The sequence below is a fragment of the Ursus americanus genome, chromosome 1 (assembly GCF_024610735.1).
Source record: "Ursus americanus isolate L20-20 chromosome 1, mUrsAme1.1.p, whole genome shotgun sequence".
Classification (NCBI taxonomy): Eukaryota; Metazoa; Chordata; class Mammalia; order Carnivora; family Ursidae; genus Ursus; species Ursus americanus.
This window is the reverse complement of record NC_142127.1, coordinates 98,908,462-99,113,735: the sequence shown is the minus strand read 5'-3', so window position 1 is coordinate 99,113,735 and position 205,274 is coordinate 98,908,462. Positions and strand designations below refer to the sequence as shown.

The window sequence follows — 205,274 nt, the reverse complement described above, 5'->3', positions numbered from 1 at the left end:
GCATTTTCTATGTAACTGCAATTACACATCTTTACACGTTTAAGCAATGATCCACTTGTATTTCCCTTGCTCTGCACGGCCTGCTCATGGTCTTTGCCTATTTACCTATTGGGTTGTTCATGTTTCATGATTTATAAGAACGTTGCATATTGAGGAAAATAGCCCTTTTTATGTCCTCAGTTTCAAAAACATCTCGCCCAGTTTGCCCCTCTTGTAAATCTTGTGACTTCATGGTGTTTGGCTGTACATCAATTCGGTTTCCACAGTCAAGTCGTAACTGGTGGGTATCATGCCTAGGTTTTCCCTCCTCTAAGGTTCTTTCAAATCATTTAAGTACTTTTATGGCTTCATTTCATACTGAAAAAACTTTCATCTATCCAGAATTAATATCGTGACAGGGAAGTAGGATCCAGGTTAATTTTTGTCAAAATGACTAGCCAGCTGTTCCGCTAAAAGGAACCTATACGTACCCCATTAAATTTCCTTATATTTAACACAATTTCCAGGCCCTCCATTGTCCTATCGACCTCCTTTGCTACATGTAACTCCTTAATTATGGTAGTTTATGATGCTTAAAACCTGGAGACTGTTCTTTCCCCTTCTGAGGATTTACCAGACCATTCCCCACATTGACTTTCCCAGAAGAACTGTGTCAAGTCAAACAATAAATCCTATCGGCGTTTTGTGATTGCATTGCATGTAGACTGACGTCTGGGCAAGACTGCCTTTGAGAACAAGGTGTGTCTGCACTAACCTGAGTCATTTATGTCCCTCACAGGATTAGTGAGCCAGACCAGCCGCAAGGGCGTAGGCACCCACACTCGCCCCAGGTCCTGCCTCCGGGGTCCAGCTGGCCAAGGCTCTGGGCTGGCTCTCCCACTGCCTCCTTCCCTGCAGAATGCGACCCTGTGACTCATGCCAACCTCAGCTCAGATCCACTGGGATGGTTACTAATTGCCTCGAAACTGTGCAGAACACTACATCGTCCTTGTACTTAAGGACAAGCAATAATGATGTCATCTTCCGTGCGGAACTAAACGGGATGGTTTATGGGCACTTGAAAGCAGCATGACCTTGGGCAAGTTACTTCCGGTCTCCAAGCCCCTTCCTCCTCCTTCCTGTAATATGTGAATTCGCCTGGCTCAGCGACGTGTGAGGACTGAGGGGACACGGCCCCACCTCTGCCCCCCACCCCGTCCACCCCTCCCCGCTGCTCCCAAGTCCAAGACAGAAGTCAAAGATTTTTATTCTACAGACACTTCTGAAAAGGGATCTAGTTGAGAAAATATACAAAGCATTTAAGAGTTTCATCTAAGTCTGACCGGAGGCGTCGGAACCTCCTCTTCAAGGCTCAGGGCTGAGGACGGTTAGCATATTGAATGATCAGTAAAAACATGCAAAAGTGAGAAGGAAAAGGGAAAAAAGGCTGCGTTCCCCCAAAGCCGAGGGGGACGGAATTTCAGAACGAGGAGGCGGCAGGGTGTACAAGTACCAGGTGGCTCTCCCTTTCCCCCACATTATCTTCTAAAACAGCTCCAAGCTTGGAGAAAGCAACGAGCCCACCCCCTCGGCTCTGCTCAGCGCTCAGCCCCGCAGGGCTGCCCGCCGACAGGGTGGGAGCGGCCCCCCTCTGTTCCATGCCTGTGGCCATGGCCGCAGGACCCCATGCTTGTGCTCCTGGGGGGCCAGGGGGATCCTGGCTCCTCCCTTCTTTGGTTCCACTCAGAGAACGATTGTGCTTGACAGACTTGTCCTCACCCCTCATTGCAGGCTCCCACTGGTGGGCTGAAGGCACTGACAGGAGTCCTGGGGGGAGCCCCTAGGACTCCACCTTCCCTTGTGCTCTGGGTGGGCCCATCCCTGGGCACACTCCCCCATCCTTAGCCCAGATCTGGGAATCTGGACACAGGACTGTCCAAGGAACAAGCCTTTTGGGACTTTCCCAACTGTGCAGACATTTCTGAACCCCATACCACATCCTTCCTGTCCCCTCGCCCAGGACCCCCCTGAGCCCAGCCCCTCCGCCCAGCCCTTCCCCTGGGCTGCCAGTGCAGCTGTGGGCTGGCCCAGGCGGACCTGACTGCAGGACGGTGGTCACGGAAACCACCCCGGGGCGCCCTCCTGTCCCCCAGACCCGGGAGCTCAGAAGAGGTGGGGCCTCGAGAGGTCACGGCTCTGGTACGGGGAGGCGGGCAGGGCTGGAAAGGAACCAGGAGACACGTCACATCTATGGAAAGGTGTCCAAAGTACAAGCTAAGCGAGGGCAGGGAAGAGGGCCAGAGTGGCCGGAAGAGAAACAAGGAAGAGGGCAGGGGTGGGGCCTGGAGGGGGAGGCCGTCACACCACCCCACAGATGAGGGTCTCCACCACGAAGGTGTTCTCGAAGTGGCGGATGGCGTTGCAGTTCTTGGCCCCTCGCTTGTTGATCCCTGGGAGGGAAGAGAGAATCTCAGTGAGGACTGTGTCCTGGCCGGTGCTGGCTGGGCCACAGAGGCTACCAGCCTTGGAACCTGAGCGGGACCTCAGGACCCTGAGGGTGGGGGCAGGGGGGTGGCTCAGGAGTTGACACCCAGACTCACCCAGAGGCAGTGCACTGACGGGGTGAGAGAGCTCAAGAGCTGGAGCCAGACTGCCCGGCTCTGCCACCTTCCCCGCTGTGTGACCTTGGGGGCGTTACTTAACCTCTCTGTCCCTCCGTTTCCTCATCTTTCAAGGGGCAGCAAGAACAACGATGAGGATGACGACAACTTACACACTCTTAGAAGGACGTAAAGAGCGTGAACCAGAGCCTGGCCCGTGGGAAGTGCTTCGTTACCATGAGCTGCTATTACTGCTACGATCTGAGCTCCCTGACGGCTGGTCTCCAGCTCCCAGGCCAGGCAGGGCTGGACGATGGCCGGGACCTAGAGCTCAGGGCAGGGGCCCAGACGGGTGGAGCCGGCCACTCACGCCTCCGGGTGGCCCGGCGCCGCAGCCGGTAGGTGTCCTTCCCACTGCACAGGTGGTAGATGAAGGAGCCCAGGGCCTCCTTGTCGCTGACGTGCTCCGTCACCACCATCTCCTCCTGGATGATGTACGTCTGCGGGAGGTAGGTCCCTCTCTGCGAAGGCAGCAGCCGCAGCGCCGGGTCAGCACGCAGGGCTCTCCCGCCTCACGCTCCCCTGCCCGCCCCACGTTCCCCTCGCCCCCGTGCTGCTCACTCGCGGTCCCCGCCCGCCCGCCTCCCCCATCCACGGCCTCCATGGCTCGTCCTCTGAATGCTCCCAAGCAGTTTCTGGTTGCGCCCCAATGCTGCATGTGGGGGAGTCTGGTCTCCCGCCCAAGGGGGAGTGCTGCTCGGGGGGGGGGGTTCCCTGCACTGCCACGTGGGGCACCGCCTAGGGGGCTGAGGAAGCTGGTCCCGGGACTCTTCGTAAGAGAGGGAGCCAAAGCACAATAGGGAGAAGAAAAGGGGGCCATTGACCTGGATGTGGGAGAAGGAAGATGGAGGACGGAGGACCAACCTGGGGTGCTGGGCCCAGCTGACAGCAACACCCCCAACGCAGGAACCTCCCTTGCCCCAGGCCTGGCACCCACGGGGGGGGGGGGGGGCGGGGCGGCAAGATGCCGTGAGGGGTGCTGCTCACCTTCACATTCATGAGGAGCTCCCAGAAGTTTCGGGGGGGCAGCACGATGGTGGTGTTGAGCTCGATAACATAGCACTTGTCCAGGGAGATGTCATGGTAGGCGGTGAGCCCCTGAGCGGGAGGAGGGGCCGTGTCAGGCTCTGCAGGCCAGGAGGCCTCCAGCCAGCAGAGGCACCAGCCCTGCCATGCCAGTGTGATCCCCCCAATTCCTGCTCCTCGCCTCGCCCGTGTTTGTGGAAGCTTCCACTCGCTACATGAAAAACACCAAGCGTCCAGCGCCTCAGCTGTTATGAGGGTTCTTCTGCTGCGGTCACAGAGCTGGGGTTTGGGGAAGACAGTAACGTTCCAAGTGTGCATTTTATCACCCTTGCGAGGTCCTGTCATCCCTGCAGACAGCCTGGACCCTTGGCAGGAGATGCTCCAGCCCTGGCTCCCTGCGGGCTGTGGTGACAAGAACGTCCAGGATACAGAGCGAAGGGATCGCACTGGAGAATCCGTAGGAAGCTCTGGGAAGTGAGCACGGGGGACAGACAGCTGGGGAGCCTGCATTTCACCGGCCGCAAAACTGTCGCTGGCAGCGGAAGTGCAAGGGGTGGGCGTGTTTGAAGGGTTAAGCGGCTGCCTTCCACTCAGGTCATGATCCTGGGGTCTTGGGATCGAGCCCTGTGGGCTCCCTGCTCAGCAGGGAATCTGCTTCCCCCTCTCCCACTGCCTCCCCCCACCCCTGCTTGTGCTCTCTCTCAAATAAATCAATAAAATCTTAGGGGGAAGAAAAAGAAGTGCAAACGATGGTTACCACTGGGGAGGGGGCACAGGCTGGGGGGAGGGGCACAAGGGAACCTTCTGGGGCGCCCGCAAAATTCCAAATCTTGATCTGGATGGCACTGCGTGTAGCCTCTGGGATAATCCACTAAGCTGTGCACTCCATGCCCTTGACGTTGGGCGTGCCACACCTCCAGAAAACGTCAACACAAGATACCCAGTGAACAGGAACACTGGCCTTGCCCATGGTGGCCAGCGTCTGCCGTGGGCAGGTGGCCGAGGGGAAGATCCATCATGGCTAGCTTGCGTTCAGTGAGAAGCACTGCCTCCGTAACGAAAGCAGTGTCCTTAAAATCCCGAGCAACTAAGCCACCGTCTCCTGCCCATACTTGCCGTTACACGGTACATACTCAAAGGAGGGACTAGGGCCACTGGCCTTCTCCTTTCGCTCCTGCTCTCCTTTCACATGACCCCTGATGGAAGGGGGGCTCTGGGTCCTCAGGACACCCTTCCACCACTCCTGCCCCAGCCCCGGCCGGCCTCACCCGCTGGAAGTCATGAATGATGTCTGCGGGGTCACCGCCGCCAAACTGGGGCACTGGCACGTTGATGCGCTCGTAGTTCTCTTCGAGGTAGATCTTCACGTCCTCCTCCAGCTCCATCCGTGTCCGGACCTGGGAGGACAGGGAGTCCTCGTAGAGAACCCCGCAGTGGAAGAAATTGTCTCGGGCCAGCTGAGCAAGGGGGGAGGAGAGACAGAGAGATTGGTCACACAGTGCCCTTAGTGCAGACACCCTGCCTACCCCGCCAACCTCACCGTGCCAGGACCCCAGGGCCTCAGCAAGTGGGAAGGGTGGGCCAATGAGTCCCATTTCACAGATGAAGAAACTGAGAAACATGGGGAGTCAGGGAGAGGGCGGGTGAGCCGGCTCTGCTGCGTCCTTGGTGGACAACCTCCTTGGCTCTCAGGGGCAAACACAGGAGCCCCGGATTGAACAGGATGGGACCTGTGGGGTACCCGGGAGGCAGGAGAGTCTTTGAGAGGTAGCCAGCTCCGTGTCCAACCTCATACAAGTCCCACCACCTTCCCAGGACCTTGTGCCCATTGAGCAATCCTGACAAACCCTGGGCCCCTATGTGAACAGCCAGTCGAATCGCCCCCTTATCCAGGGTGGGGGAGGCAGTGTGACATGACTGAAGCCAAGTAGCTGAGCCCATGGACCAGTGTGCCCACCTGTCCCTCTCCAGGGGCCTCCCCAGATCTGTGGGCAGACTACTGGCCTGCCATCGGGAGAATGGCCCTTCCTCTGTTTTCGTGTCAGCTCTCCCAGGGGGCTGAATCATCACACGAATCACGCTGTCCAGGGCACAGACTCGGAGGCTGCTCTGACATGTCCCCATTCCCCAGCAAGCAGTGGGGTGAGGAGCCCCAGGAGAGCACAAGTTGGGGCTGGGAACAGAGGGAACACGGACCTAGAGCAGGAGGGTCCTCGGGTCCTCAGGAAGGGCCTGCGGGGGGGGGGGGGAGGAGCGAGAACCGAGAACATATGGGGAGCTGGTCGTGGAGGGGGAAGATGGGGAGGAGCTGGGGGGGCATGCCAAACAAAAGGGAAGTCGGCAGGTGCGTGGGAGCTGAGGTTTCCAGGGGAAAGTCACATGGAATACAAAACCTCTTCAGTAATTTCCATCATGGAAAAAACAAAGTAACAAAGTTAAAAACCATTGCTTGAGGGTGGGGAGAGGTCACATGGGTCGTAAATGACTGGCAATTCCCAGCCTCTGTGTCTGGGGCTGAAATTCCCGGTGTTGTACTTAGGGTTATTCTTTTGAGCTCTAATTGAACCACCTTGGTGGCACCGGCTCCATCCCCAGGTCTGGACTGATCACAAGGTCACGGTGACCCTGACCGGTTCTCCCGCCCTGCTGCAGGCCCTGACTGCCGGTGTGAGGACATAACCCGGGATGCTACCATGGGTGGAGGCCGCCCCTTGCAGGAAAGGGTGGTGGTGAATCTGTCCGTTAACCCACCGTCTACCTTCTTTGTTTTAGAATCCAAATAAACGTCCAAGGAACGCAAGTCCTTAAAGCATGACCCTTGGGCATAGGGTCCGGCTCTGGAGGGATCATAGAGATCCAATTTCTGTTGGATCTGAGTTTCTGGTGATAAGACTTCAGGGTGACAGTGTGGGAAGGGGTCACAGATTCCAGTTCCAGCTCCCCCACTGCTCACTGTGCTCCTGGGAGAGTTCCCTGTTGGGCCTCAGGTGTCTGCAAACAGGTGAGGACAGTCTACCAGGGTCTGTGGGGGTCAGAGGACCGGGCTCTGTTCCCATCTCCTGGACCAGGCAAGGGGCCGCATGGGCTGGCACGTGCCCAAGGAGGCCCCCTGGCGGGAGGACGCAGGGTTTCTGGGCTTGGCTGGGCACCCACTCCCACTCGGGGGCAGGTCACCTGCTGCCCCTCTCACCTGGCTCTCACGGTCCACACTGCCACTCCCACCACCTCCCTGCAGTCCCCTGTAAACACCCCCTTTCCCTGAGCGCCATGCCTCCCTCCCACCTGGCCTCACCTGTGCAAGGAAGAAGTATCTGTAGATGTAGACGGAGGCGAACACGAGGCCCATAAGCAACACGACCAGGCCCATCGACAGGTAGCACGCGCCGCCCACAGAGCCCCCCTTCTTGTAGCGCTGTGGCGGGGGCCGCTCCTCCTGTGGATCGCGGTGCAGCTCAGCCAGGTGGTGGTCCCGTCCCTCCCGGGATCCTCCCGCCCCTCTCCCGAAGTGCGAATTGCGACTTCACTGTGCTGGCCAGGACTGAGCCTTGGGACAAGCTGGAGGCGGGGGATGAATGAGGGGGAGAGGGAGGGGCAGTGCTGGGGACACACGCAGCACCATTTGGAAGGAATGCCTTGCCAGGGCCTCCCCAGTTTCTTCCCAGGTAAAGAAAAACTGAGACCCACATCGAAGCCAAACAGAATGACCCCCTGGGATCAAGCAGGCCCATCTGGATTACCCAGGCCATTAGTCCTCTTCATTACCCCAGCTGTGACCACAGTATTCTCTCTTAAACACAGAATGGGGGAAGCACAGACATGGCCTTCATAACTGCACCAGACCCAGGAACCTGTAGGAATTGGGGTGCACTGGGCAGGCTGGGAACTGCTGCTCTGGGCAATGGGGAGCCAGGGAAGGCTTCGGATCCATCCAAACGCGGTAGTGCACAGGGTGGACCAGAACCGGGGCAGTGGGAGGTGGTTTCTAGGTTCCACCAAGAAGGCTGTGGCAGGGAGTGGTCACTGGCTGAGGGAGACAGAGGTTCCAGGAGGCCCACGGAGTCTGGGTATGGTGCTGGTGTCCTTCTGGCCAGGCAGCCCTGAGCCTGTGATCCCTGCTGGGCATAGCGCAGCCAGCGGGGGGGGGGGGGGGGGTGAGCTTCGGCCCCACACTGGCAACTGGCCAGCAGTGTCACACAGGCTGTCAGGAGTGGAGCCTCAAGGATGAAGTGTGGAGGCTTCCGGAAGCCAGGGCACTTCTGCCAGGAGGGAAACGTGGCTACGGTGGCAGCAGCTGCCATCGGGGAGGCCAAGGCAGGAGGCTTCCGGAAAAAACCCGCTCTGGGGAGCCAGCTGGGCTCAGGACCGTCGCCTCAGGGCAGCCAAGAAGCAGCAAGTTAAGCTGACCTTCTTCCAGGCCACACATGTCTGGGCTGGTGGACCAAGGTGTGTGTGTAGAACTTAGTAACACTGCTTGACCGTGTCATGTTTCAGGCTTTTCAGGAGCTCCGTGTCCTTGGCCATCTCTCATGTCATGTCTCATGTCTACCCCCCACACCCCTGCCCGAACCCAGGCCCGAACCCCTCCTGGGAGCTGTTGCAGAAGCCCAGGCCTGCCTCTGCCTCCACTGTCCCCATTCAATCCCTCTCCATGGGGTCCAGATCAGTCAGGGTGAGGGCAGAGTCCGGTCCCAAAGACTACCCCCCTCAACCTCCAGGAGCTGAGGCAGTGTGGGGGAAGGCAAGGAGCGCCAGCCTGGATGCCAGAAGCTTCTCACTCCACGTATGCCATGAACTGCTGGCTTAGCCCCCTTTGTGCCATGTGTCCCCTCTCCCTTTACCCTGGGGGCTGGGGACGCAGCTCAGGTCCCAGGTACCTCGGACAGATAGGCCCTTATCTCTCAGCACAGCACAGGGGAGCCTGGCCTAGTGGGGGTGGGGCATAGGGCCTGTTGGGCTGCTCAGGTCCCAACCCCTGAGGGCCCCTGGCTTAGAGAATTCAGGGTATGGGGCCCAGGTCTCAGGGAGCAATGGGGAGTACCATCAGAGGGGCAAACGCCTCCCTGCTTGGGGCTCTCCCACTCAGCCACACCCAGGAAAAGGACAAAAGCACCTGGAGGCCCCTCCCCCTCCCTGGGCACATCTGTCACCAAACCAGCTAGTGCCCAGCCTCTGCACCACGGGACAGAGAAGTGCCCCGGCCCAGCCTGCTCCCCAACACCCCAGTCTGCCCTCCAGGGAGCTTGCCTGGCAGGGGTGGGAGGCCAAACCCATTGCCCCAAACTCAGTAGCTGAGCGCTGGGGCTCCCACCACCTCAGCCCTGCTGGGGTGGCCTGTGACCAAGACCAGAGAGGCAAGTTCGTGAGACCACCCACCTGGCTAGCGTTGGCTCACACCCTGGGGTACCCTGGGGTTCCCTAACCAAGGTCCCACAGGGACAGCTGCTGCCACAGGGGGGCCCACAAAGAGCAAGCTCCCCAGGGGCTCCTGCAGATGAGGTGCTGGCCTTTCTGCTCCTCCAGAGTACTGAGTGGGTCCCAAAGAACCATGGCTGACCTGGGAGACAGGCCAGGCTGCCTGCACCAGCGGGAGAAGTGGGACATTCATATGCAGTGGGGTGAGCGGTGACCGGAAGTGGAGAGGGGCCCCAGCAGGGACTGGGATCCCTGTGAGGGGAGCATTGCCACCTTCCCCCTTCCCCTCCACAGCTTCTCTCTGGAAATGTGAAGACGCAGGGATTAAAAGAGACAAAGAACCTGAAAGCCCTTTGTCAAGGATGAAGTGCTAGATAAAAATAGCAGATTTTTCTCAGCTGAGCCTCTCCTTTGCAGGGCCGAGGCCCTGGACAGCTGCTGAGGCTACACACTGGCCACGCTTTTGCTCCTGCATTCAGGAAAACCAGAGAGGCAAAATTGGGAGAGCTGCTTTTAAAAAGAACAAAACAAAACAAAGTCAATGGGCCACAAGTGAAGGAGCCTCTGGGCCACCTCCACGGATGAAGTCCACAGACAAGGAGGCCTCCGGGTTTTAAAGCGGCCTTTTGGCTTCTGGCTGGGGAGGTGTTTTGAAGGCCCTGGGGAGGAGTGAGCATGGTGGTGGCTACGTGGCCGAGGAGAAAATGGCCTCCAGGGGGCCCCCTGGGTACCACCCTGCGTGCTTACTCTGAGGGGATCACCGGGCAGGCTGAGGATCCCCCCACCTTTCCTAGATGTGCAGTGGACATACCCCTCACATGTCTGGGGCTAACACACCGCTCCCGATCCCACCACGACTGACAACCCCCTAGTGCATACCTGAGGCTCAGCTGCCCTCCCCAGCCCATGCCCCTCCCGCCTGCAGGGCCGGGACCTCACAAGTGTCATGGCTGAGCAGCAGGCTGGAAGGGAAAGCAGGACCAGAGCTTGCCAGAAGGCAGACTGGGAGCCGTGGATGTCTGTGCTTTCAGACAAAAGGGACTTCAGACACCAAGCCCCACATAGGAGGGAAGGCCCCTGAATCTGCCCAGAAGCTGCCATTGCTTACGGGGCCCCACACAATACAACAGAGAACCTGGGGATTCCTGGCTGTCTGGCTCACCCAGAACCGTGGAGAAGCCTGCTTCCTGAGACCCCCCAGCTGCTTCACTTGTCATGCTGGAGACCCAGGGAAATGCCACCCCCCACATGGAGCAGCCAGGCCTTTGGGGGGGCTTCCATTTAGAAAGTAGAAAATCACTGCCTACTGTTTCCAAGGCAACTGGGCTTTCTGAGCAAAGTGCCTCGCTGTGCACTCGTGTGGGGCACGTGAGCCAGCCGTCCGGGGACCAAGAGGGGCCTGGGCCTCCCCTGCCCGCTGCACTGAGGCCCACAATGGCGCTCATTAAATGGTTTAGCAAAGCCAGGGCCACGGCGGTCAAGGGGAACCCGGCCAACTGGAGCATTAACTCAGCGGACTCCCATGGCTCCTGGAGAGCCCCCCAGCTACAGTTCCTCGGTAACAATGTCCAAATTAACTGCAAGCAGATTAAACTACAATTGCAGGCTGCTAGGGGAGGAGGCTGGCGGGGGGCCAGAATTGCACTTGCTGCGGCCCAGGCTGGCAGCTGGAGGGGGAGGGGCTCTTGCCTGGCCCTCCTCAGCTTCATTCCCCCTCAGCATCTTGCTTTCCCAGGCTGCAGACCACATTCAAGGTCACCGATGTGTTGTGTGTGAGAGACAGACAGACAGACCGAGTGGGCGTAGGGCGAGTGGGCATCGGAGCACACAGAACTGGGTTCAATGTACAGGCAGCTGGGTTAATGACAGGGGGTCATGAAACCCCATTCCTGTCGTGTGGCTCAGCGGCTTGGGCTCAGCGCGCGGAGCCCTGAGAACTCCCACACAACCCTCTGCTCTGCATTTATTCGGTTCCTGACAGTCAAGACGAGACTCCAGAGAACAAAGGCTCCAAAGGAGGAAGAGCAAAGCTGGCTGCTGGAAGAGCTCTCCTGGGGGACAGAGAACTTGGAGAGTTGAGTTGTGTGTGTTGGGGGGGGGGCGGGTAGCCGGGCTGCACTTCCATGACTTTACCATAAACATTTTTTTTCTAAGAGGAACTCAGCCTCCCTGGCAGTCTGCTGACAGCCTTGAAACAGGCAAGGACCGGCCCAGAAAAGCGAAAAGAGAGGGAAATAGAAAGGGAAGGGAAAAACCACCATGATGTATGCAAAAGCCTAAAGCCCAAGTCCCTCGGGCAGGCCTGGGACCGGACCACCCGAAGCCCCCCACCCGGCCCCCGGGGCAGGACCCTCAGCAAGGCCGGCAGGGCCAGCGGGTACTGGGGCAGGAGCACTCCATGCCCGGCCGGGTCCGCCCTCCCGGCTGGCAGGGGACCCCCCCACCCCCAACCACACCGGGAGACCCAGCTCCTTCCCGCCAAGAGCCTGAGGCCAGGACTCAGAAAATGAAATCTGATCCCCAGGTATGCAGGCTGGGGGAAGGGGCAACGCAGGAGCCATTAATCAAAGGCAAAGCCAAGGAGAAAATTTGCCGGCGCTGAAGAAAGGATGGTATTGAACATGTCTCTCTCCTCTTGCAGCCCCCAAAGCCCATCCGCAGCCCCCGAGCCCAGTCCTGTCTGCACATGCCTACACCTGGCTGCGTGTGCGCGCGTGTGCGTGTGCACTCAGGCACAGGCAGATCGAGGGGAGAGCGGAGCTGGGCGGAGAGGTGCAGGGCTGGCCGGTAGGCCTCCAAAGGGGAAGAATGATCTAGCCAGAGCGTGCTAAGAGGGGATGCTTCCCGGCCAGCCCACTTTCCAGGCTGGCTCCCCGCCAGTTGCCCATCAGCGCAGGCTTCTCATTACCTCAGAGGGAAGCGCCAAGGGGAGGGTGGGCAGCTGGAGGCCCAGCTGGGCCCCCACCCCCATCCCTTCCCGGCCCACTGAGGCACTTCCTTCCAGCAGCAGGTCCGGGGACAGAATCCTCCTTGTATTTGAGTTTTTGCTCAGAAGCCGGAGGGAGCCCTGCCGTGAAGGTGCTGCCGCTGTCTCGCCCCGGCCCCCTGGGGCGGCGCGCAGGTGGACGTTTTCATCGAACAGCCACAGGGGAGCTCAGGGCTGAGAGCGTTCACAAACTCATTTCTTCACCGAGTGGTCCTTCCAGGGCTTTCTATCTGATTTTTGAGTCCAGTTCAGTAACGAAAGAGGGTGATCGGGTAGTCCTCAGCTAGAAGACACCTTCCAATAAGCTTTCCTCTGCGTCCCCATCAGCATGGGGCAAACCTCAAATGCTCTGTCTTGATAAAGGAGAAGGCTGGGCCTCCCAGTTGGCCTGCCTGTCCCACCCACCTTCTGCTTTGTGCCCTACTCAATGGTGGCCCTCTGCCCTATGAACGCTGGGCACCTGCTGTGCTCCCTGCCAGAGGCAGGAGAGGGGGGCTCCATCCACTCCCGACCGCGGTGGGTGGGTAGGGGTGGGGTGGAGGAGTGGGGATGTGCGCCTTGGCCAGGTGAGGGCACAACGGGCCCAGAGCAGTGAACTCTCCCCCCTGCTCCAATTCCAGCAGGTGCCGGGCAGAACCAACACCTAAGTCCAAAGCCCCTCTGTATCACCACAGGGCCCTGGGGAGCTATGATCGGTTACTGATATGCAGCTCTGTCCTAGAGGTGCCAGGATTTTCATCCTCCTCCTGGGCCCCCCCGCGCTCCTCCGTGCCAAATCAAGACACAGGGGACACAGGGGACCCTGAGCCACTAACAAGGTTTGGGAGAGGAGGCTCGCAGGCTCCCCGCCATTACAAACAGCACCAGGAAGATGTTGATATTTCCATTTCACGCTGGGTGAGGGGGAGGAGAGGACGCTGGATTTCAGCGCCAGAAGCTGGGTATCAGTTACTACCCAGGTGACGCCGGCGTCGCCATCCAGCCCCACACCACCAGCAGCCCGCGGCTGGAGAATGTGCCACTCCTGTGAAATTTGGTGGGCCTTCTCAGACTTTGAATTACATCCTACTGTCTGGTTGTTCCTCCCTTCTGCTGGAACCCTAACAGCCCTCAGAGGCAGGGCCTGAATTCCTGGCCTGAGCTGGGCTGCAGGCCCTGGGAGAAGAAAGGGGCAAGGTCCCAGCCCTGCTCTGTCCGGGGGCTGAGAGGAACAGAGGAAGCTGGTTCCCTGGTGAAGGGAAGAAGGAAGCTTGAAGAGACCCTTGCAAACTTTTAAAGCTGCAGACCAGGGTGTTCAAATATGGAATGCCTCCTGCCCGGCTACACATGGGATGAGGATGGAGTTGCTCTGGTTGGGGGTGCATAGCAACGCCCTAACCCAACCCAGGTGGTCCTGGATGATGCAGTGACCACACCGGGCAGGGGAGCTGGCCTGCGGCTTCTCTGTGCATTCCTCACTCAGGGTCTTTGCTCAGGATCTGACACCCACCTCTGAGGCCCCTCTCAAGTGTCCTCTCTTTCGCCGCCCAGGACCCAAGTCTTCCCCTGCAGGCCGCGGGTAATACTCCGGGCAAGGCTGAATCTGAGCCACAAAACTTGGGGAGGGACCTTGGCGCTGAGGAAGACTCATCAGAAGCCAGAAGCGGGCAGAGAAGAGGAGTGGACAAAGACTTTGGAGGTGCAGTCTAGATGCGACCGCTTGGTGCACCCCAAGACCGCCGGAGACTACGGCTACGTGGACACCTTTGCCGGAGCAAAAATACAGCCTGGCTGGACCAGCTCTCCCTCCCCTCCCCGCCCGCCACGCGTCCTGCCCTCTCCGGGTCAGACTCCACGCAGCTCAGACAGTTTTCCACTGGCGGAAATGCCTTCTCTCCCCTCCGCCGGAGGGAAGGGGGAGGAGGGGGAGGACGCCCGAGGGGGCGGGGTGCACCGAGGCCCGCCCCCACAAAGAGCCTCCGGGATGCGGGAGGGCACCCGGGCAGTGGGGGAGCCTCCCCACGGGATGGAGGGGAGCAGCCCAGAGCGAGAGCCGGGAGGTCTAGACGGCAGGGGGTGGGGTGAGGTCTGGGCGCCTCGCCTTATAACCTCGAACCTCGAACCTCAAACCTCGAATCCCAGACATGCAGCCGGGCCGGTTCTGGTTTATTTCCATTTCTTCACTTTCTGGTCCACCAATTCAGGTGCAGACCTGCAGCACACTCCCCGCCCCTCGCAGCCCCACATTTGGGACGAAATCAACGGCCCCTCCCCCTTCGTTGGCACCAGACCCTTCCCCCCCCACCCCCAGCCATTCCCCACCAATCCTGACCCACCTCTCTACTTTGGGGAAACAACATCCCACCCTCCTCCCATCCCCCACCTGGGGCTCGACTCTCGGCCCCTCCCCCTTGATTAGAAACAGACGCATACCCCCCACCAGCATTCCTCCAACTTCCTCCTACCGGCCCCTTCCCCAGTTTTGGGGCCAGCCGCTTAGGGCCCCTCCACTTTTGGAAGAGACCTTGAGTGCTTCCCCACTCGGGGACCAGTGATTCGGACCCCTCCCACTCCCCGGACTTTTGCTTTCGGCAGCCGCTTTAGGAGAGGAGGATTGGAGAGGACCCAAGCCCCCTCCCCACTTTGGGTTGGGGGGCCCATTCCGGACCCTCACTCCCTCCGGTCACGGCTCCGGGGCCCCGATACGCCTCGAACAGTTCCCGGGGCCGGCGGGGCGCGCCTCGCCCCCAGACTCCAGCCTGAGCCCCCCGGCCCCTCTTACCTGAGCGGGCGTCAGCAGGATCTCGGCGGCCGGGGCCGGCGCGGCGTTCGACGCCGACGCCTTATCGGCCTTGTCGCCCTTGATGCCGGCCACGGCGGGCTGGAAGCTGATCTTGACCATGGCTGCGCCCTGCCGCGCGTCCGCCCTGCAGCCTCTGCCTGTGCAGCCTCTATCTGTGCGGCAGCCGCTCCGCGCTCTGCAGGCACCGGAAGTTTGGCTGGTGTTCGAGTCCCTTTCCCTAACCCCGCCTCTAGTCCGCCCCGCTCCGCCCCCCCCGGAGGGCCTCCGCGCCCGCCGCGCCTGCGCCCCCGTCCCTCCCCCGGGGCGCGCAGTGACCCCTGCGGGGCGTGCCGCTCCGACCGTGGGAGGGCTGAGGTTTGCTCACACACTCTCGCTCGCTCGCTCACTCCATCCATCCATCCATCCATCCATCCATCCATCCATCCGTCCATCCGTCCATCCGTCCATCCGTCCGTGCATCCGTCCATCCAATCAGGCATGGACTCAGCCCCTTTCGCAGCCTTATCCCTTCCAGCTTCCTCTCCAAGACCAGCGTCCTCATAACACTGTAATTGTTAAAACAGTGTTTGTCCGGCAAATACAGCTTCTAGACAAATTCCCCATCTTCCCTCCCCCACTTCATACCCTCCTCTTTGAAGCCCTGGTGCCCACACGGCATCTGCTCTTGCTGCTCCGTCCTCCTACCCCTTCTGCGCCCAGGAGGAGGCTTCAAGGCCGGTTGCCTGACTGCCTGCATCCTGCACCCATCCACATCTCTTTCATAGTCCATCATTCTTTTTCCTTCATTTTTCATTCCTGTAGAATCTTCCTGAGGGTCTCTGGGAATGCGTGCTGAGGATGCTGGGAGTAGAGAAATGAGGGCAGCCTGCAGCCTCCGTTAGTGAGTGACCAGCCCTGTTGCCCGTTTCTCCCCTATCCAGGAGGGCCTAGTGTGGCAGGAAGATCTGCGGGGGTGGTGGGGTGGTGGGGGGGTGGTGGTGACTGGAGGCTTGGGTTCTAGTCAAGACTCTGCCCCTGCAAAGCATCACTGCTACCATGTAGGACCAGGGGCTTGTGTTATTGGAGTGTCTCTTGGCACCCAAACCCTGGGTCTTTCCTTGCTGTCCCTGGTCCAGACTGGACCGGGGACAACACCCAGCAGCCCACATGGCCTTGGCCTGAACACCAGCTTTTGGTTCTGCATTTGAGTTGAGTGGGGAAGGCAGGGGAGTCTGAGAGCTTGTTGAGGATAGTGGGAAGTTCTCCACCGATCCCTCCTACTTGTCAGCTCTTGTGTGGCTACCTTGAACCCGAGGTACCCACATCCCAGACTCCATCATCCTGGTTCAGAGCTTGCATGAACCTATCAGCCTGGAGGACAGACAGCCTGAGAAGGAAGATTTAACTGATGCTAAGGCCACCACCCTGGGAAACGGAGAGGGAAAGGGAAGGTGGAAGAAGATGGTTTGGAGGCAGATGAATTTGGTTGGGACAAGAACCAGAGAGGAAGGGGCTATGGCCTCTTGTTAACCAGCTCCAAGAACTCCTAGTTGAATCTTGCTGTTTGGAGAAGTTAAGTCCCAGCCCTTGGTTAGATTCCCACCCACATCCCCAACATACATTCCTCCATTCAGTAAGTGTTTGCCAAGGGCCCCTGCATGTCAAGCATTGTGTTAATCCTTGTGGCAGAAGATAGAAAGCCCTAAGATGCAACTTGGCAACCAAGGACCTAATCAGGTTCAACCTTCCACCTGCCAAATTCTCATAATGTTTATGAAATTTACCCACAATGCTTTGCTCTTTTTTTATGGCTGAGTAATATTCCACCTTGTTAATATACTGCAATTGTCTGTCCATTCTCCTGGTCATGGACATTTGGGTTGCTTTCGGACTTTGGCTATAATGAATAAAGCTGCCCTGAACACTTCTGTACGTAGCATTTTTTGTTGACATTTGCTGTCATTTTTCTTGAGTGAATAGCATCACAAAGGTGGGGTGGGAACGGTCCACTCCAGCAGATAGTGTATTTTATCACGTGACGTTGTTTAGAATGCATGGCGATAATATAAAGTGAACCGATGTTTAGTTGGTTTGGTTTTATTATTGTGTTTAAATTCTCCACAGATATTGCACCCCCTTGCTGCCTGATCTACGGCAGACCACTCCCACCACCCCGTCCCCGCCCCCTCGGTATACTACTGCCTGGGAGTGGAATTTGATCATTTTATACTCCCACGAGCAATGCATGAGAGTTCCAGTTGCCCCACAATTTCACCTACCTTTGGTGCTGTCAGTCAGTCTCATTCTAGTAATCATAGCTGATAAAACAAGTTGTATCTTATTGTGGGTTTTTTTGTTTTGTTTTTGTTTTTAGTGAGAGAGAGGGGAGGGGCCGACGAGAGGGAGAGGGAGAGAGAAATCTTAAGCAGGCTTCACACCCAGAGCAGAGTTGACAGGGGGCTCAATCTCACAACCTTGAGATCATCACCTGAGCCAAAATCAAGAGTGGGTCGCTTAACCGAGTGAGCCACCCAGGCGCCCCCTTATTGTGGTTTTAATTTGCATTTCCTGGATGATTAATGATGTTGAGCACCTTTTCTTACGGTTTTATGGTATTGACCATTTGTATATCTTCTTTTGTGAAATGTCTGTTCAGGTCTTTTGGTCATTTTAGAGGTTACATTGTCTTTTTTATTATTGATTTGTAAGAGTTCATTGCATATTTTGTATACAAGCCTTTCGTTGTATATATTTATTGTGAATATTTCCTGTTAGATTGTTCATTTTCTTAATTTTGTCTTATGATGAGCAGAAGTTTGTAGTTTTGATACAGTTTAATGTATCAATTTTTAATTTTATGGTTAGCACTTTCAGTGTTTTGTCTAAAATATCTTTGCCCACTCTGAAATTTTGAAGATATTTTATTTAGTATGTTTTCTTCTAGAGGCTTTGTAATTTTAGGCTTTACATATAGGTCTACGACCTATTTTTAGTTTTTTTTTTTTAATGTATAGTGTAGGGTAGGAGTTACGGTTTGGTTTTGTTTTGTTTCCTATATGGTTATCCAGATATTCCAGGATCATTCGCTAATGAAATGGAAACTCCATTTTCCATTGAATTGCCTTGGCACTTTTGTCAAAATCGGTTGACAATTTATATGTTGGCTGATTTCTGGACTCTGTTCTGTTACATTTTTCTATTTTTTTCTAACCTTATGCCAATTCACACTATCTTGACTGCTGTAAACTTTTTAAAAAAAATTTTATTTATTTATGTGACAGAGAGACAGCCAGCGAGAGAGGGAACACAGCAGGGGAGTGAGAGAGGAAGAAGCAGGCTCCCAGCAGAGGAGCCTGACGTGGGGCTCGATCCCAGAACGCCAGGATCACGCCCTGAGCCAAAGGCAGACGCTTAACGACTGCGCTACCCAGGCGCCCCTTGATTGCTGTAAACGTCTAGTAAGTCTTAAAATCAGGCAGTGTAAATCTTTTTCTTCTTTTTAAAGATTATTTTGGCCCTTCTAGATCCATATATCCTTTAGAATTGGCTTGTCAATTTCTACAAAACAAAACCTGTTAAATGTAAATTGAGTTTGAGTTAAATCTAGAGATCAGTTTGGGGAAAACTGATGTCTAAACAATATTGAATTTCGATCCAGGAACATGGCATATCTCTCTGTTTGTTTAGCTTCTCTTTAATTCTTCTCACCAATTTTTGCAGATTTCAGTGCAGAGGTCTTATGCATCTCTTGTTAGATTTGTGCCTAAGTGTTTTATGTTTTTGATGCTATTGTATTTATTATTTATGTCATCTTCCAATTCTTTACTGGTAGGATATAGACGTACAGTTGATTTTGGAAAATTGATCTTGTACTTTGTAAATTTAATATACTTACTTGTTGCAGTATTTTTTACAGATTCCTTGGGCTTTCTTTTTTTTTTTTTTTTTAAAGATTTTTATTTATTTATTTGACAGAGACAGAGACAGCCAGCGAGAGAGGGAACACAAGCAGGGGGAGTGGGAGAGGAAGAAGCAGGCTCCCAGCGGAGGAACCTGATGTGGGGCTCGATCCCATAACGCCGGGATCACGCCCTGAGCCGAAGGCAGACGCTTAACCGCTGTGCCACCCAGGCGCCCCTCCTTGGGCTTTCTAATATATATTCATGCCATCTGAGAACAAAGGCAGTTTTACTCCTTTTTCTCAATCTTTATGCCAATTATATATACTTTTCTCCCTAGCCTTATTGGTTAGGACTCTGGTAGTGTTGAATAAAAGTGTTAAGGGTAGACGGCCTCATTTTGTTTCTCGTCCTAGGAGGAAAAACGTTCAGTCTTTCACCATGAATGTAATTTAGTTGTAGGTTTTTCATAGATGCCCTTTGTATTAGTTTACCAGGGCTGACGTACAGGCTGACACCACAACTTCGGTGGCAGAAAACAAGAAATTTATTGTTTCAAAGTGCTGGAAGTTCTACGTCTCAAATCAAGGTTTCAGGGGCACCTGGGCGGCCAAGTCGGTTAAGCATCTGACTCTTGGTTTCGGCTCAGGTCATGATCTCATGGGTTGTGGGTTGTGGGATTGAGTCCCATGTTGGGCTCCGAGCTCAGTCTGCTTGAAGAGTCCCTCCCTCTGCCCCTCCCCCTACACATGTTTGTGTATGTGTGCACACTCTCTCTCTCAAATAAATAAATAAATAAATAAATAAATAAATAAAATCAAAGTTTCAGTAGGGTTATGCTTTCTCTTATTATCCCTATAGGAGAGAATCCTTCCTTCCCTCTTCCAGCTTCTAGTATTTGTGGGCGACCCTGGCATTATTTGACTTAAAGACACATCACTCAGATCTTTGCCTCCATCATCACGTGTCTTTCTTCTGCCTGTGTCTCTGTTTTCACATGACACTTTCCTCTTCTTATAAGAACACCCATCATATTGGATTAGGGCCCACCATGACGACCTCATCTTAACTTGATTATATATGAAAAAACCCTTTTTCCAAATATAGTCGCATGTACAGGTTGTTAGAATTTCAACACATCTTTTTGGAGGACACAATTCGACCTGTAATATCCTGAATTGTATTGAGGAAATTCTCTTTTTTTCCTAGTTTGCTGAGAGTTTTAATTATGAACGGGTATTGCATCAGGTCAAATACATTTTCTTCACCTACAGAAGCGACCATATGAGTTTCATCTTTTATTAGAAATTGTATTAATTGATTCTTGAATATTAAAAGAGCCTTGCATTCCTGGGATAAACCTTACTTGGTCATAATCACTTTTCATATATTACTGGAGTCAACTGGTTGATATTTTGTTAATTTTTTTTGGTTGTTATTTGTTTTGCTTTTTTATCTATGTTCATGAGGGCTATTAGTCTCTCTTTTCTTGTAATGCCAGTTTTTGGTATCAGGGTTATGCTGACTTCATACAATGAATTAGGGAGTCTTCCATCCTCCTTTTTTTTCTGAGAAAGTTTAAGTGAGATTGATGCTATTACTTCCTTAAAATATTTGATATAATACACCAATAAAGGCATGGGGGTCTGGAATCTTTATTATGGGTAAGCTTTTAATTATGAATTCAATTTCTTTAACAAATATAGTGCTATAAAGATTTTCTATTTCTTCTTATGTCAGTTTTGGTGAATTGCACCTTTGGAGGAATTTATCCATGCCATCTAAATCGTCAAGGTGGTGACATTTTAGTGGAGAGGTCAATGTGCAAGGTCAGGACCCTCAGCAGGCCAGAAAAGAGAACCCTAGACCAAGGTCTTTGCCTGGGCTCTTTCAGCACACTACGGAGAATACACAGATAAAGCTGGCCTGGTGATCATTGTGCCATCTGTGAAGGAAGAACAGGTGAAACATTCTTGGTAGTTTATTCACCACTGGAAAATTCTCATAAGGGAGCAATGATGTGCACGTAAGTTTGGCTTAACGTTGTAAGAGCTTGGACCCGTCCCCCCTCAAAAAATTTTTATCTTCTTAGATCAGTAGTTCTCGAAGTGTGTTTTGGGGACCCCTGGGCACCCCAACAACTTTTTCTGAGAATTTGGAGGTCAAAGCTATTTTTCTAATAATATTAAGATATTATTTGCCTTTTTCAATCTCATTCTCTCATGAGAATACAGTGGAGTAATTGAGAAGTTACACGACATGTGCTATCATAACAGATCGGAAACAGAAGAAAATAGAATCCAGCTCTCTTCTGTTAAGCTAGATATTAAAGATATTTCCAAAAATGTAAAGTGGCTCCACTATTCTTATGATTTGTTTTGCTTTGGAAAATACAGTTTTAAAAAATAAAAATGTTATTATATTAACATGTAATAGGTTTATACTGTTATTTTTGTACGACTTAATAAATATCCCATATATGTATCAGTTTCAATTGTCAATATGTTAAATATCATTATATGTATTTCCCCTGTAAACAAAAGATCTTTAGGCTCCTTGATGTTTTCAAGAGTTTAAAGGGGCCCCGAGCCTAAAAAATTTGAGAACTGCTGCTTCAGATAGTTTTTTTGGGGGGCGGTGGTGAGTACATCTTATTGAAATGTAACATATACACAGAAATATCCTAAAGTTATAAGCGTGCAGCTCAGTGAATGTTTACAAAACAAAACAAAATATTCACACACATGTAACTAGCACCCAGATCAAGCAACAGAGCATCCGCATCCCCCTTTGTCGCCACTCCTGACCCAAGAGCAAACAGTATCCCCATTTCCTACCCAGTGAGGAGCTTTGCCTATTTTTAAAAATTTCATCTGCAGGAATCTCACGGTGTGTACTCTTTCCTGTCCGGCATCCTTAACATCATGATTGTGAGGGTCGTCTTGGCTGAGGGTCCTGAGGGCTGGTTCGATCTCAAGTGCGTGGTGTTTTGCTGTGCCCCCCGGTGTGCGTATCCAGTCTGCGGTTCCTAGGCACTTGGGCTGTTTCCAGTTTGGGGCTCTTACGAACAGTGTTTCGTTCTTCCACGCGTCCTCAGCAAATGTGCCCCCCATTCCTGCTGGGCACCTGCTGGGGACTGGGTTTCCTTTTCAGTGTGTCCTTTTCACTTCACAGATGAGAAGGCGAGGCTTTCTCAGCAGCGAGCTTGTGTCTCACAAGCACCACCCTGACGAAGGTGTGGAAGACAGAGCTCTTTGTTTTCCACTCAGAACCTTCCACCAGTCCTTTCAATTAGCCTCTTGCTGCACACGTGGTCTTAGGGATGACCCTCAAAGCTGGATTCCTGCTGTGAAAATCTTCTGATGGCAAGTGTTTCTTTGGAGAGAGGTGGTATAGTGTCTGGACTGTGGCATACACCCCTTGGGACTGAATCTCCTTCCCCACCACCTCCCAACTCCAGGACCTCCTCCAATGAGCTTCTCACACTGTCCCAGTATTGGGACTGCTGGGAGCCGAGACTGGCCTGCAGTGGCCCCACTAAAAGGCTTTCCGCACAGCGTCACACCAGCCCAGCCGCTATGACGCAGGCCATCAGCAAGATCATGGAGAAGACATTCCCTTCAAGAGAGCAACTCCAGAGGTAACATTCCTGGGAATAAACTTTATGACCTGTGGAAAGAAAGGCACAATATTTTATGGAAGGCATAAAGCTTACGTAAAATGGAGAGACAAGCCATCTTCTTGGACAGGAAGATGACGAAATGTGGGTTCTCCAAATCAAGGCAAAGCCAATTAAAATCCTGATAGGTTTTCGCAGGCAAGCAGGAATGCGATCCTAAACTTTGTCACTGCAATTGCCAAGAACTTTAAAAGAAAAAAAGAATGATGAGTATGGTTTTCAGCATAACAAACACCATATTGAAATTTAGCCGACGAAGATACCAGGGACTATAGCGTGGAGACTTTCTTTTTTTTTTTTCTTTTTATTTATTTATTTATTTATTTATTTTTTTATTAATAATGATTTTTTATTATGTTATGTTAGTCACCATACAGTACATCCCCGGTTTTCGATGTAAGGCTCGATGATTCATTAGTTGTGTATAACACCCAGTGCACCATGCAATACGTGCCCTCCTTACTACCCATCACCGGTCTATCCCATTCCCCCACCCCCCTCCCCTCTGTAGCCCTCAGTTTGTTTCTCATAGTCCATAGTCTCTCATGTTTCATTCCCCCTTCTGATTACCCCCCCTTTCTTTATCCCTTTCTTCCCCTACGGATCATTCTAGTTCTTATGTTCCATAGATGAGAGAAATCATATGCGTGGAGACTTTCTAACTGTACCAGGCAAGAAGTCATGATGGAAAATTTGAAACGTTTACATATCTGAAAAGACCATGTATGAAATAAAGAGGCAGCTGTCAACTAGGAAAAATCCTAGTTATTCCTGATAGAAGTAAGGCTGAGAAATGTAGTCCTTTTAACTCGGCAGCAATGAGCTCAGGAAATTTCTACCACTAAAGTAGTAGGAGCGAGAGAAGCAGGGAGTCAGTCATTCCTACAGAAAGAATTCATCACAAAACACTAAGAGTCCATAGTATTAAAAAAAAGAATTCAGGGGCGCCTGGCAGTCAGAGGAGCACGTGACTCTAGATCTCGGGGTTGTGAGTTTGAGCCCCACGTTGGGTGTAGACATGGCTAAAAAAATAAATAAAACTTAAAAAGAAAAGAACTCATAACATAAAAAATAAAAATAATGTAAATGACTTGAGGATTGACAGCACGCACCTAGGGAGGGAACGACAAAACACACCTGAAGAAAAGAGAAGGAAGTAAATTAATGGAAAAATGGAAAAATGGGAGAACTGGTAAGTATGTATATTTTGCTCTTTTTTCTAAAACATCTTTTTTCTCCTCCCCAGCTTTACTGAGGTACAACTGACTAACGAAAATTGTCTGTGCTGCAGGTGTGCAAGGTGATGATTTGATATATGTGTGCATTGTGAAAGTCTCACCACAACCAGGCTAATGAACGCACCCACCGCTTTACGTTGTTGCCATTTTGTGTCTGTGTGATGAGAACATTTAAAACCTACTATATTAGCGAACTTACTGTATACCGCACAGTATTAGTAACTAGTCACCATGCAGCACGTTAGAGCCCTAGGACTTACTCATCTTAGAACTGAAAGCTTGTACCTTTGACCAGCATCTCGCCACTTCCCCAGCCCCCAACCTGTGGTCACCATCATTCTACTCTTTGGTTCTATGAGTCTGACTGTTTCAGATTCCAGATGTAAATGAGATCATACAGTCTTTGTCTTTCTCTGTCTGCTTTATTTCGCTAAGCGTGATGTCCTCCAGGTTCATCGATGTCACAAATGTCAAGGTTTTCTTCATTTTATGGCTGAACAGTATTCCACGCTATACAGAGTTTTCTTTATCCATTAATCCACCGATGGACACCTAGCTTGTTTCCATGTCTTGGCTATTGTGAATGACGCTGTGCTGAACATGGCCTTGCAGATTATCTTTTTGAGACACCGATTTCATTTCCTTAGGATACTTACCCATAGTGGGATTGTTCAGTCATATGATAGTTCTATTTTTTATTTTCTGAGGAACCTCCATAAGGTTTTCCATAATTGCTATACCTGCAAAGTATATGAAAAGATAGTTCTTCTGAAAAAAATCGGTAGAAAGAGACAAATCTATAGAAAATCTAATTAATAAATAAGAGACAATAATATTAATTCAGTGAGAAAATATAATTATAGATAAAGTGGATATTATAAATTATTTTATATACAGTCATATCTAATAAATATAAATATTTTGAAGTGGATGAGTTTATAGGAAAGTGTAAATGGCCAACACGAACCAAAGAAGAAGTGGAATATCGTAATACCCTATCATCAGGGAAACTACTGAAGAAAGTTCTCAAAGCAATTGTCTCAAAAAATGGTCTGAACAGCCAGAACACTTAACTAGATCGTTCTCTCATAATGAAGAAACAGCTAATTCTATGGATGCTTCCATTAATTTTAGGCCTCGATGATATATTCTGACACCAAAGTCTGACAAATAAATGAGAAAAATATAATTTCAGTTACAAGTAGAGAGACAAATATTCGACAGGACACAAGAACAGTGAAGTGCCATCAAGTAGACTGGCTCCCAAGAATAGAGACAGACTTCCTGTCTGAAAATCCATTCGAGGAGAAATTGCTTTGTCAAATAATGCTTAGAAGCGATAGCTATTCACACTTCAAAAGCATAGAAATGAATAAGAAAATAAAACAACTATTATGACAAAACCCCAATAACAATGTCAATACTTTGTTATTTTTTATCCAGTGTTTTTTTGCTCTGTCTTGGTATGTGCGGGTGCTGTGTTTTCTACAGAACCAGGACCCCATTTGGTGTGTATTTGTGTGTGTAGAGTTTGTGGGTGTTCTTTTATATTATATTTTATTTTATTTTTAAAAAGATTTTATTATTTTGTTTTAAGATTCATTTTATTTATTTGAGAGACAGAGAGTGCAAGCCAGGGGAGAGGGCGAGGGAGAGAAAAAATCCTCAAGTACCCTCAGCTCGGAGCCCAGCACGGGGCTGGATCTCACAACTCTGAGATCATGACCTGAGCCGAAATCAAGAGTCAGATGCTTAACTGACTCAGCTACCCAGGCACCCCAAAGTCTTATTTTTTAAGTAGTCTCTTCACCTAATACGGGGCTCAAACTTACAACCCTGAGATCAGGGACCTCATGCCCCACTGGCTCAGCCAGCCAGGCGTCCCCAGTATGGGAGTGTTCTTCACTGGGGGCAATTTTGACCTTCAGGGAACATCTGGCAACATTTGCAGACATTTTTGGTTGTCACAGCTTGTGTGGGGGAGGGGCTGTTGGCCTCTGGTGGGTAGAGGCTGGGGTTGCTGCTGAATCTATAAGGCACAGGACAGTCCCCGCAACAAAGAGTTATCCAGACTAAAATGTCAATAGCGCCAACGTTGAGGAACCCTGATGAATACGTCGCCTTTTTTTTCTTAAAATAAGTGCAGCGTTTTCTCACGAGGTAGGTAGAATCCACCCCTACCACCTTGCCCACCTTCCACATGGGATGTTGTCACCTTACGTGCTGCAGGAAACTTTGCAGAGATAACTAAGGTACTGCACCCACCCTGGATTATCTGCAGGGTCCCAGTCTCACCGCATGAGCCCTTAGAAGCAGAGAACCTTCTCTGGCTGGAGTGAGACAGGTGTGGCAGAAGGAGAACTCAGATTCGAAGCATGGAAGGACAGGAGTGGTGTTGCTGGGCGAAGATGAGGCAAATGCATCGTGACAAGAAAGGAGGAGAGGCTCCCAGCTGAGGGCAAGAGGACAGAGACCTCGGTCCAACCACCACACACAGAACTGAATTCTGCCAACAACCTGAACGAGCCTGGAAGTGCCTTCCCCTGCCCTCACCCCCGCCCCCCCAGGTTTGTAGCTCGAGCTGGCCTGCACGTTGCTTTTGACCTTGTGGGCCCAAGAGCAGAGGAAAGAGCAGAGCCCACCTAGACTGTTGACTGACAGAGCTCTGAGATGATGAATTGTATTGCCACTAAATTTACGATAATGTTCCCGCAGCAATATAAAACAAATATACATGGTACGATTAACAGTTCTCTCATATTCACGAACGTCCGTGTGTGCAGATCTTTGTCCCCCTCTCATTTTTATACATGTCACCTGGTTCCTCTCTGGAAATGTTTTTCTCAATTTATCATCAGCCATACTTGAGAAAAGTAGCTACTCCTTGCTCTTACTAACATTTAGTGAAGTCATGGAAAATGTAACCTTAATTTGATAAGTAAAAACATATACCTTGATATTATAATATCTTGTCAATTTTTTCATTAAAATAATTAAAAGTGTGAGATAATTGCTAATTATGTATTTTTAAAAAGAACTACCTGTTGGGTTTATGAATTCTGCTTTTTTCCTGTTTGCTAATTACTTTATTCGGCCTTTATTTTTTATTTTTTTAAGGTTTTTTTTTTTTTTTAGAGAGAGAGAGAAAGGGAGAGAGAGAGGCAGAGAGTGTGCAAGTGGAGGGAGGGTCGGAGGGAGAGAGAGTCTTAAGCAGACTCCCTGCTGAGCATGGAGCCTGGCACAGGACTCAACCTCACAACCCACAAACCATGACCTGAGCCGAAACCAAGAGTCAGACGCTTAACCGACTGAGCCACCCAGGTGCCCCTATTTCTGCCTTTAAAAATAAAATTAATTTCCTTCTCTTTTCTTCATGTGTATTCTGTTCTTCTTTTCCCAACTATTTTTTTTTTTTATTCCGACTGAAGATGAACTTTCTTTTTCTCGTGTTCAAATTAGGGAAGACAGGTCAAACTATTTCATAGGTAATGATGATTAAATCCTAATATTAAGGCTTCGACAAGATAACAAACAGCACAGAACCTGGAGGTACTTATTGGAACTCAAATAACTTGCTGCTGCTGGCTGTTTGGGTGGCTTCCAGTTTTTCCCTAGTATAAACAACGCCGTACCGGACATCCTCGTTACTCTTCACAAGGGCGTCCTGCTTCCCACCCACCAGCGCTGCTACTACTGCTGCTTTCTTCCTACCTTCCTACAGCCTCGGCAGCAGGGGGACTCTTTTCTTTAATTTAAATCATTAAAAAAAAAAGAGTAACCTTATTTTATTTGAATTTTCCAGAATACAGCTCAGAAAATAAAAATATCAACAGGAATACAGATTTGAAATAGATTTAGGAGCAAGTTGTTTTTACCCATTATATCACACTATATCAGAGACTTAATTTTTAATACAAATTCATTTAAAATGGAAATACTTTGTTTTTCTGAGGATAAATTAAATAAGCGCATATTGCAGAAATTTCAGACAGTAAGAAAGTCAGCTGTGTTGGGGCACCCGGTGGCTCTCAGTTGGTTAAGTGATTAACTCTTTTTTTTTTTCAAGATTTTATTTATTTATTCGACAGAGATAGAGACAGCCAGCGAGAGAGGGAACACAAGCAGGGGGAGTGGGAGAGGAAGAAGCAGGCTCATAGCGGAGGAGCCTGATGTGGGGCTCGATCCCATAACGCCGGGATCACGCCCTGAGCCGAAGGCAGACGCTTATCCACTGAGCCATCCAGGCGCCCCATAAGTGATTAACTCTTGATTTTGGCTCAGGTCATGATCTCAGGATGGTGAGACTGAGTCCGCCTGGTGCTCCCCGCTGGGCAGGAGTCTGCTTGATTCTCTCCGGCCCCCCGCCCCTCCCCCACCACGCACGCACACGGAAGCGCGCCCTCTCTCTAAATAAACAAACAAACAAACAAACAAATAAATAATAATAATAGTAATAAAGGAAAGGAAAGAAAGGCAGCTGTATTGGTTAGCTAGGGCTGCCATAGCGGAGCCCCACACGCCGAGTAGCTCGAACAGCTGAAACGCACAGTCTCACAATTCTGGGGGTTAGAAGTTCAGATCTCGGTGTTGTCATAAATAGCTCCTTCTGAGGCTGCGAGGCGCAGTCTGTCCCAGGCCTGTCCCCTGGCTTCTGCCGGGTTTACGGGTCATCTTTGGTGCTCTTTGGTGTGTAGAAGCATCACCCTGATCCCGGCCTTCATCTTCACATGGTGGTCTCCGTGTGTGTCTGTGTCCGAATTTCCCCTTTCCCCTTTTTATAAGGACACCTATTATCCTGCCCTAATGACCTCATCTTAACTAAATACATCAGCAATGGCTGTATTTTCAAATAAGGTCAAAGTCTTAGGTACTGTAAGGCTTAGGACTTCAACATATGAATTGTGGGGGACACGATTTGACCCGCAACAGCAACCTTGTTCATAATTACACTTCAGCTGTGATATGCAATGGGTGTGTACTCCCCCAGGTTTGATCTACGTGCATATGTACACTCACAAAGTTTATTTTGTCACGAATGGAATTATACAGTTTTCTAATCTGCTATTTTTCACTTAACTAAATGTCCTGCACCTTTCCACGTCACCAAATGCAGATGATATTTTTAAGGGTGTGTAGAATTCTGTTCTTCCATGTGCCATGTTTTATTGATTGACGAATATTTGTTTTCCCAAACGTTTGCTCTTACGAGCAGAGCAGCCAAGAGGATACTTGTCTGCAATGCGCTCTCTTGATTCCTAGCTTGCTATTTTCCCAAGATACATTGCTGCAGGTGGGTCTGCTGGCTTAAAATGGTCTGTGTCTTCCAAAATATTTTGACACACGTTGACAACCTTCCCTCCAGAAACGCTGTGACTCTTCACACTCCCGCCACCAAAGCACTTTCTCTTCCAAACCTGCTTCTCCCCAGCTTTCCGCACCTCAGCGAGGACAGCTCCCTTCTAGCAGCTGAGGTCAAAGCTTGAAGTCATCCTTCCTGCCTTGTGGCCTCCCACCTCGCACTGAATCTATCGGTACGATCCCTGGGCTCTGTCTCCAAAGTCTATCCAGTAGGACGGCTTCTCCCGCCTTGGTCCCCGCCGTCTTCTCACCTGGAGCATCTCCCTGGTTTCTCACCTGGACCTTGGCAGGGTTTCCCCCCGGGGCCCCGCGAGGGCTGTTCTCCCCACAGCCGCCAGAGGGCGCACTTTCAACCGTAAATCAGACCCCGCCCGGCCTCTGCTTGGAATTCCAGGTTCATTCGGAATAAACCGCACAGCCCTAGCCAGGGGGCCACAGACCCCACTCTGTGAGGCCCTGCCTGTGTCCTTTCCCCGTTTTTCCATTCCTGCGTTTACCTCATAAAAAATAGAGAAGACCCCTTTGTACATTCAGAATATCAGTTCTGTCCACCAGAAGTCGCTGGTATTTTTCCATTTGACATCTGCCTCTTTATTGGATTCATGGACTGTTTTGATATGTAAATCCATCACATTCCCCATTATGCTTTCTTCCCTGCCTGTGCACTTAGAAAGACTCCTCCTTAAACTTATATATTCACCAATATTTCCTTCTAGCACTGTTATATATAGAGAACATCAAAATCATTAGTCGGTACTTTTTTTTTGTTAAGTTCGTGACATTTGTAATGTATTGGCTTCTCAAGACAAATTTTAGAATGCATTTTCTAGTTGTCTGCCAAAACCTAAGGGGATTTTTGTTGCTGTTGCTTTAATTTGGGGGAGACTCCGTATTCCGATGCAAGAATACAGTTTCTCCCTCCATTTACTGGAAGCTTTATGGCCCCCAGTAAAATTTTGTGCCTTTCTTTACATAGGTCATAGAGGGAATTCCCAGGAATTGTGTGTTCGCGGGTGCTCTCGTGAAGGGAGTACCTTGGCCGCAAGCCCTTTTCCTGGGGGCACTGTCCCCCGATAGGGAGCTGCCGCCTCCGCCGCCTGCTGCGCCGATTCGGTGGCGCCCCCTGGTGGTCGCTCCCAGAGTGGCGCTTCTGCCACCTTCCAATTCCATCCGAACGTCGCCTTGCGGGATTTACTTTCCTTGCCAGACTTTTGAGTCACCTCCCGCGAAGGCAGGCAAACGATTTTCAACATTTTGGATTCAGCAAAAATACACTTTGGAAGAGGAGCATGAAAAAGTCACTCTAAAGCCAAATCGACTCTTGAAAATGTGGCAGCTATTTATTTATTCACCCAAAACCTGCTGATGCAAGCTGTCTTAGGGGCCAGGCTGTGGAGTTCAAACGGAAACCGAGATAGAGACAGACAAACGCCCTACTGTTCCCTTGCATTGTGTGTTCTAGTGAAAGGAGACAAAAATAATCAAGTAAATAAATGTAATTATCTCCAAGGGAAATAAATAATTTGAAGAAAATAAAGCAGGAACAGAGAGGGGGGTGGGGGTGGCCAGCAGGGGCTAGGGTTCAGGGCGGGCTTCTCGGAGGAGGTGCCGGGGAGGGGCAGGTGAAGGAGGAGTCAGCGCGGAAGATGGGTATGCTAGATATTACCCACTCTTGTCAAATCCTGTATTTTTTATACAGGAGAATATTGAATTAGGAGAAAAATGGAATATATGCGTCCTCGTTGCCTTGCGCGTCCCGTACCCGTGCTTCACAACGCGGTTGTTTGACCCCCAAGAACGAGTGAAGTCCTGTTTGTCATGTGAGGAAGTGGGGTCTGCAGGCCCAGAAACTGGTACTTGTTTGGGCAATGTGGATGTCGGAGCTTTGGCCCCCGTGTGGGCGGCATTTCTCTTTTGGCCTGGAGCTGTCTTTCCGGCGGGCTTCCTGACAACTTTTTTTTGGCTGTAATTATTGCTGTCGATATAAAAGAGCCAGTCTAGGAATTAATAACACATAGTGTTCTGGGCAACATGGTGCCCCCCTTCATAAGTTGAAGTCCGAACGCCCAGTACCTCAGGATGTGATGGTGTTCGGGAACAGGACCTTTGAAGAGGTAATTAAGTTGATGTGGTCATTGGGGTGGGTCCTAATCCTATAGGGCCGAAGTCCTCATAAGCAGAGGACCATAGGACCCAGGCACACAGAGGGAAGACCAGGCGAAGACACGGGGAGAAGAGGGCCCCCTACCAGCCAAGGTGAGAGGCCTCCATTGGAACCAACCCTGACAAGACTTGATCTTGGATTTCTGGCCTGCCGCATTGTGAGAAAGTAGTTTTCTGTGGTCTAAGGGACACAATCTTCGGTACTTGCTAGGGCAGCCCTAGCGGACTCCTGCATGTGGATTAATGTTATCTTCAGAATGAAATGTGAAAGAATCCAAGTATGGCGGTTGACACAAATGACTTACTGTAAGAAATGTTCGTAAAGACGGGCTTTCTATTCTGGGAGAGGGACAGAAGTGGGGGGATTCAAGCTGGGTTGGAAGTAGAGTCAGAAGAATGTGGAGAGAGACTGGACATGTGAGGAGGTGGGGAGGAAAGAGAATTCCCAAGGATGATTCCTGGGTGTGGGGCCTAAGGAAAGGGATGGATGGTGGGGGATGGGAGGAGTATCTATTTCTTAGCTATCTGGGTTTGAGATGCTCCTGGAGCATGCCGGAGTCATCCAGTAACAGCCGGATACGGAGCCCAGCAAGCGGGTTGGGCTGGAGATAAATATGTGGGACTCAACAGCTCACAGACAGAATTTAAAGTCATGGGACTAGATCAAGTTACTTGGATGAAGAGATTGGGATGACGTCTGATATGTTTAGGTTTTTATTTTCATTTATATTAAAATACTTTCTTATTTCCCTTGTGATTTCTTTCTTCCTTCCTTCCTTTCTTTCTTTCTTTCTTTCTTTCTTTCTTTCTTTCTTTCTTTCTTTCTTTCTTTCTCTCGACATAGGATTATTGTGAAAAGTGTTCTTTAACTCCCACGTATTTGGGGATGTGAGGGCTTTCTTTATGTAACTGATTTCTAATTTATTTCCATTGTGTTCAGAGAACGTACTTTAAATAATTTAAATCCCTTTTCTTTCAGATGTGTTGAGCCTTACTTGGTGGTCCTGTCTATAGTTGATCTGGACAAAAAATGCGGTGTTTTGTGCATTTTGGGTTTTTACGTCCAACGAATGTCAATTACTGCAGGTTCGTTGGTAACGTTATTCGCATCTCCTGTACCCTCAGTAACTATAAAAAAGAATTAACTTCAGGGGCGCCTGGGTGGCGCAGTCGTTAAGCGTCTGCCTTCAGCTCAGGGCGTGATCCCGGCGTTCTGGGATTGAGCCCCGCATCGGGCTCCTCCGCTGGGAGCCTGCTTCTCCCTCTCCCACTCCCCCTGCTTGTGTTCCCTCTCTCGCTGGCTGTCTCTCTGTCAAATAAATAAATAAATAATCTTAAAAAAAATTAACTTCATTGTTTTAGAACAATTTTAGATTTACAAAAAACTGCAAATATAGGACAGAGGGGTTCCCATATGCCCCACACCCAATTTCCCTCAAAATTAACATCTCATATGCGGATGATACTTTTATTACCATCACAAATCCGTATGGATATATTATTATTAGCTACGGCTCATGCTTTATTCAGATTTCCCTAGTTTTTACCTAACGTGCCTTTTCTGTTCCAGGATGTCACCCACGATCCCACATGACATTTAGTCATTCCATTTCCTTAGGCTCCCCTTGGCTGTGACAGTTTCTCAGACTTCCCTTGTTTTTGATGACCTTGACGGTTTTGAGACAGTCTGTAGAGCGTCCCGCTAAGGAATTTGTCTGATGTGCTTGTTATGATCAGATGGGGGTTAGGGGTTTGGGGGAGGAAGACCAGAGGTCAAGTGCCATTCTTTACCACATCATGTCAGAGACACGCGGTCAACATGACTCACCCCGTCGAGGCTCATGGTCAATCACCAGGCTGAGGAGATAGTCGGTTTAAGGGGCTTCCTGCATTTTATCGGGCAGCGCTCTCCAGCCGTCCTCCTGGCCCCTGCCAAATGTCCGCGTGCAACATCAGGGGTGTGAGGGTACTCCTTAAAGTGCGTACATCCTTCCCAATAATTTTTGTCTGGTGTATGAATGTTCTTTCCTTAAGCGTTCAAGGGATTTTTTTCCCAGCCACCAGAGCTCTCAGCCATCGACACGAGTCTTCGTTCATGGGAAGTACGCTGGCTTCAGTAACGGCCCAGGATCCTTGGGAATTTGCCTGATGGAATCTTGGCTCGTGCTCTGGAACCGTCCAGCGCGGCTGGTCCTGCCATCTGCTTTGGAGAGAGTCTCCTCTCACGTTAAAGGGCCAATTCCCTTAGCTTGGAGCTTCGGTGAGCCTTCATCTGTCTGGCTGTAAATCAGGAGGGACTTGAAACATCTGCTGGTGCTATTGTCTCTCCCTTTCTGTGTTTTCCTAACATCAGTGAAGCTTTCGAAGTTTGAAGACTTTACTAGGAGGATTATTTCATCTTCCTCAGCCGATGTTGCGTACATCTGATTTCCTTTAAAGTGTTTTGAAATAACGTTTTGACGGGAGGGGGGGCACTGATCAGTTTCCTTAGGAGTCCTTTCGATTCGTCTAGGAGTGTCCGTTTTTTGCTGTGTTCCTTGTACCTGGTCCCCAGCCCCACCCTCCAGGCTGTCTCCTCCGAGACCACCCCCCCCTTACTCCTCCTTAGCAAGCGGTCGCCTGGAGGCGTGATCTGATTTCCTTCAGAGTTTTCTAACATTTCCCTTTGTTTAATTTGTTCACTTACTCCCCCATTCCCTTCTTTGGCTTCTCGCGAAAGCAACTTCGTGCCTCCCTGAAGATCATCATCTTCACCCAAAGCATCTGTAGTATCGTCCAAAGCTGTTCTTTTTTCTTTCTGATGTATTTTGAAGGTTGTCCTGGTTGCAGGTACGTGGCTGTGTTTTCATGCATCTTCTAAAGACTCAAAGGTTCTCATAAATGCTGGCCGGTGGCTCCACTTGATCTGAACGTTTAGATTTCCCTTTGATACGTCCTTTTCTGTTTTTAAGTCCTATTTTAAGTCCAAGAGTTGGTGGTTTCCAGCTCTTTATTAATGGTCCTCGGGTTTTTAAAAAAGACTTTCTTTTCTTTTATGATTTATTTATTCATTTGAGAGACACAGAGAGAGAGACAGCATGTGCATGAGCGGGGGAGGGGTGCGGGGAGGGGCAGAGAGAGAAAACCTCAAGCAGGCTGTCTGCTGAGTGCAGAGCCTGACTAAGCCACCCAGGCACCCCAAGACTTTTTTTTTTTTAAGCTCTTACGTACTTATTTGCCAGAGAGAAAGAGAGAGCACAAGCAGGGGGAGCAGCAGGCAGAGGCAGAAGCCAAATCCCAGCTGAGCAAGGAGCCCGACACAGGACTCGATCCCACAACCCTGGGATCATGACCTGAGCCAAAGGCAGACGCTTAACTGATTGAGCCACCCAGGTATTCTGACTTTCTTGTTTTTTTAGAGCCATCTTGGAGTCACAGTAAAATTGAGAGGAAAGTACAGAGATTTCCCATATACCATCTGCTCCCACTCATGCACAGCGTCCCCCACCATCAACACCCCCAACAGAGAGAGACATTTGTTACAGGTGACAAACTGACGGTGATGTGTCATCATCATCCAAAGCCCGTAGTTTACGCCAGGCTTCCCTCCTGGGGGTGTACCTTCTATGGGTTTGGGCAAATGTATAATGATAGGTAAACATCAGTTTTTTTCACTGCCCTAAAAATCTTGGCCGTTTTAATAGGTATGCAGTGGTATTGCATTGCTGGTTTAATGTGTATTTCTCTGATGATAGACGATGTGGGGCATCTTCTCATATGCGTCTTTGCCATTGGAATATCTTCTTTGGTGAAGAGTCTTAATAAAGTTTTGGCCCATTTTAAATTGGGCTGTTTTCCTATTGTTGAGTCTTAAGAGTTCTGTGTGAAGTTCAGATAATAGTACTTTGTCAGATGTGTCTTTTGCAAATACTTTCTCCTAGTCTGTGCCTTGCTTCTTTTTCTCTTGATAATGTCTTTGCAGAGCAGAAGTTTTTAGTTTTAATGAAGTTCTGGTTATCAGTCATGTCTTTCGTGGGTTGTGCCTTTGGTTGTATTGAAAAGGTCATCACCATATCCAAGGTCAATTATCCTATGTTATCCTCTGGGAGTTTCATAATTTTGCTTTTTACAGTTGGGTCTATATCCAATTTGAGTAAATTTTTAGGAAGGGTGAAAGGTCTGTGTTTAGATTCTGGAAGAGCCCCAGAATCCGACCACCCCACGAGTGATTGGGATTATCCTCTTTCCTTCTACTTACCGTCCTCTACCCTATTTTCTTGGCCAAACTCAGGGAATTTCTGGGCCAAGTGAACTGTTCTTCTGTTTGGGGCTCTTCCGGACTCCAGTCTGTCCCACGAACCCTCTCCACTTTCCGGGATCTGCCTGATTTCCCCTTGTCCTTGCAAAGTCTCCCCATCCATGGCAGGACTGCTTTTACCCGGACCAGGCAGCACCCCTGGGCTCTGGAGGCTGCCTCAGCTCCCCACAGAAGCTCCCCTCAGCTCGCCCACCAGAACCTCAGTCATCTTAGCACCTAGTTCATCCAGGCTCCCAGGTCCCCCAGCCTGCACCTAGCATTGCCATGAGTTGGAGAGGAACTCCTGAAAGCTGCCAGATGTCTCCAGCCCTCTTGGGACGCCACCGTTAGCCAGCAGCCTGCTCTCCTAGAAACACCTCCAGGGCTTTCCCGGGCTCCCCGAGGGCCTCAGCTGTTGGCGTCCCCTCCGCACGGCCCCCAAACAGGCTGCTATGGGATGAGGATGAATAGACCTCCAGGACCACCACCAGGCCTGGAGGAACCCAGGCTCCTGCCTCACGCCTCGTCTGCCTGCATTTAGGACTAGGACCCAGAGATCACTGCCACTGTGTGAGCCCGTGAGGCTTCCACCAGCCACACTCAGAGCACCCCAGTGGCAGCTTGGGAATGTCCCCCCCCCCCCCCGCCTTGTTCCTGGGCAGTGACAGGTCTTCGGGGCAGAGGCCCTCTGGGAAGGTCCCATGGGAGGCCGAACGCCCAGCGGTCCTCAGAACTTGGCCATGTCTAAGGGCGTCAGGGCCTCAACAGCACAGGGGTTGTGGCTGCTCCGCTCCCAGCAAGCGGGGGGTGGGGGGGTGGGGGTGGGGTTGGGGGTGGGGTGAGGAGTGCAGCGCCTCCCTCTTCAGCACATCTGAGCACCTGTCCTGCCTCCGGGAAGGACCGAAGCGACCAGCCCATGCGGGTTCTCCTTTTTCATCGGATCGCTGAGCAGCAGCCCTGCTGGTGTTTTGTGGGCACCGGTCCCCAGGATGCTTCCCTGCCATCCGCTAGAAACCGGTCAGATTAAATACGCCAACCCGGATATGACAGGAATGATGGTGCCCCTAGAGGGGTGCGGCGGGCTCCCCTGTTGGGGTGCTGCTCTCAGCTGAGCTTGCTTGATGCCCAGCCTCTGATCTACCCGATCGGCAGAAGCTCAAGCTCAGGGGGGACAGGGACAGACCCAGAAACATAAGCTGTGCTCTACGGGAGAGGGACGAACAGCGAACTGGGAGCCCAGCTTAGACCCACACCCTCTCTGGGAGGCCTCTGGGTGCTGGGTCCAGGCCTGACCCCGTCCTCTGGTCTCCAGGCTGGTCCACACTACGCCCCGCCCCCCAGGTCTCTCCGGTGGCCCTGGCCATCGTGGGTGGCCTCACAGAGCGCTCTGAGACCTGACATCACAGCCGCACCCTCCCGGGCCGGCGGCTGCTGTCATCCCGGAGGATAAGCTTGCCTGGGGCGGCTCCTTATTCACCTGCACGGAAGCCGGATGACACGGGGCTGAGTCCGGGCTACCTGCACCCGACGTCACCTGCCCTCTCTGGCTTCTCCAGGCGTGGCCCCTCGGCCGCAGCACCCTGGGAGCTGGTTAGAAAAGCAGAATCTCAGGCCCCATCCCACACCCTCTGGGTCAGGACCAGCTTTTTATCAACCCTCCTGGGTGAGCGGCAAGGACATCACCGTTTGATACCAGACAGCACCTGGGGGCTGGGAGCCCCTCGGGCAGCACAGGGCTCCAGCCTCTGAGGATGGTGGGTGCTAGACCAATAGCCGCCCCTCTCGCGCATTTCGTGTAAACAGCTGAACATACAGAACGGTGCGATTCAGAGACACCCCCCCCCCCTTTTGCCGCTGTTCCCTGAGTGACCGAACCACCTTGAGTTTGCTCTTTGGTGAGTCACGGGTAGAAACTGACTTTAAGGAAACTTTATTCGCAGCGGATAAAGAGATCCAGGGGAATCATGCAGCAAGAGTGAATGGGTTTCTCTTGTTTAGGGGTTAGGACGAGTATTTAGAAAGGGGGGCCGCATCTTCATGTACGCAGGAGGCTTGAGGTGGCCCGGGAGCCTTAAGCAAACACACCGGGTTCATACACTTGTGCTCCTCCCCCTGGGGCGGGGAGTTTAGTATTATAATGAGACGAAGGTAATGGGTCAGTCCGCGAGTCAGGTCAGTCCGCCGTCCCTCTGATCAGGCGTCAGGCAGCGGTGGAGCTCAGACTGGCGGGCAGTCGGGGAGCCCCGGCTCTTCTGGGCTGTTACAGCTTGAAGGGTAGCTTCGGTTCCCATCGTGCGATGCTATGCCTGTCGGGTGTTTTGCCCGCGTGAAGAGAGAAGCTGGACAGAAGAGCTTAAGTAAAAATGTGGGAGAAAGAAGGATGGGTACGAACAAGCAGGTGAGCTTAGGTTAGGTTTTGGGATCTAGCTGGTGACAACTGGGCCTCCACTATCTGCTTGTTGATGAGTTTTGGAGGAAGACAGGCAGTTGGAAGAGGGTGTGGAGGGTCAGACTAAAGGAAAGAGATCCTGCCTGCGGAGTCCCCTTCCGGCTTTGCTGCCCTACGGCTCTGTGGCCGCGGCCAAGTGGCTGACCCTCCCTGGGCCTCTGTTTCCGCATCTGGAAAGTCGGGATCCTAGAGGACCTACCCACCTGAGTGTCATGAGGATTGAGTTCATCCTTGTAAAGCACTTGGTAATCACTCAGCCAATATTATGGGGATTGTTGGCAATTAACCAAGAAACTTGAAAGAATGGGGATCCGTTGACGTGGGTGCTTTAGGAGGACTTAGATGGAGAAGGTCAGCAAATATTTACCTGCCAGTTACCACAAAATACACATGAAATCAAGACTGATTCTCTATTGCATCATCACACAACTGAATTTCTAAGTCTGTTTCCTAAGAGGGGAAAAGAGCTCTCAGGATTTTAGAAGGCTTGTTATAATCGTTGCAAGGACGTCGCATTTGCAGCCTTGCGACCAACGCACTTCAAGGCAGAACACGCAGGATTTGCCCTGGACAGGATGGGAGGAGGGGGTGGGGGATGAGGCAGGAACTCGGAAACTGGGGGGCCCTGGCAGGTGAGTTCCGGCTTGGGCCCGCACATCGGGGATTGCTACCCCACATCCATGAGGCAGTGGGAGAGCGAAGTCCGGAGAAGGTGCTGTGCGTGCTGTCTGGGCTCCTCAGAAACACGGGGCCCTTCACCTGGGGCTCAGCAGTGTCTGCGGGCCTATGTCCCCCTCCCCCCTGCCATGTTTTGGATCATTTAATTTTGTTTCCACCATTTTCTAACGAAACATTTCAAGCAGACAGAAAATTCTGCAAGGGAAGTTGACAGGGGGAAAGGATATCATGGGGAGAAGAGACAGATCTCTCATGCAGAAAAATTCCAAATAATCCATGTAGATACTTGCTACTTGCTTCCAAAGAAGGGGAGCCTGACCCCCACTCCGGGAGGGTGGGCTGACATCGCAACTTCTTCCTGAGGACGGAATTGAAAGAGGGAAAACGAAAGAGCAGCTCTAGGGCAGAGAAGCCTGACAACACCGTCTCTGCCAGATGATCAAGGGCAACATCGAGGGATGGTAAGTCGGGGGGCTGCGTGCACCCGGATAAGCTGTAATGAGGATGGCACTCTATCTGGGTGGTCTTCCTCCCCAAACCCAGAGTCTCATTCTCATCAGCTGAAAACATTCAGATTCCACCTGCGGGAGATTCTCCAAAATGCCCCTCGTGGCAAACAAGGGGAGTCTGAGGAGCTGAAGGAGACGCAATGACCAAGTCAATGTCACGTAGGGTCCTGGGAGAGATCAGGCCCGGGGGAAGGACATCGAGGAAAAACGAAGGAAAGCTGAGTAAAATATGGACTTGAAGTACTAATAATACTTTCGAGTATTAATAATAACACATCAGTATTGGTCCATGAATTATGACAAATATACCGTATTAATTTAGGATGTTAGTAATAGGAGAAACCAGGTGTGGGGAATATGGAAACTCTCTTTACTATCTTTGCATTTTTTTCTGTAAACCTAAAATTCTTCTAAATGGTAAAGCTGCTTCAAAACGAAGCAACCATATACCCACCCGCTAAATTCTACCCTTCATACTTCTCTCTGTCACACATGGCATCTGTATCGAGCATCTATCCCTCCCTCTGGCTCCTTGCTTTCCTCTCTTGACTGCCCTCTTCTTCTTTTGCTTCAAAGGGCACTCGGGAAGCTGGGGCAGGGGGACACTCAGCACCACGGGGTCTCCAGGTGCAGCTCTGCTCTGCTCCTGCAATGCCCGTTCACGCCCCCACCCCCCCACCCCCCAGGTCCCTGGCTGCTGGAAACGAGGAGCTCTGCTGCCACCCAGTGGATTTTTTAAAAATTAAAATTGAGTGCAGGGGCGGGGGAGGCTGCAGGAGGCCCTGCAGGCAGGAGGTCCTCTGGCTGGGAGGGTCTCTGAGCCCAGCTGCACACGACCCTGGCCCCGTCGTGAATTTCTAGCTAGACCCAGACATTGGCTAATTCTAGCCCGGGTTCCCAACTGTGCAGTCATTTCGTAGGGTTATACATACTACACTTTTCAAAAAAGTCTTTGGGAAGGAGATAGAGCATGAGGAAATCAGGAGCTTTCGAAAGTTTTGCTAGAACTTCTGACGACTGTGAAGAATCATTCTGGAGCATCGGCATGGCCTGTCTAGCTGTTTTTGAAAGCCAAGTGTCTGGAGGCTTCAGCTGACTGGGGCCTGCGGGCCGGCAGGCCTGGGTCTGCGGCCTGTCCTGTGCCACAGGTACCCGGTGTCAGGCTTTGACACACACGCTGTGGCCGGAGCCTCTCCTAAATACCGAGGCAGAGGGACAGGAGGTGTGTGTCTGAAGGGCAGGCAGCAAGCGTGGCCGCCTCTTCTGCGAGAGGCCCCGTGTGTCACATGGCCGACCACAGGTGTGGCTGTTCAGGCCTCTCGGTTAGGAGAAGGAACAGAACAAGCATGTCTTAGTTTGGGTCTCCCCAGAAGCAGAGCCTGGGACAATGGTTCAAGCGCTAGTCATTTATTTGGGACTCGAGCCCAGGAAGCCCTGGTACAGAGTGGGACGGGAGCCAGGGGATGGAAAGAATCTGATAAAAGATATGTCAGGAAACCATTAGCTTCGTGGTTTTGGAGCTCAGTTCTGCTGGGAAGCACCCATCCCAGCTGGGGTCAGGTGAGGGCTGCTTCTGGGGACATTTAACTGCCACCTTTCTGGTGCCCTGGGCTACAATAAACAGCTTCGAGAGGCAGAAGTGGGTGCTAAGAGATGGGCTGGGGCCCTGCCAGGTCCTCTTAATGTCTTCGTGTTGGGGGTGGTGGGCACCAATTCTACTCCACCCACCTCGTCCTCACTGGGGAGAGGTCGGAGCTGGGGCTGCCTGAAGGCTGGGCGAGAGCTCGGGACCACACGGAGAATTCAGTTGAGCACGAGAAGGTACTATCTGGGTTAGGAGTAGGGCTGGCAGGAGGGGGCCCTCGCTGCCTTCTCCACACAGGTGAGACTTTGTAAGGTGGGGAGACACAAATGTCTCTCAAGTGTGGAAGGGAGTATGTGGCTGCCCACCAGGGAGGAAGGAGAGGGAGCCAGCTGGCGGTGCGGCCTCATGTGGAAGCTTCCCCTGAGGGAAGGAGCCCTGAGGCTCCTCCCACAGCGTTGTCCACTGTCCCTGCTGAATCTCCACCAAACAGAAGACCCAGGTGCTGAAAAACACAACGGGACCATGTTATCTCCACAGAACACCAAGTACTTAGGTGGTAAAAATTTATTACCAAGGAGCTAAAGCTCATCTTGTAGAGAATGTTGAGAAATATAAATCTTCCCCCCAAATCTCTGGTGTCTATCCTTCCTGAAGTGCGACCTAGAAAATAGTATTCCACAAATTACAGAGGACACGACCTCCTGCCTAGAAACCTGGTGGTCGCTGTACTTGGGGACCTAGATCCCCAGGGACGCGCCAGGCACAAGGTCTCGGGGCAGGCGCTCCACCTTCTCGTCAGTTCCCACCCGGTCACACGGGCAACCAAACACCAGCGGGGCCTTAGAGGTCACCGAGGAACACACACAACACAAAGGCCTCACGCCAGCTGGGAAGCGATATGGCTTGGCGCAAAGGTCACCACGGCTTCGGTCAGCGTGCACTCGGGCAGGCAGAATCTCTGTGAGAGCGGGCTTGAAGGCTCCTGTCCCTGTTGACTATGTCGTGGGTCCTCAGGGCCTGCGAGGAATGCGGCTTGACCAGAAGCACTGACGGGCGGAAGCTGACGGTCCTGTCACGACAGAGATGTGCTCAGACCGCTCCTGAGGGAGGGGTTTCCGTGGGGTCGGCTTCTGCGAGCTCTGAGATTGTAGTGTGGGGCGTCTTACCTTGTCCTTCACACCTTCTAGAAACAGGATGGTCAGAGAGAGAGGGTATCAGGCTCTGAAAGTTGCCGTAAGGACACAAACAGCTGGGGGGAGAATACTCCTTGTAAACCAAGCAGTAGCTGAAGGGAAGTGTATCTGGGGGCATTTCTGGCAAATTCTCAGGAGGGGATTACTCATTCATTATCAGAGTGGCTCTAGTCTCCTGAACGAACAAGGTATTGAGCACTGAGTCCCCCAAAAGCTTTTATAGTCACGATTGTCTATAGTCCTTACAAATAAAATATATAAATAGAGGAGGCAGGTAAGAGCTACACATTAACTCTGAGCAGCCCGACACTCAGTCTTTCTTGCCATGGGGAGGGGACACCTGGGTGGTGACTGGTAGGAAGTGGAATGTGTGCTAACCCATGAGGCCAAACCCTCAGCGTGGCCACTTCTTCCGTCTCATTAGAGGACAAAGTCATGAGTTCTGACCTTATGGGACCCTGTCACCTTTGGAGATGACAGACTGAACTACCTGGAAGAAATAAATAGGATGTTGTTCACGTGAAGTGCTTGGGCAAGAACACGTCCCATGCCATCCCCACAGAGAACGGCGGTCCCATTCACCGACCAAGGTTAAAATGAGAAGCAAGCACAGGGCCGTGTGCCCCACAGCCCAGGCGGCCCGGGGGCAGACGGTCGCTCTGGCGCTTCTGCGGCTCCCTTGCCTTCACTGTAATCTCACCCTGTCCTTTATAACCCTCCTGCCCAGTGGTCGAGTTTTACCCTCGAACGTTCACAATAAAGGGTCACAGAGCCATGGCTGAAGGATCCGCTCCCAAATGCTGGGGTCTAAAAAAGCCATCAAACAACAGGTGACAATACTGAACTGTGAGAGGCAGGGCCAGGGAGCTGGGAGCCCCAGCACGTAAGGGAAAGTCGCATTTCACACCAAAAATAAAACCTTGAATAGGAAAAAAGACTCAGAGAAGTGTGTGTGCTGTTTCCGGTTAGTCTGCGACAAGATTTGTGCTGGTGCGTCTCCTGAGAGCGCCGTTCACGGAGACACAGATGCAACAATCTGTAAGACACCATAAAAACAGACAATGCTGTTTCTCCAAAATTTTATTTTAATTTAAATTACAGGGCCAGCCAGATATTCTGATAAGAAATTTACGTTTCCTCAGGAGAAAAGAAATGCTTTCATGGCATTGTTAACAATTGTATACATCTCCACCTTTTTTTTTAAGGGTTAAAAATCACATTGAGTAACTGTAACTGACTTAAGTAAAATTAAGCCTTTATAACACAAAAAGAAACCACTTCCAGTATAATAGTTTTGGTAATATGGATATATTAAATGATCATAACTTCAAATGCAACTTTTCAACTTTGAATGTTTTCACATTTTTGTTAAAAAACAAAAACAAAACAAGTCTTAACTGCCCAGATCCCAGTGCATCCGTGGCATAAGGGTTTTGACAGGCTGCACCCCCACTGCCTCCACACGAGGCGCTAGTGCTGCGAGGCCACCGCCCAAGTGGAAGCGCTTGGTTGTTCGAAGTTCGAAGAACCAGCTTGGCAAGGAAACCTTTCTTCCACTTGGTGTTAACTAATGTTTTCACGCTAAACCCAGATACCAAGCACGAGACCACAAGAACCAGAACGCTTCACACGGTCAAGTCTGCCGTTCCCTTCCTAAACATCGTGGGTATTTTCATTTTGAGGAGCTTGGATTGCTTTCCTTACTTCCGATAGAAAAAACATGAATTATTTTACACGGATTTTGGAAAAGACAGCCTCAGAAAAACCAATTATAATGTAGGCTGCCTTTTTAATGAGATGGAATAAAACACATCTATGCTTCCTGGAGCTGTTTTTCCCACTGGTATTCCTAGGAGGTCTGAAAACCTCATGCTTAAAACATCCATTGGGAGTCTCATTTTGCTGGCTGATAAATAATTCAATTAGTGAGAGAGGCTAGCAAAGAGTAATTATATAAATTTCTTAATCAGCTACGGCCATGCTGAATTTGAACTGGCAAACTGATTTGTTGTTAGTTGTGATCTCTGTATCACTAAGATGAACAGATACCATTCTAGTAACTTTACACAGATATGTTCTAGGAGACGTTGTTCTGCCGTGGTCACAGTAACAAAAAGTGGTGCAAAATCAGTGACTTCATAAATACTGATCATCTGCAGCATTAAGGAACAGGACATTAAAAAAAATAAATTTCCCCATAGGACACCTAGACTAGGGACTCTTCTTTTCCTAAGAGAAGCCAAAGTTTTAATTATTCAGTTTCACAACTATGGTACTGGATTACTTACTCTAAGAAGGAAAAGGTGCTCTAAGAGGTTTCCCCCACAAGGAGAATCAGCAGTAATTTAGCATAATCGGGATCATCCGTATCTGGCAAACTCATGACTCATTTAAATGAATAAGGCCAACATCGCGCAGGAAAGCGTAGCCGACTGACGGCTCCCCAGTAGGTAACTGAATACAAAGGATTGGTTTCCATTTTTTCTTTTAATGCTGTGATACTTAAATGTTAGATCAGCATTTTCATGTGATCGGAAGTATTTCAATTACATATGAGCATTCATTTTTTTTTTTTTTTGCAAAAACTCAATATTAGGTAATAGTTACATACTAATACAGTAACATTCCTCTGCTGTACAAATTAAATCATTTAAAAGAAATGAGCCTTCTAAGAATTATATACAAAAGAAACCTGTAAGCATTGTTGAAATCAAACGCAAGGTGTCACCGTTAGCTCTACTGGTTTAAAATACCTTCCAAAAAGTAAAATTAACAAATACCCTTCAACATATCCAGGTTTACAAGTCTCAAGAAAATCAAATGTCAAAAAATTCTAGAAAGCTGTGAAAAGCATATTTACATTTTCCTTATGACCTTATGAAGCTTCACACCTTTGAGAAGTCGCTATCAATTTATTCGCACGTCAACTTTATCCACCCAAAAAGCTCACATCTTGGATACAGTTGCCCTCTGATTTCAAATACAGCTCTGCTCCATCTTCCTTTAGTGAAGGCGTACGCCCTTACCACGAATCCACGCTCAGATCTTGCACAGAGATCAATGCAAACACGCAGGTTTAATCTGATAACTGCAATCCCCTTCTCCCCTAAACCACACCACCATCTACACATCTGCCTTCGGGAACTAGCCACGTTCAGAACTCCTACAGCAAACAGAGTCCTCGAACTCTGAAACGACACAAAGATCAAGAGAAAGTCCACGTGTGCTCTAGTGTGCAAGAAAGCAGCAGCTACGTTCTCCAACTTGGACTAAAAAAAACAAAAAAGGTAAAATGAAAAACCGTTCACTTAACAGCAGGTTAGCAGTAAAGTTCCTCATGAACCGATAAGAGCGCCTGATGCTGAATAGCTAACAGCAAATGCTGAATTTGGATTTACTATTTTAGATGTTGATTGGAAATTAGGCTTCTTGCTGAGCTGGTCTCTTCAAATCCCTGATCTGTTTAACTAAATAGGTCTTCTCATCGTTAAATTGTTCGTCCTCGGTCCTGTCATTCTGAAACTTGCTGAGGAACTCTATGAGTTTGGTCTGGTTCTTGAGGAGGATGTCTAGGATGGGCTGCGTCTTGTTGGGATTGGCTACAAACACCTGCAGGGAGAGAAACTGGCGTCAGTCACAGGGAAGAACGAGACCCCGGCGGCCGCGCTGCAGTCAGCAGAGCCGGGCGGCACATGGTCAAGTCACACTGCAGGGGCATCTGCTTTGGAAGATCTCATTTGACAACAGCTCTGTGTGTGTGTGTGTGTGTGTGTGTGTGTGTGTGTGTGTGTGTGTGTGTCCGTGTGTGCGTGTGTGTGTGTGTCTGCGCGTGCGCGCGTGCAAGGGAGGGGGGGGAATTATATGTTTCAGTCAAAAGGACTGACACATTCACTCATGCTCTGAAATTCAGTAGCCGGTATTAAATATAGACTGATTTTAGAATAATATGGGCAGAAATTATTTCTGGGCACAGAAAGCCAGAATGGATTTTAAGTACTAAACCCTCCAAGAAAAGCATCAAGAAATGGATTTACTTTGTGATTAATAATATTCTGTGCCAAAGATAAATGGCGCTCCTCTATAATACACACTTTTCTTGTCTCCAGTCCAGATGATATACCCTGTTTCTGGGTGCATTTTTATTTAAATGTTATACTACACAAAGATGAATACTGACTGTTACAGGGTCGCTTAGATCACCAAATGAGGTGCATAATATTTCAACCACCGGTAAACGAAATGAGGTAACAACTCTGGAGGGAAATACTGTCTATGGCTCTAATACTCTACCTTAAAGACGTGGAAGGCCTCAAACTGGATGTTACGACTCTTGTCCCGTAGGAGATTCATCATTAACTTGAGGTTCTCTGGTTTACTGATGTACTTTGTCATAATTGTGAAGTTGTGTCTGTCTAAGAGTAGTTCACCGAGAAGCTGAGAAGACATTTAAACAATTAACTCATCAAGATTTCAAGTAAAACCAAAGTTTAAAAAAATAATTCACTTTAAAATCATCATTGTTAAGCAAAGAATATTAGCAGGTACTCAAAAGACTGATGAGCTGAACTGAAATTCTAATTGAAACATTACTGAGTGTCCACTACTTGCCACTTAAACACTTAGGCCTTTCTTTTGGGGGAAGCCTATGGGCAGTCCAACACTGCTCTCGCTCTTGACATATTCCAAGGCACATGGGCCCCGAATCTGAAACTGTCAGAGCCTACTCTTTAAGTATGCATTTACCAGATCTCATTAAAAAAAAAAAAAAAAAACTATCAAAGAAAATGGTCAGAAGGTAAGTTACTGATTATTCTTGTTTAACTACAAATCTTAGCTTAATTGAAAAATTATTTATCTGGACTTCCCAGGACAGAAGGTTCCAGGTCCAAAGCTTGCATACACTTACCCTTTAGCCTTCGAGTTATGCTTTCATCCTGATTCAGGAAGGTTTACAAGAATGAATATTTCTCTGTTCTTTCTTCTGCAAAGTATCCTGAAGACACTCCAATTTTTTCTTAATGACTCCTCATCAACACTAATGATATCAATTAAGCTAGAAAAAGCCTGTCTCCAGGGCTCACTGAGTTCTAAGGAGTCCGTCATACCACATCAGTCCTTGGTTTTCAAATGGTCACTGCCTGCTCTCATCTTTTTCCGAAACCAGCAGTCACCCCTTCGTGTTGTCTGACAGTGGGCCGATTCCTAGTGCGGGCCTAGCATGCCTGCTGTGGGCTAGGGGTCGAGCTGCAGTCCTTGTGGATAGAGGCAGAAGCAGTGTGGTAGAGAGCCCGGCCCTGGCACCAGCCTGCCTGGGTTCAAATGCTGCCCCCCCGCTCCCTGTGAGCTATGCAACCTTGAACACATTATTTAATTTGCCCTGTGCCCCAGTTCCAACATCTCACGAGAGTGCAGTGAGGAGTAAAAGCATGGATATGTATGTGCAAAGCACGTCAGACTTGAGTCTGAACAGAGACATGGGGTGAGGTCTGAGGGAAGCAAAATGCATGAATACAGTTATTCTGGATTAACTGCTTTCGTTAATTCCTTTCTGGATTCCTGGCTATGTTCTAGATACTTGGAACTTGCCAGACAACTGATCTCTAGATAAGCAACATGTCATCATATGAAATCAAAAATAACCTGATGTGCAGGAGAATAAATCTATTCTACTTAGGATTGATAAAGAAATTATAGGAAGAATTCAGAAGCTCAAGCTCGGCTTCACATCAATCTGCATCACAAAATATACAACTTTCAAGATAAGCAGCGGCAAGTCTTTACTCTTATGAAGACTCAAAGTTACTATTAAGCATGTGAAGGTTTATAGCTTTACTGGTGTTCATTTTCTCTCACAGAAACCAAAGAAATACTGACCATGGCTCATTTGGTTATCTGGAGGTTATCAGTCTAGTTATCTGCAGGAGGGTAACTGGTAATTCGTTAAATTTCTTTAGACATAAAAGTCTGAGGTCTTGCACAGGGAATATACATTTGCTGATAAAATGACTATAAGAATAATAAATGCCAATGTAGCTGCAAAAAAAAGGAGTACAAATTAAAACCATTTTTAAAGTACTACCGGTCCTCAAGACTGCTCCATGCGTTCATGAGGTGTTATGAAACTGCAGGAGCCGAAGACTGGCCCAAGACGTGTCCATGACTAAGGGCTTGCAAATGGCAGTCTTAACCTTCCTTCTCATGTTGGCAATTTGTAAGTGGCAGAAAGGTCTTGAAAGCCCTTCTCCTTATCTAAGCAGCCCCAAAATTCAGAATTTGGTCAAAGTCTACTGGTTTGCCAATAAACTACCCTGCTCCCCCTCCTATGAAGAGGTCTTGACCCTGGAAGCTACTACCCTAGGTAATCCTGCCTGGCATCTTTGGCCTTGGAAGACGCTGGCTCCATCCAGCTGCTCACGTCTGTGTGATGCTGGCAGGATAGGGTGTCCTTGGCCCTCAGGCAGAAAGGGGCTGCTGGTGTGGGGCCACTTTACAGTGTTGAGATCCACAGGGGAGCCTACACTACATCACGAATCTTACAAATATATATGACATCACACTGATGTGCAGGGAAGAAAATGCCCTTAAACAGCCGCCAGAGGTACCACCCGCTCCCCCCCACCCCCCACGCAAAGATGAAAAGACTGGTCTGATCAGTGGCCATCGCCAGCCAGCACCCCTGGAGAAGGGAGGAGGTTCAGGATCCCGGATGCTGGACTACGGGCCAGGCTGGGAGGCGAGGCCTGAACAGCAGCAATGAGTGGGAAGTGCCCCGGGCTGATCGGACCTTTCGGCAGCGACGCATTTCCAAACTGTGGCTATGACTGGTCCCCCACTGCACGAGTTACAGTCTTAAGGGAAAAGAAGTAGATGGCCTGATGGAAAGGATTCCTTTGGAAATCTGGATGGTAGAGAGTGTACTTATCAAAGGACACAAGTCTAAAAAATGCTCCTGATGTCCTTTAGTCCATTCCCATAGAAAGATCAGGTCTTTACGAGTGATCTCCCCATGGCAGAGGGAAGCAGGAATGTAGTCCTGGTCAAATGAGTTCAGACTGCTCTGACAGGAAGAGCTCCGAGCAGAGGAGAATTTAAAGTAGACATGGTAAAAAGTATAAATGGAATTAGGATTTTTCCCCCCAAATCCTTTGTGATTTCCATCTACAGTTCCTGTCAGGACCACTTACTGACAAAGTGAGAGGTATGCTTTTATTAACTGCACTGAGAATTTTCTAGAGTAGAGGTCAGCAAACTTTCTCTAAAGGACCAGATAGGGAATGTTTTTAGACTTTGCTGACCATATGGTCTCTGCAGCAACCTTTCAAATCTGCTGTTATATTCTGAAACAGTCTCACATAATAGGTAAATAAATGAATGTATCTGTGTTCCAATAAACCTTTATTTACAAAAATAGCAGGAAGCTGGATCTGGCACATGAGCTACAGTCTGCCAAACCCTGTTCCAGAGTTTTAAATCTTAAATGTAAATTTCAAATGGAACCATCCATATCCCAGGTTGAGACAAAGCAGCCAAAACTGCCCGTGGTTCGAGGTTTCACTGCTCACATCCCCTTCACACCCTCCCACCCCAAAAAGCCTGTGCCGTGCTGGGGGGCACAACAGCTACTGGGCCTTCTTCTGGTTGAGATAATTCTAAGTTTCAAAAATAGGCTTCCAAATGTAAAATATAGCAATGCTAAGAGCATTGCTAATAGCATACAGACTTTTTCACAATTCTGTATATTCCATTTTGGTATCCCTACCTACAGGCAGGTGGGCAGTGCCCTGTGTGGACCACTGCTGAACTCCTTCTTTTCCACAACAATCTTGACCATGGACAAATGTATTTTCCTCTCAAAGGTCTAAGACCCACACCAGCATATCTCCTTTTCCCCAAATACAAGTTTCAAACACAGGGTGAAGAGAAGTAAACCATATAAAATAATCAGTCATACCTTGAGTGACTGTCTTTTTGTCACATAATTTTCTGAATGAAGTAACTTCTCATATTCACTGAAGAACTAAAAGATAAGAAAACATGTTTCAGATATTATATTTTAAATATTGGTAGAGAACATTAAAAAGCTTGAACACAAACTTTTTTTTTTTAAGACTTTACTTACTGGAGAGAGAGTGAGAGAGCATGAGCAGGGAGGGGGGCAGTGGGAGAGGGAGAGTGATAAGCAGACTCCCTGCTGAGCAGGAAGCCCGTCACGGGGCTCGATCCCAGGACCCTGAGACCATGACCTGAGCCAAAGTCAGATGCTTACCGACTACCCACCCAGGCGCCCTTGAGCACGAACTTCTACCACCACAAAGACCACCTGCTGCCCTTCTGTCTCACACAGCCTTCCTCAGTGGTGCTCAGAGATCCTTAGGAGTGCCCGAGGATGACCTCCAGGAGGAGGGCTCCTGGGACCGACCCTCACCCAGGCTAGCCAGGCCCATTTGGCTTAAATCTGGTCCTCTTCTGTCATCCAAACTCCATATGCACAAAACACAGTGAGAAACACTGTTTCTCAAAGTGGAGTCAGCTCTCATTCTTGGTGTTAGAAAATTCTTATTTTTTACAATTCAGTGAGCCTAAGGAACAACCACAAACAGAAAAGTTACCTGTTCTTTCAATGCATCAAGCAAGGGAGAAAATCATTAAAATTAAAATAGGTGGGGAGAAATTCAGCACTGTCAAACAGGTAGGTGTCCTAGAGAAGTTGGGACCTGGGCTCAATCTTGAATAACGGCAGCAATTTCCTTTAGAAAAGGGGAGGAGCAAAATTCTTCAGAGATAAAGAGGGAAGAACACAGCATGGGTGAAGACTGGAGAATGCACAATGTGACACACTTAGGAAGTGACAAGTGTCCACTGGATTTACACACCGGTGCTCACTACCGAGCGCCGCATCACTGGCATGGTAAGAAGCCCATCAAAAGCAGGAGGTAGGAAATGGAAATGAGGGACGCACAGGGGCCGAGGCCACACTTGCTGAAACTGTTTGTGCCTGTGCTTCACCACGGTGCTTACCAGCCATTCATCTGTGATGCAGAGCAGGCGTTAGCCAAGTGCAGCCCGTGGGCCCAGTCGAGGCTGCCACCCGCTTTTAGAAATAAAGCTTTGCGGGAACACAGCCACGCTCATTCATGTACTGTAAGTAAGTCTGTTTATGTATTGTTTATGGCTGCTTTCTCAGCACAAGACAGGAGAGTCGAGAGAGACTGCATGGCCAGGAAGCCTCGAGTATTTACTACCTGGCCTGTTACAGAGAAGGTTTTCTGACTCTTGCTTTAGAGCTAACCCCGAACATACGCGTATCTCTAGCCAGAGGTGGGATGGCAGACTACTTCTTCTTCAGAGAAGGATGTTAACCCAACCTTCTCCTCAAAGGATCATCAAACCAACGATCCGAACAACTGGACCTGCCTTTAATCAGTAACACGAACAGGTACCCCCCCCAAGTTCTTGACAGAAGACGCAGGTTAAGATTTTCTGCTGCCTACTTCTTAGGCTGAGCTTAGGTGCAAGAGATTATCCTGACGGAGGACTGGCTGAAGAGCGCGCGTGCAGTCCATGTGCTCCCCCGCGGATGTCGGATCTCCTCCCTGGGTTAGGAATATCGCGTGAGGACAGGCACCGCCGGGGCTCCTTGAAGATCTGCTCTCGGGGAACTACCTACACTTCAGTTCGGCATTTCAGTCACCTCAAGGGCTGCGTCCACTACCTGCCACTCTGACTGAATTCCCCTGAGAACGCCAACGGGAGAAATGTGTTTTGTTTTACAGATGTTGTGATTTTTTAACAGATTCTGTTTCCCTCTATGCATCTGGTTATTATTAGAAAGCTCAGGGCCCAAGTGGACAGGACTTCAGATGACGTAGTTTTGTGTCATCGCATCCCTAAGCTCCTTGCTCGCCTTCTCGCTCGCTCAGATCTGACCACACGGCCTACACACTTCTGTTAGCTGCCTCACATAGATTTTCCTGAAATTCTGCTAACCAATGACATCTATTAATAACATGTAGGAAAATATTTTACTACAAAACTAAACTGATGTCACTGTTAGTTTGTATCTTCAGTGGGCTTTAAACTAAGATACTGGTATGTTCAGTTAGAGAATCTCGGAGACCAGGCAGTAGCACAAACAACGTGCCGATGTTTACTAGCTGCATACGGTGTTCTAGGCGCTGCTGTCATGCGAGTGACACACACCTTCTTAGTAATCCTCACAACAACCTATGACAACCGCTGACAGTGCTATTATGAGACTTCTTTTAGGGCTGAGGATTCTGAAGGCAGAGGGTGAATGGAGGCAGCGGCCCAAGGTGGGGCCAGGACTTGAAGCCAGACTCCGGGCAGCCTGGCGTGGAAGCCCATGCTTCTAACTGCTATGGAAAGGCACCCCTGAGATGACCGTGCTCCCATTTTAAACTAACGCACACACAAAGAAACGTACCACACCCACACGGAAAATTTAAAACAAGCGATGCCCAGCAGTGTCATGAGGCTTTCTATGCGGGCCTTCCTATGTGCGCAACACTGCATGATAGAGGTTACCGAGTGGGAGGGAGAGAGGAGCATAAAAGAGTTCGAAAGCACAGATTTTGCCTCTGAGAATCTTACAATTTAGTTGAACAGCAAAGTGAACGACAAGTACTAACAGTGTGTGCCTAGGATTTCAAAAATTCAAATGACCAGTGAAGAATGAAAACCTACGCCAAATCTCACGGGTTAGACAGGAATTTTAAGTGGGCTGCTATTTTTTTTTTAAGATTTTATTTATTTATTTGACAGAGAGAGACAGCCAGAAAGAGAGGGAACACAAGCAGGGGGAGTAGGAGAGGAAGAAGCAGGCTCCCAGCGGAGGAGCCTGATGTGGGACTCGATCCCATAACGCCGGGATCACGCCCTGAGGCGAAGGCAGACGCTTAATGACTGAGCCACTCAGGCACCCCTTAAGTGGGCTGTTATTATCCTAACTTCTCTAAGCACACCCATAGGGTGTGGACAGCAGGACAGTTAAACTAGTCTGGCATAAGGAAGTGCTCAGGGGCACGGTGGGGAGCAGAGCCCCTGACACTGTGGCCTGAGGGCTGCTGTGCCGATCCAGGGCACTCAGAATTGTTTACGCACTTCTGGGAGTTTAGTACCAGGAAGTGTGACACAGGCTCAACCTGGAAGGGACCTTATTGCTGGGCTAGTCCACTGCCCTCACTTTATAAGGAGGACCGATGTCTGAGTCCCCCCGGGGTAACAGCCTTGGTCATGGCCACCAGAAGGCAGGCACAGGGCAGTCCCAGTCTAGTCCCAGTCCCCGTCCGTCCCAGTCTAGTGCTCTTCTCACCCTCAAGGTCACTGCCCCACCTTCCCTCTCCTGGAAGCAGCAGGAATGTCAGCGACTGATGGAAAGGAAGGGAGAGTTAAGTCTGATGATAATTTTCTTTTTATCTTAACTGTATATTGTCATTCAGCAACAAAACACTTTTATTTCCTCCCCTAAAGCAAGAAAAAATGCAAAGGGTAGTGTGTCAATCAAAAAGATAAAATTCTGCTGCTGACCACGTTAACACTCTATACCTCATTTCAGTAAAGAAATGTTTATAGCACCATTTAAAACCATTACGTATACAAAATAAGTATCTGGTATAAAAATCTAACTTAAATATTTCATTTCTGGTACAAAACTTATGATTTTATTATTTATGTATTTATTTGAGAGAGAGAAAGAAGGCACATGCGTGAGCAGGGCAGAGGGAGAGGGAGAGAGGGAGAGAGAGAATCTTAAGCAGGCTCCACACAGAGCACGGACAGAGCCTGACTCGGGGCTCGATCCCATGACCCTGAGATCGTGACCTGAGCTGAAATGAAGAGTCGGATGCTTAACTAACTGGGCCACCCAGGTGTCCCCAAACTTAAAATTTTAAGGTAGTATTTCATATACTTACTTTATCATAATGTTGTTCCAAAAATTCTGCACTGAGCAATTTATGTCTCGTAAGTAAATCCTAAAGAAAGAAAATACACTATTTTACAGTTGTTCTGCATTCAAGTTCTTTTAGAAAAGAGAATCCTAAAACATGCCACGCCATTTTACCTGATAAAGACTGTTAAAAATCACTATACTTAAAAACATCTGAACATGAATTATATTGAAAATGTTGATTCTAGGTAAGAGCAAATCAAATCATTAATAATTTGAAACTGTGATTGTAATGATTGTGATTAGTCACAGATCTACAGATCTTAGAAGGAAAAATTTAAAAACCAACATATAAATTCAAAGAAATATAAAATCAAAGAAAGGGAATAAAGCAATAAAGTGAAATAAAAGTAAACCACTGTAGTAAAATGTCAAATAGAATACTGCTCCTGGTGGAGAAAGAGGGAATTTCTTTCATTAGAAAAAGTGCTGGAGGTTCCATTTTCTTCCTCCTAAATTCTGTTACATTCAGTTTCATATCTAATGCAATCTTTTTTTCAGGAACAGAATGTTTTTTAAAAAACCCACGTTATAAACATTAGCTCCTAAGTAAGCAGACTAATGCTGCAAAAATGTAGACTCCAACACAGAATGTCCTAGAGTCCAGTTCCGCATGATTACACACGAGAGCTTATGCTTCACCATATGGCTCTCCCAGGATACAACTCAAGGGTCATTCATTCAGGAAATATCTACTATGTGCCAGGTAAAGTTCTAGGTGCTGGGGCTACAAAGACAAAAGATGTGATCCCTGCCTTTAAGGACCTGGAAGTTAGCAACAAACTAGCCTTCGTCTCACCAGGTAGGAAAGAGAATGGGAACCCGTGACAACGAAACGGTCAGCTGCTACTTGGTGAGTTAGTGAATACAATTCCTTTAGAGCCGCCCACTGGAGAGTGTCGTGCCAATAATCCCCGTTCTCTGAACAACTCTCCTTGTTTTCTTAGCTGTTTATGTTTGAGTGGCCCAGGGCATGATGACCTAGTGTTTCCTGAAGTACGTCCAAGTGTAATGCTGGTCCTGAGAAATGCTCTAGGAAACATTCCACGGTCAAACGCACGTGGAAAGTGCTACAGCTCCAGTTCCCGCGTGGGGATCTCGCAGGTCTCGAGAGATCCTGCAGGGAGCTATTCTGTTGCCTCCTGTGTAACTGCCCTTCCCTGAGAGGCCTTCCTCACACAGGCTTTCTCCTCGGCCTAGCTAACTACCACCTTCAAACCTTGCTCCCACGTCACTGCTATAGAGAAGCCTTCCAGACTGATCACTAGCACCGAAGCATGGACAATGTCATCTTTATGTCTGTGGGATTATCTGATTACCATCTCTCTCATGCTAGACTGTAAGTTCTATAAATATAATGGCCATGTCTATTTTTACTAATCTTTGAATCCCCAGCACCCACGCAGTGCCCAGCACATAGTAAGAGCTTAATATTTAATAAATAAATGAATGAACCAACAAAATCAGGGAACAGGTTTGGGAAAACATCACATCAAGCAATCTTCAAAGTATGGTTTTAAGAAGGCTTCTAACCACCCCCAAAGATTTACAGGTGTTCAAACTGCTGGATAGGGTATGCACTGTATGCCCAGGAAAGACCTACCTAATTTTTTCCCAAATACCGCCCCCCTCCCCAGGGGATTAAATTGACAAAATGAGAAAACCTGAACTTTGAGCACCCTTAAGAAGCTGGAAAAGAAATGCTACGAAGCTTCCCCATATGGGGCAGGAGATGGCGGGGGAGGGAAAGAATTTATATTATCTTAGCATACTGGCCACGGGGGTCAGCTATTAGGGAGAGAGGTACACAGACCTTGAAAGGAATATATCAAGGATGTTACTGTCATCTGTTTATGGCGGTGTCCCCCCTCCCTCCCCCCACAGGAGCCTCAAGGGTGGGGGTTTGTCTGGCTCACTGCTGAGCCTCAGCGCCTACAGAGTCGTGCCTGGCACAGGGCTGGCACTCAGGCTTGTGCAGTGAGCTGAATGAATAAATGAATAAGCGAATTAAGGGATTCGTGTGTCAGGATCCATGCAAAACTAAGTGTCATTTCTACTTTTTTTTTTCTTTTTTTTTGTGGCTAAGTCATTCTGGAGACCAATGTAAGGAAGTACAGTGAAAGGAACCCAGTGTTCACTGCTCTGCCATAATCTGACAGAGAGAATGCCGATGGCGGGGGTCCTAAAGACAATGGCTCTCAACTGGGGTTGCTATTAGGGACGGGTAGGTAGAAAATGCTGCTCTAGAAAGCAAGTCCTAAATATGTGGTGCAACAGATTTTTACTGAAGTTTTGAGTGAGGAAAGCACTCTGAAGGACAGATCTCAAATAGGAGCAAGAGCCTCACAGCTGGGCCACACAGGAGAAGGGGGACCTCTAACATCTCCCCGTCTAGGAAAGATTCTATTACCATTTGGTTTTAAGAGACAAGGAAACTCAGGAAACCACTGTCAATGGTCTTGGGGTTGGAGAGACTGAAGGGGCGCTCTGAGACTGCTGGAGTAGGAGCTGGACCCCAGTGCACCGCAGGACGAAAGCTCCTTGTCAAGACGGGCCACACCAGGGCCTGGAGAGGAGTGACACGTTGGCAGGAAAGGAGCAACTGCTGAGCGCGCACTGAAAAAGGCATATTCTAAAGCAGGGAAAAGAGGAGGTGGGGACTTGGGCAGAGCCTCTTCCTACTGAGCGATGAGAAGGAACCTCAGCCTAGGGGCTAGAGCCAAGAGCTCCGGAGAGTTCAAGCCACGGTGGGGGACAGAAATCAACAGAGAAGACAAAGGGAAAAGGTCATGCAGTCAGTGGTCAGCAACCTGCAAAATTTCCAGGGTGCCACTGGTCCCAGAGCACAAGGTGCTGGGTCAGCTAGCAGTGGGGAGAAGGAGAGGGATCTCTGATTTCCTCCCTATCTAAATTCTAGTATATCCAAGGCCCTGGCAGGACTGGGAGAAAGGCAGGGGTCATCTCCCAAGCCCAGCAGATTGAGCAGCCAACTTTTAGGGTATGCTGAATTTAAAAAGATTCCTAAAAGTCAGTAAGTTGGGGCCTCAAACACCATGTGGCAAAGATGGCCCTGGGGTCCCTGAAGAAATGCCACAGACCCCAGGGCTCGATTTCACAGAGCCTTGGCAAGTTGTGTGGCTCATTTTCCTACTTAATGCTTGACCGTGTCCCAGGACAAGACTCAATTCTTCCAAATGTGTGTTTGGAGCTCTTGAGGGTTAGAAAGTTCTCCCTGTGCTAGAGTCAAACCTATCCCCAGGTGATTTCCAGAAACTGTCAGAGCCAACAGAAATACGTTCAACCCACTTTCTACAGGACCCACTTCACATACATGTAGTGCTCTCACGGCAAGTCCCTACCGAGTCTTCTCTTCTCCAGGCTAAATACGTCCAAGTTCCTTTAACCACTCCTCGCATGACAGGTTCTGAGTCCCCCTCACCATCTACTGTCTTCTGAAAGTCATCTATTTGTCTATGTGCCTCTTAAAGTGTAGCGCCTGGAACGGAACACATTTATGTGTTGTTACCTTAATGGCTTATAGTGGGTGAGACCATCATCAGCTCCTTAGGTCACACACTGTGTGGTCACATGTGGCTCTGGGGCAGCAGCATCACACTGTTTAATGTTACAGGATGTATTCAGAATTTTGCTTCCTCAGAGTGGGCTCTGGAGGCAGACTGCCTGGGTTCAAATTCTGGCTTCCCCATTTATAGCCTCATTTCACCCAACATTTCTAGACTCCAGTTTCCTTTTCTGTAAAGGAGATGGTTGAGTCGGATGTGAAACTGCCTACATTTTAGTAACTATTACACTTAGTAATTGTTATATTTAGTATTAACTATATTGTTATGCCTTATTCCCACATCCCTTAATTACAGAGTTGGGTCCTCAAGTGGAAGACTTCAGTCATCGTCCTGTTCCATTCTGGCCTCTCCGGATCTCTACGAAGCCTTATATTAGGATCACCATTGTCTGCTATCTTTCCCTTCACAGCTATCACCCACACATTTGATAAGTAGGCCTTGTCACCCTTTATCTATCTAAGTCATTAACAATGTTCAGCTGGGCTGAGAAAAAGCCCAGTGGATATCCACTAGAAATTTCTCTCCAGGGTGATGGCAATCCATTCTCTAGCACCTTATGGATATGGCATTCAATTAGCTGTAGATCACTACACTGAGACTCGAGCTCCTATCTTTTCACTGATTCCGTGAAAACAGATCTGTACGATTATTCAACATCGAGTATATCCTCACGGTCATAAAGGAACAGCTATGTATGTCACCCTGACACACTAGTGTTATTACCTCCATCCTAACAGATGAAGAGCTTAAGATGAAATCCACAGCAGAGGTGGGAAATGAACCCAGGCAGCCACACACTCTTAGTCCCCTCATCTACTGGCATCTATGAGATTAATATGACTGAACTTACTCTTCGTGAATCCATGCTGGCTGTGGGTACACGGTTTCCTTTCCAAAATGCTCAGAAATCATTTCTTTAGAAATACTTTCTAGAACCTTACACAGGTATAACATCGAGCTCCAAGCTCCACCAGCCTCTCTGGGGAATCTACCTTCTTTTACTCTGGAAAAATTGGAAATATATTTGTTGGCCTTCTGATGCCCCTCCCCATCTCCTTAAGTCCTCAAAAATGAAAACACGAACAACACTGGGCTACTAATTTACTATCTTAGTACACGTTCATTCAAGCTACAAATCTTGCACACATTTAGAGCAGGTAGATTTTTAAAAAATATTTATTTATTTAAGTAATCTCTACACCCAACGTGGGCCCTGAACTCACGACCCCAAAATCAAGAGTCACACACTCTTCCGACTGAGCCAGTCAGGTGCCCCTGGAGCAGGTAGTTTTAATTTCCTTTTAAGACTCAGCACCCATTCCACAGACTTTAAATTCAGGTTTATGGATCAGCTGCATTTGTTTGAAAGTTTTTATGTGCAGAGTGCATTTTCTGGAGAGAAAACTCTTCTCTCACATTCTTCAAGGACAGCGCAAGCCACGGATCTATCCTCCTTTTTCTATGACACAAATAGTCTCTCAAAGAGGACACCAGCAAACCACGAGAGGAGAGGCCTCCGTCCCAGTCAGCACGTCTGGCATGAAGCTATGAGACTGTCACCACTCTGACCCGGGTTCCTTCTGGGACAGGTGGGGAGGAAAGGTCTGCCTGATAGGTCTGTGTGTCTCTCTCTCCCCCACGCTGTCTTGGTTTTGGGCCCTACTTGGTTTTGTTTCTTGGAGAGCTCTCTGTTCAGGGGCCTCTTTAAAGAGCGCCTCCCTTTCCGTGTGATCGGGAGCGGCTGAGACACACAAGCCAGGGCAGCTTCTCAGCGCGGTCTCTTCCAGAGTCCACCCTTCACATTCTGCACGGTGCTGGAAAGTTTCCCTTCCTCAGGTAGACCTACCTGCCAGGCGCTGCCCAGTCTCTCCCTCTCCGGCTAACGTGACCTGACAGGGTTGCTTTACCCAGTGATTCCATCACTGCTGCTTTCTCCTTAGTGAGAATGTAACTCAAAGCAGCAGCCCTAACTGAGGGCTGATAATGGAATTATCAGCAGGGTCAATCCAGACTGTCAGATACTGCGAATCACATTTCTGGCACAGTGTTCACACATCTCTCTCGCCTACTGGCCAGCTGTGCCGCCTGAGCCAGAAGCATGGCAGCGAGCGCCCTCCTGGGTCGGGCTCCCCGACTGCCGCCGCTCCCCTCCTCTTCCCCCACCTGCCTCTCCTGCCGTGGCTGCTCTCAGCTCGTGGCCTGCTTTCCACACAGGCTCTCTCCCCAACGCGTGGAGCTACCGCACCTCCCTCCATCACAAGCCTGCTGCTTCTGAACGGGGCACCCCCTTCCACCAACAGATCCTAAGTATGAGTCCTACCCCAAAACTGCAGTGACACAAAAGACATCACGTTTGTTGCTCTGTTATAACCCCAAATTCGATTCATTTTGCTTGGTACGTTGACACAAAAATATGAGAGCTTACCTAAGGCTTCTGATAATCTCTTTAATGGTTTTAGGGAAATAAATCCTTGGGCACCTCTCACACTATTACCTTATTCTCGTTCCATGTGAAACCCTAATGGCCAGGTCCTCAGGTTTTCATCCTGTTTTAAGGGTGTTCCTTCACTGTGAGGGACATTAGTTTACCCAGAGACCAAGGCGTGTACTCATTATCTCAAGGGCTCTTTAACTTCATAAAACCGAACCCTCATGAGAAAAGTGGCTACTTCTCACTAAAACAGTGTTCATAGTTTCTGAGCAAAGTAGCCTGCAGGTTAGTATATTAAATTCCAATTACATTAAAGTAGCAATATATATATTCACTTATGAGGTCAGACATTTTATATAAGGGAATGTAACATCTAAAAGCTTACTTTCATTGTGAAGAACACTAAAAAATATTACTGCTTTATATACCATAAACAGCACAGAACCTTGCAATTCAAAACAAAAGTGCGCATGTGGTACAGTGGTACCATATCACATGTGTATTTAATTTACACAAATACACAACAGGGAGATACGGTATACAGGGAAGGGAGGCTACATAATAATTTGGATAGTGCAGGTGATTCTGCTCCCCTTCCACCAAGCATCTGATAAATAAGCTTTGGCATGAAAATGAGGTAGGAGAATTAAGTCCATTGCTCCCTTGGGCCTGCCCACAACGTGGAAATCTCTGTCCTGATTGTGGTTCTAGTATTTAAAGACATGCCTATTCCAAATCAGCATGGCCCTTTACAGAAGACAACTACTTTGTCTGGTGTTTAACCAAAGAAACTGCTATAGTATGTTCCAACACAGGAGAAAACCCTGTTTCTTAGTTGTACTGTATATCAATATACCACACCTGATGGGTAATTTAATAGAAAAGTGTACTTTTGACCATACTGACCAGACTTTTACATAGAGATTATAATCTAACTCTTCCACACTTTTAAACCACGACTCTACTGCATCCACTAAGTCACACCGACACATGTAAAACATATCTTCTCTCTTCCCGCTAGAGGGCAGCCGTGTATAGACTTGGAGCTCAGAGATTCAGGAAGAAACAGCGAACCAGTTAATCAGACTTACAAATGTATTTAGAATTCTATAGTTTTATGTTACCTTGAATGTGGCAAATGCATCTGAAGCTATGTCAAATGTTGACATTTCGACATATCTGAAGAAATCGTAAAATTGTTCTGACCACAAAATGATTTTTGCAAGTGGCTCATGTCTGATGCATTCTCTCAACATTATTCCACAATTTAGAGCTATTTCTGGAGACTCATACCTACAAAAAGAAAAGACAAACAAACCATGATTGCTGTTTTAAAACTCCTCTAACACCAAACGGTTCAAATTTTTAGAATAGGAAGTTTCAGATGTGTCCTAATGACCAGAGCTGGTTACAAAAGGCATCTGTCTCAGAGGAGGGTATGGGCTCAGGTGAATTTACTCTAGAGGGCGCACACACATTAGCTCGTGACAACTGCTTCAAACCAAAGAAAAATAACAATAAATAAATAAATAACATTCGTTATTTAAGCTAAAAGATTTGAGGAGAGTATTCAGGGTCACACCTCCAAATAGGGGTTAGATTTACGTGTGGTGCTCTCAAGACTTCAGAAAAACCAAAAGCTGAATCAGAAGCCATTATGAAACAAAATGGTTTCCTAAACTTACAGTATCTAAACAGGTCTATCAAATACACAGCATTTAACGTCATTGTTCAATACTCAAAACAGAACCTTCAAGACTCTTGGCAATGTGTACCCTACAAAGTTGAAAGCCTGATCCTGAGAGTGCTTGTCAGGAGAGCCTGGAGGACTCGCAGTGGGTGCTGGGGAAGCCCTGGCATTAGTCACGCACACATGCTGTGTCCCATCTCAGTCAGAAAGGAGCCCCATTTTCCTCTCAGCCCTGCTGCCCGCTCCCTTCTGACGGGTGCCTCGCCTCGGAGACTGGCCTCGGCCCCTCCACCGCCTTCCGGGCCGCATGCACCGGCCTCGTGTCTTTCCCACGTACCGGCTCGTCGGCCCTCCTGCATTCGTCGCATTTCCCAACATTCTACTTGCAAAAGGCCTCTTCCTGGCTAAAAGAAACTTCTCTCACAACATAAATTCCACTCCTTAGTGTCCCAACAGTGCCGACCTTTGCATCTTTGTCTTTGAAAAAGGAAAGAAAAAGCTCTCTCAGTTCTCTTTTCTACCCCTCGGACTGTTCCTATTTCTTGCCTGGCCGAGGGCGTTCCTCCGTGGCTGCCGGCCTGCTAGTGATCGCCCGTACAATTTCATGGCTCCCACCATGACTCCACAATTCCCCTACTCAGGTCTGCTCCTGAACTCTAGTTAGGCATTTTCTGTTGCCTCTGGACAACTTCAGTTAAAGGTCTACCATAAGCACTACATATCTAAATTCAAATCTCATCTCCCTCCGCAAAATAGGCACCCTCCCCTGCTTCCTCATTTCTGTAATTTGGCGCCACGATTTTGTTTCAGATACCCGGGTCTAAAACAGGTCTTCCAGAACTTTCTCATCTGATAACTTAAGTGTTCTATACCTGTGCTGTCCACTGTGGTAGTTACTACTAGCCACACGTGGCTACTGAACACTTGAAATTTGGCTAGCATGACTGAGGGATTGAATTCTAAATGTTATTTAATTTAAATTGATTTAAAACAAAATGCTGGACTGTGGTTAGTAGGTACTGCATTGGACAGAACAGTTTATATCCCCCCCCCCCCTTCAGCACATCCCAACCGTCCCATCTTTGGTGTCACCACCCATTCTTTTTAAGACTTCTCTGAAATATTTTAGTTTCATTTCCTTTCAGCCATCCCCACTGTTGCACTAACTCACACCTAGAAAAGGGCAAGCGCTCCCTAACCAGCATCTTTGTTTAAGCTATGTCTTAACCAACTGACCCAACAGAAAAGGGTATCAATAGAATTTCCAGCTTTGGAGTTAAAATTATTTCTAGTTGCCAATCAAATAAACACAAACTTCTGGGCTTAATGTCCAGGCTTCCCCTCATGAGATCTTTTCCTACGGTACGTCATCTCCCACTCTGCCATTAAGCACTCACTCTATCTCCTTATTGGTGCCCGTTGTTATGTTCATTCCTGTCCCTGGACCCACTCTCCTTTTTTCTAACTATGCAAATTCCAAACCCTCTGGAACACCAATCATTAGTCTCACCTCTTCTACCAACGCTTGCCTCATTGACTAAACCCACATTTTATCCCCTGAAATCCTACAGTAGTAATTGTTCTCTAGCAGTGGTATCCCTCTGTTGTACACGGGTGCATCACAGAGCCTCAAGAAAATCCAAATGACTCCTCTGTATCACGTGTGGCCCAGCAACTAGAATGCTGACTGGTGCTTCGGTGATGACAATGTCTGCTCACAAAATGGCTGATCGTACAATTCACCTTCACTCATCTTAATTTAATAAGTAGGAGACTAGAAAGACAAGAGTAAGACACAGTTTGGTACAACGAGTTGGGCAGGTTTTGATGGTGGTTTGTCAAGCTTGTCTTAAATGATTAAGCCGTAAACCATTGAGTACAGGGCAAACAGTTATGCTGTACAACCTGCTAGCACTAGAGTGGAAAACACATTAACATTCAAGTCACCAGAGAAAGAACTACTGCCTCCAGATGCAGTTGAACACTAGCAATGAGATTATGTTCAAATGCACACTGACACCAGCAGCATAAGTCCCCCTGGTGTCTAACACCAAAGTACTTCCAGCCTATGCAGGTGGTCACGTTGTAGGAGAGTCGTCTAAACTCATGAACTAAGGTACAGAAATCTTAAAAGGTAGCTGACAAGGCTCCTTGCAGAAATGACTGTTTCCAGGTCTGGGGCAGGAACCCGTACGAAATGAGTGAGGGACATCTTGTGCCAGAAAGCAAGGAAGCTATCAAAGACTAATGGGGTCTTGCCAAAAGGCCCAATGATGACACAATGTGGATATAAAAATCTGGACATAATGACTGCAATGGACTGAAACACATCAAATGTATTTTAAAAAACCCCCAGACTTGAGTTCATAATGACTTACTCACCAATTTAAAAGAACAGAGGACAAAAGGAACACACTAAATGAAATCACAGGGATGCAAAATTCATAATACGTGACTTTCTATAGAACAAATGCCAGTTGCTTCAACAAGTAAATGGTATTAAAAAAAAAAAAAAAGAAGGCATAAGAATCATATTGACCAAATTCAGTTTGTGGACCCTGCTTGGAACTGGATTTAAACAAAGTAACTGAAAAATGGCATTTTGTGTGTGAAAGGTCAAAGTCCAGGGCATCTGAAGACTGAGTATAAGATAATGTTGGGTTTGTAAATGATATCATAACTATGGTAAAAACAAATCCTTGGATGTATTATGTAAAAGATCCCACGGATGCATACTGAAACACCGCTGTGTGTAACGAGGGAAAGGAGGTGGCAAGGGCTATGAAGTATGAGTGACAGAAGGTTAGTGACGGTTAGAGCTGGGGGAGGGGTAGGAAAAGGCTGGTTATTTTCTTCCTTCCAGCTTTCTGCACATTTTCTACTCTAAGGGCTAAAAAGGATGGGGAGATGGGCACTGGTGGAGACTAATACCAGCTGCATTCTCCAGGCTTCTGTTCTTCTCCTCCCTGAGTTTTCTGCTCTGGCCCGCTCGCGTGCGAGCTTTCACTTTTTCCTTAAACTCTACCTTAAATTTCTGACTTTCAAATTTAGACATGATGTCTAACAATGTTTATATCATACCTCTGGCTACTTTCAAGCAAAAAAGCAGGCAAACTAATTTATGGATTGTAATAACCATGGCTTTCTATGGAAAAGGAAATACTCCGTTTAAAAATACACAAAGGCATCTGGAAAGTGCTCTAAGAACACCAAAATTTCAGACTACTCACTCATGTTTACACACGCAACTCTGGGTTGGTAACAACAAAAAATTAGATGCCAAAAGTTCTGTATGGCAACATCTGAAGCAGCAACATAGATATTTAGAAATAGAAAGAAGGAAACAGAATGCTGGCATCAAACACATGCACTGACTCATGCTTTGTCTAAACAAGTTTGAACTTGGGGGAAGTGTTAAACCACAGAGATATGAATCAGAGGGAGGCAGGCTATAAAGCGAGGGGTAGGAGAGCAAGCTGATTCACGCCAACAGGCATGCCAGTAAAACGCCTGTCCGCCAATTTAACAGAACAGCACCAATGCTGGGACAAACAGATGCACCCCAGACCCAGGGCTGGCAAACACCTCTTGTGTGAAATGACAGGAGGTGATCTTGCCGATCAGGGAGGCTCACTACTGAGGGAGACGAAGATTTTTCTTTTGTTTTGAAGTTTTTAGGCTTTTTTGGTTTTTGTTTGTTTTTGATACTAACAAACTACCATAAATGCCTTATTAGTCCAGTCGTTAATCCCAGGAAGATGCGCAGTGAATTACCAACTAAATGGGTTAGTGAGCGGACACACACAGGTGAAAAGCAAAGGGCAGACTTCATAACCATGTTCTTTGTTGACGGATCCAGCTCCGCTTCCTCGGCAGCTTCTACTGCCTCATGGTGTGCATGTCTGTCCAAAGAAGACGTCTCTAAACACATCTTTTAAGTAAGAGTTCATTTAAACTTTTAAAATTTCTAGAGACTAGAAGTAAGACCACAGATGACTTTTTTCCTTCAGTAGTACAGGATTTGAGAATTTAAGGGCTCATGATTCACCCACCTTTAAACTCCCATGGGTATTTTCAAATTCAGTTTAGCTCACTGGCTGAATTTTAAGGAGGGAAATGTGTTTAAGATGTATGGAAAAACGAGCTGACTGAACTACAGAGAAAATACTTTCCCACATTTACCATCCTGTCTTTGCCCAAGACCATCTTTCCTTTTTATTTTTCAACTGAGAATATAAATTTTGTTACATTGTACATACCCTTTCAATAACATGAACAAAATATTCTGTTGAGTGCAGATGTATTCAACAGTAGGAGTTCTTGTACCAATTTGTCTTCTGAGAATATTGTTGAAAATTTGAGCCACGTCTTTTTTGCCCTATTAGGAATACAATCATTAAAATGTTTACCCGACTAACCACCAAAAAGCCCATCCACCCTCCCGAGTAAACTCAAATTAAGGCATTGTATATCTGTAATTATGACTGATTATCTGACTTTGAAATGTTCACAGATATTAAATTTTCTTATTTATAATCCCAAATTCTAAGTTTCAATAGTATACTATTTTTAACATGAGCAATATGTCTACAAAGTGAAATCTTACTACATATAATTTCAACCATTTCTAACCCTTAGTATCATGTGGACTCAGACATGAGAACTAAAACCTTGCTATATGCTTACAAGGTTCAGGGATCTGATTCCCAGCCATATGGAACGAAACAAATAAAATGCTCGTGTTGTAAACAATACATATAATTTCCTTTTATACTGACGGAAGGAAGAGAAGCTGCATTCTGCTAGTATAATAAAACTGAAAGAGTCCTGTAAACGGCTGAGCTTTCATTGCAAGTAGACATTTCCCCCTATTAAGCTAGGTCTACTTCAGAGAGATGTTTATATAGATTAATAATGAAGGCTCTAAGTACCACATGATGTAGCAGTTCAGAGACCAGAATTCTACACCTGTACTTTACTAAACAAAACAGAAGGACATGACTGCTGTACAGCGAACCTTATAACTGGAAAACTGCACGAGAAATTAGCACATGGAAAACAGGCCCACGAGATTTTTCAGAATGGCCACCCGGTATGAGGCTGACAAGCCTGAAGGGAAGTAAGTGAAATGCTAGCCTTCCAGCGCCAGAGATCGTCCCAGGGCCTGCAGTAGGCCAGGAGGAGCACTGGCAATCTCTAAGAACACATCTCAAAGGCACACACTGCTCTTAAATTTAAGTTTCAAATGAATATTAAATTCAGTGTCCAGGTCGGGGAATGAGATGGGTGGACAAAGCAGAAGGAACTGGACATTCCAGTGCATTCCCAACTTCGCAGAGGAAACAGAAATTGCTGTTGGTGGAATTAGATATGTTATTAAAAATACATGAAATCATCTCTATAAATGGAAATATCATTTTTATCTGTTCTACAGGAGAGAAGTAAATTTTTATTGTCCATTATTATCAATATTATATTCAAGTAACCTATGAACCACACCCTCCCATCATTCTCCAAAATTGAATGTGATTATCCGTCTGCCATTCTCTCCCCTGATTTTTCAAGCACCTGCGAAGGCATCTAATTGATCACTCAGGGTGATGAACACTGGGCTTAAAACAAAGCAAACCCATGACAAAGACTCAGAGAAACCTACTCATAACTCCGCTAGAGCCCTTCATTACCATATATGCTTTCCAGACTACCTTTCCGACTGGTATCAAGGACCATTATGCTCACTGTTAAATTCACCAAATATCTAACATGGCACGATTCAGCTGTATAAGCTTGGGCGATAATATCAAATGCCTACCAGGGCCAGGCAGGAGACACAGTTGGGTAAGGGAGGCCCTGAGACAGAAAAGCAAGCTGATGTCTGCAGCGTGCCATGGCATGGCGGCTGCTCTGTGCCAGCTGAGGGGCCATGTAGGCCTACAGGCTCAATGTTACCAGAGTCAAAGTTTTCACGGGAAGCCAGAAATTCAAAACTGCATATAAAGTCTCCTGCTATTTAACTGTTTTCCTAATTTCAGCATTTAAAAGTAGTGCCAAGCAAACAGAACTTATGATCTCTGCTGCAATGAGTTCTCAGCAGGTTAAAAAAACAAAAACAAAAAAACCCAAAACCAAAACACAACTGGATATCCCCTAAGATCTCCCTACCTCTAACATTCTATGGTCTTCTTTAGATTGTTGACTCCTTGAGAACCCAAGGCCAGTGAATTATGTAAAATAGCAGCTATTTATTAAATATAATGTAAACAAAAGGGCACAACGGATACCTAAGACACTTCATATACAGTGTGGTGAAACAGGAGGAGACCTGGCCTAAGCCTGGGGCAGCCCTGAGCTCCTGCCCGGCTCCGCTAATGAGGCAGGCAGCCCGGGCACGCTTACATGTCAGGAACCCCTGAGCCAAGAGCCTGATGGGACTCTTAGGATCTTTCAAAGGAGAGAACACACGGAAAAGGACCATGAAGGAGGTACTGTTTTTGAAAAATACGAAATTGCTTTCTTACCTCAAAGTCAATGAGCTGTAAGTCAGCCACCAGGGTGCTGAGGAGCCCGCTGTTGTACAGCTCCTGGGCGAGCTGCGCCACTGCCTCTGTCTGTGGCTCTTTTTCATTCGTGCCATACAGGATTTCTTTCATGGCAACCAGGTTTTTGGAAACTTCTTCTGTGGCCTGATTTTGGGGGAGAGTAGAAAAACAACTTCTTTAAAAAAACCTGTGACATATGTCCATGGTTACATACCTTCTCTCTATATTATATATCCATAAAGCTACGTAAAAGACACGCAGGTGGGTGAGCCCCGTCCCTGCCCTCAGGAGCCGAGCACTGGGCGTGTATGCACACGTGTGAGGACTGACACACGCGTTCCAGAGGGAAGGCCAGCAGATTCGCGACATGTACGCTTGAATGCTGAAAACAATGTTATTAGGTAGAAACAGAACAGGGAGAGAAGGTTCAATTCTGCCTTCCACGGGAGGGAAACGACATGGAAGAGGCCCCCTTGAGCCGACCCCGAGAACGGAGAGCCACTGACAAGCAAGAACGAGGGAAAAGGAGACTGAGGGAAAGGAATGGCATGAGGTGGGGATGAGAGGGGGGAGAAGCACAGAGTCTGTATGAGGAAAGGTGTGGAGGGAACAAGGGAATGACAGCAGAAGGCAGCTTTGAATGCCGAGCTAAAATGTTAGCAATAAATAATCACCAAAGAGCTTCCACTTCCGGCTAAGACAGAGGAACAAGAGCCAGATCTACCCTCCCCATGAAAAAGATGAAAAAATAGGAGAAATTATATGAAACAATAAGTTTTAAACACTGAACTTCAGACAGCACAGGACGGTGACCCTTGCGAGAAGGGGAACAAATGAAGCGAAACTCACAACTGCCCCAGCTGATGGCCTGGAGTTTCCAGGCCACAGCGCAGGGAGGGGGGAAAGGCAGGCACAACAAGCAGTCTCCAGGAGTTGAGGAGAGAGAGCTGGGAATCCGCAGGGCACCAGAGAGGAGAGGTGTGTGCAAAGACACACTGCTTCTCAGCGGAGTACTGCTAAGCCCATGCATGTGAGGAACACACCCCAAGTCAGGGAGCAGCCGTGGGGCTCTTTCCACGTAGGCTGCCCATCTCTTGTCTTCTCCAGAGAACCTCCTGTCAGCTTCTTTATTCTTTTAAGAAAGGTAGAGCTAATGTTCCAATCCCATCTAGGATGGAATGATGCAGAAGACACGAGACCATGACTTCCCTATAAATGTCACAAATGTTAACGAAGCCGGAGGCTATACCATTAAGAATTCCTGCAATTAAATCACATAATTCATTTGAAGTCAGGTCTTTGAGTGACACTGCAATGAAGGGTTTAACTCTTCTCACTATTCAATTTAACCTCATTAACAGCCCATCATTGGACACTGTGGAGGTATTTCTGAATTCTGAAGGACATCCAAAAGACCAGCTATCACGCTCACATCTGCATCATCTGCAAATCTGATAGGTATACCTCCCACGGCCTCAGTCATTAACCAAAACACCGAAAAGGAAAGAACTCTGAACAGAACCATTATGCCTTTGAATCATCATTCTCTTTTCATTAATGATCTACTAATAATCTTTGGGCATGGTAGCTCAGCCTCGGACATATAAACTTATTTCCAAATCATATTCAAAGGGCTTTATCGTTAAATACTTGGATAAAATAAGATAACATTTGACCCTTGAACAACAAGGGTCTGAACTGTGCTAGTTCACTTATACACGTGTTTTTTTATAGGACAGTACTATAAACGTATTTGCTCTTCCTTATGATTTTCTTAATAACATTTTCTTTCCTCTAGCTGACTTTATTGTAAGAATACGGTATACAATATATATAACATACAAAATGTGTTAACTGTTTATGTTATCAGCAAGGCTACGGTCAGCAGTAGGCTACTAGTAGTTAAGTTCTGGGGGAGTCAAAAGTTTTATGTGGATTTTTGACTGTGTGGGGGGTCGGCGCCCCTTACCCCTGTGTTGTTCAAGGGTCAGCTGTATACTATTTCTTTCACATTTCCTGAATATAAGACAATGAAATTAATTTGGTATACTTTTTCCTAAGCCTATGCTGATTTCTGCTGACTTTGACTTTCTTTTCCATTAAATGTTTAAAATCATCCTAATAATCCTATGAAGAACTTCTTCAGTATCAGCAGTCGGCAGAATCTTTACCTTCTCCAGTCAGCTTTACTGCCCTATTCTGTGAATGCCTTAGATTTCTGACATGAGCTCATCATCCCACATACCATGTTTAAGTACCCCAAAATGTACTTTTTGGGGGCCAGTACATAAAATCATTTATCAACAGAAAATGTTCTCTTACAAACTAATTATATGTGTTATTTCTGTAATTTTATTTTATGAATCTTTATTCTTAAGATGATTTTCTCTGACAGGGAAGAGCCTGGCACTGTGTGCATTTCCTGAGTGTATTATCTGTTGATTTTACACCAGTGACCCTAAGTAGCAGGCTCAGCCCCCTGTGTGACTCTGGCCACATCATAGTGCTGAGGCTCTTGGCAACCTTTATATGCCTCAGCTTTACATATGCTCTTCTTTGAAATCATGGTATCATTCTAGATTTGAATTCAGACCATATTCTATGCTTTCTCTGACAGCAAAAGATGAATAAGAAGGGAGGGGGGTGATAGCTAAAAGGTATGAGGTTTCTTTGGAAGTGATGACATGTTCTAAAACGGACTGTGGTTACAGTTGCACATTATCTGTGAATCAACTAAAAACCACCGAAATGTACACTTTAAATGGGTGAACAGTATGTGTGAGTTATCTCAATAAAGCTATTAAAAAAAAAAACAGGGAGGAGAGAAGGAAATAGAAAGCAATTAATGGTATTTCTTAGATGAAAGGCAACCTGGACCCACATGTAAAGCCCTCTTCTTCCCTCTCAGAAGACGACACTGTCACCTTTATTATGGGTTGGAGGGGGAGGACACCAGTGGCATCCCATAACTGCTAACCACTGTACTTGTCTGCTTATGCGGATCCTCCTGGTTTCCACTCACCCTCTGGCTTTCTGAGGAACTCACTCGTCTGTTTTCTCACCTCCTTCTCATACAGCCAACCCCCTCTCCCTTGATTTGTTCCCCCAATCGGTTTTAAATATGATCAAGACTCCCATTAACAAAATCAAATAAGCTCTCCCTTGGCCAACCCACAGCCCCTCCCAGCTACTGCCCACCAGTAAGCAAGCGTCTAAAAAGCGTCCACCTGTGTGCGCTACAGTCCACATCTCCTTCCTGGTCCCTCCCAGCCCAATCCCATGGGGCTTCTCCACCTAGTACTTTACAGCTTTTAGCCAGTCACCAAAGACCTGCCTGCCAGGAAATACAATTCTCTGTCTTTAGTACATGTTAGCTCTTGGCAGCATCTGAAGGTGTTGATTACACCCTTCTTTTAAAACTGCTCCTCCCTTGTCCTCTGTGACTCATCACCACCCTAATTTTTCCTGCCTGTCTCTCTGGTTGCTCCTTTGCCTCCTTCTTGGCTCATTCCTCTTGCCGAGGACATTTAAATATTGGGAATTCCTCAAGACAGGCTACAAGGCCTATTCTTCTCATTCTATCATCTCTCCCAAAGTGATGTCATCCACACCCACAGCTTTAATTAACACCTCAATGCAGATACCTCACAGATTCCTATCTCTAATCCAGTTCTCTTACTAGTACAGTCAGCAGCCTATTTGAAATGTCTCCACTTGAATGTCTCAAGGTACCTCAAACCTAACACAACTGAAAACAGAATTCATGATCTTGCCTGATAGTCTTCCCTTGTTCTCTATTTCAGGGACTGATACCACTACTGATGCTCTTATACATGTTGGAAACTCGGAAGCCATCCTCAACCCTTCCCTCTTTCTCACCCTGCCCCAATATCTAATTCATCACCCTGTCTCCCAAATCCATCCATTTATCCCCCCCCCCCCCCGCCCAAGTCAGAGTCCCCACAATTCTTGCCTGGACTACTATAAGTAGCCCACTGACTGGTTTCCCTGAATTCCCTACAATCCATTCTCCATATCACAACTAGAATGATCCTTTCTTAACACAAATACAATTGTCATGACTTCTGCTTCAAAAATGCTCCCATTACCTATTGCTCTTGGGATGGAGAAAATTTCTTAACATGGCCCGTAAGACCCTGCACGGTCTGACCGTCCCTGTCTGACCTTACTCTGCACTACAGTTCCTCCCTCAGCATCTATACGCCCCTCCTCTGGTCACACTGGTATCCTTTCGGGATCCCTGCACATGTGGTTTCCTAGGCCCAGGCCCTGCCCCCACCTCTTGGCCAACTCACATTCTCTCCTCATCTCTCAGCTCAATGATCACTTCCTCAGGAGTCTTTCTTGCTAAGTTCTACCATACATTTACCACCACCACCAGCTTCTTTTCTCACAGTTGTATGTGATTCTGCTTTTCCTTGTGATTTCTTTTCTTTTCTTTTTTTTAAAGATTTTATTTATTTATTTGACAGAGAGAGAGACAGCCAGCGAGAGAGGGAGCACAAGCAGGGGGAATGGGAGAGGAAGAAGCAGGCTCCCAGCAGAGCAGGGAGCCCGATGCGGGGCTTGATCCCAGGACCCCGGGATCAGGCCCTGAGCCGGAGGCAGATGCTTAACGACTGAGCCACCCAGGCGCCCCTTCCTTGTGATTTCCAATTAATGTGTTCCCTTCTGCTCCACCAGGAACCCAGCACTGGCAGGTGTGCCATACATGCTTGATGAATGGCTAAAAATTGGTACTCTTGATCACCAGGATACCGAAAAAAAAAATCCCAATGAAAACTGGATGTAGGGAAATACGATGTTATCACACCAGGAAGGCAAGGAATTCCTAAAAAGTGTAGTGCATCCAAGAAAGGCAATCTACCTGACAGAGCTACAGCAGTGAGCAATGAACACAAATCCCTGTGTTCTCACAGACAACAGTCTGGAAGAAGACACCCCAAGCCAAGCGTAGTCTGCCCAGGAGGACAGGGAAGAGGAATACTTCTGTTTTTCACTCGCTCTACTTCAGATGTGTATGTTTTACAATTTACATTTTACTTTTACATCCATGGTTAGTTGCCATCTACAGAGGATAACCAGCAGCAGGATATAAAAAAACCAAAACTCATCAACCTTCTTATTTGTTAGCAGTCCTGATACATGAGAGAGATTAAGTTCATATTTCAATTGATGACTTTTAATTTTATGCATATTTCAACTATTTCTGTGATTTCTGTTCCCCATTACATGGATTAATTGCAAGCTGATTAAACAAGACCTTAAAAAAAAAAAGAAAGATGTCCAAATTTTACTAAAAGATGATCAGAAAACCTTGGGCACCCGGGTTGCTCAGTTGGTTAAGCGTTCGCCTTTGGCTCAGGTCATGATCCCAGGATCCTGGGATGGAGTCCTACATTGGGCTCCCTGCTCAGCGGGGAGTCTTGCTTCTCCCTCTCCTTCTCCCTCTGCCCCTTCCCCTGCTTGTGATCTCTCTCTCTCTCTCTCAAAATCTTAAAAAAAAAAATGATCAGAAAACCTTAAGAAGTATTTCACCAGAAAAGGTGATGCGGCACACGTTTACTGAATGAAGATAGTAGACAGAACAAATAAACTTGTCCGTTCTTGTGTCGGTTTGGCTTGGCGTCCTTCATCAGCGTTCACATCAGGGAGCCCGCCTAGTCCCCCATCTTTGGCCTGCTGGCATTAAGTCAACATGTTCTCTGCCTCTCTGACCACATCCTCCTTACTGCACCTCCCTGTCTGTCCCTTCACACCTACCGAGTAAGCGAGTCACACTTAACCACCTCTCCAAGCACTATATACCCTTTCAAGCTGCGGAGACCATCGTGTCACCTAACCCACTGGGCTCCTTAATGACCATGTTACCTGTCCCGCTAAGACTGCATGTTTCAGCGCTGCGCGTGCCCACAGCAACAAGTCTCTTGTTCCCCTAAACAATGTTGGATGTCCTTCACTGAAACTTTCTCTACTTCCGCTCCCAGGGTTCTGAGCACTGCAGAGAAAGTGCTGGAAACCTATGTACACTTAGTTTGCTAAAATTCATGCTGTTCGACGGCCTTCAATCCGGTCAGAAACATTTCTTCAAACTGGATTATTTCTAACCAGTCACTCTCAGTAGCAGATGGTTCAAAATTGCTCCACTTTCCTCAAGAGACTTCAGTGTCTCTCTCTCTCTCTGCTCCCTATCTGAACATCTAGCTTCACTCCTTCCATGCTGAGATAAGACTTCATAATGAAAACATTCTCAACTTCTCCATCCATCTTGACGCACTTTCGCCATCCTCCAACTCAACCCTGGACACACATGAGAAGCACTTGGGGGACTTTTTAAAAAGGTGCCAATCCCCGCAAGAGACTTATTAATGACAAAAGGAAAAATAGTACTTTCACATGCAGACACCATCATAACCATGTGACAGAAGTAAGTGAATGGTAACGGGACCATTGACCTCACATGCCTCCTGGCACTGCCAACGGTACAGTGTTACTTCTGTGATTTTCTTGCCAAAAAGGCATCACCTGCATTGAATCATGAGGAAACATCAGCCAAACCCAAACTAAGGAACAGTCTACAAAATAACTGGCCAGTACTTTTCAAAAAGTGTCAAGGTCATGGGAGTCAATGGAAGACTGGGACACTGTTCCAGATTAAAGGAGAGTAAGGAGATGTGACAATTTAATGCAATGTGTCATCCTGAACTGGATCCTGGGCCAGAAAAAGGACATGAGTAGGACAACTGATGAAATCTGAAAAAGACCCATGGATTAGTTAATATTATCATATAAATGTCAGTTTCCTGATTCTGATCATTAGACTGGTTATGAAAAATGTTAACGTTAGGGGAAGCTGGGGGAAAGGTACTCTTTTTGCAACCATCTTATAAGTCTAAAAAGTTCACCCACTCTCTTATTTTGCTTTTTCTTCACAGGTGAGAGGCATCCCTCCCGAGCTCCAAGGCTGATGGCTCTATGTATGTGTGCTGGAGAAAGGGTCCCTTGCCTCCAGTCCCCCATGTGCAATTTTGCCAGTTGTGTGGCCTCGTGGAAGGTGCACATTCCATACCTTAAGATCTCAAATTCCAAATACAGGCTCTCCCAATTATCTACTGCCCCATCCTCTCTCTTCACTCTCTTGCCCTGACATCTTTGTCTCTCCTCAAGCGACCCTGAGTGCTCACATTACCCCTCTCCACTCTTGGAGCCCCCACACCCACAAAGCCCTCCCTCACTTCCCCCGCTGTCTTCCCTCTGATGCCACAGCAGTTGCTACCCTGTTTCAGCCCCCAGCCTTGTAGGGTCAGATCTTCTCATCTCTACCTCTCATTTCCCTAACTTATTACAGGGCTTTGGAAAAGGCTTGCTTATACTTTTTTATTCCCTCCCCGCTCCAATGTCTATGATGGTGACTTACACATCGTCTGACTTCATGATTTTGCTAATTGACTCAATTGTCTAAGACATTTCATCAGTTGAACACGGTGTTCTGGGACACAGATGCTACCCTTGGGTGGCCAGTGAGTGTCATATTAAGTTTCATGGGCACGGACTACTAAGAGCAGCCAATTGTTTTACAAATACATGGTCATGAAGAGAAGCACGTGCAAGAATGAGCCCCCTCATGAGCAGCCACTCCCTTGACTGGAAAACGATGTGGCTCATGCCTCACTCGTCATGCTGCCGTGGATCGTGCTGGTGCTCTGTCTAGGTAAGAAGCACACAACTCTAAATTCTTAGTTGTTTTCTTGAGGCTTTCTGAGCCACACACGATGGGAATCTGGGGATACTCAGCGGAGCAGAGTCACAGAGGGAAGAATCTGGGGCCTGACAGAGCTTCTCAGGGTGAGGGCTCCAAGGTGAGAAGCACTCTTGCTAACTGCCGGGGGCCAGGCATATTAATCCTATGCCAGAAGCCTCACTGACTTCCACGTACAACTGACTGGTAACAAACTTTATTTTTAATTAATATCTCCAAGAGATATTTTTAAATTACATGATTTAAGTTACAGGATCAACTTAAGTAGTAACCAATATTCCAAAGTTCCTATCTCACACTCACTTCACTAGTCACACTATCAGAACTATATCTCTTTCCCTTCCAGCGTGAGGACATAGGAGTGACTTCAAATTTTTAAGTGTATATCCATATAATAACTTCTTCAATTAGAACTATGGCTGGGAGCCTTTCCACTGCTAGTTTTCTCATTAAAAAATACAGCAAAGTGGGAAAATAAGAAATTAGTAAGCCAAACACTAGTAAAAATCGCTTATGTCAAGATCTCCAAAAACTCAGAAGGTTCTGAGTTAAATCTCTTGCCTTAAGCCCAATGCTCCCTCAGTATCCATCACTGTACTATTTTACCATCCTTAGTGGCAACCACTCAGACACAAAGTAGAGATTCGAAAATACAATTTTAGAAGACGAAAGGAGATACTCACTTACCCATTAGTGCTTCTAGACCATGTTCCTGACGTACTCATAGTCCTTTCCACCCACTCCTCCTCTGGACCCAACAAGGCCTATCTACTCGGCAGATCTCAAAGTGGCCTCATAGTAGGAGTGAAAGGTGATAAGGTGGTTCCTCACAGATGCAGGCACAGGGTTGTGGGGTAGAAGACTGGGTCTGCCCACTCTCTCACCTTCAGTTTTTAGTACAGTTACTAGCTAAGCCTAACTTTAAATATAAAGTACACTTAAAGATAAACACAGCAAAAGTAATACGTTTAAAGTAATACTGATTTAGAAATTAAAGGGCAAAAAAACCCTTTAAAAAAGATATTCTACTTCATAATAATAATTAAGTCAAAGTAGTACAATATTTTTTCCCTCCCACCAGAGGTAAAGACTTCTAAAAGAAGTCTGGTGGGTGAAAAATAAATTGGTACAACAAACTGGATGGCAATTTGACAAAATGTATCAAAAAGCTTTAAAAGATGCACTCTCTGTAAATCACACATTATACTTCTAGGAATTTACCCTAGGGAAATAGATAATTACACAAAGATATAAGTATAAGCAGTGTGATTTATAACAGCAAAGAATTAGATGAGAAGTTATCCCACTGAACTGATTAAATTACAATGTGCCCATAAAATGGAAGACCACGGCAAGCTTTAAAGATAACGAAGTAGATCTATACTGACATGGCAAGATGTTAACATTAAAAGGAAAGATAAACCAGGTTACAGAATAGTATGATCCCACATTCATTTACTTACTTGCCCAGGAGAGAGAGGGAGGGGGAACATATGAATGAGACTCTGTAAGGATATCCTACCATGTCAACAGGAGTCACTTCATATGGTAGTGGAATGAGGAGGAGCTTTAAATATAAAGATATATATATAGAAATCAATCACAACTATTAGGCATAATGAAAGGAGCACAGCTCTCTCACATACCTCCCCCAGATGCCTTGCACCCCCTTGTTACCTACAGAGTGTTTAGGAAAAGAGAGAGGAGTTGCAGATGTCAGCCTCCTCTTCCCCCACCAAATGACTTCAAATGAACAGGGCTTTGGCCAATAGATGCTGAAGTAAGGAGGAAGAATCTGATGACGAAGGTTGTGAGCCAGGAACATGAAGGAAACATTTCTTTCTTTTTTAAGAAGATTTTATTTTTAATTAATCTCTACATCCAACATTGGGCTCAAACTTACAACCCCAAGATCAAGAGTCCCATGCTCAGGGCGCCTGGGTGCCTAAGTCTGTTAAGCCTCTGCCTTAGGCTCAGGTCATGATCTCAGGGTCCTGGGATCAAGCCCCGCGTTGGGCTCCCTGCTCTAGGGGAGTCTACTTCTCCCTCTCCCTTTGCCCCTCCCCCTGCTCATGCTCCTTGTCTCTCTCCCAAATAAATAAAATATTAAAAAAACAAAAAACAAAACAGTCGCATGCTCTCCTGACTTGAGCCAGCCAGGTGCCCCAAGGCAACATTTCTTAAATCAGTCAGGAGGAGAGAGACCAACCAATTTTCTCAGAGAAAATGAATTATGAATTGAAATGTTAGATGTGAAGCGACACTGCAAGTATGGAATCAGAGCATCTTAAATGTTGAAAGGAACATCAGAGATCATCCAAATAAGTGTGTGTGTTTTTAAAGATTTATTTATTTATTTGAGAGAGAGAGAGAGCACGTGTGAGTGTGGTCGGTTGGGGGAGGCAGAGCAGACTCTTTGTGGAGCCCAACACAGGGCTCGATCTCACAACTCTGAGATGTAGACCTGAGCCGAAACCAAGAGTCAGGTGCTTAACCAACTGTACCACCCAGATGCCCCAAGTGGTCTTTAAATCCTTTTGGGGCCACTGATATCCTGCTCCCTACTTCCATCCATCACCGTTTTTCAAAATAAAAATCTTATATAGAATCCCAACATACAAATGAGGATAAAGTAAAACTAAAAAAACGGACAAATGAAGAAGGAGCACCTGAAACCATGGTTGGCTTTGCTATCTAGAGCACGCCTTTGGAACATTAAGTTTAAAAGCAAAAAACCACATATACCAACATACGCTTTCCCTGGCCCCCATTTCTAACCAAAATAAGAATCCCTGCTTTAATCTATCCCATCGGAAATATCAAAGTTTCTCTAAATAAGTAGGCAGCAAACTTTTTGTGGGTCATATAGTCTCTGTCACAACTAGTCAACTCTGCCACTGTAGCAGGAAAGCAGCCACAGACCATATGTCAACGAATGGGCATGGCTGTGTTCCAATAAAACTTTATTTATTAAAGCAGATAATGGGCGGTCCTGGGCTGTAGTTTACTGACTCGTGCACTGGAAAATATGTGGTGGGCAGAAAATAGGCCAAAGGGTATGTGACCCTAGAGTTAGCTGTATACAACTATCAAATCCTCTCAATTCTCCTTCAGAAATCTAGTCACATATCTTGCTTCTCCTCATCCTTCAGCTTTCTTTGGCACCAGCATTCTCTCACGAAGTTCATCTTCTACCATTACGTCCATCTTCACCAACACATTTCCAATCTCACCCCATCTCTGACTTGAAACATTGCTAGTGGGAATGAAAAGTGGCACGGCAACTCTGGAAGACTCTGATGGTTTCTTGCAAACTAAACATGCGGTTATCTTATGACCCAAGAATTGTACTCTTGGGCATTTATCCCAGAGGAATGAAAGCCTACGCTCAGACAAAACCTGTACAAAAATGTCCACAGTAGCTTTATTTGTAATAGCCAAAAACCGGAAACAGCCTAGATGTCCTTCAACAGGTGACTGATTAAACACACTGGGGTACGTCCACAGAATGGACTAGTAAAACTCAGCAATCAAAAGGAATTATCACTACTCACAACTACTTGCATTGATCTTATGGGAATTAAGCTGAGTGAAAAAAAGCCAGTCTCAAAAGGTTATACACTGTTTGATTCTATTTATAAGATATTCTTTAAATAACAAAATTATAGATTTGGAGAACAGATATGTGGTTGCCAGCAAGGGTTAGGGAAAGGGGGAGAGGAGATGGGTGTGGCTATAAAGAGATAGCAAGGGGGGCCTTGTGGTGATGGAACAGTTCTGTCTTAATTGTGGTGGTGGTTACAAAGAAACCACACAGCGACACACGTGCATGAGCACACATATAAAACTGATGAAATGTGAACAAGGGCTGTGGACCATATCAATGTCAATTTCCTAGTCTTGATACTGGATACAGTTATATGCCATTTTACCACTGTATACCCTGTATACTTTTTTGCGACTTCCTAGGAATGAATAATTATTTAAAAATAGATTTAAAACAAAGCAAAACCACCACCACAAAGATTTCTGCAGCTCCCTCAGTCCATCTTTAGAGTGTACGTAAGGCCTTTTTCAATCTACCACAACCTCCCCCTGTGGCCTCACTTCCCACCATTCCCCTCTATCCAGTCACCCCTATAATGTCACCCTGAACTTGTCACCATGTTCTGGACATACCATAAACAGTTTCACATTCCATTCCCTCTCATTCTTTGCCTGGCAACACCTTAAAATCCAATTCAAATGTCACTTCAAACTTACTGCTGTATCTGTACCTGTCTCTGACACAGGTAGTACTGTTTTATTCTGCTGGCTCCCATAGAATTTCATTCATATCTCCAAGTCTCTCTATATCACATTATATTATTTATATATCTTTCTTTTAGTAGATTATAAACTCCTTAAGAACAGACAAAATTTGATCCATGTGCCCATCTGTCTGCCCACAGAGATGAGGGCACTAAAATGTCTGTGGATTCAATCAAGTTGGGAATCTTTTGCAAAAGATGACAACGGAGGTAACAAAGTCATCTTTTGCAAGAGCCTGTCCTTCCAACCACCATGCACATGAAACTTGGCATAAGGAAACAATTCACATGGGAATCATTGTTTATAAAGCCATCTTTTTCAGGAACAATTTTGAAATGATCTATTAAGCAGAATTTTCCATGCTTCTGTTCACCATTAGTTTATATAATCAAATTTATTATAATTTACATGTGACTAGTTATTATTATTGAGAAATACCTCAAAGAGCTCAGATTTTTTGGTGGGGGGAGGAGGGAGGCTTAAATCATTTATTATTTTGTTTTATATTTTTCTTTAAAGATTTATTTATTTTAGAGCTAGAGTGTGCACACATGCACACATACGAGCAAGGGGAGGGGCAGAGAGAGAGAGAGAGAGAGGGAGGAAGCAGACTCCCCACTGAGCACAGAGCCCAATGTGGGGCTCAATCTCAGGACCCTGAGATCATGACCCGAACCAAAACCAAGAGTCAGACACTTAACTGACTGAGCCACTCAGGCACCCACTGTCTTATATTTTTCTTTTTTAAATTTCTTTATACCCCCCTCTGGTTTACAAAAGAATCATTGTAAACACTTGTCCTCTACGTATGGACCAATCTATATTTAATGCCTTAAATATCAATTCATTCTCAAAAAGGTATCTATTACATGACCTCATTGAAAAAAGAAAGTTTTTAAATCAAAGTAAATTAAGATATAAGATGTGAGATGCAATCTAAAAGTAAACAGAAAAATATTGTTGGTGCCAAATATCTGACAAAAGCAATTCTATTTTCACATAATTTTTGTGTTAATTAAAAAAACAAAACTCCTATACACACACACGCACGCACCTCTCTACTAAAGAAAATGTCTGAGTAGTCTAAGCTGAAAGATCATGGACTAAGAATAACCTATTAATAACCTTCTGGTGTCAAAGACTACTCTAAACAAGTTGAGTAACCATGAGTCACTGTTAAATGGCCATGCTAGGAAAGGCTACTCCCTTCGCCCCTCTTAAATATGCCAACATAGAGCAAACTTATTCCTCTCATGAAACGAGTGAATATAGCCATTCAACACTGGAAAACAAGCATTCACAGCAATGAAGGGACCCAAGTATAAGCTGAACAAGGCAGTCGAACCTTCTTTATACAGCATGCAGTGGGCAAAGAGTGTGTAAATAGTCATTACATATACAGATTCATGTGGCTGTTAGCAATGAAAGAACAAATTCCATCCCATCCCACTCCACCCCCATGCCCCAGTTACCTAAAAATAAGGATGGTGAGATAAACCATTTTTCCCCCTAAAAGTATAGGGAAAGTAGTTTTTAAATTCTTTTAAAAAGGTGTGGCATGGTTCCTAAGGGACTAATCTATTTGTATTATATACAATTCTTAATATGGCAGCTGTGTACCATGTAAAACAAGTAAAAATACCAATATTACAAACAAGGGAATAAACATTCAAATGTTTTATTTATCATTTCGTCTACAAGATCACAAGAAATGAACGAGAAAATGCCCGTGGATATAATGAGTAAAGCAGAAACAGGCACAGATTCACCATGAGTTTGGCAGAGCTGGGAGTGAATTCCACCTCTGACTCCAATACATGGGTTAATGGGTTATATTAGAAACAATAGCTTTCTTTATATGGATCATGAGAATAATAACAGGCAACTATTATACCTCAAAATAAGATAGATGCCTATTTTCTATGAAGGCACCTTGCAAAATACGGTGTTGTTTCAACATAAGGATGTGTCAACCATGCAAAGTTTGTATTCCTTCTACAAGACCTAAGTGGGCTCTCAGCGGTGCCAAATATATATCCAGAGACAGAAATCTCCTCTCTCTCAGAGAAGCCAATTTCCACCTATTATTTTTCCTAATAGCAAGATGAAATTGGACTCCTGTTTTACTTCCACTTACAGGTTTTAATTCTATCTTCCGCCACCATCTGGAACCTTCCCTTTCCTCATATAAGATGATCCCCTAAAAACATTTTACTAGGAGCCTAGGGCTCACATTTTATTCTTTCTCTACTTCAGATCTCCAGTTCATTCAATTATTCCTCATGGCAGAGTTCTCCATTTCTGTGACAGCTGGTCACTCCTCTCTCAACGCATTCAAGTATGGACTGGTCTATATACAGCAAAAGACGATCACTTTGAATTTAAATACTGTATTTCTATTATTGCCACCTAGGCTTTCAGTAGTCCTTTTGGGTGCTTCTATTGGGTGCTACGATCTATTCTCAGGGCAAATGTATGTGGCTTGTAAGCCACCTCTATCCCAGCTGACCCATGGATAGTCTTTTCTTACTCTCTTTATTGAATTATAATTGACATACAAGAAACCACAGATTTTAAAGTGTACAATTTGGTAAGTCTGGACTTATGTATACACCCATGAACCCATCAAGACATTAAACATATCCATCACCACTAAGAGTCCTCCGAAGTCCCCTACTTTGCCAACCCCACTCTAACCCTCCACATTCCTGCCAATCCCAAAGCAACCACCGACCTGCTTTCTGTCATTATGGGTATCCATAGAGTTTTGCAGAAATAGAACCATACATTATGTACTCTTTATAGGCTGGTTTCTTTCACTCAACATAATTATTTTGAGATTCAATCATGTTGTTGTGTACAGCAACAATTCCTTCTTTTTTATTGCTGAGTAGTATTCCTTTCTATCGATGTACTGAAACTGGTTTATTCACACACTTGGACTATTTCCTATTTTACACTATTACAGATAATGTTGCTATGAATAGTTATGTACAAGTCTTGGTGTGGACATATACTTCTTGTTCTCTTGGGTAAATACCCAGGAATGGGATGCTAGATACAAAATTAGCTTTTAAGAAATGGTTAAACTGTTTTTGGTAGTGGTTTCTCATCTTACAGTCCCACCAGCAGTTCCAGATGTTTTGCATAATCGTCAACATTTGGTCTAGCCTGAGTTTTCAATTTTTGCCATTCTAATGGTGTTCAATCTCCTCATAGTTTTACTTTGCAATTCCCTAATGATTAATATCTTTTCAAGTGCTTATCTGACTGTGTATTTTCTTTGGTGAGTATATTCGGACTTCTTGCCCACGTTTTACTGGATTGTTTGTTTTCATATTGTTAGGTTTTCAGAGTTCTTTGTATATTCTGGATGCAATCTTTTATCAGATATACGCTTTGCAAAGATTTTCCCTCATTCTGTGGCTTTTTCATTCTTTTAAGTGTCTTTTGATGAGCAGAAAGTTTTAGTGTTGATGAATTCCAATTTATTAATTTTTTCTTTTAATACAGCATGCTTTTGGTATCATATCTAAGAATTCTTTGCCTAGCCCAAGGTCACAAAGATTTTCTATTTTCTTTTAGAAGCTTTATAATTTTAGGTTTTACATTTAGTTGTATGATCCATTTTGAGATAAATTTTGTACCCGGCATGAGTTGTGGGCCCAACATTTTTTCTTTTGCATATGCGGCTATCAAATTGTTTCAGCACCAATTGCTGAAACAACTACCCTTTCGAATTGCATTTGCTTCCTTGTTAGAAATTTTCCATAGACATGTAGGTTTATTTCTAATTCTGTTCTATTCCACTGGCCTATGTGTACTTCTTTATGCTGATGCCACACTGTTTTGATTATTGTAACTTTAGAATTCTTGAAATCAGGTGGTGTGAACCCTCCAACTTTGTTTTTGTTCCAATTTGTTTTGATTGTAGGTCCTTTGCATTTCCATATAAATTTCAGAGCCAGTTTGTTAATTTCTACAAAAAAGTCTGCTAGAATTGCAATGAATCTACAAATCAGAATTTCAGGAGAACCGACATTTTAATAATGTTGCATCTTCCAACCCATGAACAGGTATATCTCTCACTTATTTAGGTCTTTCAACTTAGCAAGATTTCGTAGTTTTCAGTGTCTAGATCTTTCAAAGATTATCCCTAAATATTTCATATTTTTTGATACTATCCCAAATAATTTTTTTTCAATTTCAATTTTGGGCTTTTCATTGCTACTATACAGAAATACAACTGTTCTTTGTATACTGATGTTGTAACCTGTGACCTTGCTGAACTTATGTAATATTCTAATAGGTTTTTTGTAAATTCCTTCAGCTTTTGTACGTAGATGATCATGTCATCCACAAACAAAGACAGTTTTACTTCTTCCTTTTCATGCCTTTTATTTTTTTCTTGCCTGCCTGCGCAGGCTAGAAACTCCAAGAACAAGGTTGAATAGAAGTGGTAAAAAGTGAACATCCCCTTTTCTTTTGTTTTTCCCCCTTTCTTATTCTTGATCTTGGAGATATATGATTCAGCCTTTCATCATTATGTATATAGTGCTAGCTGTAGGGTTCTTCTAGATGCCCCTTGTTAGGTTGTTCTATTCCTAATTTGCTTAGAGTTTTATCAGGATCGGTTTTTTTTTCTTCTTTCTTTTCATCTACTGACGTGTAGTTTGTGAATACAACGAATTACATTGATTGATTTTTGAATGTTAAACTAGCCATGGGTTCTAGAAATGATACATGACTTGGTCATGACGTATGGCCCTATTAGTTTATAACCTGTGCATCTATGTTCATAAGGGATATTAGTCTATAGTTTTCTTGTAATGTCTTTGGTTTGGTATCAGGATAATCCTGGCCTCACAGGATGCGTTAAGAACTATTTTTTTTCTTAAATTTTCTGGAAAAGTTTATGTAGAAATTGCGTTATTTCTTCCTTAAATGTTTGGTAGAAATCTTTAGTGAAACCATCTATGCCTACATTTTTCTGTGGGAGAAAATTACTAACTAAATTTCAAATTACTTTAATGGATATAGGACTATTAAAGTTATCCATTTTTTTTCTTGAGTGAGACTGGGCAAATTATGTCTTTCAAAGAATCTGCCCATTTCATCTAAGTTGTCAAATTCATTGGCATGAAGTTGTTCACAATATTCCCCCTCCCAACTTATTACTTTTTTAATATCTGTAGAATCTGTAGTGATGTCAACTCCTTCAATGATGATACTGGTGATTTGTGTTTTCTCCTCATCAGTCCTAGCTAGAGTTTATCAATTTTATTCAACTTCTCAAAGAACAAGTTTTTGATTTTTTTCCTGATTTTTATTTAACAGATTTCTGCTTTGATCTTTGTTTCTTCTTACTCCGTTTGATTTGCTCTTCTTTTTCTGGTTTCTTAAGGTGGGCACTAAGACCTTTCTTCTAATATTTGTATTTAGTGCCATAAAATTTCCCCAACTAATGTTTTAGCAACATCACACTAATTCCAATGTTGTGTTTTTGTTTTTATTCCACTCAAATAACTTTCTAATTTATTTGATCCATGAATTATTCAGAAGTATGTTTAGTTTCCAAATATTTTGGAATTTTTCCAATGCTATTACTGATGCCTAATTTAATTCTACTGTAGCCACAGAACATATGTTATATAAATTTATCCATTTAAAGGTACTGGAACTTCTTTTAAGGCCCAAAATATGGTCCACATTTACTAAAAATGTGCCGTATGTCAAAAGGAGGTAGGAGTGTTCTGCTCTGCTGTGGTTGGATAGAGGGTTCTATAAATATCAGTAAGGTCAAGTTGGTTGATCGTATCTTTCTGGTCTACTAGAAAATCCTTGGTGATTTTCTACTTAATTGTTCTATCAAGTATTGAGATTGGGGTACTGAAATCTCCAACTATAACTGTGTATTTGACTGACTCACCTTGCAATTTTATGTTTTTGCTTTACTTTGCTTTAAGGCTCTGTTACTAGATGCATAAATATTTAGGATTGTTATGTTCCTTGGATTAACTGACCTATATTTTATCATGAAATGATTTATCCCTGGTAATATTCTTTGCTCTGAAATCTACTTTTGCCTGATATTAATAAAGGTACTCCAGCTTTTTTTTTTTTTTGACAAGTATTACTATGGTATATCTTTTTCCATCCCTGTAACCTAATTGTGCCATTATCTTTATTTATTTATTTTTGAAATATTTATTTATTTAGAGAGCAGGAGCATGGGGGGGGCAAAGGGAAAGAGAGAGAGAGAGCGTGCATCCCAAGCAGACTCCACACTGAGCATGGAGCCTGATGTGGGGCTCGATCCCATGACCCTAAGATCATGACCTGAGCCGAAATCAAGAGTCGGAGGCTCAAGTGACTGAGCCACCCAGGCACCCCTCTGTCATTATCTTTAAAGTTCATTTCTTATAGGCACATAAAGTTAGGACTTTTTCATTCAATCTAAGGATCTCTGCCTTTTAATTGAGGTATTCAGACCATTTATATTTAATGTGATTACTGATATGGTATATTTGAGTCTATCATCTTGCTGTTTGTTTTCCATTTATCCCATCTGTTCTTTAATATCCCCCCTTTTCCTCTTTTTCTGCCTTCTTTTGGTTTAATCAAGTATTTTTAGTGATTCTGTTTTATTTTTTCCTTTGGCATCTAGCTCTGGTTTTTAAAAAAATTTTTTTTAAAGATTCTAATACAAAGCTATATTTTTTTCTGTATTACATTTTATCAGTTAAGAACATGCCCTTCCTTCAACCTCTGCTCCACCACCCCTAGCTAATAAACCCTCCTCTGGTGCCTGATTTAGTTACATACAGAGTGTACTACCCTTCTACAATATTTGTCATTCACAAACTCTGCTAATAAGCCCTTTAATTCTCTTCATATAAATCAATAACAACAAATCAACAGCTTAGAGTTGAGGGCAGTATCTTACAACAGATCACTACAACCCTGCCTAGAAGCTCTGAGTGATCCACTAATCATGTCCACTGGGTATAATTATTCATCCAATCATTAAAAATGTCCTCTGAGCATCCTGAACTACAGGGGAAGATAATTAATAAACATAAAACTATATGGAAGACACTAAAGACCAATAGGGTAGATCTCTTGAGAAAGGTCATTTATCTCACTGCTTCTATGTGTGGTAGCACAGAAAGGCAATGTGATACTTGGCCAACATCATAAAAATCTAGAAGATATCTGGCTATTATCCCTTATTAGTCACAAATTCAAAATACAAATTGTTATATATTCTCAGTAACACCTGTTTTATCCTATTCAGTAGGAATTAAGAGTTCAGAAGAGCCACAAGGTAACAGCATTTCAAGTTAACTGTGCTTTCAATAAATGCAAATAGTTATTGAGCTCTGTCTTTGGAAGGTTTATAGTCTAACAGGGGGAAGAAAGAATAAACAAACATCATTAGTATATTAAAAATGTTAAGTGCTACAAAGGAAAATAGAGCAAGATCAAAAGGAAGAGGAATGCCAGACAGAAGAGTTGTATTTTGAATAGGGGGTTGGGTGAAAAGTGACATTTGAGCAAAGACGTGAAGGTGATAAGGGAGTAAGCCAAGCAGAGAGCTGAGGTAGAACATTCTAGGCAAAAGAAACAGCCAAATGCAAAGGCTTAAAGGCAAAAGCATGACTGGAATGTATGAAGAAAGGAAGCCAAGGAAGCCAATGTGTGTGTGTGGGGGAGCACCTGGAAAAGGGACCACTGAAACCACAGGCCTGACTGTCCAGGGCAAGGGTCATCATATATTTTTCTGCTAAAGGGTAGACCGTAAGTATTTTAAGCTTCGCAGGCCACATTAAGATCTCTGTTGCATATTCTTCTTTGCTTTTTAAACCACTCCTTTGAAAATGTAAAAACCATTCTTAGTTCACGAGCCTTACAAAAACAGGCCTAAGGCAAGGATTTGGCCTGTAGAACTTAGTTCAGACCCTTGTAAGGACTGTGACTTTAAGGGAAATATTATTTGACTCCTGTTTGGAAGAACCACTATAGAGGAAGGAAAGAGAGAGAGAGTTAAAAGGATACTGTAGTAATCCACAGCAGAGATAACGGTAGCTCAGACCGGAGGGGTAACTAGCAAAATGGGAGACATGGTTAGATTCTGGCTTTTAAATATTTCCCCCCCAGATAAAGCGAATGGATTTGCTCATGAAATGAATTTAGGAAATGTGAAAGGACTCATTGATGACGCAAGACTTTTGGCCTGAAAAGCCGGAAGGACCGAGTTTCATTAACTATGGTTGGAAAGACTGTGAGTGGATGTGTGAAGTGTGTGTTCTGCTTCAAAATAAAGTAGAATTTATATTCTTTCAAACCCGCCACAACTCTGTAGCTATTTTATTTTTCTAGAACTTCAGAATAATTTTTTAGGTTACAAAAAGATCCTACTGTGATCTGAATTGCTGTAAGTTTAAAAATTAATTTGATAAGAAATGGCATCTTAACTATTTGCCAGCTGAAAACATGGACCAGGCAGGTATTCTTTGGTGCCTCTGAACAAGGTTTTATGGTTTTCTTCAAACAGGTTCTTTATACTGCCTGATGAAAGTATTCCCAGACATCTTATATATTTTTTTGTTGCTATTGTAAATGAAATACTTTCTTTAAAAATTACGATTTCTAGATAGTTCTGATTCGTATTTAGGGATGCTAAAATTTTCTACTGATTTAGCTGCCCTTGTGAACTCCCATTTTCACATTGGTTTACTTGTGTTTTATACAGATATATGAATATCCCGACAATGTAATTTTCCTTATTTATTTGCAGTAGCTGTATTTTTTATTTCTAAATCATTTCTTTATGCACTGGCTAAATTTCCAGAACAATGCTGAGTAAGTCATAGCAAGCACTCTGGTTTTAATGGGACTACCCTCAAGTTTTCAGTCTTAAGTATGAGGTCAAAGTTGTTTTTCATGGTTTTTAATTGAGTGATCAGATTTTCATCTTTCCATTGTATTTTAGGTCTCAGTTCCCTCTTTACCATCTGCATCAGTTGCTACTTCCTTTTGCATCTTGATAACAAGGTGAGTCAGAAATTTCAGGGTCCTCCTCCCTCTTCTTAATTTATTTTAGAACAAGTAATTTGCATGGATTGCCTTTTGGAGTTGTCCCTTTCCTTTGGGAAATTTATTTTTCATAAATTCAACTATTTTTCTTTGCTTTGTTTATTCTAATAACAGGAAGTCTATTCTTGCTAAGGTTTAAAGCATGAGTTCTCATGCTTACTGACATTTTGGGCCAGGTAATTCCTTGCTGTGGGGGGCTGTCCCATGTTTAGCAGCATCTCTGGCCTTTACTAACTAGATGCCAGTTGCAGCCCTCCCTCCAGCATTAAAACCAATGATGTCTCTAGACACTGCCAAATGTCCCATAAATGGGAAATTGCCCCTGGTTGAAAACCACTGATTTAGTAAAATAGATGATATGGATTCCAACAGAGACTAAACTTGCTTTCTAAAGATTTATATATTTATTTATTTGGGGGAGAGAGAGAGAGAGAGCATGAGAGAGTGGGGCTTGATCCCACAACCCTGAGATCATGACCTGAGCCGAAACCAAGAGTCTAACGTTTAACCAACTGAGCCACACGGGCAACCTTAAACTTGGCTTTCTGTAATTATAAAACTCATCTCCAATGCCACCTCCTCAATGAGGCTTCCTCATATAACCCATCTAAATTAGGATACTCTCCTTACCCAACGCAACCCACCTATACACACATACACCTTCTGTTAACTACCATAGATTTCAAAGCGTGGACCTCTGGGGACCTTTAAGACCCTTTCAAGGGAATCATGAGGTCAAAACTATTTTCAATCAATACCAACACATTATTTGCCTTTTTCTGCTATACTGCCATTTGCACTGATGGCACTGACCCCCTAGACTGAGTCAAGACACGGACAGGAAACTGTACTAGCCATCATTGTCATCTTCATTATCATGCACTCAGTTAAGAACAACAAAAAAGTCAGTTTCACTTAAGAATGTCATGAGGAAGCAGGAACAAAATATTCATTTTATTATAAATTTTGATCTTTGAGTACACATACGTCTTTTTAACATTTGGTGTGATAAATGGGGAGTGTGCATAAAACACTTTCTGCCCCTTACTGAAATATAACTGGCTGTCTTAAGGAAAGTACTTGTATGATTGTTTGAGCTATGAGCTGAACAAGCCACTTTTTTAATGGCAAATCATTTTTACTTGAAAGAAAACTGACAAATCATTCAGGCTTGGATATCTGGCAGACATATTCTTGAAAATGAATGAAGTAAATCTGTCAGTTTTAGGGAAAACACCCAACAGTATTTGTTACCAAATTTCAATTTTGAATGTAACATGCATAAGTCCGACCACTTTCCAATACTTAGACTTTTCTGATGGGATTAGTGGTAATACTTAAAAATGTGAATTTTTTATATTGTATAATGTGTCAGCATTTGGAAGATGTGTATATGCCAGTGATCCAATACTTTGTAAATGATCAATGAATGTTACAAAATCATGCATGGATAAAAGATCTTTTAAAAATGCAGAGTATGAAAAGCTTATTCACATACTTTCAGATTCTGTTACAACCAAGGAACTATCAATTGTTGAATTTTGGTTTGGTATAAAAAAATATTCAAAATTATCTGAAAGGCTTTTCTTAAAATACACTTCCCTTTCCCACCTATACATCTGTATGAGGCCAGATTTTCTTTATATACTTCAACCAAAATAACATATGACAGCAGACTGAATGCAAACACAAAGATGAGAATCTAGTTATTATCTGTTACATCAGACTTTTTAAAAAAAAGTTTTATCATATCATTGACATTTACCTATATCTTACTATGGGACTTCGAGAAACTATCTAGAATTTCCATGCAAGATCTACTAACTGAATAGCCTTTCACAAAGCTTAATCCCATGAATATGAATTTCTTTTCTTCACAGGAACACAGGTAAACCACAGAGTCTTAGACTTAAAAAGATGTTAAGCAGTCTAATATTCAATAACCCAAGACAGGAAACAACCTTCTAAAATAAACCAGGGTGGAAAATGTCATTCCAATGAGTGCTCATTCAAACAATAGTAGGTATCCAGCCCATGGGAGTCAGGTACTGTGGAGGGCACAAGTGGACCAGAAATAATACATGGGTCAAAGAGCTCATGTTCTAAGGGAGACAAAAACCTGACACAAATAAAATCATGTTCAAGATGGTGGCAGTGCTGGCATTTCCAAAGGAGGTGGCCAAAAGGTAGAGATTTGTTTTAGGGGGCAAGGGTGAAGTAGGAAAGGGAGTACTCTGGGAAGCGATCTAGGAAAAAGAAAGGTATAAAGTGGTTCTGAAAGATGAATGGGGCTGAGGTAGAAACGGAGGGGGTGAATAAGACAAAGGCATTAAAAACAGTATAGGTGATTATTTGCTTTAGCTGCTCTAACAGAGGCCAGCTGAGATTGTTAGAGCACACAGAACTAAGGGGAAGAAGGGCTGAAAATTACCTAGAGAAGCAGAGACCAGGTCATGAAGGGTCTTGTGTGCCATGGCAGGAGTCTGCACGGAAGGTTTAAAGAAGGGGAGGTATTTTAGAAAGAGTATTAAGGACCAAGCTACTGCTAAGGTCCTTAAGAAAGGTCATGAGGGTCTTCATCAAGTGGGAACGGAAGTCAGCATCAATTCATAAATCCCTTAGGAAGTAGGGGTTGATACTATTTCATGAAAGATCACAACTTAAAGAAGGAGACAGATTGGGATGAAAGCCAAGTTTTAGACTATGGTGACTGCGTAGAGGGAGATACTCGTCATGGATAAAGGGAACATGGAAAGGAGGAAAGGAAACCGGGAGAGATGCCTCTCCAAGAAGACCACCAGTGGCAACAGTGATTTCAGGAATCACATAAACCACATCAACGATGAAAACAAAAACAAAAACAAAAACAAAAACAAAAAAAAAACCCCAAATTTAAATAAACTTGAAAACCTAAAATGAAAAACCGAGGAAAAAGTTGGAAATCGATTTGCTAGATGGCAGTACAGAAGAAAGCATGTGGCGTTTAAGCAGCAGCAAATACCACTTTAGGATTCTATTTTAAAAATCCCAAATTGGGATTTATTGATCTTTTAAAATCACCTCATACTCTGCCTTACATTTGCTCCTAATCAAAAGATTGAAAATATAAAATAAAGCCAAATGCATACCTTTTCTGCTTTTTTGTCAGAAATGTCTTGCTTTTCCAGAACGGCCATGCTCTCCTTCAGGTTCTTCACAATGTCTGCTGGCGATTTGTGAGACTTCCCGAACGGGAACGGCATGGCGGCAGCGACAGACGCCTCGCTGCGCTCTGCCTACTTTACCTGCGGACACAGCACAACACAGAAGTGAGAAAAGTGGGGTCAACAGAAGACATACTTTTTAAATCCTAATGTGGGAAGAAAATCAGTGTTTGAGAAAGTCATTTTATGACAAGACTTTCAAAATGAGCATGAACTGGGAAACCCACAAATATACAAGGGAAATGATAATGCAGAGATATCTTAGAATGACAGAACACTTTGTACTTTTCAAGATACCTTTTTTATCACCTGCTCTCCTGACCACCCATTTAAGGAGGAACATGCTGGTGCTGATGAGCAGGGCAACTAGTACTGCCAGGCCCACACTAAGCACTTTAATTCCTCATCTTATGGGATCTTTTTAAACAATTCTCTGAGGGACATTATTACTCCCATTTACAAGCAAACTTTAATGAGGTCAAGAAACTGACTCAAGGTACTAAGCAATAAAACCAGCTCAGGTCTGTCTTGATCCAAAGTGTCCTTAATCACCACACTATAACCTCTAATTAAGAGATACCTGTATTTTACAGTTGAGGAAACTGAGGCAAAAAGCGAGGTAAGGAGCTCAGCCAAACAGCACTAGCAACAGGCTCACTCTCTAGGTCTCTCCAGATGCACCTTGGCCAGTGTTTACACTGTTTCCTCCCAAGCGCCCATTGGGCACACACCCCCTTCTCTTCAGTCTGTTAGGGTCTCAGAGTTGGAGGGAATCTTGGACCGAGCCTTGGGCAAATCTCCCAGCAGATCCTCAAGTTCCTTAAGTGACAGTTTCAATGTGTACTCTTTCTGCCTGGGTAAGACTATCTCCTACGAAGGAACTCATTGAATAAGACCCTGGGGATAATGAGCTTCTGGAAGTTCTTAATTTTTTGTGGGTAGCAGAAAACAATATTTCAACCATATAAACCACAATATTACATCATGTAAAAGGAGGACATCAACTATTCCAAGAAGTCACCATGAAAAAACAAAGTTACAAACAAGACAAACAATGGAAGTAACTTGGGAACGTGTCAGAACTTATAATTACTTTTACTAAATAAAATGAAAGAAGTTATGTTCACAGACATTAAACAACCTCATGTAAGATACCAAAAGATAACGTTTTTGAGAAGAATCTTACAGATCACTTAGGTCAGTGGTTTTCAAACCGTGACTTCCAAACTCCTATATTTAACTGTCCCTGGGGCCCACTGCCCACCTCCGCCAAAGTTTTTTCCCCATGTCAACATAAAATATCTCCACTGCACAGCATCATTAACAGTTCTTTTGAACTTTGCCTAAGACTTCACTTGAATGAAGTATTTGAAAGTTTTTTCTCTTAAGTTTGAGATACAGTGACCTGCATATCTGTTTATAAACACACAGGGGGAAATAGCATGCAAATTAACACTAATGTTAAGCCTACAATTAAATCATGAACAAGTGTGTTATTTCTTGACATGTTTTGATATGATATGTTCTGACCAATCTTTACACCCAAAGATCATCTTTCTATCAGCTTGTAAATCTGCTTGATCACAGGACCAAGGAAAAATGTCCTCAGACACAGGTTCTCAAAATCCAAAGATGCATAAAATTATATCTAAATATGTTTTCTATGACGAGAAGTTCAGATCAATTATAGCTGAGTTATCCCAAGGCTATTACATTATCTGATTACCTGGCTAGGTACACAAGCTATGTTCACAGACATAGACATCCACAAATTCTGGATCATTCTTTCCCATTACTTTTTATTTTTGAGGGGGTAATGCAGGTTGCTTTTCCATAAACACAGTGAATTCACAATCACGATAAATCCTCTGAAAATACAATCTTTCCTATTTGTACTCTGCAAATAATTGCAACGATGCTACAAATCAATGCTGGGTGGAGGGTGGGAATGTTTAATGGTATTTTGCAGGAAGTGTTATGGTGCTATGCAACAGAGATATTTTCAGCTCTGGCTCAATGGTGGAAGAAGTGACTTTCCAGGGCAAAGGGGGTTTTAAAAGGTTCTACCATAAACCAAATACTCGTCATAGCAGAAAGAGTACAGCTGTCAAAGAGAACCCATATAAAGTGCTTCTGTGAGGGAAAGAGGAAGCATGACACAATCATTCCTTTTAATTAGTATACTATGGAGCCAAAATTTTGCAGAACATATAAACTAGTAAGACTGTATTTTGAGGAAACACAATTAGTAACAAGTACTCAAAACAAGAAGTGCACACTCCTCAGCAAGATCCTTGAAGGATGTGAAACATACTCAGGCATATGTCTGAGTTTTGGAACTGACAATCCCAAGGGTATGGAGATACCCAGGCTGAAGTAGCAATGGTAAACAAGGATTAAGATGTTAAAAGACACCTTTCACCGTAATGACCTGCCTGCCTTTCCCGGTTCCCCCTTTCCTTCTTTACCATCAGCAGTATTTCATTACAAGTATTCGACGGAGTTTTAGGGATTAGTAACAAAAGCCCACTAATGAAGGCCCTTCAATAATTCTGCACTGCCCTTATAATAAAATTCAAATTCCTACCATGGCCATCCTAAGGCTTTACCCATTTCCAAGTCATGGCCCAGTGCCCCGGCCTTTATCACAGAGATCCAGCCACACTGATGTCCTTTCTGTTCCCAGAATATGCCAACTCTTTCTAAGCCAGAGTACCATGTTTGCAAATATGGTAAAAGCCTTAATTTTTAAATCTAGATGGTGGGTATGTGGGTTTTCATTGTTACTCAACTTTTCCGTATATTCAAACTATTTCTTAATACTGTTTTAAAACTGCCTAAACTCTGTTTTGGACGTAACTGGAGTTCGTGAAAGAAAGGACAAAAATATATATTATAATAAAAAAAATCCGTTTAGCTTTCAAATACAACCAATTTCCTCCATCCCATCAAAAAAAGTTTTTTTGGTTCATAATATACCTCAGCAGGATTCTTTGGGCTGAGCCAAAATTATTAATGCAATTGGGAGAAAACCAACCACTAGTTAGAATCCTAGTTAGGATTCTAGAGGGCTATGGAAACCCATACCTACAATTCTCAAACTAGAGGTACGCTTGCTACTGATGGAGAACCATGCTGTATGCTTGAACCCCAAAGATAAAGAAGCCTTGGACGGGAAATTTAACTTGAAAATTTGAGGGACTGGGTGGACGGTGGGGGTGACGAATAATTAAATATACTAGTTTCATATTAAAACCAACATTTATGGAAGTGCATGCTAAAGCTGCATGAAAGGAATCTGCGTGAATACTGAGCACTGCACACCCCTTAGCTGCCATGCACTGCTCTCCCTTAGCTGTTTTCCTTTCTCTCCAAATGCCCTTTCTTTCTGCATTCAATTCAATGACTCATCTTTGCTCCAACATTGATGTCCTTCCGGGTTCCACCCTTGGCTGTGTTCTTACTCTATATTCTAATTGACCTCATCTACCCATGGTTTCTTTCTTTTCTTTTTTTTTAAAAGAATTTATATATCAGAGAGAGAGAGAGCGCGCGCACGTGTGCATAAGTGGGAGGCAGACTGAGAGAATCTGTAGGAGACTCTGTGCTGAGCGCCGAGCCCAATGTGGGGCTCAATCCCACGACCGTGAGATCATGACCTAAGCCAAAACCAAGAGCCAGATGCTTGACTGACTCGGGTGAGCCACCCAGGCGCCCCTACCCATGGTTTCAATAATCTGAAATCCGTCTCCTGCCCCAACCAATTGGCCTACATCTCCAACTACTGCTCTCTATCAATGTCCTCCAGGCAACTCAAACCTCATCCCCAAGTCCTACTTCTTTTTTTAAGTTCTACTTCACAGAGAATGAATCCGTTGTTCATCCAGTCACAAACCCTGGTCATCATACCAGACTCTTTCCACTTCCACATATAATCAGTTCACAATTTCAGTCAATTCTATTTTCTCAATCTCTCTATGCTACAGACACCAAATGTAGACCTTCACTACCCTCCACATAGGGCAGTGGTTGTAAAGGGGACCCGTATCACCCTTAAGGGATGTTTTGGGGAAATTTGGGTCACATGATCGGGACCACTGAAATCACCAAGAAACCCAAAAAAGCAAAAACATTTTTTGTGCTATTGTTCACATAAGCAAGGCCTTCAGCAAGCTTCTATATCCTTGGGGGGTGAGAGGGGGAAATTGGGCTGGGGGTCAGAATAATGAAAGTCCTTCTACCTACTTCTGCACCTGTATCTATCACTGAGAGTTAAACTTCTAGTTTTTAAGAAATGGTGTCATTATTCATTATGCAAAATTCGAACATTAAAGGATGACACAAGGTAGACAGTGAAAGTCACCGGCAAAGCCTACAGAGACAACAGGTATTAACAGTTTGGTATATATTCTCCTTTTCACTACTTGCTCTGTAACTGTGGTCTTTTGTACTGGGAGTCTACTCTCTTCTTCAAAACAGAAGGAGACCAGATGATACTAGAAATGGTCACTTAATATCTTACAAAAACAAAAACTGCAAATTACTGCTCTGTTATGTGAATACTCCTAAGAGCACAAGGCTCCACCCCAAAAAGTCCTGGAGAACATACAGAACACCCATGGGGAAAATAAAAGTCTAACATCATTAGAGTGAGCACTGCTGGGCACTGCCCTTCCTAGGCAATCTGGCTGCTTCTGGCTTGTGCAACCCCCTCCTAACTGTAACTAATTCTACTCACCTATGTACTGATAAATACTGAAAAGTAGTCAAATGGTCCATAAGCCACTCATTAGGACATTCAACCATTCACATACTAACTACACACTCACTATATGCCAAAAACTAAAGGCCTTAAGGGTGCCTGCTCTAAGGAAGGCAACACTCTGGTGTGCATGGATGTGGGTGTAAGTATGTACAGACAATAAGGAAAAGTGCTGAATGACAACACATTCCTAGACAGTTGAGTTCATAGGACTCTACACTAACATATCTGTTAGATCTGACTCATAAACTTCGTGGTCAAAGCAAAAACTACAAACAACAAAACCCCCCACATACAATAATAAGACTGTTACACACAAAGACTATTAAAGTACTTAATTAAGCAGTCATGGAAAGTGTGAAATGTAGTACACACCTGAACCCATTTTTAGATAGCTGGCTCTGAGGCCTCATGTCCTGCTTCTAGGGCTGATGTTCTTGAATCCAAACAAATACCGAATATACACAATATGCCAGATATTGTGTGAGGTGCTAGACTATCCAAACAGCTGTGCAGGGCAATTACATAAAGCATAGTGGTTAATTACATGGCTTTAAAGATAACCTGAGTTCAAATCCTGATCTCACCATGTCTTAGCTTACTTAGACTTTTTTTTTTTTTTTTAAAGATTTATTTTATTTCTTTGACACAGAGAGAGGCGGTGAGAGAGGGAACACAAGCAGGGGGAGTGGGAAAGGGAGAAGCAGGCTTCCCGCTGAGCAGGGAGCCCAATGCAGGGCTCGATCCCAGAATGCTGGGATCGTGACCTGAGCCGAAGGCAGATACTTAACGACTGAGCCACCCAGGCGCCCCTACTTAGAATTTTCTAAGCCCCTTTTCCTCAACTCTAAAATGAGAACAACGACAGCTACCTCACAACTTAGCAGGAGAATTAAATTACACGTGCTGAAATGCGTTTAGTGCAGCATCTGCATAAGGTCAAATCTGAAAAAATAGTAATACAGGAGAGTTATGCGGGGTTTTTTCCTTCTCAAATCTGATTTGTGACTATTTCCAGAATGAACAATGGGTAAAAAAAAAAAAAGAAAAAAGGCATCTACACAGACTGAATGGCAATATAAAATGAGTGATCTTGTTTTTCTTTTTAAACCTGCATCTTAAAAGTTTTGATTCGGCTTTTGGATGGAAAGGATACACGCCCTTCTTAGCTGTAAATAAGATGCAGTGACTTAGCTCCATTAAAATAAAGCATGAATAGCTTGAAGAAGCAATTGAACCTTTGGTTAATTACCAAAGCCACCAAATACATAGCGCATCATTAACTATGTCAAAACCAAAATTAAGTGCCCAAGAGATACAAGACTTTGGAGTGACTTTTGCAATTAATATACCTTGACTAGACTTCCGGGGCCAAGGATGTTCAACGCTGGATACTATGCAGGAGTCAAACTGACACTCTTGTACAGCCTAGATGGTAAACCAGAAGGCTGTAGTAGTGGTTAACAGTGGCAGTAATTAAAATAAGATCGCTCATATGACACTTCACAGATTACAAAGCACTGTTCACTTCTCTGTTCAATACCTCCCCTGATGACTTCCCATTTCATTCAGAATAAAATCCAAACTCCTGACCAAGGCACTTAAGGCTCCTCGGGATCCGCTCCTCTCTGTTTTCATCTCTTACATGCTAGACTTTAGGCACACTCTCTGGCTTGAATTCCTGGGCCAGGCCTAAGTAAATTCCCCATACTGTTTATGGAGAGCTCTTAGCTCAAACCACCATGGCTCTCTCCCTCATTTTACTCACACTTCCATTCACATGACACCCTATCAATAGGGCCTTTCCCGACCACTGTGTCCAAAATAGCACCTCTCCCCCACTCTCATCTCCTTATCTTGCTTCAAGGCTCTCCCAGCACTTATCACCATAAACTGACATATGTCTATCTGCTCCTTTCGGTTAAAAAAGTCCTATGAAAACAAGGACTCACTGGTTTCACTCATTCATTATTGCAGACCCAAAAACTGGAAGAGTACCTGGTACGTACTTGTAGAATATCTGTAGAATGAATGAACTATTTCTTTTGATCCTCAAGGAAAGAGTGGAACTCTCTTGATCCTTCATTCCTAAGAGAAGTTTTATTTTTTTTCTGTTCTATAGACGAGTAAACTAAGACTCAAAAATACTGGATAATTTGTTCAAATATCATGAAGCTAGTTAGTAAAGTGGAAGAGCTGGGACTTCAAACAACTCCTATGCACTATTAGGTTATCCAGTATCTTTCGTATTATAATGAATATGTTCATTACATATCAGTAGGCTTAAAAATGTTTCTCTCTGGTTCTTTGACCTGCTTCTTTAATTCTTTAAGATTTATGTGCCATGATGGCAACTAAATTATTATTTTCAAAAGTGGAAAATGGAGAAAACAAAAAAAATCTTCAGCAAATATAAATGAACACTGTAAGGTCATCTAAAATAAATGCTTCTGAAGATTTCCACTGACATGAAAAAATGCCCACAATTCCTCTTAACTGAAGACACTTTAGACACAAAAGTGCAAATATACATACATACTGTGTGTGTATAAAGTAATCCCATGTGTGATCTACATGTGCAGATACATATGCTAAGAGAAAGAAATACCAAAGATTAGTAACAGGTAGTGAGAATATGAGTTGTATACTAAATTTTTAAGGTTAAGTATTTACAATGCGCTTCTAATACTGTTTTTTCTTGATAAAAGAGTTATTTTAAAAAATTAATACATGATCGTTTCTCATAAAAGGAACCAGGTCTTCAGGCAGGAGCACAAAATATACAAACAAGATGAGCCTGGGACATGTTAATTACTGGGACATGTTAATTACTTCAGGCAGCAAAGATGAACGGGTTCATGACAAAAAAGACACAGGAGTCATTCTGAAAGGCTCCCACAGGCCTAAGAGACACGATTTGGGCATAAAAAAGAAAAATAACCACACTGAATTGACACACAAATTAAATATTTGCATATACATAATATATAAATTAGTACATATTTAATAATAAGTATATTTAATATAGTTAATAAGTAAAACATTAAAATGCATGAAGTTTGGAGTTTATGAGAGCAACAACTCAATATTCCACAAATTGGTAAATAAAGGAAGGGAACAGCACATTTACCCTGTCTTTTCTATATAGCCTGTGTTTGAGGGTAACCAAATAGGTGACAAGGAAAAATTCTCTATAGTAAAGATTCACACAGCTAATAAACATAGGAAGAAAAGCAGAAAATTACCATTTTGTAATCCCTGATGAATCTAGGATCTAGGCAACAATCATCAATGGCCATTAAAATCCTAGGTAAAAGGGTGATGGAGAACTTCACAGTGGATACACTGGAACTGACAACTTGGAAGACACTGATCTATTGCTAAAAATAGGACAACCAGACATCAATCTGTTTCATGATATAATGCAATAGGAAATACAAAACTCCATCTATAAATATTTTGATCTCCTTTCCCCCACTATAAAACAAAAATTCTGAATCTAATCTAGTTTCTAGAGCCCCCAGTCTATAGGAAACCAGGGATAAAGAACAATTTAAACAACATCACTAGGAAGCAGTAAGTCAAGCCCAGAACAAGGGACAAGTCAAATAACTGGGTTTCTCCAACATATTAAATAGCACAAGGCAGGGTGGGGTGAGGAGCAGAGAATATTAAGTAAGAGACCCACAAGACATAGTCAAATGTATGGATCTTCTCTGGACCCTGATTCAAATAAACCAACTGTCTGGGGCGCCTGGGTGGCTCAGTCGTCAAGCGTCTGCCTTCGGCTCAGGGCATGATCCCTGCGTTCTGGGATCGAGCCCCGTGTCAGGCTCCTCCGCTGGGAGCCTGCTTCTTCCTCTCCCATGCCCCCTGCTTGTGTTCCCTCTCTCGCTGGCTGTCTCTCTGTCGAATGAATAAATAAAATCTTAAAAAACAAAACAAAACAAAACAAATAAACCAACTGTCAAAAAGATATCCCAGAAATCAGAAAAATTATACACTGGACAGATAATCAAGGAATCACTCTTAATTCTGTCAGGTATTACAATGGACTATAGTAGGAAAGAAAAAAATGCCCTTAGACATACAAGTAATTTGGGATTTGCTTTGAAATATCCTAATGCCCCTCAGAGTAAGGTGGGGAGGGGGGAATAGACAAAACAAGGCTAGCAAATTATTAACAACTGTTGAAGCTGGAAATTCATTATATTAGAGTCTCTTTGTATATGCTTGAACATTTTCATAATTAAAAAAATTAGTAATAAGGAAAAGTTCCTATTCTGAAGAATTGGTATGTTTCTTTTAACTGGTATGTCTTCTGCATTTGGCTTTGTCCCCTTATTTGCCAAAATGTCCAAAGTTAAATTTATGGGTAACTACAAAAGACTACCTTAATCCATGTTCCTGACATAAAAACAACCCATTCTCCTCTACCGAGCCTCACAGTGCTCTCTCTTCACTGTTCCAATCTACATGTGTTCATTTTGTCCACTGTAGTTATTCATAAACAAATTTTTCTGTTTACAGCAGATAGGAAGAGGAAGCACATCTACATAGGAATAAGTACATGGGCAAGTCCTTCAATAGCTGACTTCCAGTGCCCCTCCTGGAAATAATTCTTGGAAAACTACAGCAATACCACCATGGGTGGCCCCTCCTTGGGAGCACCCTTCTCTACTTGTCCAAAACCCAGCCCATCTCCACCCCATGTGTAAATGCCAGGCCCTCCAGGAAGACCCTACAGTGCAAGTCACCTCCCTCCTCACACTCCTAAGCTTTTAAAACCTTGATGATGCTGTGCTATTGTTATTTACATATGTATCACCCCCCACGACTCAGGGAGTCCTGTGGGGGGAAAACTGAGTATTAGCCATCACGTTATACGCTTTGTACAAGACTCCAGATACATTTATTGATGGGCACTGAAAAACACTTCTCAAAACAAAAACAAAGAAGGCCACAGAAATGACTGATACATAAACAAACAGGAGTTAACTAGAAAGTTTTAATTTGAAACCCAGCCAGAAAGGGGCTAAGGGCCACCACCTAAATGGTTTTGTAGGTGAACGGAGCAGGAAACCTGAGGAAAGCACCTATAATTTATCTGCTGCTATGCACAAAGCTGGACCCCTACTTGCTGAGTAGCTCCAATTTGTCCAAGAATATAAACATGGCAAAATTCTGATTAAAGTGCAATGGATTCAGGAAGTTAACCAACATGGAATTCTGCTGGGTTCCCAAGACCGAGGCACAATTTGTAGAACTATCCTCTATTGGATCTTCACAACTTCTTTCACATGGACTGCTTTTATTAATGTTAAACGAGAATGAACTTAACAGTACTGATCCCTTGTGCATTACACTATGATGTATATTCTCTAATCCAATGTCTACAGGCTTTTTTTTTTTTTTTTAGTTTAGTTAACACGCAGTGTTATGGTAGTTTCAGGTGTACAATACAGCGATTCAACAGTTTTGTGTATTTTTCAAAATAAGTGTCCCCTTAATCCCCTTCACCTATTTCACCCATTTCCCCACCCACCTCCCCTCTGGTAACCATCTGTTGGTTCTCTACAGTTAAGAGTCTATTTTTTGGTTTGTCTCTCTCTGTTTTTCTTTGTTCATTTGTTTTGTTTCTTAAATTCCACATATGAGTGAAATCATATGGTATTTGTCTTTCTCTGACTGGCTTATTTCACTTAGCATTATACTCTCTAGCTCCACCCATGTTGTTGCAAATGGAAGGATTTCATTCTTTTTTTACGGCCGAGTAATATTCCATTGTATATAGACGCCACATCTTCTTTATCCATTCATCTATTGAGGGACACTTGGGCTGCTTCTGTAATTTGGTTATTGTAAATAATGTTGCAATAAACATAGGGGGTGCTTATATTCCTTTAAACTAGTGTTTTTGTATTTTTACTACAAACACTTTCTATCCACGAAACTATCCCTTCCCACCTTCTCGAACTCCTGTGGTAAATACTTCCTATACATCTTTAGATTCACAGAAAAGGCTGGCCCTGAGGTCCCATAATGAGTGTGGATCAGGATTCAAGGCAAGTCTCTTACCTCCAAACTCTCTTTGTATTTATCTGTCTTTTCATCTTACATACAGATCAAGTATTACAAAAATATACAACATAACAGTATTAAATTATCAGAGTATCGAGAAATATTCACTAAGTGACTTTTGAAAAAATATCGATTTTTAAAATTTTGATCAATTTCTAAAATTACTGAGTTAAATAAATATGAAAAGAATACCCCTACCCGCCAAAAACACACAAAACAAAAAGTGGCCCATACCTCTGTTTCATACACTTTGGAAAGGATTTTTACTGCTCATTACTGACAATTGAAACTCCTTTTCTATTAAACATCAGAAATGCACTAAATAGAGAGCTAGACTATGAAAACTGTATACACCTTTCTAGTTTCCAGTAAGACTCCCAAACACACGTAGAGGTCTGAGCGACCCTGAGCCTCTCCATCCTTTTGTTTTAAGTGAATTACAGAATGAGTACTTACTGAAATGGGCTTAGTAAAAGTGATGCTTAGAAATAATTTCACTTTTGTGTTCTTCTAAAACTGGCTTTCTGTTAATCCTTGAGTTTCTTTTATTCACACTAAACATGAGAATGTCAAATTATGAATGCTTATGAAATATCTCCAATGATAAAGTTTATTCCATATTTGAGTAACAAAGCAAGAGATGCATGCTTACAGGAGAGGCCTTTGCTTTAGTAAATGATTTATAGACAAGAGTAATTTTACAAGAACTTGTTTTAAAGTACCAGCTCGTATTAAAAAAAAAAAGCTATGTGTTAATTTTACAAACAGGAACCTCATGTTAAATTTCAAACACTTACCGAGAGAATCGTATTACTAGTGTCAAGTTTTACTGTGGTAATTTAAGTGTGCCATGCAGTCATTATGGACTTTCAAGACTAAAGTTATGATAATTTGGTACAAGAGAATATTTCAAGCTACCTTAAATCCATTCTGGAGCAAGGTGCAACATATATAAACACCCACTCAAACAGTTCTACAATTTACTTTAAAGACAGAGTTGGAAGTACTTTAACTAAATTGAACACACAGCTAAGTAACTCTTAGGAGTTAAAAATGTATCATGGATCAGAGCTCCATTACTTCAATACACACACACACACAGGTACTAACTTCACTTCTGCAGAAAAAAGTGTGCTCTTTATATATATATTTGCTCTTTACCCCAGTTGAAGATTGGTCCCAGGAGCAGTTTTCAAATGTCATTTAAAAGGTGGCTTGCTCAGGACTAAAGCAAGAAGCCATGAACAGGAGTACTCTTAAAAATGTTTTTCTTCTAGTTGTGACTAAATGAATATCAAATTCTAAATCAGCTTAAAGTTGAATTTAAAAAATTAAGGTACATGTTTTCATGTTTCAACTTCTGTATGAACACAGTTTGGCAAAACTTAGTATTTTATATCAATAATTCCATGCAAAATACACCTTTGACAATGTCTTTTAAATACACGCTACATAGCTGAGATTGTTGGATCAACACAGTTCTTTTCTGAGTCAGCAGGGGGTCACTGCAGCATTTCTCTAAAGGACGGGCTGTTTTACAACTTCTTCAGCAGAAATAATCAGGTCACAGCTTTGGGTCTTATCTCTAATGGGTGACCGGATGTCCCTTCCCTTCTGTGCAGGATCTGCCCAGCTTTACTTTGTGTTAAGGTACCAGGCCAGTTGTCCCTGGAAGTCATAAAAATGAGTGAAGATAAACTCCTTGTCTTCTCTCTACCAGCCAGATGTATCTGACTCAGGACCGTCACTGAACGTGTCAGTTCTTCATCTTTAAAAACACCAAAGAAATGATCCCTGACCTGCCCACCTTACAGAGCAATTTCTCATGAAGAATGACCAATCAACGGGCTGCTCTGGCCACAAAAAGACCACAGATGTTCTGTGCAGTTCTGGATGCCAGACACCACAGTAAAAGAAGCCAAGGAGATTCTGAGTGACTCAGGTAAGGCAGCAGTCCGAGAGTCAAAACATGAAGATTCTTAACTTGTACCAAAAGCGTAAGCCAATTTACACTGCCATCAACAGTGCACCAGCTAACCAACAGTAGGCTCTAGAAATCCTTTTGATTTCTGCCTGTCAGATAAAAAAATGCTATTTTCTTGATCTCCTCCTCTCCCTACCCTTCTCATCCTTGCAATTCTTTTTTTTTATTTGAATTGCTGATCACTGGTAACAATGAACATATTTTCATGCCTATTTTCCACCTGCATTTCCTTAGTAAAACTGTACGTCTCTACTGCCCATTAGTCTACGGGGTTTGGAGTATGTCTTCTTACTGATTTGTAAGATACTGTATAATTATGAATATTATCTCTTTGGCTGTTGTTTTTTTGCAAATATGTTGTCCTACTTTGCCATTTGCATTTCAACTTCTTAAACTTAATGTACAGATCACTTTCTTATAGCTTTATCTGTAACCTTTTTCTTTATGAATTCCAGATTTTCTTTTTTTTTTTTTTAAAGATTTTATTTATTTATTCGACAGAGATAGAGACAGCCAGCGAGAGAGGGAACACAAGGAGGGGGAGTGGGAGAGGAAGAAGCAGGCTCATAGCGGAGGAGCCTGATGTGGGGCTCGATCCCATAACTCCGGGATCATGCCCTGAGCCGAAGGCAGACGCTTAACCACTGTGCCACCCAGGCGTCCCTGAATTCCAGATTTTTTACTGGGCTTGTAACTACATGCTGAATATGAATGCAAGATTTCATATTTATCGGTATCAGACATTATTTACAATTAAACAATGAATATCCTTTTCTGAAATAATGTTCTAGGAGAATCGAATTTAATAAACCTCACTATATTATCCAGTTTAACGCTGCTTAGTTGTGGGAAAGTCAATCAAGAAATCCACTATAACATGAATCCATGACCTTTCTCCAGTTAATCACTAACTAATTAAGTTATTTGGAAGGGGGGCAGCACAGAATACATTCTTCATATATAGCTACTAAAATTTAACATGTTAAATAAGTACAATGTTAAATACTAAATTTGATACATTTTTCAAAATTATAGGTGTATGATTTGAGAATATTTTTAAGATGAATCTATAGACATGCCTTTTAGACATGGATTCCAACATGATATGACCAATTTCTTGTTCCTAGACTTTATCCCAATCTAAGCAAGCCAGAGGCAAACACTAGGATTAGAAGTAAACTGACAACATGCCATCAAACCGCGGTAGCAATTTCAGCGAGCATCAGGTAGGAATATTTTGCAGTAGACATGTCTCCTCATGTCCTAAGCACTGACGCATCCAGGACTAGGGTAAGAGGAAAGTGAGAGATTCGTGTAGAAGAAACTCAAAGCTTATGAGGAGCCTACTCAGTCATGTTGTTATGTAAATTACCATCACCACACAAGCCTGTGAGCTGTGAGTGTGCAAAAGCCATGGATCCCCCTTCAATCTGCACTACACTGAGCACAGTTGGTAACCAAATTCCTATACAATTTATTCAATTTGGGTTCTGTTCAGATAAAGTTGAACTGTGGGGGAGCTGACTCAGAGGACTCCCCGTTATTCTCCAGGCATTCCAGCTTGTCACTGTCCTTAAGAGTGTAGTGTTTCAAATTGAATCCTGTATTCCATATGTGATCTGACCAGCCAAGACTACTCATTTGTATATTTCATAAATGTAGTCTTAGACTCCATCAAGAACTTTGATAGTCACAAACATGGCTGCTTTTTACTGAGCAGTTTAATTGACGAAAGTCTTCTCCACGTGTGCTACAGGGAGCCACATCTTCACCTGTTGTTTACTTCTGCATTTTGGGACATAACTGCAGGACTGAACAACTATTCCTATTAAATTGTTTCTATTTTAGATTCAGTATACAGTAGGGCATTTCAAATTTTTTCTTGGATCTTTTGTCTATTATCCAGTGTCTTATTAGCTTTCCCTACCAGGTTCCTGTCAACTATGAATCTGATCAGCGAGTCACACAGGTCTTCCTTTACTCCCTGTTAACAGTACAAATACTGAAGCTTTCCAATTAAAGCATGCCATCAATCTGTATTGTGTGTACAGCCATTTAAACGACTACAAAGCCACCAGGCCACCTAACTGCATTACCACTAGCAGTGACAGCTTACAGATTTCTGATCTTATGACACACATATATTCATACATAAAAATTAAGTATCTCACACACACACAACCACCAATCAGTACTTATCCTTCCCAACTAAAATTACAGTGATCTTTTCTATTCTATTTTATCCTAGGCCCCTATTCCCTTCCTCCCTCTTAAAATGCTAAGCTGATTTCACAAACAACTGATAGGATGGAACCTGCAGTTTGTAAAACAGACTTAGAATCAATCTGAGTAGCTCTTTTACTAATGACAGCTAACTTATTCACAATGTTGAACTTTTCCAATTATCATAAGGCAAAAAGATTTTATGACTTAGTTTAAGACTTGAAATTACAGTTACATACTATAAAGCCTTATTGAAAAACATCTGTAATACATGAATAATTAACTGATTTCATCAATATGTTAAAGGCCTTTTATCAATATGATGTGCCATCTTTAATTTTATCTACATGGATTCATTTACAGATGGCCTTAAGGAATTAAGAGCGACACTGTTATAGTTTAAGATTTAGTTCCAGAAAATGTGAACTTTACAACTACTTCTTTACAAATCGATACTGTATTTTAATAATACAAAAGGTTAATCAATGTCCACGTTTTAAAATGTGAAACCATCAGGCTTCAAGCATGAAATCATATATCCATTTTCCTTCTAGTTAAATTTACTGCTCACTTTGTGGCAGGGTTGTGTAAACACAGTCCATATGATCATGGGCAAACATCATGGTTTCACCCATGTTTTATAGTAAATAACAAAAGCAAATAGCCAATCCTTCTCTTTTAAAAAGATGGTAATTCCCTAAAAAGAATGTGTAATTCAAAACTGGAGCTGTAAGCAAGTGAGAAAATTGGAAACAAAGTTCAAATATGAAAAAAAAAAACCCTTTTAGAAAATTATTTTTGTGTCAAGATAGATTGAAAAAGTAAAAGAAATGCTGTGGTTCTAAAAGGGTACACCTGAGAGTGGTGAAATGATTTTTATTTTTTCTTTTTAGTTATTCTGATGAAGAACCATATATTTTTTTTTTTTAAAGATTTTATTTATTTATTTGACAGAGATAGACACAGCCAGCGAGAGAGGGAACACAAGCAGGGGGAGTGGGAGAGGAAGAAGCAGGCTCATAGCGGAGGAGCCTGATGTGGGGCTCGATCCCACAACGCCAGGATCATGCCCTGAGCCGAAGGCAGACGCTTAACCGCTGTGCCACCCAGGCGCCCCAAGAACCATATTTTGAAAAAACAATTTCCTTTTGAAAATTTACAACCTTCAGGGGTGCCTGTGTGGCTCAGTTGTTTGACTGTCTGACTTTTGATTTTGGCTCAGGTCATGATCTCAGGGTCGTGGGATCGAGCTCCATGTTAGGCTCCATGCTCAGCGAGAAGTCTGCTTGGGATTGTCTCTCTCCCTCTCCCTCTGCCCCTCTCCCCCCAGGCATATGTGTGCACGTGGTCTCTCTCTCAATAAATAAAATCTTTAAAAAAAAAAAAAGAAAATTTACAACCTTCAAACTTATATCTAGAGGATCAGATATAAACCTGGAAAATCACTTTCTTTCAAGGTCCAGCACTGCTATTTCTGTTCTGGCTAAATGCCCATGAAAGCACAAACATGCCACAAAACCAGCCTGTGCTGAAGCACCATAGTTGGAGATTTGAAGGTCTGTTTCCTTTTTAAACTGCTCAGAGGCCACCGTATAGTGGTATTTAGTGTAAATAGGCTTTTCCAGCAGAAGTATTTAGAATCACAGCATACAAAGTTCCAGGGCCTTTTAGAGGATTGTGTAAAACATTTTACTCAAAGAGGATTTCTCCTAGCCAGTCAACACATCCTTTCCACCCCTCACCCTGTGGTACACATTCACTAGTTGTTATTCCAGGCCTTCGAATACAACTGGGGAGACAAGGCACACGCACAGAAAGACTGAAATCTATGGAGACTAATGCATGCCACAAGACCCTGTATGAAAAAACCCAAATAAGTGATATTAGGAGCAAGTTCAGAGGACAGACACAGCACAGTGTGCTGAGGACCTCGGACTTCAACTGAGGAGATGTTTCTTGAGCTGTGTTTTGTAGACAGGATAAATTTGGATTAACAGTCAGAAAATGTATTACAATTGACTGGAGAGCTTTATGCAACAACCTGAATTATGGTGAGAAAACAAAAATTATTTTGTAATTTTATCAAGCTCTGGTGGGTAATAAAGTATCAGGTGAAGAGGAAGGCAGAAGGTAAAAAAACTCACTGTAAACTCAAGGGCTGTTTACAGAATAATCACATGCCTTCTTTTATTGCCCAAAGAACATTCCACACTTGATGGAGTGGTGCTTTCCAGGTGAGTATTGACATCACAATATAGTCACAATGGAAAACTTGCTTTTTAATCTGAAAGCTGTATCTAAAATACACAACAAAAACATCTTATATCCAAAGAAGTCCAAAAAGTTAAGGTTTAGGTAGAGGCTCCAAAATAGTCAGAAAGAGCTACAACCGATGCAATTACTTAACACTGAAAACATATTTTCTTCTACAAAAGTTCTGAATATGGGATTCCATGTTTCCTTTACTATTTCAGCAAAAGAATCTACTAACTCAAGTGAATGTGGTGACTGTAGTATTTGTGAAAGTGCTCTATAATCTGCAAAAAAAAAAAATACGAAGATTATTTCTACACAGGCCTCAAAAATCTACCTTTTTGGATTTTTTGTTTGTTTGTTTGTTAAGATTTTATTTATTTATTCGACAGAGATAGAGACAGCCAGCGAGAGAGGGAACACAAGCAGGGGGAGTGGAAGAGGAAGAAGCAGGCTCATAGCGGAGGAGCCTGATGTGGGGCTCGATCCCATAACGCCGGGATCACGCCCTGAGCCGAAGGCAGACGCTTAACCGCTGTGCCACCCAGGCGCCCCTACCTTTTTGGTTTTTAATTTTGTTTCCTAAATGCCTGGATTACTGCTAACCATACTGCCAACCTGTCAGAATCTTAGTGGTTCAAATAGGAAGTTAATGTTAATGAAAACTAGGCTTCCCACAGGTGCTCCTGTGGGCCGGGGGGTGCAGAGGGCGAGCTTGTTCCAGTGGGAGATTGACGACGCAGGCTTTGAAATTTTTCCAGACTAAAGTGACATTAGCCATGAATCTGACAGCAGCTTTGAAACCTTGCTCTGAGGTCCAAGGAAAGCAGGGGAGGGTCCATCTCTTGAGCCCAAATACCTCATTCCTATCAGCTTTTTATACTGCACTTCGGTGTCGGAAATTCAACAAAAAATTTTAAACTACTACTTCATGACATTAAACATGTCTGCCATGTTAAACACAGAACTATTTTTTGAGGAAAATACTGACCTGGACTCCAAGTCAATTTATACAACTAGATTTGAAATCAAGTCCTGGCTAAGCTCTTTAATTTTCAAAGGCCGATACAGGTGCTGCTGGCCAGCTCAGCTAGCTGTTAAAGCAGAATGGTTACTAGAAAATTCTAACTTTGGACTTCTCTGGTACCCAATTTTAATAAAAAGTTCAGTGGTAGGAACAATTTACAGAGGGCCACTTCCAAAGCTCCAGAATATCAGAAAAGTAATGATTTAACTGAACTGCACTCAGGCCTAATATTATTCTCTATGTTTTTATACTAAGATAGCTTAAACTTGAACTCGGGTACTTAACTTTCACAGGTACTGTAGAGAATTGACAGAAATGTACTGAGGACTCAGAGCCTAATTAATAAAGGATCCACAGGATCTCCAACAGAAAGATTACATTTCTCCTAAGTGGCTGAATTGTTTTTTATCTCATGAACAGTCTTGCGATTGTTCCTGTTTTCTTCTTCGTTCTGGCCACTACAACTCAGAGCCACAGGTATGGTCCCCAACTAGCTAGTGTCAAAGCAATGCACTTATTTGTGTCCTTACCCTGCCCTGGGAATCATTCTTTTTGCCTTTCCTTATTTTTCCTTTGCTCCTTATGTAATTCTTTGGGGTGAGGTGGGGAGAGGGGGAGGGGACATAAGGGGGAAGAAAAGAGAAGGAAACATAACCCTAACTTTTTCCATTTCCCTCAACCGGAAAGCAACGAACATGAAAGAATAGCTAATTTTAGCACGAGGGTATGGCTTTTAACCTTACCACCATGATATATTTGTTAAATACTGCATGATCAATTCTCCTGTTAGGTGAAAACAGGTGACCCTACTAAGGGGACATCTGTCTCGGAGAGATTACTAAATTAAGTCAAACAGGGAAAGTGGATCAAGGCAATCAACATGTATGGGGTACAGTAAAATAAGGCACTTCTATCATTTTTCTTCAGTCAAATAATTCCAACCTGTGGTAAAAATGGCTCTGGCCTCCTCTGTAACGTGAGAGGTGGTCAGCACGACTCCGTCTCAAGCAGCTCCTACTCCAGTGCCCAAGGCCTAGTTAGTCCCTGAGCCGAAGGCAGATGCTTAACGACTGAGCCACCCAGGCGCCCCTAGAGAAAAATGCTTTTTAATCAGTTACATGAAATGTATTCCATTCAACTAGTGTAAAAAATACCATTCATAAATTAAAGTGGCTGAATTGTGCTTGAAAAATTCTATTCTATATTCTATTCCAATCTCTTCTCAGAAATTTGAAAAAACAGTAAGAATATGAGTTGGGGAAAGGGTGGGGTGGGAGGGTGACAGGCAAAGAGCACAAGGCAAATGTTAACAAACTACAAATGATGAGAAACCAAAATGCCACCCAATCAAATACTGGTACTTTAGACTAAAAGCAGATTAACAAAGCAGAACATTCCACCCCTGGGTAGCAAACATTCCAATCCCTCCTTGCGTATCTCTGGGATTGCTGAGTGACTATCAGCCCAACAGCTTTTAGTCAGGGTGGAATTCCTTTGAGATTTCTGTGATCCAGTCCTTCAGAGTCCTCTGGGCCTTGAGGGATCTATGGGCAGAGGAGCTAAAAAGTAGCCTGCTTTTCAGGCCAAAGTGAGAGATAAAGGACAAAATGAAAATAGGAAGGAATATGTGGCCTCAGGGCAAATAACCCAGAGGTTCATCTGAACTTATTTTTGGACACCTAAACAAATCAGACAGGAGGAGAACCCCAACAATCCTCACAGCTGGGAAGGTTGTAGGGTTATTCTACGCTGCCCCCAGAACTGGCTCCTTCTGGCAACTGTTCCCCCCCCCCCAACCATTAACATAGCTACAGTGGGAGGTGCCACAGTCCTGTAAGAACCACACTCCTGCTGGCCCTAGCAAAGTAACCTAGAGGGGAAGGTAGATCTCTCCTTAAAGTCACTATTGTAGGACTGAAGCTCCAGGAAAGCACATTTACGGGATGCAGGTGGCCAGGCTTTCTATCAGGTGGAAAAGGCTGGTGTGCACGGAGAGTATGAGTAAGCAGAGAAATGCAGTAGCACATGGATAATTATAATGGAGTCTGTGGTTCTGGTTCCGATTGTTGGGGAAGACCCAGGCGCACTGCTGCCCTTTCCCACACTTTCAGTGTTTGACTCCTCCAGAGATAAGCTTTCACTAAATCCCCACCTTGTTGGAAAAAACAAGAGTTCCAAGTAACACGGGGGCTACCTGCAAGCTATCCCTGCTCCAGTCCCGTGTCCCAGAAAGGCAGCTCTAACAATGGCAGAACTCAGACATTTTTCCGCTTAACCTTTTAAAGGGTCAAACCTGCCTCGTAGACGCTGACACTGGCACTGTCTTTTATTCTTGTATGTACCCTGCATACCTGCATTTGGAGCTGAAGATCTGAAATGTGTCATTAAATCAGAGGAAGAAACAGGAAAAAAATAACAATGTGAAAATAGGCGTGTCTGTTTACTTTTACAAATTGAGAATAAAGTTAGAGATTATTCAAGCAAACACAAATTAAATGCCATTTTCTCCCTAGCCATCCTACACTGAACTCTCAAGATGATCTTGTGAAACTCCTGACTTTTCCCTTTGGATACCATTGCTCTAAAACTTGGAAGAAATATGGAAAAGAAAGTATAAAGATTAAAAAATTACATAAATACAAGTGTACGAATAGTGGTGTATCACCTCCCTGAAGTTTTATGGCACCCAAGAACAACCACTTAACAACTGGCACGCCATACCTTCTCTTCTTCTTTAGTAGTTCCTGAGAAGTGGAGGGAGGGTGGAAGAGGGAATCTGGGCAAAAACAAGGTGTTTACATTTAGAGAGTCTCAGCGTCCGACTTGAAGCAAAGCAGAACATTTCAGAGTTAGAACATCACAGCTCTCATTCAGAGAGAAAAGTCAAGGCAATCCAGTGAAAAATCCTCTTGGTTCCAGAGGGACCAGGCAGCTGCTAGGGCTCTAGAACTAGTGCCTCAAAACCAAGCTACTTGAGGATCTGACAAACAGCCTTGTGCCTGAAAAGATCAATAACTGAGGGGAGAGGGTCAAGAAACAGCTAGTTTCACAATGGCTAATGTTAGATGACATAATTTATCATCCTAACCAGGACAATTTGGGGAATGGCCGGGGGATGCAATGAATTATTATGCAGGGACAAGAGGCATAAACTGGGACTTTCCCTGGCAAACAGGGCTTTAGGTCACTCATACTAAACTGTGGCTATCCCCCACCCCCCCACCATGACAAGCCAACTTTGCTATTTCATTTCCTCTGATTAAGGACAAAGCACCCTCCACTTAGAGCAGAGCCTAGCAGAGTCACCTGTACATAAATATTTATTAGTGGTGATGAAAATAAGTCTCTCCTGGCAATATCTGATATTTCAAATCATTTAACATCTACAATTCACTGGGTTTATAGAGGAATATGCCTGTGTCACAGAGTAACTGTAACTCTTCACTTCATACCAAATACTCTTTGCTCCAGGCCAGGTCGTCAACAAGTTGCCAATACCCCTACAAGGCGAAATACTATTCTGATTCATCCCACCGCGCTCTCACGGCTGAAGGGATCAGAACAGGCTGATAAAACTTCCGCAAAAGCCCAGTAGATCTCAGCGTGAGCTCCCCCCACCTCACCGTACTCCCGCCCCTCTGTTTCCCTGCCTCAACCTCTGAGCTGTTTAACCCTAACTTACGTATCCTTGTATTTGAAAATTACAAAAAGCACATTTCGTGTATGCCCCTAGAAAACAAGAGCGATCTTCATATAGTTGCCACAAGGTAGGATACTAAAGGAAAATCAACAGTGAGAGAGTGTGTTTGTGTGCACACAAGAGTTTTATATTTTTAATTTTTATTTTTTAAAGATTTTATTTATTTATTTGACAGAGAGAGACAGCGAGAGAGGGAACACAAGTAATGGAGTGTGAAAGGGAGAAGCAAGCCTCCCGCCGAGCAGGGAGCCCGATGCGGAGCTTGATCCCAGGACCCTGGGATCATGACCTGAGCCGAAGGCAGACACTTAATGGCTGAGCCACCCAGGCACCCCTACACAAGAGTTTTAAATAAAGATGAGGTGTAAGGTGTCTCCTAAAATCCAAGCACATGATCTTAAGAATGACTTTGATAAACCTGAAGCTCTGAAACTTCTGAGTTCCCTGCTAAGAGACGACTTCACTGGGCTACCAGCTCTCTCTGCTCTGACGACTAGGATACCCTGAGCACTACTTTCACCTTCAGGTTCACGATGCAGCATCAAACAGCACTGCAACAGTCAGTGCAGCACCAACTGGAAGAATCGAATTTGTCTGAACATCTTTCACAGTTCAATGATTCAGAGAAGCAAACTCCCATTTTCTTCTTCCACTCAATAGCTAAAACAGCTAATTTAAAAATCACAGCTTTATTGACATATAATTTACATACCATACCATTCACTTACTTAACGTATACAATTCAGTAGTTTCAATAGTTCACAGAATTGTGCAGCCATCACCACAACCAATAAAATAGCTGGATTTTTTTTTTTTTAAGACATTGGAGATCACTTGTAGTAAGGATGAAAAATAAATACATGTCATTTTATTTTCCCCTGGCTTACATGAAACGAACATCTTAAGAACCTGGATATATACTGAGCCAAAATATTTCCCAGAAAGGCCAAATGGGCAGTAAATGGAATTGCCTTATCCCCCTCTCAATGCATCCCTACTAACATAAGCATTACCACCTAAAAAAAAAAAAAAACACACCCAAAAAACCTCTATTTAACATTCCCATTGTTATTTGTATTTTATTTAGCAACTACCTGAATTCACTGTTCATTTATCCAGTGTTTTCGCCTTTGACATGTTTGAAAAACAGCATGCTTCAAGGGCTAAGAGGATAAGCTCTTATCAGACCCAGGTTTGAACTCCAGTTTTGCCATTTAGAAGAGGTATATACCAAAACCCTTCGGCAAAACATTTACCTTCTTTATTATAAAATTACAGTGTGACTTAAAAATCTAACGTAATAAACATCCAGGTTAGCATTTACTAATAAATAGTAGTTGCCAGTTTGTATGAGCTTTGGCTATACTGAACTAAATATTAACCCTCTGTTTATCATCATGCACAATTTTTTCCATCTATTTATCTCAGGTTTTTTTTTTCCTTTTGATCACTTGATAGCAATGGAAATAAGCCTGCTTCCTCATCCAAAGGTCTGACAAATATTCATATAAATGTTCTTCTAATTTATGTTTTAAAACTCATTCTTTCATCAAATTAATTTTTATAAAGAGTAACTTACTTATCAAAACTGATTTTCCCAAAGAATAGATAACCAATTATCTAAAAATCTGCTAAATAATCCTTCCTCTTTTCCCAGTGATGTGTGATCTCACTCATGTAGTAGGCACATACATACTTTTTACTGAGCTTCCTAAGTTAACTTTTAAAAAATCTGCCTTTACTCTCTGGCCAACAGTACGCTAACTTAGGAAATTTTCTTGCTTCCTAACATTCACTCAGTCTTCACATTCAAGAGCACAGTAACTCTACGGGGCGCCTGGGTGGCTTAGTCGTTAAGCTTCCGCCTTTGGCTCAGTGTGTGATCCCAGGGTCCTGGGACTGAGCCCCGCATCAGGCTCCCTGTTCTGCTGGGAGCCTGCTTCTTCCTCTCCCACACCCCTGCTTGTGTTCCCTCTCTCGCTGGCTGTCTCTCTGTCAAATAAATAAATAAAATCTTAAAAAAAAAAAAAAAGTACATGGTAACTCTCCATTCTTACTAGGTCTTTTTTCCACTAAGTTTCTAGTTTTCTTCATAGAGATCCCAAACCATTTCATATAGATCCCCCCCCACCTGAGGTTTCATTTTTTGTATAATGAGATTTTTCTTCTAATATTTTTATAACTGAATATTGCTAGAAAGAAAAAAATGCTACCAATTTTTAAATATCTATATGTGGTATATGGCTATCTTAGTGAACTCTTACTTTCAGTTTTTTAGCTGACTCCTGGTTTTCCTAGGTTTAAGATTGTAACATCTGCACATATTGCTATTTTCCCCCATTTCCCCCCTAACAATTACACATTTTATTTGATGTTTTCTTGTACCGGCCAGGATGGTATCGAATATCAGAAGTGTTACCGGGCATGCCTATGTCACTTTCTTATTTCAAGGGGGAATTCTACCAGAGTTTTCCCATTGGTAGGCTGTTGCTGTTGGTTTAAGGCACATACTCTTATCTCCTACCAGCTTTTAAAGAGCTCATTAATCAAGAACTGGTAAATCAGCATTGTCATCTTGGCACATACTGAGATGGTACAGCACAAGGGGACCATATGCACTACTGCCAGACCCCAAGGGTCTGAAACCCCAGGCTCTGTGACTTACCACCAATTTATCCTGGGGTAGATTATTTTACCTCTTGATCTAAATTCTATCAGCTGTAAAATGAGGGTAATAATAATTCTAATAACACCTTTTTGTTGGGAGGATTGAGATAATTAGAACAACGCCAGGCACACAGTAAATACCAAGTGTTACGTGTTATTTGCCCTCTTTAATTAAGAGAATTTCCTATTTAATTATTTGCTGATGTTTTACTTAGAATTTTCATGACTGCCTCCATAAATGAAGCTGAAACATAGTATTCTTCCTCTGTAATGTCTTATCAGGTTGCTGTTCTTATATTCTATCAGGTTTCTAAGGGTGTTCGCTAGTTTTGAAACATGACTTTGTTATCTTTTGGTATTCTAGGATCTAGAATAAATGAAGTCATTTACTGAAAAAGTCTCTTTAAATTTTTAAAGAGAACTTGTAATTTCTATATCATCCAGGTCCAGAGCTCCACTCACTTTTTTGGTTGGTAGGCCATGGCCTATAATCTGTATCCAATACATTCCATGATTAATAATCTATTCAAGTGCCCCACTTCTTTTTTTAAAAATTTATTAGAGAGAGAGAGAGAGAAGCAGACGCTATGCTGAGCTTGGAGCCCCACACGGGGTTCAATCTCACAACCCTGAGATCACAACCTGAGCTGAAACCAAGAGCCAGATGCTTAATCCACTGAGCCACCCAGGTGCCCCACAAGTGCTCCACTTCTTAAGACAGTTCTGAAAAGCAACCAGTTCTACTTTTATCATTAGATCTTTCAAAGTTGTACATAACACGCTCATTTAGATTCAGTTTTCTCTGGTCAATTCTTTCTGGATGTACTCCTCTGTCTTGCTCCTTCTATTTCTTTTTTTTTTTTTTTTTAAGATTTTATTTATTTATATGACAGAGAGACAGCCAGCGAAAGAGGGAACACAGCAGGGGAGAGGGAGAGGAAGAAGCAGGCTCCCAGCTGAGGAGCCTGATGTGGGACTCAATCCCAGAACGCCGGGATCACACCCTGAGCCGAAGGCAGACGCTTAATGACTGCGCTACCCAGGTGCCCCGCTCCTTCTATTTCTTATTCCTTCCTCCTTTCAACAACAACAAAGCCTCTGTAGAAGACAGTTTGGCCCTTTCCATATACCTATGGGGTGTCTGTATACAGTATATACTATGCTAAGCAGACTCCTCTGTCTTCCTTGCCTCACCCTCACCCCCCCCCCCCGTGAGGTTTTACCTTGTGTGCAGAACGAATGCACTCTATTGTCCAGCCCTCTTCCCATCAACATAGCTTCCAATCACACACTATGTAGTGTTGAGGAATAAGAGCAAGACTAGCTGTTGAGTAAACAAATGGGTTATGACCAATTGTAAAGAACAGGGATGAATAATTTTAACAATACAAAGCTAGAAAGTATTTACTGTGCTGTGTGCACATACCAGGAAGAGGTTACCAGTTCTACTTCCTTCTTGCCTACTTGAGAAGGCAAGGCACAGGAATGTGGGCCATTGAATCTGTGACTAATTTGCTATATAGCACTTAGGAAAAGCATATAATACAGCTTATACTCTAGTGCAATGAACATAAGTAAAATAATCTTGTAAAAACATCAAAATGACTTCAAGTCCTAGAAAATATTCCGACTTACACACTTGAACATTTTTCAGATAATCTCAAGTATGAATGAAATTATGAATCTTTACAGATACTTGTATCCTGCCTACATCCTTATCTAAGACATGTAGAATTCTATTACAAAAGGAAATAGTTAATAAACTATATTTAGGAGCTTCTAGAAATCAACACTTTGCTAAGGACTCACTCCCTTCTGGAATATGTCTCAGCAATCCACATCAATTTCAGTCTCTATGATTTGTGGATTCCACCTTTCCCTTCTTTGGAAAAACAGTCCATTAGCACCTCTAATCTTCCTGCACAGCTCCCTCTCTTCACAGCTCCTCAAAGGTCACTGACAGCAAATCAGTAATGTGAACATTCTCTCAGTGTCCTAGGATCTCACACATCCTACCAGAAAACTTGACCTCATGTTTCTGTAATAGAAATCTCCTATGTTCCAGGATGATTCTACATTCCAGTACCTTGTGGTGGAGTGGAAGCAACAGAGTTTGGTGGGTTACACTCCGGGACCAGGGTTTCAAATCTAGGTGTCTGACTTCAGGCCAATTACCTAGCTGCTTTTTTCTCCATTTACTCACCTGAAAATATGGAATGAAGATAGGGTTATTACAAGATTAAATGAAATTAAGATAGAGAGGGGTCTTCAACTTTATACCAGCAAATAACATATATATGCTATGTTAGTGATTTTTTATTCTTTTTACTTCATGTTTCTTGCTTACACAAGTAGAGAATCTTTATGCTCCCTTCACACTGAACTGGTATACCTCCACAATGACGATCGGAACCTTTCATTTCAGCAACCCCAGGCCCCACTGAGGAAAATGGGCAATAAAAGAGACAAACAGAGAAACATTTAATCAGGGATAGACAATGCCAATGCCTCAGTAGGTGACATAAACGTAGGACGTGGCTAGCTACGCTCAGGACAACAGTGAACAGTCTACAAACTAGATCTGGCCCCCACCGTGGTTAATCCCCTCTAAATGTCCCTTTTCTTAGATCAGGATATAAAATTAAACTCCCAATAGCAAAATAAAACACTGAGGATGGGGTAATTTAAAAACTGCTGAAATGAGCATAAAACAATAGCAACTTTTGCCTTGCCTTGTTCTTCTTTTAGTGAATTAAAACTATCAGAATGCTAAATTAATCACTGATGAAGGTATGTAAATACTTGCATTTGATGACGTTATTAAAGCAAGATTATTCTAAATTTAAGATATTGTTAAAAGAGAATGGTTTAAAAATATACAATAATATGGCATAAAGCTCAGCAATTGTGAGTCCATTTGCAACCATGAGGCAAAACAATGTTAAGTGGGTCCTTTTGACTATTTTAAAACTATTCCAGAAGGCTGATATCACAACAAGTGATACATCTAGCTACAGATCAAAAGAGTCCAGGTTCACTGAAGGCCGCTTCAACACTTTCAAAGGCTTAAAATATTTTTGAAAACGTGTATGGTACAGCAGAGAGTCTTAGAGCTCCAGTTATCACAAAAGCTAAAATGGACTGGGCACTTAGAGCGTATCAGTCGTGTTACGTAAAACAGTTCTCACCGAATTCTCTCCACCACTTTATGTGCCGGTTCTACCCTAGTTATTTGACAGATGAGAAAGCTGAGGCAGAATGGGCATTAAACAACCGCCCAACAAAACACCACCAGAATCTAAATGCAGGAATTCCAACGCTAGGGCCCCTCTTCTTATCTCTATGCTGAGCTTTAGTTTTCTAACAATCTCTCCAGGGCTTCTCCCAATAGCATCTTAGGCATTTATAAATTCATGTACTCTCTCAGTGTTTCTCAAATTACAAGGTACATTGTTTTAGTCGCTCATAACATACATTAAAAAATAAAGCAGGACGAAAAGTATTCAAATGCATCATACACAGGAAGGCCTAAGTATTGTTTCTTGAAACTTCTTTCTCAGTTTTGAGTGTGTTTATGTATGGTGCTGGGTCACTGATCAAAAATGTAACTTCTCACCGTGGGTTGAATTTAAAAAAAGAAAAAAAAAAGGCCTGAAAAGTCACTTATCTAAAGTGTGCATTCTTTTCCTTAACAAAACTGAAAATAAATTATTCCAACCTTAGTTGGATTCCAAAGTAATCATCCCAATCAAAAAGTAAATGCTTTGAATTCCATACTATGTATGGATATGTAAAAAGTATGTAAATAAGGTTTCTCAAACTGTATTCTAGTAGAACCCTCCTTTAAGACTTTGTGTATTTCCTGGGGGGAGGGGGTGTTCAAATGAACTTGGCAAATTGAGAAATACTGCACATTATATTTCCTTCCTGGACAGCCACAATGTACATTATTAAAAACTCTGACAAACTCTGAAGAAAAACAATAACACAATCACTACCAAAAATTAAAATCTGATTAACAGTTTTTAACCCAGTGTTTTCCCAAACTTAAATTTCATTCTGAAACTTCTCTCATCAACAACTAATCTCTCATAAGACTAATGTTCTACAAAACAGAATTTGTGAAACATGTTTTAAGTGAGCTTATCTGGAAAAGGGAGATCCTAATAAACTTCAGTTATTATAGTATGTAAACCTTCAAATAAACACAAATATAGGAGAGATAAATAAAATACACAGAAAATGGTATTTTGGTTAATATTTCATCTCTGCTGAGCAGTTTTATCAGAATATTACACAGCTCTATCATTTAATAAGCATTTACAGAAACAACGTATTATAATCGGAAAACACAAGATGGGGGAAGAGGGAAGAGAAGATATATCAAAAAAGATTTTAAAAATCTGCAATTCAAATAAATTACAATCTATTGTACAAAACTTACATACATAAGAAAAACCTAAAACTCACACATAAGCACAGGATGAATAGAGAATAAAACTATACTATAAACAGCCAAAAGATCTGCAAAGGTCATGTTAGTGACCTGAGTTCCATCCCCCTGCCTGGAGAATTCAGAAGTAAATGAACTGGCTGGTAACATGCCAGCAGAGAGGGGAAGAGTTGTTTACCTAGACTAGGACCTCTTTGCAACTGGCATATAGAACAGGACTCCACATAATGGGCTATAAAAACTGCTTGTGGAACAAATTAATCCATAATAGATATTTAGGAGTTATGAACACTCAGGGGTGGCAAATAGCTGCCATCTCTTATCGGTGATAGAACCCTGGGCTGGGGGGCGCCTGGGTGGCACAGCGGTTAAGCGTCTGCCTTCGGCTCAGGGCGTGATCCCGGCGTTATGGGATTGAGCCCCACATCAGGCTCCTCCGCTATGAGCCTGCTTCTTCCTCTCCTACTCCCCCTGCTTGTGTTCCCCCTCTCGCTGGCTGTCTCTATCTCTGTCAGATAAATAAATAAAATCTTTAAAAAAAAAAAAAAAAAAGAACCCCGGGCTGGAAACGATCCTATAATCCAAACCAGCATACCACCCTTATTAGACGATCAGTATCAATTACAGCCAAAGAATACTACCTGAAGCATGTTCTTCACATCCTCAAATCTGATTCTCCATTTTGGTCCTTTTCACTTTTCTACTCTTGTTGCCTTTGGTACTATTTTTCCTTTTCCCAAAACATAGACTTCTCAGAACTTCACAGCATATATACTTAGAAGCTGACAATGAAATTTGATGTAAAGCTTGACGATTTGTTAATCATTAACTTGACTTCCTAAGCTTGTACTTTGCAAGCAGATAACATTTAGTTCTTAACCATTTATTACTAAGTACAAAAGTAGAAAATTTGAAAATACATATTGTGATGTTACATTACCTGAAGCAGAGAGCTACCACACTGTGAACTAAGACCAGGCACCTGGCCAACCAGAAGAGAACAGTTGTTAAAGCATGGTTACATGCCATAAAGCCCTCATAAAGAAACGGACTTAAAGGCCACCGGCAAAAGGAGAGATACCTAGTACAAGGGGAAAAAAGACAAGTCAGAAAGTCTACACACAGGATCACTGAAAATAAGAACAAAAAAGGCCAGGGATTTTCAGTCTGGTCCCCTTAGCATAAAAATGGCATGACTGAAGCCCAAAGAGGTGGAGTGACTTGCCTAGAGTGAAATGATTAGTCACTGAGTCAGGACCCAGCCTAGGCCTTCCAATTCCCAGGCTTCTGTGTTGCCCACTGTAACAAAGGCCTCCCATCTTCTCTACAAGACTACTATGAAAAATAAACACTACCCACTGGGCTAACTAAAACTAGAAACTACTAATCAAATTACGACTCTAAACCACCAGGCGTGTAAAACAAACCATCTCATTTTGTCCTATAACGTGGTTACTGTCTGGAAATCTATTAAAATCCTCATTAAGCTTTATTTACAAAGCTTAGTTCTGAAGTACTGAATCAAAAATGGTCAGCAAAAAATCAAGACCCTATAAAGCAAAATAAAACTTAATGCCGTAATCCAGGGAGAACACATTTTGAAGTAAGGCAAATCTGGGTTCAAATCTCAGCTCAACTGTGCAATGCCTGTGTGACCTTGGGACAAGGCCCTTCACTTTCATTTCCCATCTGGAATGATGCTAGAGGACAATACTACCTAACTTAGAGGTCTGTCCAACACTCCATGGTACTCAAATGGTAATTTTCCCTTTCAGTCTATTTTGGTTCTTTGTCTATTTCAACCTTTAACTTCATACAACAACCCCTAAGAAACTTGCCGGCTACATCACAATAATAAAGATGAATAAACACCTTTAAAAAAGGATTATGCGCCAAAGAGCATTTAATATGTGAAAACAATCTTTGTAAATGTTAGTGTAAAGGTTCAAAAAAGAATTACTGCATAAAGTATAAAACTTAATTTCTTTCAAGCAAACTAGATAAAGAATGAAGAGGGGCAGGCTCTAGGATCAGTCCCATGGCTAATAAGTCATACGACCCTGAGCAGGTGACTCTACTTCGAAGAAAGCCCCACCAGTTACAGCTCAAGGTTCCTCACTCACTGCTCTAGTAATAGTGGGTCTGTGCAGAAAGAACCATTCCAACCAGAGGGTCTCTAGAATTCTCACCTTTTTTCTCCCCTGAAACAGTCTGGCATCAGCACCATCACAAAACTTACTATGTCCAGCACTTGGTATGTGCCAGGCCCTGCTCTGAGCACTTTAGATGTAGTAACTAATTTAATCCCCTACAGTTTTCTCAGATACGGTGTATGTCACAGTGAAGTGGAGGAACTTGCCTAAAGTTATAGCGCCCACAGGACAAGTGAGGGTGCACCAACCCAGGGAGTCTGGCTGCAGGGAGTCTGCTAGTGCTTTTAAGCACTAGTAATACTACCTCTCAGAATTCAATAAATCCCAGAGTGGGCCTTAACTACAGACATGTAAAAAGAAATGTATTCATGCTATTTCTTCTTTGTGCCCAAATACAGCTGATACATAATCCACTGTGGAGGGAAAGAACCATGAGTAACATGTTCACAGTACCTTGTATGAGACCAAGCTACAGTTCATTAGACAAAGTTATAAAGTAGCAACTTAAGAGGAAGCTACAAAAGGTATATTTTGTTTCTTGAACTTTTTTTTTTTAAAGATTTTATTTATTTATTCGACAGAGATAGAGACAGCCAGCGAGAGAGGGAACACAGGCAGGGGCAGTGGGAGAGGAAGAAGCAGGCTCATAGCGGAGGAGCCCGATGTGGGGCTCGATCCCATAACGCTGGGATCACGCCCTGAGCCGAAGGCAGACGCTTAACCGCTGTGCCACCCAGGCGCCCCTGTTTCTTGAACATTTTATCAAAATAATCAAAGTGTTGTGATGTTTTAACATTATCATACTTCCTTAGTCATCAACAAGTGATCTGCTGGATAATGTTCCCAAGGAATAATTATCATATAAAACCAGACGGCTACTAAATATTGGTTAAGTAGATTTTTCTCAGTCTTTGTAACCATGCATATGAAAATGTGGCTATACGTATAAACAAGCAACCCCAAACCTACAACACTGTACTCTGAGTATCAAAATCTCAAGTTAGACACATTGTATCATGTGAACAGGTATGTGCTGGACACTGCCTACATAAATGGCCAGGACAGTCTTTACCTCCCTCCTTTGGGGCCACTTCACACCTGACTGACCTCTTGCAATTTTCTGCATGCCATTCTTCCTTCCTCTGCCAACTTACCATCACAGTTGCTAACAAACCACAATTCTACCACCCCCTCACCCCTTCTAAAAGCACAGTGGAGCCAGGAGGCTCAGTAAGGTAGAGAATGATACCTGCACATACACGCACACATGCACACACACAAATCCCAAAACAAAATGCTAATGGCAACAACCTGTTAACCTTCATTTCATCACTATCAGTCTAGCATCTGTCACCCATCCTGTAATAACTCTTCTCACAATCATAGAAAGGCCTGAGAAACAGAAGCGGGACAAACATTTAACATTTACTGCCAGACTGGTCTACTCCACAATTGCTGGTAGTAGAAATGTTTGCCTCACTTTGCTCTGCCATCATACTCTGGACTGATAAAGGCAATGACTAGGGTCCAGTTGCATTGGAATGATGAGACAACAGAGGAAGAACTCTCATATAGCTCAGTTCCTTCTTTAATTAAGGGTGGCCCCAACACCATTCTTCTTTCCAGTAAAAACCAAACTACAAACTGATGACTAAATTGTTATGCAATTTTTAGACTACTTGGCTTGATCTGAATTCATACAAATACAAGATCTTTACACCTTTAGAAATAATAAAACAAGTCCCAAGCAATCAAACCTAGAGGTTTAGAGATTTGATCTTCTTTCCCAGAATTTTATAACACAGCAAAGTTTTACCAACATTTTGCTGTTATCCTCACTAATCCACCTATCACATTCCTATTTCTAGAACACCAGACAACATCCATAAAATAAAATTCCTAATTAAAAGGAGCAATGGAAAAGGAGAAAGTGGATTTGTAAAATAGAAACACCACCAAAAAGGTAACCAAAAGACACTACCCGAAGTGAAATTCTACCCTATACTGGATTTTATATTTTGTGTGCTGCAGGTGGACGTGGATTCATGTCTGTATTTTTATGACAGACAGCAACACTGTGAATGATCGATAATCAATCCCTCCTGGAAAAGACTCTAGGGAAAGCAAGGCAGTAATTACAGAAATCTGTAAACTACAAGAGTTGATCAAAGAAAAAACTTTAGTAAATATTCAAAAGTAATAAAGGATGCTTCGTGGCATATACATCTGCAATATAAAGATTCAAATAAAACCAAATTATAAAGCCAAAGCCCATATCTACATTAGACTTTCCTAACTATTCTTTTATACTAACTTTATGAAAATGTATGCAATCTAACTCAGCATCTCACTTTATATGCCATTAGAAACAGAAACAGAGACCTCCTTAATACATTTTAGAACGTAAAGCCAAAGGGGAAAAAAACTGGTTTAAGCAAGAACTTGTAGTCTGAAATGCTAATGAACTAAAGTCAACTGTCTTGAAATGGAAAAAAAAAAAAAAGGTCCCTTTTGTTATAGCAGCAAATCATTTCACCAAATTCTATATTTTACTAAAGAAATACCAACAGAAAAACTACACATAGCCTGAAACTTTGTGATGTCAAGATCAAAAAGTAGTTAACCTATATAGATAGCCCTAGTATAAAGACTATTTTTGAGTTGGGGACAGGTGAGGGTAAGGTGGGATGGGAAGGTATGTCACTGTGTATGGGAGGTATTACACCAGATAAGAAAATCTTTTTAAAAAGTACATCCACTCATTCAGCAGAGATGTGTGACGTCTTCCCTATCTGATGATAACACATACCCCAAATAATAAAGCCTTTCTTCAATAAGCAATAGGATCTAAATCCTACAAATAATAAATATACTTCAAACAAGACACCTTTAGAAAAAGTTCTGCCCACAGCAGTTATTAAGCATGACTACTGCATGTTATCTGAGATTAATATTGTAACCTTGTCAGAAAAAAAGAATACATTTAAGACTTCCCTTACTTGGGTAAAAATATTTTTACATAAAGATACTTAATGAAAAAAAATTTAATAAAATTTACAGATATATGCAATTTTTATCTCATCATGCAAGGAAAAAATAAGCATAAAAAGACTGAAAAGGAAATATGGCAAAAATGTTAACAGCAACCAAATCTAAGTGGTAAAATTACAGAAGATAATTTAAAAAAAGTTTCCAGTACCTCTTGCATTTTACAAGTTCTTTTAACTGAAAGAAGTTGACATTCACTTGTCATATAAACAAACAAGTGTTTATGAAACATGGGTTCTAAGCTGCTTCCACAAATCACATACTCTAGACTTTAAATAAAGCTAATTATCCGCTAGTAATTTGGGGGAAAAATGTACAGAATCAAGCTAGATTTTCACTTCTCACTCTATATTTTCATAACTAAAAATAATGTTTACCTTTCTATAAAAAGGTTCCATGGCCAACTTGCCATCCTAGAACATTAGTAGCAATCTGATTTTAAAAATCATCAAATTAGATTGCTTTACAAAATGCCATTTCAAGACGTTATGATCAGCTCAGTAATTCCAAAGTATAGCTACCTACCTAAGACACCGTGGAAGAAGTTTTGATGCATTTTAGTGAAACGCACCAACAGAATTACCTTATGTGCAGAAGAGCTTATTTTACACACATCTTTCCATTACCTCTTAAGAGCATGATATCTAAATGAAGCTTTTTGCAAAAGGTACTCTGCTTAGCCTGGACATGAATTTATTTGTAGCTGTCAAAATCGGTCTCAAACTGCATTATATTCAAGGCACAGAATATCAACTCTTTACTGGGCCTCCTTCTCTTTCTTTCACACGACCGCCTTTAATATCTCCTAGCTTACATTTCCGGGCTCATGAGTCACTGAGTAATGAGCTCTAAGTTTACCTTAGAATGCCACTCAAACAGCTCCTCTACAGTATTCAAGGATCTGGCCCCCAATACCTCTTTAGCCTACCCTTTAACTCCCCAACACGGCTACAGGCAACTGAATTATCCACTATTTCTAGACTATGCCTTTTTATCTTTGTCCTCTAGTTTGCTGCCCCTCCACATAACGTCTCTTCCCCATCCGTCCTCTCCCAAACCCCATCTGGCCTTCAAGACCCAGCTAGCCATCGCCTCGCCCAGGAAGCCTTCCAGATTTCTGCTAGGCGGAAGTGATCGATCAGTCCGGTCATCCCTGGGTGCCTTTCTAGCACTTTGTAGTTCTTTCACAGGACTTATCACCTCTTTCCTGGTATCGAGGTTATTTGTGTACTGGTCTTATCTCCCACACCAGAGCGTAAGCTCCCCGGGGGAGGGGACCGTGGGCCCCGGTTCACCTTTGAATCCCTCCGGCGCGGACCGATCACGGCGCCTGCACGCAGTGCAGCGCTGTTAGGCTTGGTTCAACCGAACTCGGGAACGCTCCGGCCGCGCAATTCCTAACCAGAAATCAGTTAGGCATTTTCCCCAAATGAAGATCACAAAAGATGCTGCCTGCCTCCCCATAACAGGAAGTTTACCAGGGGCCAGGAGCGAGGTGGCCAGAGCCCGTGTGCGGTGGGAGTGACAGCTGTCCCGGCCCGCACCTCCCTGCCCACCCGACTCCGGCCGCGGATGCCCCCACCCGCCAGCCCTGCCAGACAACCGCGGAAGGGTGGCAGGGGAGCACCGGGCTCCCAGAGACCGGGCCGCAGGCCGCTGGCCGCTGCGCCGGCGGGGGCAAGGAAGGGAAGACTCCGCGAGGGGCCCAGGCCGGGCCGAGGCGAGCCGAGCGGGGAGGGCGGGCCAGGGGGGCCCGCCGCCTCCGCCACCCGAGAAAATGGAGGCAGCCCAGGGCCGGTGACGAGCGGGGGCAGGCGGAAGCCGGGCGGGCGTCCGCGCCGGGAGCAAGGCCGGGTCGGGGGTCACTCACGGGGCTGGGCCGGGCGGCTCCCTCTCCGCCTCCGCGTCGTCGCCGTCCCCGTCCTCGGCCGCCGCCGCCTCGGGCTGCTCGCTCGGTCCCCGCGGCGCGGCTCGGGCACTCGGCCCCTCCGTTGTCTTCCGCCCGCTCCTGCTCCCGGCGACGGGCTCCCGCGGCGGCGGCGGCGGCTGCGCGGGCGGACGGCGGCCCAGGGGCTCCCGCGGCGGCCGCCGCACTGCTGCGCTCACTCGCTCGGGCTGCGGCTGCGGCTGCTGCTGCGGGACCAGGCGCCGCCTTCGCCTTCGCCGGCTCCTGGTGGATCAGTCTCTCCCAGGCCGCGCCGCTCCCCGCTCCCGGCCCGAGCCCGGCTTTGACGTACGCACTGCGCAGCCGCCGAGGGCGCTACGTCGGGCGGTGCCGCAACGCCCCCTTCGGCCTCGGGCGCGCCCCAGCGGCCGGGCGGACTCGGGACACCGGAGTCCGCACCTAGGCCGAGGCAGGAGGGGACGCTGAGAAAGGCTTAGCTGCAGGGGACCGAGGACGGGGCTCCTTTCACCTGCCACTTAAATGCTGGTGCTCAGCCTTTCTCGGCTGTCTCAGCACTCTTCCTGGAGGAATTCCACACCCGCTTTCTACTACGACTTCCTCAACTGTTTACAGAGCTTTATTTTTTCTAAAAGCCAGAGGCCGACTTTGTGGAGATCGATTCTTTGATACTTGCGAGGGACAGATAACTCATTTAGCATCCTCTGAGAGAGAGTGCAGAAAGTGATGGAATGATCCAGATTAATACGATTCAACAGCCTGGATTTAAACTCCAGCTCCACTATGTGTTCTCCATGGATTATTTCCCGTCCCTATGCCTGGGTTCCTTTACACACGCACATGCAGTATGATAATACAGTACCCCCGGCTTGTGAGGATGAACGACATAATGCATCGCAAAGCTCTGACAGCAGAGTCCGCTACGTAGAAATGCCATGCGTGTATATTCTTGTTTCGCTCTGTTGCTTTGTTTTTAATTTGTAATCTAACGGGTGTTTTTGAGCATCTACTGTGTGCCGCTATTCTAGGCGGCGGGGCAGTGAACAAAACAAAACAGTCCCTGCTCCTGAGACAGCCACCGAATAAACCAACACATATATGTCATTGGATGGTTTCCGGTGCTATGGAGACAAGCAACACAAGCTAAGGAGGGGAGAGAAGGGAAGATACTGTTATTTATAGCGCTCCTACACAGAGCCGCTGCATGAAAAAAGCACGCTGTGAGCTTTGTGTATGGAAAGGCAGAGGGAACAGCAAGGATGAAGGCCCTGAGATGGGACACCAGGGAGCCCAACAAGGCAAGCACACTGAGGGAGGGGAGAGGGGGAAAGAGGAGGAGAGAATGGGGGCCAAATAGAACAAAGCGAGGACTTTGGTTTTTGCTCTGCATGAGATGGGAGGCTATTTGGAGGGTTTCCAGCAGAGAAAGGCCATGGGCTGAACTTTCAAAAGGCTGTAAAGACCAGCCTGACGGGCCTGAGGGTTTGGCCAAGAGACTGGTTAGAAGGCTTTTGAAATAATCCTGTCAAGAGAAGACAGGCTCAGCCCTGGGTGGTAGCCGTGGAAGAGTAAAGAAGTGGTCACAGGTTCTACATACATTTAAAAGGTAGAGCTGACAGATTTTTGCTGATTTCTAAAGTTTTTTGGTTTTGTTTTCTCAAGCAACTGGAAGATACAGTTGGTGAAATGAGGACGATTTAAACAGAAGCAGACGGGAAGGGAGGAACTCAAGAATACACCTGGGGCCATATTAAGTTGGAGCGGCCTGTTAGACACCCAAGTAGGAAGCCGGATGTAGAAGTCTGGGGCTTGGGGGAGAGGTCCAGGCTGGAGATAGAATTATGGGAGTCTGCAGAATAGGTTAAATCTCAGGACTCAATGAGATCATTTAGGGACTGAATGTTCGTGAAGTGCAAGGGCTGGGGATGAGCCTGAGACCCCCAATATTGAGAGGTCAGTCAGGAAGATAACAAGGAACCAGCAAAAGATTCTGAGGAAAGGAGCCAGGGTGGCAGGGGGAGACCTAGGAAAGCATCATGTGCTGGAAGACCAGGTATGGAGGGTGGATTCATGCCACCAAATGCAGCTAATAGTTCAAATAAGGCTAGTGTTGATGATTGGACATTGGTGTCAGCACCACAGAGGTAACTAGTGGCCGTGGTAAGCCGTGGTAAGCATCATTGAAACAGAGGTGGGTGGGAAAGCCTGTTTGAAGTGGTCTCTAGAAAGAATGAGACCTAGAAAGAGTGGGGCTCCAGAAAGAGACCAGGACAACTTTTTCATGAAGTTTTGCCCTAAAGGGGAGCAGAGAATTAGGGTGATAGTTGGAGGGGAATGTAGGGTCAAAACAGATTTTTTGTTTTGTTTTGTTTTATTTCATTCTGTTTTGTTTCTAGAATGGAAGCCAATTTGCATGCCAATGGGAATGATTTAGTAGTAAAGAAAAAGTTGATAATGCAGGTATGTGGCATTTTCTGGAGAGCTGTCGTTGAGTGAGCAAGAAGAGAAGGTCTGCCCTCGGGTACCAGGAAGGCCGGTGTTCACTGACAGTAACAGAGGGCAGGCAGAGTGTGGGCATAGAGGCAGGGAGCTGGATGGACGAGGTGCCAGAACGTGTAGACTTGTCCTTCTGAGAGCTTCTATTTTCTCAGGGAAACAGGAAGCAAGGTCATCAGGTTGGAGTGTGGAGAGGGAGGAGGTGTTGGAAACTTGAGAGAAGACGAGAAGGTGTAAAGAAGGATCAGTCAGCAGGGTTATTCTGTGTTTTCACCAGCCACATTTTACTGGGCAGGTGCAGACACAAGAAGGTGGGGAGTAGGATTCCACCAGGGTTATTTTTGTGAGATAACTCCATGGAGAGAGAAAGGGAAAAGAAGGAGAGGTATGTATATGCAAGGTATGTATATGTATAATAATGACAATGACCAGCTGTTGAATCCAAGCCAGATGAGAGGGGAGTGAGCAAAGTGGGGTAGAGGAGTGGGGACAGTGGTAGAGGAGAGACCCCATAAACGTGCTAGAATCAACAGAATGACGGACAGAAGGATTATTGGAATCAGCAGAGGAGGGGAGATGAGCTGGAAAGAAGGAGGTGCTGGTGGGAGAGCCAGTTTGCTTGCACTGAGGTTACGTGAGGAGCAGTTCCCAGTAAATGCAAGGCCTGGGGCAGCTTTTCAAACTGTAACGTCCATGTGCATTCCCGGGAGATCTTGTCGAAATGTGGTTACTGATGCCATTGGCCTAGGGTGGGATCCATGATCCTACCTTTCAAACAAGTTGGGGGTGGGATGGGGAGGATGCTGATTAGTCTTACTTTTGGTAATAGCCGTGATACCAAAACCTCAGTTAATTTAATACACGCACGCACAAAGAAAACTAGACTAACCTTGCTAGTGAATAGATACGAAAAACGGCAAATGTTAAAAGTAAAGTACACCCCAACCAAGGGCACTTTATGCCAGCATATTAGAAGCTCATTAGAAAAACCATAACTGTCTAGGGGCTGTCTCTGCTCAGAGAGACAGAAGCCGACAAGAAATCCAGAGCAAGCCCTGGCCTTGGGGAGTGGCTGGTTCCTGGAGCTGTCTCTTTGCTTTGCTCTGGTAACGGTAGAAGGGAGGAACCCATGGTGGAAGGGAGGTGCCCTGCAGTCTCAAGTGTGTGGACTGCAAGTTTTATCTAAGTTTGAAACTTTGTTCAATAAGGACTTTACCCCCACAGCGATTTTTTGTGTGTGGGTTTTTGGGTTTTTTTAAAGCCAAGAGTTCTTTTTCGCTGTAGTCCCAAAGGGAGAGGGAGGCCTTTAGTGTACTGACAGTCCACAAAAACAACTGAGGACCCAATTTCCCACAGAATAAAAGAATGCATGGGGGTGGATAATCCCATATGCAGGGGTTTGATTCCTTTGTTTTAAGGGTCAGATCGGGATTCCAGATTAATCTCTTAACTGGGATAAAGCCACAGCAGAGGCAAGACAGCAGAAATTTCTGGAGCCAGGATTTGTAACAAATTCTGAAGCCCAGGTGGAAGGAGTCATGTTTTTGACTGCTTGAATTTGTGCTGGGAGACACCTTCTCAGTCCTTCCATAGAGCCTTCTGGAAAGCCCTTTCTACTAATATATTTCTTTGTAGGCATAACCTCTTTCTGGGAGATTCCTCTGCCCTTCATCTTGAAACCCCCTTCGCAGAGCCCCACACCTCCCGCTCCCCCACTTCTTGTGTGGCATCCACGGATCTCAGGGTCCTAAGGTGGGGTCCTCATGCTCAAGGAAAACCAATCAGTGATGGCCCTATGTAGACGTCTTGTCACTTTCATTTCCTTTCCTCTCCTCCGTTGAAGCTGGGCCATAAGATGAAGGCACCTCCCTGCCTTCATCACACCATCTGTGAAAGGACTTTGAAGCCTGACTCACAGCTTCCTCCCCACCCCACCCAGTGCCTGACTTCTCCTGGGCAACGCTAGTGCCACTCATCTATTATGCTGGATCATAGTTCCCTCGTATCATCCTCCCTGGTGACCTTCACTTCCTTTCCACTTCAGCAACCACTTGGTTGGCCTGGTCTCTGCAGTGGTCAGACTCTATCTTTGAAGCTTGAAGTCTGTAACTTTCCTGGGTAACTTCTCCTCCCATCCACCCACCCTCTCCACTCCCTCATACCCACCAAACCTGCTCTAAATCTCATGGAAACCTTATTTATTCAACAAATCCTTCTTGAAAGCACATAATTACTGAGCATAAGCAGTGGCAATGAGACGTTGAACGATGCATGGTCCCTGCTCTCAATGATCTTGTAGTCCAGGAGAGACACACAAGTAAACAGGCAATCACAGAAGACAGAGACATGGAGCGTGAATAAGATTTAGACCATTGAAGATGGAGGTAAACGTTCAGGAAAATCATGCAAATATCATAAAAGCAGGAAAGTACGGTGAATTTGGGGAAGCACATGGGAATAGCTCGGATATAGAGCTAAGAGTTTGAGAAGAGAAATTTTTTTATTGCTGTTTTTTCCTCAGCTTTATTGAGAAATTATTGACACATAGCATATGTAAGTTTAAGGAGTACCATGTGATGATTAGTTACAGGTATATATTGCAAAATGGTTCCCACAATACAGTTAATTAATATATCTTTTACCTCGCCTAACGATTTGTGTGTGTGCGTGGTGACAACATTTAAGACCTAGTTGCTTAAAAACTTTCAAGTATATATATAACACAGTATTGTTAATTACAGTCACAATGCTTCACGTTAGATCCTCAGATCTTATTTGTCTTATAGTTGGGAGTTTGTATCTTTTGACCATGTCCCCATTTCCCCCATCCAAAGCCCTGGCAACCATGATTCTACTCTCTATTTCTACGGGTTCAACTTTTTAAGATTCTGCATAAAAGTGAGAATATACAGTATTTGCCTTTCTCTATTTAACTTAGCAGTGGGCCCTTAAGTTCCATCCATGTTGTTACAAATGCCAGGATTTGAGGAGGGGAGTTGGCACCAGATAAGTTTGGAAAGATAAGCAAAGGTCCAATGACAAAGAGTGATACCACCCATGCTAAGTAGGCTGGGTTTCAACAGGAAGGCAGTGGGGGTCAGTTGGGAGGAGTGGGCATTGAGACTTTAAGCCATGGAATGATGAGCTCAGATGTGTACTTTAGATTTAGAAACAGCATACTGACCCTCTGTAAGCTGCAGATGGGAGGAAGGCCAGCCTGGAGGTAGGGGGATCAGTAGGAGGCTGTTCTCATCCTGGCGAGGGAAAATGGGGCCTCAGCCAAGATGGTGGCAGGGGCCCTAGAGGGGAATGAATCAATTAGAAAAAAAAAAAAGTTTTTAGAAGGTGGTACAGGCGACTTGGTGGATATAGATGGGGAGACTGTAGGATGAAAAGTAGGCTTTTGACATGAGCACCTGGTTAGCGAGTAGTGCTGTTTTCTCAGATGAACACCATCTAGGAGCTATCAGAGGACAGGAGGAAAACCATAACAAGCACCTTCCAAGAGAGACACCAGCGACAGTCCAGAGCTACGGTGGAATCGAGTGGTACAAGGCTGGAAGGTATGGGTTGGATGTGGCAAGGGGAGAGGCTCTTGGTGACCTTGGAGAGAATTGTACCAGTGGAGGGATGGGCGAAGAGGCCTGCTGATGGCGGTGGGTTTAAGGTGTGAATGGGAGATAAGGAAGTAATAAGGGTAGGCAGTACCTTCAAGACAGGGAGGTGGAGAGGAAGGGCTGGTCAAGAGAGGGCCCGAGGGGAGCAGAGATGAGCAGATTTCAATGCAGATAGGAAGGAACCACTACGAAGAAGCTGAAGGTGCAGGAAGGAGAAAGTATCACAGACACCTTGAAGCCCCATTGGGAAGAGGCTTTAAGGGAACACTGAGGGAGGGCTCCCTCTTCTCAATAGAGAAAAAGGAGGAGAGAGGTCCAGGGAAAGAATGGCTGAGTGAAATGGGGGGGATTTCCTGGGGAATGAGGTATGCAGGATGCGTTTTGTTAAGGAAGAAGAGTGGTTTTGTCCTAAAGTAAAATGGCTGGATGTTCCAGAATGAGAAAGAAGAAAGCGCTAGGATATAACTGGAATGGATATTGAAAGTTATAGAAGGTTCTAGAAAAGAGAATTTTATCTGTCACGGTTAAAGCCAGCTAAGTTTTGATGGACTTATTTGTAAGATTTTCAAAAAGAGCTTTAGCATCCAATAGGTTGATGGCAAGCTAGACTTGGTTTCCTCTCTGTTAAAGTGAGAAAATTGGGGTGCCTGGGTGGCTCAGTCAGTTAAGCATCTGCCTTCTGCTCAGGTCATGATCTCGGTGTCCTGGGATCAAGTCCCACATCGGGCCTCCTGTTCAACAGGCAGTCTGCTTTTCCCTTGCCTTCTGCCCCTCCCCCCTCTTGAATTCTCTCTCACTCAAATAAATAAATAAAATCTTTTAAAATGAAATGAAATGAAATGAAATAAAATAAAATGAGAAAATTATTGGTCTGTCCTTCCTAAGAGATTTGTGGTAGATTGAACAATGGGCCCCCTAATGATGGCCACAGCTCAATCCCCTGGAACCCGTGAATATACTATTCTACATGGCAAAAGGAATTTTGCAGATTAAATTAAGGACCTTGAGATGGGGGAGATTATCCGGATCACCTGGTGGGCTCAGTGTAATCACAAGTTCTTTATAAGAGGGAGGCAGGAGAGTCAGAATGAGAAAAAGGCCGTGTAATAATGGAAGCAAAAGGACATTGGAAGATGGAGCAAGGGGCTGAGAGCCAGGAGTGAAAAGGGCCTCTCGATGGTGGAACAGGCAAGGAAATAGGCTGTCTCCTAAAGTCTCCAGAAGGAAGTGGCTTTGCTGACATCTTTTTTTTTTTTTTAAAGATTTTATTTATTTATTTGACAGAGAGATAGATAGCCAGTGAGAGAGGGAACACAAGCAGGGGGGAGTGGGAGAGGAAGAAGCAGGCTCACAGCGGAGGAGCCTGATGTGGGGCTCGATCCCAGAACGCCGGGATCACGCCCTGAGCCGAAGGCAGACGCTTAACGACTGAGCCACCCAGGCGCCCCGGCTTTGCTGACATCTTAACTTTGAGACTGCTTGTGGACTTCTGACCTCTAGAACTGTAAGATAATAAATTTATGTTGTTTTAAGCTCTTTAATTTGCCGTAATTTGTTAAAGCAGTGATGGGAAATGAATGCGAGGTTGTTAGATTATTCTTTATCTTCCGGTAGTTTGCCTACATAACAAAGATTGTGCATTTACCAGAATAATCTTCTATGGTTCATGCTAATTTTCTGACGTCCTTGATTATTTAAAGGAACAAAATTTTCTCACTTGAGAAAGAGCTACGATTCTTTACAACCGTGTTACCCTTTATGTTTCTGTTTTAAATCCTTTACTGTCACTTTAAGTAAGTAGCCAAGTATTATTTCCCAGGAATGCGAGATCCTGCCTTATTCAGGTATTCAAATCTCCTGACAACTTTTGATGTTTTGCTTTCCCCAAATTGATCCTGAGTGATACATTTTGCACCTAAAACTGTCTTTGAGATTTCCCAAAGGAAAAACCACAAATGATTTGTTCTTTCATTTTGTGAGAAGAGAAATGCTAGGAAATAATTGGGTTTATCTAATAACGGCTGCTATTGATGAGTCATGTGGGAAGAGATGCTGCTTAGCCTGTCCCAGGTTAAATAGGTAATATGTAGTTAAACGTTCAGATTTCCAGAACTGTGCGTTGTGTGGGAAATTCCCAGAGCTTCATCGATGCCCTCACTGGCCCTGACGTTTCTTGGTGCTGCCGCTGCCATAGCTGACCATAGTAGATGTTGTCAGTCAGAACGTCAGCAGTTTCTCCAAATGGTAACTCACTTTCGACTTCCTTAATTTGAATCTAGCATCTCCTAGGGGGGCAGTTTTCCCCTGGAACTCATGTCACTTACCTGTGGACTTACATTCATATGCAAATGTTTAGAACTTATTCCAGATTTCCAGAGTCTCTTTACTTGATATTCTTTATATATTCCTAGTGTATTCTATCTATATGTTCAGTAAATTCACGGAATACTATGTGAGGATTATTTGATGTTATAGCTGGAGATTTTTTTTCCTCTGTGAAGATTGTGTTCCTCCATTTTTATAAATTAGATACAATATCTGCTCCTCTTTGAAAACAGAGTTAGTCATTGTGTTAATAGTTATTTTGTCTACAAGGTTTTGTGGATCGAGTTTATTATATTGGTTTGTGTGCCATCTAAACGACCCAGTGTCCTTGTCAGTTGTACTGTTTCTGTGTGAACTCCCAAGAGATCTTACACCTTAGAAAATCGTCAGTGGGGACGCCTGGGTGGCTCAGCCGGTTAAGCGTCTGACTGCCTTCGGCTCAGGTCATGATCTCAGGGTCTTGGGATCAAGTCTCGCATCAGGTTCCCTGCTCAGTGGGAAGTCTGCTTCTCCCTCTTCCTCTGCCTGCTGCTCCCCCTGCTTGTGGTCTCTCTCTCAAATAAATAAAATCTTAAAATTTTTTTTTTTAAAAATAGGAACTTGTCAGTAACATGTTAACCCCAGCCATTTTATTTTGTCATGTGCGGATCGGTTTTTTGTTTTTCTCTGATGCTTTCCCGAAAGCACTAGCAGTCAGCGGCAGACTAGAGTGATTGTCACCGAAGCACACTCAGTTGCCTTGCAGCTGGCCTTTCCCCTAGAATCTGAAGAAGTTCTGCAAGCTGAAGCCCCATAATTGGCATTAACCTCAAGGGACTCAGCACCGCAGCAGACCGTGCCTGGGCTGAAATTCTCCCTGGACAAGCTGCTGCTGGGCCGCTAGAGAAGTCCGACAAAATGCTTGGGTCACACATGCTTTTGCAGACTATGGATAACACCACCAAGAGCATGGCTATCTCAGCATCAAGTAACTCAGTGATATTGTTAGATTTTCCTCTGTGGACCTCTGGAATCCACTGGACTGGTTAATTCTCAAGGTTCAACTGGCTCCTTAAATCCCCGCCCAGACAGGTGCCGGGCAGAGTGCAGGTGCCACTCAGTTCTGGGGAGCTGTCAGAGTGGCCAGTATGAAGGCCAAGGGTGAGCCTGAAAGTCAGAAATGCCAGGGGACAGCTCTCTAAGCTGGGGAGAGCAGAAGCCCAAAGAGGGAAAGTCCAGGGAATAAGACTGGCCAAAAAAATTTAAAAAAAAAAAGAATAAAATAACATGTAAGACTTTAACCAGCCCTGACCCCTCTCATTCCTCTTCTTGTTGGGGCAGTGGGGCCAGGCAGGAAAGGCTCCACTTTCCTGGATAGAATGTGCACCGTGAGGGGTGTTTGAAGGCAGCATGTGACAGGATCTGCCACCCTGGCAACTTTATAGCAATCAGAAAGTGGCCTTCCCAACCTCAGCAAGGGCAGGTTGCAGAGAAGGGTGAGAGGTCCAGATGATGCCACCATTCTGGAATTATCTCTCTTTAGCCTGAAGGCTCTAGACATCTGTGGTAGGTTTTCCTCTGATGTGCCAGATATCTGATTCCCCTGAGTGAAGCAAGCAGGTCTGGAGTGAGGTCCCTGGGGCCAGTGATAACCAGGAAGTCCCTGAGAATTCTCAGGGCCCTTGCACATTCTCTGAGCTGTCCTTGGGTGGAGTGCGGTGCCTGGGACTGAGGGGCATTGCATGGTGTTGGAAATCTGTGCTTCCTGTGCAAAGTGTGTTCTGGGTCATATAAAGACTGACAGAGTCAGAAAACTCATCAGAGGCAGGGTAAGAGAATAGGTCTAGCCAGTGGTCACGTTAAAAAAAATTAACAACTAGAACTACGCAAGCACCTACTGAGCAGAATGGATTCTGGCTGAAAATCAGCCCTGTGTGTGGCAATGGTAGGACCTCTCTGGGGTCTGGCTCACTTTTTTTTTTTTTTAAACAAAAGCGAGGGACAGTGAAATGGGTTGGGCACATAATAGGCCTTAAACTATGCCTCCAGAATTGGGGTGCCAACTGAGGTCCAGTGGATTGGAACCTGCCCTTGATGAGTAGGGCTATGACGGCTGGAAGCAAGACTCCGGTCCAGGAGGTCATGCTCATCGTGTTGATGACGCCATCCATAACACCAGCAATTCAAGAGGCCAAGACCATCACAGAGTCTGGTTTTCCAGGGGCCTCTGGCATCTGAGATGGGTAAAGAAGGCTTCAGGGTCTTTCTGGGCCTCACCTTGACTTTGCAGCCCGTTCTGCCGGAAGACCAGACATCTGGGTCCTTCTGGGTTGGCGTCCTGACAGCAATCATACCTGTGCTCTGACTTTTCCCCAGGGAACATGCTGGAAGGGTTGTAATGGCAGAGCAGGCCTCCCCTATCCTCTGCACCCTGAAGTCCCTACAGAATGATGCAGGACCTGGTCCAGGGGCTGCTGAACGCAACAGTCTGTTGCTAGTGTCTGATCATGCTGGTGGTTCTAAGGATGCTTAGCTACAATTTTTTTTTTCAGAATAGAGGATTTTTCCCAAGTTAGGGTGCCCTCAGCTGGCTCCAATGGTCTGGGATGGTATGACAAGACTTTCGTCGAGTGGTTACCTAGGCTAGTTGTTTGAAAATGCCAATCATTGAAAGTCAAGTGCCCACTCTAAGTGGCCAGGGCTAAGTTTGCCTATCTCTTAGAGTCGTTTCAAGCCACAGAAGTCAGCCTTCAAGGCCCACCAATGCTTGCTTCCACTGAGCTTGTCTCTCCAAGCCATAAGGCCCCAGGACATGAATTGGCTTCACACAGAACTAGAGTCTATGAAAAATAGGCGTAAGAGCAGAAGTTTCCTACCGACATAGTGGCCCCATATACATGGTTGGGAGGCTTCTACATCAGGCAGACGTGGGTGGGCTGAGTTAGGATAGCCTTGGATGAGGGCAGAAGAGAGCAAGTCCATGGTTTCCTGAGGAATTTTTGCTCAATTTGGGGTCCAAATAATATTCCTGTCATTTTGAGGAGGTCTGTTGACAAGGTGGTGATGGAAAAGTGAGTTTTGGGATATAGTAAACAGAAAATTTTTATTATTCCTGGTGTGATAAGGGTGTGCTCTTTGATTACAGAAACCTGATCAAGTTAATCTCGAGTATTTTGAATAGGTATTTGGGGGAGGGGATGCCAGCCAAGGGTTTGCAGTTAGGTGGGGTTTCCAGCAGGGGTTATGGATAGCAGTTGAGGATCTCGTGGGCACACTCGTGGCAGCAGTGGGGCACCCCAGTTGCAGGGACTCATCTGTGCTGTCTGTCTGTCCATACTGGTGTGGACCAGAGTTCAGAAGGCTCTTTGACATCCTCCAATCTGTCATGACAAAGATGATAGTTATCTGCGATCCCATAGGTAGCCAGATCCTCTCTGCCCGGGGTTTTAGGGTGGAAAGTTGGGTCTTAAGTCCTGGCGAATGATACCATCCTTGGGGGGCTGGCAGGGGATAGATGCAAAAGAACACCTATCAAGCTGAGGAATGTGCCATGCATGGTTCCCTTGGGTGGTTTGCCCATTTGGCGGCGAGGATGTGTGAGTGTGAAATGCACACAGGTGAATGAGCATGTGTGAGAATAAGCATGAGTGTGTGCACTTGTGAGGGAGGTACGGCAGGAGGCAGCCTCTAATACCTACATAGGAAACCACCCACCCCAGGCAGTGCATGCTGGGCTGGTCAGGAAGGCAAGAAGATGCAGAGCTCTATTAACCCACTCTCTTCTGCCCAGTTCATTACCTATCCCCCCAAAAATGAGTTGAGGGTGCCAAGTGGGACAAACCGCAGCCAGTAGAGGCATCCCTGACCTCCCACGGAAGGGCAATCAGTGACCTCTGCCAGTGTGAGCTGTGGGTTACCTTCTGGAAGAAGAAGAAGGATCCAGGGATCAGAACCATCCAGGCTGACACTCAAGCAGCAGTCTTGGCTGGAATTCAGCCTTCTCGAGACTCTGCTACAGTGGAAGAGAGCCCGGGGAAGCTGCCAACCACTGTGGCTTAATCCCACTCCTTCCAGAAAGGATTGTTCAGACCTAGAACGGCTCAGAAGACAGGCTCTTCCCAGTCCAGGCACCATCTGGGTGACAGCACTCTATGGCACATGCCCGGGTTGCTGCGGCTAATGGACGAGGCACTTGGCCTCCACTTGCCAGCAGGACCCCCGAGAAGGAGCTGCAATATCTCCAGCTATTTCCGGATCATGCAGAAGATGTTACTTGTACTGCCACAGTGTCTGAGGAACAGTACATAAGGTACATAAAATGTGCTGGAGATGGCCCAGATCAAATTTATCAAACTAAAGCTTGATTTCTTCCAGGCTGAGGATCCATGTGTATAGTCACAGTCTGGGTGCAGCTTCCGCACAGCCCAGTGCATCCAGCTATACCAGTTCCAAATCCGCTGCACACTCTCCCAGCCACCCCCAGTGTCGTGCAGATCCATTTCCAGCCATTTCTAGAACCAGCAGAGGGGTAGGTACTGACTAAGCAGTAAACAAGTTTCAATTAAGAGATAAAAATTACTTTCAAAAAAATATAAAATATCAACAGTGTAATATCTGTGTTAAGTGTCTATTGTCTGTTTGTAAGCCCGGGTTGATCCCAAGGGTCCAGTTGGCCAGGCCCATTTTATGGTGATTTCACCACAAACCATTCCAGAACACAGGCCAGGTGATGGGTAGATGAGATACTGCTAAAAACATAGGATCCCTTTGAGTTTGCTAATAATCATTGTGTGCCCCGATCAAAATTACCAAGCAACTTAACCCTAACACTATGGAATGTTTTCAATTAAAATTACATTTAAACAGCCCAATTTCCAACTCAGCATTTCAAATGTAAGTTCCATCACTGACTGTTTTGACAAAAATTATCTCTAAAGAAAAGGCATCTTGATTAAATTAAAGAACAAATTACATCATAGACATTATTTATAAACATGTTGTTACTTGCCAAGTTATCTTATGATCAAAAACTCAGTTCTGCATTTTTGTATGATCCGTATTTTCTGAATATAATTCTGTCATACATACAACTTTATACTTTCCTTGAGCAGAATTGGCCACACTTACATAATCCTATGGTGAATTGTACACAAAACTGAGCATTTTCAAATGAGCTCTGTTCAGCCATCAAGGTAACATAACAATTGGCAATTCTACCCCTAGAATAATTCATTAATAATTCTCCGCCCAATAATGAACATCCTGAGTCACTACTCACACAAATTTCGTGGTGAGCTTATTTATCTTGATATTTTAAATGTCCTTCCCTGATTCTTATAACTGGGACCTGCAAAACCATAAACACTTGACATCCGGCAGAACTTTTCCAGATCAATACAGATCAAACGTTGATCTTACTGTAAATATTACCCTACTCCATTAAGTAATGAAATCCTTTTACAAAAAGCATTTCAAAACCCAATCTAAACATTCAAATATTAAACTCAAGTATAAACACACGGATATTCACACACTAACGAAATTTAACAAAATTGCTATAATCCAAATTGAGCAAATCACTTGTGTGTGTGTGTGGGGGGGTGGACAATAAGTGGGGGAAGCAGCTGTATTCTAAGCCAGAGGTAAAATGAAGCATTTTTTCCAGAACTACTGCCAGGTACCTAACAGTGTTCTTCCATTTCTTTAAAAATCAATAGGGAGCTTTGCATCAAGCAACGGTCTCTATTTTTTTCAATTAAAAGGAAAAAAGAAAAGAAAAAGTTGTATGTTTTCAACTTACAACTTTTTTGATTCTTTCAGGTCTGGTTCTCTGAGGCTACAGATGATTTGTTCTGGATGTTCTTTGCTCCTCGATGAATCAGTCCTTAGGCTTCATCATTTGCCTTTCCCAGGCTTGGAACCAGCATCTCCTACATTTCAATCGCCTTTGTAAGTTTCCAATGAGGTGATCAACTAATATTTCATCTTTCATTTTTCCTCTTGCTAAATTCCCTCTGCCCTTCCCTTCCTCCCCATCTTCTAGCCTTTAATTCTAGTCTCACCTGCAAAGCCAGAGAACATCAGCAAGGACACCTCCTAAGGCCCATACAGAGTCTGAGACTAGGAGTCAAACAAATCACAGAGACTCTAAATACGTTTTTAGTATCTTGAAGTAATAGGGTTAAAATAGCAATTTTTTTCTTGAGTCTCTATTATGTTCAGGTCCCATGCCAGAGGCTTTACCTATATGATTGCTGATCCAAAAATAAAAGGGAAATACCATATTTCATCAAATCCAGCACACCTTGGTGGTAAGGCTCACCATTGCTCCATGTACATTAAAAAAAATCTCAACTATATTGCGATCTGTCACTGATTGCAAATTGCATCCTAATTTCAGAGGTGTTAAAATGCGAAGAAAAAAAAGTACATGTTAGAATTGATGACAAAGAAGTCTACAGGGAAGCTGGGTAATGTGGCCAGAACCACAGAGCTGATAAGAGGCAGAGCTGAGTTTAGATTGTTCTAGAGTCTGCTGCCTCGTGGGAGCTTTGAAGGCTTTGTGTTCCTGAGCAGTTTCTTCTGCCCTGCCTGCCAGTAGTCAGCGACCAGTTTCTAAGCCATCTGTCCTGGAACACAGAGCCTCCCCTTTAAGTTAGCCAGACTGCTAACTGAGCTAAAACTGCTTTTTTGCGACTGCTTCCCCTTTGCACGGCACCTAATTATAGACACTACCCATTCTGCAGCCGCTACACAATGCTCGGCAGTGGTAGGTCGGAGGGGAAGGAGTGGGTGTCGGTGAAGGCTAGGCGGCCTTCCCTTCTCTCCCACAGCTCCTTGCTTCTCTACTCGCCCCAGGCAGCCAGGGGCCACAGCGCAGCAAGTAGATTAGCAGAATCGGATTTAGGGAGCTAGAAGATGCTGGGAGAATCCACTCACACCTCTCCTTATCAGCTCTTCTTGCTCTTCCCTGTCAAAACGAGCTGCCGCTCTGATCCCTAACTCAACTTCACCCCTCTGAGCTGATGCTCTGTGTCTCCAGGGGTGGACTCTCAGCTGCCCTGCCCATTGTCTGTTTGTTCCGTTGATTGATTGACTGACTGATTGATTGTTCAGGTTGGTCCTATTGAGTGAGCAGCTACTATGTACAGGCACACTGAAGACCGACCGTAAGCCAACACACACACAGTTCCTGCCTTTATGGGGTTCACAGCCTAGCAAGAGACACAGAAGTCATCTAAGAACCTTGCAGATAGATGTAAAATGACACCTGCAACAAAGGGTTCTCAGGAAAAGCTGTGCAGAGACAGTGCTCCCCAAATATTTTGTGTATTCCCCTCCTTTTTGCAGCCCCTTTACAGTTTAGATCGGGTGGGGCTGTATGATTAATTCTGGTCAAGGCCTTGAACTGCAGTGTTGCGTGGGGCCTCTACAGAAAGACTTTGAGAGCTGGTATGTTTCTTTCAACTCTCTTTGTTCTGCTTTGATGACCTTGGGCACCATGCGTTCCAAAGGGTGTAGCTACAGGATCGAGGAGGGCTACCCACCCCACACTGAACTTTCCAGTTAAGGGAAAACAACCTCTGTTGTGCTTGCTCACAGAGACCTCAGATTTGACTGAGTCACTGATGGTAATCAGTTTAACCAATACAGAATCACATGTTCATATGAGGGAAACCAGGGAAAGAACTGATCAGGCAAAGGGTCAGGAGAGACATTCTTAGGGAAGTGATCTTTAAGCCAGGGTCAAAAGAAAGAGTGGGAGTTAACTTGGAAAACAGTGTGAGGAGGAGCCTTCCAGGCAGACTGACAGCTTGTGCAAAGGTCCTGTGGCTAGAGGATGTAGGGCACGTTTGGTGAAATGGATACAGGGCTGAGGGATGGGGAGCTCAGTAGGAAGGCCTCATCTTCTTGCTGTCAGGCCAATCTGAGACGAAGCCTGACATCCAGGCCACACACTGGGGTACAACTTCTTCCCAAATCCCCTGGACTGTCATGGCCTGCAGGTTGGGTCACCCAGGTTTGAAATGGGGTCAGCTTTGCCCTCCCAGCCTTCTTGGCCCCACAAAGCAAGTGTCTTACCTATAGTCTATTCCTCTGTGTGCTGTGTCTATTTTTCTTTTCTTTTCTTTTTTTTTTAAGATTTTATTTATTTATTCGACAGAGATAGAAACAGCCAGTGAGAGAGGGAACACAAGCAGGGGGAGTGGGAGAGGAAGAAGCAGGCTCATAGCGGAAGAGCCTGATGTGGGGCTCGATCCCATAATGCCGGGATCACGCCCTGAGCCGAAGGCAGACGCTTAACCGCTGTGCCACCCAGGCGCCCCTGTGTCTATTTTTCTAGTGGGACCAGAGGTCCCTGGGGAGGGGGTAGGGGCAGGAAACCTGGAAGCTCTTACTCAGTATTGCTGAGGCATGGAACCTGAATACCGTGACAAGATCCTCCGGGTAGCTGGATAAGAGGCCCAGCATCAAATGAGAGGACCGTGGTGAGGACCATAGCACATGTGGAGGAGGCTGGAGGGATGGGACAATGAGGCCTGCAGAGGGCTGATCTGACCTGAACCTCCTCTCATGGTGTGCCACAGGACCTTGACTTCCTCTTGTGAACAGAGCAGACTAACACATCTGCCTGGGTTGTCCAGTTCACATGTCTGTGGTGCCCAGAGGCCTCAAGGGGGTATGAGAGGCTGGGCAGCCACTGCTCCCACCTGAACTGGTGACGTAGTCCCCCTCTGCCTCTCCACTACATCTGACCAAGGCTGGCTCTTCCGTCTCCCTGAGTGCAGCTCTACCTGTCACACACCTGCTCAAAATCCTGCCAAAACCTCCAAAAAAGAGCCCCCCTTTGAGCACAGTGTAAACTTGGGCCTGGAGTCCAAGGACCCTGAGGCTCTGGCCTTTGGCCACCTTCCTGTTACTCTCCTCCCCATCCCATCCCTCACTGGCCTGAGTCCTAACCCTCTGGAGCAGGACAAGGATCGCTGCCATGGGTTGCATGCTGGCCTAACCAATACCAGTCCCTTCTTCTTCCTTGAATCTAGTTCTATGCAGCAGTGTGCCCAGCCTCAGGATGTAAATCTTTCACGGAAGTCTCATTTCCAGTTCTGGTTCTCTTGCATCTGGGAAAGACCATGTGACTCTGTTAGCTCAAGGAGAGCTAGGCAGGGGTCTCCTGGGGTTGAGGCAGTGTTTTCTGGAAATGCTTTTGCTTTCCTAATAACTGGGAACACCTGTTATTGTTATGGTTGGTACCACCTTTTCTCCTTCTTCCCTTCTTGATTGCAAATGTGATGGCTGGAGCAGAGGCAGCCATCTTTGAACCATGAGGAAATGGATGACGGAGGTCACCCTGTCATCAAAAGGTTATTGAACTATCATTAATTAACATCTGTCAATTTCTGTCTTTGTATTATGTATACCCCCTTGTTCGTGTAAGCCACTGTAGTCATTTTCTGTTGCTTGCAGTTAAATATCATTCTTACCTGATATACCTATTCCAGAGCCTAGCTGCAGATTTCTTTGATCTCCTCAATTCTGATGACTCTTACTTCTGCTCCATTTCATCACCAGACCACATCCAAATCCTGGACCTTGTTATCACCTCGAACTACTCCATGCCCGAAATAGCTGATACAAACTGCCTGTTTTCTGAGCCAAACTCTGATCCTTCCTTATTCCTGGGGTTGATTTGGAATTAGAAAGTTTTTTTGGACTCCCTGCGGAAAGGGTCAGGATCCTCAGGTAAGCTCTTAGTAATATTCCTCCACTGTTTACCCTGGATGGAATGCAGGTACAGCTTGGTAATCCTGCTTTCCCTTGTGTTTTACACAGACCCGCCCACCCATCCTTGTCTCTGGGGATTAGGTGTTCCTTCTAAGGGTCCAGTCCATCCCCTCCACTTGATTCTGTTCCCTCTGGCGCCTCCAGGACTTGCTCCATCCACTCCTATCACCCTGTGGTGCCTTCAACCTCTCCCCGGTTCCCCTCCACCTGGAAACATGCTCAAACTTTCCTCCACCCCCAAAGCACAGTCCTTTGATCTTGTACTCCCTCTTTCCTTTCCTTTTGCCCTGAGCTTAGTGAAAGAGCCATCCTCAGTGGGTGGAAGGCCCCCACCACTTATTGCTCCCCATCTGTGCATCTACTTCTACAACTGTTTCCAGAAGTTCCCAGTTCCAGATGATCAAGCCCACTGGATCCATGTCCTTCCTTATCTTCTTGGACTGCTTTGTTGATTCGACCTGGTGGCCACAATCTCATTCTTAGGACTTCTGACTTCGTTGGCTTCCAAGATAGCCTCTTTCTCACCTGGCACTCCTTCTACTCATTCACCAGTTCTTCTGAGACTCCTTGATGGAGGTTCAGGGTCTTGAGACCCGAGTCTTGCTCCTCAGGGTTCTGTGCTCAGCGTAGTGCTTTTTCTCCCACACTCTGTCTCATTTCTCATCCATGTTAGAATTTCTATGACCTCTGTGTTGCCAATGTTTTGATATCTGTCTTTAGTCCTCATACTGCTTCTAAGGTTTAATGAATCATTCCATCACCTACGCATTTCATCTCTAGCTGTCCCGTGAACATCGCCGCATGGATGGCCACCAAGGCCAAGTTCTTCAGGATGACGTATGTGCCCTCAGGTCTCAGTTCCTGCTATTTCTTCAGTCTTACTCCCTGTGTAGTCATTCCAGACTCACTGGGCTTCCCAGTACACGCCATGATGCCTCATGCCTCTGAATTTTGATACGCGTGGACTGAAACTCCCTTTTCTGCTTCTTTCCTCCCTGCCTCACTCTTACTCATCCTCAGTGCTCACCTTGGGCATTGCCTCTCTGCCAGGAAGATTTACCTGTCTGGTGTCCTCAAGCAGAGCCACGTGCCCCTCTTCTGGGCATGTCTCTACTGCTCACGTATCAGAGCACATTGTGTTGGATGATTAGACCCAGCCCCTCTCTCACTCCCTCTCTCTGCCTCTCTCCACCTCTCCATCTCTCGGTCTCTGTCTCTCTCTCACAGCCCCACCCCTTTGCACACTTGCTTCATGGTCCCCTTGACAGCTTGTGGAGTTTTGTCTTACATGTGGCACTGACACAAACTTTATGTCACCTCCTAGCTGCACTGCCCCCGAGCTAGCTCCCAAAAAGCAGCAGCACCTCTAGGCCAAGGGACTCGCTTCCACATCCTTAGGAGAAAGTGATTAGGCCACCTTGGGTCAGGGATGGCCCATGGGAAAATCGGGGGTAGGGATTGGGTAGGTGTCTCCTGAAACACAGGCTGCCTATCTAAGCTGCAGCCTGGAAGGAAATGATACCCATTTCTAGTATAATTGATTAAAAAAAAATAAACCATGAAAAAGAAACTTCTAGAAAACAGCATTAAAGCTGATTTCTTTTCCCCATGTCCAGAGCCAGCATCTCCAAGTGGACTATGGTTCCTATGAAGTTACCTGGGCGGGGCTGTCTGCTAGTCATCTGGCTGTTAATACTTCATTGTGATTCATAGGTTTGTTGAAAATCAGAATTTTGATCAATTCTTTGCCTGAAGTCCTCCTCCTTCAGGGCTCACAGAAATGACATTGGCTCAGTCCCCAGAATTGGTTTCAAGAAGTCCTGAGTTGGCTGAGGTTTCTTGGGTTGTCCTGGGATCCTGTGGGGGCCCCTTTTTGACTATCTTGGGCCCTCACTCCTTGAAGCCCGGTTGGGTGATTTGGGGAGGGGGAGGTACATGTTTAGACTCCCAGGGATCTCAGGGCTCTTGAGGGGTAAATGGCCACACACGTGGCAGCCCTGGTGGAAAGGACCACTCAGTAGGGTTCCTGGTAAGGCAGAAGGGAAACACAACCAAATGCCTATCCTCTGGGACCATGCAGTGAGAGAGACACACACATAATTGATCTCTCCATGCCTCGTCCCCTTTGCTGCTTTGTTTATCTTTACAGAACTTCAAATCTGACATGCCATGTAGTTTACTTACTTATTTATTTTTTTGTCTTCCTCCCACACACTTAAGAGTGTAGCCTCCATAAAGGCAGGGATTTTTTTTTTTTTTTGGTTCTTTTGTTCACTGCTGCATCCCCGGGACCTAGAACAGGTGCATAGTAGGTACTTAAGTATTTGTTAGAGGAATCAATGAAACATTAGGAGCAAGGTCTGTGTAGGGTACTGGAGAAATGAAACTCATTCTAGGGATTCGGAGATGGCTCTCTATAGCCAGCGTGCCTAAGTTGCATCTCTAAGCATTTGCCAGGCGAATCTGGGTAGGAAGAGGAAAGAGGGCATCATAGGCAAAGGAAGGAAGGAAAGCCCTGTGTATGCTTGGCCCCCCTGCCTTCAGTGTGGGAAGGCTTCTGGATGTAGGTGTGGCGGCAGTGGCTGTGGGCAAGGGCTCAGGCTGGCAGATACTGATTGGGGGAAAGAAGACCTGAAGCTGCAGGTGTCCCTCTTTGGGGTGGGGAAGGCTGGGTGACACACAGGCGCTCACTCCTGTGTTGAGACTCAGGAGGGGGGACCGTTGGCATGTGATGGCCTCTCCCAGTAGCTGGATAGCCAACCCCCTCTGCAGTCAATCACACTGGACCACAGAGCTACGGGCACTTGGGGATTTGTCTGTAATAGGAGAGAGGCTCAGGATCTTGGACAGCAGAGGGACAAAAGGGGCCAGGACCTGGAGACGAGCACTCTGCATGGCACAGGATTCCCAACGTCAGGGGGACAGTAAGTGGATGGAGACTTCAATCCAACTCATTTTGGCTGCCGCTGCTCCTGCCCCTGCCACAAGGGAGTTGCTGCTGGGAAAAGGCCCGGCGCAGAAGAAGGCCTCCTTGTTCTTGCTGGGTATGATGCCCTTGCTCCGCTTTTAGCTCAGACGGCAGAAAAGCCCCCCCACTCCGGGCCTCCCAAATGGTCAGTGTACAGTCTCGTGCTCAGCTGTGGTCTCCGAAGGCCACTCCAGGGGGAATTGGGGTCACTAACCCCTTGTGTTGAACCTGGGCCCTGAGACCCATCACCACCTGTTCTCATGGTGAGTTTCCCTCGAGGCCCTGCCTCCACTGATCCTCATTTGCGACAGTCTCATTACATCAGAGGTGCTCTTGTGATACCGAAGGTCAAAAGCCCTGGGGCCAGGGTCTGGGTTGCTTTTGTTCTGGGACCTGGCTCCGTGGCTCCTACGCAAGTATGCCCACCTGTCCCCAGGCCAGCTCTGCAGAGCAAGGAACGATGACATTGAACACTGGCTGCTGCATCCACAGACCATGCCGTGGCCCCGCAACGCTCCCAGCGGCATCGCACCTCTGACTTGTCCTACCTGGCTCCCACTGGGGCAGAGGGCCCCTCTGTGGTCAGCCTGGAGCTTGAACTTGGTTCCCCTAGCAGTTCGCTTGTGCCCTAACTCCCTTGCTACGTTGACCTCCTCTGCGAATCTCCCCATCTAGACTGCAGCTCCTTCTTAGTCCAGCCCATGTCCCCAGGGTCCAAGCGTGGCTTGCCAGAGCTCAAATGTAAGGTGTGCTTTGCCGGACCCTCAGGTGGACACAGGTGTGGCTGCATCCCAGGCAGGTACAGATAGCCACTCCCCAGAGACCTGAGCAGGAAGTAGGGAACGGGGGTCGGGTAGGGCTGGTGGAGGAGAAGGGGTCCCCTCTCCCCTCACCTTGCTCTTGTTTATATCCTAGCCACCTCCCACCGATTGGGACATACATTGGGATGCTTTGTATCCCCTTCCCTGCTCTGCTTAGGCTGCTTGCTTTTTCCTGGGCTGGAGGGGCCAGCTCTTCCCTCGCTTCTACACAGGATGGGGAGAACACATTTTGTTAAAAGCTAAGCTGGAGGTAGGGTAGGGGGAGATCATGTAATTTAGAACATCTTTCTCAAGGCAATAGCTTGATTTGCGAGGCTGTTTTTTTCCTCCATAGAAGTTGAATGGCACCTAGATATTTTTCTTAATTTAACCTCCAAAATAAATCCTAAAATTTCCCCCGGCAGATGGAGCACAGACTAAGGTGAAAGTTCAAGTTCTCATTAATATTTTTTAAACTAATCGTGTACTCTGCTACTCGCCCATTCCTCACGTACAAAGGTCTTGTTCAAAAGAAAAAAAAAAGGCTTTGTTTGGCTCTTTGAGGAAAAGAACGAAGATCTCCTCTTTGTTTCCATCTTCATATTTTGTGAACCCTGAATAAATTGAACAAATGATGGAATCTGTTGGGGCAGCCTCTCCTTCTCTCATCCCAAGTGTCACCATCTCTGCTCCCTTTCTGGCCTCCCTTATAACCCACCCAGCTGTCCTGCATGTTACAGAGGAATGTGGGGTATCTATCTGTGGTCATCTGCTGCGGAAAAACCATTCCCCCGGGACACGATGCAGGATCTCAGGATACAACCTGAGCGCACCCCTGCAGTTGTCGAGGGGATGCGAATGGGTGGGTCGAGGCACTCCCCTGCACTCTGTCACCTGGACATTTGCTTGGAAGATAATAAAGTTGCATTTCTTCATACCTGCTTGTGTTTACGGAGTATTTATGGAGAGAAGGCTCACAGAGGAAACTGCGTCCCTCGCTCTGTAGGATGCAAGACCATAGCAATGGTGACACAGCAGCTCCAACCACCCGAACGTCCATGGTCTGCTCCCTCACTGCCACCCACACCCGTCTGCATGGGAACCCACACAGTCTCCTTTGCCCTACATCCCATTTCTGGCACTCAGTGGCTGAAAATCTGGGACTTGGCTCCTGAACGGCCAGTTCAGAAGCTGCCTCTGCTACTCACTGGTTGTGTGACTTCTGTTCACCTCTCTGAGCCTCAGTTTCCTTATCTCTACATTGGGGATTATACTAGGATTCAGCCGCAGGGATTCGTGAGGATTAAACGAGATTGTGTTTGGAAGGGGTTAAGCACAGTCCCTGGCATGTCAGGAGTCAGGGACTCCGGTGATTCTGATCTTTACCTCCCTGGAGTCCATAACCAATTCTAGTGCTCGGACTGGTTAAGCACCTACTATGGGACTGGCCTATGTTTGTAGAATAACCCCAGTTTCACAAAACATTATTTCGGGAAGTATAAATACATGACTTGCAGGCTTGCTGTTAAATATATACCGAGAGGCTCCCTGGGTAGATGTTTGGCAGAGCTGAAAGGCTTACTTGTTCTTCTGTGATGAGAACCCAATTTAGAAGTTTTAGAGGACAAATCCAGGCTTGGGTTGGTATGATTTTACTCTACAATCACTGACCCTCCCTTATTTTTCTAGTCATGCAAAGCTTCTTTACTTTGGAAAAAATATTCGTTACAAGTTTGTTTTTTTTTTTAAAGTCGTATTTATTTATTTGAGAGAGAGAGCGAGCATGTATGGGGGGAGGGGCAGAGGGAGAGAGAATCTTAGGTGGACTCCATGCTGAGTGCAGAGCCCAACGTGGGGCTTGATCTCATGACCCTGAGATCGTGACTTGAGCTGAAACCACAAAGAGTCGGATGCTTAACCGATTGTGCCATCCGGGAGCCCCAAGCTCTTGTTTTAATTCAAATAGTTGTTGCACTTGGTTTTGCGGTTATGCAGGAGAGTAGACAACTCTTTGGAGAGGCCGCTAAAGCAATTAGGGCGCCTGCGTCTCCATGTCTACACCTCACTCTCAATTTGTTTCGAATATAGATAGGTAGATGGAGACTTGGGCAGAAGATTAGCAATTGTTACATCCAGATGGAGACTTCTTGAGTGGTCGTGTATTCTTCCCGTTTTTCTCTATGTTTGGAAATTGTCAAATAAAAAGATGGGGAAAACCCACTGGGCTCTAGGGGAAAGATGAGCTAAGAGGAACAGCCGTCCCCTCCTGGCTGGTAGTTTTGGGCTCCAGCCTAGGGCACTTTCCTTTTCATGCCTGAAGTTGGAAAGCGTTTCCCCTATGCTGCAGGGTTCTTTAAGACTTGGGCGTACTGGCTGTTCGCTCCAGGCGTCCAGTCTCTGCTGTCTGCCTTGGGGCCACCTCTGTGCCTCTCACTGTCTTCATCCTCAGTCTCTTGGACCTTCCGAGGAGCTACCAGACCCTGGCCTGGTTGCCACGGCAACGCAGGAGCAGCCCCTGGAGGAGAATGAGAGACAATAGAGAGCCTCTTATTTTTAAGATTTCTAGATGTGGGTTCTTTGGGGGGCATGTTGGATAAACCCTGACAATCCCTGCAAAGCACCTGTCAGCCCTGCTTCTTGGCCAGACATCTGGGAGTCCGGGGGGAGGACGGAGAAGGACTAGGTCCCTCTCCTTAGGTTTTGCAGGGGATTTACACCTTCCAGATGGAGTTTCAAGGGTGATTTAAACTTTGAGCTCTTTAGATCTTATATGCTGACTTTGGACCTAACCTCTGTGAGACACACGATGCTGCTGTGTAATAAAGTGGTCATTCATTCATTCATTCATTCATTCCAACCGTACTTACCTAGTGCTTATTTTGGGCGTGGTACTAAGACAGTGCTGGGAGCACAGGGCTCCACTGCACCTTCAGTCCACAAATGCCCCAAGTGCTGGGGGAGGAGAGCTCTCTCTGGAGGTGGTGGTCAGGCCAGCTTTCTTTGGAGGGGTGGAACAGGGACAGGTAAAAGAGGGCTTGAAACAAGATCGAGGAAGGAGCTCTCTTGCAGGGTGGGTGTGGGGGACACCATGAGTGAAGGCACCATCTGATCAATGTGCATTCTCTGGGCGGATGGAGATTAGTGGGCCTCGGGCAGGCTGGGGAAAAACCTAAAATTAGCCCGACCAGCTGGGCCTGGGCTGTGCAGGAACCCCCCACCCCCACCCCCCTGGCCTCCTCGAATTTCAGAAAGCATGAGTGTGTGCAGGAACAGCGTGCTTTGCCTGGGTCACCGCAGGCAGAACAGGTCACCTGGGGCTAGGCTGGGCAAGGGGTGTAGCTCCCAGCAGGGATGTGGTCTCCCCTGTGGGCTCTCCAGTCCTGCAGGGCCGGGCAAGAGGGAAGGGGGAAGCCCCTGCCCTTTCCCCCTATACTTCTTGATACGGCTTCCTCTTTTGCTTCCTCATTCCCCTTCCAGATTTGCAGGCTCTGGCACTGTGGCCAGGGGCAGGTCAGAACGCTGCCTGGGCCAGCAGGCAGGACAAACCCAACCCGGGCAGAGGCCTGGACAGGCACCTTCCTGGAGCCTTGGGGGAGGGGCAACCAGAAAACCCTATCTTCACCCACTGTACCCTGTGCCAGCCTCCTTCCTGACCTTGCCTGAAGTTCCCCCATTAGTCACCACAAGCAAAGAGCAGGTGCTGTCATCAAGCCTTAGAAGTTGTTTGAAAAGCTAATCTTGCCTTAGAAGGCGCTGGGGCTGGTTTGAGAGGTAAGCAGCAGTGTGGCACCATGGGAGTTGTGGGCGGGGAGGAGGGAGGAGATGGCCAGCCTGATGGTGGTGGCAGTAGTGGGGGCTGGGGAGCTAGGCAGCCCCTTCAGTGTCCCCCACCACTTTGCCAGGCAGGGCCCATCCCCGCCCACATCAGATGTCCCCAGGATGGTTTTTCTTGTGGGCTAAACTGTGTCCCCCCAAGTTCATGTTGAAGTTCTAGCCCCCAGGGCCTCAGAATGTGACTGTCTTTGGAGACAGGATCTTTAAAGAGGTAATTATGTTAAAATGAGAGTGGGCCCTAATGCATTATGACCGGAGTCCTTGTAAGAAGAGGAGACTGGGACGCAGACCCCCACAGATGGAAACTCATGTGGGGGACACGGGGAGAAGATGGCTAGCTACAAGCCAAGGAGAGAGTCCTCCGAAGCAACCAACCTGCCAACTTGATCTTGGACTTGTAGCCTCCAGGACTGTGGGGAAATAAATTTCTGTTGTTCACACTGCCCTGTCTGTGGTGCTTATCATGGCGGCCCCAGCCCATTAACACAGTCCCTCCCCCGAGAAGGCCCTGTCCGGTGTCCAGTCTTCTCATCTCTCTCCACTCTGGGGTCTTCTCTCCTGGGCCACCAACTCCGGCTTTCACAGTTTCCGAGACCATTGCAAATGCAAGCCCTTGCGTCCGTGATGTCTCCTGAACGGCAGGTCCGCTGCAACTTTCTGGAGAATGAAGCACAGCTGAGCGTGGGCAGGAAGGCACCTGGAGGGCTTCCATACGCAGGTGTGATGAGCGCGAGCCCCTAAGGCCCTGTCATGAACGGCTCAGCCTGAGCTGATGGCAGCAAGAGCCGTCCTTCACACAGCTGTCAGAGCCTGGCGGCCCACGTATCCAGCAGCATCATCCATGGAAATACTAATTTGGGGTTCCTCTCTCTCCATAACTGCCTTCACCCCTTTCCAGCATAACACCTTGCTTGTGCGTCCCAGCCTCGGGAATTGGTGGAAACTCGCGTGGCCAGTCCACGAAAGACCGCAGCAGGCGCAGGCTGGCCGTGGCTCCCTAGGAATCACCGTAAAACTAGCATACAGCCCCTGCCCCCCAGCTTCGCAGCCCTTCTTTGGCAGAGTGGAGGGGGAAGACCTTCGAGAAGCAGCGATGAGGGGCGGTCTCCATCCCCCACCCATGAGTGCCGCCAAGCTCACGGCATCAGGGAGACCCTGTGGCGAGTGTGTGTGAGAGATAAGAGCGGCGGTCTGTAGAGTGGGGGCTGTGGACGCTGGCTCCCAGGGGCCCCGTGTGTAAAGGGGAGGGAAGGACACACTGTTAGAGAAGGGGAAGAAACTCTACCTAGCCCGGGCTTGCCCAGGCACGCAGGCCTCCCAGGCCCGCAGCCCCAGGCTCTGCCCTCTCCTGGAGCCGTGGCTGCTGGTGCGGGGTGGTCCTGGGCCGGGCCCTTGGCTCCAGTTCTGGCCTCACCGGGGGTCTGCTGCATCAGCCACCCTCGCGGTACTGAGTTCTGCCAAGACCAGTGTGCTGGACACCTACCCAATGTCTAGTTTCCCTTTCTTCCTAGCAGTAGAACCCCGACTGGGGTGGGGGGTTGCCTTGTACGCGGGTGAAATACTTCCCAGGATCTTTTGGCGCTAGTGGTGGCCATGTTGACCCAGTTCTGCTCAATGGAATGAGAGGTGGAAGTCAGCGGGGAGACATTAAAAAAGGAAATGACTCATCTGGTATGTTCGTCAGCCCTTTACCTCTGACTGCTGACTTCACCCTATCCCCTTTCTCCCTTCCTAGAAGACAGATTAGATGCCTGGAGGCACAGCAGCCATCTTTCAACCATGAGGATGAAAGCCAGGTGCTAAGTGTGCTGGAGGAGGAGGGGAGAGGGAGTCTGGCTGACCCCCTGAAGTATCACCAACCTTTGACTGCCAACTCAAACTTGTTTTTCTGTGCGAGATTAACAACAACAACAACAAAAGACCCCTTCTTTGTTTAAGCCCTTATGACTCTAGTTTTCAGTAGCCGAACACGGTCCTAACTGACACACAGCTCTTCCAACACAGCGAGAAGATGCCCAATACAAGCCCAGGAGAGAGGCCTCGGAAGAGACCAACCCTGCTGACACCTTGATCTCGGACTCCCAGCCTCTAGAATTATGAGAAATAACTCTCTGTGCTTTAAGCCACCTGTCTGGGACCCCTTGCTACGGCAGCGCGAGCACACGGACACAGCAACCGTGCCTGGCGCAGAGAGGCAGGTTTTTGTTCGCGTTGTCTCATTTGATCTTAACCACAACCTGGAGAGATAGTACCGACTTCACAAATGCAAACACTAAGGCCAGGAAGTGCTGATGCGGGAGCCCGAGGAAGGCTACATCTTGGGGTGCTGGGCCTCATGGGGCTGGGGGTGGGAGCTGAACCATCAGGGCCCCCCCATCAGGCCTGTCCTCTAGTTGCCCCACTCCCAAACCCACCCCTACACGGGCCTGTGCTGGCCCCTTGCACCCCAACCTGCTCTACCAGCAGGTTTTTTTTTTTTAATATTTCATTTATTTATTTGACAGAGAGACAGAGAGAGAGATAGTGAGAGAGAGAGAGAGCACAAGCAGGGGGAATGGCAGAGGGAGAGAGAGAAGCAGACTCCCCACTGAGCAAGGAGCCTGACGTGGGGCTCCATCCCGGGACCCTGGGATCATGACCTGAGCTGAAAGCAGACGCTTCACTGACTGAGCCACCCAGGGGTCCCCCACCCCTCCCGCCGCTGAAAAGATTTTATTTCTTTATTTGACAGTACCAGCAGTTTTGTGCAGAGTCCTGCCCTCCGAGATGATGCCTGGGCCCCTGTAGCGCAATTTCAATGCTGAGGCCAACGAAGGGAGGGGAAGTAAGGCAGCTTTGGGGAAGAAGCATTCCCTCAGTGTCCCTGCAAGCAGTCATCGCTGGGGCCCTGACCCCCAGCCCTGCCCAGAGAGGCGGGCTCTCCAAGACGAGGGTGTGAAGAGCCCACTGTTCTGCAGCTACGGCTCCTTGCCGGAACAGCTGGGCTAAAGTCAGGTGAGGTCCTCGCAGGTGCCAAGCCTGTGTGAAGTGCACGATCTAGAATTTCTTTCAGTCCTCTGACCAGCCCTGCAGAGGGTCACTGATATTGTCACCATTTTACAGATAAGGAAACTGAGGCTCAGAGAGCTCAAGTGACTGGATCTCTCGGCTAGTGAGTGGCTGGACTAGGATCCCGTCTGACTCCAGAGCTGCTTCTCTTCACCATTAACTGACATCAGCTGTATACCCTGCCATGCACTCTTAGGCTGTAGTTGGTTGGGAATGTTCCCCAAACTCCCTGTATGGGGCAGAGAATTAGGAAGGAGGTTTGTGGGGGAGAGGATGGAAACTCTGCCAGCTGGTGTGACAAAGGTCTGAACTCCTGAGCGTGTGGTTGGTCCCCTCTCCTGCTTGCTCTCCCCACCCCCCAAAAACCTCTCCCCAGGAGCTGAGGCCATCCCCTCTGTCTGATTCCCCCTTCAAGGTCACCCTGTGCTCATCTCAGCCAGGTTCACAGGGAAGGCAGAGGTGTCCCCTTGTCATCCGTGTCTGGCTGTGAGACACCATGGCCAGTCCACCGCAGAGAAGGGGGAGGGAATCCCCCTGGGGCAGGGATTGTTCGGGCCCTTCCCAGAGGAACAAGGACAGCCTGGAGACAGTCTGAAGTGAGTACCGGGTGGTGACCGGCCTGTGCTCTGTGACAGTGTGGGGCTGTTTCCCTTTGTGCAGAAAGAGCCCCGAGGAGGGGCCTTCCGAGGTTTTGACCATCTGTTCTACAAGCCTGGCTTCAGGCCTCACAGCCTGGGACACTGTGGGTCAGAATCTTGGAAGGTGAATCAGGGCAGTCCCTTCTCTACTCCTCGCAGGGGGCAGCTCCCTGTGACCTAGCCACCTCTCCCAGGTGTAGGGGTGGCAGGGTCTGGTGGGGGCGGTGTGCCCCCCCACATCTGATGTGCCTCTGTGTGTGGGGGGGAGTGTAGGGGTGGAATGCAGGTGCCCAGGAACATGACCCTTTCTGTGAGTGGACCTGCCCTCTGTCGGCAGACCCCAGGCGGCCCACGGGGAGGTGCTTGGCAGGGGAAGAGGGCAGTGGTGTCACTGGGCTGGGGCACGAAGGCTGGTGGACTGGATGGCCTTGGTGAGAAGCCAGAGGGCATGACAAGGCGGCACAAGGCCACGCCCACTTGCCCGAGTCTGAGGAAGTGGCCAGGCCCCAGCTCCGGTGCCCGACAGCCACGGCAGGGCAGAGGCCAAGGACTGCGCATCCAGGGCCTCTCAAGCTGCGGCCTACTGGGGCTGGGCTGGGCACCAGCTGATGGAGGAGAGCTGCACGGGAGGGGGTGTTCTTGGGTGTCGGGGCGGGGGGAACCTCTCTTGGCAGGGCTCTCACCTCCCAACCACACTTATCCTACTGTACAGGCTGGCTTCTGGAATCTTCTTTAGAAAAAGTAGTATAACTGCCATCCTTTCTGACCCACCCCCCATCACCTGCAACCCCTCTAAACCCCTATCTTCACTATCAGACACATAACACCCTGTTTCTCATTTCCCGAATGACTCTGCAGTTCTAGAAATTAGGAGCTGCTGTGTTCTGAGAAGGTGCTTTCTGTCTCCCCTGGGCAGTGGGCCACACATGCCTCACGGCTCCATGGGACGCCCGTGGCTGCTTACAGCAGAAAGGGTGGGGTGCGAGGACCCCGGGCCTGAACTAGGACTGGCTCAGCAGGCTGGGTTCCCGGAGGCAGCTGCGGCTCTCTGCACAGACAGCTGGGCAGGCAGGCCTCGCAGGGAGAGTGGGAGGGCCCTGGGAGGGAGCGCCGGTGTATTCCTAGTTGGGGGCGGGGAGAGGGAGCAGGGGCTTGGGGGATGGCCAGGGATGGCAGCAGAGGCCCTGCTGAGGATGCTGGGGGTACATCGGGCTGGGCAGAGCTGTTCTCAGTGGGAGCTGGAGGGCGGGGCAGGGCTACCCCAGGGGTTGTGGGCACCAGGGCTGTGGCAAGGGCCCCAGGGGCCTACCTGAGACCGCTGGGTAAGGCCTGCTCGGTGCAAGCGCTGTTCGCTCCTCAGCAAGACTCTTGAGATCCCTGGAGGCTTCGGAGGAGGCAGGCGAGCCTCTATCTGTGTGTAGGTGTTCAGGTCAGGATGGGGTCGGAGACTGGAGGACAAGGAGCTTTCTTCTAGAAGAGTCTAAAGAGTGCATTGTTGCTGCCGGGGTCTTCAGGCTGTGGTGGGATCTACCCCCTGGGGGGCTGTTGGCCGGAGGAGGTATGCCATCCCATCACGGGAGGGCTGTGACAGAGGCCTATGGTTTGGACATAATAGCCACTGAGGGGTCAGCTCCCCAGTTTGGGGGGCAGAGGCTACCACATCTCCCTTCTGGGGACCCCTATTCAGACGAAGGGCTAGTTTCTTCCCTTCATGAAATAGATCCTTCCAGATGCCCATGAAGAGCCTGAACTGTGCAGGGCGCCATGGGAGAGAAAGGTAAACAACCCCCAGGAGAAGAAAAAGGCCCAGGAACCCAAAGGAGTTTTTTTTTTTTTTTGTAAAGACTCAGAGTGTGGGCTCCAGAGTGGGGCCATCGCGGTGGTCTGGGGTGCGGAGCAAGTGACCATGGGCCCCAGACAGGGAGACCAGGGGGCAAGGAGGGTGGGAGGTACATGGGATGGCCTTAGGAGTCACAATGAAAATGACAACAGCGAACGGTAATTAAGGATTAGTAATTGTAGCCCCAGTCTCTGTGGTGTGAAGCCAGGTTGCTCTGAGGCGCTGGCTCGGGGCCTGGTAAACGGTAGCTGTTATCACCACAGAGCCGGGCCCCCAGCAAGCTGAAAGGCAGCCGGAGTTTTGAGTGTCAGCCAACCCGGGTGCCTCTCTACCCTTCAACCCCTTCTCTGCCCCCATGGGCGGAGCTGGGCCCTGGGTGGACCCAGAGCTCAGTAGCGCGGCCCTCCAGAGCTGGGAGCCCGGGGGGATGGCCTGCACCATGTTGGCCCCTCTGCAGCGGATGGAGATGTCCTGTCGCCTTGGCCTGGGCTTTTCCACTTAATACCAGGAGAGGGGCGGGGGCAAGTTCCTTTGCAACTTGGGGAGATGACTTCACTGCCCGGAGTGGGATCCGGGGTGTCCTTTCTGTTACTCCAAGGGCCCAAGGGTGGTTCTGAGGCACTTTGGAGTGTGTTCCGGAACCCCAATGAGGAAAGCTCACCCCAACCCCACCCACAGAAGCCAGGGCATCATTTGGGACTGTGCCTCAGACTTTGGTCCCCATCCAGAGATGTGGCCCCATCACCTACCCAGGTGTTACTCTTCCCACCCTCTTTCTGACTCCTTTCTCACACGGATCCGACTGAATTTTTCTCCCAACCCTCCCAGACCCTCTCTCCTTCTCTCCTCTCCTTCCCTCCCCTCCTCCCCAGGCCCTGTCTTTTCCTGCCTGTTGTTATATTAACTTCTCCAGTCTGGCTTCCACCGGTCCACCTCTTGGACTTCCAGGTCCAGGCCCACGGAGGTTCACCTGAAACTTCTGAACTCCCACACCTTTGTACCTTCTCCCTTCTCCTGGAACACCCAAGCGCCTCAAGCTGTTTTTTCCCTAAACTTCTGCTCAATGTTTTCATCACTCTCTTACTTCTGTTTGTTTATTTTTTGACCGAAGTGTCTATTGTTGGCAGGTTATAGGCATGACACAGGATCGCTTTGCTCAGGGGTCCCTGTCTTGGGATACGTTCCTCTGCTCCCCGTCTCAGGGCTCTTCATGTGGGCTCCCCGGCACCTGTGCTGGGCACACAGATGGTATGCGTGTAATTGTGCATTCTGCTGGTTTCTCATGTTTTATCCTCATAAATGATATTAGGTGCTTAATAAAGATATAAATGAAAATATCTAACATGGAGCAGCAAACCCTATTTCAAAGTGATAGATCCAAGTGTGTGAATTTAAAACAGGGTTTAATTATTCTACCATTCGACTTTGTCCTCATCCCCCTTTCTGCTGCATGGTAGATACATTAGCCAATTCCAGAAACCCACCACCTCTGCTACCCTCCTCCCTCATAGTCCAGTTATGCTCCATTTATTCCGTTTTCTCCTCTTCACTTCCGTAGCAGGATCCATATGAGGGTGCCTCTCTGATGTGTCCAGATGCTGGGGGGCCGAGGTGGGTCCTGGGGGGACGTTCTGAAATCTCTTTGGCATCTGCTCTGTTCTTTGTTTTGCAGTTGGCATCTGTCCCTGAGCCTTCGTTGAGATGAATTCTCAGTGTGTTGCAAGATGGGAGGGGACAACCATTGAGTGCAGGGGCTGGTGGCTTCATTCATATCAAAGGGTCCCTTCCCCCTGCAAATCCCAAACCTCAAGGCCCTACCTGGAGAAAACAGCACCTCAGAGAAGGAGGCGGTGGGTATGCAGCAAAGTATCCACCCACTTCCCGCCTCCTTTCTCAAGAGTGGGAGGGGCCCCAAAAGAGGGCAGACTTGGGAGAGGTGCCCCATTATCAGAAGAGCCCATTATCCAGAATGAGTCTTTGAAAATGAAAAAGCCCTGTGGGGTCCAGGTTGGTGGTCGGAAGTCCTGAGCACATTGCTCTTCATAATAAAGTAGGGAGGCATATTTTTGGAGTTGGAGTGGGGGTGGGGTTCTGGGCATCAACAAAGAGGGTGAGTGGGGAGGGTAGAGTGAGCTGCTGGCAGAATGGCCAAGGGACCATTCTTTGTCACTGCGGTGGGGTGGGCCTTTTAGTCTCCCCAAACTTTCAATAAGATAGGCTACACCCAAATTGGAGTGGTCACCCTGGCAAAGGAAGGGAGACTCTTTCCATCCCATGTTCAAACTCCCTTCCCCACCTTGCCCTTGGGGGGGCTTTGTGGGGAGGCAGCCACACTCACCCAGGGCCTGACTTCTTGGTGTGACCAGTAGCCAAGTGTTCAGTGCCTCGTGCGGCAGACAGTTTAGAAGAGGATCACCTTTGAGGAGCAGGGTCTCTTGGACAAACCCAGGATTTGGAGGAGTCAATCCCCTCCCCTCCCCTCCCCTCCCCTCCCCTCCCCTCCCCTCCCCTCCCCTCCAGGAACACCTTTGGCTCTTTAATTAGCACCTGGGGTAATCTTTATCCCAATAGACTGAAAAAGAAAAATTGTTCCCAAACTGGTCTGGGACAGAACTTTTTTGTGTGTGATGAAATTTATAATTTTCTTCTGGGAAGAAATCAGCATTCCTGATGAAATGTGCAAGCAAATTTCTGATGAACTTCAGTGGAACTAAGACGGGTGGGAAACCAGTACCCTGCCCGCCCAGCTGCCGTGAAGAAGGAAGGGGGCAGCGGGTACGCCCGCATTGAGAGACATGGACATAGCTCTTTCCTAGCTCCTCCCACAAAGAGAGGCTATCGCACAAGCAAATGCCTTAAAATAACAATAAAATATGTGGTAGAGGATCCATGTGAGTCGAAATGGACTCAGACAGACAGGCTCACGGGGACTGTGCGGTGACATAGGTCTTGGGTGGGAGCACCACACCCTGAGGGGGGAGGGGGCCGTGCACCCTGAGTGCGACCCTCGGTTTCTTTGTCCATACGGAGGGTAGTTGCCCTGCATCCATCCCTCGGAGGTGGTGATGATCAAATTAGACAAGGATTAGGTGGGAACGTACCTGGAAAAGTCGGAGGCAACTTGGGAATCAGGGGTTTATCATTACTACCATCTGGTTCAGAGATCACCTGCCCCACGCCAGTGAAGCTCAAGCTGCAGGCCCCGCTCCGGTCTGCCGGAAATAGGTCTTCTTTTCAACGGTGAGCGATTCCCCACCAGCCGCCTCCACACGTGTCCCACCCTGTGCATTTTCTCTGTGCATCTCCAGCCTCCGAAGTGCATGACTTCCTTCCTCCTGCAAAGGCTTCCTGGATCTCCTCCTGAGGCCTCCGCCCTGGGCTCCCCAGCATTCAGACCAGCCCTGCCGCTCCCCAGCAGGCCCCCACTGTTTCATTTTCAGCCACGCCAAGGCCACCGGAGCTGCTATTGGGAGAATGGAGCCCATCACCTTCCCAGCCCAGAGCAGCCCCTGCCTGGCTTCTCCCCACCCCCAGCACAGGACGGGGTGAGGTCTGTCTCTCTGCTGATTATGAGATAGCTCATGGCTGTTAGGACTGCTTGAATAAGCTCTTTTGTCCCAGAGAATTTTCCCATGTCAAACATTTAGTCTGTTGTGTTATGGGTCAGTGAGCAAGGAGATAAGTCTGCATTCTTAAACAACCTTGTGAACGCAAGACATCTGTCTGAAAGGCAATCAAACAACATCTGTCACACTGTCCCCAGCTTGCAAGGCACTTTCTTAAAAAAGAAATCAGTATTTTATGTTCTAGTTCTTAAAGAATTACATTTTGTTTTAAAAATCAAATATTACAGAAATGTCTACTTTCGAAGATGAAAGTCCCTCATAAATCCATACCTCCCGTTCCCCCTCCCCCAATGCCAGAAAACTGTGGTTACCACTTTGGTGTCTGCTGCCGGGATTTTTCTCCTCTGTACCTGCTAACATAGATAGTGCTATCATTTTCGCCCTCCTCTCTATCACTGGGCCATAAATCTTGTTTGGCAACTTGCTTTTTAGACTTAACGCATCTTAAACTCCTTTCAGTATTAGGATCGCTCTAACTTAACAATTGTGTAGCGTTCCATTGTGTCTATGAATCATCATTTATTTCATAAGTTTCCTACTGACAGATATTTGAAATTCAACCCCTTCTAATGCAATTTTTCCTTTATGTAAACAACCCCGCATATATGTTTTTGCATAGTTGTGAAAGTGTTTCTATGAGTAAGAAAGCAGAAATTCTGGGCCAAAGGTATAAACACTTGAAATGTAGTCGGCATTGCCAAATTGACAAAGCAAGCATTGTTGTTCAGTCTGTCGATTTCCTGAAGGTGGAGAACACCACCGGGCACCTAGAGGAGTCAGTCCCCACAGCAAGAAGTGTCCGTTCATTTTGGGTGCCCTCATGAGAGTGTTTCCCAGCAGCCTGCAAGGCTGGGGGCATCTTCTCAGTGTGAAGACTAATCGAGGAGAGATCAGAGACATAAACTATCAGCCTGGAAAGTACAGAAATCATCAGTTGAGTGAATTCCAGGAAAGGTGAAGCCTGAATGACACAGACATAGTTTTTTTTGAAGATGTGATTGGGTTTATTAATATATCCCATACAGCAAGTAGAGAGGTGCTCCCCTGAATGACAAGGACGTTTCTGAAATTGTCTCTCTGGCACCCATTCTGTCTTTTGGAAGCACATGCCTTCGGGAGAGACCTCTTTCCAATGCCCAACTCTAGAAATTGGGTTCCAGTAGAATCTACCTAGGTTGCTGTTTGCCAGGCTAGGCAGGGGTCATTTTTTGGATGGAAAGTAAGGGGAAGGGAGGTCTTGTCCCAGAGGGGTTGGAAATGCGTGTGTCCAGAGGGGGCCAGGGGCCGTGGTTTCTGTCCAGCAGAGAAAGATATTTGCAGAGACTGAAGCTGACTTCAAAATAGAGATTCAATCAAGAGCCAAAGAAAGGTCCATAGCCCAAGTGTTGAGTGAGGCCCTGTTTCTTGTCATCTCCAAGGCCCAAAGACTTCCAGTCTCTTCCCCTACTTTTGATATGGGCTGAAACATTAGTTTGCCTGTTTTTGACCATTGTATAAATGGAGACATACAATTTGTACTTATTTGTTCTGGCTTCTCTGGCACAACAATACGTGAGTGAGACTCACCCATGTTATTGCCCATAGCAGTTTTTCACTTCAACTGCTTTACAGTATTCAGTGATCTTGAGTGATACCCATAGAATAAGACCGTTGGGCCAGGGGCGCCTGGGTGGCTCAGTCAGTGAAGCATCTGCCTTTGGCTTGGGTCATGATCCCAGGGTCCTGGGATTAGGTCCTGCATTGGGCTCCTTGCTCAGCGGGGAGCCTGCTTCTCCCCTGCCTGCTGCTTCCCCTGCTTGTGCTCTCTCTCTCTGACAAATAAATAAATAAAATCTTAAAAAAAAAAAATCGTTGGGCCATGTGAAAACTCTACGCTTACTCTTTGAGGAGCTGCCAAATGGTTCCCCAAAGCCATCGTGCCATTTTAAGCTCCCACCTGAAAATATGAGGTTCCAATTCTTCCACATGCACTCCTGTACCTGTTGTCTGGTGTTTTGATTACAGCCATCCCAGAGGAGGTGAAGTGATAATCCACCACGGAATTATTTGCATTTCCCTGATGGCTAATGATGCGGAGCAAGGTTTCATGTGCTCATTGGGCATTTGTGTATCTTCTTTGGAGAAAAGTTTATTCAAATTCTTTGCTCATTTTAAAATTGGGTTATTTGTCCTTTGAATAGATGAGTTGTAAGTGTTCTTTAAATATTCTGGATACAGGACTCTTATCACATATATGATTTACAGATATTTTTTTCCTATTCTGGGGTTGATTTGTGTTTTCAAAAGATCACTCTGGTTATTATTTTGACAGTAGACTGTGGGTAGGGGGCAGAGTTGGAAGCTGGGAGGACAGATAGGAGGCTAATGCAGTCATCCAGGCAAGAGGTGCTGGTGGTCAAAATAAATTCTGACTCCTGAGTTGTAAGGCAGATCACTGAGTTTGCTCTAAAATCTCCTCCTGATTCTGGCCCTGGCACTGTCTTTGACGCTCCCTGGCTCTGACCTATTTATTTTTGCCTATAGTTTTGCTCACCTCTGCCTGATTTCATTTTATGTCCATGTCCCCATTTTCTCTTCCAATTCTTTATGTATATTAATTTCATCTTGCCAAATTGTAGGCAGTTCTGTGAATCACCTCATATGCCCTTTGCAGTGGGTATAAAACATGGGAAAATAAAGGGAAAGAGGTGCTGGATCGGAAGATGGTGGAAGAACTCCTGGCTTCTGTGGACTTACAGAAGTGGGGGTCCTTCTGGTACTAGTCCTTCTGCAGTTATTTACCTCGCTCTGATTTCCGGTTCCACTTCCTGGATTCCCAGTTGCCCATGATGCTCTGGGAGTCTGGTAAGTGACTCAGAAGTGGAGGGATGCAATCTAGAGCTTTGGGGGACAGCCTACGATCCCTGAAAACACAGACACTCCATTCTTTTTTAGTCTATGGGGTAGTTCCTTCCTCATCTGCATGTCACCGAGCTTTGATAGGCAGGAGTCATGACATGGATGGCCCAAAGTTGTTATTACAAAATCTGTATATAAGAATCAACTGAATTCTTGCATATTAGAAACAAATTAGTAAAAATAAAAATTTTAAAGAAATATCATGTAGAACAGCCAAGGCTGGGACAAGGAGGAGGCTAGGGTGGCATCTGGCGTGAAAGATTAAAGGAAGTATTCCCTTTCATACTCTTCTCTTGCCTTACTCTAGTCCTGGCCCTGAGAAAGTACTGGGGGGCTGTGCCTGGGTGGCTCAGTCAGTTGAGTGTCTGACTCTTGGTTTCAGCTCAGGTCATGATCTCAGGGTCGTGAGTTTGAACCCCACGGCAGGCTCTGTGCCCAGAGTGGAGTCTGCTTGAAAGATTCTCTCCCTCTGCCCCTGCTGTCTTCAAATAAATAAATAAATAAAACTTTTAAAAAAGGAAATATGGAAAAATATCAAGTAGCCAGGAATAAATCTAATGAAAGATGTTCAATATTTCTGCAGCAAATACTTTGAACATTACTGAGAGAATTTAAAGAAAGACAAAATAGGGGCGCCTAGGTGTCTCTGTCGGTTGGTTCATGATCTCAGGGCCCCGGGACAAAGCCCTGCATTGGGATCCCTGCTCAGAGGGGAGTTTGCATCTTTCTATGTCCCTCCCCTCACTCACTCTCTCTCTTTCAAATAAATAAACAAAATATTTTAAAAAGAAGAAGGACAAAATTAGCGAAGCTCTCTACCTTGTTTATGGACTGGAAGATTGAGTATTGTTAAGAACTTAATTTGTCAGTCCTTCCTAAATTCACCTATAAATTCAGGGCAATTTCAGTAAAAAATCCTACCTGGTTACTTTGTGGTAATTGAGAAAATGATTCTGAAATGTATATGGAAATTCAAATGATTTATAATAGCCAAAGGAATTCTGAGTACAAACAAAGCTGGAGGACTTATACTACCTGATTTTGAGTTACCGTAAAGCTACAGTCATTAAGACAACATGGTAGTGGTGCAAAAATGGACAAATAGGTTGATGGGATAACAAAGAGAGTCAAGAAACAAGAAACTGCCCTCACATATATGGTATTTGGACTCGCTCGCTCCATGGCAAGTCATAGGAACAATATTTTTTTCAATAAGTGATGCGGGTCAATTAAACATCATTTGTAACAAACTAATCTTGACCCCCTACCTCACACCCTCTACAATAATAAATTGTAGTCCTAAACATGAAAGTCAAAACAGCAAGTGTGATGGAATGTCTTGATTTTGGTGGTGGTTATATGAACTTGTTAAAAGTTTGTCCACTTTGTGGCAGCTTGTCTAGTTCTATATTTATGTTTTATACTTTTAATCTATGAATTATACTTCTCAATAACTTTATTTAAAAAGCAAAAAAGAAGTGTCAGAACTACAGATGAAAATGTTTGAATTTTACTGCATGTAAATTACACTTTGGTTAGAAGACGGAAAAATACAGTAAGCAAGGCTATTGGGCTGTTGGGAGCTAGCCACCCTGACATAGATCGGCCATCAACCCCAACTTTATGAACGGTGCATCACATGAGCTCTGCCCCATGTATAACTCATCTCACTCCAAGGGCACCATGGGAGGAAGTGGAAAGTTCACTAGGCAGGAAGAAGTCAGAAGAGTTATGTGATTAGCATCTGACTCTACGTAGATTCAGTTTCGAGATGTGATGAGCATGCAGAAGAGAATGGAAAACCCCACTGCCTCCTGTCCCCAGGTTTTAGGCAGGAAACTTCATGATGAATCAAACCCCCATTACCAGTGTGATTGATGTCTTGCATGGACAAGCAGCAAGAAGCCAATCTTTTTTCTCCAACCCGCTTGTTGAAATCACCTCCTCTTTTCCTGGTGTCTTGGTTTGGATGTCCCCAGAAGCAAACCCGAAGACATGAATTTGAGAGCAGGTAGTTTTTACAGAGGCAATCCCAGGACCCATGCGTAGGTGGAATGAGGAAGTGAGATAGGAAAGCGAACCAGCCAATGATGAGGAAGTGTTCAGGCCAGAGAGCGCAGAGCTACCCCAACTGGGGGGCCAGGAAGCTGTGTCCTGACCCCACAGCCTCCTGCCCCTCCTTGGTTGAGGACTGCTTCCAGGCCCTTGAGCTCTGCAGCATTTCTGGTTGGCCTTGCTTGAGGTTTGGGCGCCCTCCCCGGCCAGATAGAAGGCCTCAGCCAGAGCTGCAAGTATTGGCAACATATAGCCTCTCTGCCTAGGGTTAATGCCACAGGATACAGGTATGACTGTCTGTTAAAACTGCTTAAAATCTGGGGAGGACCCATATTTTTTCCAGGCCCTTTAGTCACAAGAAAAGACTCTCTAATAATTAAACAAGTCTCATCTGTTCTAATATTTGTTATTTCATCGCACTTAAATCCTCTCCCGGCCATTAGCTGCGGCCTGACTCAGTCTGAGGACCAACAGGATAGCGATCTGATTGCTTTTCTTTCCTAATCACTCATTTTCCTCTTTTACCATCTGCTCTTTTCAGTTTCTGCAGGGCTGCCGTGGCAGGAGAGGAAGGGGCAGGAAAGGCTTTGCTTGACCCCTTCCATTGTAATTTCATGCTGGTGTTCTCTGCATGTGGTGGGTGTCCAGGTGCTAGATTATTTTCTCAGGGAACATTTTTGGGGGGCTTGCCAAGGATTCTACCATTTTTGGGTATCTTGCCTCTGCAGTTCCGTTGAAGTGGGTGATGTCTTCTCTTGCTGGCCAACTGATTACCAGTGAAAGACTCCCTTCTCTGCTTTCTAATTCATTCGCCTGCTGTACTTCCATGTGGGTCTCTTGGGCAGAGCCTCCCTCGACAAGACCTCCTTTCAGCAAGCCCACCTCTGGCTGTTGGGAGATGAATATCCCATCCTTGTCCATCAGGCTCTACAATATTTTTTTCAATAAGTGATGCGGGTCAATTAAACATCATTTGTAACAAACTAATCTTGACCCCCCTACCTCACACCCTCTACAATAATAAGTTGTAGTCCTAAACATGAAAGTCAAAACAGTAAGTGTGATGGAATATCTTGATTCCCACCACAGATAGCCCCGTCTCTTCCTTCAGCTGTCAGCTTCCTACAACTCACAAGGTGAGTTCTAGCCACAGCCTCCAGCTTTTAGACTCTGCAGGTGTGGCTCCAGCCCTGTGTCCTTCCTGTTGAGCTCTCCAAGAGGTCCTTTGAAAGCCCCTTGCACTGGCTAGAAGTGGTGTATATGCCTTGTGATGCTGGTCTGCCAGCTAGGAAGTTTTGGGTTGCAAGAAATGCAAAATGCAAGTCTTAAACCATAAAGCCTTTAGCTGTAAGGTTGGTGTATTTCAGGGCAGACTGATCCAGGGCTTTGAAGATTCTCCAAGGACCCAGGGTGTTTGCATTCCTCTGCTCTGCTGCTCACCTGTTGGCTGCTTGAGAGCTTGTTTGGAGGTTCTAGCAGGGGAGCGCAGCTACTCGTATACCCTTGACCGAAGAACGGTCCTCCTCTATGGGGGAAGGTTGTCCTCTTCGACCGAGCGCGCAGCTTCGGGAGGGACGCACATGGAGCGGTGAGGGAGGAAGGGGACACCCGCCTAGCCAGCCAGATCAGCCAAATCAACCCTGGCGATCAATGGGGTGACAGATGTCGCAGCCAGATCGTCCTCACATCCCCTGTTGGCTGCTTCCGAAGGTGGCTGTTACCAGATGTAGCTTGGATTGCACGGTTTTTGGTTCCCAACTGGTGGTTCACATCCTTCCCTGGAGATCCCACCATTTTAAGGGAGAATCCTGAAAGTCACGCTGGCCCAACTTAAGATACACATCCATCCCTTAACAGTGACTCACGGGTGAGGAAATGGAAGATCTGATTGGCTAAGCCAGCCAGGGTCCGACCTGGCATTGGAGTAGGACCCTTCCCCTGTAATACGCGGTTAGCGGCAGACGTGACAATCTGGGCGTTGTGAGGAAGGTCAACAACCATAATAGTTCCTGGGGCAGCCATGACAAAGTACCCCAGACTAGGAGGCTTGAAACAACAGAAATTTATTGTCTGATGATTCTGGAAACTAGACATCCAAAATCAAGATGTTGGCTGGGTGCTGTTCTCTCTGACAGCCATAAGGGAGAATCCTTCCTTGCGTCTTCTAGCTTCTGGTGTTTGCTGGTAATCCTTGGAGTTCCTTGGCTTGGAGATGCCCCGCATCTCCAGGCACATGGCTGTCTGCACCCGTGTGTCTTCACATCGTTTACTCTCCGTGTGTGTCTATGTTCACAAGATGTTCCCTTCCTTTACAAGGACACCAGTCATATTGCATTAAGGGCCCAGCCTACTAGAGTCTGGCCTCATTTTAACTAACCTGCAATGACCCTGTTTCCAAATAAGGTCACATTCTGAGATACTAGGGATTAGGACTTCAACATATCTTTGGGGGGAGACACATACACAACAACAAACATCTACTTAAAACTATTCTCACAGCTTATTTTGCACAAAATTGTTTAATTTGAGTATACAATTTATTCATCAGACTTGCATCCAAAATTAAATCTCTCTAGTTCTTATAAGCAGCTTCGCTTAAAAAAAAAGAGAAATATTGACCCTCTCTGAAATTATTAAAAGGTATATGTTATTTAGTCTGAAGATGACATATACGTCAAAGAGGTGTATCAGAAATATTTTTATCCAGGCAGCATCATGGCGAATATAGGCAAAGCCTCCAAAGGGCAGTATTGTGGGCACTTGCTCATTCAGTGACTCCCTTCTGGTGAGTTTGGGGAACAGTTACTCATGTTATCCCCATCATAGAGGAGCCTAGAAAAAGGTCAGAAGAAAATCTCAGTGGAGTGGTCTCTTCAGCTGCTCATATCCTGGGGCTTTCACAACTAATCTGCCTCCCAGTGGTTGTACTGTGTGTTTGTATATATCCCATGCTTTCTCCCATATCTATCTATTACCTATCTATCGTCTATCTATCTATCTATCTATCTATCTATCTATCTATCTACCTATCATCTATCTATCTATCTGTCATCTATCTATCATCTATCATCTATCTATCATCTATCTATCTATCTATCTATCTATCTATCTATCTATCTATCTATCTATCTATCATCTATCATCTATCTATCATCTATCTATCTATCTAATCTCTCTCTCTCTCTCATCTATCTGTTATCTACCTATGATATGTATTTTGATCCAATCTATCCGTATTTAACTTTTTGATTACATAAATAAATCATGTTTACTGTAAATCCAGTGGTTGGGAGTAGGGGTCATGATTTTGCTCCCCAGAAGACATTTGGCAATGTCTGGACATACCTTGTTTGTCACAATTGGAGGATGCTATTGACATCTAGCGAGTAGAGGTCAATGATGTTACAAAACATCCAAGAAGACACCGGACGGCCCCCACAATAAAGAATAATCTGGCCGCAAATGTAACTAGTGTCACTAGGGCTAAGATTGAGAAATCCTGCTGTAGAACAACAGAAAATTCAAAGAAGCGAAGGGAAAATCATTGCCTCTGGACATTTTCCCAATTAACATTTTGGCTAAATTCTTCCAGATGGCTTTTTACACACACAAGTGTATGTGGGAATAATTACAGATGTATAGGGAAAAATGGGATTATAATTATGCATGCTGTTTTATGACCTGATTTTTTTTCACTTAATGGTAATATTGCTCCATGTCAGTGATTTTTTCTCATTGAAAAATTAGGTTTTTTTTTTTAAAACAAAAGCATTACATTTATGTGGTTAAAAATAAGAATTGCAAAAGGGTATACAAGAAAAACATGTTCTTTCACAAGTGGTTATGTATATTTCAGTAAATGTGATTCTTAAAAAGCCACAAATTGGATTATGCAATGAAATGCTGTATACTTCGCTTTCATTACTTAATAATATATCTTAGGGCAATTTCCATATTGACGCAGAGATCCACCCCATTCTTTAGACTGGTGCATAGCATTACCTTCTACCCTATTGATGGATACTTAGCTCTTTCCATGTTTTTGCTGTTCTAATCAGTGATGCAGAACATTTCTACACCACCTCTCAGTGGACTCTGGGGAGCACACCCCAAGAATTGGAACTGAATCAAAAGGTGTGCACTGATGTTTTTTGACAGCTATTGCAAAATTACTCTGCAAAAAGCTTGTCTTATTTACCTCTCTCACTGTCTTCCTCCCCATAGCCTCACCCATAAAGTATTTAAGTTTTACAAATCTGATTTGATAAAATTGACATCTAGTTGTTTTTTCATTTGTATTTCTTTAGTTATTAATAAAGTGGTGCATTTTTTAGACTCTTAAATTTATTTTTTAATTTTTTATAATAATTTTTAAAATTATATTATGGTAGTCACCATACAGTACATCCCTGGTTTTTGATGTAAAGTTCGATGATTCATTAGTTGCGTATAACACCCAGTGCACCATGCAATATGTGCCCTCCTTACTACCCATCACCAGCCTATCCCATTCCCCCACCCTCTCCCCTCTGAAGCCCTCAGTTTGTTTCTCAGAGTCCATAGTCTCTCATGCTTCATTCTCCCTTCTGATTACCCCCCCTTTCTTTATCCCTTTCTTCTCCTACCAATCTTCCTAGTTCTTATGTTCCATAGATGAGGGAAATCATATGATAATTGTCTTTCTCTGCTTGACTTATTTCACTTAGCATTATCTCCTCCAGTGCCGTCCATGTTGCAGCAAATGTCGAGAAATCGTTCTTTTTGATAGCTGAGTAATATTCCATTGTATATATGGATAAAGTGGTGCATTTTTAATGCTTTTTTTCCCCATCAACTGTTCATTTCCTCTACCCATTCTTTTTTCTTTATTGGGTTATTTCTTATGTTGTTGACTATTGTGACCTCAGTGGATTTAAGGAAAGTAGCCATACATCCATAAATACTGTCTCCTGGTTTGTCTATGCCCTTGCAGAAATTTACATTTTTTTATTTATACAAAAATTTAAAAAAATCTTCCCATTTATGGTGTCTGGATATGCTATGCTACTAAGGCCTTTTTCTCTCTTTCTTTTTTTTTTTAAGATTTTATTTTTAAGTAATCTCTCTCTTTCTAAAGATTTTTATTTATTTATTTGAGAGAGAGAATGAGAGAGAGCACGAGAGGGGGGAGGGTCAAAGGGAGAAGAAGACTCCTTGCTGATCAGGGAGCCTGATGCGGGACTTGATCCTGGGACTCGATCCCGGGACTCCAGGATCATAACCTGAGCTGAAGGCAGTGGCTTAACCAACTGAGCCACCCAGGTGCCCTATTTTTAAGTAATCTCTATGCCCAACATGGGGCTTGAACCCACAACCCTGAGATCAAGAGTTGCATGCTCTTCCAGCTGAGCCAGCCAGGCACCTCATACAAAGGCCTTTTTCATGCCAAAGACATAACTAAATTCACCCATGTTTCCTTCTTTTATGGTTTAAATTTTCATTAAAAAGACTGTCTTTATAAATTTATTTTAGGAGTAAGGACAAAAGGTAGCTACAAACCCTGAGACAATTCATCAAATCCTCTATTTCACCCCACTAATCTGAAATGCACCCTCACCATAGGCTCTATTCCTTAGGCATTTGGGGGCTACTTCTGGACTTTCTGGTCTGTTTCAGGGATCAGTCCATTTCTGCACTGACACCAAACTATTTTAATTACTGATGCTTTATAATGTGTTTTTAGATACAATAAGTCTGATCTCCCCATTATTCTTCTTTTAAAAAATGTTCTGAATAATTTATTTTTAAAACATAATTATGTAATAACTCAACTATATGCAAATGTATAAAGAAAAATACAACAAACACTCAGTTTAAAAATTAAATGCTGCTAGTAAGTTGAAGCTCCTGGATTACCTTCCTCTCTCCACTAATAATAACTATTCTGACTCTAGTGTTTATTTAGCATTCCATAAGCTTATAATACTTTTAACTTCTCTCTCTATTTATCCCTGTAATTATATGCAGTATTGTAATTCATGTTTTAAACATGCTTATTTGTTATAGAAAATAAACACATTCCTAAACAAACCAACCGGTCAACTAGTCTACCCAGGTATGATGATTAATTTTATGTGTCAACTTGGCTAGGCCATGTGCCTAGGTCTTTGGTTAAACATTATCCTGGATGTTTCCATGAAGATATTTTTGGATGAGATTAACATTTAAATTGGCAAACTTTGAGGAAAGGAGATAGCCTTCTGCAATGTAGGTGGGCCTCATCTAATCAGTTGAAGGCCCAATAGAACTCGAGATTGACTAAACCCTAAGCAAGAAGGAATTCTTCCAGCAGACAGCCTTTGAACTTGAATGGAAACATTGCTCTTCTCTGGGTCTTTAGACTGCCAGTGCACCCTGTGGAGTTTGGATTTGCCAGCCCCCATAATTGCATAGGAATTCCTTAAACTCTCTCTCTCTCTCTCTCTCTCTCTCTCGATCCTATTGGCTCTATTTCTCTGGAGAACCCTGATAATACATCAGGTGTCTGGCCTCAGCAGCACCAAGAAGTGATGGGAAGTTTAAATTATATTCTCCCCGCTCCATGGCCCCCATATCATATTCTAAGGAAGAGCTCCCCCTTCACCAAGGGAAGGGGTGAAGCAGAGAGATATCTTGGTTAAGCCTTCAAGAGTAACAGGGTAGGAGAGGATTCTCTTGTTGACCAAATGGTGCCTTGGCACAGGGTTGATCCAGTCTGTAGTCAGCAAAGAAAGACCTCTCTAGAAGGACCACGTCACAGAGGCGAGGCTCCTGCCACACTTTTAGTGACATTTAGTGACAGATCCACAGAGCCACAGTTTCACAAATACCTCCTTAAAACTGTCTAGTTGGAGGCATTGGGCTAGTCTCCCATTGCTGCCGTAACAAATTACCACAATTTTTATTTTTTATTTTTATTTATATATTTATATATTTATATATTTATTTTATTTTATTTTATTTTATTTTATTTTATTTTATTTTATTTTCTAACAAATTACCATAAATTTAGCAGCTTTAAACAGCATGCAGTTATTATTGCATAGTCCTTTTGGTCAGAAGTCCCAGCTGGGCTCAACTGGTTGTTAGTTTAGGGTCTCAGGAGGCCAAAATTAAGGCGTTGGTCAGCTGGCTGCATTCTCATTGGAAGGTTCTGCAAAGAAACCGCTTCCCAGCTCATTCAGTTTGTGGGCAGAATGCAATTCCTCGTGGTTGCAGGACTAAGGGCCCCATGTTCCCGCTGGCTGTCAGCTGGAGGTGCTTCTCCACTTCCAGAGGCCACGTGCATTCCTGGACTTGTGGGCCGTACCTCCATCTTCAAGGCCAACAATGGTGTAGTGTGTCTTTCTCATGCTCAGCTTCTCTCTGCCTTCCTCTTCCGATTTCAAGGGCTTATGTGATTACGTTGGGTTCTCCTGGATAATGCAGGATAATCTCCCTATTTTAAGAGCAGCTGATTAATAGCCTTAATTACAGCCACATAACATAACCATGGGTGTGACATCAGAGGGAGAAGGTCAGGGGAGCCAAAATTCTGCCTACCACAAAAGACCGTAGAGGTCGGTTTTCCCAGATGAAAGGACTGGTCTGGTACAAAAGTATGTTCAGACCTCACCTCTTGGGCGACAGAAAACGGCTTTCAAGGGACAGTTTTTCCCGCTTGGAAGAATTGAGGATCGTGGTATCACCATTACGCAGGCACGATGTAGCAGAGAGTACAGCGGGGGCGCCCGTCCTGGGAGCAGAGCTGAGCAAACTCGCACCAGTTGCATGAGGACTCCGAGATGCCCGTGGGAAGGGGCTGGGGGCCATTTCAACCTACCGTCAAGACGTTACAACAGGAATTCAAGCAGAAACAATAAGTGAGACGAAGAGCAGGCAATGGCGCCGACTTTGAGAAGGCTGCAGGAGAAACCTTCTGGGAGGAGCTGCATAGACGTCCGGCTTGAAGGAGGACTTGAAGGAGGCAGAAGAAGAGGTCCTTCATACATTGAGAGTCTTCCACTTAGGGGAGGGAAGGGTCAGGTGGGATAAAGAAATAATGAGACAGCCGAGAAAGAGAACGTACGGAAGAAAGAATAAAGGATGTAGGAGACAAAAACATGACAGAAACCATGTGGCGAGAGGAGTATTCTAGTTCTAAAGGAATTACTGTGAATATTATTTAAATCAAGTTTTCAGATGTTCTGGCAATATCCATAGCTTCCAGCCAGTCTAAGGTGTGTATGTGTGTGTGTGTGTGGGGGGGCAGGGCTCATAGTGGACCGCAATGCGCCCTTGTCTTCCCCCACAGAGGCTGTGGAAGTTTCCAGCACTCATGGCTTCTTCCCCATATGCCAGGTCTCTCCCTTCTCTGCCCGACAGATTCCTCTGCACTTTGGGAGCTGACTGGGCTACAGGCAGAGGACTTGGGAATTCCCAGCAGTCATTGCCCCCAGGAATACCCCAACCAGTGGGGATGGGAGCAAGCACAGGGACGCTCGTCCCTTGGGGGCTGGTGCTGAATGGCAGGGGACAATTCTCAGAGTTCCCCTTGGGTTGGAGCCCCAGATGCCCTTTTCCTAGGGACTGGGCCATTGGCTGTCCTTTCTCCTTCCCCTGTCTCACCCTCTTTGTCACATTTGTGTCTTGGTCTGTCTCACAAGTAAATCACCTGTCCCCAAGTCCTTGCACCAGTCCTTGTAGGGGAGTCAGAACCCCACCTCTACCTATCTTAGGTTTTTGGCTGGGGCTCTTTAACAAAGAGATTAACAAGGGGAAAACATGGACTCCTGCAGTATACACCACGTAGGAAAAACCTCTATAACAAGTAACCCAAAGCTGTGGCTCAGAATCCTGGTTTATTAACATCTTCAAAAAGAACAAAAACTTGCAGAGAAATTACTGGACGAAGGAAAGCAGTTTTAGGCTCCCAAGGGGGCTTGCCGTGGGAAGGTAAATATATGGGAGGTCACTGATGGGGTCAGGTTCATTTGCAGATTCCTCTAGAGCGGCTAAGTCCATCTCTAGTACAAGGAGAATGCCTATCTGGCCTTTAGGCCAAAAGGGGGAGGGGACAGAAAGCTTTTCTTGTTTGCAGCTTCTTAATTGCCTTCGGCTTAAAATAAATTTTATGTTAAAGAGGCATATTTGGGGTGACATAGATGGCTTCTTTCGCCTGCCTCTGGGGGACCCTGAACTAGCATAGGGTCATGGGTCTCTCCTACTCCTTACAAAACCTCTTGTATTATAAGCAGATCTTAGGATGAATCAAGGGCGGGTCACAGAAATTCAGGGAGGGGGCCCTGTAGACCGGTTGGCTTTTTCTCTGAGCAAGGTGGGAAACCTTGGAGGGTTTTAAGCGAAGGTGTGACAAAGACTTACACCGTAAAGGATCACTCTAGCTCCAGGCAGAGATGTTAAGTAGGCAACACATGTTCAAATAAGCTCAGGTGATAGGCTTTGAGAATCCTCAGCTCCTAGATGGTATCAGACAGAAGCTGTGAGCCTGGGTGAGATCTTGGAGAAATGAGCACAGTCAGGAAAGGGAAGAAGTCTAAGAATTGAACCCTGAGGCATGTCCTCATTTATGGGGAAGAACCAGCAAGAGACTGGGGAAAAGCAATAGGCGAGGCAGGAGGAAATCCAGGAAAGGGTCAAGTCTTGGAAGTCCAGCACAAAACTCGTGTAAATAGCAGGGGAGCGGGGTGACTGGTTTTGTCCAACACTGCCAGGAGTTTAGGTTAGATTAAGAATTTGGCAACATAAAGTTTGCTCCTGACCTTGACAAGAGCAGTGCTGGTGCCTGGTGGGGTGAGAGCCTTATTGCACTGGGTCAGGAGAGAAGGGAGGACAGGATGTGGAGAGAATGAATAGAAACCTCTCTTTGGAGCATTTTGCTGTAAAGGCAAGACGAGAAATAGGGCAGTAGCTGGAGGGGGTAATGGGACAGAAAAGGGCATTTTTAGAACGTGAGAAAAAATTGTGTTTTTATGCTGCTAGGAGGGACCCAGTATAGTGGGAGACCTGGGGATGCAGTAGGTGGAGGGTAGAATTGCTGGGTTGAGTATTGAAGAAAGAATGGGGTTCACTGCGTGCCTAAGGAGGTGTGTCCTAGCCGAGGACACAAGTGAATTATTGGTGGTAATTTTATAGGCGACCTAACAGAATATTATATATGACAGTCTCATTGTAAACACCGAAACAGCACATCAAAAAGAAATGGAAGGTATGTATCAGAGTCCCTTCCTCTATGGATGACTCCACTCTATTGGGATGATTTTGTACATGCAAATTTATGTTACAGCTCAAGTGTTGCCTCCTTAAAGAAGCCTTCCCAACCCCCATAGCCTGTCAAATCACCCTGTTTGATTGTCCTCGTAGCCTTATTCACCATCTGAAAATAGCTTGTTAATCAATTGACTAATCAATTGACCAATCAATTCATTCTTTGATCTCTTCCTCCTTGAAACACATGCTCTGCAAGGGTTATGACCTTGGCTCTTTAGTTTGCTGCTGTCTTCCACAAACTAGTGGCTGGCCAGTGGTATACAGGTAGACCACCTCTCTGGGAAAAAAAAAAAAAGATTCCAAACCCTCCAAAACAACAAGACCCTGATTTGTAACATTTGCTGATTCCTATGTGTAAACATTCTTACCATGGCCAATTTAAAGCTACCACCATGACATCAGTAAATGAGCTGGGAAGAAAGGAGCACAGTTGGCTCTCATGAACTGCCAGTTGCACCATACTTGGCACAAGGGCAGTGCTCCGTCAATATTGGTCGAATGAAAGAATACATGAATTATCATTAGCTTGAGCCATTATTCCATTAAAGGTAAACCTCTGGATATTCCTGGAAGGTTTATAGTTTTCCTGTTGCCTTTTAATCCCGTGTCTCTGCTCTTTTTCTTCCGTAGGCATTCTGTAGGTCTCCCACATTGCCCTGCTGAAAACCTTCCATGACGCCACTTACACCAAACTTACTGAGCGTTTGAGGCAGTGGAGGGGAGTTCTGTCAGGTCCTGACCCTGGGATCATCTTCCTGTTTGTCTCTCTGCCCAGAGGTCCAGCTTGCAGGGTTCGTGCCCTATTGCTTTCTTTTCCTATCAGCTGCTTCTTTAGAAACAAAGTGTTTTTCTCCAATCCATCTCTTTTTGGGTCCACCCAGCTTAAGCTTGGAGACCTTCTTTCCATAGTCCCAGACTCATTAATGTGTTCCCTTGCCCCAAAGGACATCTCTCTATTTGGCATCCTGGAGCATCGTGTTGCAGCAGGGAAAACCCTACAAATCTTCTTTTTATAATGGGTGGGGTTACATTGGATTCCCGCCTCCTCACCCCTCCCCAACAACCTTCCACGTCTCAGAAGGCAAAGTGACTTCTGTGAAGTCATTTTCTTCCTCACTGTAAAAAAAGAGTCTCTTCTTACAAGGAACAGTCTAAACGGGAAGAGAGGCCAGTGTAGAAGCCGTCCCTGCGGAATCATGTTGAAAAGGTTCTGCAGCTTTGACTGCAGTGCTTGCTGGTGTTGATGGTCAGCAAGAATGTCTTCGGGACGACCCAGAGGGTTCTCCAACTCAAGACCTCAGAAAGACAAAAAAAAGGCTTATGGATGTGGAAAAACCCAAAGATGAACTTTTGATTCCTCTTCTTGAGGGAAAACTCACCTGAGCAGGGCTCTGAAATGTCACTTCTCCGGTCCCACCGGGATTTCCCTCTGGTCGAGTCCTGATTTAGCTAATTCTGTTTGTGTGTTCCGTGCAGAGCTGTCCTGCCCTGTGCTGCCCCAGGCAGCTACTTCCTCGGACAGGACACCCCGTGACTCACGGGAGGGAGCACTTCAGCTTCTGTACCGATGGCAGCTCCAATGATATCAAACCGTTTTCCAACTGTGATGAAGAGGGTTTCGCTCCAGTGCTCTCTGCGAAATGACATGCTGCCCATTATTTATAAATTTGGGAATGATTGTTTTTTTCCTATTGCATGGTTCTCGGCTTCTCTTTAGCATTCTTTGCTAGCTGCCTTTGCATTTTCCTGTTTTGTTAATTGTTCGCCTGGGCTGCGGTGGGAAAGGATTTATTAAGTGTTCCTTTCTCTTGATGAGTTTTCATTATACAACAGTATGAAGGCCGTTCAATTTCCTGTGTGACTCTCTTAAGCCTCTTGCCTAAGGTTGGCAGAATTTCTGTTTTATCACTTTGTAGCAAAGCTCTTAAAACCCTTTGACAGCTTTACGAGCTGATTAAACATTCTTCAACTTTTCATTTCTTCTCCAAACAAACAACAGTGGAAATAAAAATAGTGACCAAAAATACTATTTATTGAGTACTTACCACAGGCCAAGAATTCTGCTCTTTTCACATATTTTTAAACTTAATTCTCAGAAAAACCCTAGAATTATTCCTATTTTAATATAAGGAAACAAACACAGAAAGGAATGGGGCCTAGGTCTCTGAAAGTAAATGACAGATCTAGAAATCAAATCCAGGGCTGGCTGATGCCAAAGTCCTTGCCGGTAACCTTTCCACTAAATTTTGAGATCTTCTCTTCCAGGGCCTGTTGGAGCAACATTGTTCTCTGGGCTGGAGCACCAATGACAAGAGCCACACTCACCTTAGTGGTGATGAAATTAACTCAAGGGCTAAGTCCGGCTCAAGGGATGGAGGATGTCTACCTTTAGACCTCTTGTGCTATAACAGCTTCTGTCTCATTGATCAGTACCTATTGAGATTGCTTCTTTAAAAACTATTTACATGGAGGGGCCTTTGGGTGGCACAGTCGGTTAAGTGTCCGACTCTTGGTTTTGGCTCAGGTCGTGATCTCAGGGTTGTGAGATTGAGCCCCATGCTGGGCTCTATGCACAGTGTGGCATCTGCTTAAGACTCTCTCTCCCTCTCCCTCTGCCCCTCACCCCACTTTCTCTCTCTCTCTCTAAAATAAATAAATATATCTTTAACAGAATTATTGACATGGAGGCCAAAGAGATACCCAGCAATATGGAAAGTATTTATTGCCCTGCAATAGATGGTACAAGATGACTAATGTTAGAGAAATGGACTTGGGATTCACCACAATGATGATAATGGTGGTGGTGGTGGTGATGGTGTTGTTATTGTTTGTGTTGTTGATGGTGGTGGTGGTGCTGGTGTTGGTGTTAGTGTTGTTGGTGGTGATGGTGGTGATGGTGTTGTTGGTGTTGTTTTTGTTGGTGTTGATGTTAGTGATGGTGTTGTTGGTGTTGGTGTTAGTGATGGTGTTGTTGTTGGTGGTGTTAGTGATGGTGTTGGTGGTAGTGATGGTGGTGTTGGTGGTAGTAGTGATGGTGGTGTTGATGGTGTTGGTGGTGCTGGTGGTGTTGGTGGTGGTAGTAGTGATGGTGGTGTTGTTGGTGGTAGTGATGGTGTTGGTGGTGGTAGTAGTGATGGTGGTGTTGTTGGTGGCAGTGATGGTGTTGGTGGTGGTAGTAGTGATGGTGGTGTTGTTGGTGGCAGTGATGGTGTTGGTGGTGGTAGTAGTGATGGTGGTGTTGTCAGTGGTAGTGATGGTGTTGTTGTTGGTGTTAGTGATGGTGTTGGTGGTAGTAGTGATGGTGTTGTTGGTGGTAGTAGTGATGGTGTTGGTGGTAGTAGTGATGGTGTTGTTGGTGGTAGTAGTGATGGTGTTGTTGTTGGTGGTGTTGGTGGTATTGGTGATCGTGGTGGTGGTAGTGGTGATGATTTTTTTGAGTCTAGGTTTATTTCTTGACCTAATAGCTGGAGTCAGATCTTGGACTTTTCTTAGATGTTTTAATTTCTCTGAAAGGTACAAGGAGCTCTCTTTCCTGGTTACGCTCAGTTTATAATTGAATGCTCTTTTTCTAAAATCAAACTATATTCTAGATGTAACTTCTTCTTTGAGAACATGGTAGAGATGCAAATTTTTTTGCCCCACCCCTGACCTACTGGGGCAGAACCTCTGTGGGTGGGACCTAGCAATCTGTGTTTTAAGAATCTCTCTAGATAACTCTGATGCTTGCTCAGGTTTGAGAACCACTGGTGTAGACACTCATACTGCTCTCCTTGTGCCTCTTGCTCTCCTAGGCAACCTCAACCGCTCCCACGGTTCCAATGACTTCCAAATGTCTGCAGCCCAGACCTGCTTTCTGAGTTCTCAACTCAATACATCTACCCTCTCTGCTGGGTAGATAGGACATTTCTGCTTGGATGTCAAGGAGTTCAAACTCGGCAGCTTAATGAACAGTTGTGTTTAACCTTAAATGTCATTTTCTCATTGGACTATGTTTGGCTTGCTAATTCTTTGTGTTTTATTAAAATTCCTTGTTTATTTATTTATTTATTTATTTATTTATTTATTTATTTTCTTATAATAATATTTTTTTATTATATTATGTTAGTCACCATACAGTACATCCCTGGTTTCCAATGTAAAGTTCGATGATTCATTAGTTGCGTATAACACCCAGTGCACCATGCAATACATGCCCTCCTTACTACCCATCACCAGTCTATCCCATTCCCCCGCCCCCCTCCCCTCTGAGGCCCTCAGTTTGAGAAATAGAATTCCTTGTTTAAGCTGTGCCTCTTCTGCCACATCAGAGCTTGGCAAGGACAGGGATTGGATCTGTCTAGGGATGGTTTACTTGTGAACACAACAAATATTTATTTATTTATTAAAAGAGTTTATTTATTTATTTATTTGAGAGAGAGAGAAAGAGAGAGCACGAGCAGCGGGGAGAGAGAAGCAGGCTCCCTGCTAAGCCAGGAACCTGACGTGGGCCTCAATCCCAGGACGCTGGGATCATGACTTGAGCCAAAGGCAGATGTTTAACTGACTGAGCCACCCAGGCGCCCCCACAACTACTATCTATTGAATGAATGAATGAAGGCTCTTATATTCTCTATACCAGGCTTATGAACTGAATTGATATGTTGAAGCCCTAATCCCCAATGTGACTGTATTTGGAGGCAGGAAGCAAAGGAGGATATAAGGTTTAATGAAATCATGAAGGTGGGGCCTAAAGTTGATAGGGCTGGTGGCCTTTTAAGAATAGCAAGAGACACTAGAGATCTCTTTCTCTCTCTTTATCTCCATGCCTGTACACAAGAAAGGCCATGTAAGGACATAGTGAGAAGGTGGCCATCTATAAGCCAGGAAGAGACCTCTCACCAGAAACCAAACTTACTGGCACCTTGATCGTGGACTTCCAGCCTCTGAGACTGTGAGGCAATAAATACATGTTGGCCAAGCCACCTGGCAGACGGTATTTTGTTATGGCCGCCCGAGCAGACTAATACACTAGGGATTGACCAACCATGGAACCGTGTGCCAAACCCAGCCCACTGCCTGTTTTGAAAGTTTTATTGAAACATAGCCACATGATGTTTTTTAAAAAAATTTATTTATTTTTATTTTAAAGAGAGAGAGAGAGTGCTAGTGGCGGGAGGCACAGAGGGAGAGGGAGAGAGAGAAAATCCTCAATCAGACTCCCCGCTGAGCACAGAGCCCAATGCAGGACTCGATCCCAGGACCTTGAGATCATGACCTGAGCCGAAATCAAGAGTCAGACGCTCCAACGACTAAGCCACCCAGGCACCCAAACACAGCCACGTGATTTGTTGTGTGTTGTCTATAACTGCTTGGTGCTACAGGGACTGAGTAGTTGCTGAAGAGAGCTTCTGAGTTTGTAAAGCCTAAAATTTACTATCTGGTCCTTTATAGAACAAGTTTGCTCCAGGCCCACCCTCATGTGTCTCTAGAAAGGCCAGCTGCATAGTGAGCCCTCTGGAATGCCAGCCTGGCTCAGTGGGACCTCAGTGGCCCCACAACTGGTATAAATATACCTGACACAAAGACAATGTCGTAGCGGGCTCAGAATTCATAAACGAGTTTGGCATTTATATGAACAAAGGAGGAGGGAAATGCTCACAGCCAGAGGCCGGGGACCAACATGCCTCAGTTCCTTACCACATCAAATGGACACACCTTATTTCATACGTGGTCAAGAAAAATGAGATCGCTGGTTATTCTTTTAGTGCTGTGCTGGTTATGCAACTTTGGTTGAAATTTTATTGCCCCAGGTATTTTATAGCTGTAAAAGGTAGAGGTTAACTGGCAGAAAACTGATAGTAACATTCATGATACTTATCGGAAAGTTTTGTAAATGAGTCTTGGCCATAGTAATGCAAAATGAATTTTGTCTGGCAGAGGGGTGAGTGCTTCCTGTCTGGTAGACGAGATGATCTCAGATAATTTCTTGCCCAGAAGGATAGAAACCAGTTTTGTACATACTAACAAATTCATTTCAGCATTTCTTTTACTTGACTGACATAAATCTCACTTTTTCCAAATCTCCTTTGAACCAGTTTTAATATCTTTCTGGATCCCTCATTAATCAACGAATTGAATAAAACCATTGATACATGCTCATTTTATATTTGTGTGAAGCTGTTTTTTATTATTTTTTAAAAAATACTCACATGAATGCAACATATTCACCCCTCCATGGATTGTTCTGAAGTTAGCTGTTCGGGAAAAGCCTCATGCCATGCAGGTGAGGAAGGTAAGACCTAAGGGCACTTAGCAGGGGACAGGTCGATGGAACACTGTGGTTCAAGTTAACACTCTTCCAAAACGCCCTATGGGAAGAGTACGGATAATAAACACTTGAAAGAAGTGACAGTATTTGTCCTGTAAAACATTTAGGATTTATAAAGCATTTTTAATATTTGTGCTGGGGAGAAACAGATTAAAAATTTCTTAGTTACTCAGGATTTTAACTTTCAGGATTTGGGACTTGAAGTTCTTTTGTTTATGGAGGCTGCTTTCCTCTTCGTACGGCAGGAAAACAGGTTAGCTCCAGACACCGTTACACCCACCCCAGATACTTGCTTGTCCCTGGCAGACGCTCTAAGTAAACGGTATTTCCTGGGCCTGGAGCTATGATGCCATCTTAGTTGTGGTTATCAGTCTGAGAAGACCCACCCTGTTCTCTGTAGGGGACACCTCATGAATATACAAAGTGTTTGGTTCTTCCATCTCCTGCATATTTCACAGAGAGAGCTCCCCCTGGTCAAGAGGGCCCTTGTTATGTCACCTCTGATGTGGAGCCACTTCTCCACCACATATGATCCCCAGAGCAATGGTCAGATGCTCTGCATTAACTCCTGCTAGAAAATACTTGGGACGCTACAGGGATGAAGCCCCCATGATTGCGTCCACTTAATACAACTCACTTCATGTCTCCCCTTAGAAGACAACTGTCTTCTGTGGTTATGCTCACCTTAATACTCTGTTGTATACACCTTAATACCCTTTCTTCTCTGTTCAAGTAACCAGTGAGATTCTACTTTCGGGAAGCACTCGGAGCGGAGAATCTGTAGGGCAAGCCAGTGGAGGCCAACAGGATCTGGGCTATGATGGAGGCTGTCCAGTTGGGTTTCCAGAAACCATCTCACTGCTCTGACCCTTCAGATACCCCTCGCTCGCGGAGCGAGTCCTCGGAAGAGGGCTCACTTCAGAGCATTTCAGCCGAAGGGGGATATCCAGAGGCCAGGGATACCTTGTCCTTGGGGAGCCCTAAACCCAACAAAGAGTCCAAGAACCCAGGAAAATGGACGACGCGGGAAGGGTTGGGGGGAAAGTCAAAGACACAGGGCCTCCCTCACAATTTAAACGAAGACTTCACTGTCTAGGTCAGGAAAACCATCTCATGCACTAATTCCTTATGTCACTTCATTCTTATCTAGAAGGACATAATGGCACTTCTAACCTCGATATTGAGCTATTTGGTTAGAGGGTTGAGAACAGAGTTCTATTTTTCCTGAACGGACAACAGGATGAATTCAGAGCAAAAAGTACAAGATCGCGTTTATGGGGACTTGCAATAGCAAGATTCTGCCACGAGAGGACAGTGTAGACTTTCTAGAGACGCTAGAGAGAGGAAAAGGGTACAGAAAGAAAGGTGTGGGGAACTGGAATGCAAATTTAAAATGAAGTCTCACCTGCTAAAATTAGAATAAAACCACCACAGTAGGTTCTTTGCTTTCGTTCTGCTCTGTACCCTAGAAGCCTGGAGCAGGTTCCTAAAGGACCCTTTGGCATCAAGTTGCTCATTTGGGAGGTCTTGGGGGGCCGGGGAGTTAGGGAGTGGTGGGCTGGCTTAGGGCAGCAGGTGGTGAAGGAGGGCCCTTGAAGGGGCTCGGAACAGTGATTATTTACCAACTGGGTCAAAAGAATGAACTAGTATCTGCAACTTCAGATACCACTCCCCCCCACCCATTGCTTGGCTCTGAGGGGCCTCATTTCAGGAGTGGAATTGCTAGGTCACGTGGTTTTCTGCCTTTGATTCTTTGAGCCTCAGCTGTTTTCCACAGTGGCTGGACCACCTTACAATTTCATCAGCAATGCTCCAGGGTTCCAGTCTCTCCACATCCTCACCAAGACTTGTTACTGTCTGTGTGTGGGTTTTGTTTCTTTTAAAAATGTTTATTACAGCCATCCTAGCAGGTATGAAGTGGTATCTCAATGTGGTTTTGATGTACGTTCTCATAAGGATTAATGATGTCAATCATCTTTTCTTGGGCTTATTGACAATTTGTGTATCTTCTTTGGAGAAATGTTTACTTGTTTGCCCATGTTGAACTGAGTTCTTTGTGGGTTTTGGTTGTTGTTATGCTTCAGAAGTTCTTTATATATTCTGAATATTAACCCCTTATCAGATATATGATTTGCAAATATTTTTTCCCCATTCTATGGTTGTCTTTTCATTTTCTTTTTTAAAATTATTTAAAAAGTATTTATTTTTTAATTATAATCGACATACAATACTATATTAGCTTCAGGTGTACAACATAGTGATTTGACATTTTTATACATTATGAAATGCTCACCATGGTAAGTGTGGTTCCCATCTGTCACCTTACAAGGTTATTACAATATTATTGTCTATATTCTCTATGTTGTACTTTTCATCCTCATGACTTAGTTATTTTATACCTGGAAGTTTTTACTTCTTCTTTTTTTTTAAATGATTTTTTATTATATTATGTTAGTCACCATACAGTACATCCCCGTGGAAGTTTTTCCTTCTTAATCCCTTTCACCTATTTCGCTCCTGCCTCCACACCCACCTCCTCCCTGGCAACCACCAGTTTGTTTTCTGTGTTTGTGAGTCTGTTTCTGTTTTATTTTGCTTGTTCATTTGTTTCTGCAAGGCGGTCCAGCCACTGTAGAAAGCAGCTTTGGTTTTTTTGTTTTTGGTTTTTGGTTTTGTTTTGTTTTGTTTTTTAGTTTCCACATATAAGTGAAATCGTATGGGACTTGTCTTTCTCTGACTTATTTTACTCAACGTAATACCTTCTAGGTCCCTCCATGTTGCTGAAAATGGCAAGATTTCCTTCTTTTTTATGGCTGAGTGATATTCCATTGTATACATTCCATTATGCGTATGTACACCACATCTTCCTTACCTTGTCCTCATCCACTGATGGACACTGAGTTTGCTTCCACATCTTGGCTGCTGTAAATAATGCTGCAATGAACATAAGGGGGCATTTGTCTTCCTGAACTCGTGCTTTTGTTTTCTTCAGGTAAATGAATTGGAAGTGGAATTGCTGGATCATGTGGTATTTCTATTTTCAATTGTTCGAGAGACCTCTATATTGTTTCCCACGGTGGCTGCACCAGTTAGTACTCCCACCAACAGTGCGTGAGGTTTTCTTTCTCTTCACATCCTCTCCAACTCTTACTTCTTGTCTTTTTGATATTGACCATTCCAGCAGGTGTGAGGTGATAGCTCATTGTAGTTTCGATTTGCATTTCCCTGATGAGCGTCTTTTCATGTGTCTATTGACCCTCTGTATGTCTTCTTTGGAAAAACGTCTATTCAGGTCCTCTGCCCATTTTTAAATGGGATTGTTTGGTTTTTGGTGTTGAGTTGTATGAGCTCTTTATGTATTTTGGATATTAACCTTATTGGAGATGGCATTTGCAAATACCTTCTTCCATTCAGTAAATTGCCTTTTCATTTTGTTGATGGTTTCCCTCGCTGAGCTAAAGTTTTTGGTTTGATGTAGTCCTGGTTGTTTATTTTTGCTTTTGTTGCCTTTGCCCGAGGAGACAGATCCAAAAATAATATTGCTAAGACCAATGTCCAAGAGTTTACTGCTTATGTTCTCTTTTAGGGGTTTTATGGTTTTAGGTCTTACATTTAGGTTTTTAATCCATTTTGAGTTTATTTTTGTGTGTGGTGTAAGAAAGTGGTCCAGTTTTATTCTTTTGCATGTATCTGTCTAGTTTTCTCAGCACCATTTATTGAAGAGACTTTCTTTCCCCATTGTATATTCTTGCCTCCTTTACCATAAATTAACTGACCATCTATGTGTGGGTTTATTCCTGGGCTCTCTGTTCTGTTCCATTGATCTGTGTCTCTTTTTTGTGCCAATACCATTCTGTTTTGGTTACTATAGCTTGTAGGATAGTTTGAAATCTGGGAGTGTGATACCTCTAGCTTTCTTCTTCGTTTTCGAGATTGCTTTTGCTGTTTGGGTCTTTTGCAGTTCCACACAAATTTTAGGATTATTTGTTCTAGTTAGGTGAAAAATTTTGTTGGTATTTTGATAAGGATTACAGTGTCTGTAGATTACTTTGGGTAGAATGTACATTTTAATAATAATAGTTCTTCCAATCCATGAGCATAGCATATATTCCATTTATTTGTAACATCTTCAATTTCTTTCATCACTGTTTTATAGTTTTCAGAGTACAGGTCTTTCACCTCTTTGGTTAAATTTATTCCTAGTTCTTTTATTCTTTTTTGATGTAATTTTAAATGGGATCATTTTCTTATTTTCTCCTTGTGTTTGCTTGTTACAGTGTATAGAAACCCTTCTCAATGTGGGGTCTACAGACCACCGCATCAGAGCCACGGTCCCACCAAAACTCTCAGATCCTGATGTTATGTCATGTCCCCCCTCTTTTTATTTTCATTCCAATTTACGTTTAACTTCTACTTATACCTTTTAAGTATTTTATTTTTATTTATTTATTTTTTTTTTCAAATCTTTTTTTTTTTTTTTTTTAATTAATAATGATTTTTTATTATATTATGTTAGTCACCATACAGTACATCCCCGGTTTTCGATGTAAGGCTCGATGATTCATTAGTTGTGTATAACACCCAGTGCACCATGCAATATGTGCCCTCCTTACTACCCATCACCGGTCTATCCCATTCCCCCACCCCCCTCCCCTCTGTAGCCCTCAGTTTGTTTCTCATAGTCCATAGTCTTTCATGTTTCATTCCCCCTTCTGATTACCCCCCCTTCCTTTATCCCTTTCTTCCCCTACTGATCATTCTAGTTCTTATGTTCCATAGATGAGAGAAATCATATGATAGTTGTCTTTCTCTGCTTGACTTATTTCACTAAGCATTATCTCCTCCAGTGCCGTCCATGTTGTAGCAAATGTTGAGAACTCATTCTTTCTGATTGCTGAGTAATATTCCATTGTATATATGGACCACAACTTCTTAATCCAGTCATCTGTTGCAGGGCATCTCGGCTCCTTCCACGATTTAGCTATTGTGGACATTGCTGCTATGAACATTGGGGTGCATATGGCCCTTCTCTTCACTACGTCTGTATCTTTGGGGTAAACACCCAGTAGCGCAATGGCTGGATCATAGGGTAGCTCAATTTTTAACTTTTTAAGGGACCTCCACACGGTTTTCCAGAGTGGCTGTACCAACTTGCATTCCCACCAACAATGTAGGAGGGATCCCCTTTCTCCACATCCTCTCCAACAATTGTTGTTTCTTGCCTTGTCTATTTTTGCCATTCTAACTGGCGTAAGGTGGTATCTCAGTGTGGTTTTGATTTGAATTTCCTTGATGGCTAATGATTTTGAACATTTTTTCATGTGTCTGTTAGCCATTTGTATGTCTTCATTGGAAAAGTGTCTGTTCATATCTTCTGCCCATTTTTTGATTTGTTTATTTGTTTCTCGTGTATTGAGTTTGAGAAGTTCTTTGTAGATCTTGGATACCAGTCCTTTATCTGTAGTGTCATTTGCAAATATATTCTCCCATTCCGTGGGCTGCCTCTTAGTTTTTCTGACTGTTTCCTTGGATGTGCAGAAACTTTTAATCTTGATGAAGTCCCATAAATTCATTTTATCTTTTGTTTCTCTTGCCTTTGGGGATGTGTCATGAAAAAGGTTGCTTTGGCTGATGTCGTAGAGGTTGCTGCCTATGTTCTCCTCTAGAATTTTGATGGATTCCTGTCTCACATCGAGGTCTTTCATCCATTTGGAGTTTATTTTTGTGTATGGTGTGAGATAGTGGTCAAGTTTCATTCTTTTGCATGTAGCTGTCCAATTTTCCCAGCACCATTTATTGAAGAGACTGTCTTTTTCCCACCAGATGTTTTTTCCTGCTTTATCAAATATTAGTTGCCCAAAGAGCTGAGGGTCCATTTCTGGGCTCTCTATTCTGTTCCATTGGTCTATGTGTCTGTTTTTGTGCCGGTACCATGCTGTCTTTGTGATCACAGCTTTGTAGTACAGCTCGAAGTCCGGCATTGTGATACCCCCAGCTTTGTTTTTCCTTTTCAACAGTTCCTTGGAGATTCGGGGTCTTTTCTGGTTCCATACAAATTTAAGGACTATTTGTTCCAGTTCTTTGAAAAACGTTCTCGGTATTTTGATCGGGATAGCATTGAAAGTGTAGATTGCTCTGGGTAGCATGGACATTTTAACTATGTTAATTTATACCTTTTAAGTATTTTAAAGACAGTTTACGGCACCTGGGTGGCTCAGTTAGTTAAGCATCTGAGGTCATGATCCTGGAATGCCAGGATCCAGCCTCGCATCAGGCTCCCTGCTCAGTGGGGAATCTGCTTCTCCCTCTGCCCCTCATCCTGCTTGTGCTCTCTCGCAAATAAATAAATAAATAAAATCTTAAAAAAAAGAGATTGTTAAAAAAAAATAAAGACACTTCAAATACTTCGTTGAATGATGGCAGAGTGTAAATGGAAAAAATCTTTGTGCCCATATTGCATTGTCTTAATTACTATAAATGTATAGCAAGGTAAAATTATTATTCTTTTTCAAGATACTCGTGACTAAGCTTGGCCTTTGGCATTTCCATTTATATTTTAAAATCAGTTTATCTATTTCCACAACAAGCTTACCTGAAACCGACATTTTATGCAGCTCTCTACTCCTCAGAAATCTATTCCAGCAGATTTTCTCTTTGACGGGAACATCACAAACAGGGAGGTTATGACCAGCGTTCCACTTGATGCCCTCCATATAACCAGTGCGTGAGAGGAAGGCTCCGCCTCTTGAACAGACCACCACAGAGTGGGCTGGCGTGAGGAGCAGAGCAGGTCCCGCCAGTGTTGGGGCAGCTAACCAGTAACAGCCCCAGAGGTATAATGAATTCATTCTCTTACCAAAAAGCAAGAAAAACTAGCATGACACCTCAGTAGTGTCCCTCAGTGACACTCAGAATTCAAATATGAGAAGGGATCAGAAAATAGTTAAAAAAGGAAACGAAACCAACAGGCCACCTCCAGGCTTATGGTTGGGGGAGGAGCTAGCCCTGTCCCATCCCCCTCCCTCGGCACACGCTGACCTGCTGCACAGTTACTGCAGGAAGTGGGGTCCCCAGCCAAGCTGCAACACCAGCCCTAGCTCCGTGGGCAGCACCAGCTCCCGCCATGGTTGGGGACACCCTGTTCCTGAGGGTCAGGAAGCTCCAGAACTTTATGTTCTTCCTGGAGTTAGAGACCATCCATAAAACTTCTAAAGACACCCTTCAAGCCTGTCTGGTTGTAGGTAGAGGCCAAGCTATGCATGGCCATCATGCGGAGCTCAGCAATGGGGGATAGCATCAACCTCAATTCCATCTCTTCCCTTTGAAGACCAGCCATGGAGCCACGTTGCCCAGTTGTCACTATGAAAGGAGGGCTTTCAATGGATGTAATCCTTGAGATGGATCCTTCTGAGACCTCCCCAGGTTCTAGGACATGCTCACACAGAGAAGCGTCCAGAGAGCAGTCCTGCTTGAGACATTTCTTCTCTTGCATTGGTGGTGCCGGTGTTGATGGTGGCAGTGTCCAGAGCACTGGAACCAGGAGGCCTACTGTCCACCTCTACTTGCATTTTATTGAAACTATATTGGACCTGTGGGGCAACTGGGGAGAACTTACATGTTAACACTATTTAGTCTTCAAATCCATAAGCATGGTATACCTTTGCATTTATTTTGGCTTTCTTTAAATTCTCTGAGTGAATGTTTTGTGATTTTCAGTGTAGTGTTCTTGACATCTTTTGTTGGCTTTGTCATTATTGATGGTTTTCGATGCTTTTAGAAACGATACTGTTCTCTATCCGTGTTTCAACTTGTTTGCTATACGTATATAGAGATACAATTTATTTTTGCCTATTGATCTTGAGTCCAATTACCTTGTTCAATTACTAATTAATTCCAAAATTTATCTATGAATTCTTTTAGATTTTCTAAGTACACAAACAGCTGCAAATAATAGTGGTTCTATTTCTCCCCTATTGGGTTTATTTTAAAAATTGATTTTCTCACCTTATTGCATTGGCTAAAATTTCCAGTAAATGTTAAATAGAAATGGTGACAGTGCACATTTTATCTTATTCTCAGATTGAGTGAGAAAGTACTTAATCACCTTTTGGTATGATGTTAGACATAGTTGTTGGTTTTTTAGGTTTTTGTTTTTTTCTTTTTGGTTTTTTGGGTGCATACCCTTTATTAGATTAAGAAATTTTTTTAAAAGATTTTATTTATTTATTTGACAGTGACAGCCAGCGAGAGAGGGAACACAAGCAGGGGGAGTGGGAGAGGAAGAAGCAGGCTCCCAGGGGAGAAGCCTGATGTGGGCTCGATCCCAGAACGCTGGGATCACGCCCTGAGCTGAAGGCAGACGCTTAACGACTGGGCCACCCAGGTGCCCCATGATTAAGAAAATTTCTTTCTTCTTTTAGCTTTCTGAGAGTCAAAAAAGTGAAGAGATGTTGAATTTTATCAAGTGCTTTTTCTGAGTCTATTGAAATTATTTCATAGTTTTCTCCTTCAATTTGTCAATGTGGTGATACATATACCTTGACTTTTAAACATTAAAGAATTCTTGCATTCCCACACTAAGTCCTGCTTAGTCACGATGCATTACCCTTTTTATCTATTGCTGGATTTGATTTGCTAATGTTCTGTAAGGAAGATATTTTTCCATCTGTGTCCATGAGAGAGAGAGATCTGTGCTTTCATTTTTGTAGTGCCTTTGTCAGTTTCGTTGTATCAAGATCACGCTGTCCTACTCTAGCACGCTGGACTGTGCTCCTGTTTTTATTCACCGACAGAATCTGTGTAAGATTGTAATAGCCTTCCTTAAATGTATATTTTAGAGAATTCACAAGGGAAGCATCTGGGCTTAGACTTTTCTGTTTGCTTGCTCTTTGTTTTTAGTTTTGTTTGTGTGATTTTGTCGGGTGGGAAGGGCAGCTTGCAATCTTGATGTTCATTCTATTGTATTTTTTTCCTTAGGATGTTTCCACTAGTCCAGAACAAGAAGATTTCCCATGAGGCTCTTTTGAATCACCAAGCAAAATAAGGTGGAGATAGCAAACACAATAACAAAGCCATTTCCTTTCCTTGAAAGCCTCAGAGACTGCTCCTTGATCATGGAAGAGTTCTACAATGTATGTGAAGTTTATTATATCTCCCCATGATAACCCAGCCCCACACTAATTATGCGTGGTATCCTGGATTCAAAATTTAGTGTATCACTAACTGGCTGATGGCCTTTCCATACTCTTCACGGAAAGACCTTTTTAAGTGAGCTAATCGTCCTATAAGGTTGAGGGTAACGGGGCAGGCAGTCATCGCTAACGATGTTTCTGTTCTAATTGAAGCTCCTGTCTTCTGTGAGACATGTTGCAGTAAGGTGGATGGGAATGATGATATGGCTGAATTGAAACTGATAACTTTGCAAATGTATAGCAATTTATATAATATAACAAAATTAAACACATTAAAATGATTAAGAGAATTGGGGCAGTATGCCATTATAAAATCCACTATGTCAAATGAAATCCCCAGGGATTTTGCGCTATTATAAATCCATTTGTTCTGCCTTGCTGTTGTGTCCTTTAAAGATATATGTTTTGTAAGGTGGTTCTGGAGTCTTGTCATTCAAGTAAATTTGATCGGTGGGCCCTCCTGGGGAAACAGAGGAGGAGCCATCTCTGTGCCCTGTGATTGTGCTCCTTCTAGCAATGGCAGGACCATCTCCTCCTTCCTGAAACCCTTGCAGGACTCCTCACACCTGGAGGGAGGCAGCGGTTTCTGCGTAGCCAACAGAATTGCTGTAAGGTCCACTCTTGAAACAGCCCACGCAGGATGAAAGTTCAAAAGTCAAGTAGAAGGGTTCCTTTAAGCAGTTGATCAAATATGTAGAAGTTCTAAAATAGGGGCGCCTGGGTGGCACAGCGGTTAAGCGTCTGCCTTCGGCTCAGGGCGTGATCCCGGCGTTACGGGATCGAGCCCCACATCAGGCTCCTCCGCTATGAGCCTGCTTCTTCCTCTCCCACTCCCCCTGCTTGTGTTCCCTCTCTCGCTGGCTGTCTTTATCTCTGTCAAATAAATAAATAAAATCATTAAAAAAAAAAAAGAAGTTCTAAAATATTACATGAAAAATAGTAGTCTGTCTACACTGGGAAAGGGGGATGAATGTTCTATGCCGTCACTTCCTGGGGATTAACTTTGAAACTATTATTGTATATTCTTTTCCCATTGTACATTTTTTAAAAAGGATTCTCAAGAAGCCCATAGAAACTTGGTTCCGGTAGGGAAAGTGGTATATAATATTCTCTGCTGCTTTGAGAAGAACTTTGATAGGTCACTTCTGCAAGTCCTGTTCAGCAGGGTTCATCTGAAGGAGTATCCCGATTTAATTCATGTTCATAGAGCCTTCAAAAATGGTAATCAATACCCTCCCCTCCCTTTTAGGTCCTGGTCTACTTCTCATTTATTCATTTACTCATTTGCTGGTTTAACAAGTATTCATGAAATGTTTACCCTGTCCCAGGACCTGTGCTTGTCTGTGTGACTGAGTCACTGTTAATAAAAACCGACATGTTCTCTGGTCTCACCATCAAAATCATCAGTCAGATGATTACTCAGCTAGGGCCTCATGGAGATTTAATTACAGCCCTTTTTCTTCTTCTGGGAATGTGTGATTTATTCTGGGTCACAGGGACCTGATAAAGAGGAAGTGTTCCTGGATAGGTTGTGACATTTTTCTAAGATGACCAGATTGTCACTGATTCACACAGAAAACCTTATATGAGGCAGTCTGACAAAAAGCTGTCCAAACAAAGAACCGAGAAGTCCCGCGAGCTCACCTAGCCTAGAAGGAGGGCCAGCGTGTGGAAAGGCATGGGAGGAAGGAAGGCTGATCTGACGTGATGGTCACGGGCAGACTGTGTGGTCTCTGACACCCTAAACTGAGGAACTGGAATTTTATTTTCATAAAAACAGGGAAATCACAAGAATTCTTTTTTTTTTTTTAAAGATTTTATTTATTTATTCGACAGAGATAGAGACAACCAGCGAGAGAGGGAACACAAGCAGGGGGAGTGGGAGAGGAAGAAGCAGGCTCATAGCGGAGGAGCCTGATGTGGGGCTCGATCCCATAACGCCGGGATCACGCCCTGAGCCGAAGGCAGACGCTTAACTGCTGTGCCACCCAGGCGCCCCAATCACAAGAATTCTTAAGCAAGGAAAAAAGTCAAAAGAAGTGAAAATAAAGTAGGGAGTGTATTCATTTGTGAAAATAGTACATTGGCTAAAATAACAATATAATTTCTTTTCTTTTTTTTAAGATTTATTTATTTTGGGGAGAGCTAGAGAGAGGGTGCAGGGGGGAGGAGCGAGAGAGAGGGAGAGAGAAACTCAAACAGACTCTGTGCTGAGCGAGGAGCCTGCTGCTGGGCTTGATCCCACCACCCGTAGATCTCGACCTGAGCGGAAACCCAGAGGGGGATGCTCACCCCTGCACCACCCTGGGTGCTCCTGAGCGATACAATTTCTCTATTAATACCAGAGTTAGAGAAAAGCGTAGAGAGAATCAAATACCTGGGCACAAATTTCAAGTGAATAATATTTAAAAGCTTTATTGAGATAAATTTACATACCTTAGGTTAACATTATATCTGTAACCAGGGTGTCCCAGGCCATGGGAACAGAGGGAATGGTGGTTGCCTGTACTTCCCACATCTCAGGGGCTCTGAGTCTCTCCATGCACTGCAGGGAGCCCCCCTTCCAGATTCAGTGCCCACATCACCTGTGTTAGGTTCCGGGACTCCCCGAGCTGGGGTGTCCCACACCTACACTGGCTGCCACCCACCTGCCCTGGGGAGATGGCAGCTGTCGCCTCCCAGACTCTGTTGTCCACGGGGGCTGTGGGTCAGTGACCCAAAGCCCAGAATCTGGGGGCTGTGACCTGGGGTGCAGCAGCCTCTCCCGCCGCTCAGTCCCTACCTTCATCCCATGCTCAGAACCCCCTGAGCCCCCCTGGGACCACCTGCCCACACAGGCCCCCTTCACCTTTCTCTTTGTTCTCCTCATATCTTCCACCTGGTTTTGCCAGGGTCTGAGGCCAGGTCCTCGGATGACAAAGCACCCATGGCTCCCACTGTCCTGTGCAACTCCCCCCTGCAGGCCCTGCCCCAGGAGGAGCTCCCACCATGGGCCCTGCAGCAGCAGGTCCCCTGCCTCGTGGTGTCTCCTCCTCCCTGGACTCCCCACAGACACCCCCACCTCCCCCAACCCTCCAGTCTTCGTGGTTTATTTCCTTCCTCCCACGTGTGCTGGGTCACCTCCAGGCAGGGGTGCTGGGCTGGTGTCCCCGCCTCCCCTGGTTGGTGGCCTCCCCAGCCCTGGCGCAGGCCTATGGGGTGGTCCTCCAGCTCCGCTATCTGTGCTCCCTGCTCAGAGCTGCAGAGTGTCCTTCCCTTGTTCCTGGGATCTGGGTCCCTGGGAGGTCTGTCTTGTTCCTCCAGGTGTCCTGTGCTTTGCGCCTTTGGGAAGCATTCGCCCTCCCTGCTCCAACCCTCCTCTTGTCTAGCAGCATCTTCAGAGCAGGTGGGCTTTCCCCTTCATACCCAGGGATCTCTCTGAGAGCCTAGCTCTTCTCCCAAAGAATTCCCTCGCTTCCTTTGTACTGTTCACAGAGATATTCCACTTAAAAGAATTTATATTGAGATAAGCTTTCACTCCTCTCTGGCCATCTTGTTGGGTGATTAATTACCATTTATAACTTTCCCACTGCTCCATAATCCTTAAACACGACAGGTTTATCACCTATAAGATTTGTGTGTGTGTGTTTTTCTCTTTGATGTCCCGGGGAAAGGAACAAAAGACACCAAGTTAGGAGTCACTGAGATGAACTGACCCAGGGTCCAGAAGTCCCCACTGAGTACCTGGATTCAGGTGCAGTAATTATGAGGTGGTGTCCCTGATCATTTGCCTGAAACCACTAAATTTTTTTCTCTGTTCAGTAATTGAAGACAAATATTTTCCCCAGGAAAGTGACAGTGAAGAGACACAAAAACCACCCAACACTTGGCCAGGTTGTGAACAAGGTAATTATGATAGAATACAGAATTTGTTTCCTGGTTACAAAGAGGCCAGAACTCAGGAAGGGCAACTGTGATGCTGGAGAGGGAATCCAGAGGGACATGGGGCAGGTAGATGAGTGTGACTTTGTATGGATTCCAAAAATAACATGATTCTGTTTGAATCCAAGACAAAAGTGGCAAAGAGAGACTTTCTGTCCAATAGCCTAGAGGGTGGAATAAGGATCTTAATGTGAATTATGAATTTCCAGAGGTGACCTTCAGTGTGAAGTTATTAAGGGCTAAGAACTCTGGGCCCCTGGCCAACATCAAAGAGAAGACCCTTGATGATGGCAGGGTCTGGGCAAGAGCCCAGATATTCAAGGAGAAAGCCAGTCACACAGAGAAAGAAAAGAGGAAGTGGTAGAAAGATGGAGGGGAGGATGTGGGTACTTTGAGAGAGAAGGAAGGAAATGAAAGACAGGGAAGAAAGGGTTAAAAGACACACTAGAAATAGCCATGTTATTAACATCTCACTGGTTGAACATGGGTGCTGGCAGTTTTAGGTTTAGTGCTCAGGCTGCCATTGGAGGTTAGCATTGCTCATGTGCCCGTTTTGCAGGTAGGGACACTGAAATCTGGAGATGGTGTGTCTGTAGTCGGCCTGGAGTCAGATGAGCAAGGGTGAACCCAGAGTCTGTGTGTGTGTTTTAATGGAGGTAAAATTCACGTAACATAAAATTAACCACTTTGAACATTTAGTGATATCTGCAGTCATAATGGTGTGCAACTATCTCCTGTATCTACTTTCAAAAACTATCAATCACCTCAAAAGGCAACCCCATTTCACTCCCCACACCCCTCCTCCCACTGCCAGGAGACACTAGTATAACTAAAAAGTGTATCTTTTCATTTCTGTGTGTCGAGAAAGTCAGAGAGAACAGGAACGGAGCCTGACGTGGAAGGTGGGAAGATGTAGAGGAAGAGAGCTGGGCAGGAAGGTGGAGGCAGCAAGGACTGAGCAGAAAGGATGGCTGGAGCGAGGAGAGATGGAAACACAAGGACATGGAAGACAATGCAATCCAGGATGCAGAAATATTTTCCTAGGATAGAAGCAGCAATGCCTGGAGGTTGGATCCTAGTGGAAAATGCAGGAGAGAGAAAGGAAATGAGGTCTAATGTGATGGAAAAGAGGCATAGCAGGACTTGGTTGCATTTTGGGTGGAGTCTTGAAGAAGGAAGAGTATTTCTGCACAAGGAGCAGCTCACCTTTGTCGCCAACCTCAGACCTTAGTGTCTACGAACTACTCCTTAGTTCGTTCCCTGGTCACTGGCTCTGGTCTCTCCTTTACTTTTCTCTCTCTTCGGCGCCCGATGAATCCAAAGTTTTAAGAATGAAGGAGAGGAAGTCAGAGAAGGTATGTGGCCTGCTGGATGATAGACAAGGTAACTATGACTGAATCCTGTGTTTTAAATGACCAGCTCCTTACGTGGAGACAGGAGAGGCCATACACTCGGGCCCAGCCTCTGGCTCCTTTCCAAGGAGGGAGGGAGTCACACATGCGCAGTGAGACCCACAGGGCCTAGGGGATGAAATTTAAAGAGAACCCAAGAGTATGTGCCTCCTTAAATCAGTCTTCTTAGGCCTCTTGCCTGTGTCACCCTAGCGCTGCCCTGGAGGCAAGAGAGAAAGGGGAGCTGAAGTCCTTAGTGGAGGATGAGGATAGACAGGTGGATGGATTGGTCCATCCAATGGGAGTTATAGAGCAAGTACAGTTTTACCTAAATAAACATGAGATACAAAATTCTCCCATTTAGTGGAGGTTTGTCAGGGAGACACCTTTATCCTTCTCACCAGAAGGTGTCACAGGAACATGGAAATAATGTGCATGATGGTTAGACTGGCCAGTAAGCAGCATCCTGGAGAAGACCCTAGAGGTAGAGGTGGGGAAGGGGCTCTGATCACAGGTCAAAGCCCAGTGAGAGACCTGGAGTGATGGAGGGATGCAACCTTTGAGATGAGGACAACACACAAGACAAGGACTGGGAGTCTAGAGGCAGGGAGAGGGTCCAGGGAAAGCCTGAGAGAAACAGAGGCAGAGGAGGACAGTTTGCACCAGGGATAGTGAGAAAGATCATATGGAGAGAGAAACATAGAGGACAAAGAAAATGCTGACAAAAGAGAAAGTAGGGGAGGGGCAAAACAAAATCCTGAAGACAGAGTGTTCAGTGGGAGTGAACGGAACGTTGCTGGATGTCAGTGAGGCCGGAAGGGAGGAGACATGATGGAATATTTAGCATCAGGGGGTGGTCAACGCACAGAAATTTCTGCCGCAGGGGGTCATCCCCGCTAACACTAAATTTTCAGAACCCTGAATGCTCGTCACATGTGTTGGCAAACATTACACTACTGATGTATTTGTATGGAAGGTTCTAGGGAAACAGTTCTAAGAAGTGTATTTATGTAGACATGTACTAAGCCACCTTTGAAAAGGACACAAGATAAACACAAAATTCAGCCAAGATAATTTCCAGTGAGTGACTGAGAATAGCAGGCTAGAGCAAAGAGGAAAAACAAAAAGGTAGATTTCAGGGTAAAAAGGCAAACCCTGGAGAGATGGAAAGAGAAGGACACAGAGGTCCTGACACAGAGCAAGGCAGGAGGTGAGAGGCAGCACAGGGGCGACCCTCTCAGGTGGAGCAGGGAGAGAGGGGAGCAGGGCGCCGACAAGGAGACAGCTGAGGGTTCTATCTGGATCGTTATTCTAGGGGCAGAGCTCTCCAGATACGAACATCTAGTACAATCTTGTGCTGGGGGTCTGGGGGATATACAGAAACAATTGCATCTTGTCACCTCAAAATTCACCAAGAAGCCCAGCCAGCAGGAACAGCATACGTCCCAGCACCTGAAATAATCAATAAAGTTGGCTGAGGGAGTCTGATGTGGTGACACCACGTGTGTCGCAGCGAAGGAGTCAGCCCAGAGAGGACAGGATGGATGCAGGATAGGGAGACCCTGGTGCTCAGTGACGAAGCTCTTGCCTGACAGAGGACAGTTGGGGGTGAAGTAGAAAGGTACTGAAAGGGGGGCACTAAAGAGATGTGTAGAGCAAGATGGCAAGAGGAGATGAGGGGACAAAATGTGAGTCAGGTTAGAGAAAGCAGACATGGAAGTGCCGAAGGGAATACGCTGAGCTGAGAGGAGGAGGTGGTATGAGCTGCGAGAAAGAGAAGCGGAGGCAGGGAAATGGGAGAGAGAGCTGCAAGGGGAAGAAGAGAGGGAGTGTCCAGAAAACGGGGAGCAAGATGACCAGAGCTGGCTACTGTGATCACCTGTCCTTACAAAGCATCCCAGGAGAGTGACTGGAGCACCGTTAACCTGCAGGCCCCCGGATTCCGCAAGAAGATGGCACCGTGCGGAGCAGGGACATTCTTGCCAGAACTGGCCCCAGCACCCAGGTCTTTCCTGGTGTCCCCTTATGATGGGGTTTCCTGCTGGTTCCTTGGCCCCATGTTGAGATCCCTAAGGGGTTTTGTTTCTCTGTACAGAGATCAGTAGTGAATCCAGTGGGGAGGAAGGGCCCCCGGAAGCTCTGAGCTCAGCACGAGGAAGAGGGCCAGAGGAGGAGGGTGAGGACTGCCAGCTTCGGGCTGTAGACCATCAGGCGTCTGCATTCAGAGCTCCTGCTTCCTGATGTGCCATACTTTGAGTGCTCTCTACATCCAACGGTCCTGTCAACGCTGGGAACACGTTCCCTGTATTTACCTCGTGTGCCATTTTGGGAAATGTGGGAGACAAGGTCCCAGTCACTGAATATGTGTGTTCATATATAAAAATTAGAGTAGAAACAAACTAGCATATTTCTGTTTTTTGGGAAATGTGGGAGACAAGGTCCCAGTCACTGAATATGTGTGTTCATATATAAAAATTAGAGTAGAAACAAACTAGCATATTTGTTTTTTTGTTCTTCCTTTCACGAAATCATGCCTATTGTGGTATAATAAAAAATAAGCATTTGGTCTTTATCCCTAGCACAGAGCTCCCCAAACCCTTGGAATTTCCCCAGTGTTAAGAGTGTCTCTATGACAATTAGAGGGTTACAACTTTCAGTTCCATCCCTTGACCTCTGGGGAGAAAAGAGAGGTGGGAGATTAAGTTCAATCACCCATGGCCCATGATTTAGCTCATCATGTTTATATAATGAAACCTTGGTAAAAATCCCTGAACAGTGGGGTCGGGAGCCCCTGACTTGGTAAATACATTGATGTGCTGGGAGGGTGGCATGCTGGAGAAGGTGTGGAAACCCTGGCACGCGACACCACACCTCACCCTATCCACCTCTTCCATTTGGCTGTTCTTGAGTTGTATTCTTTATAATAAAACTGTAACCATAAGGAGAGCACTTTCCTGAGTTCTATGTGTCATTCTAGCAAATTATTGGACCTAAGGGGGCATCATGGGAACCCCCAAATTTATAATTGGCTGGGCAGAAACATGGGTAGCTTGAAGACCCCATTTGTAGCTGGTGTCTGAAGTGGGGGCAGTATTGGGGGACTGTGCTAACTCTGGGTAGTTAGTGTCAGAACTGAATTGAATTGTTCAACACCCAGTTGGTGTTGAAGAGCTGGAGAATTGATTGGTGTTGGAATAACCTACTTATCATTGGGAAAAACACCACAAAGCTGGTGTCAGAGAAAAGCCCACACATCTGTTTATACTGATGTCTTCAATGTAGGTACTAATTTCTGCCTTAACTAACCTTTATCACCTGCAGATCACAAAAAAGGTAATTTTTGATTACTTTGATACATATATTGTTATTGGAAACTTGGAAAGGCCCAAAAAGCCCAAATAAGTCTTTTTGACAGGTGTTCTCCATCATGCCATTAGCTTATGCACAAACTTTTCCAAAAATAATTTTGGAAATAATATCTCCTAATTCTAAAACATCAATGAGGAGTAGGCAGAATAACTATTTTTACCTTTGTTTTATAGATGAGAAAACTCTAGCACATAACTGTTTAAGAATCTTTTCCAAAGTCGTATGGAGAATGAAAGGCAGAGCCAGAACCATTGTCTTGGATGCTTGGGTCTCAGTTCAGCAGATGTGTTTCCTTCAGAAGGAAGAAAGGGAAAAAAACCGATCAGACACATCTGTCAGTGTTGTTACAGGATTAATAACTTTTTTTATAATAATATTTTTTTATTATATTATGTTAGTCAACATACGTACATCCCTGGTTTCCGATGTAAAGTTCGATGATTCATTAGTTGCGTATAACACCCAGTGTACACTGCAATACGTGCCCTCCTTACTACCCATCACCAGCCTATCCCATTCCCCCACCCCCCTCCCCTCTGAAGCCCTCAGTTTGTTTCTCAGAGTCCGTAGTCTCTCATGGTTCATTCCCCCTTCTGATTAGCCCCCTTTCTTTATCCCTTTCTTCTCCTACCGATCTTCCTAGTTCTTATGTTCCATAGATGAGAGAAACCATATGATAATTGTCTTTCTCTGCTTGACTTATTTCACTTAGCATAATCTCCTCCAGTCCCGTCCATGTTGCTGCAAATGTTGAGAAATCATTCTTCCTGATGGCTGAGTAATATTCCATTGTATATATGGACCACATCTTCTTAATCCAGTCCTCTGTTGAAGGGCATCTTGGCTCCTTCCACGATTTAAGATTAATAACTTTTATCAAGAAGTCACTGTTTTTCTTCCATGGATTTTATGAACAAAACTAATTTGGAAATATGCATTAGGGGGATTAGCAAATCAGATAACGTCAAAATGCACACTTTTTCCAACAAAAGATTCATTTTAATTGTTTGCTATATTTTTCGTAAGTAATACAACTAAATTTGTTTTTTAGGGAGTTTCCACCATCTGTTTTTAACCAATGTGTAATGTCTCGAGCACTAGAAGTCTATTTATTATTCATGGAAACAATGTCAACAGGTTCTGGGTTGGCGAGGGGGTTGAGTGGGACTGGGGGCAAGTAGGGAGGAGGGGAGAGGGCTCTGATCCACATACTCATTCTGGGATCCACCTTCCAATGTTGTCCTGGGCAAGCAATAGAGGCAGAGGAAGTGCATAGGGATTAGTTGGAAGGATGGGAAATAGAAAAGCGAGGTGTTAGGAAAGACAGAGCAAGATACAGCTAAATTGCCCAACAGGCCAATTTTCTCAGCTCCTAGTGATGGCAACTAAAACAGTGTTGACCAAGGGGGTGTGTTGAATTCAAAGAACAGACTGGAGTGCTGGGCGTTTCATGATCTTCCCTGGTCTTTCATAGTTTTCTTAAGGAATTCCCTTCTCTGTTGGCTTCTTGGCTGCATACTGATGTTCTGATTGCTCTGTAGAGAAAGCAGCAGTGGGTGGAAGGGAGGGCTGCCGAGGAGACCAGGAGCCCTCAGGTCACCACTTGGAATTATTAGTAGGACTCAAAGGGACTCTGGAGCATTAAGAAACAGAGAATCATATAGTTGGGAAAAAGAAATGTCCAACTGAGACAGCTAAATTAGATATACAACTGGTTATCTTTCTATAGAGGAATAAAGGAATACCACCTTTGCAGTTAACTTCCCCACCAATCTAGAAAGTTATAACAGTGTGTTAGTTTCTGCAGTTTACCTCTAACCTTACCAACCTATTAATTGTTCAAGCCTCTATAAGTTGTAAGTTGTTAATCAAATGTATTGTAATATTCTCCCCCGAGTGGCAGATTAAGGTCAATCAGGAGATGAAGAAAAATTATCCACACTTGGCAATTAAGGCAATAAAGCAAAAGGATACATGTCCGAATTTGTTATTTACTACTAATTAGGGCCTGACTTTGTGAGGTTACATGTTAGCTTATAGATGTGTGTCCAGTAGAGATTCACATTATTTTTTGGTAGAAAAAATAATGTCAAAGGTTGTGGGTTGATTGCCTTATTAACCAGTTTGGGCTCTAATTTAGGAAGCTTGCTTCAGCCAGCATGCCTTTCCTGGCCAGCTTTGTAAACCT

General features: G+C 45.2%; 2 protein-coding genes across 2 annotated transcripts; both read right to left on the bottom strand.

The window, feature by feature from the left end:
• Positions 1–1,228: 1,228 nt before the first annotated feature.
• On the bottom strand, positions 1,229–15,042 carry ITM2C (integral membrane protein 2C). The gene is made up of 6 exons (XM_045794142.2): positions 14,825–15,042; positions 6,958–7,098; positions 4,934–5,122; positions 3,627–3,737; positions 2,950–3,100; positions 1,229–2,429 (listed from the first exon to the last, which is right to left on the bottom strand). Exons 1-6 carry the CDS (start codon positions 14,942–14,944, stop codon positions 2,338–2,340), a joined length of 804 nt encoding a protein of 267 aa, XP_045650098.1. The 5' UTR covers positions 14,945–15,042; the 3' UTR covers positions 1,229–2,337.
• A 27,874-nt stretch (positions 15,043–42,916) lies between these two features.
• Positions 42,917–129,043, bottom strand: CAB39 (calcium binding protein 39). The gene is made up of 9 exons (XM_045794143.2): positions 128,678–129,043; positions 92,382–92,537; positions 68,043–68,207; positions 65,784–65,902; positions 60,959–61,127; positions 53,785–53,844; positions 49,803–49,868; positions 46,142–46,285; positions 42,917–45,460 (listed from the first exon to the last, which is right to left on the bottom strand). Exons 2-9 carry the CDS (start codon positions 92,493–92,495, stop codon positions 45,272–45,274), a joined length of 1,026 nt encoding a protein of 341 aa, XP_045650099.1. The 5' UTR covers positions 92,496–92,537; positions 128,678–129,043; the 3' UTR covers positions 42,917–45,271.
• Positions 129,044–205,274: the final 76,231 nt, after the last annotated feature.

Bases quoted from the DNA above. Each gene is read 5' to 3' on its own strand.
- ITM2C (XM_045794142.2), bottom strand. From the start codon at position 14,944: ATGGTCAAGATCAGCTTCCAGCCCGCCGTGGCCGGCATCAAGGGCGAC. The intron at 5,123-6,957 runs GTGAGGCCAGGT...CCCCTTGCTCAG, and splicing joins GATACTTCTTCCTTGCACAG to CTGGCCCGAGACAATTTCTT. The intron at 3,101-3,626 runs GTGAGCAGCACC...CTGCCTTCGCAG, and splicing joins AGCTCCTCATGAATGTGAAG to AGAGGGACCTACCTCCCGCA.
- CAB39 (XM_045794143.2), bottom strand. From the start codon at position 92,495: ATGCCGTTCCCGTTCGGGAAGTCTCACAAATCGCCAGCAGACATTGTG. The intron at 53,845-60,958 runs GTAACATAAAAC...TTCTTTCTTTAG, and splicing joins ATGCATTTGCCACATTCAAG to GATTTACTTACGAGACATAA. The intron at 49,869-53,784 runs GTAAGTATATGA...CTTATCTTTTAG, and splicing joins TGGAACAACATTATGATAAA to TTCTTCAGTGAATATGAGAA.